Below are 288358 nucleotides of genomic sequence, written 5' to 3'. Positions count from 1 at the left end.
GGAGAGTGAAAAAGTTGGCTTAAAGCTCAACATTCAGAAAATGAAGATTATGGCATCTGGTCCCATCACTTCATGGGAAATAGATGGGGAAACAATGGAAACAGTTGCTGACTTTATTTTTGGGGCTCCAAAATCACTGCAGATGGTGATTGCAGCCATGAAATTAAAAGATGCTTACTCCTTGGAAGGAAAGTTATGACCAACCTAGACAGCATATTAAAAAGCAAAGACATTACTTTGTCAACAAAGGTCCATCTAGTCAAGGCTATGGTTTTTCCAGTAGTCATGTATGGATGTGAGATTTGGACTATAAAGAAAGCTGAGCTTGGAAGAATCGATGATTTTGAACTGTGGTGTTGGAGAAGACTCTTGAGAGTCCCTTGGACTTCAAGGAGATCCAACCAGTCCATCCTAAAGGAGATCAGTCCTGGGTGTTCATTGGTAGGACTGATGTTGAAGCTGAAACTCCAATACTTTGGCCACCTGATGTGAAGAGCTGACTCATTTGAAAAGCCTCTGATGCTGGGAAAGATTGAGGGCAGGAGGAGAAGGGGACGACAGAGGATGAGATGGTTGGATGACATCACCAACTTGATGGACATGGGTTTGGGTGGACTCCAGTAGTTGGTGATGGACAGGGAGGCCTGCCATGCTGTGGTTCACGGGGTCACAAAGAGTCAGACACGACTGAGCAACTGAACTGAACTGAATGTTCCTCTCTGGAAATTTTCTTTGCTCTGAAGCAATTTATCTTATAGTAATACTGCCATTTCTGCTTTTTTTTTTTGATTAATGTTTTCCCATCATTTTACTTTTTAACCTGTCTATATCATTATATTTGAAAATGAGTTTCATGTAGACAGCATATAGTTGGGTCACATTTTTAATTTACTCTGCCAATCTCTGTATTTGGATCACTTATGTTAATATAATTATTGATATGTTAGAGCTTAAGTTTGCCTGTTTATTTATTTACTCATGTATTGTTTTCTTTTTGTTCTGTGTTTTGTGTTTCTTCTTTTCTCATGGATTCCTTGAACAGTTTCTAGAATCCCATTTTGACTGATCTACAGTAAGTTCCTAAAGGATATTTTCACTGGATATAAAATTATGGGTTGATAGTTGTTTCCTTTCAGCACTTGAAAAATGTGCCACTGCCCCTGGCTGTGGTATCTGATGACGAACCTGATGTCTTTGAATTGTTTTTCTCCTGTAGGTACTGTCATTTCCCTCTCGGGACTTTCAAGATTGTTTTTTTTTTTCTTTAGTTTCCAGATGTTTGATTATGATATGTCTCGGTATAGGTTCTTTTGGTTTATCCCGTTTGGGATTCACTCAGCTTCTTGAATCTGTAGGTCTGTGTCTTTTCCACGTAGGGAAATTTCTTGCCATTACGTCTGTGAGTACTTTTCAACCTTACCCAGCCTGTCCTTTCCTTCCCAGACTCTGATCACACAAGTGCTACATCTTTTGTTACAGTCCCACTGGCCCCTCGGGCTTGGCTCAGTCGATTTTTTCTCTGTAGTTAAGACTGTATAGTTTCTATTGTTCTGCCTTTCAGCTCACTGGTTCTTCCCTCTGTTCTCTCCATTATGCGATTGAACCCATCCGTTCAGTTTTCTTATTTCAGTTGTTGCATTTTTCAATTCTAAAATTTCCATTTGACTTTTCCGTATATATTCTATGTCTCTGCTGAGATTTTCTCTATTTTCTCTCGTTTCAGGGAGCTGACTGGATTGCCAGCATGTCCTGTCAGGAGAGGTCCGATGGGACTGAGGGCAGGGCCAGGCTTTTGTCAGCGGCTTCGACCATCCTAACTGGGGCCCAATACATCTTATGTTCCTTTTCTTGATTTTCTCAGCCTTATTTTGTGTGTGTGTGTGTGTGTGTGTGTGTGTGTGTGTGTCGGGGGTGGAGGGTGGAGGGAAGGATAGGAAGAAAGGAGGGTCAAAATGGAAGATGCTTCCCTCTAAGGGCAGTCCAGAAGGGCCAGGATTTTACTTGTATGTTCATGGCAGTCTGTCTGACTGGCAGTTAGCAGACTCTCTAGAAATATTGTTGACTAAAGGAGTGAATGGAATGCACCCCCAAACCTCTCCTCTTCCTGCCCCTAGACTCTCCCCACCTCTCTCCTAATTGCCTGTGACATTTTATTGCCCACGTTCTACTAATGACAATAATCATTAGTAGGTTGAATAATGGCCCCAGAGATACAGGTCTTAATCCCCTGAATATGGTCCAAAGGGACTTCACAAATATGATTTAGTTAAGGATCTAGAGATGAGGAGATTATCTATCCTGGATTATCTGGGTGGGTCCTAACTGCAATCACAAGTATCCTTAAAAGAGGGAAAGAGGGAGACTTAACTTCAGAAGGCAATATGATGGTGGAAGCAGAGGCTGGTATAAGAAAGCATAATGAAGAAGGGGCCACAAACCAAGGAATTCAGGCAGGCAGCCACAAGAAGTTGTAAACGGCCAGGAAATGGATTTCCCCCCAACACTTTCAGAAATAACCAGTTCTGCCAACACCTCGATTTCAGCACAGTAGAACTGATTTCAGGCTTGCTAACTTCTGTAGTCATAAGAGGACAAATTTGTGTTGTTCTGAGCCACCAAATCTGTGGTGATCTGTCACATCAATAAGAAATGAATACAACTAGTATTGATTGAATGTAGCCCTGTGGGCTTTACTGGTCCCCATCAGTTAATTCTCACCATGGCCCTAGGAAGTAGTTTCTCTCATTACCCAACTTTATAGATGCAATAGGTGCCAGTAGGTAACACTGCTTCTGGGGTGGGAGCACCCAGGCTGGTGAGCTTATCATTATGTGTGGTAGGGGAGACTCCAGACATGGGTGAGATCCGCCCCCCTCAAATTTACTAACTTCAAAATATAAAAAATAAAATGGCCAAATTGAAAATATTAATTCAGAAGCAAGTCACTAAAAAATTCTTTCCCTTAATTTTTTATTTTTGGCAGATGATGTTTTCCTGAGCACGGGTGTGGGTCCATGTGTAGAAGGCCTGCCATGATGAGGATCAGGCCTCCTGTGGGCTAAGCAGGGTCCTCCCAGCGTGGTCCCATGACATCCTGCATCCAGAAAGCAGCTCACCATGGGGCCACACTGTCCCTGCGAAGGTCATCAACTCAGCCCCAGATGACTGCTTCTCCATTACTTTCTCTTTCTGGAGGAGGCAGCTCCGGGAGTATACTCAGTAAATTCATAAGCAAATCTGTTGTATCTGACAAATGATCAGATGGAAATGCTAACCTATTTAAGGGGACGGATATCAACAGTGCTTGGGAGAATGGATGCCTCATTTCATGACGGTGTGTATTACACATGCACACATATGTACATGAGTACTCACACTGCATACATACATACACACGCAGACACCAGCTGTGAAAAGACCCACAGTCAGCCTGGTGCTTTACCATCCCCACATGAGCCCTGGGAGGGCTGTTTTTATCACCATGCCCACTTTCCTGATGAGGGAATTAGGGTCAAACATCGTTCAGATTTACAAGGTCCAACAGCGTCCAAACTGTGCCCAGGGAGCAGCCTGACCTTGGGGCCACAACCTGCATCTCCCCAGGCCTTGTCCTGTGCTCTGGGGGCAGCAATTATCCAGTTGGGGGATGCCGTCTTCTCTGCTTCCTCCCAGAACCAGCACACTTGGGTGTGGCGCATCCCTGCTCACAGCAAGGGCCCTGAACAGTGATGTGACTAAGAGACCTCCCACGAGTTTCACGGCTGAGGGCAAGGGAGGCCAGGGGCTGCCTTACCATCCTCGCTGAAGATGGGGGCAGTGTGCAGGTAGTGGGTGATGCTGAGGTCTTGCTCGAAGGGACACTCCACTTGTTTCCAGGTGATGAACTCTCCTACTTGCTTGGCCAGCTCCAGAAATTTCTGCCAACGACATAGAGACATAAAGTGTAGGCGCCCTTAGTGCCTGGAGGTCAGAGTTGGCCCTGGCTCGTCCTCTCTCATCACTCCCAGTGAGGCCTGCTTCTAGGGTGGGCAGAGTGGATCACGGGGCAGAAAATGACAGTCACTCATCAGGAAATCTGGATGCTGGTCATCTCTCTTTATTCTCTGTGAAGAATTTGCTACACCCAATACCTAAGGCTCATCCCCCTTTCTTGTCTTGGGGAAAGGGCAGTCCTGGGCTACGGCCATCAGCAGGCAGTGCATTACTAGAGGTGACTACTGCTTTAGTTTCGTTCTGCTTATTTTTGTGGTTATCTCAACTTATGGCAACTGATATATCCCTACTTACAGTAAGTCTGAGATGTAAATGCATTTAAATAAATGTATTTAAATAAAATTTAACTCATTGAAGTAGAATTTTGAGTAAAATTTAAATACATTTATTTAAAATTTTAAAATCTGCTAACTTAAAGAAGGCTTTTTAAATACAAAGTTGTGACTGGGTGAGAACCTCACTCTGTGGCTTCCTCTGATCAGCCTTGGTGTCTGCCTCTAGCCCCCACTACCCACACCCAGGGATCTGCGGCCACTTAAGTACCTTGCCTTCTTGTTCAACCACCCACCCTTCCTCCTAGGCCCTGGTTATAAGGACCAATTCAAGAAAGACAAAAGACAGGGTGTGCACTGTGAACTCCCTGGCCCCTTAGCCCCTGTGGTCTCCCAAGCCCAGCCTCTTCCTTGTTGCCTGCAGCCTGGACTGTTCCCCTGGGATGCGGCACCCAGGCCACCTGCTGGACTGGGCTTCGTCCAGCTATGCCCAGCCCTCAGGGGTCATCAGGCCTGTGGGTAGCATGTGAAGACCTGCTGGGGTGTCCAGGTGAGGCCACAGCAGAGGCAGCTCCAGGTGAGAGAGTCCAGGCATTCGCTGTGGGCTCTGTCAGCAGCAGGTAGCGGCGGAGCCCTTGGCCAGCCCTGCTGCATGTCCACGCCTCCCAGGCCCTCTGTGTGGTCATGGTGGAAGCCCTGTCCCATGGTGGGAGAGACTGAGACTGGACAGAGTGAGGGTCCAACCCAGAACTGCTACCACTTGGAGAATGAGTGGGGCTGTACCAGGGTAGGGCTGGCCCACTTGCAGGAGAAAAGCCCCTGCTTTCCTGTGGATTGGGAGTCACTGCTCATGCGATGCTCTGTCTGACTCAGTGACCATCTGCTATCACTAGCCTGTGCCCTTGGGACTCCTCTTCCATTGCTCCCCTTCCATGCCCAGCCCACAAGCCACTTTGAGACACATGTGCTGCCTGAGTCTGTGTGTCGGGTCAAGACACGGAGTGGATCAGCCTGGCCTTGCTTCTAAAGAGCTTGGGGACTTGAGTGCTGTGACTGATGGATAACAGCCCACTATGTAAGGGCCTCCCTCTGCCTGTGAGGTCAGTGGGGGCTTCCTGGAGGAGGGAAGAACACTTGAGCTGCCAGTGATGTTATCTGCAGAGGGAGAGGAAGTCTTTATTTCCTTCTTTCCACTTTGCCTGATCACTTCCTCCTGCTGCTAAGGGCCCGTCCTTTGGAAGGCCTCTCCTGACCTTGAACTGTGCTCCTATGCGGCTCCTGTCACAGCACCTCGTCAGTTGTCACCATGGGTCTGCACGGCTCTCTCTCTCACCAGCCTGATGCTTCTTAAGGACTGAAAATTATGCTACTTCACCTGTGCTGGGCACAAGGCCTCTACAGAGTGGGGATCCACGTGATCATGAGCCTCAGTTTCTTCCTGCAGAAGATGCAGAGGGACCCCAACAGTCCCACCCTGATGCTGGCTGCAAACTGCTGCACTCCGCCTCAGAGCCCTACATTAATCCAACCACTCGGGGCCAGCTCGGGGAGGTCTTATCAGTCTGCCTAACTTGGTGGCAGGCCCTCCAAGGGCCTGGACCCTACCTCAAAGTTGACATGTCCGTTGGGGAGGCGGTTGGCACAGCCCTCATTTAGGAAGTAGATGTCCTTGATGAGCAGGCTGAAGAAGGGGATGACGATCTGGAAGGGAGAGGGTGCAGGTCAGCCCTTAGCTGGCCTCCCCACATTGGCTGCACAGGAGAGAGGCAGCTGTGTCAGCAGCCCCCTGCCCCAGGGCCCTCAGATACCCCCATGCAGAGGGCAGGAGAGCCTTCCCGGGCAAGGCTGCCCAGTCTCAGAGATCCACGGGTTATAGACTACTTAGTATGCACCACGGGGGCAGGCAGTGTGGAAACCACAGAGGAGGCATAAACTGGAGCCAGACTATTTTCTCCTAGGCCCCATCGGACCCCAGTGCTGATTGAGCTCCTGCTGTATACAATACCATTCCCCCTTCGTGTTGGGGCCGAGGGAAAGATGCAGAGTTTCAGTGGCCTTTGAATGTTCTCCCATCGTCTGTTGGGAGAGGCCAGTGGGAGCCTCCCCCCACGGATCACGGGTCCACAGACAGGCCTCCCCACTCATGTGCCCCAGGAGGAATGGTGTGTGCTGAGCACACTGCTAAATATAAAATAAATATTAAAAACAAGAATAAATAGATGGAAATAGAACAATTTTTTAAAAAGTTTTGGTTTTATGAATTAAAAAAATGGAATGTGAATCATCTGCTGTGAAACTCTTTGGCCTCTTTTACAAATATATTTAACAATGTGCTATTCCATGTCTTTCTTGAAGCTAAAGATCTGATCGCACCATATCAGGGCAAGGCCAGGAAACATCCCTACTCTGGCTCCTGAAGGGATGGGCTTCTGCACTCAGCCTGAGAAGGGCCAGATGTCTGTTTCACTGTCGGATGTCTTGTTTCTCCCTCCTCATTCTGCACCTGGTGACCCCAGGTGGTGCTAGTGGTAAAGAACCTGCCCGCTAGTGCAGGAGATGTAAGAGATGCGGGTTCAATCCCTGGGCGGGGAAGATCCCCTGGAGAGGGCATGGCAACCCATGCCAGTACTCTTGCCTGGAAAATCCCATGGACAGAGGAGCCTGGTGGGCTACAGTCCACAGGGTCACACAGAGTCAGACATGACTGAAGGGACTTAGCACTTAGCACAAGAAAGGAGACCAGCTGCTGACAGCTCAGACTACTGCTGGGGGTCAGTTGGGTCTACCTTATGTGTGGATTGAATTGTGCCCCTCAGAAAAGGCATGTTCATGTCCTAAAACCCAGTGCTTACAAATGGGAACTTATTTGGAGATACAGTCTTGCTATGGATGGAATTAAGTGGAGATGAGGTCATACTGGATTATGTGGGCAGGTACTTTTATAAAAAGAGGTAAATTTGGACATATACTATCTGTTTCACACAGTCATGTGAAAACAGAGACAGGTAGGAGTGATGCAGTCACTAGCCAAGGAATGCATATGGCCATCGGAAACCAGGAGAGGCAAAGAAGAATCCTTTCATAGAGCCTCCGGAGAGAGCGTGGCCCTGCCAACCTTGACTTTGGCCTCAGGCCTCTGGCACTGTGAGACAGGACATTTCTGTTGTTGTAAGCTACCTAGTTTATGTGCTGTGTTTTGCCAGCACAGGAAATAACACATCTGCTCTGCCCTCAGGCTCCAGAGCTGGGCCCGTGTGGCCAGTCCAGCTACAGCCAGCTTCCAGCCTGTCCCTCAAGTCCTGACACTTCTGGCTCAGGGAATGCCTAGATCATTCCCCATCCGAGCTGACAAGGGCTTGGAGGTGAGAAGCTGAGCACTGAGCACTCGGCACAGCATCGAAGCGTGGCTGGCTCAGCTGGGCAGGGCAGCGGGGGAAACTGAGGCCCGTGGAGTGTCAGGGCCTGGGACAAGGTCACCTAGCTAGTGACCGCTAAGCCAGGGCCAGAGCCAGGCTCACTAGGGTTTGTCGGCAACAGGAGTTTCCTGGAATGCAGAACTTGTGGTGCTAAGCCTGGGGCAGTCCCAGGCAAACTGAATTGAATCTGGGCCTCCTGCAGTACAGGCAGATTCTTTACTAACTGAGGTACAGTAGCTTATACGAGCTCATAGAATGGTAAGCAGTGGACACAGGACAGGACCAGCGGGCTCTGCTCCAGAGCCCTGTCCTGCCCTCTTCCTTACTGGGCCCAGAGGTGGGGTGGTCTCCATCCATCTGCAGCCCCTCACCGTGGTGCTGAGTTCCTAGTCCAGTTCCGGGGTGTGAGGGCTAAATGGAGTTGGAATGGGAGCCCTGCTGAGATGGATGGAGGGTGGGGATCCAGGGCAGTGGGGCTCTGGGGACAGAGGCGGCCCCTCGGGTGCCTGGTGCAGGCCTCTTGGAGGCAGGGCCGTTGGAGCGGTCCTCAGGGTGGCAGCATCTCCCATGTGGGAGAATTTTTCACCACTTCTGTGCGTCCTCACGACTGTAAACCTGTGCCCTTGTTCTCTGGACTTGAGCGGTTCCATCGGAACCCAGCTCAACACGGAGGTCACCCAGACAGACCTGTGTGGAGGGGCTTCACGACAGAGACGAGGGGAGCGGGAGGGGCGGAAGGAGCCAGCCACAGGCAGGAAGAGAGCAGAGTGAACTTCTGGCCGCAAAGTTTTGGCCTGGGGCACTGGAGGGCTGCGACAGCACCTCCAAACTTCCTCCCTTCCTCCCCTCCTTCATTTCCTCCCTCTACCTTCCTTCCAACCTCTAGCCTTCCATTCTTCCTTCCATCTTTCCTCCCTCCCCTCTTCACACCCTTCCACCCATCTATTTATCCTTCTTCCATCCATTCTTCCATTGACCCATCCATCCATCTAGCTACCAGTTAGAGCTGCTAGGGAGTGTCTTGATCTGTTTGGGGAAATGGTGAGTTCCGTATACTGGAGGCATTCAAGCAAGGTGGCATGACTATCTATTACAGGGGTTGTAGAAGGGCAGGGATTGGACCAAGTGACCTTCCAGTCCCCACCTAGGATCTCTGATACAGCTCTCCTGAGCCCAGGTGGTTCAGAGCAGGGAGGAACTCTGAGGGCCAGGTAAGCCTCTGACTTACCTTCTCCCGGCTGCTGTGGGCAGTCAGGGAGCGGTGGGCTGCCCCTCGCAGGGCTGTTCTATAGTTGCAGAAGTTGCCTGTTGGGTCCATCTGATGCTGCAAGAAGACAGGGAGGCATTTGGGCAACTGTGTCCTGGGGATGCTGGTGGCCCCCAGCAGCCCAGTAGCCTTGCTTACCTCGAGGATGAAAAACTTAGCTGTCTTCACTTTGGCCCAAGTCTTCTTCAGCCTGGAGACCGGGCTCATGTTCATGCCAGCTGGAAGAGGGATGGCTAAGCTGGGCACAGGGCCAGGCTGGCAGGGGTAGTCTGGGCTGCATAGTTTTATTGCTACACAGCTCCTCTGGGAAGCCCCCAGCTGGGTGATCCCCTAATCCTTTCAGGCTGCACCCTGATGAGGGCTGACATTTGGGGGAGCCTCAGCCTGCCAGATGAGGGGTGGGTGGGCGCCAATGGACGCTGTGTCCAGGCTGGCCTGGCTTCTGTATGTGCAGACCCCTGTCCCCACGCCCACAACATGGGCCTATACTGTGACCAGGAGCCTGCTTTGGGTCCCCACTCGCCCTGAATCTGGGTACACGCTGCCAAGCTCTCACCAAGCACATTGAAAGGGCTGGGCTTGCCTCTAAAGGGGCACCTCCCCAGGACTTCAGGGTAGGGTGGGGGAATTGGGGCCCAGCCAGCACCCACCTCCTGCTCAGAGGCACATCCTGGCTGGCGCCCCACTGCCTGGCCGTGCCCGCCCCACCCTCTCTGGGAGCACTTGCCCTGGGGGCCCCAGGCCTGGCCGGCCCACTCACAGATGATGGCCATTAGGGAATTGAAGTTGCCGATGTTGAAGCACTCCCGAGCCACGTCGATGAAGAACTCAATCACCTGGGCCCTCTGTTTCTTCTTGGCTGGCTGGGGACAGGGTACCCGAGCCTCAGTGACGAGGGGTCCCCACCCTGCGCTGACCTGCTTAGGCATCTTGCCCCTCATTAAACTTTCCAGCTGAGATGCTTTGGACCAGGGTGATCTGCAGCCTGAGGACTCAGGGTCTCACCACGCCCCGGGGGGAGGCAGCACAGAGTCCATTGCACAGAGGGTCAAGTGGAGGGTGGTGGGACTTCTGTGGGGACACATGAGCCACCTGCAACATGGGGGGCACTGGGGGCCTCTCATGTCCCCCTCCTCTCAGGCTCAGTGCCAGAATCTCTTCCCTTGGGTGCAGGAAGCAGAGCCACCTCACCTCTCTTCCCAGCACCAAACAGCCTTCACTCTGCATGGGGTGTGGTGGCCACACGGTGACCCCGAGGCCCTGTCCCCTAGCAGCCCCACCACTGCTTTCTGTCAAATGACTGTGCGACCTCACCCCCAATGCCAGCTGACTGTGTGAGACTTTGACTTCTTTGAGGACTCAGAACCAGACCATGTCCTTCTCTGGCTGAATGATGCCCGGCTTTGGGGTGAGCTCGGTCCAGGTTTTGCTCAGGTAAAGCCCCATCTCTCTTGGCTCCCAGGCCAGGGATGCGAAGTCAGAAGAGGCAGGGCTCACGGAACCCCACAGTGTCCTCTCTAAGGAGATCGCCTGCCTCCCAGATGTGCGGCGTGGTCTTTACTGCCGCTGAGAAGTGTGTTGTGTTACTGGTGGAGCTGTGGCACCTGAACCCTTCAGGGGGCTGCCACCTGAGGTCCTGCTGTGCTTTGGAGGGCAGCCGCCACAGCGATGGCGACAGTGAGCAAGCAAGGCGGACGAGCAGGCTCGACCACGGCAGGGTGTGGGCGTCCTGACGGGAGCCACTTGAGCCTCTCCCACTTTCTCGATTGCAGGCGTTGACCCCATAAACAAACCCCTTACTCCCCAAGCTCTGTCTGCTTCCAGAGAGCCCACCCCAGCACATATGCTCCCTCCAAACTGTCCCTGAGACAGGGGGCCCTGGGCTTCACCTCACAGTGGAGGAATGGACTGGGGAGAGGGCCCCGCTGCCGTGGAGGAGGCTCGGCAGGGTCTGGCTCGGCAGGGCTGAGATCCAGTGGCCAGCATGTCCAGCTCGGTGTTGCCGAATCTCCCTGCTTTCTGGGAGATGCCAGGGACCTGGACTTCAAAGGGCGATCTCCCACTTCTTAAAGTTGGATTATTTCTACCAAGTCCTGAGTGAGCCACACAGAATTCAGCTGCAGGCCAGGCTGCCCCAGGCACAGGTGGGAGAAGTGGATAGTCTACTCCCCTCTCCCTCAGTAAGCATCTCTCTGACTCCCTCTGGGACCGGCAGGTGGATTCATGCCAGGCTCTACTCAGGGGGAAATGTCTCTACAGGCAAAAGCCAGGTAACACCTGGTGTCCCAGAGGGTGCCCAGCCTGGCTCTGGGCTAGGAGACAGATGGGCTCATCATGGCCTTCTGGTTCCCCCCCAGGGGGACTCCTCTCCAGCCCCGGCCAACTTTGGCCATGCCAGCTCAGGGTCTACGCACCATGCAGATCTCCGTAGCCACGAGGTAGCACAGTCTGTTGAACCATTTCACGTAAGCTTCCAGGTTGTTAGTCTTGTCACTGAAACAAGGCTAAGAAAGACACAAGAATCACGCTCAGACTTTTTGTCTGTAACTTTTTGAACATGAATAACTTTTTAAAAGTCAGCCATCATCATTATAGACGATCTCAGAAACGTCAAAACCTCAAAACCATCCACAAATATCAGTGATTTGACATATCCTTCTAGTTATATTTTCTATACACCTAAAGATGTAACTTAATGTATGTATATATCATATACCCCTACACACAGTTAATGCTCATTACTCATAAATTTCGTGTTTGCTTCCTAAAATTTCATTTCATTTGTAACCTCCAAATTCACACTCACATCAATTCTTGGTCATCTGTGGACATGCACAGAGCGGCAAGACGTTTGTCACCCAGCACGCCTGTGAGTTCCCAGCTGAGGTTGAGCTGATGCCCTGACTTCTGGTTTCGGCTTCTGTACTGTAAACAAGTGTCCTTTTCCTAATCTACTTAGTGTTATTTTTTGCATTTTCGTGATGTTTGTTGGTGACTTCACTGGTCAGAGTGGCCCCAAGCACAGAGATGGAACCCTCCAGCACAGCGCTGCCATGCTGCCTCACGTTCCTAAGCACACGGAGGCTGACATGTGCCCTAAGGAAGAAAATATGTGTCTGACAAGCTTCATTCAGACGTGCGTTGTAGTACTGTTGGCCATGAATTCAGTGTTACTGAATCAACAATATAAGGGCTCATTAAACAGAAACACACACAAATCAAGGTTATATATTGACTGGTTGGTGAAAAGGCTGTGATGAGATGCTCGCAAGGAACCTAATCTTGTATTTTCCTTAGGAGTAAGGACTCAGAATTTGCCAATTCAGTGTTCATGATGACTATAGGATATAAGGATGACAAATAATGAGGATCAGTCATATGTATGTACGTTTCTATCTATAACTATATATTTCCATATTTTCCCACATGAACGTTCTCATGTGCTATCAAATGTCCTTTAGAAACATAATTTAAAAAATGGAAACATAATTTTATAAATCCAAATCAGTGTATCACAATTTCAGAGAATCCAAAAGAAGCAAAGAAAGAAAAAAGAATAGGTAAAGAAGGCAAGGTACGACAGAAGACGGTAAAAACAAATCCACACAGATCAGAAATTACTCTACATGGATTTGTTTAGTCATTAATTAAAAAAAAAATCCAACCGCCTGTTATTTTCAAGAGCTACATCCCAAACACAGGGATATAAATAAAAATAGAAAAATACGCATGATAAATATCACATATCTATCTTAATATTAGACAAAATAGACTTTGCTGCTGCTAAGTCGCTTCAGTCGTGTCCGACTCTGTGCGACCCCATAGACGGCAGCCCACCAGGCTCCCCCGTCCCTGGGATTCTCCAGGCAAGAACACTGGAGTGGGTTGCCATTTCCTTCTCCAATGCATGAAAGTGAAAAGCGAAAGGGAAGTCGCTCAGTCGTGTCCAACTCTTCGTGACCCCATGGACTGCAGCCCACCAGGCTCCTCCATCCATGGGATTTTCCGGGCCAGAGTACTGGTGTGGGGTGCCATCCCCAAAAAAAGACTCTAAGGCAAGAAGCATTGAAGAGTTTAAAGGGTAACTGTATAAAGATAACATTTTTGAGTTATTGAGAATATAGCATGAGTTTAAATTTGTCTGTACCTAATAGCATAGCTTCAAATTATGAAGGCAGAAATAATCCAAAAACGTAAATTCCTTATAAGGAGGAAATTAAGAACGCCTATTCATTAAAAGACACAGTAATGAGAATGAAAGGCAAAGCAATCAACCAGGGGAAGAAAATTTGCAGTACATCTAACTGACAAGGGATAATTAACTAGTACATATTTTAAATACTCACACAAAACTCTTAAAAATCCTTAAGAAAAAAGACAAATCAGTAATAGAAAACTGCAGGAAAATTAGGGACAGGCATTTCATAGAAGAGAAAACAAGAAGGTCCAAAACACATGAAAAGATGCTCCATTTAACAGTCTGACAAAAATTAAAGTTTGACAACTTCAAGTGTCAGTGAGGCCGTGGAGCAAGAATAACTCCCTGGTGGCAGTGTAAATGGATACAGCCTCACTAGGCATCGTCTGTGACTGACGCAGGGCAGGCAGTGGTTCCGTTCACAGGTATATCCTAGAGCAACATCTCAAAGCGTCGTCCCTGGGCTCCTGGGGGCCTCCAGGACCCTTTCAGGAGGTCCACGAGGGCAAACCTATCTTCGTATTCATAAAATATTCCTGCCTTTTCACTGTCTTAACATTTGCGCTCCTACATAATAGAACGATGGGTAAAATTACTGCTTCCTTAGCCTGAACTGAGACAGAAGCCCCAAATGACCCCAAATGATACCATTGTGTTCTTCACTACTACATATTCACAGTAAAAGAAAAAAAGTGAGTGTGACTTAAGGATGTTCTTGAGAACATAAACTTCAGTTTTATTAAATCTCAACCCTTGAGTGTAGGTCTTTTTCATATTCTGTGTGACAGAACGGGAGTGCCGTCATCTGTTGGCATCCTTAGGTGAATGGGTCCACCACCCCTCCTGGATACCAAAATCTGAGGATGCTCAAGTTCCTTATGTAAAATGGCACAGTATTTGCACAAACTCATGCACATTCTCCTGCATACTTTAAATCACCTCTAGTTTACTTATAATACCCAATACAATCTAAAAACTATGTAAATAGGTGCCTGGTACACAGCAAATTCAAGTTTTGTTTTTTTAGAACTTTCTTGAATTTTAATTTTTTCTAATCACTAATTTTAATTAATTAATTTAATTAATTACTAATTTTAATTAATTAATTAACTAACTAATTACTTTTTTCTAATTACTAATCTGAGAGTGGTGTGATCTGCGGTTGTAGAACCTGCAGGTGTGCAGGGAGGACTGTAGACGGGGGTGCTTCTGCTGTGCACACAGGTCTCATGCTGCTCTTGTGGAAGTGCACTGGTGCACCTGACGTGAGCTGAACTTTACCCACGGAGCACCACTTTACCTGAAAAAAGACTGGCCCACATGGTTACGCACATTTCAGTATTTGGCTGATGCTTCCTTTAAATCAATTAAAATGATCCTGTAACTTCAAGGTAAACAATTGATAGTATTTGTTGCCAAGGATAAAATTCAAGTTTTCAAGAGAAAATTGGGAACCTAAAAAACATGTATCGCCTCTAGAGCCTGACAGGTTCCCAATACTTAAGAACTTTTTTGGATGATATTAGTAGTGAATATATACAATGAATATAATTTAAAAATATGATCTAATGAAATATGTCAACATTCAGAAGATCTGCTTGATTAGGTGAACCCATATTTTCCAAATGGCCAATATATGTCAAAATTGTACATGGGCAAAAAGATCCATTCAAGACGCGTGGTTTAGTTGCTCAGTCGTGTCCAACTTTTGTAGCCTCAGCCTCCTCTGTCCATGGTATTTTCCAGGCAAGAATACTGAAGTGGGTTGCCATTTCAAGATGGACCAATGACTTTAATGTGATGGAGTTCAGATTCCAAACTACAATTAATTGTAAAAAATTATTCCTTGTTGAGTTTTAGTGTAGTATCAAATAAGAATATTCACAATTATTTGAAAAGGCTGTAATATACTCCTTCTTTTTCCAACTACATATTTGTATGAGGAAGTTGGATTTTCAATCACAATAATGTTACGTCAAGAGATTGAAAGCAAATTAAGAGAATTCAGCTGTCTTCTATTGCCAGTCATTAGAGAGAGGTTTTTCAAATAGCTATGAAAAGAAGAGAAGCGAAAGGCAAAGCAGATAAGGAAAGATATACCCATTTGAATGCAGAGTTCCAAAGAATAGCAAGGAGAGATAAGAAAGCCTTCCTCAGTGATCAGTGCAAAGAAATAGAGGAAACCAATAGAATGGGAAAGACTAGAGATCTCTTCAAGAAAATTAGAGATACCAAGGGAACATTTCATGTAGAGATGGGCACAATAAAGGACAGAAATGGTATGGACCTAACAGAAGCAGAAGATATCAAGAAGAGGTGGCAAGAATACACAAAAGAACTGTACAACAAAGATCTTCATGACACAGATAATCATGATGGTGTGATTACTCACCTAGAGTCAGATATTCTGGAATGCGAAGTCAAGTGGGGCTTATGAAGCATCACTATGAACAAAGTTAGTGGAGGTGATGGAATTCCAGTTGAGCTATTTCAAAACCTAAAAGATGATGCTGTGAAAGTGCTACACTCAATATGCCAGCAAATTTGGAAAACTCAGCAGTGGCAACAGGACTGGAAAAAGTCAGTTTTCATTCCAATCCCAAAGAAAGGCAATGTCAAAGAATGCTCAAACTACCACACAATTGCACTTATCTCACATGCTAGCAATGGAGAAGGCAATGGCACCCCACTCCAGTACTCTTGCCTGGAAAATCCCATGGATGGAAGAGCCTGGTAGGCTGCAGTCCTTGGGGTCGCTAAGAGTCAGACACGACTGAGTGACTTCACTTTAACTTTTCACTTTTATGCATTGGAGGAGGAAATGGCAACCCACTCCAGTGTTCTTGCCTGGAGAATCCCAGGGATGGCAGGGCCTGGTGGGCTGCCATCTATGGGATCGCAGACACATCTATGGGAGTCAGACACGACTGAAGTGACTTAGCAGCAGCAGCAGCAGCAGCACATGCTAGCAAAGTAATGCTCAAAATTCTCCAAGCCAGGCTTCAATAGTACGTTAACTGTGAACTTCCAGATGTTCAAGCTGGCTTTAGAAAAGGCAGAGGAACCAGAGATCAAATTGCCAACATCCGCGGATCATTGAAAAAGCAAGAGTATTCTAGAAAAACATCTAATTCTGCTTTATTGACTATGCAAAAGCCTTTGACTGTGTGGATCACAACAAACTGGAAAATTCTTAAAGAGATGGGAATACCAGACCACCTGACCTGCCTCCTGAGAAATCTGTATCCAGGTCAGGAAGCAACAGTTAGAACTGGACATGGAACAACAGACTGGTTCCAAATAGGGAAAGGAGTATATCAAGGCTGTATATTGTCACCCTGCTTATTTAACTTACAAGCAAAGTACATCATGAGAAATGCTGGACTGGATGAAGCACAAGCTGGAATCAAGATTGTCAGGAGAAATATCAATAACCTCAGCTATGCAGATAACACCACCCTTACGGCAGAAAGTGAAGGACTAAAGAGCCACCTCTTGATGAAAATGAAAGAGGAGAGTGAAAAAGTTGGCTTAAAACTCAAAATTCGTAAAAGTAAGATCATGGCTCAGTCCCATCACTTCATGTCAAATAGATGGGAAAACAATGGAAACAGTGACAGACTTTATTTTTTTGAGCTCCAAAATCACTGCAGATGGTGACTGCAGCCATGAAATTAAAAGACATTTGCTCCTTGGAAGAAAAGTTATGACCAACCTAGACAACATATTAAAAAGCAGAGACATTACTTTGCCAACAAAGGTCCATCTAGTCAAAACTATGGTTTTTCCAGTAGTCATATATGGATGTGAGAGTTGGACTGTAAAGAAAGCTGAGCACAGAAGAATTGATGCTTTTGAACTGTGGTGTTGGAGAAGACTCTTGAGAGTCCTTTGGACTGCAAGGAGATCCAAACAGTCCAACCAGTCCATCCTAAAGGAAATAAGTCCTGAATATTCATTGGAAGGACTAACGCTGAAGCTGAAGCTCCAATACTTTGGCCACTTGATGCGGAGAACTGACTTATTTGAAAAGACCCTGATGCTGGGAAAGATTGAAGGCAGGAGGAGAAGGGGATGACAGAGGGTGAGATGGTTGGATGGCATCACCAACTCAATGGACATGAGTTTGAGTAAACTAGGGGAGTTGGTGATGGACAGGGAGGCCTGGTGTGCTGCAGTCCATGGGGTCACAAAGAGTTGGACATGACTGAACTGAACTGAGAGAAATTTTTTAAAATACCGTAAAACAATATCACTCTTCTCATTAACTTTTTTGGGAAAATAGAGTTATTTTTCATAAAATACATAACTTATTAACATATAATAGATTATTATGATTTTGAATAAATATTTTTTAAAGTTATTGGCCTTACTGGGTAATATAATAAATGTTTAGTTGCTAAGTCATGTCCAACTCTTTGTGATCTCATGGGCTGTGACCCACCAGGCCCCTCTCTCCATGGGGCAAGAATACTGGAGTGGGTTGCCACTTCCTTCTCCAAGGGATCTTCTTGACCCAGGGATCAAACCCATGTCTCCTGTATTGACAGGCAGATTTTTTACCTCTGAGCCACAGGGAAGCCCATTATAATAAATACAGGGAGCTGTTATGACAATAAGCTGCCTACATATGAACATGCAAGTTGTGAACTTTCAAAGATGTGAATGTGTGTTCCATCAACATCAGACATGAGTGAAGTGGCAGCTTGCCCTCCATCTCCTGTTGCTGTTGACCCTTCAGTTCTGCCGTCTCCCCCTCCTCTCCGTTCTCCAGTCACCCTTCTTTCCTAGTCACGTGACGCCAGCCCCTGTATGTCCGCTGTTATACTGTACTGTGATTTTCAAAGTACTGTACTGTAAGATTTAAAATGTTCTCTCTATTTTTGTGGGTTTTTTAAAATGTATTATTTGTGTGAAAAGTATTACAAACCTATTACAGCACCGTACTATATAGCCAATTGTGTTAGCTGGCTATGTAGGCTAACTTTGCTGGACTTATGAACAAATGGGACTTACGAACGTGCTCTCAAAATGGAAGTCATTCATATGTAGGGAACTTTGTGTAAGTAATCTACATAACCAAAAGTTCTTTGGGGTCCTCCATAATTTTTAAGATTGAAAGCTGTCCTGGGACTAAACGACTTGAGAACTGATGCTCTAAAAAAAAATGTACCCACATACATAGGAAATGGATAAGAATGTTCATAGCAGCAATATCTATAATAGCTGAGAGGCTAGAACACAGAAGTTTTCATTTACAGTAGAGTGGGTAAACAATCATGATGTTTTTCACAATTAAATATAATACTTGGAAATGGCCCAAACCCCAAACAAAAAACAGAAAAACAACCCCCTAAGAGCAGCAACGTCTTCTCCCCACTCCTGCTCCCAGGTCCATGATGAACTCCTCAGCGTGCCGGTGTTCCTACAGATTGTCCACACATACGTGCAAGCAGATGTGCATTACGCGTCCTCCTTTGTCACACAGGTGGTCACATGCTCTTTGTCACTGCTCTTCACTTTTTCATCTCTCAACAATGGATCTTTGGCAAACATTCCATTTTTGCTGCGTCCTGTGCTTAGTCACTCAGTTGTGTCCGACTCTTTGTGACCCCATGGACTGTAGCCCACCAGGCTCCTCTGTCCATGGGGATTGTCCAGGCCAGAATACTGGAGTGGGTTGCCATGCCCTCCCCCAGGGGATCTTCCCAACTCAGGAATTGAGCCCAGGTCTCCTTCATCACAGGCAGATTCTTTACCATCTCAGCCACCAGGGAGGCCCAAAAAAGTGTTAGCCATGTCCAGCTCTTTGCAACCCCATGGACTATAGCCTGCCAGGCTCCTCTGTCCATGTAATTGTTTAGGCAAGAAAACTGGAAAGTGAAAGAAAGTGAAGTCGCTCAGTCGTGTCCGACTCTTTGAGATCATGGACTGTAGCCTACCAGGCTCCTCTGTCCATGGGATTTTCCAGGCAATAGTACTGGAGTGGATTGCCATTTCCTTCTCCAGGGGATCTTCCCAACCCAGGGATCAAACCCGGGTCTGCCACATTGTAGACAGATGCTTAACTGTCTGAGCCACCAGGGAAGTTAAGAACACTGGAGTGGGTTGCTATTCCCATTTCCAGGGCATCTTCCTAACGCAGGGACTGAACCCAGATCTCCTGCATTGCCGGCAGATTCTCTACCATCTGAGCCACCAAAGATGCCATGCAAATGTCCTTCATTCCATTCTTGCAGATGCTCTTATTCTAATAGTTGCATAGCCTTGGATGTATGGATGTACTACGATATTTAATCGAGTCCCTGTGGATGGTATGATAGTTTGCTTCCAGTCTTTGGCCATAAAACACAGAAAAATATCCCAGATACCTTTGTGTGTACATCTTTGTGTATACACGTGTGTGTGTATACCTGTAGGATAAATTGTTAGGTGTGAAAAGGTGGGGTCCAGAGTGTACATTTCAAGTGTTGATTCTATTGCCATGCTGCTCTCCAAAGTGGCTGTGCCAATTTCACCCCCTACCAGCTGTTTGTGAGACTGTACCTTTCCCTAGACACACACACACACACACACACACACACACTGTTTAGTCTCTGCTTGTCCTGGAGGTGAAATGCAATTGTACATTTAGTTTGCACATCTTTTATTAGGTGCCAGGGAAGAAGACATAATATTTTCAGTTCTGCTTCAGATTTAACTCCTTGATAAACACCAAGTAGACTGATGGATTGGCTCTCAGAGAGAGGGGCAGGCTCTGAAATTCGGTGTGTAATCCTCCTTCAGAGGGAAGAGCATGTGCCCTGAACTTCTTGGACAGCGTGCATTGGCCTGCGTTCCCCAAGTGGCCACTAGAGGGAATCGGCGCCCAGCACAACACACCAGGAGGGCATACGGGGTCTTCTAGTGGCCTGGGTGTGAGCCTCCACCCTCTGACCCACCCAGGGCTTAGGATCATGGAGTGCCCCTGACCCTTGCTGGGTGGCTGACCCCGTCAGGCTCGTCCGGCCCTCCCAGGCTTCCCTGGGACTCAGGGCTGCTGGGATGTGCCCGCCTTAGGCTAGGGGCATGGGTGGAATGGGCACGTCCCCGCCAAGCCCATCTGCTCTGTTCCAGATCCCTCTGGAGCTGGCTAGCTGGTGCTCTGGGAATCCCACAGAGGGACTCGTGGGTAGGGTCCCTGCCTGGACAGTCCGTCCATGGGCCTTCTACCTTTGTGCTGGCCAGAGGGTCCTTGTTCACAAAAGCCTGGACAAACTCCTCAGGTCCGATGTGCCGCAGCTGTTCCTGCAGCAGAGAGATAACAGGAGTCAGGAAAAGGAGAAAGGGATGTCCACTGGGCGCCCGGCATGGGCCCACCGCCCTTCTCACGGGGGGCCCCACAGCCCTGTTCCGGGTTGTCACAGAGCTCAGCACCATCCTGAGGATGTCAGCCCCTCCCTTCCTCTGCCCAGGGGCTGCTGCTTTTCACGGAGGCCGGGTCAGCGTCTCCACAGGGAGTGCTTCTCCTCAAAACTGGGTCATCACAATGACCTGCTCCCTCCCGGGTAGGCCTGGGGGCTAAGATCACGGGATCTGGGTCAGAAACGAATGCTGGCTGTTCCTCCTGCTGTGTGACTTGTGGCAAATCACTTAAACTAAACCTCTGGGCTTTAGCTTCATTTGTGAAAAGAGAATAATAACAACACCTACCTGGCCGGGTGGTGGGAAGATGAAATGAGACAGTGAATGTAAGTCTTGACCATAAAGGCTGTTTGCACTTCTCTGTAAAGCTGGGGTGGGTGCAGTGGCTGTATGAGTCCTGGATGGGGGAAACTGAGACCTGGGTTGGGAAGGTGCTAGGTGTGGGGCTGATTACACATCCGGTGGTGTCAGAACCAGGATCTGAACCTCGTTCCTCTGTCTGAGGCCTGGCTCAGACAGGCCAGAGGTCAAAGTTAGGCAAGGTTGGTACCTGCAGGCCTTCTATTCCTCGCCCCAGGCATAGGGAGAGACTGCTCCAGAGACAGGGCCCTCTGCAGGTGCCAGGGTGGCCCTGAAGGGATGGGCTCAGACCCCGGGTTAGGCTGAGATGAGGTGTGGGACCAGATGGGGGAGGGGTGGCTGGCTACGCTCAGTATTCCAGGCTCCGGTCTGGGTGGAGGGTGGCACAGGCCTGCTCACCAGCTCCACGTGTGTCAGCTGCTGAGCCAGCATGTAGGGGTCACTGCAGATGCCAAGGAGCTCCCTGTGGATGGACGCTGGAGGCTTGGTCCTATAGGAGATGGGCTTGTCGGTGCCCAGCAGGCTTTCCGGTCCCTGGCCCAGAGCTGCCAGCTTCTGGTGCAGAGCCTGCAGGAGCTGATGCATCCTCTTTCTGTACGCCTGGGTGGGGTAGAGATGGTGCTCAGGCTGGGAAACCTGCCTTCACATAGCAATGTCTAAGACAGGAAGGCTTCCCAGCTGACATGGGTGGGCTACTCCTAGGTGTACCTACTTGTACCAGGACCCAACTCAGGACAGGCTGGGGATGGGGCTCACAGGCAAGGCTGGCTGGGGCAAAGGCTGCAGGATCGCCAGTGGAAGCCGAGTACAGCACACCTCGGGGAGGATGACTGGGGTGTAAAGCTGCCTGAGTTGTCTAGGTGGGGCGGGCACTGCCAGGGAGTGGAGGAAGGGAGGCCCTTCCCTGGATGCTAGCCTTTTGCTTGGCTTTAATAGGTGTCCCTGCCTGTCTCCCAGCCTAGCTTAGAGAGGCCTTCCTTGCCCAGCCTTGCTGTCCATCCCCTGCCCCGGGCACTCTTCTCCAGCTCACCCCACGTGACTTCCTTGTGGGGACCACTGCAGGAGATGACTGCGGTTGTTTACAGCCCTGCAGTGATAGCTCGGAGAGCAGGGAATCTGAGTTGACCTGTGTTACGGCTCTGGGCATGCAGTGGACACTTGATAACCATTTACTGTAGCAACAGGGCCCCTCACCATGCAGCTCAGATGCCCTGGGCTTGGTGCAGGGACCACCCTCCCACCCCACAGTGAAACTAATTATTGCCCCTCAGAGACCCCTATTTCCAAGGAAGGTACATCAGACTAGCTGGGTTTATGGAGCAAGATGTCTTCACCTTCCCAAAGGGCTGTCAATAACTCACAGAACAGGCCCCCCCCAGTTTGTCAGCAAATGGCCTCCCCAGAGATGGATTCAACCCCCTCGAGCCGGGAGCTGGCCTGGGATCAGCAGTGGGCATCTGGGATCTGGACTCCTGGCAGCAAAAAGGTGTCAGGCAGGCAGGTGGGGTTTCCAGTGGGGTTTCCAGTGGGGCCTGGTCCCAGATGCCTCAGGAGAAGATGGTGACTAGTCAGCACTGCCAGGTAATTTCTAATAGGAAAAAGGCATGTTCTTCATACACACAATCCCAGAGGCATTTTGCAGGTGGGCAACAGGGTGCAGGGCTTGCCTGGGGACCTCAGTAGTTCCTTACGTCTCTGATGGGGCTCGGAGGAGCACTGAGGACCACCCCTGTTGGAGGTGGTGTCCCCACACTTTATGAAAGTGGTTCTCTGTGGAGTGGCCAGGACAGCTTTGGAAGAGCCCTTGGGACACAGGGAGCCTGATCCTGAACCCAAACCCTAACGCTGACCCTGACTCCCAGAGTCATGAGGGACAGACCAAGAAGGCAGCCAATGTGTGGGTGAGCTGAGGTCTGACTTCCCTTTGTTGTCGGTGGGAGGAACACCCCCCTCTCAGCTTGAAAGTGCAAGTTGCTCAGTCGTGTTACTGTTTGTAACCCCACGGACTATACAGACCATGGGATTCTCCAGGCCAGAATACTGGAGTGGGTAGCCGTTCCCTCCTCCAGGGGATCTTCCCAACCGAGGGATCAAAGCCAGGTCTCCTGCATTGCAGGCAGATTCTTTACCAGCTGAGCCACAAGGGAAGCCCAAGAACTGGAGTGGGTAGCCTATCCCTTCTCCAGGGGATCTTTCCAACCCAGGAATTGAACTGGGGTCTCCTACATTGCAGGCGGATTCTTTACCAACTGAGCTGTCAGGGCTGTATCCCAAAGTATGCTTACCATACATGCTGCCTCCCAGGTTTTCATCTGAGTGCTAGGAAGACAGCAAGTCAGGTCCAGCCAGAGTCAGCCCCAGTGACACATCGGTCAGCAATGAGCCCCTACACCTCCACCCGCCCCTCATGTCTCTCTGCTACTCAGTCTGGAGGGGGCTATCCTGGCTGTCGAGTTCCTGCATCTCCCACTCAGCCCTCCACCACCCCACCTGACTCCACTCTCATCACCAGGCTGATTCTCGCTGTCACCGAGGACCTCCTGTCATGAGAGCCAGGGGATCGTTTCTCAGGCAGCGTCTGCCTCAGCTCTCCAGCTCTCCTGCCCTGGGCTGTCTGTGGGCTTGCTGGTCTGCCCTGTGGCTGCATGCCGGGTTCCTCCTGCCTCATCTCCTCCTCTCTTGATCATCCTCTGCTTCACTCCTGGGTTTTCTGGTTCACCTCCAGCATGTCGTTTAGTGTGGGCAGTGTGTGGCAGTGTTCTCCTCTGATCTCCAGAGCCACGTGGGCAAGGACACCCAGACCAGACACATGACATCAGAAGTCACGCTGCCTTCCGCAGGGCTGCCCACTCCGCCTGCTGCCTGTCTCAGGCTCCCGGCTTGGAGCCATCCTCAAACCACCTTTTCCCTCAGGCCGCTCCAGACCATCAGCAGCCCTCTTGATTTTGCTTGCTTCCATTCCCGTGTCTTCCACCACAGTGTATGTGGTCTAGGCCACAGTCGTTTCCCAGCCACCTCAGTGGGCCCCGTGCATTCCCGCCAGCCTCTGTCCACTCCACCCTGCTGCAAGAGCGTTCTGTTCCAAACACACATCTAACCACCGCACCCTCCTTCTCTAAACTGTTGCAAAGACAAAAGCCTGGCATGGCTCAGGGGTCCTGAGGTCAGCTCTGGCTGCACTCAGTGGCTCCATGTAGCCCTTGCTCCTCTTCTCCGGGCTCCAGACACAGGCCACCCGCCCACCCCTCTGACCCGCTGTCTCTCCTGCCCCACAGCCAAGGCAGGACCTGTAGCCTTCTTCCTCTGACCTCCATTCCCTTCCTTCACAGTCCTTGCCCAAGCCTCTCACTGGAGTACCAGCTCCATGAAGGCCATGCTGCGTCTCTCTTTGCTGGTGCCCAGAATGAACAGGAGGGACCCACACACATTAGCGGATTGGACAAACCTGGCCTCCACCTGCTTGTCCTCAGTCAGCCTCTCCAAGGCAGACTGCAGAGCCTACTGAAGTCAGGGATGAAGTGCGTCCGTGGCTATAGTTTGATAGAGCCGCACACTGCCCCTATTTTTAAAAATATACAAACGATGTAGCAGGCCTTGTTTCTATAGAACCCATATCCACTCCAAATTGCCACTGACTGTATGCTAATACATTTAAAAATTTTCTAGTGGTGTTAACCTCAAGCTTATCTGTTGGGTTTTTTTTTTTTTTTGGTGAATCTGAATGTAGGGAGGGTATCTGACCTTCTCTTTGACCTTGTCTTGTTTGCTCAGTGATCTCCACACCTTGTGGACGCAGGCTGCATGATCTTGGTGAATGCAGGCAGGCCCGGGGACCTACCCCCGAGAAAGCCCAGGTGTTCCTTGTCACCGTCCGGGCCTACCTCTGGAGCGCCGGCCGGCCCTGCCGCCTCAGCTCCCTCAGTGGCTGAGGACAGGGGCCGGACTCTTTTCTTTGTTGTTCTCAGTTCTCACAGTGCCGCCTGCTGCGTGCAGAGCCGGCTATCAGCGTGGAGGTCGCCGTTGCTGGGCGGCTTGGGTGAGGGGTAGTGCTCTCCAGGTACTTCCAAGTTCTCCTGGACCCAGCGTTTTGTGATTAGGGTCGGTTTCCATCCAGACAAGAAAAGACCCTTGTTTTCTAAAGTTCCTGAAAGCTCCCTTCTGAGCGAGCCCGTGGCCGATGTCCAGCAGCACAGGCAGGAGCTCTGCACACATCGCCAGCTTGTTCTCTAAGTCAGCAGCCGCCACCCGTGGCTCCGGGGAGCCGGCAGACAGGCGTGTGAGTCGGAGAGCAAGGCTGGTGGCCGAGAGGGCTGCCCGTCCAGTCTCCTGAGGGGCCAGTGCGTGTGGCCAGGGGACTGCAGTTCCCTGCCCTGTCTCTCTCAGCAGGTCTCTGACCCTCTAGGCCTCCCTGGGCCCCCCCCTCATCTCTTTCAGCTTCGGCATCACCAAAAGGTGAAACTGCCGGGTTTCTTGAGGTGAAACGGCTGAGCCCAACCTCTAGGGGGGGGGCACGGGAGCCACCGTCTAAGGCAGGGTCTCCTGCCCAGCAGAGGGGGACCCAAAGACGGAGCAGCTCAGACTCCACAGGCACGGACAGGGCCTCCTCGGAGCCCATCCAGCCCCTTGTCCCCGGCTACTGCGAGGTGGTGGGGAGCACAGGGGGAACGCGAGGCTTCCAGGAGACGGCAGGGAGTCAGGCGGAAAGAGAAAGGCGTCGCCTTTCACAGCCACTTTGACGGGGAAGCCCCGCTACCCACTGGCCTGCCCTACCTCCTTCACATTCCTGAACATCGCTGTTTCCCTCACCGCCCTGCGACGGAGGGATTATCATCTTCCCTCTTACAGAAAATAATTTCGGGGCCAGAGAGGAAACACTCGTGCTTTCCCCACTGTTTGTGCTCTACACTTCATATCATTTGAACCTATCATCTCTGTGTAAGAAATCCTTTACAAGATGATTCTGAAATGTTTTTGGAGCAAAATATATAATGTCTATGATTAAAAAAAAAAAAATATTTGGAGGGAGGGGGAAGTGTGTGAAAGGAGAGAAGAAACGAGTTCGGCCAGATGTTGATAACCGATGAATCTAGGCGATGAGCACACGGGACTTCATGGTTACTACTATCTATATTTGTATATTGGAGAAGGAAATGGCAACCCACTCCAGTATTCTTGCCTGGAGAATCCCGTGGAGGGAGAAGCCTGGTGGGCTATGTGTGAAAAGTTCTGTAACAAAGTTTCATAAAAGTTAAAAATAATCCCCATGTGCCTGGGTTTTGGAAAGAACTTGTTCCTCATCAGAGCTTACGTTTACCAAGTGCTGAAATACAGGCACAGGTGACTGCAGGGACTCTGCCTCAGACCTGTGTGGTGGGAACAGTTATAATCTCCGTTTGACTGATGAGGAAACTAATTTGGAGAGGGGAAGCACCTCGCCCAAAGTCACACAGCTGTGGGCTCAGAAGGTCTGACCCTGACCTCAGGTTCTGAGTCCCGTGGGTCCTGACTTACCAGTTTGGTTCAGAGCTCACCAACTCCTTTCTCAGCTGAGACTTTGCCTGTGCTGGGAAGGGAGCAGACTGCAGGCTACTTGAAGCATCAGGAAAGGGAAGCAACGTCTACTGCACATCCCCTGGGAGCAAGTGCTTTCTGGAGAGGGGCAATGTGGGACTCACAAGGACAGATGGGGCATCCCTGGCCGATGCCTGGCTGGGTGGCATGGGGACTAGGGAATCTCAGCTCTGGTTTACATCACTTAGCTTACCTAACTGGATTCCACGGGAAGGGATGAGAAATTCCCTAAATGAGTTACTTCAGCTCTGAAAATCCACACCTGGTGGATGACTGCTTTCGACAGCCCATTCACAGGTCTTGGCTGTGTCTTATTTTCATCCACTTGGTGGTTAGAACAGATTTCCCAGCAGATTCTTGAGGGCGTAGTGAGGAGGCGCTGCTTCTCAAAGAAACAAGCCCAGGACTTGCACCTGTCCCAAAGCCCTGTGGCCAGAATGTCAGGGTCTGCCTCTGAAATGGCTCTGCCAATGGAGAGGCAGGCCTGACAAGGGCAGATAATCCATCTTGTCAATGGCTTAGACTTCACACTGCTTGAAGGCCTACTGTCGGGGGGAGGGGGTGGAGATAAAGCAGAGGACTGGGCTCTCATCCCCCTACAAACCCTCTACTCCATCCATCCATCCATCTACCGTCTCTGTATCCATCTATTTTCCGTCCATCTGTGATGCCCACCTCCCCTTTTATAAAGTCACCCACAGATCCATCAATTCATTTATCTACCCTTCCTCCATCCATTCCAACATTTGTCCTCATCCATCTACCCACTCATCCATCCATCCACCCACCCACCCACCTTCCCATCCATGTTCTCACCCACCCATCCACACCCACACACACATGCATCCACCTATCCATTCACCCACCCTCCCATCCATCTGTTCATCCATCTACCCACTCACTAGTTATCATTTCTGCCTTTCTCCTTCACGTCTTTCCATCAGTCTTCCACAGCCACTTATCCTATTAATCTCCCTGCCTACCCAACTGCCCAAACATCTCTCTTCCTGCCTCCACTCACCCAAAGTAGCCAACTATGTAGCAAACCACTCAGCATTTCCCCTTCCTGCCTCCTTCTCCTAATCCATCCAGTCATGGAGCCTTCCCTGAACGTTTCCTGCTGCACCTAAGCCAAGTGTCATAATCAATCCCCAGATGGATCAAGGCATGCAGAGGAGGAGATGACCTTCATCTCATCAAGCTCTCAGAACAACTCACTCGCCTGCTCTGTCTCTGAATCAGCCCCAGGGCAGGGCCTCCCTTCATTAGGCCTTGGACTTCTCAGCTTCCTGTTGCTCAGCCTGCCTTAGCAGTTTCCCTTGGCTCCTGTGGCTCTGGGTTCAGACCCACTGTGGGGCTATCAGCTTGTCACATTCGGTGTCCTCCCAAGACAAGCGACATGCACTCCCCTCTGTGCTGTCACCCCAGTCCTGGGAGGTAGGGAGTTTTGTTCCTATTTCACCTTTAAGTGCCTTCCCCAGAGTAATGGAGCTGGGAGAACAGGGCAAGGTGTGGTGTGCAGAGGCACCTGATGCCCAGTATACAGGCTGCCTCCCAAGCTACTGGGGAAGAGGCTTCTGCCAAGCCAGCCTGCTGGGTCACTGATCTGACCAGGCAGCTGTGAGAGCCCTTCGCTTGCCATCTGATGAGACCAGGTTAGGAGAGAGCTCAAGAGCCCAGGTCTAGACCTAGAAGCCTGATTTCCCTGCCAGCTCGGCCAGTGCCCGATTCTCTGATGGGGCAGGAAGGGGCTGATTTCAGAGGGGCCCCAGGGTGTGGGTGAGGAGATGAGGGCCCAGAGGCCAGCCTGGGAACAGGCTCAGGGCCCAGGTGTGAGGGTGGAGACAGGTTGAAAGGACTCTGGCCTGGCTCACCCACCTCGTCACAGGGGGCGATGCGGCCCACCACGTCCTTCAGGTGACCAATGGTTGACTCCTCCTGGAAGTCCCGCGGAAACGTCTCTGTCCACTCGGCCAACAGCTGGAGCAGTTTGGGGCCAAACTTCCGGACCCGGGCCTGCAAGGCAAGCCAAGGGTCGTCTGCATTTGGTGAGGGCTGCTTGGGAGGTGAGGGGGTCACAGTGGCCCCTGCCTCAGCCACTCACTGTGCAAGTGGGCTGCCCGAGGGCAGCAGCGATGGCTGGGGGCAGGTGGGCCTCTCCTTCCTCTGTCCCAGGAGACAGATGGGCATGGGGGCTGACCACGGAGAGCGGAGGGGGCAGACGCATGTGTGGAATGGGGGTCACCTCTTACTCATAACCGCCAGTCCTCCTATCTCCCTTTCTGTGGTGACAGCATCTTAGTTTGCCTGTGGGGTGCCCCCTCTTCTTCATTTCCAGCTGGCCCTACCCCAGGGCTTCAGGAACATCCCCAGATCAGTGCTGGCCAGTCAGGGCATGGCGTTGGCCCACAGAGGGGCATGACACCTAAGCTAAGCCAACGAGATCAGGACCTTTATTGGAATCCTCTTTCCATAGGATCGGGAAGGGTAGACCAGGACCCTGGACCATGGAGGCCACCTGTCACCAGGCAGAGAACTTGCCTTAGCAAGAGAGAGGCTGGCCCAGAGGAAAATGAAGCAAGGGGTCTTAGGGAGAAAGACCACTGATGTTTGAGGCCTTGGAGCCAGCAGTAGCTCGAGACTGCAGTTATGTGAGCCAGTGAAGTCCCTTGGCCTTAGGTCAGTTGAAATCAGGTTTCTGTCACTGGACAGTGGAACCCTACTGACTCATGTATAAACAGACAGTCGCAGCCCATGGGATACAGCGAGGGACAGAGGAAAGGATGTGGGGCGCTGAGGGAAGGCTGAGCCATCAGCCGACCAGCAGAAGAAGAAAGGATCGAACAGAAGATGCGGGGGGCAGGCAGCGCAGCAGGCACTGCAGGACCACCCCCGGCCACAGCTGGGGGTCTCCTCGTGATCCTCTGGGGGCCCAGGTCTGGGCTGTGTGAGCCCAGGGGCTCCCCTAAGACCCTGGAAAACAGCACTGGGGTTAAAGATTCTGACTCTGCCCTTCTGGCTCTGGGCTTCAGACAAGTCAGAACCCCCTGGCAGGTGAATAGGGGCAATCTCTGCCTATCCAAGATATTGATTCACAGGGCATGTCAGGGGAGAGCAGCACACTCGGAGGCCCGCTACCCTGCCCTGCCTCTCACCTTGTCCAGCACTGGCTTGTCCAGCTGCTGCTGCTCAATGCACATGTGGCAGACCCGGGCCAGGAGCTCCTGAGGCTCGATGAAGAGGCGCGAGCTCAGCAGGAAGGTGAAGATGTAGGCTTTCTGGGGAGATACAGGAGAAAGGCAGCATGTGATCACAAGGCCCGGGAGGTTGTGCCTCCCAGCCCCTGCGCCCCCAGGCCCCGCCAGCCCCAGCTCTGCTGTCTACCCCGGACATGGTGGGACAGAGCCCATTTTGCTACCCCTCCTCCCCACTGGGTGGATCACCCACCTCAGGGTAGTAGTCAGCGGTGGGCACCAGGTGCTGGATCAGGGTGTCCAGGGAGGCTGAGGACGGAGCTCCACCCAGGAGGAGCTGCCCAGCCTGCTCGCCGTCCGTGGGCTCGGTGTGGGGTGGGCCGAGGCTGCCCGGGGTGACCATGTTGGACGCGCTGAGTGTCTGGGGCATGCCCACCTGCAATGGCAAGGTGGCAGTTGGATCTGCTGGTCCCCCAGGATCCCTGGCTGGGCAGGCCCTGCCTCCCATAGGCACATCTGTGCCACTTGAGCCCAGTGATCACTTCCTGGGAGGTCTGCCAGGGATGGCAGCTCCCCAAGCCACTGCCTCCCCCAGGAGCCATCTCTGTTTGATTATCAGTCCTGGCCATTTCGGGACTGACTGCTTCCAGTGTCGAGTCTTACAGGGAAGGTTCGTTTTGACCAGGCTTAGACAATCAGCATATTTGCCGTGCTGTTGGCCACAAGAATGAATCAGATGTGAACATGATCCTAACTAGAGGGTTCAGATGCAATCCTAGAACTTGTGTGGCACTTGAAAGCTCTTTCCCCTAGGTCCCTGAGCTGATGCAATGGCACTGTTGGGACCATTTTGTCCCTCAAGGAGCCAGGAAAGCACGTTCCTGAGTTCTGTGGCTGAGGCCTGGATCCTGCGGTGCCTGAAGCTGCTCTGTGGACTGCTCCATAACATGAGTTGTTTGAGCTTCTCTCAGGTGCAGCCTCCACAGCTTGGCCTTCCAGGTCTTTGCGATGAGAACCCACTGACTTGTCCAGCTGTCTTCCCCTGCAGGAAGGCTTTCCCATCATTTTCAATCCTCCATTCCCTCTGGCCATGGCTGAAAGCTTCCCTGCAGTGACCCCGTCAAGGCTGGGCCTGCCTTCTGGTGGAATCAGAAGCCTCTCCTTGTCAGCACCGCAGAGTGCTTGGGGTGCAGCCAGCACCTGGTGCAAAGAAAAGTCTCCAGCCAGACCTCCTTCAGGTGGGGCCAGAACAGGCATGTCTTCTGATCCAGTAGGTCAAGGGCCCGGCCTGCAGCAGGGGCCCACCCATGAGAGTGCAGTGGACAGCGCTTCCTCTCTCAGACTCTACATATATCCCTGTTGACCAGTCTTCTTGAATGAAGCCTTTGGGGCAGGTGTGGCAACAAGTCCTGGCCAAGCCTGCGACTGATTAACCATCCCCCATGTGACATTCAAGTTTCCCCCACAGTCTTAACTGTGGAGTCCTGCAGGCTCACTCCAGGGGCCTTCCAGGGATTCATCTCCCCATCACCCTGCTCACCTTACCCCACATACCCCCCTGGCAGACCCTGGCCCCAACCTGTTTCTGAATTCTGTCCTCTGGGTGACCTGGCCCTGAAAGTAGATACAGAAGGACTTGGAGAGTCCAAGCTGAGGTTGGGTACCAGAAGGAGCCCCACAGAGGGATGCCCTAAGGGCACATGGTGTGGGGGGACAGGGACTGGGGGTGTGGAAACCAGTGGAGACAGCAGCCTAGGCAGCCCTAGCTTCATTTCACCTTTCCAGCAAAGTTGTTAAGTGTCCAGTTTTCAGCTGATGAAACTAAACATTTCGTAAAATTGTCTCCTGTCCCTCAGTGGGCAAGTGGCTGCACGTGTGGACATACGGGGGCTGCCAGTGCTCAGTGGGGTATGCTGGTCAGCTCTGGGGTGGGTGCCGCCTTTGCCCCTCACGCAAAGCCCCAAACTGGAGCCCAGTTCCACTAGATATTAACAGAAGCCTTTTGAGGCCAGCAAAGTTTGCTTTCTCCTGCCACACACCTGGGATCTTCTCCCTGGAACCTGTTCCAAATCCCAGTTAGAAATGACATCTCTGGCTCCTGGGTGGCCAGTCTACAAGACCCATTCTGCTGCTCCCACCCCCAGCACTGGCCGTTGGCATAAAAAGGCTGCCATAAATGGAACTCTGAAGAACCCATGGAAGAAATGTGTGCAGCTGGCCAGTGCAGCGTGTCCAGGGGACAGGAGAAGAGATGCTTCCTCAAGCATCCTTTCCTGAGTGGGCACTGGGTCTGGCCTGACCAAGGGGACAGAGGGAGAGGACACTCCTAGAAAATGATCCTGAAGAGCGCCTTTGTGCACTGAGAACAGGAAGAGAATCTCTCCTCTTCCGTTTATGGAGAGGAGCCAGTAAGAGTAAGAACACAAAGCGCTCAGCACAGTACCGGGCTCGGAGAAGAGAGTCACCAGGGTCAGCCCTCCCCACAGGCACTCACCACCTGCAAGGGCCTAGGACACCACGTGAGAAGCAATTCCAAATGCCAATGGAGATCTGCGCCAGAAAGCCTTGTCGACAGTACTCCTGTGCTTCTCCAGGTTGTCTGAGCTGGCTGTGGCCTAACGGCCCTCTACCCTGCTCGTCCAGCTTTGTGGCTGGTGCTCCTGAAACCAGCTATCAATAGCTGCTGGTGATTATCCTTGCGGTAGGTCACAACTTCAAATCAGAGTCACTTCTGACTTTGCTTTCCAGTGTAGTAGACATTTACACGTTTACACATTTGAATTCCAATCTTTCTTCCTTCTCTTCTATTAGGTTTTTTTCAAAAATTGTTAAGCATATAGTTATTTATTTGCTTAATGTAAAATTTGCCATTTTAACTATTCACTTTTTTGCTTTTAAAAACAATTTTCCTAAAATATAATTCACATACCATAGAGTCCACTCAGTGAACAATTCAGTGTTTTTAGTATAGTCACACAGTTGTCCAACCCTCACCACAAGCTAATTTTAGAATACATTTGTCACTCTCAGAAAAGAAACCCTCATCCCCTTAGCAGTTACTAGGCAATCAGCCACAAGCTTCTACTTCCTTTTTCTCTACAATGTAGTAATCAAAAAACGTTCCAGAAGAAAAGTCCGGGTCCAGTGGTGTCGCTGGTGTGCATGGGTGCTAAGTCGCTTCAGTCACGTCTGACTCTGCAACCCCAACTGCAGCCCGCCAGACTCCTCTGTCCGTGGGCTTCTACAGGCAAGAATACTGGGGTGGGTTGCCATGCCCCACTCCAGGGGGTCTTTCCGACCCATGGATCACCCCCATGTCTCTTCTCTCTCCTGCATTGGCAGGCGGGTCCTTTCTTTTTTTTTTTCCAATTAACTATTCTGAAGTGTACACTTCAGTGGCATTAACCATTGCTCAATCATCACCACTATCCATTTCTAGAAAATTTGCATCTTCTCCAAATAAACCTGTATGTCCATTAAGCAGTAAGTCTCCATTCTCCACTCCCTCCAGGTCTTGGTCAGCTCCGTTCTACTTTCTTCTCTAAGAATTTGACTATTCTACCTACCTGTATAAATGGAATCATATAGTATTTGTCTTTCTGGAAGGCAGCTATGCTCCCCACTATGCCACCAATGCTGCCTGCCCAGCAGTATTTGTCCTATTGGGACTGACTGACTTCACTTAGCGTGAGGTCTTCAAGGTTCATTCATGTTGTAGCACATGTCAGAATTTCCTTTCTTTTTATGGCTGGATATTTATAATGTATTCCACTGTATGTTTGTACTATATTTTCTTTATTACCCTCACTCTCACCATCAATCTCACCCTCACCCTCACCCTCACTGTCACCCTGACTCTCATCCATCAGTGATATTTGGGTGGCTTCCCCCTTTGTCATTCTGTTTTACATGGCAGCTGTCCATTTTACATTCCAACCAGCAATGTAAAATGAAAGGGTTCCAATTTCTCCACATCCATGCTAATACCAATTTTCTTTATTTTTGATGGTAGCCACCATTAGGGTATGAAATGCCATCTTATCATGGTTTTGATTTTTATTTTCCTAATGATCAGTGATTGAAAAGCAGAGACATTACTTTGCCAACAAAGGTCCGTCTAGTCAAGGCTATGGTTTTTCCAGTGGTCATGTATGGATGTGAGAGTTGGACTGTGAAGAAAGCTGAGCACTAAAGAATTGAAGCTTTTGAACTGTGGTGTTGGAGAAGACTCTTGAGAGTCCCTTGGACTGCAAGGAGATCCAACCAGTCCATTCTGAAGGAGATCAGCCCTGGGATTTCTTTGGAAGGAATGATGCTAAAGCTGAAACTCCAGTACTTTGGCCACCTCATGCGAACAGTTGACTCATTGGAAAAGATTCTGATGCTGGGAGGGATTGGGGGCAGGAGGAGAAGGGGATGACAGAAGATGAGATGGCTGGATGGCATCACTGACTTGATGGATGTGAGTCTGGTGAACTCCGGGAGTTGGTGATGGACAGGGAGGCCTGGCGTGCTGCAATTCATGGGGTCACAAAGGGTCGGACATGAGTGAGCGACTGAAATGAACTGAACTGAACTGAATGATCAGTGATGTTGAACACCTTTTCATGTGCTTATTGGCCATTCATATACATCTTCCTTGGAGAAATGTCTAAGTTCTTGGCTAGTTTTTGTATTAAGCTTTTTTTTGTTGTTGTTGAGTTTGAAGAGTTCTATATATATTCCAGATATTAATACCTCATTAGTTTTGTGTTTTACAAATATTTTCCTCTTTTATGAGGGTTGCCTTTTTACTCCGATGACAGTGTTCTTTGATGCACCACAGTTTTTCATTTGGGTGAAGTGAAATTCATCTATTTTTCTCTTTTGTTGCCTGTGCCCTTGATGTCATATATAAGAAATCATTGCCAAATGCAAGTTCATGAAGTTTTTCCCGAGTGTTTTCTTCTAAGAGATCTATAGTTTCAGCTCTTATGTTTAGGTCTTTTATTCATTTTGCATTAATTTTTGTACATGATGTTAGAAAAGGGTCCAACTTTATTATCTGACATGTGGAGATCCAGTTTTTCCAGCATCATTTTGGAAAGGATTGTTCTTTGCCCACTGAATGGTCTTGGCATTCTTGTCAAAAACAGTTTGACTACACACTGTCATTTATTTCTGGGCTATCTATTCTATTCCACTGGTTTATGTGTTTGTCTTTACAACAATACCATACTGTTTTGATTACTCTGTAGTAAATTCTGAAATCAGGAGGTACAAGTCCTACAACTTTGTTTTTCTATTTCAAGATTGTTTTGGCTATTCAGGGTTCTTTAAGATGCCAAATAAATTTTAGATAGTTTTCTATTTCTGCAAAAAACACAACTGTAATTTTGATACAGGTGGCATTAAATCTGCAGATTGCTTTGGATAGTGTTAACATCTTAACAACATTAAGTCTTCTAATCCATGGCACAGGTTGTCTCCATTTGTTGGTGTCATTTCTTTTAGTAAAGTTTTGTGGTTGCAGGGCATAAGTGTTTTGCCTCCTGGGCTAAACAGATTTGATTTCTAAATATAAGTTTCTGAGCTTATTCTTTTTGATGCTATTGTAAATGGAGCTTTTCTCTTAATTTCCTTTTTGGATTGTTCATTGTTAGTGTATAGATACACAGCTAATTCTCTGGGGTTGATTTTGTATCCTGTTACTTTGCTGAATTTGTTAATTAGTTCTAACAGGTTTTTTTGTTTGTTTGTTTGTTTGTTTTGGTTGCAATCTTTAGGGTTTTCTACATATAAGGTCATTCATTTGCAAACAGCTAATTTTATTTCTTTCTAATTTAGTTGCATTTTATTTCTTTTACTTGCTCTGGCTAGAAATTCTTGCACTATGTTGAATAGAGTTAAAGCTATGTTGATGGCTAGAAACTCTTTTACTATGTTGAATAGAGTTAAAGCTATGTTGAATACAATTAAAGCTATGGTTTTTCCAGTAGTCATGTATGGATGTGAGAGTTGGACCATAAAGAAGGTTGAGCACCAAAGAAGTCTGTGGTGCTGGAGAAGACTCTTGAGAGTCCCTTGGACTGCAAGGAGATCAAACCAGTCAATCCTAAAGGAAATCAACCCTGAATGTTCATTGGAAGGACTGATGCTGAAGCTGAAGCTCCAATACTTTGGCTACCTGATGCAAAGAACTGACTTACTGGAAAAAACCCTGATCCTGGGAAAGATTGAGGACAGGAGGAGAAGGGAAAAACAGGGGATGAAATGGTTGGATGACTTCAACTCAATGACCATGAGGTTGAACAAACTCCTGGAAATAGTGAAGGAGAAGCCTGGTGTTCTTCAGTCCATGGGGTCCCAAAGAGTTGGACATGATTTTGCCACTGAACATCAACAACAACATGTTGAAAAGAATTGGCAAAAATTGGTATCCTTGTCTTGTTCCTGATCACTGAGTATAATGTTAACTGGGTTTTTCATGAGTGGCTTTTATTATTGTAGAGGTACTTTCCTTCTATTCCTAGTTTGTTGAGTGTTTTTATCATTAAAGGATACTGGATTTTGTCAAATTATTTTTCTGCATCAATCAAGATGATTTTTTTCCTTCTTTCTCTTAATGCAATATATGAATTGATTTTAATATGTTGAGTCACCTTTTAATTCTAACAATAAATCCCATTGGGTCCTTCTAATATGCTGCTAAATTCAATTTGCTAGTATGTTGTAGAGGATTTTTGCATCAATGTTTGTGAGAAGTATTGGTCTAGAGTTTTCTTTTTCTGCAGTATTTTTGTCTTGCTTTCACATCAGAAAAATGCTGCTGTCATAGAATGAGAAAGTGTTCTCTCCTCTTTTTAAGAAAAGTTTGAGAAGTATTGGTGTTAGTTCTTCTTTAAATGTTTGGTAGAAATCATCAGTGAAGCCATCAGTTCCAGGGCTTTGTCAGGAGGATTTTGATTACTGATTCAATCTCCTTACTAATAATAGGTTCATTTAGATTTTCTTTGTGATTCAATCTTGGTAGGTTTTGTGTTTCTAGGAATTTGTACATTTCATTGAGGTTATCCAATTTTTTCTCATACAATTGTTTGCAATACTTTCTAATATGCCTTTTTTATTTCTGTAGAGTTGGAAGTAATGTCCCCACTTTCACTTCTAACTTTAGTAATTGAGGACTGCAAGGAGATCCAACCAGTCCAATCTGAAGGAGAACAGCCCTGGGATTTCTTTGGAAGGAATGATGCTGAAGCTGAAACTCCAGTACTTTGGCCACCTCATGCGAAGAGTTGACTCATTGGAGAAGATTCTGATGCTGGGAGGGGTTGGGGGCAGGAGAAGAAGGGGATGACAGAGGATGAGATGGCTGGATGGCATCACTGACTCAATGGACGTGAGTCTGAGTGAACTCTGGAAGTTGGTATAGACAGGGAGGCCTGGCGTGCTGCGATTCATGGGGTCGCAAAGAGTCGGACATGACTGAGTGACTGAACTGAACTGAACTGAATTTCCTTTTTTATTGTCAATCTATTTAAATGCTTGCCATTTCTGTTAATCTTTTTGAAGAGACAACCTTAGGTTTCATTGACTTTCTATAATTGTTTTATATTCCATATTTTATTTACTTAGTCTCTGATCTTCATAAACTCTTTCATTCTGGTAGATTTGGGTTTAGACTGCTCTTCTTTTTCTAGTTTTTGATGGATACTTGTGCTATATATTGAATTCTTGGTTGGCAATGTTTTTACTGTCAGAACTTGGACTATATAAACCCACTGCTTTCTGGCCTTCAAGGTTTCTGATGAGAAATATGAAAATAATCTTATTGAGGGTCTCTTGTATGTGGCAATTTGCTTCTCTCATTGTTTTCAATATTCTGTTTGTCTTTTCATCCACTATTTGGTTACAATGTGTCTCATCATGTGTCTCTTTGAGTGTATTTTACTTGGAGTTTATTGAACTTCTTGAACATTTGTATTCATGTTTTTCATCAAATTTGGGGAGTTTTCAACCATCATTTCTTCAAATAATCTCTATGCTGCTTTATCTCTCTTTATCTCTCTTTCTGGGAGCCTCACAATGTGTATGTTTGCTTATTTGTGTTCCCCAGGCTCCTTCAGCTCTGTTCACTTTTCTTCAGTATTTTTCCTTTATTTCCTTTAGTTATTAAGACTCAGTAATCTCAATCATCCTATCTTCAAGTACACTGATTTTTCTATCTGCTCAAATCTGCTTTGGAGTGTATTTAGTGAATTTTTTATATCAGGTACTATACTTTTCTGCTCCAAAATTTCTTTTGGTTCTTTTTTATGTTTTCCATCCCTTTATTGATATTTCTATTTTGTTTCTGAATAGTTTTCTTAACTGGTCACCTCATCTTTGTCTAATAAGTCTATCATCTGGTCTTTCTCAGGGATGGTTTGTGTTAATTTTTTTCTCCTTCCAATGGTCCATTTCTTTGTATGCCTTAAGATTTTTTATTTGTTGTTGAAAATGGGATGTTTGAGTCTTACAATGTAGTAACTGAAATCTGGAAATCAGATTCCCCCAGGGTTTTTTATTTTTTTTATTTTAAAAATTTCTTCACAATGCCTTTGTGCTGGGATCAGCCTAATGTGTAAGATTAAGATCTAAAATTTTGGATCTTTTTGAACCTGCACTTTTCTACAGGCATGTACAGTAACTTTAAAAATTCTCCCCTACATGTGGCTGCTTTTATTAAGCAACAAATAAAAAATCCTAGTCCTTGAATATCTGGCTCCCAAAAGGGGAATATGAGAAAAAAGAAGGGAGGGGTAACCAGGCTCTGGCTCTTTATATTCCCTGAAGCCTATTCAGCTGGTTGGGATTGTTTAAGTTGGCTTGCTTCTGCATCTGTGCCTCCATGATCAGAAGCAATAAGCATAAAAGTTCAGGCCCCCAATATTTGGAGAAAAAGGGCTTTATTGCCCACCCTGGCTCCCATAAACCATGGACAAACTGCTTGCCATGGACAGGGCTGCCTGCCATGAGGCTGAAGGGTGGAGGATACTGTTAGCATATTCAGACCTGAAACTGAACAAAATTAATTAAGACTCACTGTTTAAGTCTTCCTCTTGGAGTTGTAAGCCTTTAAATAGATTCCAGAGTGTGAAAATAATTACATTAGACAGATTATGTTAGCTTTACTGTCATATAGCTGGAGATGGAATCCTGGTACTTTCTATGCCACTATCTTCCCTGATGTCCCCCCATTATATCTTTAATTGACTATTGCTAGTAGGTTTTGTATATGGATTTTTATACCTCATTAATTCTAAAGTCTTGGATTTTCCAGAAACCAACCATGGAAAAAACTCCAACAAAAACAAAACTAGTGGGAATAAGCATCTTATATTGTTCCATCACTCCGTCAAGGCCACGTGTGCTCTGGGACAGAGATGAGGCCCCTTGTAGGATGATGCTCCTAATCCCCTCGCAGCTTTCTGGGAGGGTTTGAGGCCACACAGTCCCTGAATCTGTGTGCATCCTGAAAGCCCCAGGCCTCCTCTTGCCCTGCTATGAGCTCTTGCTGCCCATGGGGGTGGGTGGAAGGGAGGCTCAAGAGGGAGAGAGTATATGTATACTTATAGCTGATTCACACTGATGTACAGCAGAAAGCAACACAACATTGTAAAGCAATTCTCCAATTAAAAACAATTTTGAAAGAAAGAGAAACCCACTTAGATGGCCTCTTCAGGCCCATATTTCAGTTTTACTTCCCTCTGTGCACAGCTATCTGAAGCTCTAAGAAGAGACCTAAATTCCAAGCTTTTCTCACAGGGTCCAGGCAGGACCTGCTCCCCAGGTAGGGCATCTGGACCCTCTGCTGGCCCACGGTATGATTGAGAGAGTCAAGTGGGCATCTTTGGGATTGGGACTGATTGGGAAGGAACAGGGAGAGTCTGTGCCCTAGGGGAAGGGGAGCTAAACTTGGGGCTGTTTCAAGGGTCCTGGATCAAGTACTTGCCTCATCTGATCCAGACAGGTTCTGACGCTCAGGGGTTTCATTTCAAGAAGAAACAGATTCTACATCAGGCTTTATGTGTCTTTTGTTCTCACATGTCACTTAATCCTTAAAATGACCATATGGGAATGATCATCCACTTCTATAAATGAGCAAATCTGGGCCCTACAAGGTAAAGTAGAGTGGACAAGGTTACCCGCTAGTAACTATTACTCAGATTCCAGACTCCAGACCCAGCTCCTACCCCTGGCCCTGGGAAGGAGACTGGCAGATGCTTAGTGGAAGACAGACACAGCTCAGAGATTTAGCAGGGGAGCTGTGCTCAGAGGCTGAGAGCTTGAGGATGGCAACCTGATTACTGGGGATCTCAGCATGGCCCAGCCTCCAGCTGGCAGGAAACCCCCTGAGCAGCCCCTAAAAGACTCAGCTCAAGAAGAGGTTGCAGCATATGGCCAAGCCCTTCCCACACCCTCACTGGAACCTCAGAGGAGGTAAGGGTCAAACTGAGGTAGGGGCCTGGACTATGCCATCTCATGCTTGGCTGCTCTGAGCTGTGGCAGCATCTTGTCCAAGGCCCAACAAACTCTGTGGTCCTCCTTCCCTCCTCCCTAAACAAATCCTGGAGCTGGGATACTCATCTCTTTTCAGTTTGGGTCTCATGAAGGGCTCCTCCCTGTTCCCTACTGTTTGAAGGGATACTGTGAGGGTGCTAGAGTCTCCTCCAGACCTGAGCCTAGAGGTTGCACTTACCCAGCATGGGAATGCACCTGGCCTTACCTTGGGAGCCAACACACTTGACTGTGAGGAGAGGACTGGCGTGGGTTGCTTTTGTGTTCCATATGGCCCTCAACTTGCTGACAGAGCCTGCTGCTTCCGTATCTTGGGGAGCTAGGGTTTCTGAAATCCCAGGGCTCAGCTTGAAGGCAATCTGTGGAGTGCAGGTTGACAGCACCAATACTTACCACAGGTCAGTAAGTAAAAACGGAGCCTTTCAAAAAGGGAAAGTTGGTCTCTCTCTTGCTCCCTAATCCATCTGGTCAGTTCCTTACTCTTGGTCTATAACCTTGACTGTTTCCTGAGGACATACTTCTATAAGGGACATCATTGGGCTGAAAGACACCAGTCCTTATTAGGGAATCAAACTACACTGGCCAGTTGCTCCCCCAAATTACAATGAAGTGGTTTTGTTTTACCCTCCTAACTGCCATGCTTCCTTACTTCCAGGAACCACTTATCCCCACTGGCTAGAACCTGGTTAGGGAGGGGTGGGACTCGTAGCAGGTAAACTGGGTACTGGTGAATGAAAGTGAATAGAAAAGACAGAGCAGCCCACTCTCACTGCTCAAACTTCTGCTGCATGTCCAGTGCCCGACTGACACCTCAGTCTTGCCAGGCACCCAACTGTGGAGAGCCCTGTGTCTCCCAAGGCCTGGTCATGGCCTCACTCGCAAGTTCCCCAGAAAGGGTCTTGTCACCTCAGGAAGTCAGACCATGACCCAAGACTCCTCCACTCACCTCCTCCGGTAGCCCCCTCATCCCATCCCTGAGCAACGGACCCACCCAGGTTATCCAACCAGAGTAAATATGGGGCCATGTTTGGAGACCACCACAGAGATGTTCTCTTGATACTCTTTCCTCTTAAACACAAAAGATTCTTCAAATGTATCTACAATTTAAATAAGAATTACTTTTATTATTATTATAACAATAAGAATGAACATCTGTGGACTTCTATCCAGGCTAAGATAAAGATAATTACCAGTACCATTAAATCCCTATGCACTTTCCCTTATAAATCAGGTTACTCCCTAACCTTTAGGCAAAAACCATCCTAGTTTTTGTGTTAATTGTTCCCTTGCTTTGCTTTATGGCATCTTGTGCATCTACCCCAAGCAACATACTTCGTAGTCTTAAAATTGGAGGGAAAGCACACACTGGCCATGCAAGGAAACAGCAGCACTGCCCTCACTGGGCAGAGGCTACAGGAGGAGGTGAGTGAAGGAGTCTTGGGTCATGGTCTGACTTGGGTCATGGTCCAAATTCCACTATCCTGGAATAGGTTTCACCATCCTCCAAAGGATTCCCTTATCATTCCTCTTGTGTTGGGTCTCCTGCTTTCTGTAGCTCATGTCTTCTTTTCTGGTTTATTTCCTCATTTTGATGGAGCTCATCCTCCAGTAGCTTCTTGAGAAAGAGTGCTTAGGAAACAAATCTGAATTGTAGGACGCCCAACTGGTGTCAGAAAAGTTGTGAGTGTGAAAGTAAAGGAGAAATGCACACTGGATCATCTCAGATCACAGTATACAGACCTCCTTTGGAGGCCTTAGACATTTCATCACCAGAGTTATTTTCTCACAGTCTTTGATACCTTTTACTTACTTCTTCTCTGTTTCCCTACAAGATCAAGAGCCCTGGAACAGTCTTTCATGTCCACTGCAGCATCCCCAGTGCCTGAACTGTGCTTAGGCACATGGTTGTTGCTGTTCAGTCACGAAGTCATGTCTGACTCTTTGTGACCCCGTGGACTGCAGCATGCCAGGCTTCCCTATCCTTCACTATCTCCAGGAGTTTGCTCAAACTCATGTCCATTGAGTCAGTGATGCCATCCAACCATCTCTTCCTCTGTCTCCCCCTTCTCCTCCTGCCTTCAATCTTTCCCAGCATCAGGGTCCTTTTCAATGACTCAACTCTTCGCATCAGGTGGCCAAAGTATTGGAGCTTCAGCTTCAGCATTAGTCCTTCCAATGAATATTCAGGGTTGATTTCCTTTAGGATTGATTGGTTTGATCTCCTTGCAATCCAACGGACTCTCAAGAGTGTTCTCCAGCACCACAGTTCGAAAGCATGACTTCTTTGGCACTCAACCTTCTTTATGGTCCAACTCTGACATCCATACATGACTAATAGAAAAACCATAGCTGTGACTATACCCCCAAACACATCTAAAATGAAGAAATGAGTAAGTGGATGGATGACTATTAGATCCTGGTCCTATTTTGGCCACTGATCTATGGTATAGCCTGGGATGGAATGCTTCCCTCCTCTGGGCCTCATTTTCTCACTGAATTGGTGGGACTGGAGTGGGAAGGTACCTGACCTTGTCTAGCTCTGGTCTGCATAGGGGCAGAGGACTGCCCAATGTCAACAGCAACCTGGCTTCCTGCCCACAGCTCCTGCCTTCTTTCTGAAAATCAGGATGTTTGTGCGCCTCTAGATTCCTCCATCTTTCTGGGCCACAGAGGTCCCATGTACAGGCTGGAAATTTACCTCTGAGTCTCAAAGTGCCAGATGAGTATACAGGTGGACCAGGAGGTGGAGAAGTTGAGGCCCAGAGAGGGAACACTTGCACTACAGGTCCAAGTTCTGGTTCCCAACTTGGAGGATTCCCAGTCCTCAGTAGTGGAAGGAGGGACCACAGACCACAAGCCACCATGCCTGGCAGACTGAGGTGGGAGTCTCAGATTCTTCTTAGAGCCAAAACCAGAACTATCTTCCTGACTTAGATCTACTCTGTGTCATGCTGAGCAACTCAAAGCCAAACAGCATTTCATTAGTAACATTTGGTAATCAGCAGAGCTTCTTTACAGGCGTGCATTGTCATAAATAGATTCTTGTTTTTTTACCACTCATATTTTGGTGCTTTAAACTATTCTAGTTTCTTTACCTTTTCATATACATTTCAGAATGACTTTGTCTATACCTACAAAAAATCCTTCTGGGATTTTGATTGGAACTGTAGCAAATCTGTAGATTCATTTGGGGAGAACTGATAGCTTTGCTATGTTGAGTGTTCCCCGTGGACACAGTATATTTTTAATGTCATTGATTTCTACATTTCTAATATTTCCTTCCCTCTGTTTGCTTTGGTTCTATCTTCTTCTTCTTTGTCTAGTTTCTTAAGGTGAACGTTTTAATTATTGATGTAAGGCTTTCTTCCCTTCTAATGTGAGAATTTAATGTTATCAATTCTTTTTTTTAGGCATATCCCACAAATTTCGATGTTTTCATTCAGCAAAAAATATTTCCTAATTTCTCTTCAGATTTCCCCTCTTATCTTACCTACAAATTACTTAGAAATGTGTTGTTTAATTTGTAAGTGTTTTGGAGATTTTCTGTTCAGTTCAGTTCAGTTCAGTCGCTCAGTCTTGTCCAACTCTTTGTGACCCCATGAACTGCATTACTCCAGGTCTCCCTGTCTATCACCAACTCCTGGAGTCCACCCAAACCCATGTCCATCAAGTTGATGATGCCACCCAACCATCTCATCCTCTGTCGTCCCCTTCTCCTCCTGCCCTCAATCTTTCCCAGCATCAGGGTCTTTTCAAAGGAGTAGCTCTTCTCATCACATGGCCAAAGTACTGGAGTTTCAGCTTCAACACCAGTCCTTCCAATAAACATTCAGGACTGATCTCCTTTGGGATGGACTGGTTGGATCTCCTTGCATTCCAAGGGACTCTCAAGAGTCTTCTCCAACACCACAGTTCAAAAGCATCAAGTCTTCGGCACTCAGCTTTCGGAGAAGGCAATGGCAACCCACTCCAGTACTCTTGCCTAGAAAATCCCATGGACGGAGGAGCCTGCTAGGCTGCAGTCCGTGGGGTCGCTAACAGTCAGACACGACTAAGCAACTTCCCTTTCACTTTTCACTTTCATGCATTGGAGAAGGAAACGGCAACCCACTCGAGTATTCTTGCCTGGAGAATCCCAGGGACGGGGGAGCCTGGTGAGCAGCCGTCTGTGGGGTCGCACAGAGTCGGACATGACTGAAGCAACTTAGCAGCAGCAGCAGCAGCTTTCTTTAGAGTCCAACTCTCACATCCACACCTGACCACTGGGAAAACCATAGCCTTGACTAGATGGATCTTTGTTGGCAAAGTAATGTGTTGGGGGCCAGAGTGAGGTACTCCGCCCATGGCAAAGGTCATGAGGAAGGAGGCTCGACATACGCAAAGGCGGGATCGAGCCTCAGGAGTCCCCCTGGAAATCCTCGAGCGTCTACCCCCATAACCAGAGCCTGCCTACTTTACTACTTTGTGCTCTTACCTACACCTCTGACTTTACGGGGGGCTGTCCCCCACCACCTCTTTCGGAGAAGGAGTTAACCTAGAGCTCCAGTCAATAAAAACTCTTGGGTGTGACAAGAGTGTTTTAACCTACAAACTCCTCTGAAGGTTCTCTAGCCTGCCTGACAGGCTCGTCCGGCCACATGTGATTGCTCACAGCCTCCCAACCGTGAGAGGCACAAGATGCTTTAAACCCTCTAAAAACAGGTTCTTTAGAGAAGTTAGAAAACTATTAGTATAAGTATAATGGGCTGATTAGAAATTGTGTTGGTGAAGGGTTTTTCATTTGTTGAGCCAATGTTTGTTGCTAAGTCTCCATATCCCCTGCCCTTACACACATTAATGAATATATAGAATTAACCTTTGATATTAATCACGTTAGACCTTAGGCTAAGTAAATTCTTTCCTTAACTAAAACCTACTACACCCTCACCCTGTAGGAATGTAACTTTATTTGGGTGGCGTCTGTTTTGAGAATAATCAGCCCTGGAGAAATAAGTGTCCTAATTGACTGACCGCTGTCACAAGGAGAGGGTCGTAAATTGTCAGCAGGCCCCCCTGGCCAGAAGATGATGTAACACCCCTAAGACCTCTGTATACATTTGTATGAAGCACCTGACTTTGATAAAAGTCAGGACTGCTGTCCCCACGTGACTTTTGTATAACATCTCAGTGTATAAAAACAGACTCTGGAAAATAAGGGATTGGGATCAGTTTCTCGAAATACTGGTCTCCCCATGTCGCTCTCTCTCTCACTCTGGTTGAGTCTCCATCTGGAGCGCGGAACCCACCATGCTTACTAATTATGCCTGGGCTTCTAAGATCCGACCGGGGAGGCCTCAGTGTCTCCTCTCCTTCGGGAGAACGGAAGGACGCCTGCGGCCTACGTAAGTGGTGCAAACTTCTTGTCTTGAAGTTTTATTGGTCTCTCGCGTAAACCAAGCTACTCAGCCTCTTTTCTCCACTGAATTTTCCTACTGAGCTATCCTCATCCTATTACTCTTTATATCTTTGATAAAATATTTAAATAAATAGGTCGCCGACGCCGTCCCCGCTTCGAATACCCTGGATCAGCCGGGGCAGGACCCCGGCAGTAATGTCTCTGCTTTTGAATATGCTATCTAGGTTGGTCATAACTTTCCTTCCAAGGAGTAAGCATCTTAATTTCTGTTACTGTTGTATATTTGATTTCCAATATAATTCGTTTATGGTCAGAAGACATAATTTGTAGTGCAATGTTTTTGTGTTTGTTAAGATGTGTTTTATGATCCAACATAATATATCTTGGTGAATATTCCATGTGCATCTGAAAAGAAAGTGTATTCTGTTGCTGAGTGAAGTGTTGTGTAAACATCAGTGAGACCCAGCTGCTTGATGGCATTGTTCAGTTCTACATCCTTGCTCATTTCTGTTGACTAGTTCTAATGTTTAGTGAGAGAGAAGCTTTGAGGTCTGTAAGTAAAATATATTTGTGGATTTGTCTGTCTTTCTGTTCTTTCAGTTTTGCTTCATATATTTTAATGTCCTGCTGTTAGAAGTATACACATTTAGGACTGTTACGCACTCTTTGTAAACTGAGCCTCTTATCATCATGTAATATCCTTCTTTATCTTTGGTAAGTTTCTGAAGTTTACTGTTATTAAGATTGCTACTCTAGATTTCTTTTGATTAATATTTTCATGGTGTACCCTTTACCATTCTTCTTCTTTAAATCTAACTAAGTCATTATATAGCTGACCCTTTAACGATGCAGGGTTTTGGTGGTGCTGACCCTCCATGCAGTCAGAAATCCATGTTTAACTTTACAGTCAGCACTGCATATCTGTAGTTCTGAATATGGAGTTCTGCACTTATGGATTCAAAGCACCATTGATTGTATAGCACTGTAGTATGTATGTACTGAAAAATCATCCACATATAAGTGGCCCTGCACAGTTCAAATCTGTGTTGTTCAAGGATCAACTATATTTGAAATAAGTTACTTAGGGAGCAAATTTGGAAAACTCAACAATGGCCACAGGACTGGAAAAGGTCAGTTTTCATTCCAATCCCAAAGAAAGGCAGTGCCAAAGAATGCTCAAACTACTGCACAATTGCACTCATCTCACACACTAGCAAACTAATTTTCAAAGTTCTCCAAGCCAGGCTTCAACAGTACATGAACCATGAACTTCCAGATATTAAAGCTGGCTTTAGAAAAGGCAGAGGAACCAGAGATCAAATTGCCAATATTCGTTGGATCATTGAAAAAGTGAGAGAGTTTCAGAAAAACATCTACTTCTGCTTTATTGACTGTGCCAAAGCCTTTGACTGTGTGGATCAAAACAAAGTGGAAAATTCTTCAAGAGATGGGAATACCAGACCACCTGACCTGCCTCCAGAGAAATCTGTATTCAGGTCAAGAAGCAACGGTTAGAACTGGACATGAATAACAGACTGGTTCGAAATTGGGAAAGGGGTACATCAAGGCTGTGTATTGTCACCCTGCTTATTTAACTTATGTGCAGAGTACATCATGAGAAATGCAGGGCTGGATGAAGCACAGCTGGATCAAGATTTCTGGGAGAAATATCAATAACCTCAGATAGGCAGATGACACCACCCTTGTGGCAGAGAGGGAAGAAGAACTAAAGAGCCTCTTGATGAAAGTGAAAGAGGAGAGTGAAAATGTTGGCTGGGTGTGGAGAAAAGGGAACCCTCTTACACTGTTGGTGGGAATGCAAACTAGTACAGCCACTATGGAGAACAGTGTGGAGAGTCCTTAAAAAACTGGAAATAGAACTGCCTTATGATCCAGCAATCCCACTGCTGGGCATACACACTGAGGAAACCAGAAGGGAAAGAGACACGTGTACCCCAATGTTCATCGCAGCACTGTTTATAATAGCCAGGACATGGAAGCAACCTAGATGCCCATCAGCAGATGAATGGATAAGAAAGCAGTGGTACATATACACAATGGAGTATTACTCAGCCATTAAAAAGAATACATTTGAATCAGTTCTAATGAGATGGATGAAACTGGAACCTATTATACAGAGTGAAGTAAGCCAGAAAGAAAAACACCAATACAGTATACTAATGCATATATATGGAATTTAGAAAGATGGTAACAATAACCCTGTGTACGAGACAGCAAAAGAGACACCGATGTATAGATCAGTCTTACGGACTCTGTGGGAGAGGGAGAGGGTGGGGAGATTTGGGAGAATAGCATTGAAACATGTATAATATCATGTATGAAACGAGTCGCCAGTCCAGGTTCAATGCACGGTACTGGATGCTTGGGGCTGGTGCACTGGGACGACCCAGAGGGAGAGTAGGGGAGGGAGGAGGGAGGAGGGTTCAGGATGGGGAACGCAGGTATACCCGTGGTGGATTCATTTCGATATTTGGCAAAACTAATACAATATTGTAAAGTTTAAAAATAAAATAAAATTAAAAAAAAAAACAACTCAACAATCAGAAAAGTAAGATCAATAAGAACAATAAGAACAAAAGAACAATAAGAAAACTAAGATCTCGTCCCGTCACCTCATGGCAAATAGATGGGGAAACAATGGAAACAGTGACAGACTTTATTTTGAGGGGCTCCCAAATCACTGCAGATGGTGACTGCAGCCATGAAATTAAAAGACTCTTGCTCCTTGGAAGAAAAGTTATGACCAACCGAGACGGCATATTAAAAAGAAGAGACATTACTTTGCCAAGAAAGTAATGTCAAAGCTAGTCAAAGCTATGGTTTTTCCAGTAGTCATGTATGGATGTGAGAGTTGGACTATAAAGAAAGCTGAGCACCGAAGAATTGATGCTTTTGAACTGTGGTGTTAGAGAAGACTCTTGAGAGTCCCTTGGACAGCGAGGAGATCCAATCAGTCCTTTCTAAAGGAAATCAGTCCTGAATATTCATCAGAAGGACTGATGCTGAAGCTGAAACTCCAATACTCTGGCCACCTGAGGTGAAGAACTGACTCATTTGAAAAGACCCTAATGCTAGAAAGATTGAGGGCAGGAGGAGAAGGGGACGACAGAGGATGAGATGGTTGGATGGCATCACCGACTCAATGGTCATTAGTTTGAGGAAACTCCAGAAGTTGGTGATGGACAGGGAAGCCTGGTGTGCTGCAGTCCATGAGGTCACAAAGAGTCGGACACAACTGAGTGACTGAACTGAACTGAACTTAGGGAGCATAAAATTGGATCATTAAAACAAATCCATTCTGACAATTTCTGTCTGTTAATTGGTATGTTTAGACTGTTTACAATTAATGTATTAATTGATGTGTTTGGAAAAGGGCTAACGTTTATATTTTTTTAAAACATGCTTTATTTTCAGAGTAGTTTTAGGTTTACAGAAACCATTTTTTTCTATGTGTTGCCTCCATTTTAACTCTATTTCCCCTTTTTCTGCCTTTTTGGAATTATTTGAACATTTTTTAATATTGTATTTTAATTTATCTGTTTGGCTTTTTACTGTATCTCTCTGTATTGTTTTTCAAAGGTTGAACTAAGGATTACAATATACAAGCATACCTTGGAGATATTGTGGGTTTGGTTACAGACCACCAAAATAAAGAAAATATTGCAATAAGTAAGTCACATGAAATTTTTTGGTTCCCTAGTACATATAGAAGTTATGTTTACACTATAGTCTTGTAAGTGTCCAATAGCATTATGTCAAAAAATGTACATACCTTAATTTTAAAAAGACGTCATTATTAAAATATGCTAACCATCATCTAAGCCTACAGTGAGTCATAATTTTTTGCTGGTTGAAGGTCTTATCTCAGTGTTGATGGCTGCTAAATTATTAGGGTGATGATTGCCTTAGGTTGAGATGGCTGCAGCAATTTCTTAAAATAAGACAACAATTAAGTTTGCCACATTGATTGACTCTTCCTTTCATGAATAATTTCTCTGTAGCATGCAATTCTGTTCAATGGCATTTTACCCACAGTAGAATTTCTTTCAAAATCGGAGTCAATCTTCTCAAGCCCTGCTGCTGATTTATCAAATAAATTTATGTAACATTATAAATTATTCATTGTCATTTCAACAATTGTCACAGCGTCTTCACCAGAAGTAGATTACATCTCAAGAAATCACTTTCCTTGCTCATCCATAAGAAGCAACTCCTCCTTCATTAAAATTTTATCATGAGATTGTAGCAATTCAGTCAAATCTTCAAACTTCACTTCTAATTCTAGTTCTGTTGCTGTGTCCACCACATTTGCAGTTACTTCCTCCACTGAAGTCCTGAATTCCTCAAAGTTATCCATGAAGATTGGAAAAAACTTTTTCCAAACTCCTGTCAATGTTAATATTTTGACCTCTTTACATGAATCACAAAAGTTCTTAATGATATCTAGAATGGTGAATCCCTTTCTAGAAGGTTTTCAATTTACTTTCTCCAGATCTATCAGAGGAAACAGTATTGATGGTGGTGATAGCCTTACAAAAGGGGCTTCCAGGTGGTGTAGTGGTAAAGAATCCACCCACCAATACAGGAGATACACGAGACAAGGGTTTGATCCCTGGGTCAGGAAGATCCGTGGAGAAGAAAATGGCTACCCACTCCAGTATTCTTGCCTGGAAAACTTCATGAACAGAGGAGTCTGGCAGGCTATAGTCCATGGGGTCACAAAGAGTCAGACACAACTGAGTGACTAAGCACACACACATAGCCTTACAAAACGTGTTTTGTAAAGTGTAAGACTTGAAAGTTGAAATTACTCCTTGGTCCATGGTTGCAGAATGAATTCTGTGTTAGGAAGCATGAAAACAACATTACTCTTATTGTACATCTCCATCAGAGCTTCTGGGTGGCCAAGGGCATTGTCAGTGAGCAGTAATATTTTCAAAGGATCTTTTTTTCTAAGCAGTAGGTCTCAACAATGGGCTTAAAATATTCAGTAATCCATGATGTAAACAGATGTGCTGTCATCCATGTTTTGTCGTTTCACGGATACAACACACACAGCATAGATTTAGCATAGTTCTTAAGGGCCCTAGGATTTGGGGGAGGGGTAAATGAGCATTTGGCAGAATAGGAGGATGTGTGCTCATCTTCTCCTGTGAAAACACCAAAATTGCAACTAGCTGTTGAACAATCATGAATAGAAGAATGCCAGAACCCACCAAGAAAAATATACCCTATGTCCAAAGGCAAAGGAGAAGCTGCAACAAGATGGTAGGAGGGGCACAATTGCATTTAAAATCAAACCTCATACCTGCCAGAAACACTCAGAGGGTGCAAACAAAACCTTGTGTGCACCAGGACCCAGGGAAAGGGAGCAGTGACCCTCACAAGAGACTGAGCCAGACCTGCCTTTGAGTGTCTCCTGCAGAGGCACAGGTCAGCAGTGGCCGGCCATGGGGACAGGGGCTCTGGCTGCAGCAGACCTGGGAGGCGCATGGTCTGGCATAAATCCTCTTGGACAAGGTTGCCATTAGCCCTACTGTAAAGCTGCTGAGCAGGCGACCCACAAACCGGACAACAATTATCCCAAAGAAGTTCTCTCACTGTTGTGAAAGTTCAAGGCCCCACACTGATTTCCCAACCTAGGGCTCTGGCAAAGGGACTGAGAGCCCACGGGGAATCTGACTTTGAAGGCCAGTGGGATTTGAATACTCAACTTCCACAGGACTGGGGAAAGAGAGACTCACAAACAAAACCTTGTATGCACCAGGACCCAGGAGAAGGGAGCAGTGACCCCACAAGAGACTGAGCCAGATTTGCCTATGAGTTTTCAGGAGTCACTGGTAGGGGTGTAGGTTGACAGTGGCCTGCCACAGGGTCAGTGACACTAACTGTCACAGTCCTTTTGGAGGAGGTTGACATTACCCTACTATAGTGTGGCCTCAGGCCAAAGTACAGGGAGGGAACATAACCTCATCCATCAGCAGAAAATTGGATTAAAGTTTTACTGAGAATGGCCTGTCCACCAAAGCAAGACCCAATCTTCCCCACAGCCAGTCCCTCCCATCACAAAGCTTCCATAAGCCTCTTGTCCTCATCCATCAGAGGGCAGACAGAATGAAAACCATAACCACAGAAAACTAACCAAATTGGTCACATGGATCATAGCCTTGTCTAATTCAGTGAAACTATGAGCCATGCCGTGTAGGGCCACCCAGGCTAGACAGGTCATGGTGTAGAGTTCTGACAAAATGAGGTCCACTGGAGAAGGGAATGGCAAACTACTTCAGCATTCTTGCCTTGAGAACCCCACGAACAGTATGAAAAGGCAAAAAAATATGACACTGAAAGATGAACTCCCCAGGTTGGTTGGTGCCCAATATGCTATTGGAAAAGAGCAGAGAAATAGCTCCAGAAGGAATGAAGAGGCTGAGCCAAAGCAGAAATGGTACCCAGTTGTATATGTGTCAGGTGGTGAAAGTAAAGTCCGATGCTATAAAGAACAATATTGCATAGGAACATGGAATGTTAGGTCTATGAATCAAGGTAAATTGGAAGTGCTCAAACAGGAGATGGCAAGACGGAACATCGACATTTTAGGAAACAGTGAACTGAAATGAACTGGAATGGGTGAATTTAATTCAGATGACCATTGTATCTACTACAATGGGCAAGAATCCTGTAGAAGAAATGGAGGATCCCTGGTAGTCAACAAAAGTCTGAAATGCAGGGGGGAGGAGCTAAGATGGCAGAGGAGTAGGATGGGGAGAACACTTTCTCCCCCACAAATTCATCAAATGAACATTTAAACGCTGAGTAAATTCCACAAAACAACTTCTGAATGCTGGCAGAGGACATCAGGCACCCAGAAAAGCAACCCAAGTCTTCGAAAGGAGGTAGGAAAAAATATAAAAGACAAAAAAAAAAAAAAAAAAAAAAAGACAAAAGAGGGAGGGACAGAGTTCTGTCCCGGGAAGGGAGTCTTAAAAAGATAGAAGTTTCCAAACACCAGGAAACCTTCTCACTGCTGAATCTGTGCCGAGCCTTGGAAGCACAGAGGACAACATAACAGGGAGGAAAAATAAATAAACAATTAAAACCCGCACATTGTGAGCCCTACAGTAACTCCCCCAGCGGAGAAGCAGCGCAGACACCTGCACATGCCACTAGCAAGCGGGGGCTGGGCAGGGAGGCGCGGCACGGGCTGCATCACTTAAAGTAAAGATCTGGCCTGAATACCCTGAGCGCTATCTGAGCAAAATAATTTGGGCTAGCAAACCAGACTGTGGGATATCTACCACCAAAAAGCCAGCCCTAACCTAAGACACCGCCAGGCCTGCGCACAGAACAAAGGACTGAACAGAGATAGCCGGCAGCAGACCATCCCCCTCTGGTGACAGGCAGCCAGAGCCGGAAGGGGACATTCGCAGCCCCAGAGAGACACTATCTATAAAACTGTAAGCAGGCTTATTTGCTAACTAAAACTTCTTGGGGGTCTGGACAGTCAACATCTGCCTGAGAAGGTGCGCCCGTTGCACACCTAGATAACCGAGCGGCGGGGAGGCGATAAATTGCAGCAATCGTGCGCGCCAAACACCTCATCACCTGAGCTGCTCGGATCTGGGAAGGGCACAAAACGCAGGCCCAATGGAGTCTGCACCTCTGAGGACTACCCGAGTGCCTGAACCTGAGTGGCTTGGACCTGGGAGGTGCAGGCAGCCCAGGGCCGGCCACGGATGGTTCCTGGCGGAGCAATCTAGAGCCTGAGCAGTGTGGGCAGGGAGGCTACACGCGCCGTGAGCGAGTGCAGACCCAGTGTGGCTGAGGCACTGTGAGCACACGCCAGTGTTATTTGTTTGCAGCATCCCTCCCTACCTCCCCACAGTGTGACTGAAAAAGTGAGCCTAAAAAAAAAAAAAGAAAAAAAAAGTGTCCTCCACCGTCCCCTTTGTGTCAGGGCGGAAACCAGACACTGAAGAGACCAGCAAACAGAAGAAGCTATAACAGAGGGAACCGCCTTGGAAGCTACAGGCAATAGATTAAAACCCTGTGGTTGGTACCAGCTACATAGGAAGGGGCCTATAGATCTTGAGAAATATAAGTCAGACCAAGGAACTAGCCAAAAATGAACTGAACCCACAATACTCACAACAAAACCAGAGAAAGTCCTAGATATATTTTTACTATTTTTATGATCATTCTTTCTTTCTTTCTTTCTTTTTAAATTTTTAAAAAAAAATTTTAAGTCCTCTATTATTCCTTTAATTTTCGCCTTTATAACCGATTACTTTGAAAAAAAAAAAAAAAAGAAGACCCTATTTTTTAAAGCAAACTTCATATATATATATTTTCATAATTTTTCTGGCCTTATTTTTTTTTCTTCTTTTCTTTAACATTGTATTTTTGAAATTCCAAACTCTACTCTAGATTTTTAATTTTAGCTTTTTGGTATTTGTTATCAATTTTGTACCTATAGTTTTTTTTTTATAATTTCTGTGACCCCCTTTTTTTTTCTCTCTGTTTCTTTCTCTTCTTCTTTTAAATAACATTGTATATCTGAAATTCCAAACTCTACTCTAGATTTTTAATTTATGCTTTTTGGTATTTGTTATCAATTTTGTACCTGTATTTTCTTTATAATTTATGCGACTTTGTTTGTTTGTTTGTTTTTTCTCTCTCTTTCTTTTTCTTCTTCTTTTTTTTAACATTGTATTTTTGAAATTCCAAACTCTACTCTAGATTTTTAACTTTTTCTTTTTGGTATTAGTTATCAATTTTGTACCTATATTTTCTTTATAATTTTCGCGACCTTGTTTGTTTTTGTTTGTTCGTTTTTTCTCTCTTTCTTTTCCTTCTTCTTTTCTTTAACATCTTATTTTTGAAATTCCAAACTCTACTCTAGATTTTTAATTTTTGCTTTTATGTATTTGTTACCAATTTTGTACCTTTAAGAACCCAATCTTCAGTACGCATTTTTCACTAGGGAGCGAGATTACTGGCTTGACTGCTCTCTCTCCCTTTGGACTCTCCTGTTTCTCCACCAGGTCGCCTGTGTCCCCTCCCTAACCCCTCTCTACTCTACCCAACTCTGTGAATTTCTGTGTGTTCCAGACAGGGGAGAACACTTAGGGAACTGATTACTGGCTGGATCTGTCTGCCTCCTTTTCATTCCCCCCTTTTATCCTCCTGGCCACCTCTGTCACCTTCCTCCTTCTTCTCTTCTCTGTATAACTCTGTGAACAACTCTGAGCGGTCCAGCTGTGGAGTTCACATAAGGAAGAGATTACTGGCTAGCCCACTCTCTCCTCTATTGATTCTACCTCATCTCATTCGGGTCACCTCTAACTCCCTCCTCCCTCTTCTCTTCTCCATGTAAGGCTGTGAACCTCTCTGGGTGACCCTCACAGTAGAGAAACTTTTTATCTTTAACGTAGATGTTTTATCAATGGTGCTGTATAGAAGGAGAAGCTTTGAAACTACTGTAAAAATAAGACAGATAACTGGAAGCAGGAGGCTTAAATCCAAACCCTGACTCCAGGGAACTCCTGACTCCAAGGAACATTAATTGACAGGAGCTCATCAAATGCCTCCATACCTACACTGGAACCAAGCACCACACAAGGGCCAAAAAGTTCCAGGGAAAGACATATCAAGCAAATTCTCCAGCAAAAAAGGGCCACAGCCCTGAGCTCCAAGATACAGGCAGCCCAAAGACACCCCAAAGCCACAGACATCTCATAACTCATTACTGGACACTTCATTGCACTCCAGAGAGAAGAAATCCAGCTCCACCCACCAGAACACCGACACAAGCTTCCCTAACCAAGAAACCTTGACAAGCCACCTGTACAAACCCACACAGAGCGAGGAAATGCCACAATAAAGAGAACTCCACAAACTGCCAGAATACAGAAAGGACACCCCAAACTCAGCAATTTAAACAAGATGAAGAGACAGAGGAATACCCAGCAGATAAAGGAACAGGATAAATGCCCACCAAACCAAACAAAAGAGGAAGAGACAGGGAATCTACCTGATAAAGATTTCTGAATAATGATAGTGAAATTGATCCAAAATCTTGAAATCAAAATGGAATCACAGATAAATAGCCTGGAGACAAGGATTGAGCAGATGCAAGAAAGGTTTAACAAGGACCTAGAAGAAATAAGAGAGAGTCAATATATAATGAATAATGCAATAAATGAAATTAAAAACACTCTGGAGGCAAAAAATAGTAGAATAACAGAGGTAGAAGATAGGATTAGTGAATTAGAAGGTAGAATGGTAGAAATAAATGAATCAGAGAGGATAAAAGAAAAACGAATTAAAAGAAATGAGGACAATCTCAGAGACCTCCAGGACAATATTAAATGTTACAACATTTGAAACATAGGGGTCCCAGAATAAGACAAAAAGAAAGACCATGAGAAAATACTTGAAGAGATAATAGTTGAAAACTTCCCTAAAATGGGGAAGGAAATAATCACCCAAGTCCAAGAAACTCAGAGAGTCCCAAACAGGATAAACCCAAGGCGAAACACCCCAAGACACATATTAATCAAATTAACAAAGATCAAACACAAAGAACAAATATTAAAAGCAGCAAGGGGAAAACAACAAATAACACACAAGGGAATACCCATAAGGATAACAGCTGATCTTTCAATAGAAACTCTCCAAGCCAGGAGGGAATGGCAAGACATACTTAAAATGATGAAAGAAAATAACCTACAGCCCAGATTATTGTACCCAGCAAAGATCTCATTCAAATATGAAGGAGAAATCAAAAGCTTTACAGACAAGCAAAAGCTGAGAGAATTCAGCACCACCAAACCAGCTCTCCAACAAATACTAAAGGATATTCTCTAGACAGGAAACACAAAAAGGGTGTATAAAATTGAACCCAAAACAATAAAGTAAATGGCAACGGGATCATACTTATCAGTAATTACCTTAAATGTAAATGGGTTGAATGCCCCAACCAAAAGACAAAGACTGGCTGAATGGATACAAAAACAAGACCCCTACATATGTTGTCTACAAGAGACCCACCTCAAAACAGGGGACACATACAGACTGAAAGTGAAGGGCTGGGAAAAGATTTTCCATGCAAATAGGGACCAAAAGAAAGCAGGAGTAGCAATACTTATATCAGATAAAATAGACTTTAAAACAAAGTCTATGAAAGAGACAAAGATGGTCACTACATAATGATCAAAGGATCAATCCAAGAAGAAGATATAACAATTATAAATATATATGCACCCAACACGGGAGCGCCACAATATGTGAGACAAATGCTAACAAGTATGAAAGGAGAAATTAACAATAACACAATAATAGTGGGAGACTTTAATACCCCACTCACACCTATGGATAGATCAACTAAACAGAAAATTAACAAGGAAACACAAACTTTAAATGATACAATAGACCAGTTAGACCTAATTGATATCTATAGGACATTTCATCCCAAAACAATGAATTTCACCTTTTTCTCAAGCACACATGGAACCTTCTCCAGGATAGATCACATCCTGGGCCATAAATCTAGCCTTGGTAAATTAAAAAAAAAAAGAAATCATTCCAAGCATCTTTTCTGACCACAATGCAGTAAGATTAGATCTCAATTACAGGAGAAAAACTATTAAAAATTCCAACATATGGAGGCTGAACAACACGCTGCTGAATAACCAACAAATCACAGAAGAAATCAAAAAAGAAATCAAAATTTGCATAGAAACTAATGAAAATGAAAACACAACAACCCAAAACCTATGGGACACTTTAAAAGCAGTCCTAAGGGGAAAGTTCATAGCAATACAGGCTTACTTCAAGAAACAAGAAAAAAGTCAAATAAATAACCTAACCCTACACCTAAAGCAACTAGAAAAGGAAGAAATGAAGAACCCCAGGGTTAGTAGAAGGAAAGAAATCTTAAAAATTAGGGCAGAAATAAATGCAAAAGAAACAAAAGAGACCATAGCAAAAATCAACAAAGCCAAAAGCTGGTTCTTTGAAAGGATAAATAAAATTGACAAACCATTAGCCAGACTCATCAAGAAACAAAGGGAGAAAAATCAAATCAATAAAATTAGAAATGAAAAGGGAGAGATCACAACAGACAACACAGAAATACAAAGGATCATAAGAGACTACTATCAACAATTATATGCCAATAAAATGGACAACGTGGAAGAAATGGACAAATTCTTGGAAAAGTACAACTTTCCAAAACTGGACCAGGAAGAAATAGAAAATCTTAACAGATCCATTACAAGCATGGGAATTAAAACCGTAATCAGAAATCTTCCAGCAAACAAAAGCCCAGGTCCAGATGCCTTCACAGCTGAATTCTACCAAAAATTTAGAGAAGAGCTAACACCTATCCTGCTCAAACTCTTCCAGAGAATTGCACAGGAAGGTAAACTTCCAAACTCATTCTATGAGGCCACCATCACCCTAATACCTAAACCTGACAAAGATCCCACACACACACACACACACACACACACACACACACACACACACACACACACACACACACACACAACTACAGGCCAATATCACTGATGAACATAGATGCAAAACTCCTTAACAAAATTCTAGCAATCAGAATCCAACAACACATTAAAAAGATCATACACCATGACCAAGTGAGCTTTTTCCCAGGGATGCAAGGATTCTTCAATATCTGCAAATCAATCAATGTAATACACCACATTAACAAATTGAAAAATAAAAACCATATGATTATCTCAATAGATGCAGAGAAAGCCTTTGACAAAATTCAACATCCATTTATGATAAAAGCTCTCCAGAAAGCAGGAATAGAAGGAACATACCTCAACATAATAAAAGCTATATATGACAAACCCACAGCAAACATTATCCTCAATGGTGAAAAATTGAAAGCATTTCCTCTAAAGTCAGGAACAAGACAAGGGTGCCCACTTTCACCATTCCTATTCAACACAGTTTTGGAAGTTTTGGCCACAGCAATCAGAGCAGAAAAAGAAATAAAAGGAATCCAAATTGGAAAAGAAGAAGTAAAACTCTCACTATTTGCAGATGACATGATCCTCTACATAGAAAACCCTAAAGACTCCACCAGAAAATTACTAGAACTAACCAATGATTATAGTAAAGTTGCAGGATATAAAATCAACACACAGAAATCCCTTGCATTCCTATACACTAATAATGAGAAAACAGAAAGAGAAATTAAGGAAACAATTCCATTCACCATTGCAACAGAAAGAATAAAATACTTAGGAATATATCTACCTAAAGAAACTAAAGACCTATATATAGAAAACTATAAAACACTGGTGAAAGAAATCAAAGAGGACACTAATAGATGGAGAAATATACCATGTTCAGGGATTGAAAGAATCAATATAGTGAAAATGAGTATACTACCCAAAGCAATTTATAGATTCAATGCAATCCCTATCAAGCTACCAATGGTATTCTTCACAGAGCTAGAACAAATAATTTCACAATTTGTATGGAAATACAAAAAACCTTGAATAGCCAAAGCGATCTTGAGAAAGAAGAATAGAACTGGAGGAATCAACCCGCCTGACTTCAGGCTCTACTACAAAGCCACAGTCATCAAGACAGTATGGTACTGGCACAAAGACAGAAATACAGATCAATGGGACAAAATAGAAAGCCCAGAGATAAATCCACGCACATATGGACACCTTATCTTTGACAAAGGAGGCAAGAATATACAATGGATTAAAGACAATCTCTTTAACAAGTGGTGCTGGGAAAACTGGTCAACCACTTGTAAAAGATTGAAACTAGAACACTTTCTAACACCATACACAAAAATAAACTCAAAATGGATTAAAGATCTAAACGTAAGACCAGAAACTATTAAACTCCTAGAGGAGAACATAGGCAAAACAGTCTCCGACATACATCACAGCAGGATCCTCTATGACCCACCTCCCAGAATATTGGAAATAAAAGCAAAAATAAACAAATGGGACGTAATTAAACTTAAAAGCTTTTGCACAACAAAGGAAACTATTAGCAAGGTGAAAAGGCAGCCTTCCGAATGGGAGAAAATAATAGCAAATGAAGCAACTGACAAACAACTAATCTCAAAAATATACAAGCAACTCCTACAGCTCAACTCCAGAAAAAATAAATGACCCAATAAAAAAATGGGCCAAAGAACTAAATAGACATTTCTCCAAAGAAGACATACAGGTGGCTAACAAACACATGAAAAGATGCTCAACATCACTCATTATCAGAGAAATGCAAATCAAAACCACTATGAGGTACCATTTCACACCAGTCAGAATGGCTGCGATCCAAAAGTCTACAAGCAATAAATGCTGGACAGAGTGTGGATAAAAGGGAACCCTCTTACACTGTTGGTGGGAATGCAAACTAGTACAGCCACTATGGAGAACAGTTTGGAGAGTCCTTAAAAAACTGGAAATAGAACTGCCTTATGATCCAGCAATCCCACTGCTGGGCATACACACTGAGGAAACCAGAAGGGAAAGAGACACGTGTACCCCAATGTTCATCGCAGCACTGTTTATAATAGCCAGGACATGGAAGCAACCTAGATGCCCATCAGCAGATGAATGGATAAGAAAGCAGTGGTACATATACACAATGGAGTATTACTCAGCCATTAAAAAGAATACATTTGAATCAGTTCTAATGAGGTGGATGGAACTGGAACCTATTATACAGAGTGAAGTAAGCCAGAAAGAAAAACACCAATACAGTATACTAATGCATATATATGGAATTTAGAAAGATGGTAACAATAACCCTGTGTACGAGACAGCAAAAGAGACACTGATGTATAGATCAGTCTTATGGACTCTGTGGGAGAGGGAGAGCGTGGGGAGATTTGGGAGACTGGCATTGAAATATGTATAATATCACGTATGAAACGAGTTGCCAGTCCAGGTTCGATGCACGATACTGGATGCTTGGGGCTGGTGCACTGGGACCACCCAGAGGGAGGGTGTGGGGAGGGAGGAGGGAGGAGGGTTCAGGATGGGGAACACAGGTATACCTGTGGCGGATTCATTTCAATATTTGGCAAAACTAATACAATATTGTAAAGTTTAAAAATAAAATAAAAGTTAAAAAAAAAAAGTCTGAAATGTAGTACTTGGGTGCAATCTCAAAAATGACACAATGATCTCGGTTCATTTCCAAGGCAAACCATTCAATGTCACAGTAATCCAAATCTATGCCCCGACAACTAATGCTGAAGAAGCTGAGGTTGAATTGTTCTATGAAGGCATACAAGACCTTCTAGAACTAACTCCAAAAAAGATGTCCTTTTCATCACAGGGGACTGGAATGCAAAAGTAGGAAGTCAAGAAACACCTGGAGTAACAGGGAAGTTTGGTCTTTGAGTACAAAAGGAAGCAGGGCAAAGGCTAAAACAGTTTTGCCAAGAGAACACACTGGTCATAGCAAACACCCTCTTCCAACAACACAGAGAAGACTCTACACATGGACATCACCAGATGGTCAATACCGAAATCAGGTTGATTATATTCTTTGCAGCCAAAGATGGAGAAGCTCTATACAGTTGGCAAAAACAAGACTGGGAGCTGACTGTGGCTCAGATCATGAACTCCTTATTGCAAAATTTAGACTTTAATTGAAGAAAGTAGGGAAAACCACTAGACCATTCAGGTGTGACCTAAATCAAATCCCTTACAATTATACAGTGGAAGTGACAAATAGATTCAAGAGATTAGTCTGATAGACAGAGTTCCTGAAGAACCATGGACAGAGGTTCATAACACTGTACAGGAGGCAGTGATCAAAACCATCCCCCAAAAAAGAAATACAACAAGGCAAAATGGTTGTCCAAGGAGGCCTTACAAAGCTGAGAAAGGAAGAGAAACTAAAGGCAAAGGAGAAAAGGAAAGATATACCCATCTGAATGCAGAGTTCTAAACAATAATAAGGAGAGATAAGAAAACCTGCCTAAGTGATCAATGAAAAGAAATAGAGGAAAACAATAGAATGGGAAAAACTAGAGTTCTCTTCAAGAAAATTAGAGATACCAAGGGAACATTTCATGCAAAGATGGGCACAATAAAGGACAGAAATTGTATGGACCTAACAGAAACAGAAGATATTAAGAAGAGGTGGCAAGAATACACAGAAGAACTGTACAAAAAGGATCCTAATGACCTGGATAACCATGATGGTGTGATCACTCACCTAGAGCCAGACATCCTGGAATGTGAAGTCAAGTGGGCCTTAGGAAGCATCACTATAAACAAAGCTAGTGGAGGTGATGGATTCCAGCTGAGTTATTTCAAATCCTAAAAGATGATGCTGTGAAAGTGCTGCACTCAATATGTCAGAAAATTTGGAAAACTCAGCAGGGGCCACCAGACTGGAAAAGGTCAGTTTTCATTCCAATCCCAAAAAAGACCAATCCCAAAGAATGCTCAAACTACCACACAATTGCACTCATTTCACATGCTAGCAAAGTAATGCTAAAAATCCTTCAAGCTAGGCTTCAGCAGTACATGAACCAAGAACTTCCAGATGTTTAAGCTGGATTTAGAAAAGGCAGAGGAACCAGAGATCAAACTGCCAACATCTGTTGGATCATAGAAAAAGTAAGAGAATTCCAGAAAAACATCTACTTCTGTTTCATTGACTACGCAAAAGCCTTTGACTGTGTGGATCACAACAAACTGTGGAAAGTTCTTAAAGAGACTGGAATACCAGGTCACCTTCCCTGCCTCCTGAGAAACCTGTGTGCAGGTCAAAAAGCAACAATTATAACCAGACATAGAACAACAAACTGGTTCAAAATTGGGAAAAAAGTATGTCACAGCTGTATATTGTCACCCTGCTTATTTAACTTATATGCACAGTAAATTATGTGAAATGACAGACTGAATGAAGCACAAGCTGGAATCAAGATTGCGGGAGAAGTATCAGTAAACTCAGATATGCAGATGACACCACCATTATGGCAGAAAGTAAAGAGGAACTAAAGGGCCTCTTGATGAAGGTGAAATAGGAAAGTGAAAAAGCTGGCTTAAAATTCCACATTCAAAAAACTAAAATCATGGCATCTGGTCCCATCACTTCATGGAAAATAGATGGAGAAACAATGGAAACAGTGACAGCCTTTATTTTCTTGGGCTTCAAAATCACATCTCTCAGCCTTCATAGAACTGAAGTGATTTATGGTCTTGCTCTGGATTAGGCTTTGGCTTATGGAAATGTTGTGACTGGTTTGATCTTCTATCTAGAACACTAAAATTTCTCCATATTAGCTATAAGGTTATTTCACTTTTGTATCACTTGTGTGTTCACTGGAGTAGCACTTTTCATTTCCTTCAAGAACTTTCCCTTTGCATTAACTATGTGGCTAACTTTGGCACAAGAGACCTACCTTTCAGCCTATCTTGGCTTTTGACATGCCTTCCTTACTAAGGGTAATCATTTCTAGCTTTTGATTTAAAGTGAGAGATGTGTGATTCTTTCTTTTACTTGAACATTTAGAGGCCCTTGTAAGGTTATAATTGATCTAATTTCAATATTGTTGCATTTCAGGGAATAGAGAGGCTGGAGGAGAGGGGGAGAGTTGGGGAACAGGCTGTTGGTGGAGCAATCAGGGTGCATATATATATATATATATATATATATATATATATATAAAGTATATATATAATATATATAAGTATATTAATATATATATATATTAAGTTTGTTACATTATGGGTGCTGTCTGTGGTACCTCAAGACAATTACAATAGTATTGTCAAAGATCATTAATCGGAGACCACCATAACAATTACAGTAATAATCAAATAGTTTGGAATATTGTAACAAACTGTAACACAGAGACACAAAGTGGGCAAGGCTGTTGGGTAGAAATGGAGTATTTCCTGCCGCATTAATAAACAAGAATGTCACAGTCATCAACGATTCCAGCTCTCCAGGGCAAACAGGAAGAATACCACCCATGGAACAATACCTGTGATCTGTGCTAAAAAATTGGCCCCAGATAGTTGAGATGCACATGAAGTGAATGATTGCAGTGAGCCCAGACTCTTGCATCTTCCCATATACAGAAAAGTGCTAAATTTCTTGAGATATCTGGTTTTCCTTAGTTAACAACAACCGTTTACTGTTCAGATTACCTTCCCCTTGTTGCAAACTTCTATTTAACCTGGCTCCTCCCCCTCACCTACTGCCTCCTTGGAGCAGCTCTCTTAGGGTGACTTGAAACTTGAGATGCTGTCTCCTAGGCTTGAAGTCCTAAAAATTCCCACTGAATAAAACATAACTCTTAACTTTTAGGTTGTGACTATCTTTTTTTAAGTCAACACAGAGTTGCCACAAACCTTCAATTAGTAAAAAATGAAACATGTGCAAAGTGCAAGAAAATGAAGTATGTTTGTATGTACATCTCATAGTCTATTTAGAATTAATATTTTTCACCACTTCAAGTGAAACAGAAAAAACTTAGCCACCATTAGGGTGCTTTACCTGCTCTCCTCTATATTTTAAGCATCTCATGTGTTACATCTACATACACTGAAAACCTCATTTGACAATGCTATCATCTTTGTTTTCAACCATCGAACACACGTTAAAAATTCAAAGGGAGAATAGTCTGTTGTATTTATATAGATATTTATCATTTCTATTACCCTTCCTCATTCCTGATGTTTTAAGTGTCCTGGCATCATTTCCTTTCTACCAGGGCAGCCTCCTTTAACAATGCAAAAGAGCAGGTCTGTTGGCAATAAATTCTTAGTTTTCTTTCACCTGAGTGTTTCTTATAACATCTTCATTCCTGAATGACTTTTTCAATGGCTCTAGAACTGTGGGTTAACAGTTCTTTTCTTTCAGCATGTTAAAAAATGTTGTTTCAACTATTTCTGACCTCTTTGGTTTCTAATGAGAAAGCTACAATCATTTGATACATTCTTCACTTGTAAGTAAAGCATCATTTCTCCTGGTAGCTCTTAAGATTTTTTCTTGGTGTTTATTTTTCACTGGTTTGATTATGATGTATCTGGGCACGAGTTCCTTTGTGTTTTATTCTGTTTGGATTATACCTTGTTTTGGGGTTCGTGAATATGTGGATCTATTCAGTTCAGTTCAGTTCAGTTCATTCGCTCAGTTGTGTCTGACTCTTTGCGACCCCATGAATCGCAGCACGCCAGGCCTCCCTGTCAATCACCAACTCCCAGAGTTCACCCAGACTCATGTCCATTGAGTCAGTGATGCCATCCAGCCATCTCATCCTCTGTCGTCCCCTTCTCCTCCTGCCCTCAATCCCTCCCAGTATCAGAGTCTTTTCCAATGAGTCAACTCTTCGCATGAGGTGGCCAAAGTACTGGAGTTTCAGCTTTAGCATCATTCCTTCCAAAGAAATCCCAGGGCTGATCTCCTTCAGAATGGACTGGTTGGATCTCCTTGCAGTCCAAGGGACTCTCAAGAGTCTTCTCCAACACCACAGTTCAAAGGCATCAATTCGTCGGTGCTCAGCCTTCTTTACGGTCCAACTCTCACATCCATACATGACCACAGGAAAAACCATAGCCTTGACTAGATGAACCTTTGTTGGCAAAGTAATGTCTCTGCTTTTCAATATGCTATCTAGGTTGGTCATAACTTTCCTTCCAAGGAGTAAGTGTCTTTTAATTTCATGGCTGCAGTCACCATCTGTAGTGATTTTGGAGCCCAGAAAAATAAAGTCTGACAGTGTTTCCACTGTTTATCCATCTATTTGCCATGAAGTGATGGGACCAGACGCCATGATTTTCGTTTTCTGAATGTTGAGCTTTAAGCCAACTTTTTCACTCTCCTCTTTCACTTTCATCAAGAGGCTTTTGAGTTCCTCTTCACTTTCTGCCATAAGGGTGGTGTCATCTGCATAGCTGAGGTTATTGATATTTCTCCCGGCAATCTTGATTCCAGCTTGTGTTTCTTCCAGTCCAGCGTTTCTCATGATGTACTCTGCATATAAGTTAAATAAGCAGGGTGACAATATCTTTGATTAAATTGAGATGCTTTAAGCCATTGTTTCTTCAAACACTTCTTCTGAATTACACTTTTTCTCCTATCCTTTTGGGACTCTAGTGACCTAAGTGTTAGACTTCTGCTGTTATTCTAGAGGTGCCTGAAGCTCTGTTAATTTTTCTTCCAATTTCTCTCCATTGTTCAGACTGGATAATTTCTACCAAACTACCTTCAATATCACTGATCATTTTCCCTCTCATTTCCAGTTCTGTTAGATTTGGATTATTGTTATTTTTTTCAGTTCTAAGATTTCCATTTGGTTCTTTTATATCTCTTATTTCTTTGCTGATATAGTCTATCTTTCTATTTGTTTCAGAAGTGTTTCCCCTTACTTGTTGGAGCATTTTTACAATAGCTTGCTTAAAGTCTTTGTCAGATAATATGAGTTTGCTAGGTTTTATCTTAGCATTGGCATCTATTCACTATCTTTTCTCATGTGAGTTGAGATTTCCTAGTTCTTCACAGGTAAAGTAATTTTGGATGGTGTTATAGACATTTTGAATACTATGTTTACAAATTCTGATTCTTTTAAAAATCCCGTGGAGAATATGTATGTTATTGTTTTGATAGGCAATTGATTCAGAGGGGCTTTTTCCTAAAGCTCTGATGGGGTTGTGGTTTTAATGTTAGTTTTATTTTCAAAGCCATTAAGTTGATGTTCAAATTTGTGTGCCATGCAGCAGCTAATCTGAGACATGGACAGCAGTCTATTTTGTACTTTGGTTTGTTGCTGTTCAGTTTCTAAGTCATGTCCAACTCTTTGCAACCCCATGGACTATAGGATGCCAGGCCTCCATATCCTTCACTATCTCCAGGAGTTTGCTCAAACTCATGTCCATTGAATTGGTGATGCCATCCAACCATTTCATCCTCTGTCTCCCCCTTCTCTTCCTGCCCTCAATCTTTCCCAGCATCAGGGTCCTTCCCAGTGAGCCAGTTCTTCACATCAGGTGGCCAAAGTATTGGAGCTTCAGCTTTAGCATCAGTACTTCCATTGAATATTCAGGGTTGATTTCCTTTAGGATTGACTGGTTTGATCTCCTTGCAGTCCAAGGGACTCTCAAGAGTCTTCTCCAATACCACAGTCTGAAAACATCAATTCTTTGGCACTCAGCTTTCTTTAAGGTCCAACTCTCCTATCTGTACATGACTACTGGAAAAACCATAGCTTTGACTATACAGACCTTTGTTGGCAAAGTGATGTCTCTGCTTTTTAATATGCTGTCTAGGTTTGTCATCTGGTTCCATTGCCGCTAAGCTGCTAAGTCACTTCAGTCGTGTCCGACTCTGTGTGACCCCATAGATGGCAGCCCACCAGGCTCCTCTGTCCCTGGAATTCTCCAGGCAAGAATACTAGAGTGGGTTTCCATTTCCTTCTCCAATGCATGCATGCATGCATGCTAAGTCACTTCAGTCGTGTCTAACTCTGTGCAACCTTATGGACAGCAGCCCACCAGGCTCCTCTGTCCACAGGATCCTCTAGGCAAGAATACTGGAATGGGTTGCCATTTCCTTCTCCTGGTCCCATTACTTCATGGCAAATAGATGGGGAAAGAGTGGAAACAGTGATAGACTTTATTTTTTGGGGCTCCAAAATCACTGCAGATGGTGACTGCAGCCATGAAATGAAAAGATGCTTGCTCCTTGGGAGAAAAGTTATGACCAAACTAGAAAGCTTATTAAAAAGCAGAGACATTTCTTTGCCAACAAAGGTCTTTCTAGTCAAAGCTATGGTTTTTTCTAGTAGTCATGTCTGGATGTGAGAGTTGGACTATAAAGAAAGCTGAGCACCGAAGAACTGATGTTTTTGAACTGTGGTATTGGAGAAAACTCTGGAGAGTCCCTTGGACAGCTAGGAGATCCAACCAGTCCATTCTAAAGGAAATCAGTCCTGAATATTCATTGGAAGGACTGATACTGAAGCTGAAACTCCAATACTTTGGCCACCTGAGTCATTTGAGAAGACCCTGATGCTGGGAAAGATTGAAAGCAGGAGGAGAAGGGGATGACAGAGGATGAGATGGTTGGATGGCATCACCAGCTTGATGGACATGAATTTGAGTAAACTCCAGGAGTTGGTGATGGACAGGGAGGCCTGGCGTGCTGCAGTCCATGAGGTTGCAAAGAGGTTGCAAAGACATGACTGAGCGACTGAACTGAACTGAAGTAGGTTTGTCATAGCTTTTCTTCCGAGGAGCAAGCATCTTTTAATTTCATGGCTGCATTCAATCTGCAGTGGTTTTGGGGCCCCCCAAAATAAAACCTGCCACTGTTTCCATTTTTCCCCCATCTATTTGCCATGAAGTGATGGGACCAGATGCCATGATCTTAGTTTTTTGAATGCTATTTTAGGTTTTTCACTCCTCTTGCACCTTCAAGATGCTCTTTAATTCCTCTTTGTTTTCTGCCATTAGAGTGGTATCATCTGCTTATTTGAGGTTCTTGATATTTCTCATGGCAATCTTGATTCCAGCTTGTGCTTCATCCAGCCCGGCATTTTGCATGATGTACTCTGTATGTAAGTTAAATAACCAGGGTGACAATATACAGCCTTGATGTACTCTTTTCCGACTTTGAACCAGTCCATTGTTCCATGTCCATTTTTTAATAGAAAATGAGTTTTTATTTAATATTTTAAAAATAATACATTTGTGGCAAGTGTAAATAAAGTTCTAACATAATAATAAATTGATAATTTGAACCAAGAAAATAATAGGGCCACAAATGCAATTCCAAATGCAAAGCAGTTATCCTATGTTTAAGGATAGTTTATATTAATGTATATTTTTGTTTTTAAGAAAAAGATGATTACAAAAAAAGATGTATAATTGGGTATATAGCCATTTAGGTATACCTAAGTTCTATTGGTCAAAAATATATTCTTTTAGAAAATCCATTTTAAACATCATATACTTTTTTCAGTGATTTTCTCCAGCTCTTTGATGGACTGAACTCAGGAACTGGTTTGGCCATACTTGAATTATACTGATATATACAATACAGGCCTCCAAGGGGCAGTCCAGCTCTAACTTGTGAAATAGGCCCAGTTCAGAATGTTGAACAAACAGTAGTACTAATCATCAAAAGTTACCAACTTTAGGTATGTTTGTTTTGGGTTTCTGTGGTTTAGGCACATCCAAAATTTCTTCATAGTCCGCACTTATTCTTTTTGCCCCAGTGACCAACTGTGACCATTTGATCTGAATTTTAGGACAATCTTTCTTCAAATGTTCCACAGAGCCACATAGTCTGCAGCCACCACCATCGGCATAGAGTCCTTTGGGATTATCAGGACAAGATCTGGACAGATGTCCCATTTCCCCACAAACAAAACATTTTGCAAAAGGAAGTTCACCAAGAGCTGGGTCTAGTTTAACCTTGCACTTGTGGATCCACACCAGTAACATATTCCAGTGCCCATTTCTTGATTCTCAAGGGCAGCAGGGCAATCTGCAATCCCATGGCCAGCTGTCTACAATGGAAACATATTGCATTTTTCTTTGCTGCTTGTCTTTTTAATCGTCTTCCTTCCCAGCAACTGTCTTTCTTTAAGGCAACTACAATTTTTACCCTTGCTTCCAGACTGTTGCTATCATCTCACCATGTGAACCGTCTGTGAGTTTTGTCTTAGATATTCCATTAATCCATTCACATCTTCATTTAAATACTCCTTTTTCTTTTTATTCTTTTTGTGTTTTGCTTGGGATGCATAATTTTTAAGGCACAAGGCTTGGCTTCAAGTTGTTTACTCTTTGGAAGGTTTTGGCTTTGTCCCTCAAAGGACCCCTTCTTCATGTTCTCCCATAATGTTGTAGAGAAGAGTCTTTTGTTCTGTGTGGTAATAACTCATGCCCATCTGGCAGGGCTTCATCAGAGGTTTATCAATCACACAAGAATCCTCCAGAGCAGCAGAGTTACCAGGCCAGAGAAACACGTGCCCCTGTGGTGGTGGCACCTCCATGTCCAGTTCTAACTGTTGCTTCTTGACCTGCATACAGATTTCTTAGGAGGCAGGTAAAGTGGCCTGATATTCCCATCTCTTTAAGAACTTTCCACAGTTTGTTGTGATCCACATAGTCAAAGGCTTTTGCATAGTCAATGAAGCTAATGTTTTTCTGGAACTCTCTTGCTTTTTCTATGATCCAATGGATGTTGGCAATTTGATCTCTGGCTCCTTTGCCTTTTCTAAATCCAGCTTGTACATCTGGAAGTTCAAAACCTATGATGTACTCTTTAGGGTCAGATCCCAACCTGTGCAGCTTGGGCATTAGCCCAGGAGTTAATAAAAAACTTTATGAGGTAGCTTTCCTGACCTCCTCTCTCCTGGGGCTCCCTTTTTTGGTCTTCAAGCCAGAAAGCTAGGGCTTTGCTTACCCAACTTTCCCAGTTCTGCTATGCACTTCCCATGACTATGCCTGAATCTAGGGCTAAACGATGGGAGGACAAAAGAGAAAGAAAAGTGCCATGTTCATCCTGCCTTCAGTTTGGCAATAATGCATCTGTTCAGAGAAAAAGGCTCCCCTACCTCAGAGTTTTAGGTTCTTGCAGGGTCCATGAAATGCTGTTGTGGAATTGCTTGTGAGCTGGAGTATAAAAGCACAGGAAAGATGTTTTTAAATGTAGTTTCCTACTCTCTCTAGGAGACCGCTCACTTGCTCCTTGAGCCAGAATCAGCAGATGTCTCCCGAAGCTCTCTGTGTCACTGTTGATGTCCCTTTTAGTTTTCAGGCTGCCCTGAGTTTAGACGGGGAACACAAGTGGAGGAAAAATGGTAAGCTCACTGACAATTAGGTGGTACTTCAAATTATGATTTTCTTCTCCAATCTGCCTGTTATTACTTAGTTTTCAAAGTAGCTACTCCCTGCATCCTGTTTGATTTTAAGCTGCAGTCAGTGGGAGAGACAGAATGGAGTATACTTACATGATCCTACAACCTAAATGTTGGTGTTTATATTTTTGTAGTTTTATTCTTTTTAAAAATCAATAATGTTTGTTTTCATTACATTAACATTGCATGTTTTCATTACATGGAAACTTTCAAGTTGTGGGAAGTGATAATGGTGATTCTGATAGAAATGTAAAATTTCATTACAGAATATTTTCATTTTAATAAACGAGTTTTTATTAGAAAAATTGTAAGCAAGACTACTCCAGTAACCTGCTTGCTGTGCCCCACATATGTATCCACACTCTAACCACTGAGTCAAGTTTTCAATGTTTCTTCCATTTTAGCAGACCCTTCTGTTCGTTTTGAAGATCAGCTGCAGTGTTGCCTCCTAGAAGAAGCCTTCAGAAATGCAGTAGACAGGGGGCTAGGTCCAATGCATTTGGAGGTGGCCACAAGAGGAGCTGAGTAAAGAAAGGGTCCTCTGAGCAGCTGGGGTTATAGAGACAGACTTGGGAAGGGCTGGTAGGCTGGGACAGGAGAAGCTGTTGGCAGGTGGGTATGTGGGCCCTGAGCCTGAGTTTCCCCCCAAACACAGTGCAGATGATAAGCCCACATAAGCATGGAGAGGTTGTGAGTGACCGTGCCCAGCGCAGCACTGGAACTTGATCAGAACCATCTCTGATTACACCCCATGGAATGGCTGGACCTCCTCTAAAGTCCTTCTCATGGACTGTGAAGTCCCACCAACTGGGCTCCAAGCTCACCTCTCCAACCTCGCCCAAATCCTTTCTTTGCATACACTACACTTATTCCTACCTCAGGGCTCTGTGCTTCCCTCACTGGGAACACCCTTCCCCCAGGTCTTCACCTGGCTGATTCCCTCTTATCCCTTATCAAAGCCTTCTCTGACCACAGGTTCACATGGTATTCACTGCCCAGTCATTCTCCACACTGGTTCTGTGCTTAGTCATTCACTCGTGTCCGACTCTTTGAGATCCCATGGACTGTAGCCCACCAGGCTCCTCTGTCTTTTGTATTTTTCAGGGAAGAATACTGGAGTTGGTTGCCATTTCCTCATTTCATATTCCTGTGGCATGAAGTTGTATCTTATTTACTTGCTTGGCCCCTGTTCTCCCCATGTGACCATGAGTTCTTGAGGGTATGGCTTTGCCAGCCCTACTCAAGGCTGTACCACCGACATCTGGAACAGGGCTCACCTAACACTTGCTGAAGGGCTAAATAAAGGAATGAATGAATGAACAAACAACAGCCACGAGGAGGTGACTGGTGCAACAGCAGACAGAGGAGGGCAGAGAAAGTGCTCAGGGGTGCCTGGCCAGTGGCCAAGGCTACCAGTGGTGACCGTACTGCCCCGTGGGGCTGGCCTGCCAGGCGACAGCTGCCAGGGAGTAGAGTGGTTCGTTCTGTGAGGGGAAACAAGGGTCTTATTTACCACAGACAATGAATTTCAAGACTGTGTGAAAAACACATTTGTCACTGAGATGTGTGAATCGAGGACACAGGAATGAAAGCGCTAGCTGTTCTTCAGCTGAGTCTTCCCCCAACCCCCGCCAGCCAGCTGAGAGGCACAGCCCTGCCTGTCCTGGCCTGGGCCCCGCCTGGGATCTGTGGAAGCAACCATCCGGGGAGGCTCCCCACCCTCCTGTGATCGACCAGAGTCAGCAGTGCCCAGGTTTTTCTCCTGCTGAGCCTCCTGATGGCTCTCCTGGCCCCAGGCCTCAGCCGAGCCACTGTCTGTGCTTCAGCCAAGGGCTGCACTGGCAGCCGCTCACGTCCCTCTCTTGTTCTCCTCATCATCAGGCCTGAGTCCCGAGTGTGGTGGGAGCTGTGGAAGCGGCCCTGAGGTGGCCCCCTGCTCTCGGCCCCTCCTCCCCACAGGTTGTGAGGTGTGTCTCTCTCTCTAGTGAGTGGGTGGGGTTGGGACGACCCTTTTGTGGGCCCTGCCCAGTTAGAGCCTGGAGGGCAGGGGCTCTTGTAAGCACTATAGAGCTGTTTCAAATCGGGGCCCTTGAGTCCCAGAGAATTGGTACTTAGTTGCTCAGCTGTGTCCAACTCTCTGTGACCCCAAGGACCATAGCCCACCAGGCTCCTCTGTCCATGGGATTCTCCAGGCAAGAATACTAGAGTGGGTTGCCAGGCCCTCCTCCAGGGCATCTTCCCAACCCAGGGATGAAACCCAGGTCTCCCACATTGCAGGCAGATTTTTTTACCATCTGAGCTATCTGAGCCCCAGAGAGTTGGAGACAGACCAAGCTGGAAGCCACGGCCCCGGGTCCAGGTTCAGGGGCCACATGGTGAGACCCAGGCCATGGCTCCCCATTCCAGGCATCCTGGAGCCCAGGAGTGGGATCCCCACCACCAGAACCTCCTTAGGGAGGGAGGACCCCATCGGCAACAGAGGAGGAAACCACTCTCAGTTTAAGTTTGTGGCTTCCTCATCATCCGGCCTGAGTCTCGAATGTGATGACAGAGCCTGGGACTTTCAGCTTCCACAGCTGAGCCCTGAAGGCAGGCCTCAGGTGAATCTGGAAGGTGTGAGCATTTATGAGGTCCCAGGCCTGGTGCCTGCTCACCTGGAGGCGGCAGGGCAGGAGGAACCTCACATGCAGACACTGTAGACTGGAAGGAAGGGGACATCAACATGGACCATGGTCCCCACCTCCTGTGGCCTTGGAACCCAACATAACCCTGGCGATGACAACACCCCAGCAAATCCTGAGCCAGCCTTCTGGGCTGACGGATTTGCTTTCATCAAAGCTGACAACATTGGGACTGCCTAGGCCAGTGTGCATGGCAACCACTGCCCTGCCTCCCTGCTGAGGGTCAGCCCCCACTGCCTGCATACCCTCAGGGATGCTGCCCATCTGTCTTTGGAGTCTGAGGCAAAAATAGCTAATCGCATCTCCACGTTCTGCATGAGTCACCCACACCTCTTCACAAACGCCTCTCAGGCATTTTCCAAGACAGCAAACAGTCAGCAAAAATAAAAGCTTTATTTTTTATCCCTGTGGCTTCTGGGATTTGTTTCAGTATCTGGGGAGGCAAGCCTGGGAGGCTTGGTGATGAGCTCCGTGGGCTACATGGAGCAGAGAGGGGGTCTTCCTCACTGCCTGGTAGTGGAACAGCCTCCTCACCTGTATGAGCCTCAGTTCCCACATCTATAAAGTGGGCTCATAATAGCCCCCCTTGGTGGATCTACTGGGGTCAGAAGTAGAGTCACTGCTCTGTTGGCATGGTGCTGCTCACTCTGTGATGAGAGGCACTCAGGCTCCTGGCCAGGAGGTTGCACCGGCTTGCTTCTGTGCCTCCTTCAGGCAGGAACTGCCCGGGCTGCCTAGCCTTCCACTGCCACTTGGGTTATCCGGCCTTTCTCTGAGCTCAGGCCTCTCTGAGCTAGCCAAGTGCACCTTAAGCTGTCTTGATCAGGGCCCAGGAATCACGAGGTGGTTGAGGAAGTGGGGGCATGGAGGTGTAGGGATCCCCAGCAGTTAGAACAGTCTGGGGTGTGCAAAACTCACAGGCGCTGCTGCCCACTGACTCCCCTCAGACCCTCCTGTCAAGCTTAGCCAGGGACTTCCTGCCCCAGCCTGAAAAGAACTGGGTCCACATTCTCCCTTCTCCAGAATCCCTACCAGGCTCCCCCCACCTCCCGGGAGCTGGAGCCCACCTGGATCTCCTCCCCACTTGTGTGGCCTCTTGCCCTATGGCCCTCCCACCTGCCCACCAACATTCCGTTCCGCCTCTCTGGACCCTCCCTGCCTCCAGGCCTCTGCACTGCTGTACTCTCTTCCTGGATGGCAGAGGCTGAAGTTCAACCTGCTGTCCTCTCCTCCAGGGAGCCTGACTCAATCCCCTCGGCCCTGCTAATGGCCACAGCTCCCTTTCTGGGATCCCATGCCGTTCACACAGTCCTCTGGGCAATTTGTCCCTGGGCGAGGCCTGTGGTCCCTGTGTGGCTCTCTCACCTACTCATTCATGGCCAGGGAGGGCGCAGTTCACTTCTGTCCCTCATATGGATCCAGGCGGGCAGTTGCCAAGTGCATCCACAATGGTCACTCCAGGTAAATCAAGAGGTTGACAAGCAGGGGTCCAGGTGTCCCGCCCCTGTAAATGGTGGATCTGCTGACCTTATTTACACAAGGGTTTTCATGAGAATCAGCATTTCTGCCTTTACTTAAGAGCTCAGAAGAGCCAGCCACATCAAGCCTCCATTTCTTCCTGGCACTTGTCCCTCTACCCAGGGAGGCCACCAGCTTGCTGTCCCCATCATCTGGCTGGCCTGATTAAGCCCTCTGTGGTCACTGGCGTTCGGGTGCCTCAGGGGACCCGGTGTTCTATGAGACCAGAGACCAGACCCTTGCACTGGCTGCACCTCCCTGGGGGTCACACAGACATCGCTCCCTAGGACGTTTGCTCCTAGCTAGAGACATCTGTCAGGGGTCTGGAAAGATAGATAGATAGATAGACACAGTAGTTTATTAGCTTGAACACCAAGCTATCTTACATCTTTTAGGAAGAAAAAACACTAAATTTAAAAACGCACCACCCACTGAATTTGGACACAATTAAAATGTGTTAAGCATTTCCTTGGGGAAGGGACACAACACCTCTACTCAATTAAGAGAAACATTCATATGGTCTAGGTCTTTATTTTTATACCCACATGCCATGGATTCGTAGGAATCAGCCCCAGGAGTTCAGGCTCCTTCCCATTCGTCCTCAAGCAGTGTGCTTCTTTGGGTGGAGCAGGCTGGTGCTTCAGCTGAACCCAAGGCCCTTTTTCTTTGACTTCCTTCTTTTTCTGATCATTTTCCTTCACACATTTCAGGAAGCTATCTTGGCTGTTAGAGTCCTTAATATGCTCAATACGCACATTAATTCTCTTGGCAAGAATCTTGCCCTTAACTTGTTTGCTTACAATGATGCCAACAGCATGCTGAGTAACACTGCAGACTCATCCACTTTTGCCATGGCAACATTTGTGGGGCATTCCTTCTTAAACAGTACCGATTGCCTTGATAGCCACAATATCACCCTTCTGGTAGATGCACATGTATGTGGCCAAAGGAACAACCCCATGTTTTCTAAAAGGTCCAGAGGTCATTCAGCAGGTGTCCCTCCTCTTCCTCTTTGCGTTGCTCATTTTGGCGAATTACTGGAAGATGGTGGTTCCAGCCGAAAGGCAGGAAAGATCTTAATGGACAGAGAAATAATTTCATTTCTCCCTGAATTTGGAAATCTGAAGGAAGTAATTAAAACCCATGGGATGGTCCCAGAGCACTGGGCAGGTGAACGCACTGCAGCCCCCTTCCCCCCGCAGATGGATGGCAGCACTGGAGCAGGAGGGCCCAGGCGACAGCAAGCAGGGCCACTCAGCTGCAAATAGCTCCAGGAAGCAAGAAGCTGCTTTTAAATACCCCTCATTCCTGCTATAAGAGGAAGTTCTCACAGCTGAACTTTAACAAATTCGTTGTTGTCTTTTCTGGGAAGATGAGGGAAGATGAAGTCATCCTTGTTATAATAAAACAAAGAAACATACTGTTTTTCTCTGGCTTCTCTCAGGAGTCGTGAGTAGACAGAGAAAAGGCTCTTGTCAGAGAAGCTGGGAGGATGTGTGAGTGTATCTGAGGCCCAAACCGGCGGCTCCACTGGGCATTCTGGGTCAGTCCTGGCCTGTGCCACAGCCTCTGGACTTGTGGGGCCCTCATCCACGGCCAGCACCATGTAGTATGTGCACAAATGCGACTGTGAATCTTGTTCCCTCTAGGATTGCTGAAAAGCAGTTTGATTGTCACCTGCAGGGGGACATAGAAGGGGTTTTATGGTTGTCACAGAAGGGGAAACTGAGGCTCAGAGAGAGGACCTGACCTGTGTTAGGTCACCTAGTTTGACTGGGTGGGGGACAAGATAGCCCCCACCCCTTCCATGGATTCAAACTAATATTGGGCTTTTATTGACTTCTGAAATGGTCTGGGGTAGCCCACAGCCATGACGGATTCTGACTTGAGAGGTTCTCCATGCAGAGACCCAGGCAGCTTGTGTAAGGAAAGGCCCAGGCCGGATGCAGGGGCTACTGAGGTCACAGGCAGTAGAGGCTGGCCCAGTGCACATGGCCAGCGCTGGGTGTCCATGCAGAGCAGGGCCTCTCCAGCCACTGTCCTAAAAGACATTCAGGGAGGCAGTGGTGTTAGAACTTGAGTCCTGTATGAAGACACCACTTGGGCATGGCCACCTTTGCAAAAGCCAGTGAGCCTCTGCCTCTAAAGCTGAAACCTCTCACACTGGGGGTTCAGTTCAGTTCAGTTCAGTTGCTCAGTTGTGTCCAACTCTTTGAGACCCCATGGACCACAGCACACCAGGCTTCCCTGTCCATCACCAACTCCTGGAGCTTGCTCAAACTCATGTCCACTGAGTTAGTGATGCCATCCAACCATCTCATCCTCTGTCATCCCCTTCCCCTCCTGCCTTCAATTTTTCCCAGCATCAGGGTCTTTTCAAATGAGTCAGTTCTTTGCATCATGTGGCCAAAGTATTGGAGCTTCAGCTTCAGCATCAGTCCTTACAATGAATATTCAGGACTGATTCCATTTAGGATGGACTGGTTGGATCTCCTTGCAGTCCAAGGGACTCTCAAGAGTCTTCTTCAACACCACACCCTGAGGGTAGGGTCATCCTGATCAGATGTGAGCACTGAACATCTGTCCCTGCCCTCAGCATCTGGGGAAGGCTGGTTGTCAATTGGAGGTGCATTCCTGGAAAATGCAGATGCCGAGGTCTGATGCCAGCTTGTGGACAGCCCAGGTGGTTCTGATGCCCAAGCAGCCAAATCCTCCACCTAGAGGAGTCCCAGAGGTGGGGACCCTCCAACTGTCACCCATCCAAGAGCCCTTGGGCAAGGCCCACCCACCTCAGAGCTTCCTAATAAAGTGCATACAGTGCACCACCTCACTTGTGGACAGGAAGACACTGGTGTGAATCAGCTGCCTCGTGCCAAACAAACTCACAGCCCAGATACGGTTACCTCTTCCCTCAAACCTCTGCGTCCAACCATGCTGCTGCTCTTATCCTCCCTGTTTCATTTGAGGCGACCCTGGTTGAGTGACTTGTGCACTGCAGTGTGGGGAGTTGGGGGAGCCAGGCCAGGACATAGTGTGTGACCCAGAACCCAGCTCATGCCACCTCCTCCACTCTGGGCCCTGGGTCACATGTATCAGTGCAAGGAATCGCCAAGGCGGAGTGTGAAGAAGTGAGGGCAGCCACCAGGAGAAGTCTTCACAGGGCTGGGGACACCTAATGCCAGGCATCAGAATGGTGACAAGGGTGAGGCTCCCCTGTGCACACCGGTCCTCTGCACACCTGCTCTGTGCAGCCCCCTGCATCCCTCCAAGAACCAGGCTCAGGGCCTTCAGGACATGAAACCCTTCACTCCAGTGTTTTTTGAATGACACATTCCAGGATCATTTTCATGTTTCCAGGCCTGACGACTCTCTGCACAGCTATTCACTTAGTCATGTTTTTCATATCAATTCACATTTTAAAATTAGTATCATTCTTAATGATAGTATCTATGAACTCATGGGTCTAATGTGCTGGCCATGTGCTTTTTAAAATGTGTTCAAATAAACATGCTGACACGTGTCAGTGACTGAAGAGTGAATAATGTTATGGCGGTCAGTGCTCAGCATTGCTGGAGTGACTCAAGAGTGAATAAATGTATTGCAGTTAGTCCTCGGCATTGCTGGCCCCTGAAGACAACAGCTGGCGCTGAGGTGGATTATAGGTCCTCCAGTCTCGGAGTCTCTTAGGTGAACCAAGCTGCTTCCTTGACATGCCCGAGACCCACAGGGACCTCAGCTGGGCACAACCTCCAGCAGCAGGTGGCCCCTGAGGCAGAGGCCACGCAGGCCATGCCCTCGCCTAGGTACACGTTCCACGTGGGCTCCAGTCCATGGAGGGCCGTCCAGCCATGCTGAGTGCTACTTTCATCTTGGCCCAGGCGGCTGGCTATCAGTCGTGTCATCGGGACAACAAAGTCCAGGCTTTGTGCGGGCTGCCAGGCCAGCCCAGGCACCCCATGTCACACCTCCAAGACTCGCCAGGATAAGGCTGGGAGGAATCACTGCTTGTGCAGATGGGCCCTGCTGCTCAGGGGACAGGCACTTCTGGGACTAACACTTCAGAAAGACTCCGCCACAAAGACACTCCGAAAACATCAGTGCTTTGGCAATGGTAGCTGTCCAGGCCAGGCCCATCTGAGCACCCTCCTGGCCCTCTCTGGTCCTGGAGGTGGGGGCTACACAGAACGGGGGCTTCCAGGGATGACAACTTTGACAGCATGTGGGTGACTGAGATGTGGGGGTGAGACTCAGCGAGAGAAAGGTGTGGCTGGCAGAGGGGCAGGGAGGGGGATGCTAGCCTAAAGGCCACAGAACAATGGGAGCTACTTAACAACGGCCACAGAACAACGGGAGTTTCCATAGAGAACAGTTTCTCTAAGGAAGCAGCCTGCTAACTGGCTCCATTTCTAGCCTCCTCTCAGTCCCAGCAGCCCCAGCAAGGGCCCTCAGGTGAGGGTCTGCAAAGTCCCTCTGGCCAGGCCACAGTGGTTCCAGGACTAAGTGAGGCGAGGGCATTTTGGAAAGTGAGATGAAGCACCTAGATTACTTCTTGTCCACACCAAGACCTGGCTCTGCTACAGCGGCCCAAGGTCACGGGCCTCTGTGGCTTCTGCCTACTCAGCATCTATTCCTCCTTATGGCAACAGAGACCACTCTGTCCTTTCTTGCCTGTGGTATCAAGGGCATGTGGCCCCAGCGGCTACTTGGGGTAGGAACTAGCTTTCCCTACAGTGCTTTGGGATGGGTGTGTGATTTGGGCACAACCACTCAGGGCATGCCACCCCCAGACTTAGGAATAGATCCATGAGTAGGCACTTCACTGGGGTGGGCCACCAGACAATTCTTGGGACAGGAATTTGAATTGTTGGAGCAGAGACTCTGCCTTCTGCTTGGGAAAAGGAAGGACAGGAGGTAAATGTAAGGCTGCCAAGGGCCTTCTTGTAAAAGAAGCCCAAGTGGAGAAAGTAGAGTGAACCAGCAGAGAGCCAGAGACCATGTCCCAGATCTAGCTATGTCTGATGTCCACCCCTAGACTTTTCTTTTTAGTTTAAAAAAATTTATTTTTAATTGAAGGATAATTGCTTTACAATATTGTGTTGGTTTCCACCAAACATCAACATGAATTAGCCATAGGTACACCCCTAGACTTTCTATTTACAGATGCAAAGACATCCTTCTTTTGTGCTTCACCTGCGTCTGCTTGAGCTGAGATTCTGCACATGCAATGGAAAGAATCCTAAGACCCGAGGCTCTGGAGACAGACATGGTTTTGGAGTATACCATCAGCAGCAGGGGGTGGGCTACACCCCATCAGCTATGGGCTGTGGGAACACATAGGCCGGCCAGGGCAGACATGCATTTGGTCCTTAGCTGTGAGTCCCTGGGGAGGTCTCTTTCCCTCTCACATTCTCTTCTACAAAATGGATCTGAGGAGCCCAGCTCACAGGCTGACGTGCCAAGGTGACACCTGCTCTGAAACTCAATGGAAGGAAGGATCAGACATGGGAGGGACATCCTGGGAGTTGGGGAAGGGCTGTGTAGGGAGGCAGCAGGTGTCAAGGCCCAGAGAAGGGAACAAGCCAAGAAGAGCAAGGCCACTGTGGCGAGAGCAAGGTGAGGAGCACCCTCACTGTGGCGCATGGGATGAGCAAGAGATAGGTTTGGTCAAGTGTTGTGGGATGGCCCTGGTAGGTCTCTGCTGGGTGAAGAATGGACAGAGGGAGAGTCATGACTGTAGGATGAGCTGGAATCAGGGGGTGGAGAGAGTGGCTGCATCCTGGGCAGATAGGGAAGGTGATGCCCACAGGCCATGCTGATGTGTAGATGGCAAGGGTATGGCTACTCAGGCTGGCACTTGGCCATCCGGGGGACTTGACTGACATGAGGGAAACTGCAGGAAGATGTGAGAGTGGGGGAAGCCCAGAGTAGAGCAGTGGAGGAAGACAAGGCTGATTATTGGGCCAGCCATATGGACAGAGGAGGAGAGCACAAGGGCACGGCGACCCTCTGTGTGATGCACCAAGGTTTGGAGGACGAGCTCCAGAGCAACAGATGGGTGGCATGAAGGCGGAAGCTGGCATGGATGTACACCTTTGACCATAACAACTGCTCTGAGACCCTGTCCAGGGAGAGGGCAACCATTGACAGTGCCTGCCAAGAACAAGGACATTCACCACATTGCGAAGCGTGCTGAGCCCCTGGCCACAGGCACTGGCTAAGCAAAGGGTCGTCCCTCTCTTCAACAGAATGCCATGCAGTGGTAGGAGGAGCACAGGAGATGGTGAGCACATCTGCAGCTGAGGAGTGAGAAAAGCCAGTTATAATTCAGGCTATGCTTAGAATGAGTGAAGCTTTGCATAAGAAAAATGTACCTTCACACACCCAGAGGGAAAAAAAGAAAGTGAAAGTCACTCAGTCGTGTCCAACTCTTTGCGACCCCATGGACTACACAGTCCATGGAATTTTCGAGGCCAGAATACTGAAGTAGGTAGCAGTTCCCTTCTCCAGGGGATCTTCCCAACCCAGGGATCAAACTCAGATCTCCTGTATTGCAGGTGGATTCTTTATCGACTCAGCCATCAGGGAAGCCCAGAGAAAAAGCCCACCACATTCAATGACCAGAGGGATCATCTTGTCCTTAATAGGCTAAGGAGTGGCTTTGGTTTTTCCTTTACTGCTTTCTGCATTTCTGATACTTTCTGCTTCAATGGCTTGTGTTACTTTTACAAAGAAGCATCAAAGGGTTTCTTCATTTTGGGAAAAAAGAAAGACAAACGGAGAGCAGACAGGTGATGGAGGAGGAGCATGACACCAGCTGTGCCAGGAGGAGGCAGCTTACTGGAACCTACAGCTTTGCGGAAGGCGGCCAATTCCTCTCTCTCCAGGCCCTCATTGATCTGAGGAGGTCATAACACACAGAATGTGGCGCACATTTGAGTTGAATGACAAGCAGGGGTGACTGATTCCAAGTCATTTGTCAAAGCAGAAACCAATGTATGGGATGGCCCAGCCACTGTCTTCAGACACCCGACAGCTGCTCCGTCACCTCTTTTCTGAAACCAGTGCTCCCACCACTGCTCTTTGAGAAGCATTCCAAGACTCAAAATAGTTGGAATGCAAACTGCCATCTGGGGGTTCAGACCGGCATGTGTACAACATTTTAGTTTGTGGAGTCCTTTCATCACCTCTGTGTCCTAGGTCCCGGCCTACACCCTGAGGGGGCTGAGCCCCTACCACATGTTGGCCACTAACAAGCAGCCCAGGACCCAGCTCCTGCCCAGGGGACCAGCAAGTCCACTCCTGCAAGCAGGGCCCCTGGGGCCCTCAACTTCTCTTCCAGTCTTAGTTATTGTTACTAGTCTGTGTTTTAAGTTTTTCATGAAGTATAGCATATATCCTACAATGCACACACATTTGAAGTGTGCAGCTAGGTGAGTCCTCCCAAAGTGAAGACACCTGTGCAACCAGCACCCAGGTGGAGAAAGAGCCTGTGTCCAGCTCCTCAAAGTCTGGCTTGGGCTCCTTTCCACTCATTAACCCTTAATTTCAACTGGAAAGAAAAATGAAGAGGGATCAAGAGGTAGAAAACCATCACTGTTAAGACAAAGCCTGATATGTGCTGTGCCCAGAGGGATACTACTAAATGCAGAGAGCGGAAATGAGGAGGGGCCCCATGTGCCCTACCTGTGCAGCCATGGTGGGCTGCATACCCAGCTTGGGGCTACTCTGCCCCTCATCACTGGTGGTCAAGAGGCCACGGTCTAGGGATGTGTCAAGCCTGTTCAGCCTCAATCCCACCCCAGACCTACATAAAAGAAGCAAGAACATGAACTACATGGATAAATATAGGCCGTTTTTCTTTTTATTTAAATATCTCTAAAATGTAATTGGCTGCGCAAAGCAAAAATAATGTATGTGGGGTTTGTAAATATGGGGAAACACAATGTATGACAATAGTATTGTAATGTGTCCCCCAAAAGATATATTGAATTTCTAGCCCCTAGTATCACTGAATGTAACATTGTTTGAAAATAGGGTCACTGTAGATTTAATTAGTTAAGATGAGGCCATTCTAGATCATAAGGCAGTTCTATTTCCAGTTTTTTAAGTAATCTCCACACTGTTCTCCATAGTGGCTGTACTAGTTTGCATTCCCACCAACAGTGTAAGAGGGTTCCCTTTTCTACACACCCTCTCCAGCATTTATTACTTGTAGACTTTTGGATCACAGCCATTCTGACTGGTGTGAAATGGTACCTCATAGTGGTTTTGATTTGCATTTCTCTGATAATGCTGGGCATATACACTGAGAAAACCAGAAGGGAAAGAGACACGTGTACCCCAATGTTCATCGCAGCACTGTTTATAATAGCCAGGACATGGAAGCAACCTAGATGTCCATCAGCAGATGAATGGATAAGAAAGCTGTGGTACATATACACAATGGAGTATTACTCAGCCATTAAAAAGAATACATTTGAATCAGTTCTAATGAGGTGGATGAAACTGGAGCCTATTATATAGAGTGAAGTAAGCCAGAAAGAAAAACACCAATACAGTATACTAATGCATATATATGGAGTTTAGAAAGATGGTAACAATAACCCTGCGTACGAGACAGCAAAAGAGACACTGATGTATAGAACAGTCTTATGGACTCTGTGCGAGAGGGAGAGGGTGGGAAGATTTGGGAGAATGACATTGAAACATGTATAATATCATGTATGAAACGAGTTGCCAGTCCAGGTTCGATGCACGATACTGAAGGCTTGGGGCTAGTGCACTGGGACGACCCAGAGGGAGGGTGTGGGGAGGTAGGAGGGAGGAGGATTCAGGATGGGGAACACATGTATACCTGTGGCAGATTCATTTTGATATTTGGCAAAACTAATACAATTTTGTAAAGTTTAAAAAAAAAAAAAAAGATGAGGCCATTCTAGAGTAAGGTGGGCCACTAACCTAATATGACTTATGTCCTTAAAAGAAGATGGCCATCTGAAGACACAGACACACTTGAGAGGAAATCATGAGACAATGAAGCTGCAAGCCAAGGAACTGTCAAAGATGTCTGGCAAACCACCAGAAGCTAGGAAGAGGCAAGGAAGGATTTTTCTGTTGGTTGCAGAGAAAGCATGGTCCTGTTAATACCTTGATTTTGGACTTCTACCCTATGAGAGAATAAATTTCTGCTGTTTTAAGCCAACCCAGCTTCTGGTACTTTGTTACACAACTCTAAGCAACAAATACAAGCACAAAGGTTGAGAGACAAGGGAAGATCCTGGCATCGCGTACTCATACTATGTGTGAAGTAGTATAGTATTACTTGAAGGTGCTAAACTAACATTGTGGCAGGAAGAATTCTAAAATGGCCCCCCAGATTCCCAGCCTCTGGTGTACGTGCCTTGTGTAATCCCCTCTCCTTGAGCGTGGGTGAGACCCATGAATATCATCAATGGTACTCCTATGACCAGGTTAAGTTATATGGCAAAGGTGAGGGGAATTTTGCAAATGTAATCAAGCGCCTTAATCAGCTGGGTTCAGTTCAGTCACTCAGTCAGGTCCAAGTCTTTGCAAACCCACAGACTGCAGCACGCCAGGCCTCCCTGTCCATCACCAACTCCTGGAGTTTACTCAGACTCGTGTCCATTAAGTCGGTGATACCATCCAACCATCTCATCCTCTGTCATCCCCTTCTCCTCCCACCTTCAATCTTTCCCAGCATCAGAGTCATTTCCAATGAGTCAGCTCTTCGCATCAGGTGGCCAAAGTACTGGAGTTTCAGCTTCAGCATCAGTCCTTCTAATGAAGACCCAGGACTGATCTCCTTTTGGATGGACTGGTTGGATCTCCTTGAAGTCCAAGGGACTCTCAAGAGTCTTCTCCAACACCAGAGTTCAAAAGCATCACTTCAAAAGCATCAGATGCAAAAGCACCTTCAGTGCTCAGCTTTTTAGTCCAATTCTCACATTCATACACGACTACTGGAAAAACCATAGATTTGACTAGATGGACAAATGTTGGCAAAGTAATGTCTCTGCTTTTTAACATGCTGTCTAGGTTGGTCATAACTTTTCTTCCAAGGAGTAAGCGTCTTTTAATTTCATGGCTGCAGTCACCATCTGCAATGATTCTGGAGCCCAAGAAAATAAAGTCTGTCATTATTTCCATTGTTTCTCCATCTATTTTCTATGAAGTGATGGGACCGGATGCCATGATCTTAGTTTTCTGAATGTTGAGCTTTAAGCCAACTTTTTCACTCTCCTCTTTCATCAAGAGGCTCTTAAGTTCTTCACTTTCTGCCATAAGGGTGGTATCATCTGCATATCTGAAGTTATTGATGTTTCTCCTGGCAATCTTGATTCCAGCTTGTGCTTCATCCAGCCTGGCATTTCTCATGATGTACTCTGCATATAAGGTAAATAATCAGGGTGACAATATAAGCCTGGACCTACTCCATTCCCAATTTGGAACCAGTCTGTTGTTCCATGTCCAGTTCTAACTGTTGCTTCTTGACCTGCACACAGATTTATCGAGAGGTAGATAAGGTGGTCTGGCATTCTCATCTCTTGAAGAATTTTCCAGTTTGTTGTGACCCACATGGTCAAAAGATTTTACATAGTCAATAAAGCAGAATTAGATGTTTTTCTGGGACTCTTGCTTTTTCGATGATCCAATGGATGTTGGCAATTTAATCCCTGGTTGCTCTGCCTTTTCCAAATCCAGCATGAACATCTGGAAGTTCATGGTTCACATATTGTTGAAGTCTGGCTTGGAGAATTTTGAGCATTACTCTGCTAGCGTGTGAGATGAGTGCAATTGTGTGGTAGTTTGAACATTCTTTGGCATTGCCTTTCTTTGGGATTGAAATGAAAACTGACCTTTTCCAGTCCTGTGGCCACTGCTGAGTTTTCCAAATTTGCTGGCATATTGAGTGCAGCACTTTCACAGCATCATCTTTCAGGATTTGAAATAGCTCAACTGGAATTCCATCATCTCCACTAGCTTTGTTCATAATGATGCTTCCTAAGGCCCACTTGACTTTGCATTCCAGGACATCTGGCTCTAGGTGAGTGATCACACCATCTTGGTTATCTGGGTCATGAATATCTTTTTTGTATAGTTCTTCTATGTACTCTTGCCACCTCTTCCTAATATCTTCTGCTTCTGTTAGGTCCATACAATTTCTGTCCTTTGTTGTGCCCATCTTTGCATGAAATGTTCCCTTGGTATCTCTAATTTCCTTGAAGAGAACTCTAGTCTTTCCCATTCTATTTTCCTCTATTTCTTTGCATTGGCCACTTTCTTATCTCTCCTTGCTATTCTTTTGAACTCTGCATTCAAATGGGTATATCTTTCCTTTTCTCCTTTGCCTTTAGCTTCTCTTCTTTTCTCAGCTATTTATAAGGCATTCTCGGACAACTATTTTGCCTTGTTGCATTTGTTTTTCTTGGGGATGGTCTTGATCACTGTCTCCTATACAATGTCATGAACCTCTGTCCATAGTTCTTCAGGCATTCTGCCTATCAGATCTAATCCCTTGAATCTATTTTTTACTTCCACTCCATAATCATAAGGGATTTGATTTAGGTCATAGCTGAATGGCTCAGTGGTTTTTCCCTACTTTCTTCAATTTCAGTCAATTTCCCTACTTTCTTCAATTCATTCTTCAAATTCAGTCTGAATTTAGCAATAAAGAGTTCATGATCTGAGCCACAGTCAGCTCCCAGCCTTGTTTTTTCTGACTGTATAGAGCTTCTCCATCTTCGGCTGCAAAGAATATAATCAATCTGATTTTGGTATTGACCATCTGGTGATGTTTATGTGTAGAGTCTTCTCTTGTGTTGTCGGAAGAGGGTGTTTGTTATGACCATGGGTTCTCTTGGCAAAACTCTGTTAGCCTTTGGCCTGCTTCATTTTGTACTCCAGGGCCAAATTTGCCTGTTACTCCAGGTATCTCTTGACTTCCTACTTTTGCATTCCAGTCCCCTGTAATGAAAAAGACATCTTTTTGGGTGTTAGTTCTAGAAGGTCTTGTAGGTCTTCATAGAACTGTTCAGCTTCTTCAGCATTACTGATTGGGGCATAGACTTGAATTACTGTGATATTGGGTTTGCCTTGGAAACGAACAGAGATCATTCTGTCATTTTTGAGATTGTATCCAAGTACTACATTTTGGACTCTTTTGGTGACTATGATGGTTACTCCATTTCTTCTAAGGAATTCTTGTCCACAGTAGTAGATATAATGGTCATCTGAGTTAAATTCACTCATTCCAGTCCATTTTAGTTCATTGATTTCCTAAATTGTCAACGTTCACTCTTGCCATCTCCTGCTTGACCACTTCCAATTTGCCTTGATTCATGGACCTAACATTTCATGTTCCCACACAATATTGCTCTTTACAGCACTGGACTTTGCTTCCATCACCAGTCACATCCACAGCTGGGTGTTGTTTTTGCTTTGGCTCTATCTCTTCATTCTTTCTGGAGTTATTTCTCCACTGATCTCCTGTAGCATGTTGGGGATCTACCAACCTGGGGAGTTCATGTTTCAGTGTCCTATCTTTCTGCCTTTTCATCCTGGGTGAGCATGACCTAATCAGACAAGCTCTTTAAAAAGAAGGTCTAGAGGTTTGAGAGTCCCACCACAACCTCTTCTTGATGTCCTTGAGAAAGTAAGCCACTATGAGTACTACTGCTGCCAGGAAATAAAATCTGACACCATTTACATGAGCTTGGAAGGGGATCCTAAGCCTCAGATGAAATTCCAACCCCAGGTCTATGATATTCTAAGGAGAGGACCCAGGTAAGCTCTCCCTGGAACATGACTCATGGAAACTCTAAAATAACAAATGTATATTGCTTAATGTTTCCAAAACTGTTTTAATGCTTTAAGTGAAAGTGAAGTCGCTCAGTCGTGTCCGACTCTTTGTGACCCCATGGACGGTAACCTACCAGGCTCCGCGGTCCATGGGATTTTCCAGGCAAGAAGACTGGAGTGGGCTGCCATTTCCTTCTCCAAGGGATCTTCCCAACCCAGGGATCGAACCCAGGTCTCCTGCATTGCAGACAGATGCTTTACTTTCTGAGCCATGAGGGATTTATGTTTCCAAAACTGTTTTAATGCTTTCAGATCAGATCAGATCAGTCACTCAGTCGTGTCCGACTCTTTCCAACCCCATGAATTGCAGCACGTCAGGTCTCCCTGTCCATCACCAACTCCCGGAGTTCACTCAGACTCACGTTCATCGAGTCGGTGATGCCATCCAGCCATCTAATCCTCTCTCGTCCCCTTCTCCTCCTACCCCCAATCCCTCCCAGCATCAGAGTCTTTTCCAATGAGTCAGCTCTTCACATGAGGTGGCCAAAGTACTGGAGTTTCAGCTTTAGCATCATTCCTTCCAAAGAAATCCCAGGACTGATCTCCTTCAGAATGGACTGGTTGGATCTCCTTGCAGTCCAAGGGACTCTCAAGGGTCTTCTCCAACACCACAGTTCAAAAGCATCAATTCTTCGGCACTCAGCCTTCTTCACAGTCCAATTCTCACATTCATACGTGACCACAGGGAAAACCATAGCCTTGACTAGACGGACCTTTGTTGGCAAAGTAATGTCTCTGCTTTTGAATATGCTATCTAGGTTGGTCATAACTTTCCTTCCAAGGAGTAAGCGTCTTTTAATTTCATGGCTGCAGTCACCATCTGTAGTGATTTTGGAGCCCAGAAAAATAAAGTCTGACACTGTTTCCACTGTTTCCCCATCTATTTCCCATGAAATTGTGGGACCAGATGCCATGATCTTCGTTTTCTGAATGTTGAGCTTTAAGCCAACTTTTTCACTCTCCACTTTCACTTTCATCAAGAGGCTTTTGAGTTCCTCTTCACTTTCTGCCATAAGGGTGGTGTCATCTGCATATCTGAGGTTATTGATATTTCTCCCGGCAATCTTGATTCCAGCTTGTGTTTCTTCCAGTCCAGCGTTTCTCATGATGTAGTCTGCATATAAGGTAAATAAGCAGGGTGACGATATACAGCCTTGACGAACTCCTTTTCCTATTTGGAACCAGTCTGTTGTTCCATGTCCAGTTCTAACTGTTGCTTCCTGACCTGCATACAGGTTTCTCAAAAGGCAGATCAGGTGGTCTGGTATTCCCATCTCTTTCAGAATTTTCCACAGTTTATTGTGATCCACACAGTCAAAGGCTTTGGCATAGTCAATAAAGCAGAAATAGATGTTTTGCTGGAACTCTCTTGCTTTTTCCATGATCCAATGGATGTTGGCAATTTGATCTCATGTTCCTCTGCCTTTTCTAAAACCAGCTTGAACAGCAGGAAGTTCACGGTTCACATATTGCTGAAGCCTGGCTTGGAGAATTTTGAGCATTACTTTACTAGCATGTGAGATGAGTGCAATTGTGTGGTAGTTTGAGCATTCTTTGGCATTGCCTTTCTTTGGGATTGGAATGAAAACTGACCTTTTCCAGTCTTGTGGCCACTGCTGAGTTTTCCAAATTTGCTGGCATATTGAGTGCAGCACTTTCACAGCATCATCTTTCAGGATTTGGAATAGCTCAACTGGAATTCCATCACCTCCACTAGTTTTGTTCGTAGTGATGTTTTCTAAGGCCCACTTGATTTCACATTCCAGGATATCTGGCTCTAGGTGAGTGATCACACCATTGTGATTATCTGGGTCGTGAAGATCTTTTTTGTACAGTTCTTCTGTGTATTCTTGCCACCTCTTCTTAATATCTTCTGCTTCTGTTAGGTCCATACCATTTCTGTCCTTTATCGAGCTCATCTTCGCATGAAATATTCCTTTGGTATCTCTGATTTTCTTGAAGAGATCCCTAGTCTTTCCCATTCTATTGTTTTCCTCTATTTCTTTGCATTGATCACTGAAGAAGGCTTTCTTATCTCTTCTTGCTATTCTTTGGAACTCTGCATTCAGATGTTTATATCTTTGCTAAGTCACTTCAGTCGTGTCCGACTCTGTGCAACCCCATAGATGGCAGCCCACCAGGCTCCCCCGTCCCTGGGATTCTCCAGGCAAGAACACCGGAGTGGGTTGCCATTTCCTTCTCCAATGCAGGAAAGTGAAAAGTGAAAGTGAAGTCGCTCAGTCGTGTCCAACCCTCAGCGACCCCATGGACTGCAGCCCTCCAGGCTCCTCCGTCCATGGGCTTTTCCAGGCAAGAGTACTGGAATTTATATATTTAGGCAACAATAAAAAAACTAATACAATGTATATTATTATACCTAAATGAAGGTCTAAAATAACAGGGATATATTAATAGCTAATACGTCAACAAAGCAGATGAAATGGAATCAATAAAAAATACCCAATTAGCCCAAAATAAGTCTGAAAAAGAAGATAAATGATAAGAAACATATGAAATAAATGAAAATTAAATAGAAAGGTGATCAATTTCAATCTAATAATATTAACAACCACATTAAATATAAATGGTCTAAAGAACCCAATGAAAAGGCAGAGACTTTCAGATTGGATAAGAAAGCTAGAACCAACAAAGAACTCTCTATTTAAGTATACAGACACAAATAGTGGTAAGGTAAAAAGATGAAAAAAAGAAAGTTGGTATGTCTACATTGTTCTCAGAACTGATAAAGAGGGGCATTTCCAATGACAAAAGGGTCAATTTATTAAGAGGACATAATCATCCTACACATGTGCTATCTAAATATCAGAGTTTCAAAATATACGAAGCAAGATAGAACTGTGAGAACAGGCAAATCTACAATTGTAGTTGAGATTTTAACATCCCTACTCAAGAATAGACAGAATAAGTAGATAAAAAGTCAGGAAGAATATTGAACACTTGAACAACATTACCAAGCAACAAACTGACTGATGTTTATGGAAAACTTCATACAAGAAGAGCTGAATACACATTCACTTCAAATGTATATTCAACAAGACAGACTATATTCTAGGACACAAAACAATTCTTACCAAATTTAAAGGGACTTAAGTTACAGAAAATGTGTTCTTTGGCCACAAAGGAATTAGATATAATTAACAAAGGTATCTGGAAAATCCCCAAAATTTGAAAGCTAAATAATACACTTCTAAATAACTTATGGATGAAAGAAAAAATAATAAAGGAATTAAAACATATTCTGATCTTAATATAATGAAAACACAACATATCAGTACATGTGGGATGCAACTAAAGAGGTATGTAGAAGAAATCTTATAGTAGTAAATGCCAATATTAGAAAAAAGTAGATTTTAAATCATATACTCACATTGATGACCTCAGCTTTTATTGTAAGAAACAAGAAGAGCAAATGAAAACCAAAGTTAAGCAGAAAATAGGAACTGATAATACTCAGAGCAAAAATCAATGAGGTATATAACAAAAAAACAATAGAGCAAAACAATGAACCAAAAAGCTGGTTCTCTGACAAGATAAAAAAATGAATAAACTTCTATTTCAATTAATCAGGAAAAAAGAGAATACACATATTACCAATATCATAAATGAAGTGACATTAATACAAATTCTAAAGATATGAAAAGGTTAATAAGGAAATACAGAAAACTTTCTGTCAATCAATTGACAATTTAGATAACACAGAAAAATTTTTCAATATATATAAACTACCAAATCTCATGAAAGAAGAAATAGATTAAACAAATAGCCCAATATCAATCAAAGAAATTGAAACTGTTTTTAAAAGCCTTCTCATCAGGAATAAGATAAGGATGTCTACTTTCAACACTGTGATTCAGTATTGTACTGGAAGTTCTAGACAGAGTAATGAGGCACCAAAAAAGAAATAAAAGGCATTAATTAAAAGGAAATCTCTATTCAGAGATGACATGACCCTATATATATATATATATCTATATATATATATATATACATACATACATACATACATACATATATACAAAATCCCAAAGAATGTACAAAAAACTACTAGAGATAATAAATTCAGTAAAGATGCAAAAATACAGGCTCAAGACACAATATACTATTAACACTCTGAAAAATAACTTAAGAAAACAACATGATTTATTTTTTACTTTTATTCTTTTATTTTTAAAATTAAAATTTATTGGAATATAGTTGATTCACAATGTTTTGTTAGAGTCAGATGTAGAGCAAAGTGATTCATTATACATATATATATTCATTCCTTTTTAGGTTCTTTTTTCGTGCAGATTATCAGAGATTATTGAGTTGAGTTCCCTGTGCTATACAGTAGGTAAACAGTAGGTCCTTGTTGGTTATCTATCTTATATATAGTACTACGTGTATGTTCATCCCAAGCTCCTGATTTAGCACCCCCCAACAACATTTCCCCTTAAATATCCATAATTTAATTTCATTATCTGTAAGTCCATTTCTGTTTATAATGCGTTCATTTGTATCATTTCTTAAAATTAAATTCCAACTTCTGGTTCAAGATGACGCAGTAGAAGGACATGCATTCTTCTCCAGCGAGAGCATCAAAATTGCAACTAGCTGTTGAACAACCGCCAAGAGAAGGCTGCTGGAGCCCACCAAAAGGAGATACCTCAATGTCCAAAGACAAAGAAGCCCCAATGAGATGGTAGGAGGAGCACAAACATGATAAACTCAAATCCCATATCTGTCAGGTGGTGACCCACAAACTAGAGAACAATAACATCAAAGATGTTCTCCCACTCTTGTGAAGGTTCTAAGCCCCATGTCAGGCTTCCCAGCCTGGGGAGCTGACAAAGGGACTGAGAATCCCCAGGGAATCTGACTGTGAAGGCCAGCAGGCTTTGATTACAGGACTCCCACAGGACTGGGAAACAGAGACCCCACTGTTGGAGGGCACAGACAAAATCATGCGTACTCCAAGATCCAGGGGAAAGGAGCAATGACCCCACAGGAGACTGAACCAGGCCGACCACTACTGTTGGAGGGTCTCCTATGGAGGTGGGGGTCAGCAGTGGCTCATCGTGGGGACAAGGGCACTGGCCGCAGCAGTCCTGGAAGATGCCCTTGGTGTAAGTCCTCTTAGAGGTCACCATTAACCCTACCACAGAGCCCACAGACTCCAGGACTGGGTCACCTCAGGCCAAACAACTAACAGGGAGGGAGCACAACCCCACCCATCAGCAGATAACAGGATTAAAGTTTTTCTGGGCATGGCCTTACCCACCAGAGCAAGACCCAGTTTTTCCCACCACCAGTCCCTCCCATCAGGAAGGTTACACAAGCCTCTAAGCCTCCTCCACCAGAGGGCAGACAGAAGAAGCAAGAACTACAGTCCCTCAGTGGTGAGAACAAAACCACATTACAGAAAGTTAATCAGGATAAAAAAGCAGAGGGTTTTGTCCCAGACGAAGGGGCAAGATAAAACCCTACAAAAACAACTAAATGAAGTGGAGATTAGGCAACCTTCCAGAAAAAGAATTCAGAAAAATAACAGTGAAGATGATTCAGGATCTCAGAAAAAGGATGGAGGCAAAGGTTGAGAAGATGCAAAAAATGTTTACCAAACACCAGAAGAACGAAAGAACAAGCAGCAATGAAAAATACACTGGTGCTGCTGCCAAGTCGCTTCAGTCGTGTCCGACTCTATGCGACCCCATGGACTGCAGCCTACCAGGCTTTTCCGTCCATGGGATTCTCCAGGCAAGAACACTGGAGTGGGTTGCCATAAAATACACTAGAAGGAATCAATAGCAGAATAACCGAGGCAGAAGAACAGATAAGTGACCTGGAGGACAGAATGGTGGAAATCATTGCTGCAGAACAGAATATAGAAAAAAGAATGGAAAAAAAATGCAAATAGCCTAAAAAACCTCTGGTACATTAATGGTGCTAACATTTGCATTATAGGCATCCCAGTAGAAGAAGAGAGAGAAAGGAACCAAGAAAATATTTTAAGAGAGAAGAACTGAAAACTTCCCTAACATGGGAAAGGAAATAGTAAACCAAGTCCAGGACATGCAGAGAGTCCCAGGGAGGATGAACCCAAGGAGGAACACAGAGAGACACATAGTAATCAAACTGATGAAAATTAAAGACAAGGATAAAATATTAAAAGCAACAAGGGAAAAATGACAAATAACATACAAGGAACACCCATCAGGTTATCAGCTGATTTCTCAACAGAAATTCTATGAGCCAGAAGGGAATGGCACCATATATTTAAAGTGATGATAGGGAGGAACCTACAACCAAGAAGAATACTCTACCCAGTAAGACTCTCATTCAGATTTGATGGAGAAATCAAAAGCTTTCCAGAGAAGCAAAAGTTAAAGAGAATTTAGCACCACCAGACCAGTTCACTTCAGTTCAGTCCCTCAGTCGTGTCCAACTCTTTCTGACCCCATGGATTGCAGCACACCAGGCTTCCCTGTCCATCACCAACTCCCAGAGCTTGCTCAAACTCATGTCCACAGAGTCAGTGATGCCATCCAACCATCTCATCCTCTGTCGTCCCCTTTTCCTTCTACCTTAAATCTTTCCAGCATCAGGGTCTTTTCCAATGGGTCAGTTCTTCCCATCAGGTGGCCAAAGTATTAGAGCTTTAGCTTCAGCATCAGTCCTTCCAATGAATATTCAGGACTGATCTCCTTTAGGATGGACTGCTTTGATCTCCTTGCAGTCCAAGGGACTCTCAAGAGTCTTCTCCAACACCACAGTTCAAAAGCACCAATTCTTCAGCGCTCAGCTTTCTTTATGGTCCAACTCTCATATCCGTACATGATTACTGGAAAAAACTGTAGTTTTGACTAGACGGACCTTTGTTGGCAAAGTAATGTCTCTTCTTTTTAATATGCTGACTAGGTTGGTCATAGCTTTTCTTCCAAGGAGCAAGCATATTTTAATTTCATGGCTGCAGTCACCATCTGCAAAGATTCTGGAGCCCAAGAAAATAAAGTCTGTCACTGTTTCCACTGTTTCCACATCTGTTTGCCATGAAGTGATGGGACTGGATGCCATGATCTTAGTTTTTTGAATGTTGAGCTTTAAGCCACCTGTTTCACTCTCCTCTTTCACTTTCATCAAGAGGCTCTTTAGTTCCTCTTTGCTTTCTTCCATAAGGGTGGTATCATCTGCATATCTGAGGTTACTGATATTTCTCCCAGCAATGGCTGTCTGAGGAAGCCTTACAAATAGCTGTGAAAAGAAGGGAATCGAAAAGCAAAGGAGAAAAGGAAAGATACACCCATTTGAATGAGAGTTCCAAAGAATAGCAAGAAGAGATAAGAAAGCCTTCCTCAGTGATCAGTGCAAAGAAATAGAGGAAAACAATAGAATGGGAAAGACTAAGATCTCTTGAAGAAGAGATAACAAGGGAACATTTCATGCAAAGACGGGCACGATAAAGGACAGAAATGGTATGGACCTAACAGAAGCAGAAGATATTAAGAAGAGATGTCAAGAATATACAGAAGAACTGTACAAAAAAGATCTTCATGACCCAGATAATCACGATGGTATGATCACTCACCTAGAGCCAGACATCTTGGAATGTGAAGTCACATGGGCCTTAGGAAGCATCACTACGAAAAAAGTGAATAGAGGTGATGGAATTCCAGTTGAGCTATTTCAAATCCTGAAAGATGACTCTGTGAAAATGCTGCACTCAATATGCCAGCAAATTTGGAAAACTCAGCAGTGGCCACAGGACTGGAAAAGGTCAGTTTTCATTCCAATCCCAAAGAAAGGCAATGCCAAAGAATGCTCAAACTACCACACAATTGCACTCATCTCACACGCTAGAAAAGTAATGCTTAAAATTCTTCAAGCCAGGCGTCAACAATACATGAACCGTGAACTTCCTGTTGTTCAAGCTGGCTTTAGAAAAGGCAGAGGAACCAGAGATGAAAGAGCCAATATCCACTGGGTCATCAAAAAAGCAAGAGAGTTCCAGAAAAACATCTATTTCTGCTTTATTGACTATGCCAAAGCCTTTGACTGTGAGGATCACAATAAACTGTGGAAAATTCTGAAAGAGATGGGAATACCAGACCACCTGATCTGCCTTTTGAGAAACCTGTATGCAGGTCAGGAAGCAACAGTTAGAACTGGACATGGAACAACAGACTGGTTCCAAATTGGAAAAGGAGTACGTCAAAGCTGTATATTGTCACCCTGCTTATTTACCTTATATGCAGACTACATCATGAGAAATGCTGGGGTGGATGAAGCACAAGCTGGAATCAAGATTGCTGGGAGAAATATCAATAACTTCAGATATGCAGATGACACCATCCTTATGGCAGAAAGTGAAGAACTAAAGAGCCTCCTGATGAAAGTGAAAGAGGAGAGTGAAAAGATTGGCTTAAAGCTCAACATTCAGAAAACTAAGATCATGGCATCCGGTCCCATCACTTCATAGGAAATAGATGGGGAAAAAGTGGAAACACTGGCTGTCTTTGTTTTTCTGGGCTCCAGAATCATTGCAGATGGTGACTGCAGCCATGAAATTAAAAGATGCTTACTCCTTGGAAGGAAAGTTATGACCAACCTAGATAGCATGTTAAAAAGCAGAGACATTACTTTGCCAACAAAGGTCCATCTAGTCAAGGCTATGGTTTTTCCAGTGGTCATGTATGGATGTGAGAGTTAGACTATAAAGAAAGCTGAGGGCCGAAGAATTGATGCCTTTGAACTGTGGTGTTGGAGAAGACTCTTGAGAGTCCCTTGGACTGCAAGGAGATCCAACCAGTCCATCCTAAAGATCAGTCCTGGGTGTTCATTGGAAGGACTGATCCTAAAGCTGAAACTCCAATACTTTGGCCACCTGATGCGAAGATCTGACTCATTTGAAAAGACCCTGATCCTGGGAGGGTTTGGCGGCAGGAGGAGAAGGGGATGACAGAGGACGAGATGCCTGGATGGCATCACCGACTCAATGGACATGGTTTTGGGACATCACCAACTCTGGGAGTTGGTGATGGACAGGGAGGCCTGGCGTGCTGCGGTTCATGGGGTCTCAAAGAGTCGGACAGGACTGAGCGACGAAGTGAAGTGAACTGAATCTTGATTCCAGCTTGTGCTTCATCCAGCCTGGCAGTTTCCATGATATACTACTCTGCATAGAAGTTAAATAAGCAGGGTGACAATACACAGTTTTGAAGTACTATTTTCCCAAAACCACCTTTACACTATATGTTAAAGAAACTCCTCTTGGCAGGAAACACAAGAAAAGGAAAAGAACTACACAAAATAAACCCAAAACAACTAAGAAAATGATAACAGGACCACACATACTGCTAATTACCTTAGATGTAAATGGATGAAGTGCACCAGCCAAAAGATACAAACTGGCTGTGTGGATGAAAACACCATGCATGTGTGCACTTCCTCCTACCATATCACTGTACTTAACCTCCGCAATTGCATGCAATTATTTCATACTGTTAGATTAACCATGTTTCCATTATGGCTTGCAGTTGTAATTATCTTTTTATTTTTTGTCTGGGTATTGGTTGTGAAAACTGATAAACATCTTTTATTATGTGAATATGTAACTATTATTTGTTTAATACCATTGTATCATGATTTATCAACAGAAAACAACAGAATTCTATATCATTAAAACTACCATTTAATAGAGAAACCTGTAATCACTTTTTAAAATCCAGAGGCATAACAGATTTTTCTTGCAATTTTTTAAAAATACAATTGCCCAAGTACTGCTATTTTTTCCCAAATCTCCAGATGAGTTTCTAATGAGCAGTCATGTTAAAAACAACTGGACTACATGAGGATGTCTTACTTTTATCTAGTTTGTTTCTCTTTTTCTACTTCCTTTTTTAAAAAATTTTATTTTCTTTAACTTTACAATATTGTATTGGTTTTGCCATATATCAAAATCAATCTGACACAGGTATACATGTGTTCCCCATCCTGAACCATCCTCCCTCCTCCCTCCGCATACCATGCCTCTGGGTCATCCCAGTGCATCAGCCCCAAGCATCCAGTATCATGCATCAAACCTGGACTGGTGACTCGTTTCATACATGATATTATACATATTTCAATGCCATTCTCCAAAATCATCCCATCCTCTCCCTCTCCCACAGAGTCCATAAGACTGTTCTATACATCAGTGTCTCTTTTGCTGTCTTGTATACAGGGTTATTGTTACCATCTTTCTAAATTCCATACATATGCGTTAGTATACTGTATTGGTGTTTTTCTTTCTGGCTTACTTCACTCTGTATAATAGGCTCCAGTTTCATCCACCTCATCTAGAACTGATTCAAATGTATTCTTTTTAATGGCTGAGTAATACTCCATTGTGTATATGTACCACTGCTTTCTTATCCATTCATCTGCCGATGGACATCTAGGTTGCTTCCATGTCCTGGCTATTATAAACAGAGCTGTGATGAACATTGGGGTAGATGTGTCTCTTTCAATTCTGGTTTCCTCAGTGTGTATGCCCAGCAGTGGGATTGCTGGATCATAAGGCAGTTCTATTTCCAGTTTTTTAAGGAATCTCCATATTGTTCTCCATAGTGGCTGTACTAGTTTGCATTCCCACCAACAGTATAAGAGGGTTCCCTTTTCTCCACACCCTCTCCAGCATTTATTGCTTGTAGACTTTTGGATCGCAGCCATTCTGACTGGCATGAAATGGTACCTCATAGTGGTTTTGATTTGCATTTCTCTGATAATTAGTGATGTTGAGCATCTTTTCATGTGTTTGTTAGCCACCTGTATGTCTTCTTTGGAGAAATGTCTATTTAATTCTTTGGCCCATTTTTTGATTGGGTCATCTATTTTTCTGCAATTGAGCTGTAGGAGTTACTTGTATATTTTTGAGATTAGTTGTTTGTCTGTTGCTTCATTTGCTATTATTTTCTCCCATTCTGAAGGCTGCCTTTTCACCTTGCTTATAGTTTCCTTTGTTGTGCAGAAGCTTTTAAGTTTAATTAGGTCCCATTTGTTTATTTTTTCTTTTATCTCCAATATTCTGGGAGGTGGGTCATAGAGGATCCTGCTGTGATGTATGTCGGAGAGTGTTTTGCCTATGTTCTCCTCTAGGAGTTTTATAGTTTCTGGTCTTACGTTGAGATCTTTAATCCATTTTGAGTTTATTTTTGTGTATGGTGTCAGAAAGTGCTCTAGTCTCATTCTTTTACAAGTGGTTGACCAGTTTTCCCAGCACCACTTGTTAAAGAGATTGTCTTTAATCCATTGTATATTCTTGCCTCGTTTGTCAAAGATAAGGTGTCCATATGTGCGTGGATTTATCTCTGGGCTTTCTATTTTGTTCCATTGATCTGTATTTCTGTCTTTGTGCCAGTACCATACTGTCTTGATGACTGTGGCTTTGTAGTAGAGCCTGAAGTCAGGCAGGTTGATTCCTCCAGTTCCATTCTTCTTTCTCAAGATCACTTTGGCTATTCGAGGTTTTTTGTATTTCCATACAAATTGTGAAATTATTTGTTCTAGCTCTGTGAAGAATACCATTGGTAGCTTGATAGGGATTGCATTGAATCTATAAATTGCTTTGGGTAGTATACTCATTTTCACTATATTGATTCTTCCAATCCATGAACATTGTATATTTCTTCATCTATTAGTGTCCTCTTTGATTTCTTTCACCAGTGTTTTATAGTTTTCTATATATAGGTCTTTAGTTTCTTTAGGTAGATATATTCCTAAGTATTTTATTCTTTCTGTTGCAATGGTGAATGGAATTGTTTCCTTAATTTCTCTTTCTGTTTTCTCATTATTAGTGTATAGGAATGCAAGGGATTTCTGTGTGTTAATTTTATATCCTGCAACTTTACTACATTCATTGATTAGTTCTAGTAATTTTCTGGTGGAGTCTTTAGGGTTTTCTATGTAGAGGATCATGTCATCTGCAAACAGTGAGAGTTTTACCTCTTCTTTTCCAATTTGGATTCCTTTTATTTCTTTTCTGCTCTGATTGCTGTGGCCAAAACTTCCAAAACTGTGTTGAATAGGAATGGTGAAAGTGGGCACCCTTGTCTTGTTCCTGACTTTAGAGGAAATGCTTTCAATTTTTCACCATTGAGGATAATGTTTGCTGTGGGTTTGTCATATATAGCTTTTATTATGTTGAGGTATGTTCCTTCTATTCCTGCTTTCTGGAGAGCTTTTATCATAAATGGATGTTGAATTTTGTCAAAGGCTTTCTCTGCATCTATTGAGATAATCATATGGTTTTTATTTTTCAATTTGTTAATGTGGTGTATTACATTGATTGATTTGCAGATATTGAAGAATCCTTGCATCCCTGGGATAAAGCCCACTTGGTCATGGTGTATGATCTTTTAAATGTGTTGTTGGATTCTGATTGTTAGAATTTTGTTAAAGATTTTTGCATCTATGTTCATCAGTGATATTGGCCTGTAGTTTTCTTTTTTTGTGGCATCTTTGTCAGGTTTCGGTATTAGGGTGATGGTGGCCTCATAGAATGAGTTTGGAAGTTTACCTTCCTCTGCAATTCTCTGGAAGAGTTTGAGCAGGATAGGTGTTAGCTCTTCTCTACATTTTTGGTAGAATTCAGCTTTGAAGCCGTCTGGACCTGGGCTTTTGTTTGCTGGAAGATTTCTGATTACAGTTTCAATTTCCATGCTTGTGATGGGTCTGTTAAGATTTTCTATTTCTTCCTGGTCCAGTTTTGGAAAGTTGTACTTTTCTAAGAATTTGTCCATTTCTTCCACGTTGTCCATTTTATTGGCATATAATTGTTGATAGTAGTCTCTTATGATCCTTTGTATTTCTGTGTTGTCTGTTGTGATCTCTCCATTTTCATTTCTAATTTTATTGATTTGATTTTTCTCCCTTTGTTTCTTGATGAGTCTGGCTAATGGTTTGTCAATTTTATTTATCCTTTCAAAGAACCAGCTTTTGGCTTTGTTGATTTTTGCTATGGTCTCTTTTGTTTCTTTGGATTTATTTCTGCCCTAATTTTTAAGATTTCTTTCCTTCTACTAACCCTGGGGTTCTTCATTTCTTCCTTTTCTAGTTGCTTTAGGTGTAGAGTTAGATTATTTACTTGACTTTTTTCTTGTTTCTTGAGGTATGCCTGTATTGCTATGAACTTTCCCCTTAGGACTGCTTTTACAGTGTCCCACAGGTTTGGGCTTGCTCTGTTTTCATTTTCATTCGTTTCTATGCAAATTTTGATTTCTTCTGTGATTTGTTGTTTATTCAGCAGCGTGTTGTTCAGCCTCCATATTTGGCATTTTTAATAGTTTTTCTCCTGTAACTGAGATCTAATCTTACTGCATTGTGGTCAGAAAAGATGCTTGGAATGATTTCTATTTTTTTGAATTTACCAAGGCTAGATTTATGGCCCAGGATGTGATCTATCCTGGAGAAGGTTCTGTGTGCGCTTGAGAAAAAGGTGAAATTCATTGTTCTGGGATGAAATGTCCTATAGACATCAATTAGGTCTAACTGGTCTATTGTATCATTTAAAGTTTGTGTTTCCTTGTTAATTTTCTGTTTAGTTGATCTATCCATAGGTGTGAGTGGGGTATTAAAGTCTCCCACTATTATTGTGTTATTGTTAATTTCTCCTTTCATACTTGTTAGCATTTGTCTTACATATTGCGGTGCTCCCGTGTTGGGTGCATATATATTTATAATTGTTATATCTTCTTGGATTGATCCTTTGATCATTATGTAGTGACCATCTTTGTCTCTTTTCACAGCCTTTTTTTTAAAGTCTATTTTATCTGATATAAGTATTGCTACTCCTGCTTTCTTTTGGTCCCTATTTGCATGGAAAATCTTTTTCCAGCCCTTCACTTTCAGTGTGTACGTGTCCCCTGTTTTGAGGTGGGTCTCTTGTAGACAACATATGTAGGGGTCTTGTTTTTGTATCCATTCAGCCAGTCTTTGTCTTTTGGTTGGGGCATTCAACCCATTTACATTTAAGGTAATTATTGATAAGTATGATCCCGCTGCCATTTACTTTATTGTTTTGGGTTCGAATTTACACACCCTTTTTGTGTTTCCTGTCTAGAGAAGATCCTTTAGTATTTGTTGGAGAGCTGGTTTGGTGGTGCTGAATTCCCTCAGCTTTTGCTTGTCTGTAAAGCTTTTGATTTCTCCTTCATATTTGAATGAGATCCTTGCTGGGTACAATAATCTGGGCTGTAGGTTATTTTCTTTCATCACTTTAAGTATGTCTTGCCATTCCCTCCTGGCCTGGAGAGTTTCTATTGAAAGATCAGCTGTTATCCTTACCGGAATTCCCTCGTGTGTTATTTGTTGTTTTTCCCTTGCTGATTTTAATATTTGTTCTTTGTGTTTGATCTTTGTTAATTTGATTAATATGTGTCTTGGGGTGTTTCGCCTTGGGTTTATCCTGTTTGGGACTCTTTGGGTTTCTTGGACTTGAGTAATTATTTCCTTCCCCATTTTAGGGAAGTTTTCAACTATTATCTCCTCAAGTATTTTCTCATGGTCTTTCTTTTTGTCTTCTTCTTCTGGGACCCCTATGATTCGAATGTTGTAGCATTTAATATTGTCCTGGAGGTCTCTGAGATTGTCCTCATTTCTTTTAATTCGTTTTTCTTTTTTCCTCTCTGATTCATTTATTTCTATCATTCTATCTTCTAATTCACTAATCCTATCTTCTGCCTCTGTTATTCTACTATTTGTTGCCTCCAGAGTGTTTTTAATTTCATTTATTGCATTATTCATTATATATTGACTCTCTCTTATTTCTTTTAGGTCCTTGTTAAACCTTTCTTGCATCTGCTCAATCCTTGTCTCCAGGCTATTTATCTGTGATTCCATTTTGATTTCAAGATTTTGGATCAATTTCACTATCATTATTTGGAATTCTTTATCAGGTAGATTCCCTATCTCTTTCTCTTTTCTTTGGTTTGGTGGGCATTTATCCTGTTCCTTTACCTGCTGAGTATTCCTCTGTCTCTTCATCTTGTTTAAATTGCTGAGTTTGGGGTGTCCTTTCTGTATTCTGGAAGTTTGTGGAGTTCTCTTTATTGTGGTGTTTCCTCACTGTGTGTGGGTTTGTACAGGTGGCTTATCAAGGTTTCTTGGTTAGGGAAGCTTGTGTCGGTGTTCTGGTGGGTGGAGCTGTATTTCTCCTCTGGAGTGCAATGAAGTGTCCAGTAATGAGTTATGAGATGTCTATGGTTTTGGGGTGACTTTGGGCAGCCTGTATATTGGAGCTCAGGGCTGTGTTCCTGTGTTGCTGGAGAATTTGCTTGGTATGTCTTGCCCTGGAACTTGTTGGCCCTTGTGTGGTGCTTGGTTTCAATGTAGATATGGAGGCATTTGATGAGCTCCTGCCAACTAATGTTCCTTGGAGTCAGGGTTTGGACTTAAGCCTCCTGCTTCCAGTTATTGGTCTTATTTTTACAGTAGTCTCAAAACTTCTCCTTCTATACAGCACCATTGATAAAACATCTTCTTTCGAAGACAATGGGCTGCTTTTCTGGGTGCCTGATGTCCTCTGCCAGCATTCAGAAGTTTTTTTGTGGAATTTACTCGGCGTTTAAATGTTCTTTTGATGAATTTGTGGGGGAGAAAGTGTTCTCCCCATCCTATTCCTCCGCCATCTTAACTCCTCCCCTTACTTCCTTTTTAAAAAAAATTTTAATTGGGGGCTAATTACTTTCAATATTGAGGTGGTTTTTGCCATTCATTGACATGAATCAGCCATGGGTGTACATGTGTTTCCCATCCTGATCCCCTCTCCCACCTCCCTCTCCATCCCATCCCTCAGGGTCATCCCAGTGCACCAGCCCTGAGCACCCTGTCTCATGCATCAAACCTGGACTGGTGATCTATTTCACATATCATAATATACATGTTTCAATGCTATTCACTCAAATAATCCCACCCTTGCCTTCTCCAACAGAGTCCAAAAGTCTGTTCTTTACATCTGTGGCTCTTTTGCTGTCTTGCATATAGGGTCATCATTACCATCTTTCTAAATTCCATATATATGCATTAATATACTGTATTGGTGTTTTTCTTTCTGACTTACTTCGCTCTGTATAATAGGCTCCAGTTTCATCCACCTCATCTAGAACTGATTCAAATGCATTCTTCTTAATAGCTGAGTAATATTCCACTGTGTATATACCACAGGTTTCTTATCCATTCATCTGCCGATGGACATCTAGGTTGCTTCCACGTCCTGGCTATTGTAAACAGTGCTGCTATGAACATTGGGGTAGACGTGTCTCTTTCAATTCTGGTTTCCTCAGTGTGTATACCCAGCAGTGGGATTGCTGGGTCATATGACAGTTCTATTTCCAGTTTTTTAAGGAATCTCCACACTGTTCTCCATAGTGGCTGTACTAGTTTGCATTCCCACCAACAGTGTAAGAGGGTTCCCTTTTATCCACACTCTGTCCAGCAGTTATTGTTTGTAGACTTTTGGATAGCTGCCATTCTGACCGGCATGAGACGGTACCTCATTGTGGTTTTGATTTGCACTTCTCTGATAATGTTGAGCATCTTTCCATGTGTTTATTAGCCATCTGTAAGTCTTCTTTGGAGAAATGTCTGTTTAATTCTTTGGCCCATTTTTTGATTGGGTCGTTTATGTTTCTGGAATTGAGCTGCAGGAGTTGCTTGTATATTTTTGAGATTAATTCTTTGTCAGTTGTTTCATTTGCTACTATTTTCTCCCATTCTGAAGGCTGTCTTTTCACTATGCTTACAGATTCCTTCGTTGTGCAAAAGCTTTTAAGTTTAATTAGGTCCCATCTGTTTTTCTACTTCTTATTCAGTGCTCCCATTTCATTTAATGTTTTCCAATTCCTCCATTTTTTCTTTTTTTTGATGTTCTTTCTCAAGCTTTTATCAAGTGTAGTAGAAAAGCTTTTGTATACATATTTATATACATAATATGTATAACATATATTTTAGAAAACTTATGAATTTTTGCTTAACTAAAAAAATTATGACATTTTGATTCCACTTGTTTGACTTAGTATGAATAGAATGCTAGATTTCTAATTTTAAAAAATAGATATGCAAAAAAAAAAAAAAAAAGATATGCAACAAGCGACAAAGGTTTACTGTATAGCACAGGGGCCAATAGTCAATATCTTGTAATAATCTATTATTTAGTCACTCAGTTGTGTCCAACTCTTTGTGACCCCATGGACTGCAGCACAGCAGGCTTCCCTGTTTTTCACCATAATGGAAAATAATTTCAAAAATAACATGTGTATATGTACAACTTAATCACACACACACAAAAGAATTCTACTTTTTGAAATTCAGTAATGTTTATCTTTTTGCCAATTTTTCTAAGCATCCTATAGACATCTAATAATAATGTATGAAATAAAAATTTTAAATAAATTTGTATAGGATATGCATAATATAAATTAAATATAAATCTATTATAATTAAACTATTAATGACATCATTCAAGATACTTCTATCCTTATTTTTTCTGCACTTGATAAAATATTCTATGATTATCAATTTTTTCCTTTTTGTTATATTTCTTCTGATTTTTGCTTTATCTATCTTTGTTTCTTTGTTGTTAAGGTATCTAATGGATTATGATGTCTATCTTCTTTGTGAAACTGTAACTTTTAGCACTAAAAATATTCACCTTTGTTTTATTTAAAATACATAAATTAATTTAAAAAACAAAAACAAAACACAACTGGATTGCATAATGATCTTTACTTTTATCTAGTTTGTTTTACTTTTCTATTTCATATTCAGTGCTCCCATTTCGCTCAGTTTATGTTTTCCATTTCTTCATCTCTCTTTTTTGATGTTCTCAAGACTTTATCAAGCACAGTAGAAAAACTTTTGTATATATACTATGTATAATATAATATATATATTTTAGAAAACTTTTGAGTTTTTGCTTAGCTAAAAATTTATGACATTTTGATTCCACTTATTGGACTTAGTATGAACAGAGTGCTATATTCTAATTAAAAGAATGGACAAGCAACAAGCAACAAAATTTTACTGTATAACACAGGGAACTATAGTCACTACCTAGTAATAACCTATAGTTGAAAGTAATCTGAAAAAACAAGTAACAAAGGTTTACTGTATAGCACAGGGAACTATAGTCAATTTCTTGTAAAAATCTATAGTGGAAAATAATCTGAAAAATAACATATGTGTATATGTATAGCTCAATCACCTTGCTGTGTACCTGAAACATTGGAAGTCAACTGTACTTCAATAAAATCTGCTATTAAGAAAAAACTAAAATTAGATTCCAAATATGAGCGATAGCATATGATAATTCATCTTTTTCTGTCTTACTTCACTTACTGATAACCTCTTGGTCCATGCACACTGCTGCAAATGGAATTATTCCATCCTTGTTATGGCTGGGTAATAATTCCATTGTATATATGTACCACATCTTCTTTATCCACTCCTCTGTTGATGGATATTTAGATTTCTTCCTTATCTGGCTATTGTATAGGGCTGCAGTGAACACTAGGGTACATGCATTTTTTCAGATTATGGTTTTCTCTGGATATGTGCCCAGGAGTGGGACTGCTATATCATATGGTAGCTTTATTTTTAGCTTTTTAAGGAACCTCCACACTGTTCTCCATAGTGGTTGTACCAATTTACATTCCCACCAACAGTGTAGCATGGTTCCCTTTTCTCCACACCCTCTCCAGCATTTACTGTTTGTAATTTTTTTTTTGATGATGGTCATTGTGACTAGTCTAAAAGATGATACCTAATTGTAGTTTTGATTTGCATTTCTCTAATAATTAATGATGTTGAGTATCTTTTCATTTGCTCTTTGGCCATCTGTATGACATCATTGGACAAATGTCTATTTAGATCTTCTGCCCATTTCTGATTGGGTTGTTTGTGTTGTGACATGGAGCTTCATGAGTTGTTTGTATATTTTGGAGATTAATCCCTTGTTGGTTGCTTCATTTGAAAATATTTTGTCACATATTTTCATTTTATTTATGGTTTCCTTTGCTGTGTAGAAGCTTTTAAGTTTAATTAGGTTCCATTTGTTTATTTTTATTTTCATTACTTCAGGAATTGGAGCCAAAAAAATTTTGGTGTGATTTATGTCAGAGAGTGCTCTGCCTATGTTTTCCTCTAAGAGCTTTATAGTATCTGGCCTTACCAACGGAGAAGGCAATGGCACCTCACTGCAGTACTCTTGCCTGGGAAATCCCATGGATGGAGGAGCCTGGTAGGCTACAGTCCATGGGGTCGCTAAGAGTCGGACACGACTGAGTGACTTCACTTTCACTTTTCACTTTCATGCATTGGAGAAGGAAATGGCAACCCACTCCAGTGTTCTTGCCTAGAGAATCTCACGGAGAGTGGAGCCTGGTGGGCTTCCGTCTATGGGGTCACACAGAGTTGGACACGACTGATGCAACTTAGCAGCAGCAGCAGCAGCAGCAGGCTTACCAAAATGTCATTTAATCCATCTTGAGCTTATTTTTGTGCATGGTGTTAGAGACTGTTCTAATTTCATTCATTTACATGTAGCTGTCCAGTTTTCCCAACCAGCACGTGAAAAGGTGCTTAACATCGTTAGTCATTAGGGAAATACAAATCAAAACCACAATGAGATACCACTTCACATCCACAAAGATGGCCATATCAACAACATGGAAAGTAAGTGTTAGTAAGGATATGAAGAAACTGGAACCTTGTTCATTGCTACTGGGGTTGTGAAATGGTCAGCTGCTATGGAAAACAGTTTGGTGCTTCCTCAGTAAGTTAACCACAGAACTACTATACGAACCAACAGTTCTATTCCTAGTTATTCACCTAGGAGGACTGAAAACAGGTATTCAAACAAAAACTTGAATTCATGTACTTGAAAAACAAGTACATGAATGATCAAAAGGTGTTAACAACCTAAAAATCCATAAACAAACTAAAGATGAATGGATAAGTAACTGCGGTACATACATACAATGGAATATTATTAATCCATAAAAGCAGTGAAGTACTGATATATGCTACAATATGGATGAGCCTCAGAAAGTTTAGAAACCAGATACGAAAGGTCACATACTGTAGGATTCTTCTTTCACTTATATGAAATATCCAGAATAGGAACACCTACAGAGCTAGACACAGATTAGTGCTGCTAGGGGCTAGTGGATGGCAGAGTTGGGAGCAACTGCTTAAGGGGTTGGGGTTATATTCTGGGGTGATAAAAATGTTTTGTAACTAGACAGAGGTTGTGGTTACACAACCTTTGTAATTTACCATATTAGCAGACTAGAAAAGAAAAACCAAAAGATCATCTCAAGGATGCCAAAAAATATTTGATAAAATTCAAAAGCCATTCCTGATTAAAAAATAAATAAATAAACAAAACCAAAAAATGCTCAGCCATCTAGGAAGAGAAAGGAAGTTTCCCAACCTGATAGAGGGCATCTATGAGAATCTTACAGCTCATATCATATCAAATGGTGAAAAACTGAATGTATTTCTTTTAAGATCGGGAAAGGCAAGAATGTCTACTCTTATTAATTCTATTCAACATTGTACTAGAAGTTTCACTACGCAATGGGGTAAGATGAAATAAAAGGCAACTATAAAGTTTCTAGAATAAAATATGGGAGAAAAATCTTTGTAACCTTGGGTTAGATAAAAATTTCTTAAATAGCAAAATGTAACTGAAAATAAAAAATTGATAAAGTAGACTTCATCAAAATTAAAAACTTCTGTTCCTCAAGAGACACTTTGAAAAGAACAAATGACAGTCATGTAATAAGGGGAAAATTTATAAACCACTTACTGATAAAGAACTTGTATCCAGAATATATGAGGAACTCTTAAAAAGTAATAAGAAAACAAACTTGAGTTTTAAGTGTGCAAAATATTTGAACAGACATTTTATCAAAGAAGACAAGACACACAGATGGCAAACAGGAATAAGAAAAGATGTCCAAATAATCAGCCATTAGGGAATGAAAACTGAAACTTCAATGAGATCGCAATCTACATCTATTAGAACAAATAAAATGAAAAAAAAACTGACATACCAAATGTAACAAGGATGTCAAGTGAGTTGAACTTCCATTAATTGAGTGGGAATCCTGGGGGCCATCTTACAATGTGGTCTACCACACAAACGAGTTGTGCATTATCAACAGGAATTCTGCTCACCAATGAGAAGGAAAAAACTATTGATACACATGGCAACATGGATATACTTTAAAATATTTATACAGAGTGAAAGTAGCTAGATGGGTATTTTGATTGTAGTGATGGTTTTATGAGTGTTTACATGTGTCATGGCTATTATGTCAGTTATGTTGTTGCTATTGTTCAGTCACTAAGTCATGTCCAGCTCTTTGTGACCCCATGATCTGTAGCATGCCAGGCTCCTCTGTCCTCCACTACCTCTCGGAGTTTGCTCAAATTCATGTTCACTGAGTTAGTGATGCTATCTAACCATCTCACCCTCTGCTGCCCTCTTCTTCTTTTGCTTTCAATCTTTCCCAGTATCTGCATCTTTTCCAATGTGTTGGCTCTTTGCACCAGGTGGCCAAAGCATCAGTCTTTCCAATGAATATTCAGGGCTGATTTCCTTTAGGACTGACTGGTTTGACCTCTTTGCTGTCCAAGAGACTCTCAAGAGTCTTCTCTAGCACCACAGGTAGAAAGAATCAATTCTCTGGCGCTCAGCCTTCTTTATGGACCAACTCTCACATCCATACATCACTACTGGAAAAACCACAGCTTTGACTATATGGACCTTTGTCAGTAAAGTGATATCTCTGCCTTTTTTTTTTTTTTAAATAAGCTGTCTATGTTTGTCATAGCTTTCCTTCCAAGAAGCAGGTGCCTTTTAATTTCATGGCTGCAGTCACTGTCCGCAGTGATTTTTGAGCCCAAGAAAATAAAATCTTGTTCCCTTCCTATTTGCCATGAAGTGATGTGGCCAGATGCCATGATCTTAATTTTTTAAAATTTGAGTTTCAAGCCAGTTTTTTTCATTCTTCTTTCACCGTCATCAAGAGGCTCTTTAGTTTGTCTTCACTTTCTGCCATTAGAGTGACATCATGTGCATATCTGAGGTTGTTGCTATTTCTGCCAGCAATCTTGACTCCAGCTTGTGAGTCTTCCAATCAGCATTTTGCATGATGAATCCTGCATGCAGGTTAAACAAGCAGAGCAATAGTACACAGCCTTGTCGTACTCCTCCCCCAATTCTAAACCAGTCAGTTGTTCCATGTTCCATTCCAACGATTGTTTCTTGACTCACAAACAGGTTTCTCAGGAGACATGTAAAGGTCAGTTATACAGATGTTTAAAAAAAGAAGCTTACAAAATCTGATATTTGATACAGTTATTGGAAAACATTAATAAGTTTTCAACTACAATTTTTATGAAATTCAAATACATGTTACCTGTGATGACACAATATTCAAACTGAGACATGCTGTAAGCACACACGCACGCCTGATTTTAAAGCTCATGTGAAAAAGGAATGTAAAATATGCCATTGGCAATTTTATATTGATTACATATTAGAATGATAATATCTTGGATATGTTTGGTTAAATAAAGTCTATTACTGATCTTAAATTCACCATTTTTAATGTGGCTACAAGAAGATTTCAAATTATTCACAGAGCTCCATGGTATTTCTATTGGACAGTGCTGCTTTAGCTCAAACTGCTCAGTTAGGCAAGTATGGCGTTCATTGACAAACTTGTCAAAAAACAAGTTCATTGACAACAGAAAGAGACAAGCAGCCAATTTCAGAACATGGGACACTTTACAGAACAAATGTCTCTTGTTTCTCTAAAATATCAAAGGAGTAAAGACCAAAAAAATTCCTTAAAAAAAAAACAAAAGACAGGGGAGGGAGATTATTTATAGAATAAAATAGAGAATAATAAAATAAAAGAGAGTTAAGTGTTACAACCCCCTTCACAGATCACTGCCTTGTGGTGGCAAAAGAATTTGTATAACTCGATGAAACTATGAGCCATGCCATGTAGGGCCACCCAAGATGGACAAGTCATAGTGGAGAGTTCTGACAAAATGTGATCCACTGGAAGAGGGAATGGCAAACCACCCTAGTATACTTGCCATGAGAACCTCCTGAACTGTATAAAATAACAAAAAGATATGACACTGAAAGGTGAGGCCCCCAGGTCTGAAGGTGTCCAATATGCTACTGGGCAAGAGCGGAGAACTACTCACAGTCCCAGAAAGAATGAAGCGTCCGGGTCAAAGTGTAAATGATGTGTTTGGTGATGAAAGTAAAATCTAATGCTGCAAAAAACAGCACTGATAGGGACCTAGAATGTTAGGTCTATGAATCAAGGTAAATTGGACATGGTAAAGGAGGAGATGGTTAGGAATAAACATTGACATCTTAGGAATCAGTGAACCAAAATGGACAGGAATGGGCAAATTTAATTCAGATGACCATTATATCCACTACTGTGGGCAAGAATCCCATAGAAGAAATGGAGTAGCCCTCATAATCAACAAAAGAGTCCAAAATGCAATACTTGGGTGCAACGTCAAAAATGACAGAATGATCTCGGTTTGTTTCCAAGGCAAGCCTTTCAACATCACAGTAATCCAAGTCTACACCCCTACCACCGATGCCAAAGAAACTGAAGTTGATCAGTTCTATGAAAAACTAGAAGACCACCTAGAACTCACACCAAAAAGAGATGTTCTATTCATCATTGGGGACTGGAATGCAAAAGTAGGAAGTCAAGAGATACTTGGAATAACAGGCAAGTTTGGCCTTGGAGAACAAAATGAAGCAGGGCAAAGGCTAACTGAATTCTGCCAAGAGAATGCACTGGTCATAGCAAATACCCTTTTTAAACAACACAAGAGATGATTTTACACATGGACATCTCCAAATGGCCAATTACTGAAATCAAATTGATTATACTCTTTGTAGCGGAAGATGGAGAAGCTGTATACATTCAGCAAAAACAAGAACCTGGAATGAATGTGGCTCAGATCATTAGCTTCCCACAGCAAAATTCAGGCTTAAATGAATGAAAGCAGGGAAAACCACTAGGACAGCCAGATATGACTTAAATCAAATCCCCTATGAATATGCAGTGGAGGTAATGAATAGATTCAAGGGATTAGAACTTGTAAACAGTGTGCCTGAAGAACTATGGATGGAGGTCCCTAATATTGTACAGGAGGCAGCGAACAAAACTATCCCAAAGAAAAAGAAAAGCAAAAAGGTAAAGTGGTTATCTGAGGAGGCCTTACAAATAGCTAAAGAAAAAAGAGAACCAACAAGCAAGGGAGAAAGATTTCCAAAGAACAGCAGGGAGAGACAAGAAGGCTTCTTCAATGAATAGTGTATAAAACTGGAAGAAAAAACAGAAGGGGAAAGACTACAGATCTCTTCAGGAAAACTGGAGATATCAAGAGAATATTTTGCCCAAAGATGGACAAAATAAAGGACAGAAATGGTAGAGACCTAGTAGATGCCAAAGAGATCAAGAAGAGATGGAAAGAATGCACAGAAGAACTGTACAAAAAAGATCTAAATGAACCAGGTAACTACAATGGTGTGGTCAGTTACCTAAAGCCAGACATGCTGAAGAGTGAAGTCAAGTGGGCCTTAGGAAGCGCTGCTGTTAATAAAACTAGTGGATGAGACAGAATTCCAGTAGAACTATTCAAAATCCTAAAGAATGATGCCATCAAGGTGTTGCATTCACTATGTCAGCAAATCTGGAAGACCCAGCAGTGCCCACAGGACTGGAAAGGGTCAATTCTCAAGAAGAATAGTGCTAAAGAATGTGCTAACCATCGAACATGCACTCATCTCCCACACTACTAAAGTGAAGTGAAGTGAAGTTGCTCAGTCATGTCCCACTCTTTGCAACCTCATGGACTGTAGCCTATCAGGCTCCTCCGTCCATGGGATTTTCCAGGCAAGAGTGCCATTTCCTTCTCCAGGGGATCTTCCCGACCCAGGAATGGAGCCCAGGTCTCCCGCATTGCAGGCAGACACTTTACCGTCTGAGCCACCAGGGAAGCCCCCATACTAGTAAGGTCATGCTTAAAATCTTGCATGCTAGGCTTCAGCATTATGTGAACCAAGAACTTCCAGATGTCCAAGCTGGGTTTAGAAAAGGAAGAGGAACCAGAAATCAAATTGCAAACATTTGCTGGATCATAGAGAAAGCTAGGGAATTGCAGAAAAACATCTACCTCTGTTTCATCAACTATGTAAAAGCCTTTGTGTGGATCATAATAGGCTGTGGAAAGCTCTTAAAGAGATGGGAATACCAGACCATCTTACCTGTTTCCTGAGAAACCTGTATGCAGGTCAAGAAGCAACCGTTAGAACCCGGTATGGAACAACTGACTGGTTCAGGATTGAGAAAGAAGTAGGACCGGTCTATTTGCTATCAACCTGTTAGTTTAATCTATATACCAAGCACATCATGAGAAATGCTGAGCTGGATGAGTTACAAGTGGGAATCAAGACAGGTGGGAGAAACATCAACAACCTCAGATATGAGGATGATACCAGTCTAATGGCAGAAAGTAAAGAGGAACTAAAGAGCCTTTTGATGAGGGTAAAGGAGCAGAGTGAAAGGGCTGGCTTAAAAAGAAAAGATCATGGCATCTGGCCCCATGACTTCGTGGCAAGTAGAAGGGGAAAAGGTGGAAGCAGTGATAGATTTCCTTTTCTTGGGCTCTAAAATCACTGCAGATAGTGACTGCAGCCATGAAATCAGATGTCTGCTTCTTGGCAGGAAAGCTATAACAAAACTAGACAGTGTGTTGAAAAGCAGAGACATTACTCTGCTGACAAAGGTCCATATAGTCAAGGCTATGATCTTCCCAGTGGTCATGTATGGTTGTGAGAACTGGGCCATAAAGAAGGTGGAGCGCTGAAGAATTGATGCCTTGGAACTGTGGTGCTGGAGGAGACTCCTGAGAGTTCCTTGGACAGCAAGATCAAACCAGTCAATCTTAAGGGAAATTATCCCTGAATACTCTTTGGAAGAACCGATGCTGAAGCTGAAACTCCAGTATTTTGGTTATCTAATGCGAACAGCTGACTCATTAAGTCCCTGATGTTGGGAAAGATTGAGGGCAGAAGGAGAAGAGGGTGTCAGATGATGAGATAGCTGGATGGCATCACTGATGCAATGGACATGAATTTGGCAAACTCTGGGAGATGATGAGGGACACAGAGGCCTGACATGCTGCAGTCCATGAGGTCCCAAACAGTCAGACACGAGTGGATGACTGAACAACAACAAAGAGTTATAAAAATCAACGCAATGTGTGAAACTTGCTAGGATTATTTGAACAAATTAACTATAAAAAATTTGTTGAAGTAATTAAGTATCTGATTATGGGCTGGCTATTAGACAATAATCAGAAACGGTTATTAATTTCATTACGTGTACTAATGGCATGCTGCTTATACATAAAATCCCTATCAGATGCATATCAAAGTCACGGCAGAGGAGCTGATAGGGTGTCTTGCATTTGCTTTAAATACCTAATAGGATGGAAGTACAGATAAAGGAAGATGGGCTGTGAGCTAATAGTGTAGGAGCTGGGGGAGGAATACATGCAATTCATGTTCATCCTATTCTTAACATGTTTTGAGAATTTCCATAAGAAACACATTTTACTACAGAGCTACAGTAATCAAAACACTATGTTTGTTACTGGCACAAAAAAAGGCTGTGAAAAGAAGAGAAGCGAAAAGCAAAGGAGAAAAGGAAAGATATAAGCATCTGAATACAGAGTTCCAAAGAATAGCAGAAAGAGATAAGAAAGCCTTCCTCAGCGATCAATGCAAAGAAATAGAAGAAAACAACAGAATGGGAAAGACTAGAGATCTCTTCAAGAAAATTAGAGATACCAAGGGAACATTTCATGCAAAGATGGGCTCGATAAAGGACAGAAATGGTATGGACCTAACAGAAGCAGAAGATACTAAGAACAGGTGGCAAGAATACATGAAAGAACTGTACAAAAAAGATCTTCACGACCCAGATAATCACGATGGTGTGATCACTGACCTAGAGCCAGACATCCTGGAATGTGAAGTCAAGTGGGCCTTAGAAAGCATCACTACGAACAAAGCTAGTGGAGGTGATGGAATTCCAGTTGAGCTATTCCAAATCCTGAAAGATGATGCTGTGAAAGTGCTGCACTCAATATGCCAGCAAATTTGGAAAACTCAGCAGTGGCCACAGGACTGGAAAAGGTCAGTTTTCATTCCAATCCCAAAGAAAGGCAATGCCAAAGAATGCTCAAACTACCACACAATTGCACTCATCTCACACGCTAGTAAAGTAATGCTCAAAATTCTCCAAGCCAGGCTTCAGCAATATGTGAACCATGAACTTCCTGTTGTTCAAGCTGGTTTTAGAAAAGGCAGAGGAACTAGAGATCAAATTGCCAACATCCACTGGATCATGGAAAAAGCAAGAGAGTTCCAGCAAAACATCTATTTCTGCTTTATTGACTATACCAAAGCCTTTGACTGTGTGGATCACAATAAACTGTGGACAATTCTGAAAGAGATGGGAATACCAGACCACCTGATCTGCCTTTTGAGAAACCTATATGCAGGTCAGGAAGCAACAGTTGGAACTGGACATGGAACAACAGACTGGTTCCAAATAGGAAAAGGTGTACGTCAAGGCTGTATACCGTCTCTGGGGTCCCACAGAGTCGGACACGACTGAAGCGACTTAGCAGCAGCAGCAGCATGGAGTAAATGAGAGTGAGGACTCCCAGCCCACCCAGTCTTTGCTCATGGGTAGGAAATGTCCCTCGGAGAAGGCAATGGCACCCCACTCCAGTACTCTTGCTTGGAAAATCCCATGGACAGAGGAGCCTGTTAGGGTGCAGTCCATGGGGTCGCTAAGAGTCGGACCTGACTGAGCGACTTCACTTTCACTTTTCACTTTCATGCATTGGAGAAGGAAATGGCAACCCACTCCAGTGTTCTTGCCTGGAGAATCCCAGGGACGGGGGAGCCTGGTGGGCTACCATCTTTGGGGTCGCACAGAGTTGGACATGACTGAAGTGATTTAGCATAGCATAAGGCTGTATATTGTCACCCTGCTTATTTAACGTATATGCGGAGTACATCATGAGAAACGCTGGACTGGAAGAAACACAAGCTGGAATCAAGATTGCCAGGAGAAATATCAATAACCTCAGATATGTAGATGACACCACCCTTATGGCAGAAAGTGAAGAGGAACTAAAAAGCCTCTTGATGAAAGTGAAAGTGGAGAGTGAAAAAGTTGGCTTAAAGCTCAACATTCAGAAAACGAAGATCATGGCATCTGGTCCCATCACTTCATGGGAAATAGATGGGGAAACAGTGGAAACAGCGTCAGACTTTATTTTTTTGGGCTCCAAAATCACTGCAGATGGTGACTGCAGCCATGAAATTAAAAGACGCTTACTCCTTTGAAGGAAAGTTATAACCAACCTAGATAGCGTATTCAAAAGCAGAGATATTGCTTTGCCAACAAAGGTCCATCTAGTCAAGGCTACGGTTTTTCCTGTGGTCACGTATGGATGTGAGAATTGGACTGTGAAGAAGGCTGAGTGCCGAAGAATTGATGCTTTTGAACTGTGGTGTTGGAGAAGACTCTTGAGAGTCCCTTGGACTGCAAGATCCAACCAGTCCATTCTGAAGGAGATCAGCCCTGGGGTTTTTTTGGAGGGAATGATGCTAAAGCTGAAACTCCAGCACTTTGGCCACCTCATGTGAAGAGCTGACTCATTGGAAAAGACTCTGATGCTGGGAGGGATTGGGGGAAGGAGGAGAAGGGAACGATAGAGGATGAGATGGCTGGATGGCATCACTGACTCGATGGACGTGAGTCTGGGTGAACTCCGGGAGTTGGTGATGGACAGGGAGGCCTGGCGTGCTGCGATTCATGGGGTCACAAAGAGTCGGACATGACTGAGCAACTGAACTGAATAGATCAGTGGAAAAGGAAAGAAAGCCTAGAGATAAACCCACCCACCTATGGTCACCTAATCTATGACAAAGGAGGCAAGAATATCAATGGAGAAAAGACAGTTTCTTTAATGAATGGTGCTGGGAGAACTGGATAGTTAAATATAAAGGAATAAAATTAGAAAAGTTTTCCACATCATACACAAAAATAGACTCAAAATGGATTAAAGACCTAAATGTAAGGCCACACACTGTAAAATTCTAAGAGGAAAACATAGGCAGAACATTGTTCAGCATGAACTGCAGCAAGATTTTTTTGGATCCATCTACTAGAGTAATGAAAATAAAACAAAAATAAACAAATAGGATCTAATTAAAATGAAAAGCTTTTGCACAGCAAAGGAAACCATAAACAAAATAAAAAGACAATCCTCAGAATGGGAGAAAGTATTTGCAAACGAAGCAACTCACAAGGGATCAATATCCAACACAGAGCTCATGCAGCTCAATATCAAAAAGACAAACAACCCAGTCAAAAAACAAGTAGATCTAAATAGTCATTTCTCCAAAGACAACATACGGATGGCCAACAAACACATGAAAAGATGCTCAGCATCATTAGAGAAATGCAAATCAAAACTATAATGAGGTGTTATCTCATTGTAGACCAGTCAGAATGACCGCCATCAAGAAAATCTACAAACAATAATTGCTAGAGATGTTGCAGGAAGGGGGACCCCTTCCAGGGCCTGAAACTGGGCTCTTGTCTAACACTCAGAAATGAATTGTCCGAGGAGACATATGTGCTGACAAAGCAAGAGATTTTATTGGGAAAGGGCACCCAGGTGGAGAGCAGTAGGGAAAGGGAACCCACAAGAACTGCTCTGCGGCGTGGCTCGCAGTGTTGGGTTTTATGGTGATGGGATTCGTTTCCGGGTGGTCTTTGGCCAATCATTCTAATTCAGAGTCTTTCCTGGTGGCGCACGCATCGCTCAGCCAAGATGGATGCTAGCGAGAGGGATTCTGGGAAGTGGACGGACACGCAGTGTCTCCTTTTGACCTTTCCCGAACTCTTCAGGTTGGTGGTGGCTTATTAGTTCCCTATTCCTTATCAGGATCTCCTGTCATAAAACAACTCATGCAAATGGTTACTATGGTGCCTGGCCAGGGTGGGCGGTTTCAATCAGTGTGCTTCCCCTAACAGAGAGGGTGCAGAGAAAAGGGAATCCTCCTACACTCTTGGTGAGAATGTAAATTGGTGCAGACACTATGGAGAGCCATATGGAGGTTCCTTTAAAAAGATGAAAATAGAGCTACCATATTGCTGGATCACAGAAATCTCACTCCTGGGTATATATCCAGAGAAAACCATAATTTGAAAAGATACATACATGCCAGTGATCACTGGAGAACTATAGCCAGGCCATGGAAGCAACCTAAATGTCCACCAATGGAGAAATGGATAAAGAACATGTGATATATAATGGAGTATTACTCAGTCATAAAAAGAATGAAATGATGTCATGTGCAGCAACAGGATGGATCTAGAGATTGTCATACTGAGTGAAGTAAGTCAGACAGAGAAAGACAATATCCCTTATATATGGAATCTAAAAAAGGGTACAAATGAACTTGTCTACAAAACAGAGAGTTACAGATATAGAAAACAAACTTATAGTTACCAGGCGCATAAGGGGAGTAGGGATAAACTAGGAGACTGGAACTGACATACGTACACTACTATATATAAGATAGATAACTAATAAGGATCTACTGTATAGCACAGGGAACACTATGCAATACTCAGAGTGTTGTAATGGCCTATATAGAAAAAGAATCTAAAAAAGTAAATATATGTGTGTGTATTTATATACATACGTAACTGGATTTTATATACTGGATTTTAAATGATTCACGTTTCTGAACACCTGAAACTAACACAGTACTGTGAACCAATTATACTCCAATAAAATTTTTTTAATGAAAGGAAAATCTGTGACTTTCTCCCTGAAAGTCCCAGGAGGCCTGGGTGCCTTGTGACCTTGGGCTGCCCTCCCTGTCTGAGCCAAGGATGAAAATGGCCACAGGTAGGAATGAGGGTGCTTCCTCATCATTCAATGAGGGCAATACCACTGATCACATTTATCATATGCAATGTGCATCTGTCAATGAATCTGCTCATGAAATTCGTTACATACGGTGTGATAATCTAATTTGTTCCTTCTTCTTGCACTCACTATTTGCAAAATATAAGCACATTTTCCCTGGCAAACATTTCCGAATTGCAACATGCAGACACTTAAAGTCCCTTTCATCATCCAAAGTGCTAATAGAATTTGGCTGCATTTATGCAGAAACATCTGTTTTCAAACCACAGGCCACTGGGGGCCTCCAATTCATATTAGGGGAGCAGCTGTCACACACACTGTCATTTCAGCATCTTTAACCCTTTCCACAATTCCTCTTGCACATGTTCATACAAACAGTCAAGTGTGCAATATTTTATTCTTAAGGGGTTTGTCAAGACAACTGGTTGTCAGAACTCCTGAGCTGGGGAGACATTTCTGTTAAACGTGAAGGAACTGGAAACTTCAACCATTTGCATGGAAATATGTTACAAATGGATTGCACCTCCCGACCAGAGCCCTGGATTGTGGATAACCTTCTCCGAGGATCAGAGCCAGGCACATACCCCAGTCCACCTGCCCAGGTGGTGTCTAGGTGTGTGAGTTGTAGGGTGACCTGCCCTGGTCCTCAGAGACTGGGGTCCTCCCTGCTGACTCCTCTGACCGGTTCTCCAGTGTTCTCGGTCTGCTCAGATTCACAGGGAAATTGGCCAATGGCTGGTTAGAAGGCCAGGCGCCCTCCTGAGCTGTGCTCCCAGCCTTGTGCAGCATGGCAGTGACAAGGTTGATTCCGTGCCTGTCCTCAAGCTGCTCGCAGCCAAGATGCAGAGAGCCGGCACTGAGCTCCCAGGATCTCCAGTGCCAGGGGCCTTGACTCTCTCTTTCTTCCTCTCCTGCCAGACCACCCACATTCTGCCTGACTCCTGTCTGACCTTCCAGAGGAGTGGAGGGATAGCCTCTCCTGGGAGCCCCTCTCAGGTTGAGCCTGACTATGGTCCTCCTCACCCATGCATGATCTTGAGGACACTGCTGCCCTGCATCAGGGTCTGCTGCAGACAGGTACCCTGGTGATCACCGGGTCTGATTAATTTAGTGGTCTCCAAAGTGGGAATTGTGTCCTCACAGAGTGAGATGTCCCCAGAGTACAGACCAACATGAAAAGCTTGGGATGAAAATATGAGAATTCCACTTAACATTTTAGCATTCGTTTAAAGTGACATTGGTATGGAACGTATAACATATAAGTTAGGAAGCATGATGATAAATTAGATGCTTGGAGGCCCTCCACCAAGTTGGGTGGTAGAATATTATCAACCTTTACCTCACCTGGGCCTTCCTCCCAATCCATCTAACTTTCATCATTCCTACTATTTGGAATTTTTTAAAAAATATCAAGCTCATACAACTTCACAGCAAAAACCAATCATTTTAAAAAAAACAAACAATCTGACTTAAAAATTGGCATGTATACCTATGGCTGATTAATGCTGATGTATGGCAGAAACCAACATTGTAAAGCAATTATCTTCCAATCATAAATAAATAAATTTTTTAAAAAGTAAAAAAAATGGGCTGAATATCTGAATATATATTTTTCTAAAGAAGACATACAGATGGTCAAAAGTTACATGAAAAGATGCAGAACATTGCTAAATATCAGGGAAATTCAAATCAAATTCACAATAAGATATCACCTCACAACTGTTAGAGTGGCTATTTTATATTTATATATATATAGATATAAATATATATATATATATTAAAAGAACAAGAAATAACAAGTGTTGGTGAGGAGGTGGAGAAAATGGAATGCTTATGCACTACTGGTGGGAATGTGAATTGGTACAGTCACTTTAAAAAACAGCATGGAGTTTCCTTTAAAAAAAAAAATAAGAAGCTTCCAGTTCAAGATGGCAGAGTAGAAGGACATGTGCTCATTTCCTCCTGCAAGAGAACCAAAATTGCAACTAGCATTGACAGGAGAACGATGGAACCCACCAAAAAAGACATCTCACGTCCAAAGAAAAAGAAGCTGCAACAAGATGGTAGGAGGGGCACGAACATGATAAAATCAAATCCCATATCTGTCAGGTGGTGACCCACAAACTGGAGAACAATAACATCAAAGATGTTCTCCCACTGTTGTGAAGGTTCTAAGCCCCATGTCAGGCTTCCCAGCCTGGGGAGCTGACAAAGGGACAGAATCCTCAGGGAATCTGACTGTGAAGGCCAGCAGGCTTTGATTACAGGACTCCCACAGGACTGGGAAACAGAGACCCCACTGTTGGAGGGCACAGACAAAATCATGCGTACTCCAAGATCCAGAGGAAAGGAGCAGTGACCCCACAGGAGACTGAACCAGGCCGACCACTACTGTTGGAGGGTCTCCTATGGAGGTGGGGGTCAGCAGTGGCTCATCATGGGGACAAGGGCACTGGCCACAGCAGTCCTGGAAGATGCCCTTGGTGTAAGTCCTCTTAGAGGTCACCATTAACCCTACCACAGAGCCCACAGACTCCAGGGCTGGGTCACCTCAGGCCAAACAACTAACAGGGAGGGAGCACAACCCCACCCATCAGCAGATAACAGGATTAAAGTTTTTCTGGGCATGGCCCTACCCACCAGAGCAAGACCCACTCCTTCCCATCACCAGTCCCTCCCATCAGGAAGGTTACACAAGCCTCTAAGCCTCCTCCACCAGAGGGCAGACAGAAGAAGCAAGAAGAATTATAGTCCCTCAGTGGCGAGAACAAAACCACATTACAGAAAGTTAACCAGGATGAAAAAGCAGAGGGTTTTGTCCCACGTGAAGAGGCAAGATAAAACCCTACAAAAACAACTAAATGAAGTGGAGATTAGGCAACCTTCCAGAAAAAGAATTCAGAAAAATAACAGTGAAGATGATTCAAGATCTCAGAAAAAGGATGGAGGCAAAGGTTGAGAAGATTCAAAAAATGTTTACCGAACACCAGAAGTATGAAAGAACAAGCAGAAATGAAAAATATACTAGAAGGAATCAATAGCAGAAGAACTGAGGCCGAAGAACAGATAACTGACCTGGAGGACAGAATGGTGGAAATCATTGCTGCAGAACAGAATATAGAAAAAAGAATGGGAAAAAAAAAGCAAATAGCCTAAGAGACCTCTGGGACATTAAGGGCACTAACACTTGCATTATAGGCATCCCAGAAGAAGAAGAGAGAAAGGAACCAAGAAAATAATTGAAGAGAGAAGTACTGAAAACTTCCCTAACATGGGAAAGGAAATAGTCAACCAAGTCCAGGAAACGCAGAGAGTCCCAGGCAGGATAAACCCAAGGGGAAACACAGAGAGACAAATAGTAATCAAACTGATGAAAATTAAAGACAACAATAAAATATTAAAAGCAACAAGGGAAAAAATAACAAATAACATACAAGGAACACCCATCAGGTTATCAGCTGATTTCTCAACAGATATTCTATGAGCCAGAAGAGAATCCATATATTTAAAGTAATGATAGGGAGGAACCTACAACCAAGAATACTCTACCCAGCAAGGCTCTCGTTCAGATTGGATGGAGAAATCAAAAGCTTTCCAGAGAAGCAAAAGTTAAAGAGAATTTAGCACCACCAGACCAGTTCACTTCAGTTCAGTCGCTCAATCGTGTCCAACTCTTTCTGACCTCTGACACCAGGCTTCCCTGTCCATTACCAACTCCTGGAGCTTGCTCAAACTCATGTCCACAGAGTCAGTGATGCCATCCAACCATCTCATCCTCTGTTGTCCCCTTTTCCTCCTACCTTCAATCTTTCCAGCATCAGGGTCTTTTCCAATGAGTCTTCCCATCAGGTGGCCAAAGTATTAGAGCTTTAGCTTCAGCATCAGTCCTTCCAATGAATATTCAGGACTGAGTTCCTTTAGGATGGACTGCTTTGATCTCCTTGCAGTCCAAGGGACTCTCAAGAGTCTTCTCCAACACCACAGTTCAAAAGCACCAATTCTTCAGCACTCAGCTTTCTTTATGGTCCAACTCTCATATCTGTACATGACTATTGGGAAAACCGTAGTTTTGACTAGACAGACCTTTGTTGGCAAAGTAATGTCTCTTCTTTTTAATATGCTGTCTAGGTTGATCATAGCTTTTTTTCCAAGGAGCAAGCCTCTTTTAATTTCATGGCTGCAGTCTCCATCTGCAGTGATTCTGGAGCCCAAGAAAATAAAGTCTGTCACTGTTTCCACTGTTTCCACATCTATTTGCCATGAAGTGATGGGACTGGATGTCATGATCTTAGTTTTTTGAATGTTGAGCTTTAAGCCAACTTTTTCATTCTCCTCTTTCACTTTCATCAAGAGACTCTTTAGTTCCTCCTTGCTTTCTGCCATAAGGGTGGTGTCATCTGCTTATCTGAGGTTATTGATATTTTTCCCAACAATGGCTGTCTGAGGAGGCCTTACAAATAGCTGTGAAAAGAAGGGAAGTGAAAAGCAAAGGAGAAAAGGAAAGATATATCCATTTTAATGCAGAGTTCCAAAAAATAGCAAGGAGAGATAAGAAAGCCTTCCTCAGTGATCAGTGCAAAGAAACAGGAAAACAACAGAATGGGAAAGACTAAAAATCTCTTCAAGAAAATTAGAGATACCAAGGGAACACTTCATGCAAAGATGGTTATCAGCTGATTTCTTAACAGAAACTTTACAAGCCAGAAAGGAATGTTACCATATATTTAAGGTGATGAAAGAGAAGAACCTACAACCAGGAATACTCTACCCAGCAAGACTCTCACTCAGATTTGATGGAGAAATCAAAAGCTTTACAGACAAGCAAAAGTTTAAGAGAATTCAGCACCACCAAACCAGCTTTACAATAAAGGCTAAAGGAACTTCTCTAGGAAGGAAACAAAAGAGAAGGAAAAGACCTACACAAAATAAACCTCAAAAAATTAAGAAAATGTTAATAGGATTATACATATTGATAACTACCTTAACTGTAAATGGATCAAGTGCACCAACCAAAAGACATAAGCCTAGCACTTCCACTTACCACATCACTCTGTTCAATCCCTGAAATTTTATGCAATTATTTCAAATTATTAGGTTAATCATGCTTCCATTACAGTTTGCAACTGTAATTATCTTTTATTTTTTGTCTGGGTATTGATTGTGAAAACTGATAAACATCTTTTACTACTGTGATTATGTAATCAAGATTGCCAGGAGAAATATCAATAACCTCAGATAAGCAGATGACACCACCCTTATGGTAGAAAGCAAGGAGGAACTAAAGAGCCTCTTGATGAAAGTGAAAGAGGAGAGTGAAAAGGCTGGCTTAAAACTTAACATTCAAAAAACTAAGATCATGGCATTCGGTCTCATCACTTCATAGCAAATAGATGGGGAAACAATGGAAACAGTGACAGACTCTATTTTTTTGAGCTTCAAAATCACTGCAGATGGTGACTGCAGCCATGAAATTAAAAGAGGCTTGCTCCTTGGAAGTAAAGCTAAGACCAACCTAGATAGCATATTAAAAAGCAAAGACATCAATCACTTTGCTGAAAAACGTCTGTATAGTCAAAGCTATGGTTTTTCCAGTAGTCATGTATGGATGTGAGAGTTGGACTATAAAGAAAGCTGAGCACCAAAGAATTGATGCTTTTGAACTGTGGTGTTGGAGAAGACGCTTGAGAGTGCCTTGGACTGCAAGGAGATCAAACCAGTCAATCCTAAAGGAGATCAACCCTGAACATTCATTGGAAGAACTGATGCTGAAGCTGAAGCTCCAGTACTTTGGCCACCTGATGGGAAGAACTGACTCATTGGAAAAGACCCTGATGCTGGGAAAGATTGAAGGCAGGAGAAGGGGATGACAGAGGATGAGATGGTTGGATGGCATCACCAACTTGATGGACATGAGTTTGAGCAAGCTCCAGGAGTTGGTGATGGACAGGGAAGCCTGGTGTGCTGCAGCTCATAGGGTTGCAAAGAGTCGGACATGACTGAGCAACTGAACTGAACTGACTGAAGTATTATTCACTTAATATAATTGTATCATGATTAATCAACAGAAAATAACAGAATTCTGTATCATCAAAACTACCATTTAATAGAAAAACCTATAATCATTTTTTAAAATCCACATGCATAATAGAGTTATCTTAGAATTTTTTGAAAAAATACAAATGCCCAGGTACCTCCAGATATGTTTCTAACAAGCAGCCATATTTAAAAACAACAGATTATATGAGGATCTTTTACTGTTATCTAGTTTGTTTTCCTTTTCTATTTCCTATTCAGTGCTTCCATTTCATTTAGTTTATGTTTTCCAATTTCTCCATGTCTTCTTTTTTGTTCTTGTTCTTTCTCAAGACTTTATCTAGTAGAAAAGGTTTTTTCACACACACACCACATACACACACACATACATATATTATACATATAAATATTTTAGAAAATTTATGAATTTTTGCCTAGCTAAAAAATCCATGATATTTTGATTCCACTTGTTTGACTTAGTATGTGTAGAATGTGTAGAATGCTACATTTCTAATTTATATTCACACAAAACTCTGATATAGTTCCATGCTTTTTAGCATCTAGTATTAGTGCTAAAAGTCTAGGCAATTTATCTTAGTGATTAAAAATATTTGTGAATGAGGCTTGAAACTTCTAAACCAATTCAGAGAATATAAAGAAATACTAAATTGTAAAAAAACAAAACAAAACAAAACAAAACAAAAAAACAGGAATTAGCAAGAGATACCTAAAATTCAGATTTTGTTCAAATTTCATAAAGTTTCATGCCACTGTCCATTATTCATTTTCATATCTTATTCAAGACTCCACTTTGTATTTAAATGCATTGAGTAGCTTCAGCTGTGTGAAATAAATTATGGTAAACTCTTTTCTCATTATTAGACAATATTAGACAAATATTGTCTAATTTTTCTTGTTATGGCTTCTTAGAAACATCCATCATTTAATTTCCAAATACATGGGATTTTGTTTAAAGTATCTTTAATATTAATTTCTCATTTCAATGCTTTATTCTCTGCAAACATCCTCTGTGTTTTTTTCAGTCTAAGTTATTGAAGCTTTTGATGGCTAACTTGAAGATCTCTCTTGGTAAACGTCACACTGCACTTAAAAATATGTGGGTTATTTTCAAATATCTTCAATATTGATTTCTAACATAATTCCATAGTCATAAGAGAACAGACTCTGCATTCAATATCTTTAGATCATGTAATTTTTGCACCTTGTTTTATGTCCCTGAATATATTTTAGTGTTTCCTAATTTACAATCTATGGGAACTTGAATAGAATTTGTATCATACTGTTGTGTGAGAATTGTATAAATCTTAATTATGTTGAAAAAAGAAATAAACAAAAAGATATAAAGCCATGAAAAAAAAGGTATGATGGGGGAAAAAGTTTTCCCCATCATAATAGGAACAAACGAGGTAAAATATTCATGAATAAACTTGACAAGGACCATGAAGAAAACTTCAAAATGCTACTGAAAGTGGTCTTAAACAAATAAAAAAGTAAGGAATCTTGAATACAAATGAAGACATTCCTTATTTTTGGACAAGATGACTCAACTTCAAAAAAACATCAATTATCCTGAAGTTATACATAAAGTTAATATGGTCCTAACAAAAGATATCAGTTAGAATAGCTAGGAAAACCCTGAAATAAAAGCAGTGGAAGGAAGATTAGTCCTACCAGACACCAAAACATAATAATGGGAATTGAGTTCAATCTCTTTCCTCTATTGCAACAGCTGTAGATACAGTTTTCCTTGCTGTTCACACAGACACACACAGTGTAACTCCTACATGTGACACCAGCACACAAAGGAATAAAGCTGTGTGACAGACTAGAAACAGGTCCAACTGCATTTGGATATTTAGTATATGACACAAACGCATTTCAGATCACAAGAGAAAAGATGGCCTTTAAAAAAAATGTTGGGATAGATATTTGGAAAAAGATTACTGGATCTGTACACTAAGCATAAAACCAAAAGACTTTTAGGAAACAGAGGTGAATTCCATTACAGTTGGGTTGAGAAAAGCCTTTCTAACTAGGATTCAAAACCTAGATGCAATAAATGAAAAGAATGACTAAATTAATGGTCTCAAAACAGAAGCTCTTAATGGTAAAACTCACTATGAATGAGTAAAAAGAAGCCTGGGAGAAATAGTCACAATTGAACAAAGATAAAGCACTAATATTTCTAATACGTATTTTAGACAAAATTTTAAATCCAAAGAAAAGAACACCCTCAAATCCAAAAGGAAATGGACAAAATATATAGACAGGCAATTTACAGAAAGAAGATGATCAAATGACTCATAAACAAATGAAAAGCTAATTTCACTCATAATAATTGAAATGTAAATTATAATGTATTGAAACACTATTTACTGGCTCTCAGGTCCATGCAGGTGTGGGGAAAACAGACACTGTCACACCTGCTGGTAGGAGTGCAGAATTTGGGGAGAGGGAAATCAAGAACAGTTAACAAAATAAATACTTATTTACTCTTCCTTCTTGGAATCAATAATATGCCTCCACAAATACAAGCAACCTATGTGCAAGGTTATCTATTATTCCATTATTTTTAATAGCAAAGGCTTGTTAAAAAAAAAAACCAAATGTCAATGCACAAGATAGTTGAATAAGTATGGAACAGCCTCAGAATGGAGTACAATGTGGAGTACAAAGGAATGAGGAGCATCTCTATGAACCAGTAAAAAGACATTTCTAATTGAAAAAAGCAAGGCACAAAAAAGATATATATATACTAACTTTTGTAATAATTTATAAGTGGCTTACTTAACAAAAGAGACCCAGGAAGAATAAATCTGAAATTATTTCAAATACCATAGTACGGGAACAAGAAGAAAGAGGCAGGAATGGGATTGAGACTTCAAATACAGCTTTTTTTTTTTTCTTAGTTTTGACCTTTGGACCATGTAAAACAAATGTTCAAAAATTAAATTATATCATAAAGGGGAAAAAAATGAATTGTGTGCAAACAGAAACAGATGAAACTAATGGTATATCAAATTGATAACATATTTACATAGTGCTGACTTGACAGCCAAAGAAATCCTGAACGTGACCTGGTAGGTTATGGTTGGTTTGGATGTAGTGATTCTGAAAGTATTTTGAGTGTATTCTAGGGTTAAGCAAATTATTACTGAGAAATGGAATATTGCCTGCCATGTCAGTAAACAAAGGGTGTCACAGTCATTAGCAACTGCAGCCAGCACGGACAGTGAGCTGGTGAGCCCTGAGGGAACTCAGGAAAGAACAATACCTGCCCTCTAGCAGCCATCAGACTGTAGCCACTCCCCATGGTGAGCCCTGAGGAAACTCGGGATTTGAAAACACAGGATACTAGCTGAGGAGCATATCAAAGGAATGATTTCAGTAAGCCCAGACTCTTGCATCTTCCCATACACAGAAAAGTGCTAGGTTCCTTAACATGAGATATCTGGTTTTCTTTAATTTACAGTTATCTTTTGACTTTAGACTACTTGCCCTCTGTTGCAAAACTTCTATATAACCTGGCTCCCCCTCTTGCCTCCTTGGAGCAGTTCTCTCAGGGTTACTTGAGATGCTGCCTCCTGGGCTTAAGTCCTAAAAATTTCCATCGAATAAAATATAACTCAACTTTTATATTGATATTTTGGGGGAACCAGATTCTTATTGTAGGAGAAAGGAGATGGAACTATTAACTTTCAGTTTTAAAAAAGCAGTTCTCGGTTCAGTCCACTGAGAAGGTCGAGGGTCAATGATGCCATGGTAGCAATGAGCATTTCTATCTAATGCTCAGATACTGGTTTCTAACCCCCACCACAACCCCACTAAAAGATACCAAGGCTTCTTGAGAAATGGCTGACTCTAGGCCTGGGTCAAAGTACAAGTCAGAGCTGGATTAGCTCAAAGACTTAAGGGAACATATGAAAGGATGCAGAGATCGACCTGAACACCCAGCATCTCATCTCTACACATTCGGGGCAGGCACTCCTTCCCCTGCCAGGCACAGGGAGGTCTGAGATGGGCACCCGGAAGGATGCAGGAAGACAGGTAGGGCTTCAGACCAAACTGGTTCTCTTGTCCGCCACAGCTAACAACCCCATCACCTGCAGAAGACCCTGCCCTTCTTGAGCCCCTGGCTCTGCCAGGATGGCAGACTCCACATCTGGCAGCCGGTTGGCTATCCTTGAGAATCTCTGGCAGACTCCACAGCCTGCTCCCTCTCCTGCTCCTGAGAGTCCTCTCCACTCACCTTAGGGACATCCTTTCAATACTCAAAACTCGAAACCCTCCAGTGTCTGTCCATCGCACCTGGAGGAAAGGTCCAACTCCACAGCTCACAAAACTGGCTCTGTTTCAGCTCCTCCCTCCTCCCACCTGTGCCTGCTTCAGGGGCTTGCATCTTTGGACCGTTTGTAGGAGTCACATCACAGCCGTGGTCAGTGGTCACGGCTCAGACACATCCTCTCTGACCAGGGTAAGCCTCTCCTCACCCCCTCCTCAGTCTCCACCCTAATTACGGTTTTTTTTTTTTTTTTCTTCTACCACTTATCTCCTGCCATTACCTTAGCTTTTCTTTAGATGACTTATTCAGCTCCCCTCTCCCACATCTGCTTGTAAGCACTCCTCAGGGCCAGCAGCAGACAGCACACAGGAGGTTAAGGAATGCAATGCTGTAGGCAAGTGAGGCCACAAACCCAGGCCTCTCCTGGTTACCTGGCACAGTGACTGGAGTACGGCTTTTGGAACCAGTCCTACCATGGTTGAAACTCCAACTTTGCCACTTAATGGTCCTGAGACCTTGAACAAGTCCTGTGACTGCTCTAAGGCTCAGTAACTTCAACTAAGACGGAGACACAGCACCCGCCCTGCAAGCAAATCTTCCCAGGACACTGCTCTGACTCCTGAGACTCAGCAGAGCACCTGCCTCAGAGAGCCAGGAGACAGGGAGTGAGGTGAGCCCCTCCATACCCCAAGCTGGCTTGTCTGTCTTTTTAACATTGCTCCCCACGCTGAGCCTGGGGCAGGGGCAGGAGCCTCCCTGGCCTCTTCCCCTCCAGGCCTCCCAGTCCCCGCCTGGACGCAGAGGGGAGCGGACTCCAGGTTTCCTGGCCCCGCCCACCATCACTAATGAGGAACACACCCAGAACCCGGAGCTGACCCCATTGCCCCTGAAGGCTCTCTCGCATCGATCCTTTCCTCAATCCTATCCCAGCTTTAGAGCTGACAACATCCTCTTCTCCCACACACAAGGCCCTCTGCCATCTTCACAAGCAGTCGGCAGGTCAGCCTTCCTGTTCCCATTTCACAGTCCGGGAAACTGAGGTCTCGTGTTGGGTAGGCTTTGGGCCCAGGCTGGCTTTTCCTGCCACTCGAGCAGCTGAGGAAGCTTGCTCCTCGCGCCAAGGCGAGTGGCGGTGCTCGCGCGGCAGAGTGAGTCACGAGCCCCGGCGGCCGGGGGTGCGCGCTCCGCCGGTCTCCTCCTGGCGCCTTCCCCGCGCACGCACCCGCGCCCCGCAGCCCCTCCGCCTCCCATCGTCTCTGCCGGACGGGCGCACACTTCGGCAAGCCGGGACTCCCCGGCCCCGCCAGCCAGCCGGCCACGCTCACTGTCACCCACGCGCGCCTGTGGTCAGCCCGCGAGTCCCCGCCCGAGGCCCGGATACCTGCCGGCCAGCGGGCTCGCAGCCGCGCCTCTCAGCGTCGAGACCCGCCGCCGCCGCAGCTCCTCCCGCGCCCCGCCCGCAGCGCCGCGCCCCGACTCACCGGCTCCCGGCGCGCCCCGTGTCGGAGCTCGGCCCATGGGTTGAGCCCGCCGCTCCCGCTGAGCCGGGGCGCCGCGGACCCTGCCGGCCGGCCGCCGCCTGCCGCGCGCGGCCCGGGGCGCAGCTCGCCTCACTCCGGCGGCCGCCCTAGCGGCGCGGCGCCCCCTCGCGGCCACACGGGGAAGGCTGGGCGCGCAGAGCTCCGGGTGGGGCTGCGGAGGACCCTGCCGCGGGGCTCCCTTTCCCGCTCCCTTCTGAGGCCACCCATCCCCGAGGAGTCCCCGCTCACCCCGCCTCTGCTCTGCTGCGGGCCTCAGGATCAAGGCCGTAAGTCCAGCCCTGCATTCAGGACCCTCCGCTGTGGTTCGCCTTCCACCCCCTGGAGGTGGGACCCACTACAAGCATCAGATGGCACCCTCACGTCATGGCTCCTGCTGGACTCTGCAGCTGAACTGGCCCCTCCCCACTACCGACTCTCTCACCTGGAAAACCCCTGGCAGCCTAAAATCCGGTGCACCTCTTTTACAGGCCGCTCCTCTGGACTCTCCTCCTGTGATGGCCGCTGATCTGTGGTTTGTCTGTGCTCCCTGTCTGGTGGGCACAGGGTGGGCATCAAAGGATGGGAAGAATGTTTATCACCCTCCAAGCGTCTTCTATCGGGGAGGTGGTCCTAGGACCCAGCCTACTGGGAGGGTGGCTCACCACTCTGAAGACACTGAGCTGCTAGGAGGATAACCGGTTGCTATTTCACTTTTAGAATTGGGGGGAGGGAGCCTGAACAAGATTGGGTGACCTTCCTCAGCTGGCTCCTGCTGGACATTAAAAGTGTCCTGGTTTGTCCCAGTGTAAAAGTCAGGGTATCTGTCCTTTGCTTCAGTCAGGACCTACCTGAGGAGATGTGGCAGGTTACCCAACCCAATCAGCTTTAGCAAAAATAATTTATTGGCTTCAGTTCAGTTCAGTTCAGTCGCTCAATCATGTTTGACTCTTTGTGACCCCATGAACTGCAGCATGCCAGGCCTCCCTGGCCATCACCAACTCCCGGAATCTACTTAACCCATGTCTATTGAGTCGGTGATGCCATCCAACCATCTCATCCTCTGTCGTCCCCTTCTCCTCCTTCCCTCAATCTTTCCCAGTATCAAGGTCTTTTCAAATGAGTCAGCTCTTCGCATCAGGTGGCCAAAATATTGGAATTTCAGCTTCAACATCAGTCGTTCCAATGAACACCCAGGACTGATCTCCTTTAGGATGGACTGGTTGGATCTCCTTGCAGTCCAAGGGACTCTCAAGAGTCGTCTCAAACACCACAGGTCAAAAGCATCAATTCTTCAGTGCTCAGGTTTCTTTATAGTCCAACTCTCACATCCATACATGACCACTGGAAAAACCATAGCCTTGACTAGACAGACCTTTGTTGGCAAAGTAATGTCTTTGCTTTTTAATATGCTGTCTAGGTTGGTCATAACTTTCCTTCCAAGGAGTAAATGTCTTTTAATTTCATGGCTGCAATCACCATCTGCAGTGATTTTGGAGCCCAAGAAAATAAAGTCTGACACTGTTTCCACTGTTTCCCCATCTATTTCCCATGAAATGATGGGACTGGATGCCATGATCTTAGTTTTTTGAATGTTGAGCTATAAGCCAACTTTATCACTCTCTTCTTTCAATTTCATCAAGAGGCTCTTTAGTTCTTCATCACTTTCTGCCATAAGGGTGGTGTCATCTACATATCTGAGGTTATTGATATTTCTCCCGGCAATCTTGATTCCAACTTGTGCTTCCTCCAGCCCAGCATTTCTCATGATGTACTCTGCATACAAGTTAAATAAGTAGGATGACAATATACAGCCTTGACGTACTCCTTTTCCTATTTGGAATCAGTCTGTTGTTCCATGGCCAGTTCTAACTGTTGCTTCCTGACCTGCATACAGATTTCTCAAGAGGCAGGTCGGGTGGTCTGGTATTCCCATCTCTTTCAGAATTTTCCAGTTTATTGTGATCCACACAGGCAAAGGCTTATGAAGCATTTATTGGCTTATGAAGCATTAAAAGCCAAGATATTCTGCTTTCAGGAATTGTTAGGTCCAGACACTTAAACACTATGAATAGGAATCCACCTTTCCCTTCTCCTAGACCTGCTATGTCTGGGTTGACACTGTCAGAAAGAGCACAGCTGCCTGATATTCCCAGGAAACCACAGAACTGCCACACACTCTGAAGAGGTTGGCTCTGGCCATTTCCAAAGTCCTGAAGAATGAGGATTACCGGCCTAGGTGTTGCCTCCCTGGAACCAAAGGTGAAGTAGCCCTTGTGTTCAGCCTGAAGATGGAGCAGGGAACTACTCTAGCATGCGCCAAAGGCTATTTGTAGAAGACCAAACAAATAAAAACAACAATGCTCGTATCTCGTACCGTTGGCAAAACTGAGGCCTGGAGACAGAAGGCATCTGTCTGGGGCACATAGATGTATTAGGGCAGGTGAGTTGGATGGGCTGGGCAGGGAGCAGCAGAGCTTTATGACAAGGCTAGGGCCAGAGGCTGGTCCCAGTGAGGGTCATGCCTGAGACCAGTGTCAACAACCTGGCCGCGGTGAAGAGGAAGGAGAAACAGGAAGGTTGGGGGAGATTCCCAGCATTTAGATTCTCCTTGGGGCTTAGGTACTAAGACCAGTCCTGAGGCCAGTGAACCTTCTCGGATTCTCACCGCATGCCTGGAGCCCTCAGGTCAGGCCCTGCATGCCTGCTGGAGGCATGCTGGGGTTCTAGGGAGAGAGGGCTGCATGAGAAAACTCGGAAGAGCGAGCCCACTCACCTGTGACTTGCTGGGGCCTGAGCAGCACTTCAGGGCCCCCTCACAGAGTGCAGCTCAAAGGAGAAGGGCAGGTCTCTCCTCACCCCACCCCTCTCTGTGAGCAAAGGCTTGGGAACCACTGAGGAGCTGTTGTCACACTGGGTGAAGTGGCGGGGCTGCTTGAAGTTAGGGCAGTGCTTGGTGGAGGAACTGGAACCCCAGGGTGGACTTGCCTGTGGCCACCCCGCATGTCTCAAATGGCTGAGTGAGCAGGGCTATTCTTGTGACAGGGAAGAAGGCTGTACCTCCTGATGCCTCCTGCAGCCTCTCTCGCGTCCCTGAGGTCAGGGCTGTGTTGAGGGTACAGCACGCAGTCCTTGAACTCAGCCTTGAGGCCAGCAGGGAGTTCTGCTCTGAGTTGTCCCCAGCTTGCGGACACTGGCTGCAGGAGCCATGCCTGCAGCCTGGGAGAAGACTGGGCCACCTCAGGCTCCATGTTTCCCCAGCGCCTCCCTATCCCACCTCATCCATCAAGTCCCTTTGGCCTGCCCTACTCCAGCCCTATCTTCTTGCTCCAGTCCTTGCCCAGGTACAAGCCCCAGACAGTCCGGTGCTGGGACAGAGGGTGAGTGACCCGGGGAGCTCTCAGATCAGTCTCCTCTGCCTGAGCCCTGACCTGAGACACACCTCCGGTGGATATTTCCTGAGGGGCTGTGTGTGCCGTGCGCCGTGCTGGATGCTGGGATCCTGCAGGGAGCAGGACATGTGGTTCTTGCCACCTCAGAGCCCACTATTCAGAGAGAGGAGACTGAAGACAAATTCTACACACAAAAGGATAATAAAAACGAGCCTTTCAGAGAATGCTAAGTGCCATGAAGTCACCAAGACAAGGTGAGGTGGTGGAGTGTGTCCGGCCTACTTTAGATGGGAGGGCTCAGGAAAGGCCTCTCTGCCCACAGGGGGTCCGCGCTGAGACCTGTAGGAAGAGCCAGCCCTACAGGGTCTGTGGGAAGATGATCCTTGCTAGAGAGGGTAGCAGGAGCAGTGACCCCCTGGCCAGCATGCGTCCTGCTTCTGTGACAAAGAAAGGAGGTGGGTGTGCCTGGAGGAGAGGGTGGGGAGGGTGCAGAGGCCCCGGTGGAAGCAGTCGGGGCCAGGCTGGGCCTCCTGGCGGGCAAGGAGCTGGGACTCCGTTCTCCGGGTGTGGCCCAGGGTAGGCTCCACCCCAACCCCATTGGTAGCCCCTCCAGCAGGAGGCGTGCCGGCTGTGACATCCTTGAGGCCTTTCCCGGCAACCTCGGCGCCTGCTTTGGCCGTCCATGGTCCAGACGGCATCTCCCACACACATCTGACTCTGGGGCCACCTGCGTGTGTCCTACCCGCCCAGCACTGGGCTGGCAGGGCTGGAGTCCTCGTCCTCTGAGGAGGCCACCCCTGGAGCTGCTGCGCTGACCTGCACAGGATGGAGGAGACTGCAGGCAGGAGGCATCTGAGAAGCACACGCCCTGGTCCGGGGCAGGGGCTGGGGGCGTGGATGATGGTAACATGCGGAGGAGGTGGGAGAAGTGAAAGGCAGCTGGGTGTGGCCAGGGTGGATGGGGGACTTGCTGAGATTGTGCGGCCAGAGAGGTACTGGGGGGCCATCTGGAGGCAGTGGGACTTGTGGGTGCAGAGTCTGGTGTGGGCCTTCATGAGGTGGAGGAAGGCGAGCCTGTGGTCCCCGCTGCCACAGACATGCAGTGGCTGCAGCCTGCGAGGGCCCTGCAGCGTGTGGGCCCCAGTGCTTGGTCCACCTGCGGCAGGTGACTCAGGAACCAGATCACACCACGCGGGCTGCCAAGCACTGTCCCCCGTAAAAGCAGAGAACACTGAGGACAACTGCAGCCTCTGGCAAGTGCATTTTATTAGTGAAACTCCTAACTCACCCATTCTTGGATCTGATGAAAACTCATCCTTTCTTGCTGCCACCGAGGTCAGATTGCTGTATCCTGTATCAGTGCTGTAGCCTGTGTTGAGGGTGCTGTGGTCACCACCTCCCGGCAGCTTCTTGAGCTGAGTAGGGTCTGGTGAACACGCTCCACAGTTAGGATGGGAGCCCCAGGTGAGGCTGACGCAGCAGAAGATGGGTCACACTTCGAGAAACGCTGATTACAAGGGGTACAGGGTGAACCCGCCCATCTGTGACGGGCAAAATAATGGCCCCCAGAGATGCCCAAGGCCTAAACCCCAGAACCAGTGAATATGTGACCTTCCATGGTAAAAGGAACTTCGCAGGTGTGACTTTGAGATGGGGATTACCTCAACCCAGGATTGCCCTGGATTATCAAGGTGAGCCCCAAATAATCAGTGGGTGCTCAAAAGCAGAAGAGGGAGACACAAGAAGAGTCAGGGAAAGAGATATGAGTATGGAAGCAGGGTCAGAGAGATGCTAGCGACTCTGCTAGTTCTGAGTGTGGAGCAAGGAGCCACGAGCCAAGGAATGTGGGAGGCCTCTCGTGGTTGTGAAGGCAAGAAACGAATTTTCCCCTAGAGCCTGTAGGAGGAACCAACCTTGCTGACACCTGTTTTAAGCTCAGTGAGACCCAAGGGAGACTTCTGACCTACAGAACTATACACGAATACACTTGCGTGTGGCTCAGTGGTAAAGAATCTGCCTGCAATGCGTGAGACATGGGTTTGACCCCTGGGTTGGGAAGATCCCCTGGAGAAGGGAAAGGCTGTCCACTCCAGTATTCTGGCCTGGAGAATTCCATGGGCTGTATACTCCATGGGGTCACAAAGAGTTGGACACGACTGACCAGCTTTCACTTGTTTTGAACCAGTAAGTTTGTGGTAATTTGCAATGGTGGTAATGGGAAACTCAGACACTGTTCCACAAAAGAGGCTCAGAGCAGGCAGGCGACTTATGGAGGTGGCACTGCAAACTGGGGGCCCAAACCCCGCATACTTCCCATTAACTGCCCTAGGGGCACAGTGGGAGGCAGGGAGGTCAGGATCAAGCTGCTGCCCTCAGAAGGGCCCACACCGGGCAGAGTGGATGTGTACTGGGCCTTCCTTGGGAGCTCATTTACAGCACAGATGAGCAAGCCTTTGGACTCAGAGGGCCTGTGTGGGAACCCGGGAATCTGCATCACAGCATCAAGATGATTTTGTCATTATTGTTCAGTTGCTTAGTCGTGTCCAACTCTGCGACCCAATGGGCTGCAGCACACCAGGCTTCCCTGACCTTCACTATCTCCCGGAGTTTGCTCAAACTCATGTCCATTGAATCAGTGATGTCGTCCAATCATCTTATCCTCGGTCTGTCACCCCCTTCTCCTGCTTTCAGTCTTTCCCAGGGTTAGGGTCTTTTTTAATGAGTCAGCTCTTCACATCACGTGGCCAAAGTATTGGAGCTTCAGCTTCAGCATCAGTCCTTCCAATGAATATTCAGAGTTGATCTTTAGGATTGACTGGTTGGATCTCCTTGCAGTCCAAGGGACTCTCAAGAGTCTTCTCCAGCACCACGGCTTGAAAGCATCAATTCTTCGGTGCTGAGCCTTCTTTATGGTCCAACTCTCACATCCATACATGACTGCTGGAAAAACCACAGCTTTGACTATACAGACCTTTGTCTGCAAAGTGATGTCTCTGCTTTTTAATATGCAGTCTAGGTTTGTCATAGCTTTTCTTCCAAGGAGCAATCATCTTTTCATTTCACGTCTGCAGTCACTGTCCACAGTGATTTTGGAGCTCAAGAAAATAAAAATCTGTCACTGTTTCCGTTTTTTTCCCCATCTATTTGCCATGAGGTGATGGGACCAGATGCCACGATCTTAGTTTTTTGAATGTTGAGTTTTAAGCCAGCTTTTTTGCTCTCCTCTTTCACCTTCATCAAGAGGCTCTTTAGTTCCTCTTCACTTTCTGCCCTAGGGGTGGTGTCATCTGCATATCTGAGGTTATTGATATTTCTCCTGGCAATCTTGATTCCATCTTAAGCTTCATCCAGCCTGGCATTTTGCATGATGTACTCTGCATATAATTAAATAAGCAGCATGACAGTAAACCACCTTGATGTACTCCTTTCCCAATTTGGAACCAGTCCATTGTTCCATGTCTGCTTCTAATTGTTGCTTCTTGACCTGTGTACATATTCCTCAGGAGACATGTAAAATGGTCTGGTATTCCCATCTCTTTAAGAATTTTCCACAGTTTGTTGTAATCCACACAAAGGCTTTAGCAGTCAATGAAGCAGAAGTAGATTTTTTTCCTGGAATTCTCTTGCTTTTTCTATGATCAAATGGATGTGGTCAAAATGGTTTACTGGCCTTCAATTTTTTAGAATTTACCAGCAGAATAAAAACACAGTAGGTGATTTTAGGACAGCCAAATATCCTAAATGTGATGCTGGCAACCTTGATTGTGTAAAAGTGTGTGTGAACAATGTGGCAATGGGAGCCCAGGTTTAACACCCATCTGGTCAACTGGGACCTCTGGAGGCTGCCACAGAGGCAGTGACATGTGGCTGCAGCTGCAGTGTAGCAGGCTCAGTCCAGGGAGAGGTAAAGGCTGGGCGGTGGCTGGACGAGAGTGGAAGCCAGGAGCATCATGGCCACTGCTGAGCCATCTGTTGTAGATGGAGCCAGCAGGACTGGAGACTCCTGACCATGGCATCCGGTCCCATCACTTCATGGGAAATAGATGGGCAAACAGTGGAAACAGTGTCAGACTTTATTTTTTGGGGCTCCAAAATCACTGCAGATGGTGACTGCAGCCATGAAATTAAAAGACGCTTGCTCCTTGGAAGGAAAGTTATGACCAACCTAGATAGCATTTTCAAAAGCAGAGACATTACTTTGCCAACAAGGGTCTGTCTAGTCAAGGCTATGGTTTTTCCTGTGGTCATGTATGGATGTGAGAGTTAGACTGTGAAGAAAGCTGAGCACTGAAGAATTGATGCTTTTGAACTGTGGTGTTGGAGAAGACTCTTGAGAGTCCCTTGGACTGCAAGGAGATCCAACCAGTCCATTCTGAAGGAGATCAGCCCTGGGATTTCTTTGGAAGGAATGATGCTAAAGCTGAAACTCCAGTACTTTGGCCACGTCATGTGAAGAGTTGACTCATTGGAAAAGACTCTGATGCTGGGAGGGATTGGGAGCAGGAGGAGAAGGGGACAACAGAGGATGAGATGGCTGGATGGCATCACTGACTCGATAGACGTGAGTCTAAGTGAACTCTGGGAGTTGGTGATGGACAGGGAGGCCTGGCGTGCTGCGATTCATGGGGTAGCAAAGAGTCGGACATGACTGAGTGACTGAACTGAACTGAACTGAACTACCCAGGCAACCTCTTGTCCTCAGTCATCAGCTCAGTTGGAGTAACCATTTGTGTCTTGTTAATGGGACATAGAAGTCTCTCAGCAGGTGTCTGTTGAAAAATGAAGGCATTGCAGGGGAAGAGGGGACAGAGGCAGTCCTGGAAGTGGGGGCTCTGGGGAAGCATCTCGGCCCAGATGAGAAGTCCCGACATAGTTGTGCAGAAGGATGCATTTTGATTTTGTGCAGAGTTGGCGGTGAGTCCTTGGGGAGTGGGACTTTTTGCCTCCAGCTAGCTGCTGGGCTGTTTCTAGACCAGGGGATTGGGAAGAGACTTGGCCAGGTTGCCTGCCTGTGCTCAGCCACAAGCCCCACATCCTCCCATTGTCACCATCCTGACCACCCCAGGGTCTCGGGTCTGATGGTCCGAGGCGGTCCCTTATGGCTATCATACCCTGTGCTTCTGTTAGCTCAGCCATGCACATTTGACCATTTGATGTCTCCTGCTTTTCCCAGACAGAGAAGGCAATGGCACCCCACTCCAGTACTCTTGCCTGGAAAATCCCATGGACAGAGGAGCCTGGTGGGCTGAAGTCCATGGGGTCGCTAAAAGTCGAACTCGACTGAGTGACTTCACTTTCACTTTTCACTTTCATGCATTGGAGAAGGAAATGGCAACCCACCCCAGTGTTCTTGCCTGGAGAATCCTGGGGATGGGGGAGCCTGTTGGGCTGCTGTCTATGGGGTCACACCGAGTCGGACACGACTGAAGCGACTTAGCAGCAGCAGCTCTTCCTAGAATAAGCCTTGCTGCTGCTGCTAAGTCGTTTCAGTCGTGTCCGACTCTGTGCGACCCCAGAGATGGCAGCCCACCAGGCTCCGCCGTCTCTGGGATTCTCCAGGCAAGAACACTGGAGTGGGTTGCCATTTCCTTCTCCAGTGCATAAAAGTGAAAAGTGAAAGTGAAGTCGCTCAGTCAGGTCCGACTCTTAGCGACCCCATAGACAGCAGCCTACCAGGCTCCTCTGCCCCAAAGGAAATTCTTTTCTATTCAGTTTTCTGAAAGTTGAAAAACTAAACAAAAATACGTTATTCATTGAAACAATTGTGTTGAGTCACCCTTGAATTTGGAAATAAACAACACAATCTTGGATTCAGCCAGGGCCCATGAAAAAATAGCATAATCTTGATCTCTCTTTATCCAATTTTGGAATCAAGATTAATCCAGCCTAAACCAAGATGGGTGGCTTTGAAAAGCTAGATAAGATAGTTTCTTGAAAATTTAGTGAAAACTGATCTGTAAGATTGATTTTTCCTGGAGAGTATTTGGGGGTGGGAGGGGAACTCTTTGACTACCATTTCACTTCCTCTGATGGCCACTGATCCAGTCAGGTTGTTGGGAGGCCGTGCAGTGCAGAGGCTAAGAGTGTGGTGCTTGCACCAGCTGTTCTGGCCTCAGACCCCATTTCTGCATATTCTGGCTGTGGGAATTTATGATTTCTTCCTGCCTCCATTTCCCAAACTTTAAGATGGAGATGATAGCAACCTCATAGAACTGTTGAGAAGATTAAATAAGTTCATATGTATGATGTGCTTAGTATCATCATTCTTGAGACAATTTTTGTGCTTAATTTCTAAAGAAATTTTGTCTACTTCTTGACAATCATATTTGTTAGCATACTATAGATTTTAAAAAAATGTCTGTCCTAACTTCTTTTCGACTTTGTCTGTTACCTGCATATTCTTTATTTCTTGACTGTATTGCCTAGCTTATTAATCTTTCAGTTTTGCTGATTTTTTTCCTCTCATTTTAATTTTCTAGTTTCTTGTCCCTGCCTTTATTATTCTTCCTCTTCTCTGCCTTTGAGCTTGCTTTGTTGGTCTTCTGTCAATCTCTTGAAAACTGAACTCATTTAAAGAAAAAAAAACTGTCCTTTTTTGATAAGAGTATTTAAGCCTTAGCTGGATCAAATTTGGTATGTGGTGCAATTCTGAGGTCATGCACTTTTAGGAATATCATAATTTTCCTTATGATTTTCTCTTTCACCTAGATTCCTCTGTGTATTGTTGTTTCCAGATGTGGGAGATATTTTCAAATTTATTGCATTATCATAGAAAAACAGTTGTGTATTTTTAACTTCAGAATTTATTGATCATCGTCTGTGACCTGGTATATAGTCAGTTTCCTTTAAATTCTATGTGTGATCAAAAGGAATTTGCCTATTGGGTATAATATTCTTTATTATGAGTCCAAATTAAATAACTGGCATTTCAGTCTTTTACTGTAGAGGAAAGCATTTACTGAGAGGAAAGCATTCAGATTTCCACTACCTTTTAAATTTACTTATACCCTTGGTACTGTCAATTATCACACACAAACACACACACACACTGATTCTTTAGTAGGTTCTCTTAAGTCATGTGGACACATTTACCCATATGAATGATGCCTATTATAAACACTACTAACATATCCGTGCAATATTTATTTACATGTTTATGTATACTTGTAATGGTATACAAGTATACCATAATGTATACCTGTCTTTGTCTGTAAAGTACATGCATAAACCTCATTATTCATGAGTTTACAAACATTAAAAAATTCAGGCTGAATGTAAAAACAATCACTGGAAGGAAATTAGTGACTATGTATCAGCATAAACGTGTGTATATAGGAACATATGTGTCTATATAAGTGGATGTGCATGCGTGCATGTGTAATAACTAACTGCATGTATGCAGACAAAGAAGGCTCAAGCACATGTGGTAAAATGTTGACCTTTGGGGAGCTGGGGTAGGGAAAGATATACAAGAACCTTTTGGGCTATTTTTGCAACTTTTCTGTCAGTTCAAAATTATTTCAAAATAAAAAGTTAAAAACTTAATGCAGTCAGTCAAAAAGACTGGATGGAATCAGCTTCCCTGGCCCCAGTTATAGCAATTTAAGTCTCAAAAAGAATGACTGGAAATACTCAAAGATAGAAATATGAACCCTCTTGTGATCCCATCTGAGGCGGCAATTGAACCCACACCCTACTCCGAGCACAGGTTGCTGAAGGGAAGGAACCAGGTGTGGACCCTGCCTTTCCGCCAGAGCTGATGCCAGGAAGCTCTCCCCCACAACAGAGTGGTGGTGAAAGATATCAACGGGAGGAACGAATTGCGAAATTCCTGCTCATGGCAAGGATTATCACCTGAGGTTAGTAACTGCACAAGGTATATGGTGGATGGGCCCCCTGCCGAAGCAAGCACATGTGGACGACTTTCTAGTTATGAGACAAAACATGAGTGTGTGACAGAGGACTGGATTGGCACTATCTGAACCCAGAGGTCAACTTAGCATCATTGACAGTGGGTCAAGAAGATACTAAACACCTTCTGCTGGGAGTTCATATAAAGTAGCAGGTGGGTCCCAATGTTTCTGGCACCTGGGACAGGTTTTGTGGGAGACAATTTTTCCAGGGACCAGGGAGGGGGATGGTTTCAGAATGATTCAACCACATTACACTTATTGTGCACTTTATCTCTATTATTATTACACTGTCATAATGCAGTAATGAGAGCGATGGGAGGCGGCTGTAAACAGATGAAGCTTCACTCACGCCTGCCACTCACCTCTGGTTCCCCAGTCAACAGTCTAGCTGGGGACCCCTGACCCTTTATATCGGGGAAGGCAATGGCACCCCACTCCCGTACTCTTGCCTGGAGAATTCCATGGACAGAGGAGCCTGGTAGGCTACAGTCCATGGGGTCGTGAAGAGTTGGACATGACTGAGCGACTTCACTTTCACTCTTTACTTCCATGCATTGGAGAAGGAAATGGCAGCCCACTCCAGTGTTCTCGCCTGGAGAATCCCAGGGATGGGGGAGCCTGGTGGGCTGCTGTCTATGGGGTCGCACAGAGTCGGACACAACTTAAGTGACTTAGCAGCAGCAGCAGACCCTTTATATAAAGGACACAATATCACTTAAATTTTATTTAAATAGCCAAAGATGTCAGTGAGTCTATCAAACCTTTGGATATGCTCTCTAGATCCAAGAAATATCAGAGACAGATGGCATGGTCGATGCAACCCCATGGAAGCAGCCACACAGAGCTAGGAGGTGCACACACTGCAGGCTGACCTGCCTGACAAGGTAGGTTGGTGTCATGGAGGGTTAGGACAATCTTAAGAACATGACAACCAGAAACCAGACACCAGGAATGCAAGGGCTTCAACTGGATCCTGGCAGGACACACTAGTAAAGGACTCTGGGGACACTGGGGAAATCCCAAGGCCCTGGCTATTAAACCTGACGGAAGTTTACTGATATGGACAGCTGGAGGCCATTCACTGAAAAATGAAAGTTATAAATGGCAGGCACAGCATGACTGGGCTTCCAGGTGGCGCTAGCAGTAAAGAACCTGCCTGCCAGTGCTAATGCAGAAGACGTAGGAGACTCAGGCTTGATCCCTTGGTGGGGAAGATCCCCTGGAGAAGGAAATGGCAACCCACTCTAGTGTTCTTCCCTGGAAAATCCCATGGACAGAGAAGCCTGGCGGGCTACAATCCATGGGTTCGCAAAGAGTCAGACATGACTGAAATGACTTAACATGCACACACAGTATGACCTCATTTGGGCAAAAAGCAAAACAAAAAATCATCTAGGTATGTATGTGTCCATAGAAAACGATCTGCAAGGACAGTTAAGTATAAAGAGTGGTCATCTCCAGATGGAGTAATACGGTAAAAAAAGTATGTTTAGTTTTTCATTCTTGATTACATTTTCGTGTGTGTGTGTACACACACATCTGTATCTTTTTTTTTTTTTTTTTAAAGGAAGTAGATGAGAGAAGAGAGAAGAGAAGGGAGAGAAAATGAAACTGCTTTTCAATTTCTCTTGTGAAGGGGAGCAACTCAAGGGTGATGCTGGGGTAAGCAGCTTTTTCTTTTTCACGCAGGTGACATAAAGATGACAGGTGATGGAGCAGAGGAGGGGGCAGTGACGACACAGGACAGAGGTGATTGTAGCAGTGGAGTTCCTGAAAGGGGCAGGGGTCAGCTCTCATGGGTGCAGGGACAGTCAAGGTGAGGAGGGTGGGTAAAGGGAGAGGAGGCAGGCCTCCACTTGCTGCACTCTATCCCTGTCATGTGTGGTGAGGGAGCTCTCTGAGAAAACCTGAGAACAAGCACACACAACCGAGGGTTCTGGTCAAATAGTTGTTTTTTAATAGCATCTTTAGAATGATAATTTGCTGCTTAAAACACCCAAGTCATCAACTTTACAACAGAGAGCTGGACAAACTTAACTATTAGTGAAATTCTATATTGCAGCTCTAGCCTAGATTAAAATCAAATAAAATCAAAGTAGCGTGACTGCCATTAGATGAAAAATGGCAAGGTATGCTCAAGGTGATAAACTTCTAAAGTCATGCCCAGCTTGAGCAGGCTGTGCTGGATGGACACAATTCTCTAACAGCCACTGGAGGGCAGCTTGGCCTCTTGTGGAATCACAATTGTGTACTCTTCAAAACACATCACTTTATTCTCACGGAAACAAAATAAGGCCAACACATGTTTCTGCCCTGCTCCCTGCCCACGCACTGACCTGTGAATACTGAGACAGCACTTGGTCACAGTTCTTAGTGGCCACAAGATATCAAAGGTGTAGAAACGAAGGGGAAGCTGGCACTTACTACCTGATCCTCCCAAAAGAAAATAAAAGCATAAACTCTGAAAACCAGTGCAATTGCCAAATTAATTTCTTTTCTTGAAGCAAGCAGATCAGAGGCAGCCGCTGAAGTGTTTTCATTATTTCTGCACGGTGTCCATCAAGATGCTTCTTCCTGACCTTGTGGCAAGATAACACTCCACAAGAGTTGAATGACAAGTCACTAGGCTGAGAACTCTAGGGAGGAGGCTGGCAAAGTGCTGGCCACGCGGCTCTGGGCACTGTGACTGCTAGGTCTGCCTCAAGGCTCGGTCCTGCCACTCAAGGCAGTCAGTCACCTTGTGGATAAATTTTCAGAAGGCCTGTTCATGCTCATAAAACTGATGGATGTCACAAGCTGGCGGACAGAATGCTTACGAGGAGTGACAGCATCAGGATTAACCGCAGCATCACACAACCCGGTCATTTTGCTAGACTGCAGGCCCCTAGTGGAACATGGCTTTTAAAGCTCAGGCCACCTGAGACTCTGTTCATGAGTGTGGCCACCCTTGGAGGGTGCGTGCTCAGGCTGTGCAGAAATATTACATTCACATCTGTGTCCATAATTTTAGGGTACCCTGAGGTTATGAGGCTCTGGGGGCTTTTTCATATGAAAGAGGGTTGTGAGAACTTTGAGTTTAAGCTAGAGAAGGGAAGACTTGCAGCGTATCTTTTCAACTAATGTATTAAAGCCTGTCTCATAAAAATGGGTCGGACTCATTCTATTTCACCCAAAGGAAAGACCTTGGACCAATGGGTGGAAGTTGTGAGAACCAAGTTTTCTGTTCAGTTAGAGAAAGAACTTATTTTGAAATTTATTTCCTTTTGGCCCCACAGGGTCTTCCTTGCTATACACTGGCTTATAGTAGGGGACCAGGGCTACTCCCTAGCTGCGGTGGACGGGCTTCCTCTCACTGCAGGGGCTTCTCGTCATGGAGCGCGGGCTCTAGGGGCACAGGCTTCAGTAGCTGTGGCTCGCGGGCTCCAGGGCGTGGGCTCAGTAGCTGTGGTGCACAGGCTCAGCTGCCCCGCAGCACTTGGGATCTTCCTGGATCAGGGGTCGAAACCATGTCCCCTTTACTGGCAGAATTCTTAACCACTGGACCACCAGGGAAGTCCCAGGAAAGAACTTCCTAACAGTCAAAACTATTAAAAAAAAATGCAGAGGGAGGAGCATTCTCTTCATTAAAACCATCTGAGCAGAGGCTGGATAACTTCTTCAGTGCCTTGAACGGCAATGTGAACTAGAGAACCTCTTTGTCCATTCCTATTCTCGATGAAATCTAAGTGCATAGACAAAATAGAGCCAAGACTGTATTTCAAAGCTCAGCACAGAACTACTTCTTTAAAATGAAGAGATGCATTTAATCATATCTCTGTTTCTATGAATTCTGTATTACAAACCTACAGTTCCTATGTTGCAGCTAAGTTCCATGTGGAAGGAATGCTGGAAACAACCCATTTCACTGAATTGAGTCTCCACATGCTCTTTTGGACACAGAACAAGAACGCCAACTTATGCTGGGGCTGAGAGTAAAAATGTCCCTACCTATACCCAAGATCTGTCTGCAAAAGTGTCAGAACCATTTAGAACAGAGAAGATCAGGAGAACCCTCCTGCAGGCTCTGCTTCCCTCTAAGACCACAAAGCATCTATAAACTGCTTCTACAAAGGGGCTCTTAACATGGAAACCACCAGGGTTCAGGATTCCTCAGAAAGTTTGGCAAAATCTTGTGCTCATGGCCTTTTTCTAAGGCGGGCGGGCGGTTCACAGTTTTCATTAGACTCTCAAGTGTGTTCATGACTGTAAGAACAGTAAGACCTGCATGAGTGGGACAGCATTCTGAGGGCAGCCCTGTGGTGCCCTTCCCGACGCGGCTGCAGCCTCCTCAACCGTTGTGCAGGGGGTCAGAAAATTGATTCTGAATTTCCTTTCCAATGCTAAAGACCCACAGCACAGAAATGGCCGAGCAAACAGCCTTGTTCACAAGGACTCCCTGGGCCCTGAGGAAACAGTGAGTGACAAGTGCCCAGTGGCTGCTGTGATAGGCATATCCCTCTTAAGTCAGGGTCACATTTGGCTTCAAAGAGATGTTACTGGCCACTTTGTTACTGTTATTATTGATTTGGTTACCAACTTTCCTGATCAAAGACCAAAAACATCAAATAACTGCCTTACTGCCAAAGGTAAGCTTACCACTTAAATACAATCTTCAGGAAAGTATACAGTAAGTTATTTTGAAATACTGATTCTGGGAAAGATCGAAGGCAGGAGGAGAAGAGGACAGCAGAGGATGAGATGGTTGGAGGGCATCACTGACTTGATGGACGTGAGTTTAAGCAAATTGCGGGAGATGGTGAAGGACAGGGAAGCCCGGAATGCTGCAGTCCATGGGGTCATCAAGAGTTGGACGCAACTTAGTGACTGAACACCACCATACCTCCTCCCATTAAAAAAATCCCACAAAAACCTGTATGTACCATTTAAGTCAATAAATGTAAAGTATTTCAGTACTATCTACATTGAAAGTGGGAAGAGGGAGAGAGAGAAATGGAGCCCAGATCATTATCAAGAGACATGTTTTCCTGTTCCATATGACTGTATAGTCACCCAGAGCCAGACGCGACTGAAGGACTTTCACTCTCCTTTCCTAGAGATCTTTAAAAGTAAGACTGATACTGACCCATCTGGAATGATTCTAGTCCTAGCAAGAAGACAGTGAGCCACTGTGCGCCCTTCTATTCCTGCGGTTTTAAGTAGTAAACATCCTAAAGTACCTCAAAACCAGGAGCAGAATGAAAGAGGCTAATCCAGGCAGAAAACCCCAAGCACACAGGCACCACTAAGGATTTTAAGTGATACAAGGAAAGACTGGTCGGCGGATTCTTCTGGCCACTCTTGTGAGAAAACAATTATTCCAAATACTCACTCTTGCACTGCGTGGTTTTGAAAATTTAGCTTCAGGAAGTTGCAGAATATTTTCAGTAAGGGATCTAACAGAATCCCTTTTGCTTTTCAATTTAAAAACATCTATTAATATTGACTGAGATGACAACACTCCAATATCTGCTTGTGTTCATGTTAAATCTGTAATCAGAGATGGTGATGTAGAAATACACAGTCAAATGTCATTTAAAAACACACAAAAATTGGACATGTTATATACTTCTCTTTTAAAATGTATTTGTATTATTTTCACCAATCAAAACACACGTAATATATTTTATTATAAAACATTAGGCAATGTTACTTTTGAGATATGCAATCTGAAAGGTCACACCTGTGTTTACTACCAGTATGAAACACCAGAGGAGTTACATTAGAAATCAGCCGTATGAACTCATCATATATCATTACCATGACTTTACACAGCATCAAATCTGGATTCAGTCTGCCATTCAGTGTTTCAACTTTGGACTCTGGGTGTCAGTAAGGGGCCCTACCAAGCATTTTCTCCTTTCAGGACTGCAGCTCTGAGTTTCATGGTGCACAGATAAGCACAGAGCCTTGATTCTGTCTCCTGTTTCCACAGTGGATCAACACTGAGCAGGATGCTTCTAGAATGCTCTCCTACTCTGACAGACTCTGTCTGCTCTCTGGAACCTGCACTTGAAGTCAAGACCTGACAGGGGAGGCAGTCATTTCCTTTTTAACAAAAAACTAAGTCAACAAACAAAATGAACCTAGTTCAAATTCCAGGCTAATAATAAATTACCTGGTTTATAAAAATATGTGTCCAAAATAGTTACTTCCAGGGTTGTGTACAATATAAATTACAAAAATAAAATAGAAAAGATGAAAAATTGAGCACATTTTTCAGTTCTTTATCCAACACCAGAATTTATCCATGGAGAGCAGTGTGGAACCATCTGCATTGCACCAGGTCCCTGGCACGCCCCAGCTCAGGAGGGAGGGCCCTGAACTGGGGTGAGGTACTTCTATGGAGCTCTGCGGGCTGCAGCACCGTGGCCTGCCGGGGTGCACTCATCACTCGCTGGTGGAAGGTGGTCTTGGCAGGAAACCCGTCCACACCATCACGGACTTCCTCCGTGAACACAGGAGGAGTCAGTGAGCAGAAAGCCACTCTGTATGGCACCTAGCTCCATTTATAAACGGCACCTGGCTGAGTGTACAGTCACCCAGTGGGACTCCCACGTGCCCTCGTGTTCCTGTGCTGCATGTACATAAGCTGAGGACAGATAATGCGTTTTTAAAACTCTCCCCTTCCCTTTTATTTTTAAAGATAGACTTAGTAAAGTCTTTTTAAAGAATGTGTATTAGGTCATTTTAAGATGTTTATATATGTACAGCGGTAACCTTCTTCACTATACCATCAGGCCTCTGAAGCCAAAATAATTCTCAGCTATGTAACAGGCGTTTCTGCCCCAATCCAAGTTAGTATTCCATCTTACAGCTGAACATGTCTAAACATCACAATAGAAAACTATTTATTACTTCAATATTAATTTTGTTCATCAAGGGTTCCAGTTTCCAGTGACAAGACCAATAAGGTACAAATGGTATAGAGAGAATCATATATTTTAGATATATTTATAATAAACTTTCTTAACAAAGTTCCTCCTCAGAACACATTCCATAGAATGTGACAATGTTGACCCAATAGCTTCCAAAATAACTGAACAAAAGATATGAATCTGCAATAGAATAAGCTCCAGGGGAAAGCGTTACGAGCACAGGTAGCCATATGTGACCATCATAACTCCATTTCTGCAATGACACTTCAATACTCAGTATTTTACTGAATCTTGAATAATTTCCATATTAGTCTGAAAGTATCAATTTCAGGTGAGCAGCTTAAAATCAGGAAATATTTACTAGTTAGTAATTGCCCTTTAGGACAGCTCCTCCCTATCCCTCAGAAGGTCTTCCCTTAGGACCAGGAAACGCCTCCACAAAGTGGAAAACCACCACAAACAGCATTCTGAGCCAGCTTGCTTCCTAAAACAGACCAAAGGGGGTTCAGGTGGCTTCTTTCATAAAAGAAAGGAAGTCGAGGAAGAATGCTGTGTTGGAAGAGGGAAACTCTGCCTTGTGAAATCATGTATCTTACCCGAGAGGAGGTAAGAAAGGACCCAGTCCAGGCACAAGCAAAACAAGCACTCAGCAAGTGACTGCCATCATCTTTAGTGATCACTTCGTAAAATTCTACTCTAACAGCAGGTGATGGGGTCAAGAATCTATTTGCCATCATATGATTGACATGGGTGTTAGGTGGCTAATAAAGAAGATGAAGTTCTAGGTAGCACTTCAAATTAATAAGTCCAGAAGACCAAGAAAAAAGAGATGGGGTAGTAGGATTTTAAACATATATATGTTTTAAGCAGCATAAAACGAAACTTAAAATGCTATCGTGCAGTAAAACTGAATGTACAGTCATCCAAACTAACAACACAGTTTAGAGAAAACAAAGTATCCTGGTCTTAGCAGTGATAATTCTCAGCCTAAAACATGACAAATTAAAGAAAAGTTACATTTTTTTCATTATATAGATTTAATTATATTCCTTCTGAAATATGAAAGAAAGTTAATTCATACCCTAAAAGAAGGTAAGATATTATAATATGATGGTGGCCAATTAATACACATAAATCTATTTTTTTCTGGACAAACACAAAATTATTTAAGAGGATTGAGACAATTCTAGAAGCAGCACTACCTTGAAGATTATTTGGCTTTATAAATACTGATTTCCAAAGTGCTAGAGGGCAAATCCAAGCAAGCATTTGTGTCATGCATATAAATCCCAACAGTTACTGAGGATGAGAAATGATCACTATTACCGCACAACTTAAAAAGAAAATTCATATATTCTAATTGCTCACCTGAAATGACCTTGAACAAAATTTCTAAATGTGTGGTTTGTATTTTTTTTTTTTTCTTTAGACGTAATCTGCTTCATTTTATAATCTAAGCAAGGCAAGCCTAGTACAACTGAGTAGGGGCAAGGCATCATGTTTCTTACATGCAGAACATGGAGTTTTTCTATTTGGTTCCATCAACTCCCAAGTATTTCACGCCCATGGAAGTGAGAGTTCCTTCACTGATGACAAGCTTGCTATTTCTAACTTATCATCGACAGCCTTCCAGGGGTCCTGTCGAGGCGTCCAGACTGCTGTCTGTGTCCGAGGCCAGCGTCTGCTCCGTGGACATGGATGAAATGTCATTGATGGACGACGACTGAGAAGGAGTGGCGTTGCTGCTTACTGCTGCATCTGTGCTAAGAAAACCAAATATAATAAAATCTGAGGCACGACACTGCTGCAGATCCAGGCAGTGAGACTTCAGGCCACTTCTCAGCTCTGTCCTTTTGCAGTTTCCTATACTATTAGTATAAACAAGAAGTTAGTCGACTGTACATTTTGAACTTTTTGTGGAGTCTTTCTTTAGGCTCAAAATCCCAAATATTCCTCTGTCTTTCACTGCAATATTCTCTTTCTTCCTGGTGGCTAAACATCACACACATGTATAGTCATGTTAACTACTTTAAAAATACCTTCTGGTTTTAAAAAGATATTAAAAGAAAATTGTTGAATTTATCCTAAAACTATCAGTATCACAAAAGGCTCAAGTTCAAGTAGGATTCAAGTGTCATCAGACATTTCAATTATAATCATAAACACTTAATCCAAGGAAAAAACCATCAACCTTTGAAGAATTCTTTTGCAATAAAAAATACCTTCTAAAAGAAGGAATGATACAAACAAGAAAAAAATAGGAACAAAATTTAGTGGACTCTTGTTCATTTTATTTTTGCCTTCGAAATCCCCAAAACTGATATTTTAAGGCAAATGAAACTAATCTGTTTTCCACTATCTATATTTTAGCCTGGTTTGAACAAAAACAAAACATCCAGGGTCTCAGAGGTCAGCCTTAAATTTGTGATTAGTTAACTATAAGCATCTAAATTTTTATTGAAGTTATATAATCTCCGGACACTTGACACATGTCATGCTGAATATAAAATTCAAAAATAAGAAACAGCCCCGTATGTATTTACACATGTGTGTGGTGTGCATGTGCTTTCCAGTGGGAGTGGAGTGAATACAAATGTGAAATAAATATAAGTAAAGAGTTTTGTTTAAGGTAGAACCTTATAGATGGTATTATAAGTTAATACCATATATATTACGCCTCTAATAGTCATACAGCTTCCTAATTGTTAGTCAGACTTCTACCACTAAGATCAAGCAGGAAGATAGGAGAATTATATGAACAATTTTCTCAAAAGAAAACCAAATTCCACTTTATCTAGACTCATATTAATTTTCTTTTTTAATTGGTTGGGGGCAATATAAAGAAGGTCATGCACGTTGAAAGCTTTCAATTCAATTCCCCTATCTATAAATGAAAATGACGGTAGCTGTTACAAGGATGAACCAAGAAATGTTCACAAAACAGTTAGTTCGCTGCCTGGTATCAGTAAAGTGTTAGCTGCCACAACCAGAGCAGACCAAAAAGAGAAAAGTATTTCACACAAGGAGTTTTCAAATCCGATGCTGGTCAAGGTGGCACTTAAAACACGCTGTTGCCATTTACAAAAAATGAATAGAGAGAGAAAAGTATTATGCAATCAAACTATTAAAGCAATCACTAACCTGAAGGTTGATCTTTCACAACACCATTCTTGCTTCTTTCTTCCCAATCCATTACTTCTTTGTAAATTAGCTCTTCAAATAGAAATGCAAGTTAGAATGCTTCATCAGTTTCTCTGCATCTCTAAACCCTGCTTCCAAATAAATTGGAACCACTCCAAGGACACTGTGATGTGCTATTTTTAACTGTGATAGACAGACAAGTAATAGTTTACCTAGACCAAAATATAATTTGATTCCTTGTATCTTTTCAACCAACCAATTATGAAGGCCATAAAAGTAGGGTAGCTCTGGATCCACTAGTTGGTTTTACAAAGTTGAGGGTAGGGAGAGAGTGAAAGAGAGACATGGGGAGTGGGGAAGAGAAGGAAGAAAGTACTAGCAAAGTGACTCTAACAGAACAGTTTAACTACTGGATATTCTCACATCTTTTTGCACAGTTTTTCCTCCACCATTGTGGTTCTTCAAATGTAAACTCCTCCAGATTGGCCAGAAATTGGTCTAGTTACCTAAGTTTTTTCTTGGTTTCAATCTCAGTTTTCCTCAACGTTCATTTGTCAGAAGAACTACCTATTAGGTAAGATACTAGCAGCGTCCTACAAGTTTGGTATTCGTGAAATAAAATCAGCACAGTGCAGGCGCCGAGCGAGGCTGTGGCTGTGTGCACTGTGGGTCACTGGTTCCCTGCAGCCCAGGGAGTGGCTCTTGGGCAGGACATGCTGCCATGTTTGACTTGCGCTGACCACAGTTCTCAGCTATTATTGATTCTGCTTTTTAATGCAATATTTTTAGTTTAACCTCTTTATTACTGGTTTAGTTTCTTGTGGGTTGTCTGGTTAGAGTGGTGGTAATAACTATTTGCATATTTTTGATCTGCAATTTCCCCCAAACTCTTATTTTAAAACGCATATATAACTACAAGGCTTACAAATACAGCAGAAGTTCCCTTGACCCCAGTGGGGTCTCTCATATCTGCTTTACAGGGGCCTGTGAATTGGGGTTACTCGATAGTTTGCAACACGTTATCGAGTTAAGTGTAATACACTTACTGAATTTAGTTTACAAATCAAGATTTGATAACGTGAGATGTGTGAAAAGCCTTTGTTTTTGTCTTCTGAAGCAAATATGCAATTCATACACGTTCGTCTCTAATTTTGTTATCTTCAAGTTCTTCATCTACTGGGAAGTGGGAAGAGAGAGGATAGAGCTGAAGGGTCTCCACCCCTCCCTTAGAAAGGCTACTGTCAAAAAGTGTTAAGTTGCCCCATTTCAAGAAATGTGTAACAATCAAAATAAATTCCATCTTTACCTTTCCATTCTTCAATTGCATGTTCTCTCTCTTCCAACTGGGCATCATAAATTTGGGGTGGTGGCTAAAAATTAAATTTTACAGGTAAAGTTAATAGTTGAAAAAATAATAAGGCATGAAGAAAATGAATCACTTGTAAGACTTCTAAAATACTTATAAAAAATAATAAAATAAAATATTTATAATATTGATATAATTTCATTCAATATGTGGCTTAAAGATTTCTAAGTATATTTACATTGGTTTCAAAATCAAAATAATTACGGAATAATTAACCAAAAAATAGACCTATTATAGTCCTGCTAATAATTACACTCTAAGGACATCTGCCCAAATGTAATTATAAAATTAGCAATCACAGGCTGCTTCCTAGAGATCCATTCTGGACAAGGTACTGTGCTAGGAAATACAGAAGCTGCAAAATATATCTCAAGTTTTTATTTCTTCTTATTAGAACTCCCAAATTCAGTCCCCAAATCCTAAGTGGACTGCTTCAAAAATTTACTTAAAATCACGTTTATAAATCAAATTCTTTTCCTATAAAACAATGAATAAAATGGTGGTTAAATGCACAGGACAAAACCTAATAATGAGCATGTGAACGTGAACGTGAAAGTCACTCAGTTGTGTCCGACTCTCTGTGACCCCATGGACTGTATGGTCCCTGGAATTCTCCAGGCCAGAATACTGGAGTGGGTAGCCTTTCCCTTCTCCAGGGGATCTTCCCAACCCAGGGATCGAACCCAGGCCTCCTGTACTGCAGGCGGATTCTTTACCAGCTGAGCTATGAGGGAAGCCCAATAATGAGCATGCCACCATGTAATTATTTCACTTTCAACTAAAGACCATCCATACCAGGGATGCTACAGAAAAATGCACATGAGCATCACATTCAGAAGTGGAACTCCTCTAACAGGTACCTCTGGGGAAGGACGTCCAGACCTGTGATTTTCAGCAAGTTTCTGAGCCTGACTGGATACCTAAACAAGATAATAAAAGCAAAACCCAGGTATGGTACCAGGCACACAAATGGATGCCTAAAAAAGGTGATATTGTGATCACACATCAGCATTGACATAAATGAAGACAATTATATCACCACAGCATAAGCATGTTCACTCCTGAGGTACTTGGAGTTCAGCCCCAGTAAGGGTTTGACCCCGGCTATAGCTGAGCACTGAAGAATTGATGCTTTTGAACTGTGGTGTTGGAGAAGACTCTTGAGAGTCCCTTGGACTGCAAGGAGATTCAACCAGTCCATTCTGATGGAGATCAGCCCTGGGATTTCTTTGGAAGGAATGATGCTAAAGCTGAAACTCCAGTACTTTGGCCACCTCATGCGAAGAGCTGACTCATTGGAAAAGACTCTGATGCTGGGAGGGATTGGGGGCAGGAGGAGAAGGGGACGACAGAGGATGAGATGGCTGGATGGCATCACTGACTCGATGAACGTGAGTCTGAGTGAACTCTGGGAGTTGGTGATGGACAGGGAGGCCTGGTGTGCTGTGATTCATGGAGTCACAAAGAGTTGGACACAACTGAGCGACTGAACTGAACTGATATGGCCTCAAAGTAATCAGGAATCCTTTTAACCTTAAATCTTTGTGTAGCCATTTCAGACAGACAGACAGAAGATCCAGGGAAATGTATGCCCTGCCTTTACACACAAGTCTTTTCAAAATAGATGCTTACCGCTTCTGCTTCAGCAGGGTCATACCAAACAGTGATATAAGGGTGACGCAAAGCTTCATCTACAGAGATTCGCTTGTCGGGATCTATCACTAACATTTTTGATAATAAGTCTCTGGCTTGACTTGCTAGGGTAAAAACAAATATTAGATTAATAAAGTAACAATTTTAACCAGAGAATCACACAATAAAGAACTAAATGTGACAGCACAGACAGAACAAAAATATACTAACTCTGAGAAACTGGTGATAAATTCAGGATTATTAGTCTCTTTCTTTAAGAGTAAATCAAGCAGCCATTTCTTACAAACTAGGCTTTCAAAGGTGCTTTTGGCCTGAGTATGGGAGGGGAGAAGGACAGAGCATAAGGCTGACAAGCCATGGGCAGGGAGGGTACAGGAGCTAGGCTGAGCGTGGCACTGCAGAGAGGGCGGGCATGAAGCACGGGCAAGCCTTTTCTCTTGATGAACAGACTAAGCCACACAATGACTTCATATTTGCATCATATAGAACAGTTCACAGATCTCTCTGTTTTGCCTGTGCTGTGCTTAGTCTCTCAGTCGTGTTCGACTCTTTGCAACCCCACGGACTGTAGCCCACCAGGCTCCTCGGTTCTTGGGATTTTTCAGGCAAGAACACTGGAGTGGATAGCCATTCCCTTCTCCAGATGATCTTTCCAATCCAGTGATCAAGCCCAGTATCTTGCACTGCAGGCGGATTCTTTACTGACTGAGCCACCAGGGAAGCCCTCTGTTTTGCCTACCTGTATACAATGTACACTTAGATAAAAAAAAACTAGAGATTAGTAGCTAGAAAAAAACTTAACAAGTTCAATAACTTGGTTAAATACAAGGCTCACCTAGGTTTCAGCTATTAAAATTCACAGGTGGGACCTCCCTGGTGCTCCAGTTGCTGAGACACTGCACTCCTGTGCAGGGGCCCAGGTTCAACCCCTGGTCAGGGAACTAGACCCCACATGCTCCACCTGAGAGCTTGCACGTGCAACCCAAGACCCCAGACGCCACAGCGAAGACCCAAGACAGCCAAATGAATACCAAAACCAAACAAAGTTCACATGTGTAGGCAAAGGAGAGATGGAACTCTTCTGAATGAGGCACAGTTTGTCTTGATGCAGAGAAAATCAAATCTATTCTTTTCCCTTAAACACATTAAAATGTGATGGGCACAGGATAAGGGGAGAAGGCCTTTTAAAATTTCTGACTCTTCAAATGGGTGACAATCTTTATTCAAGTATTCTTTATACCTGGTAACAGTCTGAATTCCATTTGCTGTAACTAATATAAGAATCTTTCAGACTATGTAAATATTTTGACCAGAGGCTTCAGTTTTGTCCCCTTTATTGAGGACAAAACTTCTAGGTCATTAAGCTTTCTTTCTGAAATGCCTTCATTCTAGCCTATAAATGACTTTGAGGGTTTTCAACTATTTCATCTTTCAGTTTTCACAGATTTTAGAATGCAAACATAAAAAAGCTTCACCAGATTATGAAAACAAGTATAAGAAAAAAGGATATCTTACTTTTAATTTTGTCTCGTTCAGATTCTGATGGGAATATCCAATCTGGAAAGAGTTCTTCAAATTTGATTCCAGGATACTTTGGTCTGTTTTCTACATAATTCCTCACAGTTGGCTGAAGTTTCTTCATGAAATCTGCAGATGGTGTTCCTAGCTGCTCAATAACTTTATTCCACTGATCAATATCTAAGGAGTCTCTTGAGGAAAATACAACTGAAATGCCTTATATTCATATTACATAAAGTTGCATCATTCAAAGAGAAACTTAAATTATACTTATCAATGAATAATTAATCAGGCCAGCTCACTGGGTCAGCAGAAGCATTCTGAAATAATATTCAAATAAGGTTTGGGTTCCTAGTTAAGACTATTAAAAAAAAAAAAACAAATAAGCTCTGCACCATATAAACTCTGGTCACAGTTTATTATATCAACACAATGAAGTCTTTATGGCTTCCTATTCTAGATCAAAATAAAGTTATCTTGTAGCTGAAGAATACCTATGACTGAAAGGCTTTAACATGAAAGTAGGTAATAATTATGTAGGCAAATTGAAATCAGTTATCACAATAACGAGCTTCCCTGATAGCTCAGTTGGTAAAGAATCCACCTGCAATGCAGGAGACCCTGGTTTGATTCCTGGGTCGGGATGATCCGCTGGAGAAGGGATAGGCTACCCACTTCAGTATTCTTGGGCTTCCTGTGTGGCTCAGCTGGTAAAGAATCTGCCTGCAATGCGGGAGACCTGGGTTTGATCCCTGGGTTGGGAAGATTCTCTGGAGAAGGGAAAGGCTACACACTGCAGTATTCTGGCCTGGAGAATTCCATGGACTCTACAGTCCATGGGTTTGCAAAGAGTTGGACATGACTGAGCGACTTTCACACCTCTACTTCTCTTAATAAAGCTATGTTAGATATAAAGCTCCCTGAAATAGACAGACCTAACTGACTGCTCAATTTACGGCTGGGAACCACCTTGTAGGCTTGGCAGGATGGGGTGCATGAGGGAGGGGGCGGGAGCTGGGACTCTGGACTTTCTGAGCCCTCATCATGTCATCTCCCACTGTAGCTAGGCTCCCACTGAGCAGCGACAGCTTTGACAGGTCATTAAGTTTTACTTGGCACTGACTCTGGCTATCATTGCAATATAAATGAGTGTGTTTTATTTCCTTTCAAAGTACATGATCTAGGTTTCAGACTCCACTGTGTGTTAGTCACTCACTAGGTGTCAGGCAGTCAATCTCCCTTGGGTCTCATCTTCCTATTTGTAAAATGCAGACAAGGCCAGCTTTGTCTCTTTTTCTGGGAGCTTGAGATAACTGGCAAGATGAATGTGGAAAGTGATTCTAAAACCATAAACATTATATAAGAGAACACAAACCAGAGGAATCAAATAAATAAACAGAATCTTTAAAAAGTTATTAATTGAGGTATGTCTTAGAAAAATAAAGTGACATTACTGTGAAAGAACCTAGGGAACAAACACATGTTCTTCAAAGGACAAAGGAGGAGGCCCTCTCGTCTCCTGTAATGTCTTTCTTCTTCTTGGTATACCATCACCATTTTGCTCTCCACTGGAGCTTTCCATCACCAGTCAAACATAATTTTTTTCCCTCTCATCTTAAAACAACAGTCACTTTCCTTTGAACTTCCGTAGCTTAGCTACCGTTCGCATTTGCAGCAATACAGAGTTGTTTATATCTTTAATTCCCAACGTGCCATGCTCTCTTAACCATTCTTTTCACCCATCATTTCATGAAAACTGTGCCCGTCACAGTTGCAGATGGGCGCCCCTCAGCTCTCAGTCCTCAGCTTTGTGACAGTGTCCACGTGCCCCCCTCAGTAATCTGCTGCTGGGCCTCCAGGGCCCCGTGCTTTCTGAGGGGTACCTGGCAGAAGCTTTCTCTTTCTTATAAGCCACAAGGACTTCTTTTCTACCTTTGCTTATGAACCTAAAACAAATCTCTGACAACTGCAGTCTGGTTTCCAGAATCTTTTTCTATCTAATGTTTGAAAAAAGAGCAAAATTGTCTTTGGAAAATGATGCTAATCTCTGTGTGTGTTCTAAGGATGACATTAGATGACCTTATACATAAAATTATTATTACAGATACTGTAAGATGTTAATATGTAAACTAAGAATTTTAACATTATTTAATAACGCACCAAAAAGTACCCACACTTTTCATATTTGTACTATCTGAAGATATCACAGTTAATTAAGAAAAGAAAGACGCAAAATAAATTAAAAATTGAGACAAACTGAATGTTAAGTAGACACTTCTAATTATGTATCGTTAGGGAATTCCCTGACAGTCCAGTGATTAGGACTCGGTACTTTCACTGCTGAGGGCGTGGTTTCAATCCCTGACTGGGGAACCAAGATCCTACAAGCCTCGTAGCTTGGCATAATAAATAAATGTATCTTTAGAATACATCAACTTTTCCTTTTTATATTGAATTTATTTGCAAATTAAATATCTCCTATTTACAGTTTGAAACAACTGAATCTAAGGTAAGGCTATGAAAAATTGCTAGAAAATGTATTAGAACAAAATAAAATGCTATGTTTAACTTCACATAAAATCTGTGATGTGAAAACTATTAAGGAAGGTAAATAAAATGCTAGGGATAAAATTTTTTCATTTCAAGTTTGTGTTGTGAAGATTTATATTGCAAGAAAATCACCCTCATAAAATCATAAAAATGAAAATTAATAAAATATATATAAAACATTGACTATACAACTTAATTTCTCTTAAAGATAACCATCAATCTGCCAGGAGAGACTACTTTAAGCTTTCATAACAAAAAAATAAAATCAAAAGACTAATGAAAATTTTAGGTGGTGAGAACACAAATGAAAAAGGGTCTATGTGAAGAACTAAGTTAGAGTAAAAAATATTGAAGATGGAAGAACATGAGGAATATGAGAAAAGAAAGCTATTGAAACTATTATATATCTACTCTTCCTTATGCTACATATCATAATAGGATTTGCTGACCACAGTATAAGTTAACCTTTTGCATTTTATATTTATTTAGACTTCCCCACTGGGGAAGTCACAAAATAACCATCTAAGTGGATCTTCTAAAATTTTCTATGAAATGTCAGAAGAGTAACAAACAAAAAATTTAGCAAATATTGTTCCTCACAAACTTTTCCCTTTAGGTCTTATGTAGCATGCTTCAGTTCTTACTTTGGAGGAAAATATTCTATTGCATCCTGGTAACTGATGAAATAGTATATTAAACAAATTACATAAGAATATTGGCCTATTAAATTTAGACAACTCCCTAAATAGTTAAATTAATTAACTAAATAGTATTTTCGTTTAAACAGCAGAATACATTTGTCAAAGAATAAATGCATTTCTTATAAGCTATTTTTAACAAAATTAAGAATATAAATTGGTTTAACTTAATTCTATGTGTTAATAAAATTGTTAAGTCAAGTAAAAGAGAAAACATAAAATTGAGCCATTTGATCTGTGACACTAATTAACAAATATAATCAAGACCTCCTTAGAATACAGTCTAGAATTACGACATTTTCCTTTTGAGCTCCTGTTGCCTTTGGTATTTATGGAAAACATGGCCGGGAAGGTCCCCGGGAAGGATACGATCAGTGCCTTGGAATATCACACAACCTTTCACCAGCTCTCCCATGATGCAACCCACTGACCAGATATCAACTGAAAATAAAGTGAAATGACAAAATTATGAAGTGCCATGAACAAAACAAAGGTGAGGAAAAGATTTCTAACAGTGCACTAAACACATAAATATGGAAAATAAACAGGCAGTTAAGGGTGAACTGTTTTAGACAGTATGAAAGATTGCTGACCTCTATTTTGGCTTTCAGTTTGCAGCAATCTTGGCTTTCAGTGCCAAAGAGTCCAATACTTTACAGCTTCAAAGACAAAGTCCCAGAAATTAGGAGTGCCTGTCCCCAGAAAGCTGTTTCCAGGCACGAGCCCACCCCGGCTCCCGGCCTTGTGGTCAGCACCGGGTATCTCCCTGTGAAGGATACAGTCTCTTCCTGGGAACAGGACTTTATGGAGGACCATTTCTGCCATGATGCACCCGACAGACCAGATGTCCACTACCAAACACCAGGTGATTAAAACCAGCCAGAGACCGCCCCCATGCATGTCTTCTCTCAAATCCCCTCCCAAACACAGACAGACCCAGCTTGTTAGTAGGACTCGTGTGAAATATGAACACCATGTCTCCAGAATGATCCATTTCTAAACTGTCAAGGCAGCGGGGCCCCACAGGGCCAGGCTTGTTTGGGTTCCAGGCGAGGGCCAGGGGCGCCTCAGCTTCTGGCTGTTCCCCCTCCTCTGCGGGGCCCAGCTGAATCAAGGCCTCAGAGGCCCAGACAGAGAGCTCTTCAGTGCTGGTGTAGGTGGGGTTAGAGACGCTAACAGGGGACCGAATTTCCTCCCATGGCCATAGAGGACTGGAAGGCCACAGACTCGTGTCTCTCTGAATGGGAGCACAAGTTCTAAAACATCTGGATAAACTTGAAGCTCAGCTCATTTCAGATGACTTAGGCAAACTTTCAGACTCCTTTTTTTTTTTTTTTTAATAAGTAAGTGTGATTTAGTTCTTTTTGACAAATTTTTCAAAAGCTAAGTTTCAAAGAGCTCTGATATTGCTAGAATAAGTTTTGCTGTTAAAAAAAAAAAAAACACCAATTTTACACACAAAAAGCACATGCTGTATTATTCCATTTATATCGAGTTCAAAAATAAGAAAAATCAATCTATGGTGCTGGAAATCAGGATAATGGCTTCCCTTGGGAGTTGAGACCCAGAGGGGTCCTGGGGAGGCCTCAGTTATGCTGCTGGTTACATGGGTGTGCTCCAACTGAGCTGCACACCTGGGATTCACATATTTTTTTTTTTGTAAGCATATTATACTTTGATAAATGTTCAAAATATTCATTTCAAAAGTGAATAATTTTAACCAATGGAAATATAAAATTATTTCTCATCTGTGAACCATGATAATCTATGCATAACACAGTCTCCATATTATATTTCATACAGTTCACAGGAAAGAGAAGAAAGCTCGTGATGACTAATAGCACTAATTTTAAACACTGCGGCCTCTTCCAGTCCTGTCTGTACTCACCGTTCTCTTTGTAGCCCATGCCCAGGATGACTTCAGGTGCCCGGTAATACCGTGTGACCACATAGGGAGTCATCATAAAGTTGGTGCACGCTGTACGAGCCAGGCCAAAGTCGAGGATCTTCAGGGTGCAGTCTGACTTTACTACAATGTTACTAGGCTTCAGATCCTAGGACAGAGAAGGTTAAAATTAATACAGTGAACCAAAGCATGCTAAGTAAACAATCTCACGTTGGTTAAAGATTTGTGAGGTCAGTGACCACTGAAGTATGTGAGAGCGCTGGGAGAAGGAAGAAAGTCAGAATTGAACCCTGGGATTTTAGAATCATGTTGGAAAACCTAACTCTCAAATGGAAACCACAAAGAGCAGTCTAGAGAGGACAGACGGGTGCCCTCATCCTCCGTGTGGAAGCCTTTGTGACATTGCTCTGCTTAAATCCTTGAGAGTCTCTACAACATCCTGTCCTCCCTCCTGCCACGCCTGGTCATCCTTCAGTTCCCAACATTCCGGTTCTTCCCTGCTACCCATCAGAAGCACAATTCAAGCCCTATGTGTAACTTACATTTTCTAGCAGCCACATTAAAAAAAGTGACTAGAAAAGGGAAGATTTAATTTTAATAATATTTTCTTTAATCCAATAGTGTATTTCCGTAGTATTCATTTCTAAAATGTAACCAACATATAAACATTATAGAGGTATTTTACATTTTTTGGTACTGTCTTTGAAATCCAGTATTTATTTATAATTATAGCCACATTCTGAGTACTTAATAGCTTCATGTGGCCAGTGGCTATGATACTGGACAGCACAGGGCTAGAATTCTCAGGCCCTAGAATCTCCCAAAGGCTTCTTCTTTCTTTGGAAGAAGAATCCCACGATTACCAACACGAACTTCCCATCCCCTGGGACCTGCCATTCCCCGGCACACACACTACTCTTCAAGTCCCTTCTTCACCCTTCCCAGTGAGCGCTCTGTGAGAGGAGGCCTCAAGGTCTCTCTGTGCTCCCAGCATCTGGAGTCTGGCACAGCAGATTCTCAGAAAATGTTTGCAGGTGAATGTACACATCACACTCCACCACACTCTCAACACAACTCATCACAACTTCTGCAGCTTTTTTTGTTGTTACTCTAGGGCCTTTCTTTATGGTGATCCCCTACATCCTAGACCCTTCCTCAGGCTACAGGAATTTGATTCTTGCCTGGAACTTTGGCCTGAAAACTCATCCTAGAAACTATGACTTCTAAACAATCTATTATTTTGACAAGTGCCTTCCAACATGTAGCTACAATGTCAAATTGCCAAGTCACATCACACAGTAAATGACGTTTTAGGACCAGCACCTGGCTGAAACTTTCCAATTGATGCGTCACCAATGGGCATAGGTGTGCCTTGAGTGACAGCTGCCAAAGGTTACTGGGATAAGTAGAACAACATTTAAATTTACATCAGTCAAAACTATGTTTCATTACTGCTAAGGGCTTCCTTTCTGAAAATTCGGAATTCAGTAAAATATAACATAACTATGCATTGCTTAAAAACATAATGAAAACTCCTACCAAGCCCATGCAGATGCACTGGTCCCTGGCTGGTCCCAGAGCACTTCCTCCATGCATGTCCCAACATGAAGTGCTGAGGGGAGCATGGCCAACCCCACCCACAGCTGCGAGGCTGCACAAAAGAAAGCATGGGAAGAATAGGCACCACACTCAAACCAGCAACCTTTTCCTGTGAGCAGGCAGTAATGCAGCTAAGGTAAAACAAACCAATTTGTTCCTAGGTTCCGTTTTTAGAACTAAAGAATATGGGAAGAACGGGTATTTCAGGATACAAATTGTGCTTAGTCGCTCAGTCGTGTTCAACTCTTTGCAACCCCGTGGACTGTAGCCTGCCAGCCTCCTCTTTCCAAGGAGATTCTCCTTTTTATACCCCATGGACCATATAAAAAGGCAAAGAGATATGACACCGGAAGATGAGCCCCCAGATTCGAAGGTGTCCCGTATGCTACTGGGGAAGAGCAAAGGGCAATTAACAATAGCTTTAGACAGAATGAAGTGGCTAGGCCAAGTGGAAACGACACTCAGTTGTGAATATGCCTGGTGGTGAAAGTAATGTCTGATGTTGTAAAGAACAATACTGTATAGGAAGCCAGAATGTTGGGTCCATGAGTCAAGATAAATTGGAGATGGTCAAGCAGGAAATGACAAGATTGAACACTGACATCTTAGTAATCAGTGAACTAAAACAGACAGGAATCAGTTCAGATCAGTTGCACAGTTGTGTCCCATTCTTTGCGACCTCATGGACTGTAGCATGCCAGGCTTCCCTGTCCATCACCAACTCTCGGAGCTTACTCAAACTCATGTCCATAGAACCGGTGACACCATCCAACCATCTCATCCTCTGTTGTCCCCTTCTCCTCCTGCCTTCAATCCTTCTCAGCATCAGGGTCTTTTCCAATGAGTCAGTTCTTCCCATCAGGTGGCCAAAGTACTGGAGCTCCAGCTTCAGCATCAGCCCTTCCAATGAATATTCAGGACTGATTTCCTTTAGGATTGACTGGATGGATCTCCTCGCTGTCCAAGGGACTCTCAAGAGTCTTCTCCAACACCACAGTTCAAAAGCATCAGTTCTTCGGCACTCAGCTTTCTTTATAGTCCAACTCTCACATTCATTCATGACTACTGGAAAAACCATAGCTTTGATTATATGGACCTTTGTTGGCAAAGTAATATCTCTGCTTTTTAATATGCTGTCTAGGTTGGGCATAACTTTTCTTCCAAGGAGCAAGTGTCTTTTAATTTCATGGCTGAAGTAACCATCTGCAATGATTTTGGAGCCCAAGAAAACAGTCTGTCACTGTTTCCATTGTTTCCCCATCTATTTGCCATGAAGTGATGGGACTGGATGCCATGATCTTAGTTTTCTGAATGTTAAGCTTTAAACCAACTTTTTTACTCTCCTCTTCTACTTTCATCAAGAGGCTCTTTAGTGCTTCTTCGCTTTCTGCCATAAGCCTGGTTCATCTGGATATCTGAGGTTATTGATATTTCTCCCAGCAATCTTGATTTCAGCTTGTGCTTCATCCAGCCCAGCATTTCTCTGAATATAAGTTAAATAAGCAGGGTGACAATATACAGCCTTGACATACTCCTTTTCCTATTTGGAACCAGTCTGTTGTTCCATGTCCAGTTCTAACTGTCGCTTCTTGACCTGCATACAGATTTCTTAGGAGGCAGGTCAGGTGGTCTGGTAGTCCCATCTCTTGAAGAATTTTCCACAGTTTGTTGTGATCCACACAGTCAAAGGCTTTGGTGTAGTCAATAAAGCAGATGTTTTTCTGGAATTCTCTTGCTTTTTTGATGTGATCCAATAGATGTTGTCAATTTCTGTTTCCTCTGCCTTTTGTAAATCTGGTTTGAACATCTGGAAGTTCATGATTCACATACTGTTGAAATCTGGCTTGGAGAATTTTCAGCATTACTTTGCTAGTGTGTGAGATGAGTGCAATTGTGCAGTAGTTTGAACATTCTTTCACATTGGCTTTCTTTGGGACTGAAATGAAGGACCTTTTTCAATCCTGTGGCCACTGCTGAGTTTTCAAAACAGGCTGCCATATTGAGTGCAGCACTTTCACAGCATCATCTTTTAGGATTTGAAATAGCTCAAATGGAATTCCATCACCTCCACTAGCTTTGTTCATAGTGATGCTTCCTAAGGCCCACTTGACTTTGCATTCCAGGATGTCTCACTCTAGGTGAGTGATGACACCATCATGGTTATCTGGGTCATGAAGATGTTTTTTGCATAGTTTTTCTGTGTATTCTTGCCACCTCTTCTTAATATCTTCTGCTTCTGTTAGGTTCATACCATTTCTGTACTTTATTGTGCCCATTTTTGCATGAAATTTTCCCTTGGTATCTCTAATTTTCATGAAGAAATCTCTAGTCTTTCCCATTCTATTGGTTTCCTCTATTTCTTTGCATTGATCACTGAGAAAGGCTCTCTTATCTCTCCTTGCTCTTCTTTGGAACTGTGCATTCAAATGGGTATATCTTTCCTTTTCTCATTTGCCTTTTGCTTCTCTTCTTTTCTCAGCTATTTGTAAGGTCTCCTCAGACAATCATTTTGCCTTTTTGCATTCTTTCTCTTGGGGATGATCTTGATCACTGCCTCCTGTACAATGTCATGGACCTCTGTCCATAGTTCATCAGGCACTCTATCAGATCTAATCCCTTGAATCTATTTGTCACTTCCACTGTATAATCCTTAGGGATTTTATTTAGGTCATACCTGAATGGTGTAGTGGTTTTCTCTACTTTCTTCAGTCTGAATTTAGCAATAAGGAGTTCATGATCTGAGCCACAGTCAGCTCCCAATCTTCTTTTTGCTGACTGTATAGAGCTTCTCCATCTTTGGCTGCAAAGAATATAATCAATCTGATTTCGGTATTGACCATCTGGTGATGTCCATGTGTAGAGTCTTCTCTTGTGCTGTTGGAAAAGGCTGTCTGCTATGACTAGTGTGTTCTCTTGGCAAAACTCTGTTTGCTTTTGACCTGCTTCATTTTGTACTCCAAGGCCCAATTTGCCTGTTACTCCAGGTATCTCTTAACTTCCTACTTTTGCATGTAAAAGTAGGAAGTCAGACATGAATGGGTGAATTTAATTCAGATGACCATTCTATCTACTACTGTGGGCGAGAATACCTTAGAGGAAATGGAATAGCCCTCATATTCAACAAAAAAGTCAAAAATGTAGTACTTGGGTGCAGTCTCAAAAATGACTGAATGGGTTCCAAGGCAACCCATTCAGCATCACAGTAATCCAACTCTATGGCCCAACCAGTAATGCTGAAGAAGGTGGAGCTGAATGGTTCTATGAAGGCCTATAAGACCTCTAGAACTAACACCCAAAAGAGATGTTCTTTTCAGCACAGAGGATTGGAATGCAAAAGTAGGAAGTCAAGAGATACCCGGAATAACAGGCAAGTTTGGCCTTGGAGTACAAAATGAAGCAGGGCAAAGGCTAACAGAGTTTGGTCATAAGAATGTGCTCATCATAGCAAACACCCTTTCTCAAAAACCCAAAAAAGACTACTCTACATATGGATATTGCCATATGGTCAATATCAAAATTTGATTATGTTCTTAGAAGCCAAAGATGGAGAAGCTCTATACAGTCAGTAAAAACAAGACTTGGAGCTGATTGTGGCTCAGATCATGAGCTCCTAATTGCAAAATTTAGGCTTAAATTGAAGTAGGGAAAACTACTAGGCCATTCAGGTATGATCTAAATCAAACCCCTTACGATTATACAGGGGACGTGATGAATAGATTCAAGGGATTAGATCTGGTAGACAGAGTGCTGAAGAACTATGGATGGAGGTTTATAACATTGTATAGGAGACAGTGACCAAAACCATCCTAAAGAAAAAGAAATGTGAGAAGGCAAAGTTGTTGTCTGAGGATGCCTTACAAATAACGGAGGAAAGAAGAAAAGCAAAAAAAGGCAAGGGAGAAAGGGTAAGATAGACCCAACTGACGCAGAGTTCCAAAGAATGGCAAGGAGAGATAAGAAGGCCTTCTTAAATGAGCAACGCAAAGAAATAGAGGAAAACAATAGAACAGGAAAGGCTAGAGATCTCTTCAAGAAAACTGGACATATCAAGGGAACATCTTTTGCAAGGATGGGGATGATAAAGGACAGAAAGTCCTTATCATTAAGGACCTAACAGAACCAGAAGAGATTAGGAAGAGGTGGCAAGAATACACAGAAGATCTATACAAAAAACATCTTAATGACCAGGATAACCATGATAGTGTGGTTACTCACCTAGAGCCAGACACCCTGGAGTGTGAAGTCAAGTGGGCCTTAGGAAGCATCACACTCTGATGCTGTTACAGAGCTGTACTCAATATGGCAGCAAATTTGGAAAACTCAGCAGTGGCCACAAGACTGGAAGAATTCAGTTTTCATTCCAATCCCCAAGAAAGGCAATGCCAAAGAATGTTCCAACTACCATACAATTGCACACATTTCACATCCTAGCAAGGTTATGCTCAAAATCCTTCAAGCTAGGCTTCAGCAGTATGTGAAATGAGAACTTCCAGATGTACAAGCTGGGTTTCAAAGAGGCAGAGGAACCAGAGACCAAATTGTCAACATTCAATGGATCATGGAGAAAGCAAGGGAGTTCCAAAAAAACAATCTACTTCTGCTTCTTGGGTTATGCTAAAACCTTTGTGTGATCACAACAAACTGTGGAAAATTCTCAAAGAGATGGGGATACCAGACCACCTTACCTGTCTCCTGAGAAATCTGTATGTAGGCCGAGAAGCAACAATCAGAACCTTACATGGAGTAAGTGACTGGTTCCAAACTTGTTAAGGAGTACAACAAGGCTGTCTACTGTCACCCTGCTTATAATATGCAGAGTACATCATGGAAATGCCAGGCTGGAAGAATCACAAGCTGGAATCAAGATTGCCAGGAGAAATATCGAGAACTTCAGATATGCACATGATATCACTCTGATGGGGAAAGTGAAGAGGAACTAAAGAGCCTCTTGATGAGGGTGAAAAAGCTTGCTTGAAACTGAACATAAAAAAAACTAAGATTATGGTGTCCGGTCCCATCATTTCATGGCAAACAGGAGGGGAAAAAGTGGAAGCAGTGACAGAATTTCTTTTCTTGGGCTCCAGAATCACTGCAGACAGTGACTGCAGCCATGAAATTAGAAGGTGCTTACTCCCTGAAAGGAAAGCTGTGACAAACCTAGACAGCATATTAAATAGGAGAGACATCACTTTGCCAGCAAAGGTCCACATAATAAAAGCTATGGGTTTTCCAGTAGTCATGTATGGATGTGAGAGTTGGACTATAAGGATGGCTGAGCACCAAAGAATTGATGCTTTCTAATTGTAGTGCTGAAGAAGACTCTTTAGAGTCCGTCAGACTGCAAGGAGATGAGACAGTCAATCCTAATGGAAATCAACTCTGAATATTCATTGGAAGGACTGATTTTGAAGGTGAAGCTCCAATACTTTGGACACCTGATGCAAAGAGCTGACTCACTGGAAAAGATCCTGATGCTCGGAAAGCCTGAAAACAAAAGAAGGGGGTGGTACAGGAAGAGATGGTTAGATAGCACCACTGATTCAATGCACATGAATTTGAGCAAACTCGAGGAGATAGTGGAGGACAGAGGAACCTGGCGTGCTATAGTCCACGGGCTTGCAAAGAGCTGGACATGACTTAGCGATATGACTTAACAACATACTTGACCACCCAGCAGTCCCTGAAATCCAGCCTGGCCTTGAACTAACACAGCCACACGAACAAGGATGATCAGAGTAGTGTCATCCAGCCTGATGAACTCCTGTGTGGTTAGAAAACATGCCCATGCCAGCCACATCTACCTGTCAGAAGAGTGTCCTCTTGCACCGATTTTGTTGGACTGACTGCCATCCAAGTAAAGATGGACTTTACTGCCATCTACTGGACAACTATGATAGTCAAATGCAAACCTGTGGATCAAGCTGTGGAGAGGTGTGGATTTTATCCTGGCTGGAATGGTAGAGGTGGCCGTGTTGGGAGGCAAGGGAAGGTGCCTAAAGAGGTCCCAGGGCTTCTGAGGGTTCCCCCCACACACGGCCCCATCAGTCTCCACACACAACCAGAAGCAGCTTTCCACAAAGGAAGTGGACTTGTTGTTTGAAGATGGCAGAGTAAAGACGATTCTGCCCCTTCAAATCCTGAAAACCATCCCAAAGAAGGAAAACAAGAAATACACAGTAAAGTACAAATGAGACCTAAATCTGGGGGCTTGACGCACAGAGTATGGGGAGGCATCCCTGCAGCAGCCAACAAGGGTATACGAAACACCTGTAACCAGATAAGGACAGGAGCAGAGGAGTCGAGGCCGAGGGTGTCGTCATCCCTCATCAGCTCTCCATCTAGAACCCGCTGACTGAAGAAGTTTAACAACTGTCCACCGACTTGACTTCCTCACATGTACCTATGACCGCTTACTCGGATGATTGTATCTGGGGACAGGAGCTGAAGCAGACGTTTGGAGAAGTATTAGACATAAGTTCTAAGTGGACACTGAAAGTCAAAGACTCAAAACAACATCATCATGCCTCCCCCAGCTGGTGGTAGGGGGTGGTCATGGAGGCCAGCTAATAAATGGAGACTGGTCCAGATCTCTTCCAACTATATTATGACACAGGCCTGGGGCAAAACTGTGGAAGACTGGTGTCCGTCTCACATGGTTTCTGATCCTCTTATCTAATCAGTATGGGAGAATGCATTTGCCTAATCAATGACTATATGACACACCTAAGGCCTTATTAATCTGCTCTGGCAACAACACCGTGTCCAGTACAGCAGCTACAATCAGGACCCCTGGTCAGCTAAGTCTCGGTGGTCGACATTCTCTAGCATCCATCTAGTTTCTTCAAGGGCTGGACTAGTGAATTAAACTGAGCTAGGAGGGACCACCACCCTGACATTTTTAGGTTCTAATGGTGGCAGTAATCTCCTCCATTCTCCCCCATCTCCGAGTTCAATACCGTTTTTGATGTACTGTCTTGGGGATGGCAGTTTCACGTTTCCACTTGGCTTTGCCAATCAAGATAACTCAACTCCAGACCAAAGAACAAACGCAGGGGTCAATCTGCCAGGAGTATCAACTGTCGAGTGTATCAGTTCCAGTCACATACTTGAGGACTGGGAGGATGACTGCTGCATGGACCACGGGGTCCGTTTTGGACCACCAGACTCGTACACTTCAGGAATGAACAGTGCAGAGAATGACGACCTGCTGTGGCTCCGAGATCAACCACCTGGTGAAAGGGACTATGGTTTGTCTCTTCCCCTCAGGAAGGGAGGCTCACGAGGAGCCTGCTCTTGACCTGTGTGCAGAAGCAGAGCTGAGAAGGACAGGGGTGGACAGTGGTAGCCGTGAAAATGCCTGTCTGTCTCTCTCCTGTGGGAGTGCAACTGACAGACACCCCCTGACGTGCCCTAAGCCTCCCCTCCGCTCACGACAAGGCCATAAGTCCCACAGCGGCTCTTGGCCAGCAACTGCATATGGAGAAGGAGGTCCTTTCCTATGAGATACTGGATTCCTCTAACAGACAGCTTCCAACCCTTCTTCACACCCTCTCTATGCCAAGGGGTCAGACTGTGCTGTCCCCTGCCAGCTTTCCCACCTCCTCTGACTCCCTCCTTCGGTTCTTCCTCAGAGGCCTTCTCCCTGCATCTCCTGCATGTCTAATGCCATCATGGCACACTAATGCCTTCAGTGAAAAACCTCATATGCTCTATGGGGATGGAAGTCAGCACACAGGAATAAACAACTTGGCCAAGTGGAGTAATCCCAACCTCAGTGAGTGGCCCACAGTGAGATAATGTGGACCACAACTCTGGAAAGGGCTGCGGAATTGAATGACAAGTACTGCAGAAGGCAGGATGGGGTAGGGAGCAGGATGCTGAGGGATTTTCAGGGGATGGGGGTGGGGGAGGAAGGTTCGCAGGAAGGTAAAGGCAGACCTCTCAGATCCCCACAGAAGATCTTGGTTCTTTCTTCACTTCTCATCAGTCAGTTCAGTTGCTCAATTGTGTCCAACTGCAGCACGCCAGGCTTCCCTGTTCATCACTAACTCCCAGAGCTTGCTCAAACTCACGTCTGTCGAGTCGGTGATGCTATCCAACTATCTCATCCTCTGTCATCCCCTTCTCCTCCTGCCTTCAATCTTTCCCAGCATCAGGGTCTTTCCCAATGATTCAGCTCTTCACATCAGGTGCCAAAGTACTGAAGCTTCAGCTTCAGTATCAATCCTTCCAATCAATATTCAGGGTTGATTTCTTTTAGGATTGACTGGTTTGACCTCCTTGCAGTCCAAGGGACTCTTCAAGAGTCTTCTCCAACACCAACACCACAGTTCAAAAGCATCAATTCTTCGGCGCTCAGCTTTCTTTATGGTCCAACTCTCACATTCATATATGACTACTGGAGAAACCATAGTTTTGACTATATAGACATACATATTGAAAATTACCTTAAATGTGAATGGATTAAATGAACCAACCAAAACACACAGACCAGCTGGGTAGATGAAAACATGTGCGTGTATGCACTTTCACTTACCACATTACTTAACCCCTCCAAATTGTATGTAATTATCTTACATTGTTTAGGTTAATCATGTCTCTATTATGGCTTGCAATTGTAATTATCTTTTTTTTGGTCTGGATATTGATTATGAAAACTGATAAACATCTTTTATTATTGTGATTATGTAACTATTGTATCATGATTGATCAACAGAAAATAACACAATTCTGTAACAGTAAAACTATCATTTAATAGAAAAAAAAATTCAAAGAAATTCTAGCCTTGTAGAGATGACAGTGCCTTCATGCCAAGAAAAAAATGCTATTTCCCACAGCCAAGACATGAAAGCAACCCAAGTAAGTGCCTAATAATACGACTGAATAAGAAGATGTGTTGTATGATTGTATGTATGTGTGTGTGTGTGTGTGTGTGTATATATACATATATAGGCCTCTGTGATGGCTCAGCAGGTAAATAATCTGCCTGCAATACAGGAGATGTGGGTTCAATCCCTGGGTTGGGAAGATCCCCTGGATGAGAAAAATGGCAAACCACTGCAGTATTTGTGCCTGAAAAATCCCATGGACAGAGGAGCCTGGTGGCTACAGTCCAAAGGGTCGCAAAGAGGTGGACATGACCGATTGACTAAGCATATATATATATATATAATGGAATATTACTCAGTCATAAAAACGAATGAAATATTGCCATTTGCAGCAATGTAAATGGACCTAGAGCATATTATGTTTAGTGAAATGAGTCAGAGAAAGACAAATACTATATGATATCAATCACTTGGAATCTAAAAAATGATACACATAAATGTATATACAAAATAGAAACAGACTCACAGATATAGAAAACAAATTTGTGGTTAACAAAAGGGAGAGGGAATTGGGGAGGGACAATTTAGGGGTTTGAGATTAACAGATAAAACTAGCACATATTAGGAAGATATATAAAGGAAGCAACAAGGATATACTATACAGCTCAAGGAATTACACCATTATCTTATAACAACCTATGATAGAATATAATCTCCAAAAATACTAAATCACTAGGCTGTACACCTGAAACTAACACAATATTGTAAATCAATCATATTCCAATTAAAAAAAAGAAGAAAATGCTATAAAAAGGAACTTTTAAAGATAAGAAAGAGCTCCAACTTACTGGTACTTCAGAGAAAGACAGAATAAAGAACACATTTCTATTCTGAAAGAAATAATACAAAGTTCCCAGAACTCTAATGGCATGTCCTTCCAGACTGAAGTGCCCACCACAATTAATGAAAAAAATTTCCATATGATGGCATATCACCATAACATTTCAGAATACAAGAAATAAACTTTAAAAGATGTTTTCAGAGATAAAAACAAAACCCAAACCAGGGCATCTGCAAAGGATCTGTAATAAGAATAGCACCAGAAAGTTCAAAAGCCATACAGCACTGCACCACAACGGTACAGTACTCATACCTCAGGGGCAACTGACTTATAACCAAGGATTTCATATCCAACCAAATCACTAATCATGCGATAGGGCAGAAGAAGAGTTTCAGATATCTGAGACTTAAAAACTTTACTTTCCAGGCACCACTTTTGGGGAAGCTATTGGAGGACAGGTCCTACCAAAACAAAGGAGAGATGGGGGTCAGGAAGCAGAGAGAGGTGAAGGAAACCCTCAGGAAAATGCTGGGGCAAGGCCAGGATAAGGCCTCGGTATCAGGTATGGGGGTGGCCAGTCCAGATGTGAGCAGGGTTGAGGTTCCACAAGACGATCAAACCAATGAAACAGTTAAGCCATCTGCAGTAAGAGATCACTTAGACACCTGGCAGAAAGCGTAGGGTTTAATTAGCAGTAAAGACATGGAAATCTGCTTCCTCCTTCAAACAAACAACAAAGGCCACAATTCTAACAAGTAAAAGACAAGTGTTGTTAACCCTAGGGACAAAAATTTGAAAGGAAAAGAAATAAAATCATGGTATAAATGTAAGCTTAACTGTGAAAAGTGTTTATAGGTCCTGATGATGTAAAACTGACATCTGATCTAAACCAATTATACTGTAACTAATTGGGAGGACAGGGGAGTGAGAGAGAGCTAAATCAGTACCTTATGTTCCAAACTGAAGAGAGATCAACAAATAGAGATCTAATCATATTGTTTCAAGATATAAACACCAAAATAACAGCTAGAAGAACTGAATGAGTGCTGCTGGGGAGAGAGAAATAGGAGGGAGGAGGTGGGGGTACCTTTTTAATAAGTTATCCTTGATAAAAATAAAAAAAAACCAGACTGACCAACTCATTCAGCAAGTTGCAGAACAATCATGTACAAGATGACCCTATTTTTTAAAAATATAAGTTATAAAGGACATAAGTATAAACAGATATACTGGTATTACATAAGTAAGAAGATGTATCAGTGTAAAGGCAGGAAGAAAAAACCCAAATGCCATCAGTGGCCTCCTCCAGGTGACAATGGAGGGCTGGGGGACTTTCCTTTCCCTTTGTTTTTAATTATACAACAAAAAAGTGGTAGGATTATGGCTGTTTTATTTTTCAAGTAATTAAATTCTATGTTTATTATGAAAATATCTTAGTAAGCAAAACTGAACGTGTATATCTATGCCTATGGTATCAGTTCAGTTCAGTTCAGTCGCTCAGCTGTGTCCAGCTCTTTGCAACCCCGTGGACTGCAGCATGCCAGGCCACCCTGTCCATCACCAACTCTGGGAGCTTACCCAAACTCATGTCCATTGGTTGGATGGTGATGCCATCCAACCATCTCATCCTCTGTCGTCCCCTTCTCCTCCTGCCTTCAATCTTTCCCAGCATCAGGGTCTTTTCAAGTGAATCAGCTCTTTGCATCAGGTAGCCAAAGTATTGGAGTTTCAGCTTCAGTATCAGTCCTTCCAATCAATATTCAGGGTTGATCTCCTTTAGGATTGACTGGTTTGATCTCCTTGCAGTCCAAGGGACTCTCAAGAGTCTTCTCCAACACCACAGTTCAAAAGCATTAATTTTTTGGCACTCAGCTTTCTTTATAGTCCAACTCTCACATGCATGCATGACTACTGGAAAAACCATAACCTTGACTAGAGAGACCTTTGTTGGCAAAGTAATGTCTCTGCTTTTTTAATATTCTGTCTAGGTTGGGCATAACTTTTCTTTCAAAGAGTAAGCGTCTTTTAATTTCACGGCTGCAGTCACCATCTGCAGTGATTCTGGAACCCAAGAAAATAAAGTCTGCTACTGTTTCCACTGTTTCTCCATCTATTTGCCATGAAGTGATGGGACTGGATGCCATGATCTTTGTTTTCTGAATGTTGAGCTTAAGCCAACTTTTATACTCTCCTCTTTCACTTTCATCAAGAGGCTCCTTAGTTCTTCTTGGGCTTTCTGCCGTAGGGTGGTGTCATCTGCATATCTGAGGTTATTGATATTTCTCCTGGCAATCTTGATTCCAGCTTGTGCTTCTTCCAGGCTACCGTTTCTCATGATGTACTCTGCATATAAGTTAAATAAGCAGGGTGACAATATACAGCCTTGACGTCCTCCTTTTCCTATTTGGAACCAGTCTGTTGTTCCATGTCCAGTTCTAACTGTTGTTTTCTGACCCGCATACAGATTTCTCAAGAGGCAGGTCAGGTGGTCTGGTATTCCCATCTCTTTCAGAATTTTCCACAGTTTATTGTGAGCCACACAGTCAAAGGCTTTGGCATAGTCAATAAAGCAGAAATAGATGTTTTGCTGGAACTCTCTTGCTTTTTCCATGATCCAATGGATGTTGGCAATTTGATCTCTGGTTCCTCTGCCTTTTCTAAAACTAGCTTGAACATCTGGAAGTTCATGGTTCATGTACTGTTGAAGTCTGGCTTGGAGAATTTTGAGCATTACTTTACTATCATGTGAGATGAGCGCAATTGTGCAGTAGTTTGAGCATTCTGTAGCATTGGCTTTCTTTGAGACTGTAATGAAAACAGACCTTTCCCAGTCTTGTGGCCACTGCTGAATTTTCCAAATTTGCTGGCATATTAAGTGCAGCACTTTCACAGCATCATCTTTTAGGATTTGAAATAGCTCAACTGGAATTCCATCACCTCCACTAGCTTTGTTCGTAGTGATGCTTCATAAGGCCCACTTGACTTCCCATTCCAGGATGTCTGGCTCTAGGTGAGTGATCACACCATCATGATTATGTGGGTTGTGAAGATCTTTTTTATACAGTTCTTCTGTGTATTTTTGCCATCTCTTCTTAATATCTTCTCCTGTTAGGTCCATATCATTTCTGTCCTTTATTGAGCCCATCTTTGCATGTAATGTTCCCTTGGTATCTCTAATTTTCTTGAAGAGATCTCTAGTCTTTCCCATTTTATTGGTTTCCTCTATTTCTTTGCATTGATCACTGAGGAAGGCTTTCTTATCTCTCCTTGCTATTCTTTGGAACTCTGTATTCATATGCTTATATCTTTCCTTTTCTCCTTTGCTTTTTGCTCCTCTTCTTTTTACAGCTATTTGTAAGGCCTCCTCAGACAGCCATTTTGCTTTTTTGCATTTCTTTTTCTTGGGGATGGTCTTGCTCCCTGTCTCCTGTTAAATGTCATGAACCTCCATCCATAGTTCATCAGGCACTCTATCAGATCTAGTCCCTTAAATCTATTTCTCACTTTCACTGTATAATCGTTAGGGATTTGATTTAGGTCATACCTGAATGGTTTAGTGATTTTCCTTACTTTCTTCAATTTCAGTCTGAATTTGGCAATAAGTAATTCATGATCTGAGCCACAATCAGCTCCCAGTCTTGTTTTTGCTGGCTGTATAGAGCTTCTTCATCTTTGGCTGCAGAGAATATAATCAATTTGAGTTCGGTGTTGACCATCTGGTGATGTCCATGTGTAGAGTCTTCTCTTGTGTTGTTGGAAGAGGGTGTTTTCTATGACCAGTGTGTTCTCTTGACAACACTCTGTTAGCCTTTGCCTTGCTTCGTTTTGCACTCCAGGGCCAAATTTGCCTGTTATTCCAGGTGTTTCTTGACTTCCTACTTTTGCATTCCAGTCCCTTATAATGAAAAGGACATCTTTTTTGGATGTTATTTCTAGAAGGTCTTGTAGGTCTTCATAGAACCATTCAACTTCAGCTTCTTCAGCGTTACTGGTCGGGGTTATAGACTTGGATTACTGTGACACTGAATGGTTTGCCTTGGAAATGAACAGATCATTCTGTTGTTTTTGAGACTGCATCCAAGTACTGCATTTCGGACTCTTTTGTTGGCTATGATGGCTACTCCATTTCTTCTAAGGGATTCTTGCCCATAGTAGTAAATATAATGGTCATCTGAGTTAATTTCACCCATTCCAGTCCATTTTAATTCGCTGATTCCTAAAATGTCGATGTTCACTCTTGCCATCTCCTGTGTGACCACTTCCAGTTTGCCTTGATTCATGGACCTAACATTCCAGGTTCCTACGCAATATTGCTCTTTACAGTATCGGACCTTGCTTCTATCACCAGTCACACCCACAACTGGGTGTTGTTTTTGCTTTGGCTCCATCTCTTCATTCTTTCTGGAGTTATTTCTCCACTGATCTCTGGTAGCATATTGGGCACCTACTGACCTGGGGCAGAGAAGGAAATGGCAACCCACTCCAGTACTCTTGCCTGGAAAATTCCACGGATGTAGGAGCCTGGTGGGCTGCAGTCCGTGGGGTCACAAAGAGTCGGACACCACTGAGTGACTTCACTTTCTTTCTATAGTTCCTTTTGGAGAAGAAAATGGCAACCCACTCCAGTGTTCTTGCCTGGAGAATCCCATGGATGGAGAGGCCTGGTGGGCTGCAGTCTATGGGGTTGCAAAGAGTCGGACATGACTAAGGAACTAATACACACGCACAGCGACCTGGGGAGTTCATCTTTCAGTGTCCTATCTTTTTGCCTTTTCATACTGTTCATGGGGTTCTCAAGGCAAGAATACTGAAGTGGTTTGCCATTCCCTTCTCCAGTGGAACACATTTTGTCTATATGCTGCTGCTGCTGCTAAGTTGTTTCAGTCGTGCCTGACTCTTTGCGACCCCATAGACGGCAGCCTGCCAGGCTCTTCTGTCCATAGGATTCTCCAGGGAAGAATACTGGAGTGAGTTGCCATTTCCTTCTCCAATGCATGCATGCATGCATGCTAAGTCGCTTCAGTCGGGTCCAACTCTGTGTGACCCAACGGACAGCAGCCCACCAGGCCCCTCTGTCCACGGGATTCTCCGGGCAAGAATACTGGAGTGGGTTGCCACTTCCTTCTCCATCTATGGTATTGTATACAGAGAAAAAGGACAGGAAAAGTTCACAGGAAACCATTAACACACTAAAGGGTAACTGTGGTTGTTCACCTCTCAGGACCTGGAGGAGGGGCGGGTGTGCAAACAGGGGCCTTATCCACCTTCCCCACAATGTGCATGTGATGGTTTCAAGCAAACACCAAGTCTGCAGTCCTACTGACGTGTGAGCAGGATGGCGTAAAACAAGGGGAGGGAGAGCCAGTGGGGAGATGAATAGGATGGAGACGTGGTTGGCGAAATCATGCTGGGCAAACCAAAAACTTCCTTGACCCTATGCGACTTTCTGGTCTGCAGGTGTGGGCCTACACTGCAAGGACCAAACATCACCTAACACAGGCACATGTATGCTACAGCTCTTACAAGGCACCCCTGAAACGAGAGGACACTGCTTCCCCATGTATGTCTGGGCCCAAGGGGGGAGACACAAGCAAGACAAACGGTTTGCTTGTGCAAAATTAATAAAGCTTAACAATAATGAAGCCTAATTATCTGAGAACTTATTCTCAGGCAAGACTTTAATACAATATGTATTTAAGAGAAATTAAGACTGCCTTAATTTGTATAAAGGTCTGTGAATGTTTCAGGAAAAGAAATAGAATGGTATGCTAGGAAATCTTCATTTTTAATTAAAATGACTAGTGTCACTATTTTTAAAGCAAATTCATCAACTGAATTTATATTATTTTAACTGACCACATGGCAGCAGCAAAGGCTGAAGACTGGCCAGGAGTCTTTGCGGCAGGCCCCCAGTAGTCAGTGGGAGGGCCAGGGCTGGTCTCAGGTGGCAGACCTCACTCAGGCCTCAGGCCTCATGTTCACAAGGGGCAAGGGTTTGGCCCTCTCTGAACTGTGGGCTCTGCTACTGTGTTAGGCTTCTGTTCAGTGGCTGTGATGGAACCACTCAACAGATTCAAAAGAATTACTACTACTATACCATCAAAAATCTCTCTGTTCTTTTTTGTATGAAAAGGTTTCATTGTTCTTATCTCACTTCTTCCCCCCACAGACTTTAGTTCACAGAAAATACAACTTTTTGTTGTTATTGAAACATAGTATCAAAAGACAGTCAACAAAATCAATACAGTAATTATTTAAGGAATGCTAAGAATGCTTTCAATAAAACTATTATTATCTCTGCCTCTAGCCTCACTCAACACTTCAGTTGCTAAAAAAAAAACAAGAAACAACAAAGAAACAAACAAAAACTTTATCATGATCTGTTTACACAGCGGTACAGATCAAAAAATAACGAAAGCTCATAAAACCAGCTTAGAGAACATCTCTCTGGTTTTTAAATATGTACTCCCTGACAGGCAACACCACCATTCAAATTCCAGCCTTGGCCTAGCCAAGAGGTTTGCCTGGAGCCTTTCCAAGAGTTCCTACTGGTATGGTTCGGATGCTGGAGTGGTAGAATTTTACAGTGTAAGAAATGAATACTTGGGCAATAATTCATATAAAACTTCTAGAGCAACTGTATCATATACTACTTGGCCTTTAACTTTCCCCCACCCCAAATTCAAATTCTTTGCACTAAAAATAAGATTTCAAGTATGACAAAACTGTTAACACCAGGGATATCTGGGTAAATAGTATTTGGAAGTTCTTTGTCCTATTCTTACAATTTTTCTCTAAGTTTTACATTATTTCCAAATAAAAACTTAAAAAAAAAAAAGAAGAAGCATTTTTCTGTATATGAGTCTGGGCAGCTGGCTCATATCTGCACCCAGGGTGGCTCAGATGGGCCCAGGCAAATCAGGCATTCCACAAATGTCTTCTAATCTCAACAGTCTTTGAGAAAGTAACATGATCCCAAAGTTCATTTGGATTTTCAACATTGACAAATTTTTTAAAAATGTTTTTTTGTATCTGAAGATTACAATAACAAAATGATTTTGATTAAAAGGAAAAAAACCAACACAGTATCACTACTTACTCTATGAATTATACCAGCTGAATGTAGATGTTTAATACCACAGAGCATCTGGTAAAGAAGGTAGGACATTCTTTCATGGTCCAGCTCCATGTGAATAACCTGACATAAGTTAGCATCCATTAATTCCATAACCAAATACCTGAGGAAATAAATGATCAGCCGTGTACACATGAAAATTATCCAAATTCCTTCATGGTATCAAATCAGAATCTTTATAAAAAAGAAATAACTTCATACCTAGTCACTGTACTGGCTAAAGTAAAAAGATAACTTGCTTTCATTAGGTATCTTGATTTATAAGCTATCTTGAAAAGAAGCAATTTTTATATCATAGTAAATAGAATCTCCAACATGCAAAGTCTCCTATATTTAAAATTTTTTGCTACTGGGTCATTCTTACCAATACAGAAACCATGCCGTTACTGCTTGCATCTTAAGAAAACTTTTGACCTTACCTCCCCTACCAGCTACGATCCTGTATTTTTGGTCTTCCTGCAAGCAAAACTCCCCAAAGAGGTATCTACACTCATCATCTTCAATTTTTTTCTCCCATTTTTCCTTAATCTCACTTTAATTAGGCTTTTGCCCCTACCACTTCGCTGAAACTGTCTTAAAGGTTCCTGACACCTCCGTGTTGCTAAACCCAGTGGCTAGTCCTACAATCCTGGCTGACCATGACTTTCTCTTACCACTGGCTTCTTACTGTTGGAGTAAGAAGAACAGGCCAGCACCTGTTCCTGGCCTTCTTTTCTCTACTGTACTCATAGTCACGACGATCTTCTCTGGTTTCTGATCTCAAGGCTTTAAATACCATCTATAGACTGTCAACTCTCAAATTAATACATTCAACCCAGACATCCCACCTGAACTCCAGGCTCACTTATCTAAATGACTGCTTCACAGATCAGTTTGGGTGCCCAATAGACTCCCTGTCTAAAACTGAGCTCCTGATTCTACGCCACCCCCAAATCTGTTCTTCCTGTAGCTTTCCTCATCTCAGTTGAGAGAACTTTTATCCTTCTGGTGAGCACCTGAGCCAAAATTCCAAATGTTGTTCTCAGCAACTCCTTCTCTCAAACCACACAGAGCCTCTCTCAAGGCCTCTCTAAGAGCAAGCACTGGGGTTCTATCTTCAAAACAGTGTCGACATCCAATCTCATGCCTTTACCATCACTATCACCCCTTTGGTCTAAATGTAGCCACAATAATCTCTCACCTGAACTACTGCAGTAGCCTCCTGACTGGTCTTCTGTGTTCCACCCCATACAGTGGATTCTCAGTCCAGAAACCAAGTTATTGTTTTAAAATGTAAGTTAGATACACTCAGTCTTCTACTGAAAGTCTTACTTGAGAAGGGAAGTCCTTACAACGGCCGAGAGGCCCAGCAGTGTCGGTCCTGCCACTTCTTTGAGCCGATCTCTTCTACTTTCCTCTGCTTCCTTCGATCCAGCCAAACAGGCTCTTGCTGTTCAAGAGCACACAGCAGGCACACTCCCATGTCTGCTCCTTGATGCTGCTTGTTCCTTCTATCTTTTAAAAATATAACTGCATTTATTTTAATTTTGGCTGTGCTGGATCTTCACTGATGCACAGGTTTTCCCCAGTTGCGGCAAGCAGCAGGTACTCTCTTGCTACAGCGCGTGGGCTTTTCAATGCAGTGGCTTCTCCTCTTGTGGAACACGGCTTCTATGACTTGTGGGCTTCAGTAGCTGCAGCACTTGGGCTCAGTAGCTGTGGCTCCCAAGTATTAGAGAGCCGGCTCAGCAGTTGTGGCACACGGGCTTAGTTGCTCCGTGGCATGAGGGATCTTCCTGGATCAGGGACTGAACCCCTGCTTCCTGCACTGGCAGGTAGATTCTTTAGCACTGACTCACCAGGGAAGCCCATTCCTTCTATCTTGATACTACCTTTCTCAAAATATCTGTAGGACTAACCCCCTCATTTCCTTCAAGGCTTCTTCAAATGTCACCAATCCCATGAGGTCCTTCCCTAACTATCCTACTTAAAACTGCAGCCTGACTCCTAAACCCCAGCACTTCTGATCCCTCACTCAGCTTCGTTTCTTCCACATTTGCCACATTCTAATGAATGACATAATTTCCCTATTTGTTATGTTGATTATCTTCCCTGGTTTTCCTTCAAGCTCTAGGAGGAAATATGATCATCCACAATTCTTAAATAATGAAAGGAATTTTTGCCTGTTTTGGTCACTAAGTATGTCAAGTTCAAGAGAGTGCTTAGCACACAGCTGGCAATCAAATTTTCCTTTTGGCTGTGCAACTGAAAGCATGGCATCCTAACCACTGGACTGCCAGGGAATTTCTAGCAGTCAAATATTTGTTGAATGAATAAACCAATAAATTTAAGATAAAGTTGTGCATTATATCTAAATAATAAATTAATATTTCATTTCATTGTTAGTAAAACAATTCTATTTCAGATTTTGGAAAACATACAATATTTAGTCACTTACCCATTTCATATAACAACCATAAATCCCTAAACCCTACAATCCTGGATTTTAGGGGACTAGAGAAAAACATTTTATATTTCAGTAAAGCAAATCAGCAGCATTAATGGCACTGTCTTCTCCAAGGAATCCACTTTCAGTCATCCTTTATGTGTTGTAAAAATGATAACTGTCTAGGGATAAGCACGTGTATGCTAAGTTGCTTCAGTAGTGTCTGACTCTTTGCAACCCTGTGGACTGTAGCCTGCCTGGCTCCTCTGTCCGAGGGACTCTCCAAGCAAGAATACTGGACTGGGTTGCCATGCCCTTCTCCAGGGCGTCTTCCCCACTCAGGGATGGAACCAGGATCTCTTACGTCTCCTACATTGGTGGGCGGATTCTTTATGACTAGAGCCACCTAAGAAGTCCATAGGCACAAATATTATTATTTGTTTTCCTTACTATTTCTATTTCATAGTGAAAAGTGGCTAAGATATCATTTTAAAATGTATTATGTTGTCTGCATTTCCTAAGTTAAAAAAAGCAGTCATGTTCTCTTAAATTCTCAGTCTTTCATGCACAGTGTATTACTGAATAAAAATTATACTTACACATCTTGAAATTCTTCTAGAGTTTTTTGTGGTGTAAACACATTTAACAAACTAATTATCTGAAAAGAGAAAATTAAACCTCAGTATGTCAAACAAGTCTACTTGACTATAAAAATTAAGTTTAACATTAAAATGTATTAAAAACTAGGAAAAAAATCACAGCAGAGCTTTGAAATTTTATTATTGTTACTGCTTTTACCAGAATATTCTATCATACAGCATTTCAAAAGTTAAATGATTAGGATTCTCGCCTTGGAAATAAGATGCACTTTTAATCAAATCACTTTTATGTGTCCCTGGTAACTTATTATTACAGAATTTTGACACATAATGCTTTCCAGCTTTGAACATAAAAAAGTATCAATTATAAGCAGAAAAACACTAAATAAAGCAATATGTTAACTCTGAAAACTTAAATACAATGTGCAAATTTCAAGAAAGTTTTGAAATATGAGGGCTAAGCTTATATTTTGGTACAATAAAGATGAAATGCCTCACAGTATTATGTATTTACCTAAAGAGGGTTCAAAAACTGACCCCATCGCAGGCTTTGGTCCTGGTACTCCAATGTTAAACAATGAATTCTGCTACTTGAGCATTAAAAACACATCCTCAATCATTTCAAATGACTGAGGGAAAGTTGAATTATTCAGTATAAAAGACTGAAGATTGGAGTGGCTGGATAGCCAAGGGGCAAAAAGAAAACTGAATTCATACTTTAACCTTTATACCAAGATAAACTTAAAATGGAACAAAAACTTAAATCTAAGGCATGAAACCATGAAACATGAAAATATGGATAAACATTCAGACAACTCTGGTGTAGAAAAGTCTGTTCTAAGAATGACAAGAAATCTACAAGACTTGATTACATTCAACGACAAAAATCTATGGCAAAAACAACCTGTTGCTGCTGCTGCTAAGTCACTTCAGTCGTGTCCGACTCTGTGTGATCCCAGAGACTGTGCGATCCCAGAGATGGCAGCCCACCAGGCTCTGCCGTCTCTGGGATTCTCCAGGTAAGAACACTGAAGTGGGTTGTCATTTCCTACTTCAGTGCATGGAAGTGAAAAGTGAAAGTCAAGTCGCTCAGTCGTGTCCGACTCTTCACAATCCCATGGACTGCAGCCTACTAGGCTCCTCCGTCCATGGGATTTTCCAAGCAAGAGTACTGGAGTGGGTTGCCATTGCCTTCTCTGAAAAACAACCCAAATTAGGTCAAATGGAAAAGATATGAGGATTGATAGCTTTAATATACAAAGATCTTCTCTAAATGCATAAGACAAGTGTGCTCAGTCACTCAGTCATGTCTGATTCTTTGCGACCCCATGGACTGTAGCCCACCAGGCTCCTCTGTCCATAGGATTTCTTAGGCAAGAATACTGTAATGGGTTGCCATTTCCTACTTGAGGGGATCTTCCCAACTCAGGGATTAAACTTGTGTCTCTTGCATCTCCTGCATTGGCAAGGGATATGTTTATAAATATTTTAATGTTTCATGGTTTCATGCCTTAGATTTAAGTTTTTGTTTCATTTTAAGTTTATCTTGGTGTAAAGATTGACGTGTGAATCCAGTTTTTTTTTCCCCCCTTGAGTCTCTTGCGTCTCCTGCATTGAAAGAAACCAACAGTCCTAGAGAAAAGTGGACAAAGGCCATGGAAAACAAACTCTCAAGAAATAAAAATAAAAGGCTGGTAGAGATATGGAAAGAAAATCAACCTCACAAATAAAAATAAGGTATCATTTGTCATCTATCAGTTTGGTAAGGTAAAACAAAAAAAATCAACAATATGTAGTTCTGGAGTATTCTGAAATAAAAGCCATATTCAGATACTCAATGAAAGTGTAAAACTGATAGTCTTCCTTGAGGTCAATTTGTCAGTATATATTAAAATCAGAAATGTGCATACTTTTTGACCCAGAATCTTGGCCAAAGAATTCACCTGTATAAGGATGTTCACTGCAGCACTGCTTATAGTAGTAAAAAATTAGACACAATCTAAATATTTGTGTTTTTTTTATGTTTTATTTTTTTAATTTTTTAAAATATAAATTTATTTTAATTGATAATAAGCAATTGATTAAATGAATTACTGTGCATTTGTACTATGTAGCTATTTAAAAATGGTTTATATCTATGTTTATTAATGTACATGAGATCTAGGAACATTCCACCATATTTTTTTTAAGAAAATTTTTTTTACTTTTGTTTTTATGATATACCCAAATGAATACAGAGTTCCAGAGAATAGTAAGGAGAGATAAGAAGGCCTTCTTACGTGAACAATGCGAAGAGATAGAGGAAAACAATAGAATGGGAAAGACTAGAGGTCTTTTTAAGAAAACTGGAGATATCGAGGGAACATTTCATGCAAGGATGGGCATGATAAAGGACAGAAATGGTGAGGATCTAACAGAAACAGAAGAGATGGCAAGAATACACAGAACCAGACACCGGACATCCTGGAGTGTAAAGTCAAGTGGGCCTTAGGAAGCTACTACAACCAAAGCTAGTGGAAGTGATAGAATTCCAGCTGAGTTATTTCAAATCCTAAAAGATGATGCTGTTAAAGAGCTGCACTCATTATGGCAGCAAATATGGAAAACTTAGCAATGACCACAGGACTCTAAAAGGTCAGTTTTCATTCCAATCCCAAAGAAGGACAATGCCAAAGAATGTTCAAACTACTGTACAATTATGCTCATTTCACATGCTAGCAAGGTTATGTTCAAAATCCTTCAAGCTAGGCTTCAGCAGTACATGAACTGAGAACTTCCAGATGTACAAGCTGGGTGTCAAAGAGGAACCAGAGATCAAATTGCCATGATTGATGGATAATGGAGAAAGCAAAGGAGTTCCAGAAAAACATCTACTTCTTCATTGACTACGTGAAAGCCTTTGACTGTGTGGATCACAACAAACTGTGGAAAATTCTTAAAGAGATAGGAATACCAGACCACCTTGCCTGTCTCCTGAGAAACCTGTATGCAGGTCAAGAAGCAACAGAACTGGACATGGAACAACAGACTGGTTCCCAATTGAGAAAGGAGTATAACAAGGATGTATATTGTCACCCTGCTTATTTAGCTTATATGCAGAGAACATCATGTGAAATGCTGAGCTGGATGAATCACAAGCTAGAATAAAGATTGCTGGGAGAAATATCAAGAACTTCAGATATGCCATGATATCACTCTAATAGCAGAAAGTAAAGAGGAACTAAAGAACCTTTTGATGAGGGTCAAAGAGGAGAGTGAAAAAGCTGGTATGCAACTCAACATTAAAAAAAAAAACCCTAAGATCATGGTATCTGGTCCCATCACTTCATGGCAAATAGATAGGGAAAAAATGGAATCAGTGACAGATTTTCTTTTCTTCGGCTCCAAAATCACCACAGACGGTGACTGCAGCCATGAAATTAAAAGATGCTTGCTACCTGGAAGGAAAGCTGTGACAAACCTAGACACAAAAACCTGCATATTAAAAAGCAGAGACATCACTTTGCTAGCAAAGGTCCATAAAGTCAAAGCTATGGTTTTTCCAGTAGTTATGTACAGATGTGAGAGTTCAACTATAAAGAAGGCTTATCATCAAAGAACTGATGCTTTCACATTGTTGTGCTGGAGAAGATTCTTGAGAGCCCCTTGGACTGCAAGGAGATGAGACAGTCAATCCTAACGGAGATCAACTCTGAATATTTCTTGGAAGTACTGATGCTGAAACTCCAATACTTTGGCCACCTGATGCAAAGAGCTGACTTATTGGAAAAGATCCTGATGCCGGGAAAGACTGAAGGCAAAAGGAGAAGCAGAGGAAGAGATGGACAGACAGCACCACTGACTCAATGGACATGAATCTGAGCAAACTTTGGGAGATAGTGGAGGACAGGGGAGCTTGGAGTGCTGCAGTCCATGAGGTCGCAAAGAGTTGGACATGACTTAGCAACTGAACAGCAAATAAAACATGCATTGGAGAAACTAAAAACAAATTCAAATCACAGACTCAAAAGATTGAAATTATCTTAGTTTTTTGTCCCTACACCAGAAAAATCCAGCAGAAATGTCACAACAAAAGGAGCCATATGGAGCTGAGTGTAATCTTAAGATACTTATCCCCTCAACTTTGCAACAAAGAGAAGTCAGATGGGAGGGGGTCTCCAAAGCCCCTCCTAGGCTTACCATCTTATAATCTTCTAACATAGCAAGGCTATCAAAATCATGTTCCACATAATATTCAGGGATCAGCTAAAGAACATGAAACGTGACTGAGTACCTCATTTTCTAGAGATATACTTTTTTTCCTTACAATGTACAAGGCTTTGATTTCTGTGCCAAGTAGAACTACCTTGAATAAAGCATCATCTAATAACAATTATTTCCATAAATATGAATATGTAAAAGCTACTTATAGAACACTGTTTTCCTAAAAAGTATTTAACTATTTTTCAATTTGTCAGGTCAATACTCTTGCCATTTTATCACACTGAAATAGGGAAAACCAAATGGTAACAAGAACATTCCCATTCCTAATGAGTGACCTAAATTCCTATGGACCACGATGCCTTTTGTTGACTCAATATCCCCAATGTTGATTAACAATTTTATCAATAAAATATAGACATTTAAATAGTACTTTTATCACTAGCTTACTCTAGGTCTAAACTCATTGTATCTTCAAAGACCTGGAAGATTATCACATATTATTGACATTAAAGTATACAGTGGAAACACAGACATTACTTACATTTTTATGATTGACACATTTTAAGAGGACAAGTTCACGATATGCTCTCTTTGCATGAGTCTGATTCTGAAAAGGACGGCTTAGTTTCTTGACTGCAACATTTATCCCAAGAACTGTATCAAAAGCAGCACTATAATTAAGAAATATAATAAGCAACCCATTAGGATAATTCTGGAAAATACAGCAATGCAGAATGTACATTCAATATGTTATCTAACTGAGTAACAAATAAGGAAACATCTGCTTGCTTTCATTCGGGGTACTTATGCACATGAAGAGCAAAGTGAGCTGGCTAACAGTGCAGGAGGAACTGACTCCTTTCAGTAGGACTGACCTGGCAGCTGCAGCTAGGATGGGATTCAGCAACTCTTTGCACACTGACATCTCATTATGTTAGTTGAGATTACTATCTTCAGAACCAGGTAATTTACTATAGAGCATATACGTCTGGTCAGGAAACAAAATCTTCAGTTTAAATATGTCAATAAGTTGAAAAAACTCACTGGTATCACAAAATAAAACATAAGTATATTTTGGAATATCACAGTGGAGAAAATGGTTTGAGCTCCTGAGAAGAATGTAATATTATAAATCTAATTTTTGATTGATTGTGTTTTTTTCCTAGATGAAAGAATCTAAAAAGAAAGCAGAAGCCAAAATCTCAACTCATGGTAAATCCCCAAGATACAAAATCCCTAACATAAGCAATTGCTATATATACAAAATTCTACTAGAAATACCTCTTCATATTATTAATACTATGGTAAGAAATAAAATCTTCTAGAGGGTCTGTTTCTAGCATATCAAGCTCCCAGCTGAAATTTACGATCCATTTTCCTAGAAAAAATACACAGGAAAAATTGAATACTTTGTGTACTAGTTTCAAGCTAGCACTGGCATCAGTTGCTGTTACTGTTACCTTCTGGCTCTTCATTGGCGGTTCAAAGCTGCTAAAGACCATCTGAGAACCTAAGCACCATTTAAAACACTGTTTCTATTTATTCTATTCAGTTTACCACACTGTTTACACTTATTCACTTCTGTGAATAATCTGTTTGCCAAGAAACTCAATTCAATTTTAACTTTTTAAAATGGAAAGCTGTCAAGTTACTTTGAAATTGTTTTTTCTTTAACTCAGTTCACATTATGTGTACAGGTATACAGACGTAAAATCACATGCCCATATGCAAATATAATATTCATATGAATTACAAAATGTTAAAATTAAATCTGTGAAACAAATCATTAATATATGTGTGTGATTTGTACACTTATACGTGTATGTGTGTGTATACATAAAATTGCTGTTTTAGTTGCTGAGTTGTGTCCAACTCTTTGTGACCCCATGGACTGTAGCCCACCAGGCTCCTCTGTCCATGGGATTTCCCAGGCAAGAAAACTGGAGTGGGTTGCCATTTCCTTCTCTAGGGGATCTTCTTGACCCAGGGAGTGAACCCAAGTCTTCTGTATTGCAGGCAGATTCTTTACCAGTGAGCCACCTGGGAAGCACATATATATCTCAGTCTTAAGAATTTAAAAACAGACAAATCTTTTTTTGGACAAAGAATTTTTTGTCCAATGAGACAAATGAACTAATTCTGAATTACCTGAGCAGACACACGTTCCCCACTCCTAGCTTCAACTCCAGGAGAAGCTATCTTAAATTATTCCTGGCTTTACTTCTTGTAGTCACGTCTCAACTCCAAAAATATACTTTTATCACTCTTTCCTCATTTATCAACTTTAGAAATTATTTATTTACTCCCCATTATGAAAACTGAGGATTTAGTCACTTATCTGAAACCCCCAAGGATGCCTCATAGCTTTTTGTTCTCATGTTATTTTTAATTTTTTCCTTGGTCACCACTGTAACTTTAAATAACACGCCTAAGCTTGTTTCATCAACTTTTAAAGGAATTTCTTGCTGCCCAGTATGTAAAATGAGAATATTACACTTCATCTTCTTTTACTTCCAGCTCTCTTTCCCTCCAAATTTGTCTTAAATGGTCAAGTTTGATAACACATCTTTCAGTCTCTATAATTAGGTCTTCTGTGTTTCTTCTGTAGGATGTGTCTAAAAGTTGAAAATCAAGATATGAAGTGTATGTATGTATGCACACGTAAACATTAGTACTTGCAGGGTAAGGATTACATTTCATTTCCAGAGATCACATGATTTTCTGTCACTCAAAAGAACAAGACTGTTTCCAATATTAAGGTTAAATGGATTCTCTTCCTACATTCTACCAGTTCTCAAACCTCATGTTACTTTAAATTTATTTCCTTCTTAAATCATGACTTCTTCTAGCTTTTCTACTACAAGTTTCTAATCAACTTTTTTTTTTTTTTTCTTATTAAGAGAAGACAAATATATCTCGCCAGAGCCTGTCACTAGTACTTCCTACCTTCTCAAATTATCTATTGTTTGGAACCTATTCCATTTGGAGGGGAAGACATTTTTCTTGAAGTTTCAACGCCTGATGTGCAGCTATCAGCCTGGGATTTCTTTTCACTGGCCTCCACTGTTACTTGTTATACATTCTTATAGTCTTTTTCTGGTTGGAATATATCCTAAGGGAATTTCTTCAGGAAAAAAGTGCATGGAAGATAAATTATCTTACTCTTCCTTTACCCTTGATTGATAGTTTATCTTCTAAGTTTTAAATCAATTTTCTCTCAGGATTGCCAAAGTTGAGTGCTGTTGGTTATGCACAGAAGGCTTGTGCCTGTCTGGTATTCATTCTTTTGCTTCCCTTTTTGTTCCTTATCTCCATGATTTATCACAGAGACTCATGCCTTGTCAACACCCCCAAAAGCCCCTAGTCACGTCTCCTACTAATCACTATTCCCACTGCCCTCCAAAGACGGTAACTACTTCTGCCTTTTATGAGAATCACTTCCTTGCTTTTACCTGCTAAACATGCATCTTTAAGACCCTGCATCATTTATTTTTGCCTGGTTTTTGAAACTGTGTCTGACTTCCTTCACTCAACATGGTGTTTGTGAGATACATCCATTGTTGTATGAAGCTATAGCTCATTCTGTGTCATTGCTCTAACATTCCTTCATTATGATTATATGACATAATTTTTATAGATATATTGGTTGTTTTCAGTTTACAAAGCAATTACAAAAAACAAAGAATGGTCATAAACATTCTTGTACATGGTTCTGGGTACCCTATGCATGGATTTTTAATAAGTAGATAGCTAAGAGTGGGGCTGCATGTTTCATTTTAGTAGATAAAGCAACAGTTAGAACTGGACATGGAACAACAGACTGGTTCCAAATAGGAAAAGGAGGACGTCAAGGCTGTATATTGTCACCCTGCTTATTTAACTTATATGCAGAGTACATCATGAGAAACGCTGGGCTGGAAGCACAAGCTGGAATCAAGATTGCCAGGAGAAATGTCAATAACCTCAGATATGCAGATGACACCACCCTTATGGCAGAAAGTGAAGAGGAACTAAAAAGCCTCCTGATGAAAGTGAAAGTGGAGAGTGAAAAAGTTGGCTTAAAGCTCAACATTCAGAAAACGAAGATCATGGCATCTGGTCCCATCACTTCATGGGAAATAGATGGGGAAACAATGGAAACAGTGTCAGACTTTATTTTGGGGGGCCCCAAAATCACTGCAGATGGTGACTGCAGCCATGAAATTAAAAGACGCTTACTTCTTGGAAGGAAAGTTATGACCAAACTAGATAACAAATTTAAAAGCAGAGACATTACTTTGCTAACAAAGGTCCATCTAGTCAAGGCTATGGTTTTTCCTGTGGTCACGTATGGATGTGAGAGTTGGGCTATGAAGAAAGCTGAGCGCCGAAGTGTGGTGTCGGAGAAGACTCTTGAGAGTCCCTTGGACTGCAAGGAGATCCAACCAGTCCATTCTAAAGGAGATCAGTCATGGATGTTCTTTGGAAGGAATGATGCTAAAGCTGAAACTCCAGTACTTTGGCCACTTCATGTGAAGAGTTGACTCACTGGAAAAGACTCTGATGCTGGGAGGGATTGGGGGCAGGAGGAGAAGGGGACAACACAAGATGAGATGGCTGGATGGCATCACTGACTCGATGGACGTGAGTCTGAGTGAACTCCGGGAGTTGGTGATGGACAGGGAGGCCTGGCGTGCTGCAATTCATGGGGTCACAAAGAGTCGGACACGACTGAGCAACTGAACTGAACTGAACTGAATGCCAAATTGTTTTCCAAAGTGGTTTGTTCTGCCTATTTCTAGGGATTTGGTTTTCTTGCGGTATATTCACCCTTTGTCCCATAAGGGGACTAAATATTATTTCAACAAAAGGGAGATCACAAGGGAAGGGGTTTGTGGGGGGGGGCACTAATCCAATTACAAGAATCTTTAGAAGCAAAGTTTGTTCTGGCTGGCTGGGAAGAGGGGAAAGTCAGAGAGATCTGAATCCAGAGAAGGACGAGACATGACATTATTGCCGTCAAGATGGACGTGGGGGGTCCATCTTGAGAAGGAATGGGAGCAGAGTGCTCCCTGGCTGACAGACAATAAAGGAATAGAGACCTCTGACCTACACTGCAAGGAACTAGGTTCTGCCAAGAACCCTGAATGCACTTGAAAACAGATTCTTCCCCAGAGCCTCCAGAGAAGAGCCTGGTCCAGTAACACCTTGATTTCAGCCTTGTGAAATGCCACGCAGAGAACCCAGGGAAGCCCACCCAGATTTCTAACCTACACAGAACTATGAAATTACAAATGGTTGTTGCTTTGTTTTACATCCCTAAGTTTATGGCAATTTGTCATGTGGCAATAGAAAACAAACACAGCTTCTCTTCTGCATGTTTCTACCATTCTGCCTCCCCAGCCTTCATTCTGGATACTTTTCTCCTTAACTATCTTCCAGATCACAATTCTCTCCTCAGTTGTACTTATTAATAATATGCTTTTAAACCCACCTATTAACTTCATAATTCAATTACTATATCTTAAGAGTTCATAATTTCTATTTAGTTTTTTAAAGTTTTCATTTCCCACCCAAAATTTTTCATACTGTCTTTTATCAACATAACATCACAGCTCTTTGGAAGTTTGGATCCAATGAGGCCAATAACTCCTATGGATCTATTTCTTTTCTCTGTTGTTTGTATTGGATTTTGTGAATGTCATCTAATCTCCTTCTGTGACTAGTTATTTCTGACTATGTGCTGGATCTTGAACTTGCAAAACTGTCTGCTATCTAGAAATAATTTAATAACCAGTATGATGCTGTCTTCCTCCAGGTAGAATTTACATTTATTTCTGCTGGACCTTGAAGCACTAGCAATTTGGGCTCATCTCACCTTGAGTTCAGCAAATGGGACGATGTGAAGCTAAGTGGCTGTGCCTGCAAGAGCCTGTTACTTTCTGGTTTGTTCTTATTTCTAGCATGCAGCCCTTTATTGGACCCAATTCAAAGCAAAGGAAGTTCACTAAGCCCCTTTAGAGGGCCCTGGACTCCAATCCCTATCTCCTATAGCCCCACAAGACACTCCAAAGGACTCTCAAATCTCTCAGCTGTCCATACCAGAATTTTCAAATGCCCTCAAGGGCAAGACCACCCCAAATCCTGGGCTCCTCTGACTAGGCTTCTCCTTTCCCAGATCCTAGCCCAATAACTTTTCATTTACTTACTCACTATCTAGGGGCAAATGCTGAGCATGGGGATGGGGTGGGAAGGCTGGGAGACAACTAGCTAAACTGTTTTGCAGACACATGTTTAATTAACATCCCTATTTCCAGCCACCCATTTCATCTTTGTTTTCTGTATCTGGCATCTCTAGACCCATAACCTCTCTTGAGTTCTACTATAGATAGGTTCTCTTCTTTGTGGCAAATGTCTCATCTACTTATTCTCATTTCATCTGCAGAAACTTGTTAAATGTGCCTTCATATCCACTGATTACTGCCCTCCTGGTCTCTTTGTTTAGGTGTTTGGTCCACCAATTTAAATAAGAAGCTCCAAAACATTTATTTTAGGGATATAACTATTAAGGTCCATAAAGACACAATGATTTGCCCAAGGTAACTAAGAACTACTGCTATGAGGATTTGAGCTGGACTTAGAACTCGATTCTCCTGAATCACAGCATTCCTATGCCTTATATCATATATCTACTTTATCACAAAAATATTGTTGTGGGCATTATGTTCATTTATATATACTAACAGAAAATAATACAGTATAAGAACAGGCCAACATTCATGCTTATACAGAACTAGAGGAAGCAAAAACGAATAAGCTACACCAACCATTTCAAGTCAAGGTTGTAACTGTCACTTCTAAGCACTCTCAGATCTAATAGTATACACTTTTTAAAAAAAGAAAGTTAAACACTTCATAAAAGATGCTTAACATCATTAATTAATAGAGAAATGCAAACCAAAATTACAATGAGGTACCACCTCACACCAGTCAGAATGGTCATCATTAAAAAGTCTATAAATAATAAATGCTGGAGAAGGTGTAGAGAAAAGAGAACGCTTCTATACTGTTGGTGGGAATATAAATTGGGGCAGTCACTATGGAAAACAGTATGGAGCTTCCTTAAAAAACTAAAAGTAGAGCTACCACATGATCCAGCAATCCCACTCCTGGGCGTACATCCAGACAAAACTATAATTCAAAAAGACATATGTAACTCCTATGTTCACAGCAGCATTATTCACAACCTGAGTGTCCATCAACAGATGAATGGATAAAGAAGATGTGGTACATATATACAATGGAACACTGCTGCTGCTGCTGCTAAGTCACTTCAGTCGTGTCTGACTCTGTGCGACCCCATAGATGGCAGCCCACCAGGCGTCCCCGTCCCTGGGATTCTCCAGGCAAGAACACTGGAGTGGGTTGCCATTTCCTTCTCCAATGCATGAAAGTGAAAAGTGAAAGTGAAGTCACTCAGTCGTATCCAACTCTTCGCGACCCCAAGGACTGCAGCCTACCAGGCTCCTCCGTCCATGGGATTTTCCAGGCAAGAGTACAATGGAACACTATTCCACCATAAAGAAAGAATGGAACGACGCCATTTGCAGCAACAAGGATGGAACTGGAGATTAACATACTACGTGAAGTAAGTCAAAAGGAGAAAGACAAATACCATGTGATATCATTTATATGTGGAAACTAAAATATGACACAAACAAACATTTATGAAACAGAAACAGACTCACAAACAGAGAACAGGCTTGTGGCTGCCGAGAGGGAGAGGGGCTGGGGAGGGATGGAGCGTGGGGTTGGCAGATGCAAACTGTTACATATAGAATGGATAAACAACAAAGTCCTACTCTACACATAGGGGATTGTATTCAATATTCCATGATAAACCATAATGGAGAAGAATAGTTTAAAAAGGAATGCATTTATACATACAACCGAACCACGTTGCTGTCAAGCAAACATGAACAACACTGTAAACCAACCATACCTCAATTAAAATTTTTTTTAAAAAGCAAAAAAAAAAAAAATGAGGTTAAACACTTCATACAATTGTTTTGTAAAACAAATACTCCCTAGTGCTTTGATTAACAGCTTGAGATTTTAGACGGAGAGAAAAAAAAATGGAATTTACATGAAAGAAATGTGCACACATTTTTCCTATAGAACTTGTAACTATTTAATTCTACTAATAATTTTATAAATACTGCAAATGATAATTATAAAACTTACTTCCTAATTATTTTATTAACAGTTTTAATGAACAACAGAAACATAGAAGCAGATAAATCAGACAGTTGTTTTTACAATTCAAAATTAGGAGTCAAAATATTTTACTTGGATCCCAGCTCCTCCATTTAATCTTATATCAGTACCTGCACTTTAATTTACCTGTCCCTATGTCTTTATAAAGCTCTAGTTTAGATGATTAACAAGTTTTTATAAACCATGCATTATTGCTACTATGATATTTTATTTCTCAAAAATGTAAGAACACAGATATATTCATTTCATGTTGTTGCTGTAACAAATTACCACAGATTGACTAGTTTAAAACACTAATTTATTATCTTATAGTCCTAGAGCATGCAGGTGCACACATGTGTGCACATGTGCATTAGTCCAGCATTTGGTTTAACCAGAAAGAAGGCTCTACTCCAGGCATGAACTGAGACTATCTGGAGTTTCAGAGCTAAGTCTTAAAAGACTGGTCTGGATAGATCAGTAGGGTTGCAGAGAATTCTCCAGCCAGGAGATGCAGTGGGGACAGAAGTGATGGACATGGGAAAGAGCCTGTCAGGTTTGCAGAGAAGGGACCACTGGAGAGAAGAGGCTATCTGAAAGTCAGGGCTTGATGCTGGGCATACTCAGGCCCTTCCAACAGTGACAAGGAAGAAAGGAGTCTGACTTGAACCATTCATAGTTTCTTGCTTCATCGAAACAGTAGAACAAGGTAAAATACCCTTTCCTTATGCCTTGTATGAAAAGAACACTTCTCTTTTGAGGAGTTTTTAAAGTATAATGCCAATATTCAAGATGCTGTGCAAAACGGCCAGAAAAAAAATCCTCCAAAGACAGGTGGGGGAAGTATCTCTCTTGTCGGTCTGGAACTAGGACTGCAAGCACCATCAGTGCTGCCGTTCAGGGGAGCCGAGAAGCCTCAAGCCTAGAAGGAAGGTGAGGAGCAGTCACCCACCTTCCCGGCTGAGAGAAAGCCAGCACAGGCTCTGGTAGAAAGGAGCAGTAAAGTAATAATGGAAACCAGGTCTCCAATCATCTAGGCCTAGCTCTCGTGACAGCACCTCATCTAAAAGCCAAAAGAAAACATCTCAAAAGCCTAAGAATAATTTTCATAATTGCACAGACATTTCTAAAAGAAAGTACCAATAATCTGAATCAAATTAACTAACCCCTTTTTCATGAATCAGCAATGTTAACCCAACTAAAAGGTTTTGATTTGGTAACGAATAACTGGCTTGGATTACAAACTTAAGTGAATAATTACATCAAAGATTATAAAATAAACTGTTAGCTATGCAGGGGCTCATTAGAGCTACCTTAATCAGTTCATAATAATGACTTCTTTCTTGAGGAGAAATGGGCAAAACTCATTTTTTGATCTTTCCTTAAAATAAAAATTCAGGCTATGGAAATGGAATTTGCAAGACATGAGATTCAGGATGGTGTTAAACTTTTAGCATCTACATGTATGTGAGGTGACAGTTGCTCCTACAAATGTTAATAAAATTGTCAAAAAATTAATTAAAATTGTATTAGTATTTAAATTCTTTTAAAATTATTTAAAAGAAAATACTGAGTTAAATGTACTTTCACTTAACTCTTAGTATTTTCTTTTAAATAATTTTAAAAGAATTTAAATAAGTTACAAAAAATGATGACATATTTTACTGTATAATATAAATGAAAATATTATACTTAATATATTACATATTATAATACTAGAGTATCCATTAAATGACAAATATCCTTAATTTAAGGCATCCTTCAGCTTACATTTTTTCAAAAAAATCACATAAACATAAAATGAACCATTTTAAAGTGAACAATTCAGTAACAGCACATTCAGTGTTGTGCAATCACCACCTTTAAATAAACCCCCAAATTTTCATCACCCCAAAAGGTAACTCCATAGCCATTATGAAGTTGCTCCCCGTTCCTCTTCCTCTTGTCCTAGTTAACCACCAATCTGCATGACTGCATTCTCTATGGATGTCCCTACTTTGGACTCATATAGTAATACTACCTTTCATGTCTGGCTTCTTTCACTTAACATGTTTTTGCAGATCATCTGTGTCACAGCATACATCAGTGCTTCATTTCTTTTTATGAATAATATTCCATGTATGTATAGAATATAGTTTGTGTATCCATTCATTTATTGATAGACAGTTGGCCTGTTTTCACCTTTCAGCTAACTGTGAACAGTACTGTTATGAACATTTATATACAGTCTTTTTTGAACATCTGTTTTTAATTCTTTTGGGAATATATCTAGGAATATTTACGAGGTCATATAATAATTCTATGTTTAACACCTGAGTGTTCATTGGAAGGACTCATGTTGAAGCTGAAACTCCAATACTTTGGCCACCTGATGCAAAGAGCTGACTCATTTGAAAAGGCCCTGATGCTGGGAAAGATTGAAGCAGGAGGAGAAGGGGCTGACAGAGGATGAGATGGTTGGATGGCATCACCGACTCAATGGACATGAGTTTGGGTAAACCCCGGGAGTTGGTGATGGACAGAGAGGCCTGGCATGCTGTGGTCCATGGGGTCACAAAGAGTCAGACACAACTGAGCGACTGAACTGAACTGAAATTGTTGAGGAGCCGCCAAACTGGTTTTCACAAATTGCCGTACCTTTTTACATTTTCACCAGCAATGTATGAGGGTTCTAACTGCTTTACATCCTTGTCAAAATTTGTTTTCCAGTTTGTTGATTATGGCCACCTAGTGGGTGTGAAGTTGTACCTCATTGTGCTTTTGATTTGCATTTCCCAAATGACTAACAATGAACCTCTTTTCATGTTTATTGGCCATAAATCTTTAGGGAAATGTCTATTCAAGTCCTTTGTCCGTTCTTTTTTAAAAATTGTCTTGTCTGTTACTGAGCTGTAGAAGATCTTTATGAGTATTAGACTATGGTTAAATATTTTCCCATTTGTGGGTTGTTTTTTCATTCTCTTGTCGGTGTTCTTTGATGCACATAAAAATTTTTTTTATAAAGTCCAATTTTTTTCTTTTGTTGCTCATGCTTTTGGTGTCATTTCTAAGAATTCAAGGTCATGAAGCTTTCCCCTCTTGTTTTCTTCTAAGAGTTTCACGGTTTTAACTCTTATATATAGGTCATTGATGCATTTTGAGCTAACTTTCCACATGGTGTGAAATGGGAGCCCAACTTCACTCTTTTGCATGTGGGTATCCAGTTGTCCCAGCACGATTTGTTGAAGAGAGTGTTCTTTCCCCTTTGAATAATCTTGGTACCCTTTTTGAAAATCAGATGGCTACAGATGATTTTCTGGACTCTTAGTTTTTAAAATGTTTTCAAAATTCAGAACTTTCCATATTATAATTCTACCAATGCTTTTATGAGAGGAGGTTTAGCTTATAATGGTGTATTTAGGAGCTTTCATTTCAAAACTAGAATTTTCAAATGAAAAATATATACCCATAATGAGTAATTTCATTATTAAACATTTCTTTAAAAAAACAAAGATGAGTAGTATACACAAACTGGAAATCAAAACGAATCCCTGAGAAACAGTATTTTATAAAGTAGCATGTAAGTTCACGATCATTTACCATGCTGTAATGAAGTCATTAATTTTAACTAACCCTTATAAAGACCTCTATTTTATAATTATGAACTTCTAATCAACCTCTAAATGTGGTTATTACATTAAATGTCCTTTTTATCTGTCTTGCTTAATTTCCTACATCAAATTACCACTCAGTTCCAAATAAGAGATATATTATAAATCAAAAGAATTTTTTACATCTAGAATTTCTTATTGACATCAAAGTATCCTAATATGAGCCATCCATTCACTTTAAAAATTCTCTTGGTGCATTGGGTTTTTAAGTACCAATACAGCATGTCATCAATTGAAAGTTAAGATCACCACTATTTTAGATGCAAGCCAGGCATTCCTTCCCAACAGCCCCGTCTCCCTCATTAGTTTTTCTAGAAATCTCTGGACTACCATCTCCTCAGCTCCCAGGACCTCTATCTACCTAGGGTGAAGAAAACAACTACCTTCCCTGATTATATGTCTCTACAACAGAGGATCAGTTACAAACCACAGATGCAGATTCTCTAAACTCAGTACCTCTAATAAAAATATAAACTCCCCAACCAGAACATTCAAGAGTTCTCTTTTATCTTGCATTCCCTTTACCTACCAGCTGTAATCATTAGGTATTTAGCTTTACCACAGTTCCTCTTAGATGTAAAGGCGATCTTGTTTTTATTGACCAAAAGAAGAAGAAAAGATTTTGCCCAGAGAACTAAGGGATAAAAAGTTCGGGAGGTGCTGATAACTGTAGTCTAGAAAATGTGAAAAACTTTACCTTTAGCTGGCCAGTGATGTCGCAGCAGCTGACTGTCTTACCAAGCAAGAGACTAAGGTTCAGGGTCAGACCAACGGTTCTGACGGCTGGGCTGGACACATAGTTGAAGTGAGACACCAAGGAAGAGACGGCCAGCCCAGCCCCTCATACGGCATCCCTTCCTGGTTAATCCATGGGGTGATAATGACACTGACTGGCCTCATCCTGCCAATGAAGGGCAAGGCACTGCAATCATGGCGCCTAGAAATGAATAGGAGTGATTGGGAATAAAAGGGGGAGGGGGGAAGGGTGGCCAGGATGAAGAAATGAATAAAACTCCAAATTTCGGTTACAACTCACTGTCATACCTATTATTCTAATATCATTATGACAGGGGGAATGGAAAAGGGGAAAAAAAGAAAAAAGAAACAAAAAAGAAAAATTTCTACCTATTTAAATTTATGCAGCATTTTTAAGAATTTGAGTTTGTATCCTATAATCCGACTACATGTAACTAAAGCAAGAGGTTGATTCAATTTAGCTTATAAACCTATAGCAAAGAGTATTTTTTATCATCAGTGTTTTCTAAATTCTGACAACTTAGAACTATTAAGTCTTCAACAACAACTCAGTCTACACTACTGAAACAGACCATACTTACCAAACAATTCCTTGGGCTCCAGAGCCAATTGGTTTCAACTGCTGGTATCGTTTTAGGACTGTGAAAGTTGAGTCTGCCACTTGTACACTGTAAAACTGACTATCACATTTACTGTCACTCATGATGTAGTGTCATATAATATTCCAAAGAACTGGTACAGTCGTCAGATTCCTTGGGAAAAAAAAAAAAAAAACAGAATGAACATGCATTCTTACTGAAATTATACATGCACAGCTCACTTAATAGTGTTTTAAATTTTTGGTATATAAGACATTATGGTTATAAGCTGATAAACTCAGACCAAGTTCTGAACTTAAGCCACAAACAAAAAATGCAAAGACATCTATCTTAATGTACAAGACTATTATGAAGGGAAGAAACTTTGAGATCCTGCATGACCAGATCTTAAGGGACTGGATTAGGAAACAACCACCTTTGGAGAAAAGAATTTACACATTTTTACTAGCCATGACAAGACCACGTCACTGTGTAATTCTCATCAGTTTCCTGTGGGGCCAGATTATGCTGAACTGTCTCAACCAGACATGGAGGTGTTCCGGAGATGTTGCAAAATGAACATGTCTATATCCACACAGAAAAACAAATGAACCAGGCTTCTGCTCTGTCCACAAATTCAGGCTAAAGGGATGAACCAGAAAGCAAATCTGATGTCAAAGTGATTATAAAAGTGCTAAGTTAAAGACAACAGGGTGTTGGAGGGCTGGTGGCATCTGTGAGAGCCATGCATACTGGTGAGTGCGTTCCTAACTTTCGAGCTGGTTCTGGAGCTAGCTTATATTCCCAGCAGCCCACGTCACTAGTGGGCTTCAATACAGGCAGAGAATTCTGTCATAACCTACAGTCAATAACATGGACACTATGATGTTAATCATGAGGTGTGAGTATAAACTGGCAGCTCCAGAGCAGCCTTTTTGTGGTTTAGACAGTAAGTTAAGATTTCTACGCTGCAGGAGCCTATGTGATTTTATACAGAAAACAAAACAAACAGAAATGAATTGGCAGGAAGCTACCTTTACTTTAGTTTCCTGGCTCTTGTCTGATAATGTTTATTCAAAAGTTAGCAAGTTATGTATACTGGTCATTATTTAAAAATTAAAAAGCCAACAATAAAATCATTTAGGTTAAGTATTCCACACTATTTAAAAACACAGAATTTAAATTTTATTTTACAGCGGCCCCAGCTTCTTGACTGTTTGTTCTACCACCTAACATTTAATGTCTACTCATGGAATTTTTGGTACTGGTGATAAATATTTCAACACAATGATGTCTAGGACTTCCATTAAAAATGGAAATAAATTTATCAATAACAAGTCTGAACAAAGAATCAAATCAAATTTATATTTGCTTCATTTTTTTTTTTTTACCATTCTCAGGGCAGTGGCTGAGGCACAGCTATTAGCACCAGCGGCCACTTTGACCAAGAGCCATTGCACACCGGTTGAGGATTGCCTCTGGGAGGCCAGCACTGCACTAGATAAACTAACACACTGCTCACGATGACCCACAGGGATCGCTAGCCCCGTGTCGCACTGGAGTGACCCAAAGCTTAGTGAGCTGGCTAAGCCATGCAGTGGTGAGAGGCGGGCCCTAAGCTCTCAGAGGGTAGAGGCAGGTCCATCTTGATCACCGCGGCACCTTGTATTTCCAGGGCAGGAGGACAGGGGGTGCCTGGGCCCTGGGACGGAGTTAGCATTCAATATACTTCTGCAGATCTGACCCTATAACACTGTAGCTCATGATTCCCTCGTGATGCTACTCCATTTTACTGACATCTGAATATCCTTTTCTTAATTTAGTTTTAGTTTTAAGAGGTTGAGACAATTCATTTCAACATTTATGGGGTGCCTTTGAACAAGAAAGTGATAAATAATACAGAAGACATGGCAAGATCAGCCAGGAATTGGTCTTGAAGCATCATCTAATTCACTCTTTGGGGAAGAAATGTGAGGAATGAGTCTGTTATCTTTACTGTAATCTAAGTTACAAAGAGGTATGTGCCGTAAGCAAAATGTAAATAAATCTGAAAGGCAAGAGGTTCAACCCACAGCAGGTGCAGAAGACAAGAAGAGCTTCATGGAGGAGGGGGCATTTGCCCTGAACAATTTTGCCAGAGATAGTGCAGAAGCACAGAGCTCAAACTGTCTGTGCTCAGACATGGTGAATTGCTCAGCTTGACCAGTGGAGTACAAATGCAAAGGATCAGAGACAGACTCAGCAAAAAGCCAGGAGCCAATAAAATCTGCTGTTTCTTTGGCATATAGTAATGTATCAGCCATGATGGTCATTCACAAAGCATTTGAGTACCACTGTGGACCACGTCTCTTGCCAGAACAGCCAGCCTGCCTGCCTTTTGGGTTTCGAGTTTACAGAGAGGGTACACTCAGAAGAGAGTGAATGCAAGGAGAGCCCCAAAGCCAGAGGACAGAGGTTTAGGGTGCAGGGAAGAGCTGGAGGTGCCTTCTAAGCATGACAAGCCATTTGAGATTTGGTTTTGCTGGGTTGTGGGGGAAAAACTGGAGACAGAAAACAAGGCCAGATCACCACAAGCCCTGGAAGCCACTGGGACCCACCTGGGTCTGGACGTGCGCCTAAGGACTGTGGAGGCATCAAAGCACGAGAGGCACAGGCTCTCAGACTTGTTTCTCAGAGAGGTCATTCGGGAAGCTGAGAAAGGGAGTGACTAGAGTGAGTAGGGCTCAAAACAGGCAGACCTGACAAAAATGGCAGGATCATGGTAGCTGGGGAAGTGAAGGAAATGCGTGGCTTAGAGGAAGAGTGTGTGTAACTTGTTGCCCTGCAGGAGATGGGGAGAAATAAAGGTGAAACAGCGGAAGGTAGGCAGGAGATAACTGCACAGTTGGAGAGTTTGACTTTGGACAAGTCTGAAGAGGCCAAGGGACAGTATGAGAGGACCAGGCTGCTGACCTACTCCAGGAGCCACTCCTCCCTTCATTTGCTGGACAGACAGCTGTCCAGCCAGAGATGACATCTGGCCACTTTCCTGGCAGCCAGGTGTGGCCAGAGGACCAACTTTTACCTGATAAGATATGAGCAGAACTGATGGATGTTACTTCTAGATCATTTTTTAAACAGAAAGTTGCTTGCCTTCCCATCTATCTTTCTTCCTTGCTGTTGGCTGGGTGATGAGTAGTTGTACTCCCAGAGATGGAAGTTACATGGTGAAGATACTAGAATCACCCACCAGCCAGAGTCCTGAACGACCATGTGGGACACAGCTGGGCCATTCTGGTCCACCTATCCACACTGAGATTGGCATAAATTAATCTAGGTCATGTTGAATAATTCTGGAACTCTCTCTGCTACAGCTGCTGTAACCCATACTCTGACTGGTACAGTATTAGATTAGCTTTTGTGAATTTGGGGAGTATATTACATCATTGTGTTACTTAGTTGTGTTCAACTCTGCGACCCCATGGACTGTAGCCCACAGGCTCCTCTATCCGTGGAATTGTCCATTCAAGAATACTGGAGTGGAAAGTCATCCCCTTTTCCAGGGAATCTTCCCAATCCAGGAATAAAACACTGGTCTCCTGCATGGCAGGCAAATTCTTTACCATCTGAGCCACCAGGGAAGCCCCCTATATTACATCATTAGGTAAATAATTAATACAATTTCATCTCAAGATTTTAAATAATTTTTAAATTAAAATAAGTTGTCCTTATCAGGCAGGAAAAAAAAGTCACTTAACAAAGAATCTGTTAGAGCCACCTCCTCTGCCAAGCCTGGGCTTCATGAGAGCAAGAGCAAGAACCCCAAGCCAAAAGAAGAAAGCATGTAAATTAACTATTAATGAAGTCAACTCCTGGATGTATTTCAACAAAATGGACCTCGTGATCCTGGTGGCTCAGCAGTAAAGAATCCACCGGCCAATACAGGAGACGCAGGTTCAATCCCTGGGTTGGGAAGATCCCCTGGAGAAGGAAATAGCAACCCACTCCAGTATTCTTGCCTAGAAAATCCCATGGACAGAAGAGCCTGGCAGACTACAGCCCAAGGGGTCACAGAGTCAGACAATACTCAGCTACTAAAAAACAACAACAAACAAAAGAAATAGCCGTAAACAAAATGGACATCAACCAAATTGAGAAGTCTAAGAATTCTTCAGGCAACCACATTACCAACACATGGAAGGTGGAGTCCCTGACTTAACTCCCATCACTCAGGTGCTGGTTCCTCACCTCGGCTCCCAGCAGTGGGACCCACTGCCCGTCACACCGCCCTGTCACTCAGCTTCTGCAGGTCTGCCTCCGCCTCCCTCTGCCAGGCGAGGAGCTCCTCAAAGGAGGAAGGGCCTGTCTTCCCTCTCATACAACATTACTAAATAAATGCCAACCAATGATCCACTGAGAAAGCTCCTAGGAGGATACACTCTGCGCTTACAGACCCGAGGGTGGTGAATGGATGCCTCAAGGTTAGGAAGCGGCATGGCCTTTGCTAAAGGCAACTGCCTCAGGTCTACACCCTCCCCACTTACCATGCCGCTTGGCAAATGAATTGCTCTAACTGAAAACCTCTGTTTCTTCAACATTGGAGACTCCTGTAGTATCCCCTCCAGGATACTGGAATAAAATCTACCCACTCTATGAATAAACATTGGGCAGGAGGAACATTCCTATCTGTTTAGAGCCTGTTTAGAGCATTTAAAGAAATGCTTTAAAATTTTTTTCTCTACCTCTAGAATGCTCAAACTACCACACAATTGCACTCATCTCACACACTAGTAAAGTAATGCTCAAAATTCTCCAAGCCAGGCTTCAGCAATATGTGAACCGGGAACTTCCTGATGTTCAAGCTGGTTTTAGAAAAGGCAGAGGAACTGGAGATCAAATTGCCAACATCCATTGGATCATGGAAAAAGCAAGAGAGTTCCAGAAAAACATCTATTTCTGCTTTATTGACTATGCCAAAGCCTTTGACTGTGTGGATCACAATAAACTGTGGAAAATTCTGAAAGAGATGGGAATACCAGACCACCTGATCTGCCTCTTGAGAAATTGGTATGCAGGTCAGGAAGCAACAGTTAGGACTGGACATGGAACAACAGACTGGTTCCAAATAGGAAAAGGAGTTCGTCAAGGCTGTATATTGTCACCCTGTTTATTTACCTTATATGCAGAGTACATCATGAGAAACGCCGGACTGGAAGAAACACAAACTGGAATCAAGATTGCCGGGAGAAATATCAATAACCTCAGATATGCAGATGACACCACCCTTATGGCAGAAAGTGAAGAGGAACTCAAAAGCCTCTTGATGAAAGTGAAAGTGGAGAGTGAAAAAGTTGGCTTAAAGCTCAACATTCAGAAAACGAAGATCATGGCATCCGGTCCCACCACCTCATGGGAAATAGATGGAGAAACAGTGGAAACAGTGTCAGACTTTATTTTTCTGGGCTCCAAAATCACTGCAGATGGTGATTGCAGCCATGAAATTACAAGACACTTACTCCTTGGAAGGAAAGTTATGACCAAGCTAGACAGCATATTCAAAAGCAGAGACATTACTTTGCCAACAAAGGTTTGTCTTGTCAAGGCTATGGTTTTTCCAGTGGTCATGTATGGATGTGAGAGTTGGACTGTGAAGAAGGCTGAGAGCCGATGAATTGATGCTTTTGAACTGTGGTGTTGGAGAAGACTCTCCAGAGTCCCTTGGACTGCAAGGAGATCCAACCAGTCCATTCTGAAGGAGATCAGCCCTGGGATTTCTTTGGAAGGAATGATGCTAAAGCTGAAACTCCAGTACTTTGGCCACCTCATGCGAAGAGTTGACTCATTGGAAAAGACTCTGATGCTGGGAGGGATTGGGGGCAGGAGGAGAAGGGGACGACAGAGGATGAGATGGCTGGATGGCATCACTGACTCGATGAACGTGAGTCTGAGTGAACTCCGGGAGTTGGTGATGGACAGGGAGGCCTGGCGTGCTGCAATTCATGGGGTCGCAAAGAGTCGGACACGACTGAGCGACTGATCTGATCTGATCTGAGTATTCTAAATATAAACAACCCAGGTACTGTAAATACAGTATTAAATCTCTGATTAACTTTTCTAAATAAAAAAATTAGCTCTAACTATAGCTTTCTGGGGATTCCCAGATGGCACTAGTGGTAAAGACCCTGTCTGCCAATGCCGGGGATGGAAGAGGCATGGATTTGATCCCTGGGTTGGAAGATCCCCTGGAGGAGGGCACGGCAACCCACTCCAGTATTCTTGCCTGGAGAATCCCATGGACAGAAGAGCCTGGCGGGCTATAGTCCATGGGGTCACAAAGAGCTGGACATGACTGAAGTGACTTAGCACAGCACAGCACAGCACAGCTTTCCACCACAGCTTTCCAGTTATAACATTTCAAAATGGGAAACAACAGTGGAGAGCATGTAGTGTGAGACCTGGGGAGATGTCAGCTACTATTTACTGACTTCTCCCAACAAACATTTCCTGACAGCCTCCTGTGTACCAAACACGAGGGACGTGTGTGTGTTTGAGTGTCTGTGTGTCAGTCGCTCAGTCATGTCCGACTCTTTGCCACCTCGTAGACTGTAGCCCACCAGGCTCCTCTGTCCATGGAATTCTCCATCCAAGAATACTGGAGTGGGTTGTCATTCCTTTCTGCAGGGGATTTTCCCATCCCAGGGATCGAACCCAGGTCTCCAGCATTGCAGGCAGATTCTTTATTCTCTGAGCCACCAAGGAAACCATGGAGTACTCATCAGACAATCCTCTCCCTCCAAACCACCAACACATAATTATCATACCACTCAGGAAGTGTCCTTGGGGGTATGCACTGTCTGCATGGCAGAAGTCCAGCAGAGTGGTAGGCAGAGGGCAGAGGGAGAGAACAGGTGGAATGTGTGAGTGAGAGGCAGATGCAGAGGAAGGCTTCCTGGAGGAGGCAAGACCTGCATGCAAGTAACAGCCCAGTTGTGACAAAGCAGGTACTTTCACATATACTGGTGAGTATAAGTTAGTATGAATTACACAAATTCGTAAAACACTATTTGGAAGTAAAACAGGTAATATCTAAGGAAAAATCTGCATGACTCCTGACCTGGCAACTACAATCCTATATAAAAGCACCTGACAAATACACATGTACAAGGATGTAAAGACAACTGTGCAAGGATGTGTGCAGCGCTGCTTGTAAGCAGGCAAAAACTAGAAAGAATCTAAAAGGCACCCTTGGAATGACTGAATGAATCACGGCATAAAAGCATCATAAAGCCATTAAAGACAATGCAGGGACTTCAGGCATTGATAGGGAAAGATGTTTAAGATATGTCAGGAAATAAAACAAGCCAAAGCAGAGTACATGCAGTAAATGCCAATGTACAGAAAACTACACAAACACAGACAATACGCCAGCAAGTGCAGAGAAACAGTGGAAAACCAGACTTTCACTCCTGACATTACAACTTTTTTTTTCTTTTACCTATGCACATATTTCACATTTTAAAAACTAAACACTTTTAAATAAAAAGCTGAAGAATGGTCACCCTGACCCCTTTACAGAGAATGGATTTGAGGCAGATGAGACTGGAGACAGGAAGGCAAGTGGGCCAGGCTCAGTACACAGTTATATGAGCTCTCCTAACAGCTTGTGAGATCCAGGTACTATCCTCACCCTGCAAATGAGGAAACAACTTGGAGACAGGAAGTACCTTGCCCAGATTCTCAGCTGGAGAGTAGCATAGCCTGGATTTGAACCGAGGTGTATTTGACTACAATATCCATGTTCTTCCCAATATACTACTGGAATATCTCTAATTTTATTTAGAAAGTAAAGTGATTGTCAAAGGGCTAGTTAGGACCAGGACAAAATAACACAGACCTTCACATCTTATCTTGTTGGCTTCAACCCACCTAGACACTTTTCTTCTGATGGTGAAGATAATGCAGTGATCCACAGAATCAAACCTTTAATCACACTAACGCTTCAGAATACCCAGGGCATTCAATATTTAAATAAACTGACTGCTGTGATTAAAAGCAGACTGTCACAGTCACCTTCTTTGTTTCAATGCTTGCTGCTAAAAGTTTTAATCAAATTGTTCTTTTTCCCTACTTTATTCTTATTAAAAATAGTATTCGTGTGTGTTTGTTAGTCATTCAGTCGTGTCTGACTCTTTGAGACCCTAAAGACTGTAGCCCACCAGGCTCCTCTGTCCATGGAATTCTCCAGGCAAGAATACTGGAGTGAGTATCTATTCTCTTCTCCAGGGATCTTAGCACAACTTTCATCTTCTCTGAATAACCAAAAACCTCACAGCATCTCAGGGCCACTCTTTTGAACATCAGTTCTTAACTTATGGCATATACTATGACACAGAATAACAATTAGTAGTTGGTTATCATGTCACTCACAGTTGGATCCTAAGGATCTAGCAAGAATTCCTCCCACTGGCCCCTTGCAGTCATCAGTCTCCCCACCTCCAGCCCTGATACTCAATGTTGTGAGTAAAGGCCTCATTGTGCCCGAGACACACGAACAGCCAAAGTGCTCTCCCAGCCTCCATTCCTGATACCTCCAATCCACAGCACACACACCACATGAGAAAGATCTGTGCACATGAAAACCTTTACACGAATGCTCAAGCAGCTATATCTATAATAGTTCAAAACTGGAAGAAATCCAGATGTCTTTCAGTGGGTGAGTGGTTAAACAAAGTGCTGTACATCCATCCATACAATGGACTACCACCCGGCACTAAAAATGATTGAATTACTGATGTTCAACAACAATTGGGGTAGGTCATAGGGCATTATGAAATTTTCGTGATAAAAGCCAATTTCCAAAGGTCCATAATCCATGTATACAACATCCCTAAAATGAAAAATTACAGAGATATAGAACAGATTAGTGGTCGCGAGGGGTTATGGATGGTGGGGGGGAAGGAGGACAGTGTGTTTATAAAGGGGTAGTACAAGGGAGATCTTTGGGATGATGAAATAGTTCTGTATCTTGATGATGACGATGGTGGTTATATGAACCTCCATATGTGATAAAATGACATAGAACTACACAAACACTGTATCGACACTAACTGCCTGGCTCTGGTATTGCACGACAGCTATATAAACACACAGCCATCGGGGGCAACCGGGTGAAGGGGGCACAGGGCCTCTCTGTGCTATTTGTGCAACCTCTTAGGATTTGTACTTATTTCAAAATAGGAATTAAAGAGATTTGTTGAAAAGGATTTGTGATTATACTACTCTTATGTTTGAGTTCCTTCAATAGTGACCGATTCCTGAGAACAGCAGAGGCGTTCTGTAGGGCCTCTGGCTCACTCTCAAGCATTATCAAGCCCCCTGGGAGCAGCAGACTCCAGCTCCTGCACACCTTCAGGTCTCTCTGCCTGAAATGACTTCCCTCCCGCTTCTGTGTTTCTGGCCAACCTTCATCTTCCCAAGTCCAGGGCAAGCACCTGCTTTTCTGCAAGTCTTCCTCAGTAGGGCTTCCTTTCCAACCGTGACAGGCACTCCCCATTTTTTGAGCACCACAATCTGTATTCGTTTGCCTTGCAAGTCTATCTCCACTTCTACTCTGTGAGCTCCTCTATTTCTCAGTCCTCTACTAATTACACAGTGGGTGCCAGTAAATACTTGTTAAAGGAAAACTAAATGGGATGGTAAGTGCAAGGCAGCTCTGAAGTCAGAGGGCAGTGGGTCTGCCATTTATCTGGGTGAGTGAACTTGGGCAAGCACTTATACTCATCTGTAGAAGAGGGATAACTGCAGAATCAACCTCAGCGGACAGCTAGCACAGTACTCAGCACAGGCCAGAGTATTCACCTTAGCCGACCTTAGAACAGATCTTACCACACCCATTCTGCTTCTTCCAAATATCTGCATTCTGAATATGTGAACTCAACCCTGATGAGTGCAAAGGCTGATGACATGGTTAACGCTGGTGAGCACCTCCATGAAAGACACGACAGGAGGCAACGCACAGAATTTACTTTTCATTCTAGGCTGTGACAGGTAGATGGTGTGTCATGAAATTTTTAGAAGTCATCCACTTTACAACATATAATAGTAGCTATGTTTCTGAGAGTTAAGAGTTAGAAAAACAGATTTGATTCCAGAATCACAGCTGGGGGATTCACTACCTGGTTTGCATCCTTAAGCCTAGATATTCTGAAATCAAACTAGTAGCAGCATCAATTTAGATACACAATATTCAAACAGTGTAACAAATTACATTATTTACAATTCTGTAGAAATATATGTGCATGTATAAATATATATATTTTAAGGAAAAGGAGTTGTTTTACAGGCGATCATTATTATTCCTTCTCTCAGAATCATTGTAGGGAGTAGAGCTATGCTTTTTAAAAAACTTGTTCTAAATAAAATTTGTTTTTAAGCCAAATCCCCAGGTTTTTCCTATGCTGGCCTATGGAAAGACAGACTAATAGGTGATTTTCACACTGTTCATTCTCCTAATGCCAAATAATTCAGGTATGGAAATACTTTAAATAACAACCTCAAAACAGGCCAGAATTTATTTAATATAAAGAGAGTTAACATTAACACCTCGCTTTTGAAAAAGTGAAAGTGTTAGTTGCTCAGTTGTTTCCAGGTTCCTGTGTCTTTGGGATTTTCCAGGCAGGAATACTGGAGTGGGTTGCCATTCCCTTCTCCGGGGGTTCTTCCTGACCCAGGGATTGAACCGGGATCTCCTGCACTGCAGGCAGATTCTTTACCGTCTGAGCCACAAGGGAGGTGAAAAAAAATCCACCTCATTTGTAATTCATATATCCTTAGAATCTATTTTTATTATTCCTGAAATGTTTTAGAGTATGTAGTCTTTGCTTAAGAAAGGTTCTTAGGTAAAATTAGCTAGGAGAAAGGGGGAGTAGAATATTTTATAAAATCCAAAAACAAAAAAAATGAACCAAGAAACCGAATGAAATTAAAGAAAATCAATTTGCTGAATTCCACTTTCAAATGTCTAGTAAATTTCCTTAGCTATAAGGAATTCCTATGCTAAAATTGAGACTACTATTGCTGATTATTTTTATATCTATTAATTTACACCCCAACATTTTCCAAAGAGGATTTGAGGCACCAGTTAAAAATATTTTAACTGGCAATCCAAAGGCCAATTTAAAATCTGAAAAGACCCACAGTGCTTTATAAAAAATGAATTCTTGCTGTGCAAAAGATACACAAACTTGTCCCATATGGCCTTTTAATGACTCAAAGGGTCCAGGCACTGAGTATCAACAGTAGCTAACATCATAGTGTGAGCCAATCAAGACTATTTGCCTCTAGAGGAAGCGCACACCCCACCTAAGAAGGCTCCCTGAATCCAACCAAACCTTGTCTAAATCCAACTACAAATTTTCAAGAAATAGAGAAACACAAGAAATGACATTGCAGAGGTACAATCAGTAAAATCCCAATAACAGAAATACTATCGCGTCAGCAAATAAACTACAAGGAAAAGAAAAACAGAAATAAAGAGGGATCTACAGATTCAAAGACATTATCAACCAATCACAATATATGGTCCTTATCTGGATCTGTATTCCAAGGAAGAAACTATTAAAGAAACTATAAAATTTATGAGACAACTGGAAATTTGAGTGCTGGCTGGCTATTTGATATTACAGAATGACTAATTACTGCTTTTCCAAGTTTGAAAGAATTCTTATTTTTAAAATTTTTCAGATGTAAACTGAAAAATTTATGGGTGAAATGACACGATAGTTAGGATTTGCTTGAAAATAATAGTGCAGTGTGTGTTGGGGGTGTGTGAGAGCTGCAGGCATGAGGTCAGGGGGGAACCAGGTTGGCCAGTGATTAGTGATTGCTGAAGCTGGATACTACTCTGTTTACTTTCCCACATGTTTGAGATCTCTCATAATAAAACATTTACAACGAAGACTGTTGTTGAAACCAGGTCATACAATCACAGAAGGGCAAATACAAATTTAACAATTCTTAAGGAAAATTATGTAAAAATGTCACCTTCTTAACCAAGTATAACTAGATCAGAGACAGCTGTGCACGCACGTGTGTTAGTCACTTCAGGCATGTCCGACTCTTTGCGACCCTATGGACTGAAGCCTGCCAGGCTCCTCTGTCCATGGGATTCTTCAGGCGAGAATACTGGAGTGGGCTGCCATGCCCTCCTACTGCCAAATCAACAATGTTAAGGAAAAAATGTGGTTTTGTTTTACCTCATATATCATGAAATAAATTGGTTTACTCACTATTAATTGCGTCATCTGGCACTTTTCTCTATCCAGAAAATTAAGATATTTTATTTTAAATAGACAAATTGAGGTGTACCCTCTAACATTTATTTAGGAAGGCCAAATAAACACATTTTAATCTGTCAACAAATTATTTAAAGTGGTGTCCTGAAAAGTTAAGTTCTCAGGAGTAGATTCTCCTCAAGAAACTCAGGAAAATTCCTCTTCAGAGATGACTGTGCCAAAATAGGATTGTTTTTAACCCTGTAGGATCCTTTTGAAGGGGAAAAAAAAGGGTTAAATGAAGGGAAACGATATCTAGATTGGATTTTATTCTTCCAGAACAAATTAAGAGCCAAAGAGACTACTCAGAGCTAAGGGACTCAGGAAAGAATGCTGATCTGCGGGAGACCTGGGTTCAAATTTCACTTTCCAGCTGCTTGCTACAAAACAGACTGCCGAAACTCTGGGAGGCTGTTTCCTCCTGTGTAGAAAGTGGAGGCTAGCAGGCTTCCTAGCTGCTATCACAGGGCTCCAGTGACAAAAGAGAGTTCCTGGACAATTAGGGACTAGCTCCCCTAGTTGTGTGCTACCTTTCTAGCTCACTGCAACTTTTCCCTCCTAAACAACCTGCCTTGAAGTCCGGAGTCCGACAATCCTGAAATAAAACTGAATGAGGTCTGCATTTTGCTTGGCTCACAGCACTGAAAACATTTTAAAATAAGCTACTGCCAACAATTAAAAATGAAGAGAGTACAGATACAAATCTCAAATTCTGACTTCTTTCTAAAAATTGCTGGGTAAGTGGCGTCTGGTTCTCCAGGGTCTCCACTACTCCAATCTCTCACATCCGGCCCCACAGGCTAATTTTTGACCCCAATATTGGGCTGAATATTGGAGAAGGGGATGACGGAGAATGAGATGGTTGGATGGCATCACCGACTTAATGAACATGAGTTTAAGCAAGCCCTGGGAGTTGGTGATGGACAAGGAAGCCTGGCGTGCTGCAGTCCATAGGGTCCCAAAGAGTCGCACGTGATTGAGCGACTGAACTCAACTGATTGGGCTGAAGTTCCTCCTTCACCCTGCCCTTGCCCACTTCTTGTCTTCCCCTGGACCTGACAAGTTTCTCATCACCATTCAAGTCAACTCCAGCACCAGCCAAGCACCACCGCCTCCTCCAAGTTTCCACAGCACAGCCCCTCTACAGCAAGCTGTCCGAGCACTGTCTGCATGTCTCCTTTCTCTGCTGGTCTCTTGGGCTCTCTGGAGGAAGGGACCCTGTTGCTACTGACTTTGTGTCCCCAGGGCCGAGCAGAAAGCTGACCTAGATAATGTAGAATTCAATGTGTCCTGAATGCGAGGAAGGAAGTTACAGCTAAAACATTATAAAAATGTCAGATTTTATATTACAGCTTGTTCTGATAGTTACCAAATAAAGGGGTCAAGGACATTAAAATGTTTCACAAAACTAAAGCAACCTACCATCTGCATGTAAGTTTCACAAGTTAGTCAGAAGTCACTAAATAAACAGAAAGCAGAGGCAACAGGCTGGCAGGGTCATTCATTCATTTACTCACTTAACTGATATTACTGAATACTTACTGTGTGCTTTCTAAGCACTGGGGATAAAGCAGTGGACAAATCAGACAACTACCTGTTTTCATAAAGCTATAATCCTAATGGGAGAAACAGAAAATAAACAGGCAAATCAATAGAATAGTTTCAAACCAGATACTGGGAAGAAAAGTAATGTAATGAGACAGAATGACTAAAGGAGGAGAAAGGGTGGTCAAGGAAAGCATTCTGTAAATTGAAACATGTGAGGAGAAGGACCAGAAGGAGTCAGCTGTGCAAAGATCCGGGAGGCAACTCCAATCACTGGATACATGTGCAAAGGTCCTGAGGTAAACAGAGCTGAGGGTTCAAGGCCAGTAAAATGGGTTGGTTAGGAGACCAGTGCTCCGGGTTGGGGGACTTGTCGGGGGTGAGCTGGTCAGGGCCCGCTCAGGCACTGCTGGGCACCGAGTATGCAATGACAAGGCACTTGGGGAGCACGAGGATGGGGGACTCTGGGCGGAGTCTGCTACACTCAAACCAGCAAGGAGCAGTATCCCGCCCAATTTTCCACAAGTGTGCACCGGGCGGGCTCCTGCCCAGGGCCTTTCACACACATTCATGGAGCTTGACAACAACACTGTCCAAAACGGTAGACATTTCCCCCACTTTGCCTAGGGGAAAACAGAGGAACAGCAAGGATCAGTGCCTTCGCCAAGGTCGCAGGAATCAGATCCCAGGCTCTGAGCATCCGGGAGGAGGTATGCAGCTGGGTGCCAAACAATCGGGGCGGGGGAGGGGGCGCCCACAGACCCTACAGCAGGTCTGCCGGGGCCAGAGCGGGGAGCGAGCCAGCAGCTCTGGGGCGCGGACAGCCGGGCGTAAGGGGGTGACTGCGGCAGCCTGGAGGAAGAGGGGCTGCGGCCGGGGTCTCCAGCACCCCGCAGACCCCACAGAACCCGGTCTTCCCGCTCCGCACCACCCTGTCCTCGCGGAGCCTGGCCTCGCGGCCTTCCCGCCGCCCCTCCCCGGCGAGGCTCGGTCCCAGAGTCCCCGCTGGGCCTAACCCGCCCGCCGGGCTCACCTCGCCTCCCCGCCGCCGCGCCAGAGGGAGAGGGCAGGCGGGTGGACTGGCGGCGCAGCGCGCTAGCTGCTCGCGGCTCCGCTGCTCCGGGCTCGGCCGGCCGCCCCGCCCCGCTCTCCTCCGCTCCGCCCCGCCGCCGCCGTCGCCGCCGCCGCAAAGGGTGTGAGGGGCGCCGGGGCGCTTAAGACCCTTCCGGTCTGGATTGCTTCTCCTCCGCTGCAGCCGCCGCCGCGGCGCCCGGCCTGACCGACCCGCGCGCCGGCCAATCAGCGAGCGGAGAGCTGGGCGGGCGCGGCCAATCGCGCGCGCGCGGGGCTGGGGCTACTGCCGGGCGGCTCCGGAGGGGAGGCGGGCCGAGCCCGGCGCTGGTTGACCAGTTCTTCTGGGAGCGGCGCTCGGCGGCCGTGCTGCCGATCTCTTCGCGTCTTCTTGACGCAAGCCCGGCTCGGCGCTCTGACTGAGCTTTACAGGCGCCCTCGGTACGGCGGCCGAACACCGCGCTGGGAGGCGATGGAGAGGGGTACTGACGGGACCGAAAGCCGGGCCGCTGGGCTTGCAGGTGCAGACTGACAGTAGCGAGTCGGCCTGGAGGAAGGCCGAGAAGGTCCTTGAGGAGAGAGCCAGGGCGAGGGGAAGCCGGGGCCTTGGCGTCCAGGACTGGGAGGCGGAGGCGGCGAGGACGTGGAGACGAGAGGAATGGACCTTGGGTTCCTTTGCTCACTGTGAAGGAGTTTGAAGGTTGCTGCCAGAAGCCGAGGAGGGGCATGGGAGGAGATGGCCATATGTAGGCCCCGGCAGGTCAGTGACAGAGGGGAGAAGACTGGCTGGTGAGCCAGGAGCAGAGTTCAAGCCTCTTGAACAAAAATTGCCACCATCAAGGATTATGGAAAACTCAGGAGATCTGGCTGTCAGAGCTGTGGTTTTACAAAGGAGCATTCATTCCTGGGTCTTCTCAGAGGAGAATGGCAGAGTCAAATGGAGGGAAGGGAGTGCAATGCTGAGGGCCCATAGGACCTGTGATTTGTTGGCAGTGACCTTCTTCAGAGGCGTCTCCCTCAGCTAGCCTCTGGATCTGGTTCCAGCAGGTCTGAAGGTGTGAAATGATGGGAGAGTTGTTGTCAGATCCGTGTTTCTATAAGCAAAGCTAGAAGTGAGGCACGAAGGTTGGACCCATTGGGGAAAATCTCGGAGGTCAGTGGATGGGGTGAGGGGACTTTGGGGATGGAGGAACTTGTGAACTGTAAAGGAGAACAGTCCTCATAGGGTGGCCAGGGTAGGGGCCAAACTGGAGGGAAGGAGCAGGACCCTGCAAATGGGGAAGCTAAGGGGCACGGAGCAGAGTGGCAGAATTTGGGGAGGCTGGCAAGCCTGTGACCCAGGGCCAGGCTGGGGGTACCAGGACCTCAGAAGAGGGGTAGTGTAGAGGAAGGGATCCAGGTACAGAGTTCCCCTTAGGCCACCCTGATCTTGGCTACCAGAGCGAGTTTTCTAAAACTAAGTATGGCTCATCCCTGTTTGAAGTTGTAGTTCCTGAGTGTTGCCTACACTGATAAGGGCCCACCTGATAGGCTCCTGCCCACACCCAACCATACTGCTACCTGCTCTGGATGCACAACAGAAAACAGGGAGCAAAAATTGCCACCATCAAGGATTATGGGAAACTAATGAGGTCTGGCTGTCAGAACTGTTGGTTTACAAAGAAGCATTCCTCGGTGCCTCTCAGATTAGGAAGGAGCACCCGTTCTCAGATACACTGCAGTCCTGACTTTGCAGCAATCACCCCTTGCAAAGTGAGTTCCAAAAATCATTGTACACATATTCACTCCATCAGAGGACAGCATTTCATGTAGAGCTTTCTGAAAGGATCCTGCTTTCCGGCTTATGGCGTACAGTGAACCTTTATGGACACAGCCGAAGTGACAGGATAGGGGTCAGGGAGCTGGTCTGTACTTGGAAGAGTGTACAGAACTCCAGTGGGGGCTAACAAGTGAGAAGATCCTGCCACAAGTGTGTTGAGAACTGTAGGGATCGGGGAGAGGGGAATGTATGGGCATGACTGACAGCTGATCTAGCCTGCCAGGTGGGGAAGAGCAGTTGAGGAAGGCCTCCTGGACAAGAGGAAGCCCCAGCTGAAGATGGAAAGCCAGCAGGAATGTGCTGGGCCAGTGCTTCAGACAGACAGAGCGTTCAGACCCAGCGGTAAGACCTGCACGCTGTGTTCAGGGAACCACACATCACCTATTCTTGTTGGAGATGGAGAAGGGATACTGGAAAGTTATGAGGGCTTTGAGGTGGGTGGACTAGCACAGGTGACTGGAGGCCCATAGGCTGGCTTCAGCTCCCAGAATGCCTTGTTTAACCCTGAGAGTTTTTCTATATTTCTATGTTTTTTATTTGCCAACATTTAAAAATTGGGAGCTTTCACCTTGAAAACTCTCGGATTGTTGGTTTCACTGTCTGCCTAATAGTTAAAGCTCTGGCAACGTGAGGTTCATATTACCATAGTTTCAGCTGGAACTAAGTGGCAGCTGTCCCACTAGGTGAGAGCCCCTAGTTCACCACAGTCTTAACTCCCTATTACCCACACCTGCCTGCAACTTCACTCACCCCTTACCTACTGGGCCTTGGGGCATCACAGGGTGGAGACCTGGCTATAGAGGTAATGGGCAGCTCTTGTGGAGTATTAAGAAAGGAAGTGAGCAATGTGATGGGATGTTTGTTTTGGAAAGATCATTAAGGCACATGAAGTTTCAGGGATGAGGGACTTAAGATCACAAGACCAATTAAAGAGCTATTGCTACAGCCCTTGTAAGAGAAGATGACAGCTGGCCTGGGGCCAAGGCAGCAGGTGTCAAGAGGAAGGAACTGATTTTAAAACTGTTTCAAAACTTTAAGAAAATGCAAATTGATTTACAACCCACTATCAGTACACACCCCGCTACACACCCCAATAGGATGGCTGTATTAGAAAAGACAATAGCAAGTGTTGGCAATGATGTGCAACTCTCATACACTGCTGGTGGAAAAGCAAACTGGTTTATCCACTTTGGAAAACAGTTTGATAGTTTCTGATAACATTAAACATACACCTGTCATATTGCCCAGCAATGCCATCACTGGATATATACCCAAGAGAAATAAAAGCATGTTCACATAAAGAATATTCATAGCAGCTTTATTCAAAACAATCAAAAACTAGGAACAACCCATGTGTCCATAATTCAGTGAATGGAAAGGAACTGTGGTATATCTGTGCAGTAGAATATTGCCTGACAGCTGGCCTGATGGCAAGTGCACAACAAGGAAAAGTACTAAAAACAGAAAGTGAAAGAAACCAAACATAAGACCACATGATTCCATATATATGACCTTCTGGGAAAAGCAAAGTCATATTAGTGGTTGCCAGAGGTCAAGGTAGAGGGCAGGGGGAGATAATTACCAGGAGCCACAGGTGAATTTTTTGGGATGATCAGTTCAGCTCAGTTCAGTTGCTCAGCTGTGTCCAGCTCTTTGTGACCCCATGGACTGCAGCACACCAGGCTTCCCTGTCTATCACCAACTTCCAGAGTTCACTCAGACTCACGTCCATCGAGTCAGTGATGCCATCCAACCATCTCATCCTCTGTCATCTCCTTCTCCTCCTGCCCTCAATCTTTCCCAGCATCAGGATCTTTTCCAGTGAGTCAGTTCTTTGCATCAGGTGGCCAAAGTATTGGAGCTTCAGCCTCAGCATCAGTCCTTCCAATGAATATTCAGGACTGATTTCCTTTAGGATGGACTGGTTTGATCTCCTTGCAGTCCACGGGACTCTCAAGAGTCTTCTTCAACACCAAGTTCAAAAGCATCAATTCTCCCACAATCAGCTTTCCTTTGGGGTATTTCTGTTGGGTATACTCTATTTGTATCTTAATTATGGTGGCCCTCATATGACTATGACATGGGTTCAATCCCTAGTTGAGAAGATGCCCTGGAGAAGGGAATGGCAACCCACTCAGTAGTCTTGCCTGGAGAATCCCACGGACAGAGGAGCCTCATGGGCTACAGTCCACGGGGTTGCACAGAGTCGGACATGACTGAAGCGACTTAGCACACAGGCATATGACTGTATATGTATCAAAACTCAGAACTGTGCACCTCAGAAAAGATGACTTAATGTGTGTAAATTATACAAAGCAAACTTAATGTAAAGGAAAAAAAACTTTAAGAGGTGGAATTGTTGGGTCTTGGAGATAGGCCATAGGGGTGAGTGAGGAGGAGTAGTCAGAGCGGGAAACCTGGCTTGGTTTTTGACTGGGGACTTCTGCCCTTGGCCCGCTCATGAGGAGGCCCTTTAGAATCTGTTTCTGGCTGCCCTTCCCTGCCCTGGATACTACAGACACTGCCCACTTCCCCATCCCATATGGGCCTCTTCGCCTGGGTTCTGGTCAGGCTCTCCACTTCAGTTATGGTCCTTTGGGCAAGGGATTAGCTTATCTGAACCTCGGTTCCATGTGGAGTCGGCTTTCAGCCTCCCCCCACATGGCCTGCTCTCCCTCCACTCCCCTAAGCCCTTCTCTGTCTTCTCCCCAGCCCTTACCAGGACCAGAGATGTGCCAGAGGGTTCAAATCAGTACTGTCTCAGTTGTGTTATAGAAAGCCATACTGCATTTAAACCAATGGGGACAATGTGGGGAGTTTCCTGCACGATAGCACCTGAGGGATTGCAGGGGTAAAGCTGGTCTCAGTACTACAGGCTTGAGAGCTAGGGTGAGGCCTTGGCAGCCAGAGGAAGGCTTTCTGTCCCATCGCATTCCTGTGTCAGCTTCCTTCTCCCCATGTCACCTTCTGCTCTCTCTGTCTCAAATCAAGTTTGAAAACCCCCCATAGGAGGACTGTGATAGCTTGCCCTTCAGGGCTCTCACTCCCATGCTGGTCAGTCAGTCTCATATGAGGACATGGAAAGAGAAAGGGTAGAAAACAGTTGGGAAAGGCAGAAGTCTGGATTTTACTCTCCAGTGATAAGAAACAGGGTGTCTGAGCCGGGGGCATAGCTGAAAGTATGGGAGCTGTATGAGAATGGGGAACCCATGGCCCCATGACTGAATGCAGTGATCCTCAGCCCTCCTTTTCCGGTGTTTTCCAGAGTACCAGTTGCTGGACCCTTGCCCAAAGGCAAGGGACTAGAAAACTTTTCTGCAAGTCTGACCAACCCTGAAGCCTAAAGGAAAGGCCTGACCCTCCATCTGCCCACAGGTCCCCTACCACATTGACCAGCGGTGAATCTCGGCATCAAAATAAGTGCCACTGTGTGCCTAGGACTGTTCAGCCTACCTTGAATCTGACTGAACAGTCCAAGGTCACATGGCAAAGAAAACTTAGACAAATCAAACAGAAAAACAGGCTATGTAGAGAAGGAAATTCTAACAGAAAAAAAAAAAAAAAATCTTTGCAGGCTTCAGAGGATATGAAAAAATATTGCATCCTTGAAACAAGCTGCTAAGTCGCTTCAGTCCTGTCTGACTCGGTGCCACCCCATAGAAGGCAGCCCACCAGGCTCCCCCGTCCCCGGGATTCTCCAGGCAAGAACACTGGAGTGGGTTGCCATTTCCTTCTCCAATGCATGAAAGTGAAAAGTGAAAGTGAAGTCGCTCAGTCGTGTTGGACTCTTAGCAACCCCATGGACTGCAGCCTACCAGGCTCCTCCGCCCATGGGATTCTCCAGGCAAGAGTACTGGAGTGGGGTGCCATTGCCTTTTCCGTGCCTTGAAACAAGAACCACCATTAAAAAAAGTTCAGCACACAAAGTATGTCTTGTGCTCTCAGCTGAGATGGCTTAGAAGTGATGACATCCTAGGAGTAGCACACCCAGAGCCTAGGTCTGGTTTCTAATGCCATTCTCAAATAAAGGAAACCAGGGGTCCTTAGAGCAAAGGCTGATTCTAGGGCAGGGGCTGGGAATATCCAAGATGAGCCTAGAGCAGGCTGTAGGCAATAAAGGAAGTGCTTCCGAAGCACATCCACAAACAAGGGGGCATGCCACAGGAGCCAGCTGAAGGAGCTCCCAGTAGCCATCGCTGGAAAATTTGAACAACAAAATAAAAGTAACCTAGTTCTAGGTTGTGACTCAAAGAATAAAAATAAATATCCATGAGTTTCATAGTAATAGAAATAGATGATTTAACAACAAAAAAGTAGGGAAGAACAGACAAATCTGTACTGAAATCCAAATAATTTATATGGATACGTCCCTCCTATGGAAGTGAAGCCTACTTCCCTTACTCTTTAAGTGTGGGGTAGGCATTGTGGCTTCCTTCTAACGAGTTCAGTATGGAAAGTGGATTCCCCAGAAAGCCCTGGGGAATAGAGAATCTGACAAACATTGCCTCAGTCAGGTGACCATGTTTAACATAACACTGATAAGACATGTTGATAGTATGTACCCTTGATATGAAATGATGAGAATGGCATTTTACTTCTGAGGTCTTCCTCTCCAAAACACAGAGCACCAGTCTAACCATGAGGATAGCATCAGACAAATCCAAGTGTAAGACATTCTACAAAATACCCACCAATAGTCCTCAAAACTGTCAAAGCAATCACAAACAAGGGAAGTCTGAGAAACTCAGCCAAAAGGAGACATGTGATATCCCTGAATAGGAAAAGGGAATTAGAGACAAATTATGGACATATGAATAAATTATGGGCTTTAGTTAAACACATCAGAGCTAAAAAAAAAAAAAAAAGAGCTCTTGGAAATTAAATCATTTGGAAGAAATGAAAAATCTGGTAATAGGTTGGGAGAGAAAACTGAAGAAACCTCCCAATTAGTAGCACAAAAAGAGAAGATGAATAATAGAAAGAATAAGAAATTATAGGTCATTCTAGTAGCTTGACCTCTGTAGTCAAAGGCTCTACCCCTGAGATATATGCTTCAGCAGCTTCACCTCTGAATAACAGAAAGGCTAGAGAAGAAAAATGAAGTCTACAAAAAAGTAACTCAAGAAAACAACCCGACCTGACAGTTATGAGTAACCAGACTGAAATCAACACTAAATGAAAAGAGATCCAAGGCACCTTGTTGTGATATCTGAGAACACAGGGAACAAAAAGAAGGAAATAAGGAGGTCACTGACAAAGGCATACCAGAGTGACTTTGGACTCCTCAGGTGCAATACTGAGAACACGATAAGGGATCACTGCCTTTATGATTCTGAAAGAAATATTTTTATCTGACATAGAATTCTATAATTAGCTAAACCTTTAATCAAGTATGAGTAATAAAGTCATTTCTAGACATGCTAGGCCTCAAAACATTTACCTCCCAGCATCTTTACTCAAGAAGGATGTGCTCCACCAGAACAAAGAAGGGAATTCAAAAGAAGACTATAAGAGACAGGAAGCAAGAGAGATGAGTGATGAGGCGGGACTTCCTGGAGGAAGGTGAAAGGTGACCCCAGAGTGACAGCTCTGCCACTGATGGGGAGGGCAGCTGAACCACATGGACTGTCATCAGCAAGACCCCCATTTCCATCAGGTCACCTTCTTTACTTGAGGACAGAATGCTCAGGAGAACTGGCCCAGATTCTCATCAGTACTTGACTTGACCATGTATAATGAGGGTCTCTCCTCCTAGGCTCTGCTGAGGACACATATCCCTCACAGAGGTTTTCTGCTTTTCCCCGAGAGCAGGAAGTAGACCATGGCGGGCTCAGGAATAGAAGACAGAGCAGCCCACTCTCACTGACCAGGCTTCTGCTGCATGTCCAGCACCTGGTTGACACCTCAGTCTTGCTAGGCACCCAACTGTGGAGAGCCCTGTTTCTCAAACTCACTCATGGTTTTGCTTGCAAGTTCCCCCAGAAAGGGCCTTGTCACCTCCTAGAGAAACAAGTCAGACCATGACCCAAGCCTGCTCTGCTCACCTCCTCTGGAGCCTCTGCCCAGTGTGGGCAGTGCTGCTCTCTCTCTGCATGGCTGGTGTGTGCTTGTCCTCTGATTTCAAGGCTAGGTAGTAGTTTTGTTTGAGTATTATTGTGTGAATGTGATAAACAGAACTATAGAGAAAAGCAAGGGATCGATTAGTATGGAAGTGAGGGTGGTCATCACCTCAGGAGTGAAGGATGAAATACATTTTTTCTGGTTGTTGTTCAGATAAAGATGTTCTGGCTAGTTTGTAGTCTCCTAACCTCAAAAGTTGTACTGGTCATTGTTTGGTCAGGAGGACAGAAACCAGAGCAGGCATTTCCAGCAGAATTTACACCCTTATTTATTTGTAAGAAGGGCAGAAGGAAGGTCTGAGAATGCCATCAGGGCCCCTGGGTTCCTGCAAGCTCTCAGAAGTGGGATGCTGGAGGAGCCCCAGGAAGCCTCTGTTGGTGGCCAGCACAGCATGGAGCACTGAGTGATGGGTGAGCTTTAGGGAGCACTGCCACAGTGGGTGTATTGGTGCTAAGGGCCACAATAGGACTCCCCATCTACTTCTGCCAGAGCAGAAATAAGTGATATGAATTTCCCAATGAATAATACAATTTCTAAACTTTCAAATCTCCCAGGAGTGCTTCTTGCTGGTGGAATTCAGCTGGAAACGTAGTTCCCAGGTTTCCAACCCCTGTTATTCAGGGGAGAGCCTAGAAGGGGGAGGAAAAGTCACTGGATAGCCCACAGGTAATCCAGAACTAAGGTCTGCTGGTACTCTAGAGCCCCACATGTCAGTTAGTGGCCGTGAAGACACCATTCGTGCAGTCTGGGATAGCACTTTCATAGGGAGCCAAGTTCCAACTCCAGAACTGGCTCTCTGGCTTTCTATCTTCCTGCCTGATTCTATTAATAAAATTGGTGACTTTATAGGATCATTGGGGAAAAAAGTACAAATCTGAGTTTCACCTCTGTGTGCTGTGTGCAGGCTCTGGGCAGCCATCTCAAGCAGCATCTCGTGGCCCAACCTCCTCCAACATCTGTTGAGTGGATTCTCATTCCAGAGTTCCAAACCTCCTGCATTTTGTTCCACCCTGTTAACACAGTCCTCATTTTCCTCCTAGAAGCACACAGGTCATGGGTATGGGGACAATGCCAGTGGCTACCAAGAAACAGGGCTGCCCCCATGAGTTACTGCTCAGTTTTTGAGGAGCCCTCAAAAAATATGTACACAAAAAGAACAAGATTAACAAAAATCACACACACACACACAATTTTACTGTTATTTATTGTCTTAAAATTGCATAGTACTTTGATTGTGCATGCTTTTAAACATAGGGCAAGGTAGCCCACTTGAAACTATTCTCTTGCATGGGATTTTTCAGGCTGTTTTTACTCTGGGCAGGAGCAGGGACCAAAATGCTGCCTGGGCTTAAAAAGAACCATGATGAGATGAGAGAGAAGTTGGAGAGTCAGAGAGATTAAGATGAGAAGACACTGTTGAAAGGAGCTGAGGTCTGATAGGACCTATGGAGGCATAGGAAGATGGTGGGAGGGCGCTTCCCCGAGGTCAGAGGACAGGACTCGGTAGCAGCCAAGAGAGGATGGGAAAGGAGAAAAGAGTCCAGAGGGGCAATGCCTGGCACTCAAATCTGAGATGTACATTCCCTGCCAGGGGACTGGGTGCACTGGGTAGCCTGAGGGCACCGTTGGCTACAGAAAGCCACATACTAGAAAAATAACTTAAAAGCTATACAACTGTCATTATAAATATTTTGTCTTTAGTGTTGGTTAAAAAAGGTTCACAGTTACTCTGAAGAGAGCTGTATCTCTATTGCACGGTATTGGAAGAGTCTGCTCAGATCCCCATGTGTAAACAATGATTCCCTTCTCCTCTGGCGACTTCAGGACACAGAGAAAACACTACCTGCTGTAAGCAAAGCACTTGGGTACAAGGCACATCAAAGCTGTCAAGCTCTATCGGGATCTACTGAGAACACGCCGGATGCCAGCTTTTCTTCCCACTTGGTTTCACTGGGACAGGTCTTGAAGGTGGTAGTGGTCTCCTCTAGCTTCTCATTCCACGGTTACAGACTTGGCCAGATTTCTGGGGAAGTCAACCTAAAACGACAGAAGGTAGCTGCTCAGACCCACAGGTCTCAGCAACACACTGCGTTGTAAAGCCAGCTCTCAAAGTACTTTACAATAGGAAGATGAATATTCCTGGGCACCTCCAACCATGAGCTCCTTGAGACCTGCATCTTGGAAGGGATTTCTTATTCTAGAAACAATTATGTTTATTCAGTAAATGTTAATGGTGTACCTGATATGTGTCATGCAGTGTTAACACTATTAAAAGGATATGATTCATGCTATTAAAAACAGCTAGCTCAATTTGTTGGAGAAGGCAACGGCAACCCACTCCAGTACTCTTGCGTGGAAAATCCCATGGATGGAGGAGCCTGGTAGGCTGCAGTCCACGGGGTCGCTAAGAGTCGGACACGAGGAGCGACTTCACTTTCACTTTTCATTTTTATGCATTGGAGAAGGAAATGGCAACCCACTCCAGTGTTCTTGCCTGGAGAATCCCAGGGACGGGGGAGCCTGGTGGGCTGCCATCTATGGGGTTGCACAGAGCTGGACATGACTGAAGCAACTTAGCAGCAGCAGCAGCTCAATTTGTACTGTTAAAAATTCACTTTTCTTGGAAGTAGACACACTAAAATATTGGTTAAAGGTGGGGCTTGGGAAGGAAATGTGACTGAGGATGGTTGATAAAGGGGGCTTCAAGTTTATCTACAGGGTCTTATTTTGTTTACAGTAACATTAAAGAAGAGAAGAAACAAATATAACAAAATGCTAGCGATTGTCAATGATGGATGACATATGTACCATTGGATGTTTGTTATATTGTTTTTGGTGTTGATATGTATTTTTTAAAGCTCCTCAAAACAAAATTGTAATAAAACTTCTATGTGCACACACACTTTCTGGTGAGATCATAAATTGGTTCTTTTCTGGAACAGAAATTGAAATAGGAATCCCAAAATGTTGAATGATTTGCTAGACTGAGGATAAACCTTCTAATATGGGAGGAAGATATATATATGCACAAAGATAATTCACTGCAATTGTTATTTATGCAGATATTCCAAAAGATTAGAAACAGTTTAAACAACAGAAGACTGGTTAAGTCATTGTTAAAATCTATGTTATAAGACTGTGGTGGAATATTGTGCAACGATCAAATGCTGCTTACAAGTTCAAGATCTGAGAACTTGTACTGTGTTGTATACACTTGTATTAAAAAGAAAGTTGTGAAATTTCATCCTTGATATTATCTCAAAAAATCTTTAAAAATTTACAGGCACAAGGAAAAGACCAAAATAAAATATTAAATTTGCTCATCAAATTGCCTCTGGGTGAGGAGCTTATGGTTTAATATGGTCTTTACACATCTTGCAGTTCCTGTCGTTGTTTTCAGGGGGTATAAGTTACTTTAAAAAATTATTTTGAATGAAAATATTTCCCTTATGAATATTTATACCCAGTAAGTATTTAAGAACCAAATGGAACTCTGGGATTATGTCTCTCCCCTTTGCTGGATGAGGTGCAATTTTTAGACATACGTCATATCCTCGGAGTACAGCCAGGTGGAAGGAGAGGAGCTGCAGTGGAATCACACTCAGGATGCCCTGCAGGCAGTCTACGGTGTGGGGCAGCTCGATCGTTTTATATGCAAACTTGGAGCTTTCAGTGTCGTCCTTGGAGCACAGTATAATCGGGCGACCCTAAGACAGAAAAATGTGATCACAAGATGCAGGTTATCTCTGAAAGGAGCAATCCGTCACACACAGCAGAGTTTCTAAGATCAACATATTGCAATAATAATATTGTGATCTTTTGTCTTTGCTGGAGTTATGAGTCAGGTGATGTATCTGATTTGTGTAAAGGTCAAAGAATTTGGAGGCTTTTGTCAAAAAGGTTCCTATGCTTCCGTGGTTGTGGTGGTGGGGCAGTCTCCTGCTGCATTAATTCAGCACCCGTTTATTGAGTGGCTTCAGTGTGCCTTGCAAAGAGCAGCAGTTCTTACCCCTTACTCTAGGGGCTCATAGTCAAGTGGTAGGAAAACAAAAATGTCAATAAGCAAACCAATAAATAGCAGTGAATTTCAGATAAATGTCACCAAGGCAGTAAAACCCCGTAACAAGATTGGGAGACAGTGGGAAGGTTCGAGAAGTTCTCTGAAAAGGAGGCATTTGTATTGAGACCTGAATGATGAGAGGCCAACTGCTTGAAGAAAGGTGGGAAGACTGTTCAGGGCAGGGGAAACAGCCTGTGTTTTCCAAAGTCTAGCAGATTACTGCAACTGGGGATGGGGGGCGTTTTCAGTAATGGAAACTCCTGAATTTGGATCCAGTTGGTCAGAAATGTGGGTGGGCTGGGAAGCTGAAAGACTGCAGTTGGTGGCTGACGTGAGGGTGGTCTTGTGGAGGACAGAGCCCTTCACCTGTGAAATCTAACTCTGGGTGGCCAATATCAGAACTGCCCCCAGGGATCTCCAACAGACCTCCTTTGGTCTCATGTCTCGGATCCAGGAACCCCCAGGTCATCTGGATCACTGGGCCTCATCTAGGAGTTTCTGTGGGCATGGCTGCAGGCTGGCCAGTCCCTTTCTGAATGTGCACCATGCACGAGGGACCCCTGAAGTATGTGCTCACACCTGCTCACCAGCAGGAACGAACACTCATTGCTGGTGCTGGCCAACAGTGGGTGAGGTGGGCATGAGTGTAAGAGAACAGGAGAGAAGTGACCCAGCCTGCCAGAGGGCCCTCACCTGGCGGGCTGTGACCTGCTGCAGGGCGTTCTGGCATTTGGCAAAGCAAGGATCCTTCATGATGACCATGATGACAGGCATCTGCTTATCAATCAGCGCCAGGGGGCCGTGCTTCAACTCTCCAGCCAGGATGCCTTCTGAGTGCATGTAGGTTATCTCTTTAATTTTCTGGGGAAACATGAGGCGGAATCAGTGTCATGCTACTAATGGGAGCAGATCATCCAGTGGGGAGAAAGGGAAGCCAGGGGAAGGATGATCCAGGGAGCAGAGAGCTGAGGCCCACAAGGCAGATGGACATACTGGAGTGGTCAGTGGTACTGAGGGTAGCCAGTGAGGCCAGGCCCAGGGAAGAGGGTTACCTGCTGCCTAGCGCATGCACAAAGCCCAGCACACAGCTTGTGTCCTCAGTCGAGCTCTGGGGCACAGCCACCCTGCCCCCACCATGATGGGCAAGTCAGTATCAGTCTAGCTTGTCCCCTTCCCTTTTGAGCCAGCCCCATGGTTTCCCTAACAGTCATAGTTTGTAATGATGGCATTGTATTCTACACCTTCATTTAATTATCTGATTAACCGATCCCTCAATTCTAGATGATTAATAACTTCTAAAGTGTTGCTCCAACTTAACTATCAAGCAAAATGACACACACTGGGGTGTTAATGGAGTTTTCCCCCTATGTTTAGAGAGATCCTTTTTTTTTTTCAGTTACTATTAAACCCACGTCATTGAACTAGTGAGAGTGTCGAAGAAAACATTGCTCAACTCCCCTAGAACTACTTGGGTCAGGGAAACATTGTCAGAAGTGCGGCTCCGCTCTGGATGCTGCAGACGGCGGAAGTACTGTACCCAAGATACCACAGAGGGGTCACAGACTTGTGCCAGCAGCAGTGTAAAAGCTTCTTTCTTTCCTCCAGGACTAACTTGGAGACACAGTTGAATATGCATCTTTCACCAGCACACTCAGGAGCTGCAGCTGAGCACCCCACAAGAGACAGCAGAGGCATGGCTGTGGGGTACCAAGAGGGTGCCCCACCCGAGCATTAAGTCTATTGCTCCTGAGAAGCTGTGTACTTGGCCCCTCACAGGTGCCAGAATCTGCACTGGAAGGATGTGGGAGCTGAAGCTTCCTGCAGTCTGGCAACTCAGGGCTAGCACCGCACCCCAACGCCCTGCCTCCTATAATACTCTGTTTCCCACTGGTGGCGTCATTCTTCCAAATGGGGGTGGTGGGGGGTATAGGCAGTTGCTCCCACAGGGAGAGGAGGGGAGTCTAGCTGAGTTATAGATGCTGCCACACTTCTGACACTCCAATTTACCTTGCTTGATCATCTGATCCGTAAACAGCAAGTGGATAGTGAGTAAGGCAAGCTCTAGGCTCGGGTCTCTGTACATCTCCTTCCGCCCTCTTAGTAGCCCTGTGGTCCTGGTATCTTGCCCCTACTTCATCAGCTTTCTCTCAAGCCACATCTTTATTGCTGCAGTGGGCAAAACAGCCAGTCATCGATATAAAAAAACGCAGGGCTTTCTATGCTATCTCCTGCAGGATCTCACCTCACCTCACCTCAGCAGATTGAGGAGTAACAGGGGAAACTGTGTAGAGACTTTACCCTGCAGTTCTGGTGTGCCCAAATCCTCCCACACAGACTTCTTGTGGTAATAGAAAAAAGCAAATTTTTTTTTTTTTAAACTGAGTTTGAATTTTATGTTGATCACTTCTACTATGTAATCTTGAGCAAGGTGAATTTTTTGGAGGCTGAATTTCCTCCTGGGTCAAATGTGAACAATAACTGCCAGTCTCTCAGAAGATGCTCATGAGGTATGAATGGGCTATCCCAGATAGCGCCTGGTGCAGGCAAACACCCCAGGGCTCTCGGGCACCCAGCCCCTCTCTGCAGGAGACTAGGAGCCTGCATCTCCATGTCAGCAGGGCTGGAACACTGGGTCAGAGAGCGATGCCCTCCCCAGCCCAACCCCTGTCCTCCTTCCTGTGGGTTTCCTGGGGTGTCTCCCACGCCTGCCCTCACTCAGGGGCCGGTGGAGGAGGGGGTTGGGCAGAGGGTGCTCACCAGGGCTCCTTCCAGGCATGTGGCATAGTTGTAGCCTCGCCCCATGACCAGAAGTGACCTTTGTGTGTAGAGCTCCAGGGCCAGGTCGTGGATCTTCTCATCCAGGGACAGTACCTCCTTGATCAGCTCTAAGTCAGGCACACAGCAGAGGGGGAGAGCCAGTCACACCAATTATAAAGCAAGATTCACAAAGAAAAGTCACGGTGTATAAGACAAGGCTTCCGAACTCACATCGGTTACACGCTTGTCTCCCTTGCATTAAAAAAAAATTAAATGCAGATTATAGGAAACAGCTTGTGTTATTGGCTAGGATTTTATTGTGATGGTGGTTCATATTTGTGCTCATATTTTCCTGAGCACAGAAGGTAAGCAGGGAAGTGTTATTTCTCGCTCCATTTTACAGGCAAGACAACAGAGGATCAGTGAGGCTAAACCTCCAGCTGGCCAGCCAGAGCTGACACTCCAGATTAATACCCCTCATCTGGCCATGTGCTGTGTCTGGAAAAAGCCTGTGTGAGATGGACCAGCACTTCTCAAACTCTTTGGTCTCAGGATTCCTTTATAATCTTAAAATTTATTGTGAATTTCTAAGAGCCTTTATTTTTGTGGGTTTTATCTATCAATATTTACCAGATTAGAAACTGAGAAAATTAGTTACTCACTCATTTATAAGTAACGATTTAAGCATGAAATTAAAACAAACAAACAAACAGTGAGCAGAGTGGCACTGTTTTACATTTCTGTAAATCCTTAATGCCTGATTTTTTCATAGAAGACAGATTCTCTTATCTGTTTCCTCACTCAATCCATTGCAATATGTTTTTTGGTTTAAGAAAATCTGGCCTCACAGATTTGTAGTTGGAGAACGAGTATTTAAATAACTTTTTCAAATAATTGTGAATGTCTTTGATATTACAACAAACTTAAGAAGTGACAATCTCTTAAAAGGGAGATCATATTAATAACAATTTCCTACTTTGTCAACTTAAAATGTATTAGTCTATTGTGTACTTACTTAAATGGATCTTTTACATGTGCATAATTTTGCAACACTGCATTGGCCATTTGCAAAATATTGGTTCACTGGGTTATTCAAATCTTCCAAAAATGGACACATGCATTACAAAATTTTTTTTTTTTTAAATAAGACTTGTTAAAATCACTGTGGGTTTATCAGAGATGTTTTTGAGTATTGGGAGGTCATCACACTCGAGCTGACAGCTACAAGTTTTCCAGATCCTGTTTTGGTTGAAAGCTCAAAGGTTATCATCGGCAATGGATACTATCATCAGCTTTTCTCGAAGTTTGGGGCTAACTCGGTTCACTTTTGAGAAAACGTCTGCCAAGTACCAACTCAGCTTGCTACTCAGTCAACCACAGGGTGCTTTCCTCTGGAACCACCATCAGACTTCAGGGTGCAGCAGAAGCACTTGCTACATACCTCCTATTTGTCACATAGAATACTAAAAAGTGTTACAATTTAGTAAGATTAATGCATTTTGCCACATAATCAGAGACATCCCTAAGTGAAGCTGTTGCATTTTGGTCATGAGAACGTTGTGCTGCCTCGGCCCTGAAGACTGCTAAGAGTACCAGTGGCGGCCACCAGGGCCACTGCAGGTGTCCACACAGTGAGGAGGCAAAGCGTCCTCTTATCATAAAAACCTCATTACTACAAAAATAGTTTACACTGAAAGGATCTTCTATGCCCCCAGGATCTTTGGGTCACATCTTGATAACTGCCCACTTACCAGAAGAGAGTCCTGTTCTTGCAGGACTATTACCTGGCTTAAAGTTAAAACACTTTTCTTGGTAATAAAGAAAATTTTAATAAAAATTTAATAAAAGAAAATTTTTTATTTCTTGTTAATAAAAGAAAACTTTTAGCATGTTGTCTTGGTCAGATTCAGACCCTGAGGCCTTGCATGGTTACCCAGTGGTTTTCCCTCACTGCCTTCTCTTTGCCCTTGGTTCCAGAAGAAACTCTAGTAAGACTGGGAATGGCTCCACCCAGAAGAGCCTTGGGGCCATTCACTCCTTGTGTGTTTCCTGAGCAACTACTGATTGTCTGCCCTGGCTGGACACCTGGAAACCAGCAGTGACTCTGACAGATAGGGTTGGTGCTCGCTAAGTTGACACGGCTGGGGAAGACAGGTCAATACACAGAAGAACAGGCAATTTCAAATCATGGCATGTGATATAAAGAAAAGAAATGGGCTCCTGTTTTATAGAGAGCTAAGCAGGGGATTGGGCTTCCTTGGTGGCTCAGTGGTAAAGATTCTGCCTGCAATGCAGGAGACCTGGTTCAATTGCTGGGTTGAGAAAATCCCCTGGAGGAGGGCATGGCAACCCACTCCAGTACTCTTGCCTGAAGAATTCCATGCACCAAGGAGCCTGGTAAGATACAATCCATGGGGTTGCACAGAGTTGGACATGACTGATTGACTAAGCAGCAGCAGCAGCAAGCAGGGATTAAGGCCCCTATTAGGGTTGCCAAGGAGGGTCTCAGGAGGTGATTTTTGAGCTAAGACTTGGGTGACAGGAGCTGTTTGTCATATGAAGAGCTGGAGGAAGAGGGTTTTGGTAGAAGAAAGAGCCAGGACAAATGTCTTCTGGTAAAAAGCGCTCAGCATTGCTTCAGACCAGAAGGTTGGTGAGGGAGGCCCCGGAGAGGAAAGGAGCTGGAAAGGGTCAGAGGCACAGGGGCCCAGCGTGCAGGGCTCCGCAGCCTGAGGACAAGTGTGGACTGGAATCTTGGCCCAGTGGGGGGCTGCTACAGGAGTTTAGCAGTAAGGAGAAGTTTTGAGGAGAAAGGAATGATTAACAGTATCATTTATGCAGAGAGTCAGGCAAAGGAGCAGCCAGGAACAGTCTACAGGATTTGACAATGTGCAGTTGAGCTCTGGAACATACCGGGTAGAGATTTCAGGCCATGGATGATCTCTCGCCTTCTGTTTTGCAGTGAAATGCGGTCTTCAGACATCATCAAACCAAACATCACCAAGGAGATGAACTGACTGGTGTAAGCCTGAGGACAGAACAGTGGTGCTGGCAGAACTCGGGCGATGTGCATGTGGTGACCACTCAAGATGAGACAGATCCCGGGGCTCCCCTCCAGGACCACCCACCCAGCAGAGGCCCTCCCGTGGGTGCCCACGCGGCTCCTACCTTGGTGCTGGCCACACCAATCTCCGGCCCTGCGTTGATGTGGACGCCGCAGTCCGTCTCTCGGGAGATGGAGCTGCCCACGGTGTTGGTGACGCCCACGGTCAGAGCTCGGCGGTCCTTGCAGTAGCGCAGTGCCAGGAGGGTGTCTGCAGTCTCCCCTGCCACACAGGTCCTTCTTTTCAGTTCATAGCTATGTGGCTCTGCCAGCCTTAACCTCCACCCCTGACTCATTTACTTCTGGCTCTCAGGCAGAAATTGGTGCCCAGACACAGTTTGTGTGTGCTTAGAATGGAAAATGTGTGCTCAATAATTTTTTCTAGTTGATTCTCTCTCTTTTTTAATGTAAGATGTTCTTTATTTAAGGGTTGCTAACGCCAGAGACACAATTAGCACTTAGATCTTGAAAAAAGGAGAATTCTTTAGTCTTAAAAGTAAATAGGAAATAAAACATTCGTGGGGATTTGGATTCAAAGTTTGAAATTAATTTATCACTTCTCATTTTACCGTTTAGTGTGAAGTGCATGTTCTAGGGATGTTAAAACCTTTCTCACGAAAATTGGTAAATTATTCAACTGGATGGGGCCTCCACATGGGGACCGCAACCACAGAGGCAGATGGGAATCACTTGATCACTTGGGTGTTTAGTAATGCAGTTAATGTGGTTTACTGTGATCATTTCTGTAATTAGAAGATGAAAGCTGATTCGTAAGTGGAACTAACTTGGAAGGAATTTATTAAAAGTTTGTGTGTGATTGAATGTTAAACAGAACATTTAAATTCCATAATTGAGGTTTTCATGAAAAATATGTGAGACATGTTTTTCTAAAAATGGCTTAAGACTCTCTTGTCCCTGGTCTTCTCTAATTTTTCTTGAATTGTAAGACAGAGTGGTTTATACTTACTCTTGTTATCTCACTTCCCATTTCCTATTTAACCCACTCTGTCTGGCCTTGTGCCCTGGTGGATTCTCAGATTCAAGATTTTGCTACTATTTATGTGACAAGTAGTTTCTCATCCACTGTCTCACTGAATTCTCATGACAACTCCTCCCTGATGGGAGGCATCATCTCCATTTCCCTTTTAGGATGAGGTGTTCAGAGACGGAGGAAATCAATGCTTCACTTGATCAAGGCCAATTAGCTGTGGGTGATGGAGTAGGCCTGGCTTGGGCCTGGCTCCCAGTATTCTTTTTTGGACTCTAAACGACCTCATTCAGAATGGGCTGAAATTTAATATTTAAAAAGCAAGAATGCTCCTAAATAGTGCTTCTCAAACAGATCTTGTTTTAAAGGAAAACATTTCTTGTAGCCTCCGAGTGTGGACTCAAATTATTTTTATTGAAAAAAAAAAATTTAAATAGGTTCATGAATAAACTGGCAAGAAGTCCCTGTTGGTAAGTCCTAAAGAACTCAAGTGAAATTAGACATGATGCAGAACATAAAATCAAACATTCAGTGTCCACACAGCCACCACTCTTGGCTCTGCTGCCCTGACTTTGTTCCAGTGCTGGCTGGAACTGCGGCCCACTGCTCCTCTCCTGTTTCCACTCAGACTTGCATCTAGCACAATGGGCCACATGGCCCTTTCTCAGCACCAGTGGGGGCCAGGGCTGGGAGCTGGAGACAGGTCTATATTCATCAGTGTCCCCATTTTTGATAGTTTAAAAAATTTTAATGTAAAGAGCTAAACAAAATGAAACTTTAACCCCCTTCTATGAAGTCACTCATAAGGTAAAACTGCATTATTTCCACATTAAATGCACCTCCATTCTTTGGTTAGTGGCTCCCACCAATTCACGAAACATTTTTAGGCTCTGACAGAATTATAAACCCAAAGGTAAGTGGCAACTGAAGTTAGAGGGCAGCACCTGGGAACGAGGTGGTCAGCTAGATAGTGGGTATGTCAGCATTAGTTTTTCTTAGCTTGTCACTGAAATGGAAATACTATTAAAAATTCAAACTGAAAACAGCATAAAAAGATACGAGGGCATTCTGTTAATGCTGCAGTTGTGATAATAACACTGGTGCTATATTTTTTCTTTTATCATTTATAGATACGTTTTGAAATATTTATGGATAAAATAACATGTTTGATATTGACTTTTAAATAACCTAATGAAAGGGAGAGGTTAAAGTGGCTTTGATAATACAAAATGGGTGAGGTATTTCATAACATAACTGCTTAGCCTAGGCGCTTCCTCATGTGTCTTTCTTCTATAAAGGTTTGGAATTCTGCATAGTTAAGTGTTATAAGAATTTTCCCAGAGCTCATGCATATGAGTTCCAAGCACATGGCTGTGGATCACCTCTCTGACCCCCTGTCCTGCCTTGAGCTGGAACAAACGCTCCAGAATGTTAGAAAGGCACCCAGACAGGGTTTCCTGAGCTGGGAGAGGGTAGTCTGGACTCTCTACATGTGAACAGTGTCTATGCCTCCTACTGCTGGATTGCTGGTGCCCAAACAGTTCTTAAAGGTACAATCAACCAGTAGCATGATGAAACTTTCCTCTAATTTAAACCCAGCACACATTTATGAGTACCTCAGTGAGGAGGCTCTTAAGTCCTGGACTTGGAAGGTCAGGAGAAGGAAAAACTTCGCTGCATGGCCCTCCTCATAAAATGGGACAGCAGTTGATGGCTCTGAGGGTTAAATGACCCTGTGCCTCAGAGCATGTGGCACACAATCTGTGTGCAGAGAATGTCGCTGGATGGAGGAGGCGAGGAGCTGTGTGGTGCCTCACCGAGAGGACAGAGCCCTGAGGTGAGCTACTGAAAACCACAACCCTTACCTGACTGGCTTATGAAAAAGCAAACGTCATCCCTGAACACAGGTGTGTTCCTGTCCAGAAAATCACTAGCAAGTTCAACCATCACGGGGAGCTCGGTCAGTTCCTCCAAAACTTGCCGCGTCTAAAGCCAACAAAAAAGGGAACCAAAGTCAGTTACGGACACTACAGGGACAAAGACAGCTGAGCTTCTAAGACACCACTGCGTACAGGTGGGCAGGGAAATTCAGGCATTCACACGCCAAACTGCAGGAGAAAGGGCTCCACGCCAGTTCTCATACTGGCTCATGGCAACGAATTTGGAAGCCCAGACACAGGACAGGATCTAAGACTCATCTTGCCCTAGCCGACACTGCCTCCCAGGCACTGTCGAGGGTCCAGCCTGTTGCACTTACGGCCACAGCGGCGTGGTAGCTGGTCCCACAGCCAATCACAATGAGCCGTCGGCATCGTCTGATCTCCTTCAAGTGGTCTTTCAAGCCACCCAGGAGCACTGCAGGACACACGCAGGGCATTAATGCTGACACAACACAGGGACCACGCATAGGCCTAGGGCTCGGATGAGGGATTACCTGTGTTGGTCTCAAAATTCACTCGACCTCTCATGGTATTGAAAACGGATTCTGGCTGTTCAAATATCTCCTTTTGCATAAATGCACTGAAGTTACCTGGTCAAACAAACATCAACAAGATGAGTCAATTTTAATTTTGTTACACTACCACTGCTTAGCTTTTAGTCAAGAAGAAAAGTTGTTATGCAGTCACAGGGACACGTATATAGGCCACTACAGATTACGAAGGGTATCTCCAGGTATTGTCCCATCTGAGACTCATGGTGATGAGTCAGGTCAGGCATGATTACTGTCTTCAGTGTGCATATCATACCCTGCAGCTTGAGGGAGGGAGGGATGTAAGCAACAGATGCGTGGCTGGCCTTCCTGGGCCATGCTCCTCTTAGCAAGGCCACAAGAAAGTACGATGCTTTACTTCCTACTACCCCCCTACTTAGGAAAGTGCACATGAAGCAAGTCTAAGGAAATAGACCACTTTTCAAAACCAAATACACTCCTAACTTCTGTATTGAAACAAAAAAGAAAAACACCTTTTGAAAAAGACCATTTTTCCAGGGCTCTGATCTGAATGAAACCAGATACTATCCCAGACCTCCTAACAGGTGTTATGCCTGATGCCTGTCAACAGGTGTGCAGACGGGCTGGGAGTGCCCTCTGTGACAAACAGATGCATGATGTCCAGCATTGCAGCGTCTCTGAATGCTGCCCTCCGCAGAGGACTTGTAGAAAGAGGGACATGAAGCAAACAGAGCAAGTGAGGATAGGTAGGGGCCGCTGCAGATACAGATCAGGGAAGGGCTCTCTGAGGGAGTGACGTTTCACGGGAAATGATTAAAAGAAGCTGGTCCTGTGAGAAGCTGAGTGAGTACCCCCGGCAGGTAAGTAAGCATTCAACTTGTCTGAGCAACGGTGAGGAGGGCGGGATGGGCAGACAGAGGCATAGTGAGAAAGGGTTGCATGAGGTGGTGCCCGGCTGGGTGTGGGTGGTTGTGGGCTGTTGCTGGGAGGGTTTTATTCAAGGAGCAGTGGGAAGCCATCGGAGGGCTTTATGCAGCAGGATAAGAGGGTATGATTCACGCTCTTAAAAGTTTACCCCGGTGGCCCTGTGGAGAAGAGTGTGCAGGAAGACCAGTGTGGGTGCAGGAAGACGGGCTCCCCTGGCAAGGAGAGAGTAGTCCACAGTCTCCTGTTACTGCAGGCCTGTAGGAATGTGTCCTAGAGAGTTCTAAAGGGAGGTAGTTGATGGACTGGGGTCAGATCAAGCAGGAAGACCTGGTACCTGAACACAGTCAGAAGTTCCCTTTGGAGTAGCCAGGCCAGGCACCCCACAATCCTGAGCTGCATGAACCACAGACCACCTGCAGCCCCACCCCAGTGCTTAGGGCAGGCAGGAAGGCTGTGGTGCCCACCCTGGATAGGGAAGAGAGTCTCCCTCACAGAGTACATGCCCCTGAGGTTGCTGCACAGGGACTCTCAAAAGACACTTGCCTTTCATGATTTGCTGCAATTCCATCTGCAAGGTCTGGATGGCTCGAGATGGGTCATCACTAGCCAAACGCTTGACCCGGTGAATAGAGAGTTTCCCATCAGCCACTGCGGCAATGTCATCATCCTCAAGGAAGATGACCCGGTTGGTGTGCTCTATGATAGCACTGGAGCAAGGAAAAAATGGGTGTCAGAGACAGGGCCCACCCTTGACACTTACTCACTGCGTCTCAACTGTGGGTCCGTATCAGTAGCACTGAATTGCACTTTACGATATGCCATATTTACACTAATTCATAGCTCCCGCCCCTTAAGCCAGACCCAGACATCAAATCATCTGTAAACCTTTTGGCTTATAGCTCTAAAAGATAAGAATTATTTTGTAATCCTACTCAAATACCATTATCACGTCTAAGAGTAATAGTTATTCCTCCATATCATCAAATATCCAGTATGTTCAAATTTCCCCAATAATCTCATAGATGTCCATTTATAATTGTTTTCTTCAAACCAGGATCCAAACAACGTCAACTTTGGAGAATGTTCAAGAACTAACACATTATTCTGAATCATAAAGGGAAAGTATGAACATTTATCTTGCCTTTCCAAATGATCTATCTTTCAGAATAACCACATTTTAAGAAGGCAAGTTTCTCTTTATAGGGGGGAAACACAGCTAATAAAGAAGGACTGACAGAATTATAATAATCAACCTATGAACTTATAATTGTTAATAGCCCTAATCAAGGTCTATCAGTGGCTACTGACACGAAGAGATGAAAATCTGAGAGCTGCTTTATAATGGATGAAAGAGGCCGGTGATGCGGATTTTAACAAGACTACAAAAAGACAATGAAACTTAGTGCCTTCTGATGGAAGTACACACTACCTATTCAATAGTCTTGCCAAAAAAAAAAAATCAAACCTGATGATCAAGCTTCTAGATACCTGTAAACTCCTGTTTGCAGGAAATACAGAAGAACATGGAGGAGGCACACAACAAAATCCATTTAGAGGAAAACTCATTCGGACAAATGACTTCTCTTATACACACATACACATGCATGCAAGCAAAGGGGGGGAACTTAAAGGTAACTATAAGATCTATCCATTAATGAAATGTGCAGTCACTGTGTTTATTTTTAAACTAACTTTCTCTGTGTGGAAAGTAATATAAGATCTATCCATTAATGAAATGTGCAGTCACTGTGTTTATTTTCAAACTAACTTTCTCTGTGTGGAAAGTAATAATGATTTTTCCCTTGAGATGGTAAATGAAAAAGAAAGGTAATCAACAGTACAGGTGGTACACAGATACGGCAAAAGCCATGAAGGCGGGCTTTCCTGGTGGTTCAGACAGTAAAGAATTTGCCTGCAAATGCAGGAGAGCCCTGGGTCAGGAAGATCCCCTGGAGAAGGGAATGGCTACTCACTCCAGTATTCCTGCCTGGAGAATTCCATGGACAGTCTAGCCTGGCAGGCTATAGTCCATGGGGTTGCAAAGAGTTAGACATGACTGAGCGACTAACACTTAACACTATGAAGGTGGTACTTGAAGGACCATGAGAGAAAAAAACACTCATGCCACCAAGTGCTACACAATATGTACCCTGTGCAGAAAAATGAGCACTTAAAACTTCTGGTGCAAAGTTAAAAAGAGAAAACAATCAAGTTTATGGCTCTAAGAGAGGCATTTCCAGATCCTAGTGAAGAAAGATAAAGTAGTATGGAAAGCCCTTGCACTAGAAAAAATATTTTAAACAATATATGTTCTTTGAATAAAAAGCAGAAAACACAGTCAACAAGAGGAAGAAGTAAAAATGGCCTGATTCAATCTCCAATAAAGAAATACTGCTTACACTGTACTTTCCTTCAGACAGGGCTTAATATGTGTGTTTGATTTACGTGTGCATATAATCTGCATGTTTAAATATAATCATTGTTTTAATTTACAGAATGGATAGGGAGTCATCAAGATTATAGGTCCAGGAGTTAGACCTGAGGTGGAGTCCTCATCCCTGTCTCTTACCAGCCTGTGGCCTTGGACAGCACAGACATGACCCCTCTAAGCCCGTCCTGGGCTCCTCAACTTCAAAATGGAAGGTGACCACTGTGTCTTCTCCAGAGGCCTGTCGTGACGACTGCATGGGAGAGTCTTGGTAAAGCCCTCTGCACAGTGTCCAGCTGTAAGTGCACAGTGCTTGCTGGTCACTGTTGTCACGAGAGCACCACAGCATGCTTTCATATATGAGAGGGTCACCTCCGCCACTCTTATTTTCCAATATGTACTTTTTCATCTATACACAGTACACTGTAGAATCACTTTTTTAAGTTCCAAAAACGTACACAAACAAAAGAATGTCAGAGATTTAACGACAGCATTGAATTTACAGATTAATTTAAGAAGAGTCAATTTCTTTAAAAATAATTTTAAATTATTAAATTAACTGTAAACCAATTAATGTCTTCATAATAATATTAAGCCTTCCTACCAAGGAATGTGGTAATCTCTCCCTTTATTCAAATCTCTTCTTGTTTTTCATGGTAAGTTTTTGCAGTCTTTTCCAAATAGGTTCTGAATTATTTTTATTTAAATTTATTTTAGGGCTGCCCTGGTAGCTCAGCTGGTAAAGAATCCGCCTGCAATGCAGGAGACCCCAGTTCAATTCCTGGGTCAGGAAGAACTGCTGGAAAAGGGATAGGCTACTCACTCCAGTATTCTTGGGCTTTCCTGGTGGTTCAGACGGTAAAGAATCCACCTGCAACGTGGGAGACCTGGGTTCGATTCCTGGGTTGGGAAGATCTCCTGGAGAAGGGAACGGCTACCCACTGCAGTATTCTGGCCTGGAGAATTCCATGGACTGTATCGTCCATGGAGTTGCAAAGAGTCGGACATGACTTTCCTACCAAGGAATGTGGAATCTCTCCCTGTGTTCAGCTCTCGTTTCTTATGGTAAACTTTTGCAGTCTTCTCCAAACAGATTCTGAATTATTTTTATTTAAATTTATTTTAAGGGAGTACAACTTTTTTTTTTTTTCCAGCCGTGGTAAATAGATTACTTTTTTCCATTCAACAAAGGTTTGCTGAGAGCCAGCCATACCAGTCACTTATGGAGACATGAGTGGGGGACAGGGTTGATGTGGTCCCCTAATACCCATCTCATTGAGCTGACAGCAAAGTGGCTACTGCTGGGATGTCAAGTTTCCACATCTTTATATTCTGAAGAGCCATGAGTATTACTTCTGACAGCCTTTCAGGTGGGTTTTATATAATCATACAAAAGTGTATAATCATATTGCCTATAAATAATTGCTTACTCTTGCATGTACTTATGGCTTTTCTTTTTGAGAAACATCTACCATACTTCAATGAATATAAGGTAATATTGATCTTAAGGTTGTGATTATTTTATGTACTTCTAAAAAATTAAAACTATCAGATCAGATCAGATCAGTCACTCAGTCGTGTCCGACTCTTTGTGACCCCATGAATTGCAGCACGCCAGGCCTCCCTGTCCATCACCAACTCCTGGAGTTCACTCAGACTCACGTCCATCGAGTCAGTGATGCCATCCAGCCATCTCATCCTCTGTCGTCCCCTTCTCCTCCTGCCCCCAATCCCACCCAGCATCAGAGTCTTTTCCAATGAGTCAACTCTTCGCATGAGGTGGCCAAAGTACTGGAGTTTCAGCTTTAGCATCAGTCCTTCCAAAGGAATCTCAGGGCTGATCTCCTACAGAATGGACTGGTTGGATCTCCTTGCACTATAGCAAATTATAATTGTAAGATGCTACTCGTAGATACTGGGCTTCCCTTGTGGCTCAGCTGGTAAAGAATCCGCCTGCAATGTGGGAGACCTGGGTTCGATTCCTGGGTAGGGAAGATCCCCTGAAGAAGGGAAAGGCTACCCACTCCAGTATCCTGGCCTGGAGAATTCCATGGGGATAGTCCATGGGGTCGCAGAGTCGGACACGACTGAGCGACTTTCACTTTCACTTGTAGATACTAAAATCTATGAGATAACTATATGTCTTAGAACCATTGAAATATTAGTTTCTCATTGAAATGGTGCACTAAGAAACACAGTTTGGGAACTGCTGCCCTTTCCTAACCAGCATTAAGTACAATGCTGGCTGGGGCTGAAATAGGCCTTGCCGCCTGGGCTGCAGCTGCTGTTACTTCACGTTTCCCAGGAGGCCTCACCTGGTGTCCTTCTGCTTCGCATCAAGGCCCTACCAGAGGGTGGTGGGAAAAAAGGCATAATAAAGATTTAGATAAAGGAGGTGGTGGTTTATGATGGTTTTCTAGGGCTTCCCTGGTGGCTCAGCTGGTAAAGAATCTGCCTGCAATGCAGGAGACCCAGTTTGATTCCTGGATTGGGAAGATCCCCTGGAGGAGGGCATGGCAACCCACTCCAGTGTTCTTGCCTGGAGCATCCGCATGGACAGAGGAGCCTGGCAGGCTACAGTCCATGGACTTGCAAAGAGTCGGACATGACTGAGCGACTAAGCGCACATGATGGTTTTCTATTTCAACCAGCAGGAAAGTGCTGTTGTCTTTTCTGAGTGTATTTGTGTGTATCCATTTTGGGGATACACTAAGATGGGCATGAAGCGTACTTTCTCAAGTTTCAGAATTACTGTTTGGTGTACTGATGAGAACATGGACTTTGGGATCCTTTGGGCCAGAACCCTCAATCTTGGCTCTTTTATGAATGGTCAGACGCTGGTAAAGGCAGGCAAGGTTCAGGAAGGACCGAAGGTCTGGAGACACTTGCCCCATCTAAAGGGAGCAGCCTTTGAATGGCCCCAGGAAGGACTGGAGGGAGCTGTCTGGTGTGCTCAAATCTGCTGGTTTTCCAGGAAAGTTAGATGTTTAGATTTTTATGGAAAATTTCCCAGTTTTACAATGATGGCAACTAATTCAATTATTCCGTACAGCCCCACATGTTGTTAGATCAGTGGGCTTCGCCTTTGGCCAGCAGGGGTGCTGATGCCAGCCAGGCCAAAAGTGGTCACTGGACGAGGACTCCCTCGGGAGGGCCATCACCTCTTCCCCTTGCTGAGCCTTGAGAAAACAGCTCAAGTCCGGGGTAAGTAAGAAAGGAGGGTGTTCAGCCAGTCTTTCTTGATTACATCATCCTTGGAAAGAAAGGATGGCACCCCACTCCAGTACTTCTGCCTGGAAAATCCCATGGATGGAGGAGCCTGGTAGGCTGCAGTCCATGGGGTCGCTGAGGGTCGGACACACCTGAGTGACTTCACTTTCACTCTTCACTTTCATGCATTGGAGAAGGAAATGGCAACCCACTCCAATGTTCTTGCCTGGAGAATCCCAGGGACGGGAAAGTCTGGTGGGCTGCCTTCTATGGGGTCACACAGAGTCGGACACGACTGAAGTGACTTAGCAGCAGCAGGAAAGAAAGGAAACAAGGTCTAGCTACCTTGCATCAGAAGCAAAAAAGAATTCCACTGCTTTATTGCCCACAGCGTGAAGGCAGGTCGAGCTGTCCAGCCTCTTCATCCTTGTTTTACAGATATTCTTCACATTCTCAATATTGCCTAGAAAATGAACGGAAGGATCACAAATCCTGTTCAAACTATTTCCTCTGAACAACAGGAAGAAGCCAGTTTCCCCTTTGAATACGTGTGCAGAAATGTGCAAGTTTTAGCTTTGTCTGTATCAGCCAAATTGTGTAAAAGATCTCCAAATAGGAAGAGCTCTGAATTGACTGCTAACAAAACAAACCAAATCAACACTCAAATCAGGACATGGTTGCCTTTATGGTAACAGAACCACATGCGGCTCCCGTGGCTTGTGTGCAAATTTGAAAATATACATGATAAAAAGCTTTTGAAAACATGGAGACAAGTCTCAGTTGCATGAAAACCGTTTGGACCTGGTCCCAGCAGAGTGAAGGGACGCATCCTGCCTCTGAGGGGAGCTGCTGCCTTCGGAACAGTGTCGTGCTGCTCAAATCCTTCTCAAGAAACTTACGTGTCCTATATAAGACAGGGATCTGTTCTGTGGAGAGTTTGTATTTGCTCCTTACTCCGATGAGTAGGGGACTGCCTCTCCTGTAAGGATAAGAGGGAACTGAATTACCTATTGCCTTGACACTCTGGGCTGGGCTGGGTGTCCTCTGAACATGAGATGGTATCCACATCAAGCCCCCTTCCTAGGGCAAAGTAACCCCAGGACATCCCAAAGATTGTCCCAGAAGTTATAGAACCACTAATTATAGATAATTTACAAAAATAAAGCTTTATTGCTTCTTCACACTACCTTCTTCTGCATTCAAAATAGTAACATCATGATAATAGATTTTATTTTATTTTATTTTTTTTTTTGATAATAGATTTTAAAAGGAGTTTCAAAATGTGGCAGGGACCAACTAGCATTTTATAATTCTATAATTTGAAAGACTTAAATTCCAAATGGCAGTTTAGTTCCTGATCCAGAAAAAATAAAATTATAGTACATTCACACAATGTCCTGCCTTGATATTGTGATGGTCTGGGCCACAGGTACATTCTCCATGGCTCCCCGATACCTTCAGCAGGAAGCCTGCAACCACAGGGCACCCTAGATCCTACAGATCTGAGCCTCTGCCCACCTCCCAACTCCCCACCAGCTCTTGGGGTTCACGGGGTAGTGTCCAAACAACCTTGTTCGCTGCTGTCACCCATGCCTGGCACATAGAAGGTGTCAGTAAGTACCCACTGAGACTAGAGGAGCCTTAAGTCCCACCAGTGCCCCTCCCTGTCACCACCCTGGCATAACTGCAGATCCCTCACTCGAGGCTCTGAGCTTTTTGCTCACTCTGGTTTCTCGGCCTGCCTTACCCAGGCCAACACCTGCTTCCCCTTGGGCCCCCTGTGCACTGCCTCCCAGCCCCCATCACAGAGAACGACATTCTCAGCCCAGCTCTGTCCTCCTGCATAACTGTCCCATCCTTAAGGGTCTGGTGGCCCTGAGTCCCCAGCTCAGCACACAGTAAGTGTCCACAAATATTGGTTGGAGTGATGGATAGATGAATGGGTAGATGGTCAGATTGACTGTGGATGGACAGAAGGGACGAACAGATGAACGGGTAGATAGACAAATGGTGGATGCACAGGTGGGTGGTTACATGACGGCACTCACACACCCGCTTGTGTGACCCACACAGTACTGGGGGCCGCACAGCACAGGGCTCTGACAGAAGGACGTGTGGGCTGACCCAGGCTTCTCAGCTGACTCTTGGGTCACACCCGGCGTGAAGGTGATGAAGTTTAAGCTCCTGGCTTTCAAGGCCTCTTCTTTACTGGACTCAAATCAACATTCATTTGTGTTCCTGATTTCATGTTCATAATTTTACATACTTTTTCTAAAGGGAATTTCTGAAACTGACCTGAAACCTGGATCTGCCCTCGCTATACAATTTTTAGTTTGAATTTGTTGTCAATTCCTAAAAAAAATCTAGAGATTTCAAATAAATATCCAATTTTCTAGTTTCTCTTTTAATTACATCAGAAATTCCAGCCACGGCTGTCCCTTAGTCCCTTCCACTCTGCCAGAAGCCCTGCTCCTACCTTGTGCCTCAAGCTAAGTGATTTTATTTATTTGTAACTGGAAATGTCAGTGTATTCCGCCTTACCTTGTGGCCACGGCTTCTCCAGGGTAGTGGATGCTCTTGAAAACCAAGGCAAATGCGCCTTCCTGAAAAGACAAGAAAGGAGAGTGAAGAACAACTTACTCTGGCTAAGCTAGGCTGCTGCAGCCCTGTCAGTCCACGAGTCCAGACAGCTCTCCTGGGGCCTCTTCACTGCAGGCGGTCCTGGGGTCACTCACTCAGGGTACTGAATACAGGACGGCATGTGCACAGGGATATTAGGAAGGGAAAGAGAAACCGACCATACCACAATCAAGTGCCAAAGACCGGAACTTGTGGATTTCATCGTGAGCAATACGAATCACCCTGTCCAGGCCCAGAAGGAACAGTTTCTGGCTCTGTGATGAGCTGTGTGGACTGAGCAGCCAGAACCTCAGGAAATGAGAACTGCAGCCAGGGGTGCTGCCCTGGGCCTCAGGGACTGTACCTCCTCAGGGAGCAATCATGAGGATTAAAGGGGCTAAACTAGGACCTACGTTTAGCTCAACACACGTTAGTACCTGGGTTCAAATTCTGGGTTCTCCCCTAAACTGGGCAATCGTTTCAGCCTTCTTTGTGCCTCATGGCTATCTTGTGCGGTTTCTGTGAGCCAAAGCGTTTTAAGTGCCTAGAACAGTGCCTGACGTACGGAAGCATGAGTTGTTATAATTATTATTTCTTTGGCGATAACGACTCTGTGTCTTACCTTGTTGGTTTGTGCAAACCAGAATTAGAATATAGCTCTCCTAACTCAAGACTCCAAACATTCTCCCTATTTAAAGCCTCGATGCAAAACTCTCTCCTACATTCTGACCATCCATACTAACCAGGCCCCTACTTGACTTTATGTACAGCCAGCTATCAGTCTGGATTTCTAAGACTTGGGAACCTGGGCAGACCCAAGGTCTCGTGCTATGGCCAGTGTGCCAGAGATATCCCAGGGCCAGCAACTCTAGGCCTCTAAGGGTCTTTCAAACTGCCCCAAATGAAGGGGGTTTAGACAGAATCTGAGGAGCCTGATATTCACCCTGCTGGTTTTGTCAACAATGAAGTAGGACTGAACAGAAAAGTTCTTCCCAGTCTCTGCCAAAAAGAGCTCTGTGTTGCTATGGGTACACTGCTGACATTTAAAAGGGCCACCACTGGGATGCATTCCCAAAATTTAAAATTACAAATGGAAAGGAGGAAATACTCTGCTGCAAACTAAACTGGTTCACTGTGCATTAGTTATGGGACAGGCTTTTATTTATAAATTAAGGTCCCCTAAGACAGGAGTCATAGGACAAAGGGTTTAACAGTAGACTTACTTAAAAAAAAAAAAAGATGGAAAAGACCAATGGGTCACATGTTTTAAACTGCAGTGTTTGTACCCAAAGAAGCCTCTGACCCCAGATGTTCTAGACTCTTGGCCCTGAACACTGTCTCCAAACTGCCCCCATCTTGGGGGAGCTATGGATGGCAGCGATGCTCAGAGGGTGGACTCTAGCAAGTCTGGAGGCCTCTCCTACTCCCTCCACCATCCCACGAGGGTCTACTCTACCCCCTCCTCCAAGGAGGGGTCTCTCCTGGGCAGTTCCCCCACCAAAACCTCAGAACTCCTCCCATATCTATAAGGATGCAACCTTTTAAGGCCAGACACTGTAGATAAGCCATCTTTAATCCTCAGGTACCTGGTGCGGGTTTGCCTAATAAATGCTGATGAAAACTGAAAAGGAATGAAGGGAGGATTTAGATAAGTGAGAACTGTAACTTACCAGCTGCTGAATGACTCTCTCCACCAGTGTTGAAAATGTAATGTCCTCGGTTTCTCTGTTGTCGAACACATATTTAATCAGCTTGGCAATGGTTTCTGTATCTGTTTCTGACTCAAACTCATAGCCTTTGCTTTCCTGGAATATTTGGTTAGACAACTGTCAGATAACGGTCATTGTGCAATGCTGGCCTGGCCGGCTCCCTCTCCTCCCTTATGACTTGTCCTTGGAGTGACATAAGGCGAGAACAAGGAAAACAGGGAAGGGATGAGAAATGTCTGCCTGAATCCCACAGCCTAACACAGCTGAGTCACTGTAGTCCTCCCTGAGATCATCCAGCCTCAGAAGCTCGTCCTTGCAATTAATCTGGACATTGCAAAGAATGTAGCAATCAAAATGATCAAATACGTTGAGTCAAATCCACCACCTCCCAACCAATACCACAACCTCTTCATACTTGAAACGCTTGCGTCTGTCTTCCCACCCTGCATTCCATTTGGTGTATGAGTCGGTATGTTATTTAGTGAATACACTTTGTTCTTTAGATTCTGCTGTGAATCTGAAACAACCTTTGAGGTAAATGAAAACGCCCTTCTCTCTCCTCCAGCGAGATCTGGGAAGGAGGCTGAGCTAGGGATAAGGTCTGTGCCCAGTGTGGTGATGTGGCCAAGAGTGGATGGCAATTCGCCCCTGCCTTTTTTTCCAGCAGGAAATAAGCTGGTTGGAAAGTTTCTGGGAAAGACCAATATCACTTGACTTAGACATTACCCAGGGGAAGTATCTTACCAGAAATTTCCTCAGGTCTTTGTAATTTGTGATGATCCCATTATGGATGACAACGAATTCTGGAAGAAAAGTTTAGTCCAGAGAGAAATGTTATGAAGACATGAAGTTCAAGTCAGATGTGAAGACAGACAATTTGACAGTTTGAAACTCTATGAATTTTGCTTATACAGACACTTGTGTTGAGCAAACTTCATTTATAGACATGAGAACTGACATCTGCCATGACTTTAGTTTAAACCTGAGGAAATAACACATTTCTCCTTTGATAAAAAGCATCCATCAGGCTGACCATGCACTGAGTTCTGATTTGTGGGCTACAATATCATGAAATAGACTTTGGTTTTATGTCAAGTGAGATGATTAACCCTTCATTCTCTATTAACTGTCTTCATATCCACTCCCTTCTCCAGTTTTTTTTGTATCTACTGTGACATTGTTTCCTCACGTTGTTTTCTTAACCCTGTCACACTTTCTCTCATCAGAGCCTATTCTCTTAACTTCACATCAATAATTTGTTTTCAGGAATCTGTGTTTTCTTTGTAAAAGACTTCTTTGTGTAATTTTTGTATGCAATGCAGCTCTTGGGTATAAGTCTTCCTTGAAAGTATGCTCTTCAGCTATCACTGATGACTTAGAGAAATCTTACAAATCTTATTTCCCAGTTGTTTTATTTTCAATTACTCATCCTGAGTCAGGGCAGGCACGTCCAAGTTTGGGTGTGGGGGGATCTCCTTGGAGCCTCCCTGCTTTGGGGACACAGACTCACTGTCTGCACTGAGGTGGGGTCCACCCTATCATGTGAGTGGGCAGGAGGCTGGGGCTGATGTGGCTGCTCTGCTGAGAGGCATGTACTGGGCTTTCCCGTTCTCTGGAAGAGGCTTCACCCTTCCAAACTGGGCAGGAGGGAGGTGCCTCTAGGCACCACAGTGTGAACAGGGGCAAAAGCACGAGGGAGGTGCTATCTCCTGTGGCCTGACTTCCACAACAACTAATAGTAAGTGAGGCTTGTCAAGTGTTTAGTTAATAGAATTGAGTGGGCCAAAAAGTTCGTTTGGGGTTTTCCCCTAAGATGTTACAGAACAAATTTTTTGGCCAACACAATAAATACCCCTGGTGGCTCACATGGTAAAGAATCTGCCTGCAGTCAGGGAGAAGGAAATGGCAACCCACTCCAGGGTTCTTGCCTGGAAAATCCCAGGGACGGGGGAGCCTAGTGGGCTGCCGTCTCTGGGGTCGCACAGAGTCGGACACGACTGAAACGACTTAGCAGCAGTAGCAGCAGCAGCGGGAGACCAGGGCTTGATCCCTGGGTCAGGAAGATTCCCTGGACAAGGAAATGGGAAGCCACTTCAGTATTATTGCCTTCAAAATCCCCATGGACAGAGGAGCCTGGTGGGCTAAAGTCCATGGGGTCACACAGAGTTGGACACGACTGAAGTGACTAACATGTTCAACATGTTCAATAAATACCCCACAATGACTCTTATGTATCTGATCCCTGCTCTAATATGATGCTTGGCAAGAACTTCCATTATGCTGTGTTTGGGAATCAGCCTGGGGTTGGGGGCCCTGGCTAACTCCAGAAATTATTCTTTCTCCCGGACACTCTTCCCATCATGACTGGGTGTGGGCTGTGGGGGCTTCTGGCCTGACCAGGCCCAAACTAGAGTGGAGACCCTGTAGATGATGTCTCAGACCTTTGTCGCCCTTGAAGGAGTCAGAGATTATCCCCTTTCTCCTTCTCATATGCCCGGGTGTCCTGCTCCCAGAGCCCCTGACACCCCTGGGGGCTGAGCACAGAGTCTCTGAGAGTTTCCAGTGGTAGCTCCAAACCTACAAGTCCTGCCTGCATGAGAGGGACCTGGGGGCATCACTTAAGAGAACTACCACACAAAGAACTATCCTGGGGGCTCAGGCAAGTTATGTGGACCCAGGTCAACTGGGGGCTGACATGGTGCGGAGGGAGTTGGAAGGTCAGGACCGGAGCAGGCACCTCAGATGTCAGACAAATTCAGCACTTCTACCTGCCCTGGCGCGGACCACTCTTTTCAGAGGCAGGGCTGGGTACAGCTGGATGAGAAGTGAACTCAAATCTTCCCTCAGGCACTCTGCCCTCTGGAATGCCCTGGTCCCTAATCGAGAAACAATGCCCACATCTTCAACCCTCTGGACCACCAAGTCGCCCTGAGGCTGGGTTCTCAGAGCCAACAGAATCTGTGGGAAGGGCCACTGTGTTCCTGTGGATGCCCGTGGGGTCAGCACTACCCCACAGGCATCTGCAGATAGGAGGCCAGGTTGAATCTGCCTCCTGTCTAGGGCCCAGGGTCACCAGTTTGGATACTCAGGAGAGACAGGGCTGCTGAGAAGCCAGTTGGTGTTGAGAGTGTATCAATTCTGACACACACGTCACAGGGCCAGTCACAACCACTGGGACGGGGAGCAAGGCTGTACCACATACCGTTGCCTTTGTCTGAGCGCTGCGGGTGGCTGTTGACAGCACTGGGGACCCCATGAGTGGCCCACCGTGTGTGGGCAATGCCAAAGTGGGTCTCAAACTCCACTTTTAAGTCCATGCTGTCTTGTTCTAGATGAAGGAAAAATGTTTGCCACACTTTAAAAATAAGCATTGACATGATGCTGTTACCTAAGGTGGCTTCATTAAATGGAGACACATCAGCCACACCAAAAGTACATTCCATCATAAACCACAAAGGCCCCATTCTGGGGGTTTCTGCCAGACCCTTGCATTACTTAGTACTTATCAATAACTTAACTCACTTACTTGAAATAAACTTACTTTAAAAATAAAATTAGAGGTCCTTATCATAAATGGGAAAGCAGTATTATTGGCCAGAAAAATTAAAATATACAAGTACTAAATATTGAAAAAAATTCTCAGAGCACCATCACCTGAAATAAACCATCCCATGTTCTGGGCAACAGTTTTGCACATGGTTTTAACCCTCCTTCAATTTTTGCATGCTTGAATAGGTTAAATTTTTAGTCTCCAATGCTGTTGGAATGAAAGATTTTTAAAGTGACCTAGGCTATATTTATTACTCTCACTTGGCAAGTCTTCCACTTACTGTAAAGTTCTTCATCAAGAGCTTTGACATTTCCTCTTTTCTTGACGAGCTGGATATGCCTTTCTTTGACTTCATTATTATTTCCATCAATTGCCACACCTGTAAAGTAAACATGATCTTTGTATTGGAATTTGTTTTGTCTCTCACACTTCATTGTAGGGAGCAACCCAGGGTGAGGGCTATAGAACTGAATTTATTAGTTTTCACTCTTTAGGTTTGCAGCCCAGAAGAGAATCAGACAGTGTTAGAATATCAACTTGGAAACAAGAGGCTATGCCTGTGGCAGTGCTTACCAGCAAGCAGGGAATACATGCCTAGAACCCCTGCTGCGGCCGCTAACCCAGGATAACTCCTGGAGGCCTGCCTGCAGGAGGTATGCCGCCACATCTGCCACCAAAGGCAGTGGGCTCATTTAAGAATGCTTCTGTGCTTTGCATTCTGCTACCTTAGCAACAGTGTTTCCACTGCACTAGTGTTCCTGCAATCTTTCATCTTGCTTTCTATTAAGGATTTATGGTGGTGGTGGTGGTTTAGTGGCTAAGTTGTATATGACTCTTGTGACCTCATGGACTATAGCCTGCCAGGCTCCTCTGTCCATGGGATTCTTCAGGCAAGAATGCTGGAGCGGGTTGCCTTTTCCTTCTCCAATTAAGAATTTATAGGGATATATAATTATCTGGCTCTTGTTTTCCTCCTAAGGCTGCTTAATTAAAAATGGGAACAGACTAAATAGCCACCTCTTATGTGGATGGAGAACTGAACTGTGAGATAGCCATCCAGAAGAGTACTGTGCAGTCACTTAGATTATGTTAGGCAGCATTGAGGATAATGGAAAATGAAGAGGCAAGTGAAAGAAGAATAAAAAATTACAGAACTGCATAATCGTAATTAGGTAAAAACAATAAATAACTGCATGATGCCTCTACTGTCCCCAGACCCCAGATGACCAGAAGAGGTATTGATATTGATGGGGGGCGCTTTTGATGGATTTTTTCTTACACTTGTTTTTCCTTTCTATTTTTCTATAGAAATTTTCAAATTTCTTTAATGAACAAAAATTATATTTGCATGGTGGTCTCCTGCAGAGCTTACCTGCTGAGTCATAGCCTCTGTATTCAAGCCGCTGCAGGCCCTTGATGAGGGTTTCAAAAATCTCCTTCCTTGTCCGGGGGACTCTGTAATTCATGTAGGCAAAGATTCCTGTTAAAAGAGGGGGAAATCATACATTTTCAAAACACTTGGTTCATGTTTAGAAGAAAACACTGCTGGGGACACAGACACCACTGGAGGTGCATCACCAGAGAGCTTCCTCTGACTGCAGAGGAAGGTGTGGCCTTCCCCAGACACAATGGGAGAAGAGCCGAACTCCCTTCCTGCTTCTAGAAGGGCATGGTATGCAGTCCTCCTGCAGTGACTAAAGAACCCATGAAGCCTGTGAAGAACACACACACACACAGCACGGCCTTGCGATTCCATGATTTCTCCGATGAACATACTTGCAGAAGACATCGTTCACTGTGGCAGCATTTATAACAGAAAAGATCAGCAAAACAAAGCAACTACCTACGGACACCCGGCAGTCCCCGCTACATGAACTTCTTGGTTTGCACCGAACACTCCTGGGAAGAGTGATAAGGAGATCACCCCAGCCTCCCGCCACAGGTAGGAGCAGGGGCTGGGGCCTTAGTTCCACTTTCCACTTGGCCTTGTGGCTTGGAGCATTACATTCAACAAGCACTACTCTTACACAATCAGTTCAGTTCAGTTCAGTCGCTCAGTTGTGTCCGACTCTTTGCGACCCCATGAATTGTAGCACGCCAGGCCTCCCCTGTCCATCACCAACTCCTGGAGTTCACACAAACTCATGTCCATTGAGTCGGTGATGCCATCCAGCCATCTCATCCTCTGTCATCCCCTTCTCCTCCTCTTCCAATCCCTCCCAGCATCAGAGTCTTTTCCAATGAGTCAACTCTTTGCATCAGGCCATCAGTCCTTCCAAAGAACACCTAAGACTGATTTTCTTTAGGATGGACTGGTTGGATCTCCTTGCAGTCCAAGGACTCTCAAGAGTCTTCTCCAACACCACAGTGCAAAAGCACCAATTCTTTGGCACTCAGCCTTCTTCACAGTCCAACTTTCACATCCATACATGACCACTGGAAAAACCTGGCCACTAAGTTTTGGCCTTGACTAGACCGACCTTTGTTGGCAAAGTAATGTCTCTGCTTTTGAATATGCTATCTAGGTTGGTCATAACCTTCCTTCCAAGGAGTAAGCATCTTTTAATTTCATGGCTGCAATCACCATCTGCAGTGATTTTGGAGCCCCCAAAAATAGTCTGACACTGTTTCCACTGTTTCCCCATCTATTTCCCATGAAGTGATGGAACCAGATGCCATGATCTTCATTTTCTGAATGTTGAGCTTTAAGCCAACTTTTTCACTCTCCTCTTTTATTTTCAAGAGGCTTTTTAGTTCCTCTTCACTTTCTGCCATAAAGGTGGTGTCATCTGCATATCTGAGGTTATTGATATTTCTCCTGGCAATCTTAATTCCAGCTTGTGCTTCTTCCAGGCTACCGTTTCTCATGATGTACTCTGTATATAAGTTAAATAAGCAGGGTGACAATATACAGCCTTGACGTACTCCTTTTCCTATTTGGAACTAGTCATTGTTCCATGTCCAGTTCTAACTGTTGCTTCCTGACCTGCATACAGGTTTCCCAAGAGGCAGGTCAGGTGGTCTGGTATTCCCATCTCTTGAAGAATTTTCCACAGTTTATTGTCATACACACAGTCAAAGGCTTTGGCATAGTCAATAAAGTGGAGATAGATGTTTTTCTGGAACTCTCTTACTTTTTTGATGATCCAGCGGATGTTGGAAATTTGATCTCTGGTTCCTCTGCCTTTTCTAAAACCAGCTTGACCATCTGGAAGTTCATGGTTCATGTATTGCTGAAGCCTGGCTTGGAGAATTTTGAGCATTACTTTACTAGCATGTGAGATGAGTGCAATTGTGTGGTAGTTTGAGCATTCTTTGGCATTGCCTTTCTTTGGGATTGGAATGAAAACTGACCTTTTCCAGTCCTGTGGCCACTGCTGAGTTTTCCAAATTTGCTGGCATATTGAGTGCAGCACTTTCTCAGCATCATCTTTCAGGATTTGAAATAGCTCAACTGGAATTCCATCACCTCCACTAGCTTTGTTCGTAGTGATGCTTTCTAAGGCCCACTTGACTTCACATTCCAGGATGTCTGGCTCTAGGTGAGTGATCACACCATCGTGATTATCTTGGTCGTGAATAGCAAGCATAAAATCATCTCCTGGCCCTACAGAGAATCCTTATCATCAAGGAAGGCCTATCAGTCAAGATTTTGTTTGGCTTTATTTTCAGCATTTATATATCAAAACAAGATTTTCCCAAACAGGAAAAAAGTCATCATGTTGGTTCTTTTCAAACTCCTCCACTCCAGTGCTTGAGACTATGAACCCTAGGTCTGTGTCTGTCTTGCTCTGGGAGTGTTCCAAAACATCATCTCTCTGTCCTTTTGCCCTACATAGGAAAACTTGCCTCTCTCACAGTTCAGCTCCAACCCCACCTTCTGGGGCAGGCTTATCCGGGCCCTGGCCGGAAGTGTTCGCTTGCTCTGGTGGCTGCCCAGTACTCTTACATCCTGAGACAGCTGAATAGCCTGACAAAGTCACAGGCAGGTGCTTCTATCTTTATATTTCTTACTGTGTCTTGGCACATGGTCCTTGTCCAATAAATGCACATGGAATAGTGTAGAGTAAGGAAATAAGGGTTAGTTGCTCAGTTGTGTCTGACACTTTGAGACCCCATGGACTGTAGCCTGCCAGACTCCTCTGTCCATGGAATTCTCCAGAAAAGTATACTGGAGTGAATTGCCATTCCCTTCTCCAGGGGATCTTCCCAATCCAGGGACTGAACCCAAGTCTCCTGCATTGCAGGTGAATTCTTTTACTGTCTGAGCCACCAGGGATGCTGAATAAAATGACCACAAATCTGTATTAACTTAAGAGTCCATTGATGGATGAATGCACAAAGAAACCATAGAATATATATATGTAATATTAATGGAATATCATCCAGCCATAAAAAAGAAAGAAATCCTGCCATTTGTGACAATCTGCATGAATCTTAAGGGCAATATGCTAAGTGAAATATATCAGACAGAGAAAGGCAAATATTGTATGATCTCACTTATATATAGAATCTAAAAAAACGAACTCATGAATAAAGAAATCAGATTAGTGGTTTCCAGAGGTAGGGGGTAAGGGGTGAGGGAATTAGGTGAAGGTGGTCCACAGGTACAAACTTCCAGTTATAAGATTAATTCTTTGGATGTAATGTACAGCATGGCAACTACAGTTAATAATATTCTACTGTATATTTCAAAGTTGCTAAAACAGTAGATCTTAAATGCTGTTATCACAGTGAAAAAATTTTAATTATGTGAGGTGATGAATGTTAATTAATCTTACTGGGGGTAATCATTCTGCATTATGTATATACATGCATGAATGCGTGCTAAGTTACTTCAGTCATGTCTGACTCTTTGCAACCCCATGGACTGTAGCCTTCCAGGCTCCTCTGTCCATGGGGATTCTCCAGGTAAGAATACTGGAGTGGGTTTTGCCATGCCCTCCTCCAGAGGATCTTCTTGACCCAGGGATCAAACCCGCATCTCTCATGTCTCCTGCATTGGCAGGCAGGTTCTTTACTGTTAGCATCACCTTGGAAGCCCATGTATATACATAAACAGATACATATATAACACATACCAATACATATATACGTATACAAATCACTATGTTGTGTACCAGTCAGTCCTAAATATTCATTGGAAGGACTGATGCTGAAGCTGAAGCTCCAATACTTTGGCCAACTGATGAGAAGAACTGACTCATTGGAAAGACCCTGATGCTGGGAAAGACTGAAGGCAGGAGGAGAAGGGGATGACAGAGGATAAGATGGTTGGATGGCATCACCGACTCGATGGACATGAGTTTGAGTAAGCTCTGGGAGTTGGTGATGAATAGGGAAGCCTAGTGTGCTGCAGTCCATGGGGTCACAAAGAGTCAGACACAACTGAGCAACTGAACTGAACTGATATTGTGTACCTTAAACTTACACAATGTTATATGTCAACTATATCTCAATAAAACTGGAGAAAAAATTTGCCAAAGATAAACCTTGGAGAGGGCAACCTGCCAGCATATAACTGAGGACTGATAATGATTATATAGCAAACCACTCATGTGATATTTCTGTGATGTTTCTAGATTATATTCAAGTTAATACTGTATAAATGAATGAATGATTAAATTTCAATTAAGTAAATATTATATTCCACTGACTCGATGGATATGAGTTTGAGCAAGCTCCAGGAGTTGGCGATGGACAGGGAAGATGGCTGGACAGCATTACTGATTCACTGAATGTGAACTTGGGCAAACTACGGAAGATGGTGAGGGATAGGCAGGCCTGGTATGCTGCAGTCCATGCAGTTGCAAAGAGTCGGATACGACTGAGCAACTGAACTGAAATGAACTGAAGCAGTAACAAGGGTCACATCACATGAAATTTAACTTGCTAAAATTAATCTAGACACAGTCAAAAAAAGATCATAAAATTATACAGTGCTAAATATTATATTTTGCATTTCTAGGTACTGTATGCTACTGTATATAGGATATATTTGCACACAAGTATTAAGATGCAGGATTTATATTTTAAAACACGCGCAGTGTGCTTTCTGAGAAGTTACAGATGTTTTCTTTTAAAAATGGCCAAGGATAATTTTGGTAGTCAGTTATTTTTGTCTTCTAGGTCAGGTGAGAAGCACTTCCCCAGCTAAGCATCTGTGCTTCAAGAGCTCACAATTTATCCTACACTTCAAACCTAAACATGTCGGGCCAGAAGATGTACTTTTGTCAACTTACTTAAATATAAAAAAAGACCATTACTTTTTAATGTAAATTTTTAACAGCTCTATTATGATACAGGGGCTTCCCTGATGGCTCAGTTGGTAAAGAATCTGCCTATGATGCAGGAGACCCAGGTTCAATCCCTGGTTTGGGAAGATCCCCTGGAGAAGAAAATGACAACCAACTCCAGTATTCTTGCCTGGGAAACCCCATGGACAGAGGAGCCTGGCAGGCTACAGTCCACAGGGTTGCAGAGTTGGACACGACTGAGCAACTAAACCACCACCGTTGGGATACAAGTCATATATTGTTGTTGTTCAGTCGCCCAGTCATGTCTGACTCTTTGCGACCCCATGGACTGCAGCATACCAGGCCTCCCTGTCCCTCACCATCTCTCAGAGTTTGACCAAGTTCATGTTCATTGCACCAGTGATGCCATCCAGCCATTTATCTTCCTTCTGCTCTCAATCTGTCCCAGCATCAGGGAGTTTTCCAATGAGTTGTCTGTTCACATCAGATGACCAAAATACTAGAGCTTCCGTATCAGACATTCCAGTGAATATTCAGGATTGATCTCCCTTAAGATTGACTGATTTGATCTCCTTGCTGTCCAAGGGACTTGCAGCAGTCTCCTCCAGCACCCCAGTTCAAGGCATCAATTCTTTGGCGTTCTGGCTTCTTTACGGTCCAGTTCTTACAACTGTACCTGACCACGGGGAAGACCATATTGACTATACGGACTTTTATCAGTAATGTCTCTGCTTTTCAACACATTGCCTAGGTTTGTCATCGCTTTCCTGCCAAGAAGCAATTGTCTTCTGATTTCATGGCTGCAGTCACAATTCACCATGATTTTGGAGCCCAGGAAGAGGAAATCTGTCACTACTTCCACCTTTCCCCTTCTATTTACCATGCACTAATGGGAGTGGACACCATGATCTTAGTTTTTTTAAATATTTAGTCTTAAGCCAGCTCTTTCACTCTCCTCCTTCACCTTCATCAAGAGGCTTTCTGCCATTAGAGTGGTATCATCCGCCTAGTGGAGGTTGCTGTTTCTTCCACCTATCTTGATTCCAGCTTGTACCTCATCCGGCCCAGCATTTCTCATAAGTTACATACCATAATAGGATACACTTGAAATAGTGTATAATACAATGGTTTTTAAGTATATTCACAGAGTTGTGTAGCCATCACCAAAATCTATGATTAGGTAAAACTTTTCATCGTATTAACTTTTCTGGGGAAAAAAAAAAAAAGGCAGGAAGTTCCCTGGAGGGATATAGTGAAATTCCAGTCAATGTAAAGAGCACAGAGCTATGAGAGATGGTTATATGAAGGACGGAGTAACTCACTAAACCATTTTTGTATCTTTTAAACTGTGAAACTTTCCTGGCACCTTGGGAATCGTTCTAGAATTATACCTGCCCCTCACAAAACAGAGCTAACAGCCACTGCAAATGACACAAAGGCCCACCCACAGGCCAGTTCTTTTAAATCCAAAATGCTCTTCCCAAAGAGTGCTGTATGGCTCTGCTCTCCAATTCCGCCCTGTAATTCCCCTTCCTCTGGGTCACACTTCACTTCTGAACTCATGTCAGGCACATATACATCTCTGGCTCTGAGATCTGCAACAGCCTCCTTGGTTGTGGCTGCCTTGACTGCTGTTCCACAGTCCCTGATGGGCTGGAAGAAGCTGGAACGGCTAAAGGGTCCTGGCCCTCAGGAGCACCAGCTGTGTCCACACCCAGTTGGGAGGCTTGGCAGCCACTCAGACACTGTTTGGTTGATTACTGTGGTGAGAGGGGTTGCCAAGAAGTGGTTTTCAAGGTTTTTGCGCAAGAAGGCATAAATCTAACTTTTAACATGAAATCTCTAGCATACCAACATGTGTTCAGTAAGTTCTTTTAAGCACTGTTTCTCTCCTCTGCTCTTGGCTGCACTCTCCCTGCATGCTACCAGATGAGAGCGAATAAACCAGCACCTCCATGAGGCTCTTACTGTTTTAAAAATAATGAAATAGAATACAAAGCTGCTTTCTTAGGAATCTTGCTTGCTATTCATGTCCGATTTCCCTTCTGGAATCCCTTCCATCAGCACTAAGAGCTGCAGAGAGAATCCATTTTTTACCTATGAAATCAGTTAAGATTAACCAGTTTTTGACAATAAGAGTTTAAATTTGTGCACTCTCTTGGAAGGCAATTTGCAATCTCTCAAATTAAAATGTACACATCTGGTGATCAAGCTTCTGCACTTCTAGGAATGTATCTAAGCAGATATCTGTGCTGAGATTGAAGTGTGCATGTATGAAGATCATTGCTCAGAGCTGTTTGTAGTAGCTGAAGACTGGGGACAGCCTGGTGCCTGGCAGGGCGCAAGTTAAGTGATGGCGCAGCCACACACGGCCACTGCTGGGCCACAGGCAGGCAGCCCTACACAGAGCATAAGGGAAAGCTGTGTGTTCTCTTGGAAAACAACCTACATCTCCAAGATGTGTCAAGCGAAAAAGTGGCCTGCAGAGTATGTGTAAACTATCTAAGGTGGGGCAGGAAGACACGTAGAATATTTCTGGGAGATCCGGGGAGCAGTGGCGGCCTCTGATAAGGATGCTGGACAAAAGGCAGACATTTCTTTTCCACTGCATATGTCCTTTTTGTACAGTCAGGATACTTTGCTGTGTGCCTGCATATAGTATTTTACTAGATGCTGCTATATATATTGAGAGTGGTGGGTAGATTGTCATCTAGCCCAGTTCGACCTCAATGTAGCTCCCCAGTTCTGCTCACCTGGAGGAACAGTAGCCTCAGCAAGGGAGAAAGCACTGTCTTACAGCCAGTCTCATATGGAAAAAGACAGCCACCTGAGTGACTCCTCTTTCGCCTGCTCACTAGTCTGTGACAGTGAGAAGCACGGAGGTAGCAGCTACCACCTGCGGCCTTTGCCAAGTATTGATTTCAAATCCCAGCCCACCCCTTGTTGTGTCTATGTGGCCTGGAGCAAGTCACTGAGCTCCCAGGGGAGCATGGTGATGGCAGCACCTACTTCCCAGGGTTGTTGAGAGAATTCACAGGAGTCTTTGTAAAGCAACAGGAACAGTGTCTGCTGCAGAGTAGTGCCTGTGTCTGTGAAAACGGAGCAGGCAAGGAGCTTCTTCCTCCTGGGGAGCATGTGGCACAAATGCAGGTATGCACAGGGCATACAAGAAGCTCTTGAAAAATGATTAAATAAAACCACAAGGAAAATAGTATCATTTTAGTTATTTGTTTTTGGCTTTCTCCTTGGAGAAATGATGGTTAAACCAAATGTGTGATCTGGTGACAACTTGATTAAGATGTAAATCATTCCATACACATTTCTCTGACCCACAGGGGCCACATCACTGAGGTAGGTGCTGCTGAGACGGACCAGTCAGGGGGCCTTGCAGGGCGAGTCATGAGAGGACGTGGTACACAGGGACCACCCCCCTGTTCAGGAGATTTGCAGGCAGAGAGGCCAGATGCTGAGAGGTGGGAAAGGGGCAGAGGACTCTGGGACTGGCTCTCTGAAGAGGTGGCTTCAATTCATCCTGCAGGTGCCAGCTGACAGGTCACCCACCTGGCCTATTGCAGGCTGTCCCCTCTCCCAACTTTTAAAAAGTCACATACCCCTTTATTTCCTGTATAGCACTTCCCTTCTTGTCTTCTGTCTGACTCCCTTCCAGATTATAACCTTCATGAGGTTATTATATATATATATATATATATATATATATATATATATATATATAATATATAATATAACACCTGTCTTGTTTATTTGTCTTTTCTATTGCTTATTCATTGCCCGGAACCCAGAGCAGAGCCTGGTACATTTTAGATGCTCAGTAACTATTTTTTTGAATGAATAAATGCATCAATAAATGAACAGGTTTAGGGAGTTGATCTTAGAGAAGGTGACCTTTGAGCTGGGCTGGAGACAGCCACTCTCAATGCACAAGCAGCGAGAACCCCAACGTGTAAACACTGGGGACAGAAAGGCCAGAGAGGTAGGTAGTGCTGAGCCTGATGTCCCTGCATGTTAGCTCCTTTCACTAGGGCAGGAAGGCACTGCTCCTGTGGTAATCCCAAGACAATCAAGCACAAAGACATATGCCCCAGCAACACCCACCCCCAGCTACCGTGTACTTTGAGCATACTAGGGCTGGAGTGGACAGCCTTCTAGATAAATGGACCATGTCCTGGGGAAGGATCCCAGAAGGGGCTGCAAAGTAAATCACAACCATTACTACAATCAGTTATGAAGCCTTCCCATGCATCAATCTCATTTTATCTAAACCTCACAATGCCTATGCTCAGGCTGTGGCTCCCACGGACAGACAGGGCATTTCTGGCTCCAAGGCCAGAGTTGAGCAATTCACAACTAGGTGTACCTGACTGTAGGCGGCTCAACACTGCTGCCCCCCAAATTAGCATAAGACCTGTCTCAGAATCCTAGTTAGGGGATTCTAAATAGTTGGCAGATGGGATTTGGCCTGTGGGGAGATGCCCACCTGGCTGCTGATGGACACACTCAGAACTCCCAGGTGGGGTCCAGGCCATCCTGATACACTCTCCCCTGACCCTTAGGAGGTCAACCCCTCCATGGGACACTCCTTTTTCTGACTCCAGCTTTCTCTTCCCATCCAGCCCCCTCCCCACAGGGCAGAGGCAAGCCACAGCAAGGCTGGTTCTCACTACATACCTCCCTCTGTTGCCCAAGAGGGATGGCAAAATCCCTCCAAGTTGGTTGGAGAAATGCCCAGGCCTGGGGCAGAGGCTGCCTTGGCCCAGGATATACCCACTGCAGCTCAGGGTATATCCTGTGCCCACTCTGCCATCCTGGCATCCAGAGCCTCCAAACAGCTTTTCGGAGTCTTTTTAAAAAAATTTTGTTTAATTGGAAGATAATTACTTTACAACATTGTGATGGTTTTTGCCATACATGGACCTGAATCAGCCACATGTGCACATGTGTCCCCCCATCCTGAACCCCTTCCCACCTCCCTCCCTACCCTATCCCTCTGGGTGGCCCCAGAGTACCAGCTTTGAGTGTCCTGCTTCATGCATCAAACTTGCATTGGTCATCTATTTTACATATGGTAATATACTTGTCTCAATGCTATTCTCTCAAATCATCCCACCTCGCCTTCTCCCACAGAGTCCAAAAATCTGTTCTTTACATCTGTGTCTCTTTTGCTGTCTTGTATATAGGGTTGTTGTTATTGTCTTTCTAAATTCCATATATATATGTGTTAATAGACTGTATTGGTGTTTCTCTTTCTGACTTACTTCACTCTTGCATAATAGGCTCCAGTTTCATCCACCTCATTAGAACTGACTCAAATGTATTCATTTTTATAGCTGAGTAATATTCCATTGTGTATATGTACCACAGCTTTCTTATCCATTCATCTCCTGATGGACATCTAGGTTGCTTCCATGTCCTGCCTATTGTAAACAGTGCTGCGATGAACATTGGCGTACACGTGTCTCTTTCAATTCTGGTTTCTTCGGTGCGGTGTGTATGCCCAGCAGTGTGATTGCTGGGTCATATGGCAGTTCTATTTCCAGTTTTATTAAGGAATGTCCACACTGTTCTCCATAGTGGCTGTACTAGTTTGCATTCCCACCAACAGTGTAAGAGGGTTCCCTTTTCTCCACAGCTTCTCCAGCATTTACTGTGTGTAGACTTTTTGATGGCAGCCATTCTGACTGGCATGAGAGGGTACCTCATTGTGGTTTTGATTTGCATTTCTCTGATAATGAGTGATGTTGAGCATCTTTTCATGTGTTTATTAGCCATCTGTATGTCTTCTTCAGAGAAATGTCTGTTTAGTTCTTGATGGGGTTGTTCATTTTTCTAGTATTGAGCTGCAGGAGTTGCTTATATATTTTTGAGATTAATTCTTTGTCAGTTGCTTCATTTGCTATTATTTTCTCCCATTCTGGAGGCTGCCTTTTCACCTAGCTTATAGTTTCCTTCATTGTGCAAAAGCTTTTAAGTTTAATTAGGTCCAAACTGTTTATTTTTGCTTTTATTTCCATTACTCTGGGAGGTGGGTCATAGAGGATCTTGCTGTGATTTATGTTAGAGAGTGTTCTTCCTATGTTCTCCTCTAGGAGTTTTATAGTTTCCAGTCTTACATTTAGATCTTTAATCCATTTTTTAGTTTATTTTTGTGTATGGTGTAGAAAGTATTCCAGTTTCATTATTTTACAGGTGGTTGATCAGTTTTCCCAGCACCACTAGTTAAAGAGATTGTCTTTTCTCCGTTGTATATTTTAGACTCCTTTGTCAAAGAAAAGATGTCCATAGGTGTGTGGATTTATCTCTGGGCTTTCTATTTTGTTCTGCTGATCTATATTTCTGTCTTTGTGCCAGTACCATACTGTCTTGATGACTGTAGCTTTGTAGTATAGTCTGAAGTCAGGAAGGTTGATTCCTCCATTCCCATTCTTCTTTCTCACTATTTGAGGTTTTTTGTGTTTTCAGGGTCCCACTCTTAAAACTGATAAGAAGAGTGAGAAAAGGTTCTAAAGGGAGAAAAACACAGATAAACACAGAGGAACTCCAGAAGAGACTACACATGTGATGCAAGACAGAGACAAGCCCTTTGAGGGGGACTGTGGCCCCTTGGCCCAGCCCACCTTGGGGGTCTGCGAATTCTAATGCTCCCTTCAAATATGGCTTGAGAGATCATCTAGGGACTCAGGACCAAAGGCACCACAGAGGTCCATCCATGAAGGCAGGGGTGCTTCAAACCTTCAAGTGAATTTGTTTTTATAACAATGACCAGATGGAGGGGCAATGTTTCTGGATTTCTAGCCAGAACTAGGATCTCTGAACTCTTGGAACCTACCCCTAGGGTGTAGGGGTACCAAATGGGGAGAGGGGTCATTTGGGGCTTGGACAATGAGGGAAGAAGGTCTAAGTCCACAGAGGGTGGATTGGGGTCCATATTCTGATTCTGTGGCTATAGTTTTTGAAAACCTCTCCATCTTTCCAAGGATCAGCTTCTCAATGAAAAGCACTGCCCTATGATTGAGGGTGGACAGTCCAAGACAGAGTACCACCTGTACCTCACACAGGGTAGGGACTTACTCCATTAGGGCTATGTCACCACTCAGCAGGCTGGCATCCTCCAGTCAGAGGTTGCTCTTTCCACTACTACCAATAATGCTTTTCTGAATTGAAGCATCTGATGTCCTTAGTCCATGAGCTTCGTAGAGATTAGATAATATTCTGAGTCCTAAACTGGAAGACATGGCCAATGAGATCTCTGCATCATAGAATTCCTGTGTGTGTGTGGTACGTGGGGTGTGTGTGTGTGTGTGTGTGTGTGTGTGTAAGAGAGTATGTGTGTGTTTGAGTGTCAGGTATGTGTGTTGGGTGTGTATTGTGTGAGTGAGTACCTGTGTGTGAGTTTGTGCTTGAGTGTCAGGTGTGTGTGTGTGTGTGTGGCATGCCAGGGGAGGTAGGAGTATACTCTTCCAGGTGAGGCCTCCCAGGAGGGAGGCCACCAGGCCAAGAGCAAGGGCTGCGAGAGGGGGCTTTGGACTCTCTGGATGTCCAGGCCTCCCTCATGCAGACCAGGGGAGGCTACTTTATTCATGAAGCCCGGATGACAATTCCTGCTGCTTCCCTGCAGAGTGAGAGTAAAGTGAGTAAAGACGGAGGTGTGAAGGAAGCACGAGATCCCACAGCTGGGTCCTCAAGCAGAGGCAGAGGAGCCCCCAGGCCTGGCTCAGGGTCAGGAGGGGGTTGGCTCCTCTGGGGACAGCCTTACCCTACTTCAGGCCTCCTCGGGACTCCCAGGGTTAAAGTTACTACAGCACTTGAACCCCTGGAATAATCGGAGACTCTGCTTTCCATGGTAAATGTGAGCAAGGCATTTTTCTTTTTAACAAAAAACTCGTGGTGTCCCTGTGCCATTAGCATTTCACCATTTCACCAAAACAAAGGGGAAGCAACACATAAATACTCTGTACTGAAAAACTTTCAAGAAAAAAGTTCAAACTGTCATATTTGGCTAAACTGTTTTTTTTTTTTCTTTTCTTTACAGTGAAATATTTCCTTTGAAAATTAAAGGGGCAGATGACTAGATGAAATTACTTGGCTTTGCATCTAATGTATCTTCATAACTTTCTCCCAAGAGTGTAACCTCAAGTTCCTATTCCTTCATAAGCAAATTTTTGCTAAATATAAAAATAAACTCAATTTAAAAAGCCCCATTTGCTAATCTTATATCACAAAATCTCCAGAAGGTTTCTCGGACCTTGGGAAACCCCTGATGAATAAGACTGATGGGGAAATGGCATGATGATGGAGAGGAGGAGGAACAGGAGCAGGAGGAGGGTAGCAGCTTGTGCAGAGCCCCTGCTCTGCTGGCCTCGCTGCAGCCCTCCACATGAGAGTGCCAGAAAAGTCCCACAAGTAGGGGCACTGGTGTTCGGAAGCTCCTAAGACTGGCTCCTAAGGACCAACTGTGTGCGTCTCTTCCCAGTGCTAAGCTCAGGGACCTCATATTTGATGACCTACCTGAAATCAGCCATGGTAAGAGTATTCTTACCACAGAAACTGATGAACTAAAGAGCTAAAGAGTTGTTTAACATTTATCTGCACATCACTGGGTAGGGGGTTCTGTTTCTCAAGATTCCTGTGACTTGGAGAGGCAACAAGCTAGGTGACTTGACCCCCGAGTCTGTGCTCTATCAACTCAAGCCCAGTCTCTTCTGAGGTATCCATTCATGAACTGAACTGTTACAAGGAGGAAGGGAGTGTCAAATATGACAGGGTTCTGAGAGCCAAAAGAACTTTGGGACAGAAAGATGAGCTCTCCTGAGTCAAGTAATCTCCCTGACTTGCTGTTTCCTCAGCTAAGACAAGAGGCAAGCAAACCCCCATAAGCACCTGACAAACTCTCCTGAAAGACCCCTGTGCAGACGGTGTGTGTAGTGTGTGTGTGTGTCCTGGCCTGCCTTGATTCTGGGGAATAAAACCATGCCTGTGTCTTGCAGAAAGAGGTAGGTGGAAAGGGTATTACCTACATGCGTGGAGAGCAAGATGCACATTATTTATATGACATGGGAACTGACTTTTAGAGAAAGTATGAAAACTACTTGGTCCAACTGGGTATGTAGCATGATGCCAGTGAAGGAAGGGATATTTAACTGATGCCCATGTTCACCTCCTGACTGCAGTGGCTCTAGTTTGAGAGTGGAGTGCTGGGACCACAGGAGTTGGGTGTTGACCAGGAGCTCTCTGGTCAATATGCTTCTGGCTATCTGGACAATCTGTGGCTACGTGGAATCGGCAATACTGGACTCTTCTTAGGGAAAGCATCTGAATGCAAGAATCCAACTGCAGTAGGATGAATAATGGCCCACAAAAAGGTTACTAAACATATATGGTTATAGTAGGAAATGGCAACCCACTCTAGTACTCTTGCCTGGGAAATGCTATGGACAGAGGAGCCTGGAGGGCTACTGTCCAGAGAGTTGCAAAGAGTCGGACATGACTGAGCACAAACAGACATATATATGAAGGACAGAGAAGATTTAAGAATTCACAGACAGGACACGCAATTCTTTCTGTCAAATCCCCACGCATGCATGCCACCATGCCCTTGCATATGCTGTGCCTTCAGTCTGGTATGCCTAGCACCCTCTTCTCTCTGCAGAGCTCATTCTTGAAATCAGGCCTGTGGCACTGTCCCAGGTCCCCCCCTCTCTTCTGGGGAAACTCAGTGTCCCTGTCTCCACTATGCTGGGGTCCCAAGCTCAGACTGCATGGGGGCCATCAGGTAACATCTGTGAGTGAGGCAGCTGAGTCATCGTGGGAGAACAAGGGAGTCTGCACCTGTCATTCCAGGGGCCACTGTAAACTATTCAGAAACACGGACTCAGAGTTGCTCATCTTTGGATTTTTTCAAGGGAAGTCAAAATCCTACCTAATTATGTGAAATTTCCCTATTGTGTAGCTTGGTAACTACAGTAATTTAAAAAATTAAGTTTCTGTTTCTACACCAAACAGAAAGATGTCTGTCCGCTGGTCTGGCATGGGGCTGCCAGGCTAAACTTCTCAGTTCACTGAAACTTTGAGGGTCATCTGCATACTGCGCGAAGGGTTGACTACAACTGGGTCTAGCTTCCTGTAGGAGAAGCAGCAAAGAGAAGGGGGATCAGGAGCCACTGTGAGCCTGGTCATCAGCAACTGATAAGGAAAGACCTCTAGTTCAACTCCTGCTGACCCCTGCAGAACCAGCTCCAGAGATCTGAGCTCTGAGATGGCTTTAAGGTGGCAGATCCCAGTGGAGCCACAGCCAGTCCAGAGAAAACAACTGCTCAAAGATGTGCACAGATTTCCCTGGGCCTCAATTTCCCCAAATGTAAAGTGAAGAGGGTAACTGGTTTATTCCAGGAGCACCTTCGTGATTTTTGCACTATCCTGGTATCAAATGCACAATCATTTCTTGAATATTTTTCTATAAATTTGACAAAAGTTCCAAAACTTAAACAAGTTCATTACAAAAGGAAAACAAACATAAAGGAAAACCAGTATCACTTGCCATATATATACAGACCATACAATAATCCAAAAAAACACTAACAAACCAAACCAATGGGTTCAATTCCAGCCCACTATTGCTGTAAGCTCCGAGCCCAGGACAGCTTCCTCTGCGCAAGAATCAGAAATATGTAAAAGACACATTGCTATCGCTATTGCTAAGTCATTTCAGTCGTGTCCGACTCTGTGCGACCCCACAGACGGCAGCCCACCAGGCTCCGCCATCCCTGGGATTCTCTAGGCAAGAACACTGGAGTGGGTTGCCATTTCCTTCTCCAATGCATGAAAATGAAAAGTGAAAGTGAAATCACTTAGTCGTGTCCGACCCTCAGCGACCCCATGGACTGCAGCCTTTCAGGCTCCTCTGTCCATGGGATTTTCCAGGCAAGAGTACTGGAGTGGGGTGCCATTGCCTTCTCCGAAAAGACACATTAGCGCCCAGCTAAGACTTTCTCTTGGCTACAAGAAAAGGAAACAACTTTCCCAGGCAGGAATTCCACAATACTTGACTTCACTGAGGGCTGGAGGGTGGGGTGTACCAGTGTGGAGCCCTGATGGGTTAGTTACAAACCAAAGTTGGGATGGAAGTTAAGGTGGTTGTAAGGGCAGAAGGGCATCTGAGAGGAAGAAGGAGGGAGAGGCTGCTCATGTTAGAGGGGCAGGCCCAGTGGGAGGATCTCAGTGTACCAGTCTGGCTCTAAGACCACCAGGGGGCCAAGGGCCTTGAATGCCACACTAAGGAGTTTGGAACACAAAGCCTTTTGGCAAAATTGCCACCTTTGTCTTCTCTCTCTCCCCAGGAATGGCCTACAGGCAGTCCATTATATACAATACCAATGACGCCCAGGAATCTTGACATTTTTGCTGAGAGTTACGGAATTTAAATTGATGTCTGTTTGGCCTGGGGCAGGCTGCATCCCAAAAGTCGGCTGCCTGCTCCTCCATCAGTCGGTCCTTTTTCACTTTTACAGGAGCGCCTGGCCTCAGAAACAAGGCCTGTACAGACTTTGGCCCACAGCTCACCGCTGGCACACTCCACCCCAGTAGCCCTCAGCAAAGTCAGACAGAGGCCTTTCATGGCTTCAAACGTTCCAACAGGTCCTCCACCCACAGGAGGCTGAAATGGGTAACTGAATCCCACTCAATTGAAAAAAAAAAAAAAAAAAGGCACAGTGACCTTTTGTCCCAGCAGAAGTTCTCAGCCCTGTCCCCAGCAGGGTGGCGACCCAGCAGAGAGAGTAAGGGATCGGTGATGCGCGCGCCGGGCCGGGCCGCCCTCCCCACCGTTAAGGGGTCACCGCGGTACTCAAGAGGCGGGGGCCCCAGCCCTCTCCCAGTCTAGGGCTTCTTCCAGATTCCGCCCGACGCTCGGGGGTTGGTGTTGCTCCTTCCCCGCGCCTCGTCGAGCGCTTTTTGCAATAAAGGGGCGACAATACGGAATCCACCCTTCTAGGGACAAGAAGTTCACTTTGGGACGCGAGGAGGACGCACAGGCCCTTCCCGAGCGCACCAGGGGCCGCTCCCCACACCACCGGGGCGGAGCAGGTGTGGTCGCCTCTCCTCAGTTGCTGGAGATGGAGAGGCGGGATGGGCACCCCGAGCCCGGGGAGCACGCTAGCTTGCGTTTGGCCGCCTTTGTGGGAGACTTGGGGGCTCTTTCCTCACTGCACATGAGGTGCAGAGGAAACACACCTCTGTGTTTCGAGGGCCCAGGACAGGACCAATTCCCTCCCCGCTGTGGGATGCAGACTGGGGTGAGGCGACCCCCTCCTTCACCCCGCAGTGGGACGACCAACTCGGAGGCAGGCCCAGCCCGCGAGAACCCCTCCTCAGTCGGCGCCCCTATTTCGCGCCGCCTTCAGTCCCAGGCACCCGGCTCTCGGGCCCAGGCTGTGAGAGGCTGGGACTCCGGAGCCCGCGGCCGCCGCGGCGGTGGGCGCTGCACTCACCGCACATCTCGGCTGCTCCTCGCGCCCCTCCTGGAACCCGGCCTCCGCTCGCCGATAACCGCCGACACTCCCGAGCGCGCCCCGGCCTCTGGCCCTTATAGCGGGAGCCCGCCGCCAGAGGCGGGGGCGGGGGCGGGGCCTCTTCCCGCCTGTCCGCTCCCCATTGGCCGCTGGTTGTCGTGACAACGGCGGGCACCCGGCCCCCCGGAGTCTGCACGCCGCAGGCGAGGGGCGGCTCCCCGGCTGTAACACGTGGGTCCAGGAAACAGGTTGGTGGTCGCAGCGAGCTTCCTGAGTTCAGATCGAGATGCAGGGGCCTGAGTCGCTCTGTGCTTCAGTTTCCCCGTCTGTAGAATGGGCATAGCAATGAAACCCACCTCCCGAGATGTAATGTGGTGTCATTTAATCAAGTGTAAGTCACAGAGCCCTATGTCCCGCATAATAAACCGCATTTCGAGTGTGCGTCCCTCTGCGCGCTAGATCCCTCTCAGCGCACAGGTAGGCGCAGAGATGGAATGGGACTTTGCCAAAATCCGGCAGCGGGGGCGCTGTCAGAACTTGAACCTGGGATTTACTGCAGAGCCGGAAATCGGAGGCCGGGATTCCCCAAGAATTGAGCAAAGCTGGGGGAGCCCAGGAAGCCACCCAGTCCCGGAGGTGTGCTGGCCCACTTCTCGGCGCAGCTGGCCTGCGCTCGGCCGGTCTAATCTCGGCAACCGTAATCTGGCCCCGCAGTGAGTCACCGAAGCCTGAGTTCCTGACCTTCCCTTCCTCTCCTTTCTGCACTTTCAGCTTGGTCTCCCGAGGAAGGTCACGAGAACTGGCCCAACATTTGCGTACTTTGAGGCCATCTGGTGTTTTTTATTTTACTTAAAAAAAAAAAAAATCTGAAATTCTAAACAGATACTCTTCAGTCGTATTGGGGGCGGGGCGGGGGGGGGGGGCGTGGGCCGGGAAACGAAGCTTTCTATGTCTTGTCTAGAACAGTTTTCCTGATGTAATCTGTCTCTAGCATCACAAGACTCTGCAGGCCCTGGCAGGAGGAAGTGTTTATTGTACCCATTGGACCTTTGAGAAAACTGAGGCTGAGCAACGGTGAGGAGGGGGTTGGTGGAGTAAAGCTGCTGGAAAACAGGTGGTTTTCAGGAGCTGCCACATGTGCTTTTCCCCCTCCACAGTGGGCTGTCACTTTCACTCACTCCTTCCCTCTTTCCTGAGCAGGAGGCTTCGTGCCTGTCCTAGTAGTAGGGACCTAAAGATGAGTAAAAGTAGATCTAGCTTGGGCCCTCGTGGTGCTTACAAAGTGGTGGGGAGGCAGACACTTAGTCCAGTGTCACAGAGAGCTGGGCAGTTCCAGGTGGGATATAGGGAGAGGGGACAGACCTGGCTGATGTGGAGGGTGCCAGGCTGCCTGGAACTAGGCAGGGGCTGGAGCTGCTGCAAGTGAGTACAGAGCTGGGGCAGTTGCCAGAGGAAGTCAACAGACTCAAGAAGGGAGGTACTGATATGTGCAAAGATCCTGTGGCTGAGGGCTAGAACTTGAGTTGGGAGATGAGGCTGTTCTGCCCCAGACTGACCTCCATCCTCTGTAACTGAGGTGGGAATAGGGTGATATTATTAGGCCCTCTGCTAGAACCAAGACACCAGGAGCCCTGAGGTCCTAGCAGGGTCCACATCTGTCCCTTATCCTCCCCAGGAATTCACAGCTCCCTCTGGTGAACGGCATGAATGCTAGGACCCCTGTAGAGGTATCTGCAGTGCTGCCCTGCTTTGGGGGCCAGTCCCTGGGAGACTTTTGGGAGGACAGTGGCCTGGGGCTGGCCACATAACCGATAGGTAACTTGGGTGTTGGTTCAGGGATCAATGTGTGGCCCATGCTGGCCCCTTGACAATCTGCTTATGGACATGAGGGAGGTCAACAGAAAAGATGAGCTTGTCCCTTGTCCAGCTGGCTAGAGGGTAGACTGGTGATGCCAGGAACCCTCTTGTCACCTTCAGGGTTGAGTGGGGAGAGGTTCTCTGAGAGCAAAGGACCCAGAGCAAAGCAAATCCCTAGGATGGAGAAAGATACATATTTTTGGAGCCTCCGGTTTCATCTCAGCCTGAAGCCACAATCTTTCCCTAGGCCTCTTAATATCAGGGCTCAATAAATTCCTGTGCCTCACTTGAGGCACTCTGAAGTGACTTTTGTCATTTGCAACTAAGTCTAACCCTAATTCCTTCAACCTGTTGGAACTGGGATCCAGAGGAGGTTCAGGGGAACAATTAGGTAGCTGGTGGCCCTAGCACATAAGGTCTTGCTGACTGGAGCCCCTTCCTGGTCTCACCTTGTCCAGGACCTGTCTGGGTGGGGGCAGCTCAGGAGGCCCTGAGGTTTGGTGAAATTAAGCAATCTGACCAAAGCCACAAAGCCAGGAGCCACGGGGCTGGTCTGGATCAAGAGACTCAACTTGGTCCCTCTTAGGCGGGAGTATATGAGACCATAGATCCCTTCCCCAGACTGCCCCTGTCCTTGTGCTTCCAGAAGGGTGAGCCTGGGTAGCTGGAGCCAGAAGCCCACAGGGCCTGGTGGAGCAGGGCCCTGAGCCCACTCCCGGTGACTGCTGGTTGTCTAGTGCCCAGGCTGATCACCATGGCTAGCTCTTTCGAGGAGTGACCCCTGTGGCCAGCAGGGAGCTTACCCTGGTATTGCAAACAGCAAACACAGACAGGACTTCGTTTCCTACACTTTTTTTTTCACCCTCAAGTCAACGTTTAAAGTCAGGTGATTTGCTCATTGGTCTGCTTTCTCCCAAACAGCCCAAAGATCTGCTCTCCTGCACCCCATACACAGTTCTTCTGAGTCCTGTGGCTGTTCTGGGGGACATGGAAGGTACCTGCTATCTCCTGGCCACCAGCCCTGTTCAGCTGTTTTCCCAGCTGTGACATTTCTTCCAGAGCCTAGAGAGGATTTCAGGGTCCATGGTATGATGAAAGCCACTCTCTGACTCCAGCAGAAGTCCTGACTGGGCTGTCACCTGCTCCCAGGGACTTCCATCAAGGACCTTTCCACCAGTCTCCAACAGCCCCAGCTGGGCTGTGGCCCCTGGACAGCTTGGAGTGATGACCTCTTCCTACTTATTTCTTTGTACTCTTCTGGGAGCAGAAATGCCAAGAAAACCTTGATATTGGCTCCTTTTGCCCAGACCCAACCCTGCCCAGAGCTGTGGAATATACTGCTTCCCAGGCCTCAGGGGCACGTCCAGGAAGGTAGGGATGTGCTTGGAGCTGGGAGCCCTGCATGGCATCTCTCCACCTGGGGGAAGGCATGAGATTCTAGGGGGACCTTGAGCGGTCTCCACAGCAGATGGGGTTCAGGGAGCACAGGCCAGACAACCCAGATGTCATGACTTAGATGGAGTACCCTGCCTCGGTGCTGGCTGAGCCTCAGCTCAGATTTGAAGTGAGGAGAACAAGGAGCAGCAAGAGATGAGATCAGACCTGGTTGGGGGGCAGTTAGTCACCCATTGACCTTTCATCACCTCCCTCCTGATAGGCTGGGGTATGCGGATGGGGTGTGAGTAGGGTGGAGAAATATCAATGACCTCAGATATTCAGATGACACCATCCTTATGGTAGAAAGCAAAGAGGAACTTCTTCACTAAATAGGCTCTTGATGAAGGTGAAAGAAAGAGTTAAAAAGCTGGCTTAAAACTCAACATTCAAAAAACTAAGATCATGGCATCCAGTACCATCACTTCATGGCAAACAGATGTGGACAGAATTTATTTTCTTGGGCTCCAAAATCACCGCAGATGGTTACTGCAGCCATGAAATTAAAAGATGCTTGCTCCTTGGAAGAAAAGCTATGATCAACCTAGACAGTATATTAAAAAGCAGAGACATTACTTTGGCGACAAAGGTCCATCTAGTCAAAGCTATGGTTTCTCCAGTAGTCATGTATGAATGTGAGAGTTTGACCATAAAGAAAGCTGAGCGCCAAAGAATTGATGCTTTTGAACTGTGGTGCTGGAGAAGACTCTTGAGAGTCCCTTGGACTGCAAGAGGACAAACCAGTCAGTCCTAAAGGAAATCAGTCTTAAATATTCGCTGGAAGGGCTGTTCCTGAAGCTGAAGCTCCAATACTTTGGCCACCTGATGTGAAGTACTGACTCATTGGAAAAGTCCCTGATGCTGGGAAAGATTGAAATCAGGAGGAGAAGGGGACGACAGAGGATGAGATGGTTGGATGGCATCACCGACTCACTGGACGTGAGTTTGAGTAAGCTCCAGGAATTGGTGGTGGACAGGGAAGCTTGGTGTGCTGCAGTCCACGTGGTTGCAAAGAGTTGGACGTGACTGAGCAACTGAACTGAACTAAGCTGATGACTGGGGTACAGAAGGCCCATGGGGGGAGTCTAAGAGACTGACCTGGGATGGGGGTTCAGGGACAGCTGAAACCTTGAACCAGGAGGGAAAGTGAGGTAGGAATCTTTCCTCAGAGTAAGGGCCTGGGGTAGGAAGGCCTCAGAAGTTTGGCTAGGGCATAGGTAAGGGGGAGCTCAAAACTTGCAGCTCAAGTTTTGGCCACCAGGTGTCTCTACTCCAACCACCCCCTACCCCACCCCGCCCCGCAACTACACCGCAGCTCTGAGGAAAGACAAGACCACCCTTTCACCACAGGCTAGGCCATCTCAGAGGTGACTTTGCTGAGGAATTCCTTGGGGAACTTGTTTCACCTTCTCTCCCCTGCCAAAAGAGGTCTGCCACAAGGGTGAACTCGTGTATTCTTTTATAATTGTAAGTTAATTTTTAAAAAAAAATAGGGCTAATTATAAATCTTTATAGCTTTGTTCTTCCAGAAGAAATATATATTCATTTAGGAAATATAGAATAAAAACAATTTTAAGGGTTAACCATTGTTGATGGAAGAGCAGGTGTCAGAGAGGGCAGCTGTGGGAGAGGCTGCCAGACAGAACTGAAGGCCTTGTGGGGGAGAGGATGGCTATCCTGACTGCACCCCCCAACTCCAGGCCTCCTGCTGGGTTTCTAGAGCCAACTAGAAGTCAGAGGGCCTGGAACCCCAGATGAAGGCCACCTTTCCAGGGCACAGCGCAGCAGGAGAGTGAAGGTGAATCTGGTACCCTTTTGTTTCTGAGGAGATGCTTGTCTGAAATATGGAGCTTGAAACACCGCATTGCTTGGCACGGGTTGAACTTGGGTAGTGCCATGCAGGTGTTACCATCACGAGTCTTGACCATAAAGCCTCCATGGGGTGGGCCTGCTGCCCCCCACTCACTACCATCCCACATCCAGTGCTTGATGCAATCTCAGATTTCTACTCATCCCACGTAGGCACACACCCTCTCCTGGCCAAGCAGGAGTCCCAGCTTTCTCTGGGTACAATGGCACCAGCGGGACATCAGGGACAAAGCTGGCATTCCTGGGCCAAATCCAGGCTTCACAAGACAATTTGAAATTCTTTCTAATCACAATTCAAACGTCGGCTACAAAACAGTTTTTGCAGTAGGACCATAATGTTGTTTAAATAATGACTATATATGCAAAAAAAATGGAGTTTGTAGTGAGGGCATGGGGAGGTGACATAAAAAGGTTTCTGAGTGGTTATGCTTGGGCTGAGTACCCCCTGAGGCTGATCTACCCCTGTGGGTCTCCTAAACCCTACACATTTCCTTTAGGAAATGCTCTAAATCCCTCTGTCCAGGGGCATAACCTAGGGTGACATGAACTGTCTGAATTTGCCTGGGACTGTTCTGGTTTTCAGAGAAGGCAATGGCACCCCACTCCAGTACTCTTGCCTGGAAAATCCCATGGATGGAGGAGCCTGGTGGGCTACAGTCCATGGGGTCGCTAAGAGTCGGACACGACTGAAGCGGCTTAGCAGCAGCAGTTCTGGTTTTAGCATTAAAGTTCCAAAGTTCCAGGAACCCCTCAGTCCTGGGCAAACTATGACAGTTGGTCACTCTGGCTAACACTTATCCCTGCAGAGACTCTGACCTGCATTCTTGTCTCCTTGTTTTCCCCTCTACCAAGGTGAGGTTAAAAAGGGCCCAGGCTGTGCCTCAGACTTCCGGTTTCTTGTGATCAATTAGAAGAACTGGAGAGCCTGGCCCCACCCTGAGGGGCAGTGGCTGCCCAGCACCAAGTGTAGCGGTGTCCCAAGAAGAACCTGACTCCCATTTCTCCCCATCTCCCCTCCGAGGCTGGTGCTGGCTGTCCTCCCTGCCTGGGTTTCCTGCCTGGCCCTAGAGGCAGCTGGGCCAGCTACTCCTTCATACTGCTGGTATCATACAGACTCTGGGTGAGGGAGTAGAGAAGGGGCTCTCCAAGGATAGTGCAAGTGTCCCCTCCGAGTTGTTCAGTCTAGAAGCAGAATTTGGTTGTGATTCTTAGAGCCCAGGGAAAAGACAGAAGGTGGAGGTTTGGGGTCCAGAACCCTCTGCTTTCCTTCTCCATCTAGTGGAGAGGGTGTGCTTCTGGGTGGGCTACCCTGAAGGACAATGGAGGGCATCCTCCATAAAGGTGAGTTCTACTGGGGGGTGGGGGGCTGTGCACCCAAGCGTTCCTGGAGCTCCTCTTGACCCATATGTGGCTTCATGTCATGTTCGTTGAGGCAGTGGAATGTGAGGTCTTCCCAGCCCCTGTTGATGCAGGAAGAAGGCTTCAGAGAGTGAACACCATCTGGGTGTTGACTAGGCAGGCAGGCAAATGTGCCTTCTGGAGTAACCGATGGGCAGAGGACACATCTGGGCCTGTTTCCCTCCCCTTTGGGGACAACAGCCTGGATTCCTCTGTGGAGCTCCCCCTTCCCTCCTCTCAGCCTGTTGAAGCACAGGGGCTGATTTGCCCCCGACCCCTGGGGTGAGTGCATGACCCAGGCCTGGACAATGAGAGCACCATACTCTGAACATAGGGGTTGGGTCTGGGCCAGGCGAGGGGCCTAAATCAGGTCCATGAGAACCAGTGAGTATCATCCTGGAGGGGTTTCTCTGGACCTATCAGAAAAGAGGGCCTTTCTTTCTGATGAAGTTACTAAGCTATCGGAATGTAAGACTGGATGTCATTTGTAATCAGCTTGACTCCAGTGGGGGAAATCCAGGAGTGGAAATAAAACAGAGGAAAGCAGATTTGTACACATGGACCCAGTCTTGAAATCATGCATGCTTGGATTTCTGAGGCACTTTGTGCTTGCTTGGGGAGGGGCCCTGCCTTCCCTGGTAGGGCTGACCCTGCCCACAGGGACGACTGCCCATGTGCCCTCTTCTTGGCCCCTGCTCAGGGGGTTCCAGGCAGACTGCCTATTCATGGAGGAGGCATCCGCTCCCTTTCTGTGCATTGCACTTTGGGGGTAGGGCTTTCTGTCCTCCATGAGCTGGACATGGTCCTCCAAGTACTGATCTTTGTGAAATGCACTGAGGGCTCTCACAGGATGCAGGTAGCATCGCCCCCTGTTTATATGACCTGTGAGGCAACTGTTACTGAAACTTCAGCCTTCTGTGAAATGTGGGGACCTGGGGAGGTCTCACACCTTACAGTACTCCAGGAAATCAGCTGCCAGAGAATTCAGGGGCCCTGGCTGAGCATCTGTCCACCTGCACATCAGTGAAGTGGCTCTGTTGTTGGGGACAGAAATTCACTCTACCCAGCATGAGCTGACATAAAGGAGGACCTTGATGCCTCTGATGGTAAAAACACTTCCTTCAGAGACAAGACAAGTGGGACAATAAAACAGGTCTCCCTGTTGTGCTGGCATGGCAAGGCCTTTCACGTGTTCTTCTACAAAAACCCTCTTCCTTCTCTTGCAAATGGAAATCAGATTGTGCAGTTTTTCTTAATTTCCTCTCCTTAACAATACTATCTTTAGAAAATCTTTTTGATCTTAGCAGTTATGAACACATGTACACATATTTTCATTATGATGAATTTCAAAAATAATCTAAAGAGTTTGCTGTTTTGCTGGAAGAAATCCTGACATGATTTGATTTGTTAATAATTTATTATGTGTATTTACAAATAAAGGCTCTTATGACTTCAATTCCATGATCCAATCAAACAAAACTAATAGTAATATCTTAATATTATCAGATACTCATTTTCAATGTTGATATATACTGGAATATATTCAATATTCCTCAATTGTCTCAAAGTGTTTTTTTAATAACTTGTTGATTCAAATCAGGATACTAATAATGTCGATACTAATAATGTTGTGTGAGAAGACTTTTATTATCCGTAAAACATACACAACCACCCCCATACAACTGCTTGCAGCATTTGGGATGGTGTTTTTATTCCCCACGAGGCCTTTCATACTGTTTCTTTGGATACATGTCTCCTGTCTGTCTCAGAGCAGGCAGAGCAGCCTGTGTTGGGACCATGTGCTACTGGAAAACCAGCGTCTCCAGGGCCTGAAGCAGGCAGGAGATGTAGAGACCAGGAGGGGATGAGATGCTGGTGCGAGCCAGAGGCAGCAGTGACTGCAGAGAGGACACTGGCCCCAGAGTCGGGCTGGTCAGGTGTGAACCCTGGCTTTCTGCAAACTTATATGTGGTCTTGAACAAGACAATCTCTCCTTCCATAAGATGAAGACCGCAGACCCTCTCACACAATGTCTGAGAAAGTGTCAATGGGTACAACTTTCTAGAGAGAAATTTGGCAATATGTATCGACAATAGACTGGTTTCATGAACAGTGCAAAGTACCACTAAGAAACACAGCACAGATACATTGTTCAGTAGAAAAGAGGGCTCCAAAGATGTTATGTAGCATGTAATCCTCAGTGTATTTGGTTTCATAGGTAACAGTTTTATTGAGATAGAATTCACACACCATGCAACTCGCTTACATAAAGAGCATGCAGTTCAGTGGTTTTAGGCATATTCACAGAGTTGTGCAACCATTGCCAAAATCAATTTGAGAACGTTTTCATCATTCTCCTGAAAAAAAAATCAAGAGCCTCCAAAGCTGGTGGGAAAAGGCTTCTTGTCCTTAAGGCTCATGCGCTCCTGGGGAGCAGAGAGGCTGGCTCCTTGCCAGGGAGTAGCAGTGTGGGTCTTCTGTCCTGCCTGGAATGTGGCCGACGGCAAGCCTGTGACTCAGGGCTAGTTGGTACTGGGAAGCTGAGGGCTGTGGACTACGTGCAGGCCTGAGTTCTGGGCCCCACAGGCTCACTGGGGAGGGACAGTGTCCATGGAGGAGTTCTGGGCTCAGCATCCCCTACACCACCAGCTCTTCGCAGTGGCCCCTGGCCCCTCCCACACCTGTGTGCCAGCTGAGCTGAGATCTTGGCCTTCTTGGCCCTGCCTGGCTGGCCAGCTCCTCAGCAGAGAAGCTGGGACAAGGAGAACAAGGAACTCTTTGTCCTACAGGGGTACAAACCATCCCATGTCCTCAGGCTGACTACGTTCACTCAATGAAGTAAAATACTTTGGAAATTTTCCTGGGTCTGCAGACCCACATTTGTGAACCAAAATAACTGAAAACAGGTTGACATCAGAACCCATTGCTTCCAGCCTGATATGTCCATGGGTATATGTGGAATGGCAGAGATAGTGGTAACAAGAGAACACAGAAGCCTTTCCTGGAAGGGACCTGCTAACCCTGTCTTAGCTCCCTAAGCACATAGGCAGGCTGTGGTGATTGCCGATGCCAGGGTCCTGGCTACACGTGACTTTGTGCCAGGTACCATCCATACCTGGCTGGCTGAAGATAACAGATGTGACACTGGGTTGTCTCAGGTCTTAGGCATGTTCCCCTTCTGGCTGGAGTCTATACAATAAGCCACCCTGGTGAGGGGTGAGAAGTGAATTTACTTCCCCAGTCATGGAACTGAACTGGGAGCTGGAGACTGGAGTTCACCCCAAGAACCACCTGGTATGAGAGGTGAAAGAAAGGGTCCCCAGATGGGAAAGGGGGAAGATGCTGAGTGGTCCATATCTGCCCAGTGAACTTGCTGAGTGTCTCAGGGGGTAAAGGTGGCCGTTGTTGCTTGATCACTAAGTCATGCCTGACTCTTTTGTGACCCCATGGACTGTAGACCCGACAAGGCTCCTCTGTCCATGGGATTCTCCAGGCAAGAATACTGGAATGGGTTGCCATTTTCTTCTTCAGGGGATCTTGCCAACTCAGGGATGGAACCCACATCTCCTGTGTCTCCTGCCTTGGCAGGCAGATTCTTTACTACTGGACATCCTCAAGTAAAATCTGAGGTGCTGTTACCAGACTAAGGGCATCGCTAATGGGGAAATCTTTTGTCTCTCAGAAATCGGTGGGACAGATAAGGTCAGGCAGAAGAGAGATAAGTTGGAAGCCCACCCAGGGGGAACCAGACCTCAGGTTGAGCTAGTGAGGCTGGGGTTCCTTCTTTTTTTTGTATTTTTGACAAGAAGAAAAGTTTATTTTACTGTCCAAATATTTTCTTTAAAAATTCAATTTTGATAAATCAGTACCATAGAAACATTTCAACATGTACTTATTCCTATGTACAACTTCAAAAGCAAATGCTTCCAGCTCCAAGTAAAGTGATATTGAACACCCTGACTATACTTAAGCTGTACGATTGGCCATTTCCTGATGGCCAATGCTTTCCTCAGCTTGGAAAAAAAAGTATACAAGTGAAAAATATAAATAAGATCTTCAATCAGTTGAGAATCATAAAAATGCTTTCTGAAGTTTAATTAGAACTTCAGAGTCTTAATATAAGTCTTTATGGAGAAGTCACCTGATGGGTTTTGTACTTTAGAAAGATTTCTGGAGCAAGAGGAGACTGGTGCAGGCCTGGGGTGAGGGAGGAGGTGAACAGGAGACCTGGGAGGTTGCCCAGGCAGAGATGCCAGAAGCGGGCAGTGGGAAGAAAGAGAGCCACAGCATGGCCCCCCAGTGTCCAGCTCTAGAGGCAGCAGAAAAGCCATTTGCTGATCTTTGAAATACAAATGGTAGCAGGCTGAGTGGGGTGAGGACTATTGGTTGGGCCCTGTTGAAACGGAGGTGACTGTGGACACCTATCCCACCAGAATGGTCCACAGTCTGTTGGACATGAGTCTGGAGCTCAGATAGGGGACTATGCTGGAGACAGTGTTTGGAGCTGGGGACCCGGGTTTGAAGAAATGGAGGGTATAGAGGGGATGGAAGAGAATGCTAAGGAATTCAAGTCCAGGATCAGACTTCTGGTGCTCCCTCTTGCTGGCCTGTGGCCCTGTAAACCCCTTCATCTTCCTGAGCCTTGGTTTTCTCATCTGTAAAATGGGGCTGAGAAATCCTAGCTTCTGTGCAATGATGAGGATAGATGAGGATGTCCTCTGCAAACCATGAAGCACAGAGTAGGGGCTCAGAAGATAGTGGAGAAGGCCAGAAAGAGTGTGAGAGCTGCAGCCCAGGCAGAGGCTGGGCCATCCACAGAAAGGGGACTGCTGCTGCTGCACCCTGTGATTGGAACTAAAGTGGCCCCAGCAGGGACCAATGGGTGGAGCTCCAGCCAGGGCAAGGGACTGTAATCCCTGTGGCCTCTCTGCTGGGCTTCTGCCAAGGACAACCACAGCGTCACCCTGCTGGCAGCTTTTGGAGTCTTATTTATTTTCTCCTAAAAACACAGCTGGGAATGAAAGATCACTGGCAATGGGGATGGGTGTTGGCCAGATGGCCTTTCTGTCACCCTTCCCAGAACAACAGGATTTTTGGATTTTCATCTTGTGTTTAACAGAAGAAGAAAATAAGCTGTGTGTGTTGCTTTTTTGCAGAGTTTGGTTGAGTCAGGCTACAGCTGGCTACAAGAACTCCGAGGCCTCCTGGGCCAATCCACCCATTGGACAGATGGAAAGGGGAGTCAGAGAAACTCGGTGTGTTGTGCAGAGTCGTCCAGCTGTCGGGGGGCTCTCGAGTGATCACAGGCTGGTGCTGACACTGGCTCTTCAGGTGTGGTGGCACTTTCGGTTTGCCATGTGCTCCATCACTCATCATAAGTCTCCGTGGCCCACATTAGTTCAGACTGTTATCAGAGGGGCCCACCATGTGCTGGGGGGTTTGTGTGTATAGGTGTGTGCACACGCATGTGCTTGTGGGAACCTGTGTGTATGTGTTTGAAAATGTGTTTGAATATGTGTAACTATAAATATATGGATGTGTGTATGTATATGTGTGATCAAAGAGCAAAGCAGAGCCAAGGAGATGGTATGAAAGACCTCGAGGGCTCTGCTCAGATGTGGTAAGGAGTGGACAGCACAAGAAGTCACTTGTTCCATCTTCAAGGCCTTGGCCTTTGCCATTCCCTCCGCTTGAACGTTCGTTTGCCCTAACTGCTACACAGGACTGGCTCACGTCCCTCCCCTCAGTGAGGCCTCCCCTGACTGCCCCCCTTGTTAAAAAGTGGCTATTCAATGGTCCTGACACCCACTACTTGCCCCCTGCTCACCGTGATGAGAGTGTACAGGAGTACAGGATGAGAGTGTTCTGGGAGTACAGGACGGAGTGAGCAAGGCTGTAGGTAGCCTCCCTGCCAGTGCCTTGCTTCCTCTGCTGTACTGGAGTGAGAGCTAAGTGGGGCCTCTGCTGCTGAGATCTGAGGGGTGGCTTCTCAGGCCTGAGAGGGTAACGACGTGTCTCTGACTAGGCCACCTTGTTTCTCTGCTGTCACCACTGAGCGGAGGCAAAGTGCAGGTCAGTGCCAAGATGCAGCTGCCAAGCAGGCTCTTCCCTGCCGAGAGCCCCAGTGCACTCCTCTCATGGCAGGGAAGCAACTTTCAGCCTGCTGGGTTAGGGTTGAGTCTCTGCTCTACCCCTAAGACCCTCAACTACGGGCCGTTTACGAACCTCCATCTTCTCATGTGAAATGGGAATGATACTCTAGCTTGATGAGTTGTTGTGAGGGTTGAATAAGAGAAGGTGACAGGAATATTTTTACGAGTACAATAAAAGGATAGTTTTAAAAAAACCTACTTGAAAATAAAATGCACAGTCCATCTAAATATCCCTAGAAGAAGAGGAATTAGAGCAGAAATTGTGTAAGAATGTATGTATTAAAACCTGGGAGATACATCCAAAGTGGTATTCAGAGGAAAGTTCATAGCCTTATAATCACCTTTTCAAAAATCAGAAAGAAGAAAAACCCTTGCAAGCAGCACTTTCCCCCCTGACCTCTCACCCCCATTTTGTTTACTGACACATCCCAAGTGGCTGTAACAGTGGGCAGAAGAAGCTGAAAGAGAAGAAGGATGGGGAAGGCTCTGTTGTCAGGAGAGATGAGGATGCCACTGGAAACTGCAAGGATTGAAAGTTCAGGGCCAGACTAGGTAAAGGGGTTTATGCCAGCTGGAGAGTCTGGACAAAGAATGAGGCTGTCCCCCAGACTAGCCCAGCACTTTCTGAAGAGGTCACCACATCGTCTACTGTTTAGACCCAGCACCACCTATGTAGGGTCACTACATTATTGACTATCTAAACTGGGGACTCTAGAAGTAAAAGTGAAAGTCACTCAGTTGTGTCCAACTCTTTGCGACCCCAGGGACTACACAGACCATGGAATTCTCCAGGCCAGAATACTGGAGTGGGTAGCCATGCCCTCCTCCAGGGGATCTTCCCAACCCAGGGATTGAACCCAGGTCTCCCACACTGCAGGCAGATTCTTTACCAGCTGAGCCACCAGGGAAGCCCAAGACTATTGGAGTGAGTAGCCTATCCCTTCTCCAGTGGATCTTCCTGACCCAGGAATTGAACAGGAGTCTCCTGCATTGCAGGGGGGATGTGAAGGAGGGCATGATTAATAGCAATGCTGACACAACAGATGTCAACTGGAACTACAGCCTGCAAATCAGTTGTAGGGTCACTCTACTTACATACAACCCCAAAGAAGGCAGGGGCAGCGGTGTGTGATGTATGCATAACTGAAACCCGGAATCAGTGGGGATTAGGAGGAATCTACTAAAATTGAACACAATTCTGAAGGATTCAGATTGTTTCATTGTTGAAAAAATAAGCAGTTATATTTTGTACCAGTCAAGGTTTCTGCAGGATAAGATGCCACCCTTAAGGGGGGTGGTTGGAGAAGATTTTCATATAAGAACCCACTGTGAAGGTGTGGACAGGGTATAGGGAAATCATAGGCAGTACTCTCGTGCTATTATCAGCAGGGAATGTTACTGTCTCTTGACCTGAAGGAACGAGGAAAGGGAGGAAACCTCTGGAACTTTGAGACTGAGTGGGTGGTGTGCAGAAGACTGTCTGACAGAAGCTGGGTTCTTGGGGTGCAGGAGGCAGGTGGCCTGGCAGGAACAGTCTCACTCTCCTTGCTCCCTCCCATCTCCTGCTAAATGTCTCCCCCTGCTGAACTCAAATGGAAGCCAAAGAGAAAGAGAGCCCTCTGAGGTGGTCCATACAGACCAGCCTCCTGGGATATAAAATAGGCTGACGGATGGTAGAGAGTGAATCTGGAAGGGATTGCCCTCAACATCTACTCTTTCAGGGAGAATTTCGTTGGTCTACAAGGGGTCCAACATTTCATAATAACAATAATAAGTATTGGCCAATTTTTCTTTTTTATTGAGAGATAATTGACATAAAATATCATTTTAGTTTCAGGGGTACAACACAATGATTCATATATACTAGAATGCAAAATGATCACAATAAGTCAACTTAACACCCATCACCTCACATCAGTTACAGTTTTTCTTATGATGAGAATTTTAAAGATTTACTCTCTTGCCTGCGTGTTAAGTTGCTTCTGTCATGTCCGACTCTTTGCGAGCCTATGGGCTGTAGCCACCAGACTCTTGGCAATGGGATTCTCCAGGCAAGAATACCGGCGTGGGTTGCCATTCCCTTCTCCAGGGGATCTTCCTGCCCCAGGGATCAAATGCACGTCTCTTATGTCTCCAGCATTGGCAGACGGGCTCTTTACCACTAGAACCACCTGGGAAGTCCCTTAGCAACTTTCAAATATACAAAACAGTATTATTAACTATAGTCACCATGATATATATTATATCCCAGGCCTTACATATTTCGTACCTGGAAGTTTGTATTAATACCTTTCGACCACCTTCACCCATTTTGCACGCTCCTTACCTCCTGCCTCCAGTGTGTTGGCAACCATCAATCTATTCTGTAAGTTGGTTTTCTGTTGGTTTGTATAGATTCACACATAAATGAGATCATACAGTATTTGTCTTTCTCTGTCGACTTCACTTACCAAAATGCCCTCAAAGTTCATCTGTATTGTCACAGATGGCAAGACAGCCTTTTTTTTTAAATAGCTAAATAATATTCTATTGTATTGCCTCCATGTCTTGACTGTTGGAAATAATGCTACAATGAATATAGGGGTGCAGATATCTTTTCAAGTAGTGTTTCTATTTCCTTTGAATCCATACCCAGAAGTGAAATTGCTGGATCATATGGTAGTTTTATTTTTAATTTTTTTTTTTTTGAAGAACTTCTGTTGTTTTCCATAGTGGCTTCATTTTCTCACCAAAGTGTACAAAGCTTCCTTTCTTTGCGTATCCTCCCCAACACAACTTCTTCTATCAAGGACCAAATAGTAAATATTTAAGCCTTGTGAGCCATACTCACTTTGTTGGAACTCAACTCTGCTATAGCTGCCGCTGATGATACGTAAACAATGAGTGTGTGCCCCTATTTAAATTTTATCTACAAAAGCAGGTAACAGATTAGATGGGTCCACAGCCTATAGTTTATCAACTTCTCAGCTATAGTATTGTTATGGAGTCAGTTTGGTTCTTTAATTTGGTCCCACAAGAAATCTAAAATGCTCAGCATCACCACTGTTTGTGTGTGTGTGTGTGTGAGAGAGAGAGAGAGAGAGAGAGAGATAGCAGGGGGAAAGTGGGTGGTGGGCAGTGGAGAAAGAACTGATTAAAACATAGATGCCTGAGTTCTGACTTTGTAGCTGCCAAGAGATCTAAACTGATAGTGCTATTGGGCCAGGGGTCCTAGGATGCACTGCAGGGAATCACCTGGGCTCACACAGTGTCCTTCTTGTTCCCACTGTACAGCTGGAGCCACTTTCCTACCCAGTACAGTGTCCTCTTCCATTTATTTGTTGATGCAGTAAATAGAGAGCTCAGATGGTCAGGGGACACTCCTAACTTCCAGCAGTAGGAATAATAAGTATGCTATTTCCTCCTCTAGGTGCCAGGACAGGCAAGCTCTCGCAGAACCTAAGGTGACTTAAATGAGAAGCAAAATTTCTTTAACTGGATGTTGGTGAAATAGTGGGGTGGGTGGGGGGGGGGCACTCCCACTTCTGTTAAGGGAAGCACACTGACAGAAATCGCCCACCCTGGCCAGGCACCACAGTAACCATTTGCATGAATTGTTTTATGACAGGAGATCCTGATAAGGAATACGGAACTAATAAGCCACCACTTACTGGAAGAATTCAGGAAAGGTCAAAAGGAGACACCGCGTGTCCATCCACTTTCCAGAATCCCTCTCGCTAGCATCCATCTTGGCTGAGCGATGCGTGCGCCACCAGGAAAGACTCTGAAGTAGAGTGATTGGCCAAAGACCACCTGGAAACTAATCCCATCACCATAAAACCGGAGACTGCGAGCCATGTGGCAGAGCAGTTCTCCTGGGTTCCCCTACCCTACTGCTCTCTTCCCTGGGTGCACTTTCCCAATAAAATCTCTTGCTTTGTCAGCACATGTGTCTCCTCAGACAGTAACTGGGATCTTTTTGTCCCTGGTCTCCTTCTGATATGGACAACTGGCCAGAGTGCCCCAACCGGTAAGGAACAAGAGACTTTATGGCCCTCTCTCCCCTTCTCTCTCTCTTTCCTCTCCTTAACCCTTCCTATCCTCCCCCTTTCTTCTAGTTCCCTGGTCCTGGATGCAGGAATCTGGTCGAAGGGCCTCAGCCTGAGCTGAGGATTGGAGACTGATCACCTCCTCTTGGCAGAGAACTCGAATTCTGGTTCTGTTCTGGTCTGATTTCTGGTAGGGCCGAGTTCCAGTCTTCCCTTCTCTAGAGGCCCAGGGTAAAGTCCCATAACACCTGGGTATCTGCAGGTGGCAGGAGACGTCTGTAAGGCCACCCCTTTTGCCCCCCTCTCTCGCTTCCTCCCCTTTCTTCTTTCAATCTGGCATCCTTTCCTCCCTTTGAAATCTTTGAAGACCTGAGATATTTTCCTTAAAGTGTTAGCACTTGAATCTGAAGTTCTGTGTTTCTATAGGAGGTTTTCTGAGAGACTGTATTCTTGTATTTAAGGGAGTGTCTGATGAGGACTGCCAGGTTTATATGTGTGTGTTTTAACTTTGTGTTCTGTGTTGTAATTTTTGATGCCCATTTTGCTTTGTCTGGCCACCATTTGGTTTAGACCTGCCGCCATTTTGTTAGAACTTGATTTTCTTTCCCTGTGCCTTGAGACCAGGGCTCTCAGGAACACTTATCTAGACCATCTCTAACCCCTGATACTGAGAAAAAATGGGAAAAAGCCTTTAAAAGTTTTATTTATTCCAACTGTTTTTTATAAACTAGTAAAATTTATAGTGTAGTATCTAATTTATGACTAAACTTAGAAAATGAAGCTAAATCTTGCATTGTGTCTGTCTAAATATGTCTCAGTATGTCTTTATCTCTGGATAATATTTTTGAGATTAATTTGTAAATGAGCTCTATTTAATTGGTTTAAAAAAAGGTAAGTGCTTACAAATCAAATAATTCTAAGTTAAACAATAAATTCCAGGTTCATGTGAACTGGTAAATAAATATTCAGTATTAAATACCTGATATTAATGTTTGTTTGTTGACCTATCTAATATAGACATGTCTTAGAGTAATTAACATTAAGTAAAATATTTTCAGGTTTAATATAAGTTAAATATTATCATATCTGTTACAGATTTGTCAACAAGAAAATTACCTCAAGTGAAGAAACTTTTAAAAAAATTGTAAATGAGATATAAGCTTTTATATAAACTCTATTAAAAATAATTATTCTTTAAAAATATCTGTCTAAAATAGTCTCTCCAGATTGGTGTAACTTGAATTTCTAAGGGCTGTGCTAAGTGTGCTAAGTGTTAGAAGTCTATTGAATAGCCATTTCCAAATAAAATAAGATTTTGAAACATTTACTACTAAACACTAATTTCCTTTTACAGAGAAACAAAGAGATTTGGGACTATAAGTGAATAATGTTTGGTGCCATCCTAAAATGTTCTAAGAAAACAAGGGTTTTAGAAATTATCACTGGTATTTATGATCACCAATCTATAAAATGCTAATATAAAAGCTAGTTCTTGCTTGCTAAAAAAAAGTAAGAAGTGTGTTTTCAGTAAAAAAAAAAAAAAAAAAGGTATGAAAAATACTAAAAAGAGTTATGCATGATCAGGATTTTCTAAAATTAGATTACAATTAGTTAGATAAATGGATTTTGTTAGGAATGACAAAAGCATAAAAAAACTGGTTAGAACCAATTAGGTCCAAGCTGACTTTCACTAGACCTTGAGCC

At 44.1% G+C, this 288358-nt stretch overlaps 3 protein-coding genes, 1 long non-coding RNA gene, 1 other non-coding gene and 2 pseudogenes across 13 annotated transcripts in view; 2 read left to right on the top strand and 5 right to left on the bottom strand.

The window, feature by feature from the left end:
• The window catches only part of RASGEF1C (RasGEF domain family member 1C), a 134498-nt gene extending 3875 nt beyond the window's left edge, over positions 1-130623 (bottom strand). Inside the window, exons 1-13 of one of the 2 annotated variants that reach the window (XM_070792316.1) lie at positions 130534-130623; positions 40423-40573; positions 29929-30111; positions 29637-29759; positions 28360-28497; positions 21310-21510; positions 20359-20433; positions 11363-11452; positions 9709-9811; positions 9087-9166; positions 8910-9005; positions 5871-5966; positions 3794-3917 (exon numbers count right to left, since the gene is read on the bottom strand). In XM_070792316.1, the coding sequence (XP_070648417.1) occupies positions 3794-3917; positions 5871-5966; positions 8910-9005; positions 9087-9166; positions 9709-9811; positions 11363-11452; positions 20359-20433; positions 21310-21510; positions 28360-28497; positions 29637-29759; positions 29929-30105 (1303 nt within the window). In that variant the 5' untranslated portion in view covers positions 30106-30111; positions 40423-40573; positions 130534-130623. The remainder of the gene's footprint in view (positions 1-3793; positions 3918-5870; positions 5967-8909; positions 9006-9086; positions 9167-9708; positions 9812-11362; positions 11453-20358; positions 20434-21309; positions 21511-28359; positions 28498-29636; positions 29760-29928; positions 30112-40422; positions 40574-130533) is intronic. The other variant, XM_070792317.1, reaches the window with a different exon arrangement.
• Positions 68718-69962, bottom strand: LOC109578972 (zinc finger CCHC domain-containing protein 9 pseudogene; annotated as a pseudogene).
• Positions 75243-76454, bottom strand: LOC139183881 (large ribosomal subunit protein eL21-like; annotated as a pseudogene).
• Positions 130624-147479: 16856 nt separating the features above from the next.
• On the bottom strand, positions 147480-215582 carry MAPK9 (mitogen-activated protein kinase 9). Of its 7 annotated transcripts, XM_019963700.2 has the most exons (13): positions 215359-215579; positions 214323-214396; positions 200473-200643; positions 187792-187921; positions 183048-183106; positions 179988-180126; positions 161603-161768; positions 160084-160155; positions 156464-156646; positions 154928-155052; positions 153236-153299; positions 151930-152001; positions 147480-150546 (listed from the first exon to the last, which is right to left on the bottom strand). In XM_019963700.2, the coding sequence occupies exons 3-13, from the start codon at positions 200592-200594 to the stop codon at positions 150404-150406; spliced, it is 1275 nt and encodes a 424-aa protein (XP_019819259.1). In that variant the 5' UTR covers positions 200595-200643; positions 214323-214396; positions 215359-215579; the 3' UTR covers positions 147480-150403. The 7 variants fall into 7 exon arrangements, with proteins under 7 accessions (XP_019819259.1, XP_070648415.1, XP_019819260.1 ...); XM_070792314.1 differs by lacking the exons at positions 160084-160155; positions 214323-214396 and adding an exon at positions 160494-160565 and having other exon boundaries at positions 215359-215582; XM_019963701.2 differs by lacking the exon at positions 214323-214396 and having other exon boundaries at positions 147480-150551; positions 215359-215580.
• A 139-nt stretch (positions 215583-215721) lies between these two features.
• LOC139184010 (uncharacterized) lies at positions 215722-224854 on the top strand. The gene is made up of 2 exons (XR_011567426.1): positions 215722-217557; positions 220481-224854. It is a non-coding gene; the product is annotated as an uncharacterized lncRNA (long non-coding RNA).
• GFPT2 (glutamine-fructose-6-phosphate transaminase 2) lies at positions 224521-270218 on the bottom strand. Of its 2 annotated transcripts, XM_070792311.1 has the most exons (19): positions 269896-270218; positions 252511-252618; positions 251419-251517; positions 250791-250916; positions 248333-248391; positions 247550-247684; positions 245802-245863; positions 244160-244239; positions 243606-243723; positions 238166-238329; positions 236678-236773; positions 236501-236598; positions 236109-236229; positions 233321-233478; positions 233066-233180; positions 230153-230280; positions 228089-228256; positions 226881-227042; positions 224521-225372 (listed from the first exon to the last, which is right to left on the bottom strand). In XM_070792311.1, exons 1-19 carry the CDS (start codon positions 269900-269902, stop codon positions 225328-225330), a joined length of 2049 nt encoding a protein of 682 aa, XP_070648412.1. In that variant the 5' UTR covers positions 269903-270218; the 3' UTR covers positions 224521-225327. The 2 variants fall into 2 exon arrangements, with proteins under 2 accessions (XP_070648412.1, XP_070648413.1); XM_070792312.1 differs by lacking the exons at positions 224521-225372; positions 226881-227042; positions 228089-228256 and adding an exon at positions 228274-229561 and having other exon boundaries at positions 269896-270029.
• TRNAH-AUG (transfer RNA histidin (anticodon AUG)) lies at positions 257449-257520 on the top strand. The gene has a single exon. It is a non-coding gene; the product is annotated as a tRNA-His (tRNA).
• Positions 270219-288358: the final 18140 nt, after the last annotated feature.

The sequence above is a fragment of the Bos indicus genome, chromosome 7 (genome assembly GCF_029378745.1).
Source record: "Bos indicus isolate NIAB-ARS_2022 breed Sahiwal x Tharparkar chromosome 7, NIAB-ARS_B.indTharparkar_mat_pri_1.0, whole genome shotgun sequence".
NCBI lineage: Eukaryota > Metazoa > Chordata > Mammalia > Artiodactyla > Bovidae > Bos > Bos indicus.
This window is presented reverse-complemented; position numbering and strand designations above follow the sequence as displayed.

Coding starts and splice junctions, on each gene's coding strand:
- MAPK9 (XM_070792314.1), bottom strand. CDS start 200,594: ATGAGTGACAGTAAATGTGATAGTCAGTTTTACAGTGTACAAGTGGCA. Junction 161,769..179,987: donor CAGCTGGTATAATTCATAGA/GTAAGTAGTGAT, acceptor TCTCTGTCCTAG/GATCTGAAGCCTAGTAACAT. Junction 160,566..161,602: donor CATGGGCTACAAAGAGAACG/GTGAGTACAGAC, acceptor GGTGTTTGGTAG/TGGACATCTGGTCTGTCGGG.
- GFPT2 (XM_070792311.1), bottom strand. Junction 238,330..243,605: donor TTTTTTGCTTCTGATGCAAG/GTAGCTAGACCT, acceptor TCCTTGCTCCAG/TGCTATCATAGAGCACACCA. Junction 228,257..230,152: donor CATGCCTGGAAGGAGCCCTG/GTGAGCACCCTC, acceptor ATGTTTCCCCAG/AAAATTAAAGAGATAACCTA.